The sequence below is a fragment of the Drosophila biarmipes genome, chromosome 2L (assembly GCF_025231255.1).
Source record: "Drosophila biarmipes strain raj3 chromosome 2L, RU_DBia_V1.1, whole genome shotgun sequence".
In the NCBI taxonomy this organism is placed as follows: Eukaryota; Metazoa; Arthropoda; class Insecta; order Diptera; family Drosophilidae; genus Drosophila; species Drosophila biarmipes.
In genome coordinates, this window is record NC_066612.1 from 15917622 (window position 1) to 16205979 (window position 288358).

The 288358-nt window shown below is 41.1% G+C and overlaps 6 protein-coding genes and 2 long non-coding RNA genes across 19 annotated transcripts in view; 3 read left to right on the plus strand and 5 right to left on the minus strand.

Annotated features, from left to right (window-relative positions):
* Positions 1-15469: 15469 nt before the first annotated feature.
* On the minus strand, positions 15470-16086 carry LOC108033538 (selenoprotein BthD). Its single transcript, XM_017107882.3, has one exon. It carries the CDS (start codon positions 15949-15951, stop codon positions 15529-15531), a length of 423 nt encoding a protein of 140 aa, XP_016963371.1. The 5' UTR covers positions 15952-16086; the 3' UTR covers positions 15470-15528.
* Positions 16087-17596: 1510 nt separating this feature from the next.
* On the plus strand, positions 17597-18121 carry LOC108033572 (uncharacterized). Its single transcript, XM_017107916.3, has one exon. It carries the CDS (start codon positions 17653-17655, stop codon positions 18058-18060), a length of 408 nt encoding a protein of 135 aa, XP_016963405.1. The 5' UTR covers positions 17597-17652; the 3' UTR covers positions 18061-18121.
* A 21609-nt stretch (positions 18122-39730) lies between these two features.
* On the minus strand, positions 39731-164588 carry LOC108033637 (neural-cadherin). Of its 10 annotated transcripts, none has more exons than XM_050885446.1 (24): positions 164462-164588; positions 163608-164087; positions 147383-147445; positions 124214-125962; positions 107735-108185; positions 107050-107266; positions 105984-106769; positions 105188-105421; positions 104936-105127; positions 101413-101603; positions 98446-98635; positions 96547-96729; positions 95307-95493; positions 59123-59266; positions 58875-58990; positions 56576-56737; positions 55284-55421; positions 52161-53484; positions 48441-50742; positions 48168-48338; positions 43661-43899; positions 42176-42388; positions 41862-42032; positions 39731-41414 (listed from the first exon to the last, which is right to left on the minus strand). In XM_050885446.1, exons 4-24 carry the CDS (start codon positions 125874-125876, stop codon positions 41293-41295), a joined length of 9396 nt encoding a protein of 3131 aa, XP_050741403.1. In that variant the 5' UTR covers positions 125877-125962; positions 147383-147445; positions 163608-164087; positions 164462-164588; the 3' UTR covers positions 39731-41292. The 10 variants fall into 10 exon arrangements, with proteins under 10 accessions (XP_050741403.1, XP_050741401.1, XP_050741399.1 ...); XM_050885444.1 differs by lacking the exon at positions 43661-43899 and adding an exon at positions 46740-46981; XM_050885442.1 differs by lacking the exon at positions 56576-56737 and adding an exon at positions 57821-57985.
* Positions 91979-92227, plus strand: LOC108033237 (uncharacterized). Its single transcript, XM_017107501.1, has 2 exons — positions 91979-92047; positions 92114-92227. The coding sequence occupies exons 1-2, from the start codon at positions 91979-91981 to the stop codon at positions 92225-92227; spliced, it is 183 nt and encodes a 60-aa protein (XP_016962990.1).
* A 9119-nt stretch (positions 164589-173707) lies between the features above and the next one.
* Positions 173708-288358, minus strand: part of LOC108033865 (putative neural-cadherin 2) — a 116138-nt gene continuing 1487 nt past the window's right edge. The window contains exons 2-16 of one of the 2 annotated variants that reach the window (XM_017108507.3): positions 273254-273289; positions 260203-260247; positions 248578-249278; positions 203290-203433; positions 198322-198437; positions 196705-196869; positions 193902-194039; positions 189929-190349; positions 187999-188907; positions 183737-186062; positions 182809-182979; positions 180450-180691; positions 175993-176214; positions 175743-175916; positions 173708-175292 (exon numbers count right to left, since the gene is read on the minus strand). In XM_017108507.3, the coding sequence (XP_016963996.1) occupies positions 174985-175292; positions 175743-175916; positions 175993-176214; positions 180450-180691; positions 182809-182979; positions 183737-186062; positions 187999-188907; positions 189929-190349; positions 193902-194039; positions 196705-196869; positions 198322-198437; positions 203290-203433; positions 248578-248632 (5391 nt within the window). In that variant the 5' untranslated portion in view covers positions 248633-249278; positions 260203-260247; positions 273254-273289 and the 3' untranslated portion in view covers positions 173708-174984. Of the gene's footprint in view, positions 175293-175742; positions 175917-175992; positions 176215-180449; positions 180692-182808; positions 182980-183736; positions 186063-187998; positions 188908-189928; positions 190350-193901; positions 194040-196704; positions 196870-198321; positions 198438-203289; positions 203434-210450; positions 210911-227298; positions 227422-248577; positions 249279-260202; positions 260248-273253; positions 273290-288358 lie in introns of those variants that run through there. The other variant, XM_017108508.3, reaches the window with a different exon arrangement.
* Positions 178208-179821, plus strand: LOC108033867 (uncharacterized). Of its 2 annotated transcripts, none has more exons than XR_001768704.2 (2): positions 178208-178769; positions 178824-179821. It is a non-coding gene; the product is annotated as an uncharacterized LOC108033867 (long non-coding RNA). The 2 variants fall into 2 exon arrangements; XR_007763523.1 differs by having other exon boundaries at positions 178208-178756.
* Positions 199485-200236, minus strand: LOC108033866 (akirin). The gene has a single exon (XM_017108509.3). The coding sequence runs from the start codon at positions 200138-200140 to the stop codon at positions 199580-199582; it is 561 nt and encodes a 186-aa protein (XP_016963998.1). The 5' UTR covers positions 200141-200236; the 3' UTR covers positions 199485-199579.
* Positions 215227-215942, minus strand: LOC127010754 (uncharacterized). The gene is made up of 2 exons (XR_007763524.1): positions 215757-215942; positions 215227-215704 (listed from the first exon to the last, which is right to left on the minus strand). It is a non-coding gene; the product is annotated as an uncharacterized LOC127010754 (long non-coding RNA).

Sequence of the window (288358 nt, forward strand, 5' to 3'; positions counted from 1 at the left end):
ATTTGTAATATGTTCAAGGTAAATAAATATAAATATTAAATATGCATACGAGAGTGTAGATTGAGTGTGTCTATCTATAAAACGATTAGTTCCGTTATTGTCATAGAATGAAACAACTTATTAAAATAATATTTTATCGTACTTTTTCAAAATTAGCACATCTAAATAGTATACGTAGAAAGATATTTCACTAATTAAATTTTAAAAAAATGTAAGGTAGATGAAATAAATTATTTTAATCTATAGCAGAGGCATTCCTTAACTAAATTTTGACTTTTATGATAGTTAAAGGTCATTCCTAAATTTTATTTTCACTGTAAACACAAAACAGGTACGGTTGACATGGCTCTGGGCTACTGTTGCAGTTACAGTTCAAATTCCAAAATACAATTCCAAAAGGCTTTCAAAGCATCGATGTCGCGTTGTATTTGTTGCTCATAATATAGTATAGTAAATATTTGTTAACCAAAGGGGATTGTGTCACTCTATTATTGCTGCCAATGTGATTTGTGATACACATACAATTGGAAATAATTAAGAATTGAATAAATACAACATTAACCATATTTTTGAGGGAAAATAATTTACTATAATTTTTAAGCCCTTGTAAAGGTAGTCAATGGCACTAATAAATTCGATATGATTGTGGATATATCAAATTTCTAAAAAAAGCGAGCTTAATTCCGGTAAAATGCTCTATTCATTGAACTATTTAAATTAAATATGCCAATGCTATGGATTTATGTTTCCTAGTCAAAGTATCAAAGAACCAAGCGTGTTGTTTTTTAATTAATGCTTAGCTGGAGCAAGCCTCTTTGCACTCATATGGATAAATAATAACTTGGCTGAGTCAGCTCAAAGGACCGATTTTAATTGCATTCGCTGCACCAGACGGGATGGGAAAACAGCACGGAAATGTGGAAATGGTTTGATTAGAATTGCCCCAAGGCGATGCAATCTGCCTCTGCTTGATTAATAAACGTCGCGCTTTTGTGCCCCGCTGACAAATATTACCGGATTGGGCCAGAAGCAGCCAAAATCGGGTGCAAGCCACCCAGCCACCAACACAACCACCGCAGCCAGCGATTTCCTGTCAATAAGCCTTGTCAGCAACATGAAATTAACGCTATTCAAGCCCGGAGGGCGCCATGCAAGGAATTCTTTCACATTGCGACAAATGTCTGGCTGCTGAATCCGAATTCCCGACTCTGACACTTTCAATCAGTCCGCCAAGGATTCTCGTTCGCATTTCCCGATCCCCGCTGCTTGCCACCCCCTGACAGCCATGGAGCGAATGCCAATGCCGCTCAATAAATGTCATTACATTGTCAAGTGCATATTAGCGCCATAATTGAACGGCGTGAGCAGAATTTTCCTCGCATTCTGTGCAGAACCAGGAAATATATGTAGGCTATAAATGGGAAGAACTGCGACGAAGTTTATAACCTGTGTGGGGCAAGTAACACAGGAGTGCGAATCCTTTCTCGCATTTAATTATTTTCCTTTCAGCTACTGACGTTCTTATGTTTTTTCACCCAATTAGTTGAATTTGAGTAGGTAAATTAGTAATTGTAATTTTTTTATTGCGAGCCGTACTATTAACATAAAATATTATTCAACCCTAATTTGTTGAACATGAAACAGCAATATAAACAAATATAAAACCCTTTATTTTTGATAAGCAATGTACTCGACACCTAATTATTGGCAGCGCAAGTAGTCTGACATCAACCTGACGTTGGGCCAATTTAAAATCAAAGCAGCTGAAGCCCCAACTAATTAACTGAAATTCACAAAGTAAAGTTCATCGCAAATATAAGCAAACCACTTGTTTGACTTTTGCAAATTAATTATTTAATTTAAAGTAAACATTTTGAATGTACACAACAAAGTAGACAAGGCCAATTAAAATTGCGGGCCAGAGACAGACAGACGGAGGAGGTGAAAGGGAGATGGCAGAGAAACAGCGGCCAAAACAACATTTTGGCCAATACATTTTAATGGGCCAACAAACTGTAAAACAGAATAACAGCAAATTTTCTGTGATCAACTTAAGATTGAATTTTTGAGCGAGGAAAAAAGGGGGAAATATGTGCGTTGGCCATTTCCTTCGGTCTGCTTGGCCGGAATTCCCGCATTTTCCGGCCGAACGCTTGCAGACCAAAACTGAATTTATAAACCAAAATGCATGATAGCCGGCTCCCCCTCCCCACGTTTGTCTGCGGCTTCTGCGGCTGTTGTGGCGACGTCCGAGCCGCAGCAACAACGAAACCCAAAAGGAGCAGCTAAAGCCACCAGAATTATCATTACGGCGGCAAAAATCTCTTGGCAGTTTCCCGGACTTTTCCACGGCCACCCGCCGCCTTTCGTTTTATTTCTCGTTTGCTGTTCTGCGGGGGCACAGTTTTTTCAATTTTTAGTTTATGCCGCGTCGAACGATAAAATTGGGGGGGCGTGGCCTTTGGGTGGAAAGCCGAATATAGAAAAGAAGAAAAACTAGGAAAAGCGCCCAAAATTATTAGTGGAGTTCTCATCTTTTTCGCGTCTCCTCCACCGGCTTATGTTTTATGGCCCACTCGGCAAGAGCCAACTGCACTCGGGTAACTGAACTTGCAGCCGGTCGAGGATGGAAAATGTATTTGACCAATAAAATCGAAGGGTCTGTACCCTAAAAAAAGGGTTTCCAGCTCCACAAAATCATTGGGAAAATATTAAAAAATGTATCAAAATTTGTTTAGCATGCAAATATGATTTTGGGAGTGATCGAAAGGCACAGATAACTAATTCCAATACGATTGCATTGAAAATTGTAGGCGTAGGAATTTCAAAAAGACCAACAAAGTTTATTGTTTTTAAATCATTTTGAATTCTAGTGCCAATAAAGGTTGCTTGAACAAAAATACTCTCACTTCCAATTCGTATTTAGAACCTTTTCTCGTTGCCCCAGTATTTATGACCATCGGCCCAAGTTAGCAAACATTGGACGAGAAAAAATTGTGCAGCAAGCAAACAGAAGCAAACAAAACAGAACACATGGAAACATAACTTGGCATCATTATACTAGCGATGGCATGGGCGGGCCCCCAGATATACGTACTCAGATACTTTCCAGCCCGTTTCGAGCTCTTGAACTTTTACTGCACTCTGTTGATGTTTTTTGAGTTCTTTTCTTGGTTGCTGCTGTTGTAGTGCTGCAGATTTATGTTTTATGACCAAAAAGTGTCTACAATTTCGGGTTAGAGAAGGCGATGGAGGGCGTTTTAGGAGCCTGGCTGGACCCGAAAGAAATTCGAGAGTTACTCATGTCGGGGCTTATGGTAAGATACGAGGCGGACCTCAAACTCCTGGGGGCAAGCGACTGCTCATTCAGACTGTAACAAGTTTTTCAGAGCAGCTTGGATGTCTGTTTGTTTATCTCGGAAAAATATTTATTGATATTCATTTTGGGGTAAAGTCGTAACATGTTTAAATTATGACCTAACATTTTTGGATAAAATGTTTGCCTCTTAAATTAAAGTTTTCCTAATACTTAAACTAAAATATGAATATGTGAAATCTAAGAAGTAGCTCTTAAAGTTATGTTAAGCCTATTAATTCGCAATAGACGATTACAAGTGTAAGTAAATGCAGCCTAAATCATCCTATTGGCTTGACACTCCTTGCCGCCATTTGCCCGTTTTTTGCGAGCCTTTTGCTTTGAAATCACCTAACCACTTCGACTTTGACTTCTTTCGACGTTCTCGTGCGTTCCCCTTTAGCTTTGTCGGAAAAGCTGCTGCCATTCCATTTAAATACGCATATCATTTGTACTGCCGTAAGAGGGAATTTCGTGCCCGTCTTCAGTTAAGTTACCCCACATTCCGCTCCCCTGTATGGCCCATTCGATTCCCCAGTTACCCAATGAGCTTAAGCTAACAGGGTTTTGTGGATTTTCCAGCTTTACGGCCTGGCATGTGGGCGTAAAGCATGTAAGCGGGGGCGTGGCTAAGTGGCCTCCCCACCACCCACCGCCCACATGCGATGTGTCTGTGTCGTCTGCATTTGAGAGCCTGTGAAAATTGCTAAAGTATTGCAAAACTCATTTTCTAATGTCAATGTGAGGCGAAAAGATTGAGTGTGTAATAAGGAGCGACAGCGAACCTTAAATGCTCTCTACTAAAATTAATGAATAGAAAATCAGATATTTTAAACACATTAAAAATAAATAAATAAAAAATATAAACTCATAAAACGCCTTCTCAAAAACTATTAGGAATCAAGCACAAAATACCATTTGAGAGTATCGGAAGTACTGTAAGGACAGGCTGTTGGGCTTATAAAATAAGAAATACACAGGAGATGGAAGCTCGCGTAAGGACATCCTTTGCATATCCTTGATTTATGTGCGGATCTCGGCACGACCGCCTTGCATCTGCATGATTTCGATTATTTGTTTGCCTCAAATGTGTTTATTGGTCTCGGCACATAATAAAATTATTTATTGCATTATAAAAAATAAAAAAGAGACGGCAACACAAATGTCCGTAATCATTTTTGCCGAGGCATCTACGTGTCGCTGCTCCTGTTCCTTTTCAATTTGCATTTGCCTGCTGCCCCATAAATACATAAAAGCCGTGCCGAACAAAATAAATAAAATTAAAATAAAAATTTATAAAAGCAGTAGCTTGTCTGGGGGCGTGGCTGGGGAGGTCGAGGGATTTGTTTGGCACATGTGTGTGAATTGGTGCGATGGGTGGTTTTATTGTTTATCAATATAAAGCTCGTAAAATACCTGAGCAGGGCGGCCAACCTGGGTTAATGTGGGTGTGTTTTCACTAGAGATGAGCGATTTATGGGCCGAAGGTTATATGTTTGCTTCGGAAAAGCAAATTTTGGGAGAAAGTATATCATGGGAGATATTCGCAAGATTATCGGATTATGCTAAAAAGATTGCCATGGAAAATTAATTTTATTGAACATGTAATAAAATAAAGTATACAAGTAGACTTGATAACACTTTCATAATTCGCTGTATATTATCTGCGTGATCGTTTTGTTATATAAAATATTTACCTTAAGGACTTAAAAAGATAATAAAAAAATCTTGAATATACTCCACTGTATTTTTCCAACCTTTAGTGGTTCCTGTATAAAATATATAACACTTTCTGTGTTCTTTTTACATAATTGACAAATGTCTAATGACTTTTCAAGGTTTATTGGGTAATAGGTAAAAGCCAGCACAAAAGTTGAATAGGTAAAAGCCAGCACAGGCTGTTCAAAGAAAACACACAGCCAGAAGCTTTTATGGTCTCCGCAGTCCTTGAATACATCCTTTGGTTCCATTTTGGCTGGCTTTGGGCCAATTCTAACGCTCATTTGATGCTGCGAGCCACTGTTGTTTGGCCTGCCTTTAAAACATAGTTACTCTGAATGTTGTTGCATACTTTTGCGGCCAGCTCTCGGCAAGTTTCCTTTGTTTCCAGCCTCCGTCACACGCCGCAGAGTGTGTGTGCCTTATAATTCCAGTTTATGCCAGGGGGCGTCATTCACATAAAGTGCTTATGCGTCTATGTCGCTCTGTCACTCGCCTCCCTCTCGGTCGCCGTTGGTGTAAATAATATTAGCACTAAACAGACGACAACAATGGGAAAACGGTTGGGAGGCTGTTCCAGGGTATGAATATGCAGAGCCATTCCCCTAACCTCAGACAGCAGATGACAGGCCATGACGGACCATGGCTGGGGATCTAAGTACACACAGCCCCGGAGCAATAAACTTTTCATTAGCAAGTCAGTTTGTTGTTTGCCCGCGACAAAAGGCTTTAAATAGTACAGTAGTCGAGCCAGAAAAGTTACGCAAAGTGTCGAGACCTAACTTGTTGGTACCCCAAGATGTGGGAAGAATATTAGTTGTTCCATACTTAAGTTAGGTATTAATGATCAGTGCCATAACTTTTATTGATTTAATATGATATGTTGTAAATCATTTTTTGAAACTAATCATAAGACCAAAAGCTATTTTATGACACTAGATAACCACCTGATATAGCCAAAAAAATCTTTTTCTAGTTTTCTTTTTGACAATAATCACTACTTAGCGAGGAGCCACTGTACTCCTGTGGGTCCTTAAGTGCAAAGCTCTTGCCACGCAGCAGCGACAAAAATTTGTCAAAGGTTTTTGCCCCGCTCCTTTTTATGCGATGCAGCGCCGGGACTATAATTGTTTTATGTTCTTTTAGTTTTTACTGTCCGCAAATAACTATTACCGCGCAAATGAAGTGTGCCTAGGCGGAAAGTGGGCGTGCCTGCGTGTTGCGTTAGCAGAAATTTTGGGATCCGAAGTGGGAAGAAACGTCGCTTTAAAGTTCCGGCTAACCACAATGAAATGAAAGCTGCGCCACAATTTTGAAATATGTATGCTGAATTACTGAGCTAATTACCAGCAGCCTATCAAAGTTGAATTTCAGCCTACAGTGTTGTTTTCCCTGCCAGTTTCCCTGCCTCGATTTCCTCTGCTATCTGGCCCGAGCACTCTTCAGAGCATTTGAATAAGCCGCAGCCAAGTCGCGAGCATTTGCAATGCTAACCCGCAAAAACATATAAGGTTACTACACTCACACAAGAATATAATGTAAAGTAAAAAATCAATTGTAATGTGAGCCATTCAAATGTATAGAACAGACAAATTTTGAAATAAGGAATTATAATCTAGAATGATAAAACATACTTCTTTTAGATTACTGATATGTATCACTTAATTTTCTATTCTTTTTATAAATATTATACTTAATTGAATTAGGGCAAACATTTTTTCTGCTTTATTTTCAAATACAATATTTGAAAAAAGGCACTTAGATTGTGAACCACTGTTTACGGGCATATGCAAATTTATATGCAAATATAGAAAGAGCACACGCCACTCATTTTTTGCTGGGAACTTTTTTCCTTGCCTTCTCGTGGTTCGATTAATTTTTTTTAGCATCATTCGATTGCGCAAACATTATGGATTTTGACGCTGTTGTTATGCATGCAGATCCAAGTGGATAAGGGGGTTTTTAGGATGTTGGAGAGCCTGGCTAAAGCTGATGACGACCATGGTTGTGTTGTTGCCAGCTACGAAGTCCTTGCTGCAAATTCTCCCATTTCTCATCTTTTGTCGATGTGGAAACTTTCAGCGAAACGTCAGGTAAGTTTCGCTTTTCATAGATTTCCGAGCACTTGATTTACGCAAAATACGAGGGCGGAAGTTTTGCAATCGGCGTAAAACCCTTTTCCATTTCACTAATTAGCTGGCGGGCTTAAGTGAAATTTGCTGGGGGAGATTAAGTCAGGCTGCAAGGTTCCTAAATGCATCTCGATGGCCTGCAACTCAATCTGCTTCGGAGATTCTATGTTGTTTGTGGCGAGATATCCGCTTAATATCACTCTGGCAAATGAGGGTCAAAGTTAAAGGTGCCTGCCTGGGGTTAAGCTGCCTCAAAGAGGCCTCGCCCATCTCGGTGACTCGACAATTTCGCCTTTTTTCACCATCCTCGTAACATTTTATGTCGCATAGTTTTCCCACACATACTCCTGCATATATGCATAAAGGTTGGTGTGCGGGAGTGTGTGTTATGTGGCAGGCATCTCAAATGGCGGCTCATTGTTGTTGCCCCGTGTTGTGCACTTGTCGCGCCGGCAGAAATCAAGGAAAAGGATGGAAAAAGGGCTAGGTGTCTTTTCAATACTCTTTTATTTTATTAAATTTGCTCCTATACTTTCTGGGAAAGTTATACGTTTTTGGAAGCTAAAAACAACCAATGGTTTAGAATTGTAAGTGCGTTAACAAATTTAACAAATTGTATTTGGTATGATATTTACAATTATATACAGGATTTTTCCTAAATGTGCGCTATCCATTCAGTAAACAAAGGGTATTAGAAGGAAAAAAGCTGCAACAACAAAATGTTCTTCCCTCTTTTTTGGGGACCACAAACATTCCAATGGCATCGTCACGACTTGCTCTTGTTCTTGTCGCTGCTCAGAGTGCCATTGCCATTTTATGAATAATTCATATCCACACATAGAGCCACCAGTGAGGTGGTGCGCCGGCAAAAAAAATGCAGGAGAGGAAAACCACACGCATTCATTTTCATATTGACACTCGTCGCGGCAGGCATTGAGTCCTCCAAATCCAAGCTCGGCTCCCTTGGTGGCAGATCCTCGTCAACGATTTTGGCGACATCATTGTCTCCTGGCCGGGGTCCTTTTGTCTACGCCCAGCCTACTCCGCGCCCCCCGTTTGGGATGTCATCCTTAAAGTCTGCAAGAAAAAATGCCAATGGAAGTCAAGACGAAGGGACAAAATCACTGAGAAAAATTAAATACAAATGGGGCAACATCTGGTAAATGTAAAAAAAATGTAAAAATTAAACATAATAATAATTGTTTCTAAAAGTAACAGTGTGATGTAAGAAATACAAGTCTACCCTATTCGCTTTACCTATAAATTTAATATTATTTTGCAAGACCGGGATAAACTGTGTTTTATATTTAAGAACTAAAACTTGGGAGAAACGAAGGAGCATAACAAAATATATATAATTCATATTTTTCTGCAAAATAAATAATTTTAAATAACAAAATTTTTCAGAAGTATTTATATTGTTTCCTTAAAAAATACTGTAAGTAATTGTAAGTTGGGTTAATACTAAAAGTCCGGCAACAAAAAACATATTTGGCCTGGACCTAAGAGAATTAAGGATGTGGCTAAAAAGCCCTCAAAAGTAGGCTTCACTTTTTGCGAGTGGCTTGTACCCTGCACTTTGCCGCAGTGTTAGGTCCCTCATCTCGTTTGGTCATCAGCGATGGCTTCATTAGACACTCTCACTCACTTACAATCACTTACAGTCACGCCACGTTTTCCGCTTTCCCCATACCCGTACCCATGCCCATACCCTGGTTGTTTCTTTTGTTTCCCAATTGCATATCCGCCCGGCATGCTTTCGGCCCCGTATCCTGCGGCTCCTGTGCGGTGCTTCGCCCCCCGCTGTTCGGCAACTGCCTTTCCTCACCGTTCCGCCTTGGCCAAAAGTGATGCTAATCGGCAATTGGCCGCGGCGTCGTTATGTGGTAACTGTTTTTGTTGCCGCTATCGTTGGCCGTATCTTGCTGCCAAATTCGCTGATTCACGTAATTTGCCGCGACTGCAGCAGCGACAACGTCCGACAGGCATGGCCAGCAACCAAAAAGCCAACAACCAAGCCAATGTGTTGTCGTGCCGCTATTATACACGAGAAAACCGGAAAAGCCGGGAAAGTGCAGGAAAATCGGATTAGGCTTGCGCTTAAAAGTTGAGTTTTCCACGGGCAAAACTCACGCAGAGTATCCCCCATTCGATGCACTTACCCCGACCATTTGTTGCCATTGTTTTGCAGTTAAATGAATCTTAAATAGCAACGTGAGCAACTCACAGATACGAAAATCTCAAACAAACGAACACAGACTGGCTTAAAATATCTTTCTCTGTTTTTGTTTGGTATTTTTCGGTTTTCCTTGGACTACTCATTGTGACTCCCTTTGTCGGTGGCTTTTTGCTTAGACCTTTCGATGACTGAGCTGAATTGCTAATGCCCCTAGTTTGAGTCAGGGTTTCGGGCGTTTTGTCGAACAGGAAGTGACCATAAAACGGGGTAGAAATATAATCATCAAATCGTATTTAAGATGAAGTCATTATCGGCATAATAGCAGCCCGTAATCGCAGAGTAATTTAAACCAAGCTAATGGCCTTTGGAAATACGAATTAAAATTTTTGTTTGCAGTTTAAATTTATTATTCTATATAAGTTTGTAAGTCCTTAAATAGAAGTATATGAACAGAATAAACTTTTATCGAAAAATGTTATGTAAGTCAGTAAAATTAAATGGTGCATTAATATAATCGTCAAATAATATTTACCAGGAAAATGAAGGAAAGCAAAGATCAGCAAAATGTGAGTTTAGTAACTCTTCTAAAAAAATAACATATTTGTTAAAGTGTGTATATCATTAAATAATGCAATATTAATATAAAACACTGTTAAAATATAATAATGAATCTTTATCATCGAACTTGCTTGAGAAAATGATTTATATTAAGTCTAAGGAACTAGGAACTTTTAAAGCAATTTTGGCAAAAATTTAAAATCGAGCACATTAAATGCACGAGTGACTTATAAATTGCTTGAAACTAACATTATTTACTTAGACCTTATGTACAAACTATAAGGATTCGTTTCAGGGCAGATGTGTGTTGCAAACAGGAAAGACTGTGAGCAAAAGAAAATGATTTATGGCACCACGTGCATGGGTTTTGTATTTGTTTTGAACAAAAATTACTGACCTATGGCCAACTAATGGAACAACGGACCTTATGTTGTGATGACAGCGAGCTTAAGCGAACGGAGTATGTTAGCTTGACAGCCAAAGAGCTGGCCCGTCTCTTAAAAGGGCCAACAGTGGCTGAGAGAGGGAGAGCTGTGGCTAACAGAGCGAGCTCTTTGGGAAATTTGCTCTTGCCAGAGAAGGCAGCAGGACTCTCTTTCTGTTCGTGGTAAATCGGCTCTGTTAGCGGCACAAGAATGTTAGGCTAATGGCCAAAAGCAGCATAAATCACAGAAGTCGAGGATGTCGACGGCAATGCGGTTGCATTGCGATGTCAGCACCTCCCCCTGGAAGCCACCCCCTGAAAGTGGCCCAAATGTGCATTTAAATTAGCAGGGGACCCCTTTAGGCAGCCAACCCACCCGCATTTTGTTCGCACAACTGCAACGTCATTTCTATGCACAATGAATGCATAAATCATTAACAAGCGCTCTCCGCTCGCCGCAAAATAATAACAATAATGCTAAAAACTGCAACGAAACCGCTGCAGCCACAATGCCCATGTGAAGGCCACCCAATCAGTAGTAAACCACTACCATTTCCACTTCCACTTCCCCCGCAACAAAAACAGAAGCAGAAACAAAAGCAGAAATCACCACCCCCTTTGGCTGCATGTGCAACCAATTACGGGCATTTCCGGCAATCAGTTTTTAGCGCCCGAAATGCGCACACAGGCCCCAGCCCAAAATCCGAGTATAGTTGTAATCACTTTTGAAAATTCAAATTTCAATTCGATTCCCGTCGCAGCATCGATGTCCCGCTCGCTTGGCAATGCCGTCACGCCCTCGAGTTGAGCACTCAAAATTTATGTTCCCATCCATAGATCATCGCGGAATGACACTTGGACAGGCCCAGTCGTTCTGTTTGTTGTTGCCACATTTGTGTGCGAGTGTGTGGCGAGTCCTCTGGGATCCTGATAGCCTGGATGTCAGGCCCTCCCAGCGATAAGGGATTGCCGTTGGGAATGCCTAAAATATTTGGCTGGCTGTTTAAAAACATTGAATTGAATTGAAAAAGTCGCTGCTATTAGCATGTGTGCTTAGGTTCACCAAAGCCTAATTATAATACATGTGATAATTATAATATAATGTATATTATTAAGTACGCAATTTTCATAGATAACCCATTAATATGTTTATTTTGGATCACTTTGCCCATTATGTCAAACCAACAGTCATGCCTAAAAACTTGATACATGTTATTATAAATAAATTGTATTTTCTTTGAATTTGGTGAAATTAATATATGTTCCACTATTACCATATTATTTTAATGAGCAAAGTGAAGCTGGGAAAATGTTGTCATGTTTCCAAACTGCGAATTAAATTTTCAAAATTAACATTTTAGTTAAATTTGCATGTTTAATTCAGAAAAATAGTATTAAATGCTCATTAAAATTAAAATACAATACCTACATTTTTGAAAATTAATTTAAAAGAACAAAATATGGCTAGAAAAAAACGGCAGTACAATATTGTCATTTTTCCATGGCAACCTGATCGATTCATTTTTAAGGACGGACATCTGCGGTTTCGATGTGTCTTGGCCATCGGAGAAGGTCTCACGGTTGACTGCCAGAGATTGCGAAGTTGTCAGTCGGTCAGCAGTGTTCGAGTGACCTTTTCGATTCGCCTACCTGGGCCATACCCAACCACCCACATTGGGTCTGGAAAAATGTCAAAAATGGTATTTGCATTCGGGCCATATTTCGCTTGTGCACTGCCTTTTAATTGAAATCGAAATTGACTCTGCGGCAGCCTTTATGCTTGCTGTCTTGATCCTTTGGCTAAACTTGATAGTCGAAATGCTGAGTGCAGTTCCAGCAAAGATTTAAAGCAATGCTGTTTAAAGCCGTATTATATATGCGGTTGAAGTGCGGCATGCATCAACGCCGGCTCTTTTAATTAAACAAGTGGCCAGCCAACGATCCTGTTGATTATTATTGAAATATTCTCCAAATAATGCGCACAATGCAGTGCAATCGCACGACCAACAAAAACTGACACAATGCCAATTGGCCTCCTCGGCCAGGCATTTAAAAAATGTGTGGCATATATAAATTGGGGCCAGCAATAATCGAATGGTATTAGTTATTTAAAATGCGTTCTGCACTTTTTGTACGGTTGCCAGTCGAACATCAGTACATTTGAAAGAGGAATTTAATTAACTTTCAGAACGGATTGGCTATTGATTCAGATGAATATGAAAATAGAAGTACTAATTTAATTAAGTAAGTGTTTCGAATCAAAAATATCCTCCAGTTTAATTAATTTCTTGCAAGTGTATTCTTGGTACTTTTGCCAATGTTGGACGGGAAAAAGGATAACCACCCGTCAAGGATTCTCGAAATTGATAAATGGGGTCAGCATAAAGAGCGCATGCAGTGTAACAAAATCGAAAAGCAGAGACGTCTAAACCAGAAACCAATCACTTATCATTTGTTGCAGCTCGAAAGAGTGTTGCTCACTAATTGAATGTCATCAGGGCCATCGACAATGTCAATTTGAAATATTATTAAAATCATTTTGCATGCACTTTGCACTTTTCCCTTGGCACAGGGAGAAGTCTGCTGTCAAAGAGCGTGGAGAAGGGTCTAAGCACTGACTGGTAAAATGTGCGTAAATAGCAGAAAACTCGGCGAATCATTCTTTTTTTTTATGAATTTTTTTTAATTTTTAAACACTTGCAGTGACATCAAAAATGTAAATGACATAAAGTGTGTTAAAATTGCAGAAAAAAAGATTTATTAAGAAAAGACAAGAAAAGAAAACCAAAGAATGAAATATAATCAAGAAAATTAACAAAAGAGTTATTAAAGCTGGATCATTAAAAATTAAATAATACAATATTTTTGCCTGCGGCTTAAAATAATAAAAGTAAGTATTTTCCAGAACGCAAAAAGGTACTAAATTAAGCTTAAAAATCACATAGAAACCTAAGAACTTGAGCATGCATTTTAAGTCAGCTTTAAGAGGAACGTGATTAATTTGCTGTCAAAAATCTGCAGTCTCCCCTGAAGTCTGCAGCTCTTTTTATACTTTTTTTGGCAGCAGCTCCGGCAGCCAGACACCAACGAAATACCCCATTTGCGTTAACAACACTGACACTGAAACCGAAAGCCAAAAATGCAAAATAAAAAAAGGCAGCCGCCAACAAAGAAAAGCAACTTCAGAGACGTTGTGCTTATAATGAAGTTCATTTACTTTGTGCAAAAATAAAAATAAGAAGGGGCACACAAACGATTTACTTTTGTGTTCCGTTGGCTGGCGGAAGGAAAAGAAAGGAGTGCAAGTCTAGTGCTGCTGCAGTGTCTTAGCGGCCTTTGCTGTTGCTATTGTTTTAGCTGTGTTGTTTGCAAGATTAATATGCTGCCGTTTTCCACTACTTATGCTGCCTTTCAGGACCAGGCCAGCACGTCCTGACAGGACGCCAGGACTCACACGAGAGAGGCTGCACAGTGGGCGTTGGCAAATGGAAAAGTATTGAGAAACTCAACTTCCCCATAGAATCGAATCATAATTCTGGGAAATTCGCAATTGCCCATTTTCACGCCCCACAGAACAGGTATTTCTGTTTACAGCATCAGTGGCTTATTATCTCATTTCAGTTCAGTAATTTCTCATAAAGAATTCATAAAAATTATAAACAAGGTGCGAAAATAAACACCTTTCCCATGCATTTGTATGAAAATTATTAAAGTCTTGAATGGTTTTTAAAGCATTATTTTTATCAGGTATACTTTGCGTTAATCAAAAATTAAAAATGTATAGACTAACTAGGTTTACAAACTTGTTAGGTTTATTCATTTTTAATGTGGGTGTTTAATTTTGCACCTTGTTTATCTACATTTAAGTTTTATAACTTTTTAGAAGGCTATTCATTTATTTTTAACAATATTACTTCATAAAAAATGAATATAGGATTGGCTGACATGTTTTAAGCTTATTCGGGACTTTCAATTAAAATTGAAAATCCAGAAAAATTAAAATTATTTGTTATATAACATTTAGCTACCCTTCAAGACAGTTGCTTAATTGTGGCCACTGTATCTGCGGATCCTTCGCTTCCTGCGTGTGCTTCCTAGCTTAATGAGTGTGCGTGTGTTTGCGCCGGTGTGTGTGTGCACAATGCGTGTGCTGAAAACTTAAGTCACGAAAGCAGACGCTTTGGCAAAAGGCGAGCCGACAGGCAACGAAATACTTGGCAACGAAAACATTATACAACTACTTTGGGGAGGGGATTTATTGTGCTCTTTGCCTTTGCCGATGCACCGCCCCAGATGCCCTTTTCAGCCCCCTCATGTCCTTTCCCATGGCGTGGGCAGCCTTCTTTTACCCACTGTGTGCTCACCGAGATGCAATGAAGCCGAAATTCAGCACTCAACTTGAGCTGCTGTCGCTCCTTCAAGGACCCCAGCAACGAGGCGAAAATCTTAACTGGTTGCTCCCCCGGCGAAAATGAGCAGGAAATGAGGCGGAGGACGAGGGACAAGGATGCAGGAAGGAGGAAGAAGGTCTCTGGATGCCTTCTGGAATTTTCATTTGCATCTTTTGGCGCTGCCATAACTATAACTGCCGCCTGTATGCAGTTACACATCACACTTTAGTTGCGCCAAGTGGCACTTTCCTCCGGCGCACAGTTTGTCTTTTCATTAGTTTCGGGCTTTAGTGTTATCTTCAAAGTCTGCTCGAAACGAAATTCGGTTGGCTTAATTTACAGATGAACTTTAAGTAAAGATGAAGGAGGATAGGGAGCCCTGACCTTTTGATGGACTTTTTTAAGGAAGAGAGCTTTCATTCTCAGTCAAATGATCTTGGTACAGCGTTCGCCACTTATTTAAAGAAAAAAGAATTATTAGTTTAGAGTTCTAATTAGCTGAACATAGAACAGAAAAATCCCAAATACATGGTAATAAGAATAAATAAATATTACCTATAAGATACAAAAAAACATATAAATTTATCTTACCAAGTTTAACTTTTGAGTAAGAAGAAATAAGAAAGTCAGAATGAAATTTTAGTACACACTTGGCTTGTGCCTAACATATACATATTAATATAAATATAAAATATTAACATATATTAAAGATTACATTAAAAACTCTATTTTTATAAATTGTCAAAACAGAAACTATGTATTTACATGATTTACATGAATTCTCGCCTCCTCGCTCGACTGCCCTCGTTGTGCCGCAAGTTAGTCAGCATCCGTCGGTGCGATTCCTTGTGGGGATCCCTGAGTTTGAGGGCGAAACAGACCGGGGAGATTATGTCGTCCACGTGGGGCACCTTCGATGCACTGGGCATTCTCCTCAGTCCGGTCCACACACCTTGGCGGGCTTTGGTGTCATCGGTTGGTTGCGGGGCAACTGCAACCTCAAAGGATCCATCTTGCGGCGGGCCTTTGTCATTGATCCTTAGCTGGAGCTTAACCCTTGGCTGGATGGCCCTCAGAGCCTCGGCCAGCGAAGAATGCAGGTGCAGGGCCTGTTTCCTGTAGGTCTGGCGATAGCGGCAGTGGTCGATGTAGAGCACCGGCTGCAGGGGATCCAGTGGCCTTTTGTCGGGCATCTCGAAGGGACAGGTGGACAAGTAAGACACACAGTTGGGGGTCCAGACTACGGACGACAACGAAGAGCAGTCATGGCAGGACTGAGGGGAGAATCTGAGGCTCAGAGGTTTGACACAATTCTCTCGGGCAGCTCCAACCCTCCAGCTTATCGGCGACCAGAAAACCTGGCAGATGGGCAGGTTGGGGCGCCTTCATAAATCAAATAAAAGAGCGTATCTGACAAATAAATCTTCGAGGGCGAAACAGGCTCGGGAAAAGAACATGCAAATGCGCATGAAATATGCAAAAGCCGCAAGCCTTAAAATGAATACAAATATTAAATCAAGCGGCACAGATATACAGTGGTCATTTGAGAATTAAAACGAGATGAGTAAATCGATTCAAGGGTATACAAGGTTTGTTTCAACAAATAAACCTTCGAAAAATTAGGAATAAAATAAATACACTTCAAATAGTTAGAAGCTTATACACCTAGCACAAAAGGGCACAAAATTGTAGAAGTCTTCTATTCGAGAGAAATTAAAAAGACTTTTTATTAGATTTCATAAGATTGTTAGTGTGAAGTATACAGTTCCCAGAAATTAAATAAATATAATTTCACTACAATGTATTTTTCAAGTTTCCAGTAATTACTGTACGCCCAGTTTATTGTCCAGTTTTTGCTGGCATTTTGACCTGCGGCAACGAGAAAAAGGGAGGAATTGGAGCAGTTTTTTTCTGCAAAATGTACCATGCTAAAGAGTAGAGCGTGCCAAGCGCTCAGACACGGCCAAATAGAATGCTCCGCATAGAAGGGAAGCCAGATGAAAAAGGAAAATGTATATTTTAATAAACCGAACACAAAGAGAGTAGCAAAAGTCGAGCGCCACCCACTGGGCCGCCGAGTGTCGAGCCGGCGGCAAGGTTAGCCAGTTCATTCATTCGGTTTTATTCACATTCACAGTTATTGAAAGTGGAACAGCGCGCTGCCTCTCGAATAATACGAAAATAAGTAAAAGTAATACCAAGTCGTGCGATGCAGCCGTCACAGCTACATGATAATAACCAAGGGTTAGGGGTTAGGAGGTTGCGAGCGCGAACCACCGACCCCCAGTTGACAGACGACGCACGGATCCGAATCCGGGTCCGCCGCAAATCCCAAGGAAAAATATTCACCGAATGCGGGGGCTTGGGCCTCCTCTGGCGATTGGTTGCGGCTGCTCCTCTGATTGGATCAACATACATACCTAGTTTGTGCTGGCAAAAGACCCAACAAGCAGTCGCAATAGTCATGGGAATGCCTCGACTTTCGCTTTAAGTTGCCCAGGTAGTTTATCGCAAACATTGCCTTGCCCTCCACTTCAGGCTTAATAAAAGCCAAGATTTTTAAACTCAAGATTTATGAGAGCTTTTCCGGCTGTTGGAACTCGTATTTTCAAGGGTTGCAAAAGGGTCAAGAGCAATCTCTTAATAAAGGATATTTTATTTGTTAAATTGTGCTCTTTGCAGTGCCAAAGGATTAATACATAAAGTAAGAGGAAGGGAGCAGATTACAAAATAAACCAAAGCCCTGTTTTTAATAACAATATTATTATCAAAATATATTGCGTCTCTTAATACTGAGGTTCATGCTTTCAAAACTCACTGAAATCCAATAAGCATTGTTTAAGATATCAAAAAATATATACATTTCCTCCGTCTAGAAAGTATATAATATATAAATGATGAATTGGTTCAATAATATTTGTGCTGAAAGTCGCTTAAAGTTTTTGGCAAATCATGAAGAACCCAAAGTTCAGCGGGAGTCCAAAGGCGGTCTAATGAGCGCAGAGGAGTGCTATAGCTTCATAAGGAAAAATATAAGGCCTAAAAGTGCTATTCAAGAGGAAGTATTTTGGAAAATACCCATCCTTCTTGTCTGCTTGGGCTGCATTATAGTCATATTAATGGCATTCTGCTTCGCATTTCAGTGCCTGGTAACGAGGGCTAAGGCAGCCAGATTGCCTAAGCAACTCAACTTTGACATCTGCAAAGTCGAAAGTTCAAAGAACCATCCAGCAATCCACAAGGCAAGCCAAAGCGAACAGCCAACCTATGGAGATGGAATGTGTTGTACTTGTATGAGGTGAAAAAGAATATTAAACATATATATACTTATTTAATGGGAAATAAATACTATTGTTGCCTAGATTAAAAAGAACTGCTAATGCAAATAAATATTTTTTAGGTATTTGTCCAAGTACTTAAATAATTTAATTAATTCAAATGTAATCTACGAAACTATAATTTATTTCATTGTTTTCAGCATTTTCTAATGAAAATAACGTTTTCTTAATGACTTTTTTTATTTTTGAAATGTAATTTCTTTAATGCTCTTCGGCTAACCGCAATAGCCGGAAATAGACGATTCCTTTGATGGGATTATTTAGATAGAAAGATGGTGGGTAAATAATCAAAATTAAAGAGGTTCATAATTCTACTTAAGGACACGCGTTTCTCCCCCTACTAAAGCTGTCGGCTGACTCATTATGATAATTGTCAACACAGCATCGTGTGCCTTTGGGCAAGGACGTCCCGAATTGAGCAACTTTCGCTCGTCGGTCGAAAAGTATAGATGTCCGAGCAAGCCGGTCAGTGGCCTAGTCCCATTTGTCAACGTTGGCAGTGCTCGTCCTGCAACTCCTGCAATTGCCACAGGCTGTGGCGTAGCCTTCAACCTTCAGTTTCACTTATTCATCCTTCTTCGCCTCCATTTTTTATTCCAGCTTGCCACAAATTGGCCAGTGCGTTTGTTCGGGGCGTCCAGAAGTTGCCGGGGATTAAAAAACGCTTTGCATGCCAGCGGCGAACGAACAGGCCCGCCCTGGCGGGAATCGAACTAGGGCGGTGCGGCCAGTGAAATGCGTAAATGAATTTGCGAAAATTATTTGCGCCGCCCGGCTGGCCGAAGCTTGATTAAATTTTTGCGCCAACGAGTCCGGCGGGCATAAAACGAATCCCCATTATTTATAAAATATCCTTCGAATAAATGAGTTTCCATTGATACACAAACATAGATGGCCGCTCATCGGCCGATTTCCCCAGCGAACCCCAACTCTGTACATATATATTCTCCAATTTTGCCTTGGTTGTATTTTATTTATTTCAATTATGAAAAGTTCTGCCGCCAGCACGTTGCCCGCAAAAATGGCCTCTGAAAAAAAGGAAAGAAAAGAGAAAAGCAAAGTCGCAAATGGATTTTTTCCTTTAAATTCACTTGAGGTCTCCCTCTTGTATCTTTTTTGCTTCTTGTATTTTTCTCACATTTATTCTTGCGGACGTGGGGTAAACAAACACTAACTGCTCAATTGTTTTCAACGCGCTGCTTTGTCCTGAATTGATGAGCTTTAAATTGTTCGGCCGGCCTGCCCCCTGCCCCCCTTTGTTCTTAATAATCCCCACTCCGCCTGGCCTTATCGCCCCCCCTCCCATCCCCATTCCCCTCTTCATTGCCGCAATTTATTCATAATCAAGGGTGTTAGCCTAATTGGCATGTCAGGCGAACCAGCGCATGACGTTTATTTAGTTCAATAGGCGTTCACGAATTTCAATTCTGTTCTGCTGAGTATAAGTTCAACGATTATTAAGAATAGTATTTATCAAAAAATATACAAAGAAGTTTAAATGGTTTGTAGTTTTAAGTTTACACAAATTCAAATGAGTATGTTTTGAGGTTTGCTACCCTTAAGAAAATTTAATAAATAAAGTAATTTATTAAATGGGTAATTCAACTACATCATCCCGTGAAATTTTTAATAGTTTGTTATTGCATTATCCTAACATTTTTGCCCAGGAAGCCGAACAATGAATTCCATTAGCCGCGCACATATTTGCTGGAGGCATTTTCCCCGAGATTGTCTTCAACAGGTAAACGTTTTACCGTTTTACTTTCGGTCTGCTGCCTCGCGCTTATAATTAAATATTTTCTTTTCAATTTTCATAAAACTCTACGGGGCTGCCTTCCCTTTCTGCCGCCCATTGTGATTTTTAAAGTGTTTTGTTTATCTTTAATTAGCCGTCTGAGCCCACGCTCTTGGTTCAAGACTTCTGCGGGAGAGTGGGCCGACTTAATGGCCAAGTGACGGGGGTATCTGCTTGTGATATGATTAATTACCTAATTATTGCACCAGATTATCGCACAGCTGCACAGCAATTATAAGTTAAAGCCTGGCCAGCGGCCTTTATTGCTTCCGCTTAATCACTGAGCCGGCCAAGCCACGAAACTCAATAGATTTACAATTCGGCTTGAGGTCAAGACTTTCCCCCATAACTGTGGTCAGGAAAGGTCCCTCCGCAAATTCGAAACACGTTCGAAGCAACTATGTATTCCCACCGCTGCTCTGATCAATGGCAAAACTATTTACACTTTAATGTGGGCATTGTGTGCTCTTGGGGCAGACGGCTCTGGAAATTGCAAGTATCAACAAGTAGGGGCCATAAATTGTCTTTCACTAACGGGGATAAAATGCGGAAACATTCCGGCCAAACAAATAGGAATAAATATTATTAAAAACAGAGGAAAGTTGGTACATAAATCCGGTTAGCATCCGATATGGGCCAGAGTGGCTGTTGACCTGCCATTTGCTGTAGTCAAACACACATTCGGATGCTCCCCGGCCGTGCTAAGCATTTTCAATATCAAAGTCACGTGCAAATGTTGTATATTAGTTTCCTGCCCGGTCGGTCCGATGTTGTTTTTCCCCGTATTTTTCCTTGCCTTCGCAGATGCGCCGCTGTTTGCCAACGCTCTAGTGATTTTAGTTTGAATTTTACGTGCCCATCAAAATGATTATGGGCACGCACACAGCCAAGGGACTGCGAACCCACATGCCAGCGCATGAAATTCGGGTGGTTCCATCTCGTTGAGGTATTCATGCACTTCATTAGGAGCTACATGTCCTCCGTCGGTAGCCGTGTGTCTGTGTATCTGCGTATCTGTCGGGTTGCATGTGCCTGGGCGGCAAATGTATATGTTTTTGTGTGCGGCTGTCGCCTGGGACACTGATGTTTACCGCTCGGCAAAGTCGTTTTAATTAAAGTTTGTGCAGGCATTGAAATTATGTACCATTAGAGTTTTATGCATACTCAGCTAAGTGCGATAACGGTGGGAACCTTTACAGATTTGTGAGTTTATTGAGAAATACAGAAAAATTTAATTAAAATAAATATTTGCTGGTTAATGGATTATGGGACTTAATTTCTTTTAAGGAAAATAGTTATTAATAAGTTTGGTTTGGTGTCTGCGCTCTTCGTTGAACTTTAAAATATCAAATTTAGATTTATAGATATTGTATATAGAGAAGTTCCTCCATCCTTATATATCCAAGTATCCTGTTTTTAGCTATGAGTTTCATGTGTCAAATTCTTTTTTTAACTCCGTTTATTTATGTATGCATAGTATATCCCTAATATTTTGATCTCAACTGTGCCTTTCGAGCGTTTGTATGCGCATATATGTTTTTCAAGTAGCGACTGTGAGTGCCATCGAGTTCGAACCACAAAGTTTCGGTCGCTCGTGGATGTTGTGATGCTGTTATCGGTTTGCCTACCCAGAAATTAGTTATACAGTTTCGCTGTGCATTAAGCCGATTAAAAGTTTTCCTATCAACAGCATTGTAATTGCAACAAGTTGCTTAACTCAATTTTAAGAGTGGGAATGGAAGGCTTAATAAAGTGCAGACAAAACGGTTGCCTTCTTGATGGCATCTGAAGAAATCCCCCAGTACTCGATGCCCTTGGGTAATCTTTGGCATTGCCGGCCTGGCATACTCTGTGCAAAAAGAGCACTTAAATCCGACTAAGTACATCAGAAGCATGAACGTATAAGAGTTTTTCTATTTCTCTAATGGCATTTCAAATCATTCAATTAAAAATATACTTTTTTTTAAGGTAAAAAAAGAGTAGTTAGTAATTATAATCCCTTAAAAGATCATACAGCTTGTCTTGCCCTAACCACGGAAGCTTGTGCATTGTGAATGAGCCAAGCACTTAACGTCTGCCTTCGCAATTTCCCAGGGGGAAACGTTTGGCTGGATTGTCTGGATATTGAGCATATATAAACAGAATAAATATCGAGTTGCCAGACAACTTCTTGGCTTAAAGTGAAGTTAAAAGCGAGGACAGGGACGAAGATTTTGTTGGCTGAAATCGATAAAGGAAATACTCTGGTGGAAATGTGGCTGACCGCAGCCACCGGACAAAAGTGTTGAATGTCCGGCCCAAAAACAATTGGCGGAAAAATGCCAAAAACCACAATGATAGTGGAGTCAGGGGGTAGGTGTGGAGCAGGGCTTTTGGCTGCTGTGGCAGGACAATTGCAGTTTGCAGTTTGCATTTATGCGAAACGTCGGCCCCCTGGCATTGGTAATAAGCCCAAGTAAATGTCGATGCAGGAAATGCAGAGAGAATGCATAAATTTCCCCATATGCGGACACAGAAATGAACAAACGACGAGCATGTGCAATTGCACTGTAATTTGTTGTTGCCAGTCGGCAGCTCTTGTTGCACGATGTCCAGAAAAGTATGCAACATGCCGACACAGTGCCTCACAAAGGCCAAAGCCGGGAGTGTTTGTGCCTCCAAAGTGAGCTTGCTCCCGTTTTTGGCTCTTGGGCAGCTTTGCGATTGCATTATTAATGCATAACTCTGGCCTGTTGTTCCACCGGGGAATTCCCGCTTTCACTGCCACTGCCACAGACACGTCCACGCCCCCTTTATTGCTGCCACCCTGTGTTAATTAGCCCGTTGCTGTTTGGACGGCCCACAGTCGTATAGGCCTGAAATATGCCCAAAAGTTGCACTCACAATAGCACTGAAGAAATGTAATTAAGGCCATCGGCGATTGAGAGAGGATTGCCTCTTTGTTAATAATAAAAGTGTGGCCATTAGGGATTTTACATAGCATTTTCTAACGTTAACTCTGTTTACTACTGTACTGGGAAAATTGCAGGAAAATTGGAAAAATTCATAAACATATGTATCTAAAAATATGTTGAGAATAACAAATTTTCCCTCCCGCTGAATTCATTAAACCTAAATATATAAATATATGGCTGCATACTTTAAGTCACATTTTAAAGAGCTTTCAAAAAATGTAACTAGTTTTGTGGCCATCGGCGATTGAGATAGGATTGAGTGTGGCCATTAGGGATTTACTTAGTCGCTTCTAGCATAAACTTTATTACAGTAATCGGAAAATGCCGAATGTATTAATGTTTGGAGTGTCCTGAGAAATGCCTAAAGTAGGTGCCTAAAAGAATGCTGTGAAATTCATATAACTACTATTTTCAAGCATAAAATATTTTGTTGCATACTTTTAGTCACATTTTGAAGTGCTTATAAAAAATTGTACTAGTTCTGTGGTCCCGTCGTATAATCTTAAATTTATTGTGGCATTTCCATTGTAACGCCTTCAAGGGCTTAGCTCAGAATGTCTTGTTTTCGCTTTCACTAACTCTTTTTCTAGCACACACACTCTCGGCGCGTTCGTGGAACGTGACGGAGTAATTGTGTTTGTGTGACAGGCGCGGAGCATAAAAGTGCAATTTATATGCTTAAATGACTTTATGATGCAACCCGGCCACGCAGAGCCCTGGCGAAAAACCAGCAGCAAAGTGCTGAAAAACAACATCAGCCGCAACAACAAGGGCAAACTCTCGGAGCACGTGAATTGTTTACATGTGATAGAGATTAATCCATCAACGCAGAAAGTGGAAGCTGCCACACGAAGATTGTGATGATTTTGAAGTCGAGGCTTCTTCGTGCATGATCCCAGGATTTTTCCTGGATTTTAAAGGCGTCAGAAAAGATATTCTAAGAAAGCTTTATTAGAGGTTCTTGAGCTTATCCTTAATTATAATACGATAATTTTAAAGATAAATTAAATCAACAATCCTGCCGACTTTTTTAAACGCGTATATTTTTTCTCTCACGTATTTTTGCCATATTTTTCCGTTTGGCTTATGCAAATGTTGAAATACAGTTTTCGCTCATCATAAACACAAATATTCATGGCTCTGCGGCCGAAAAAGTCAAAGCTCACTTAAGGTCCTTGAGTGCTATATATCTGTACCACTTTTTTCTGCAAATGCCTTAACAAAAAGAGCTGGATTACATTAGCAAAAATCACTGAATCAAACAGTTTTAATTTTTAAATATAATGAAATAAAAATTTTTTTTTACTTATTTCGTTGCTGCAAGAGTTTGTGTTTTATGGTTTATGCTACACATATTTTTTAATAAGGTATGTAACATTTAGCACCAAAAACCTAATCCGCTTTACGCAATTCTACCTTTTTTTTACATTTTGTTATATTTTTTCAGATGCGCTATTATAACTTTGCTTCTTTTTTTTGTTTTATTAGTTTATATTGGGAATTTAAGGGCAGGGAAATAACTTTATTTTTTCTAAGCCAGTTCTCTGCATGCATATGTGAAAGATATGTAAATTGTGGTCGGGTGCGGAGCGAATTGCACTGAAGTACAGAAGCAGTTGGCAGACGAGTTTTGTTCCGATAACCATATGAATATTCATTTGGGCTAAAACTGACTGGCAGCGTTCTTTAAAATGAAACGAAAAATTTAGCTTTAAAGAGAAGGTTGGAGGACAACACTAGGCCCACGAACGATTTAACCGCATATTTACAATGACAAACGAGGTCGCTCCGAGTGCGCACAATTACACAGACAACGTTGAGTAGTTGGGCGGATGCACTGAAAAAAAGTATAGAGAGACAAATAATTTTACAATATAGATAATGTAGGAAGACATCATAATAGAAGTATTTGTATAGAAGTTATATATATAGAAAAGCCATTTTCATTAATTTCATTTTATATTTCGGATAATGAAATTTGTGCAAAATTGTAAAGGAAGAAACGATAAGGATGAATTACAAAAGTAAAGTGATTTTTTTCCGTAATGGGATGTGTGGTAGTTGGAGGTTGAGGTCGACCTTAGGACAACCGCGCAACAAGCTGCGTCGGATGAACCTCTTGTCCTCGTGTCCACGGAGGAAACACAAGCTTTCCACAAGACTCTCAGATGCCGACGCAGACAAATGACGGCCCAGACCAGGCAGGCACAAAATTACGCCTCTCCTCCGGGGACTTGAGCTAGTTAACCCGCAGAGGGGACGTAGGGCACAGGGCACTGGGCAGTGGGCGGGGCTCAGGGGTCACAACCTTTGCTATGTGACCTGTAAGCACAATCAACACGAGCAGCGGACATAATACTCACAATCAATATGCGCAATTGAACGCGCATGATTGTTGTGATTTGTAATGCTCCGTTGAACAGCCGGTGTCCTGTCCCCGTATCCTTGCACATCGCTGTGGAGGGACTGTGCAGTCCTATCTGGCCGTCACAGCAGGCGAGGTAAGCTGACAGGGGGCTTTGAGCTGGTTTATTGTTGCTTTAATTGATGTTAATATGGGTAAGACCCTCTCGGTTAGCTTTCCTCTGCTATTTAAATATTTTACTTTAGATAAGAATGACTTTCTTATTCATGGGCAATTCAGAACACTCAGTAACACATCATATTTATGTATTTAATGATCAAAATTTAAAAATTAAAGCTCCAACCTTTATAGTGTCGATAGAACGTGCTCCCCTCAACATATTTGCAATACTTCAGCGTGCCAATTAAAGGGCAAGAAAAACTGGAATAATACATCACCCGATGGCTTAACCTTTACCCCTTCAGCGCCCTCCCACGCGGCGCCCTCGAAATTCGTTATCCATGAACTGCAAGCCGTCAGGAGTGTCAACAAAATGTTTCGAGTACGCAGGATATGATAAATGATCCCCAGCTCGAGCACTGCTCCTGGCAGACTACTCGGCGTTTAATCTGCACGTCAGCAAACTTCTGACAAGTTACATATCACAGAACACAGGGCAACAGTTGGTTCAAGTTCAGCAGGAAGCCCTTAAGATTAAAGTTGCTGGGCAGACTAAATGTTTTCCCAGCTGGATGCTGATTTCGAGGCCTAAAAGGTAATTGAACCAACTTTGAGGGGGTCATTGAACATATGCAAAATGTAAGAAATTAACAGAAAAGGCCAACGGGCCATCCAGCCACTTGAACTCCGAGCCCGTTGGGCAAAGGAGTTGGGCCAGGTCAACGAAGGGCTGGCTATGGCACTCAAAGTTTTAACTTTTGACCGCAGTGAAGCCTGAGGCACAACACACACAGGGCGAAGCCTTGAATGGTATTTTGTATTAGATTTGCCGTCAGTCAGGAGACTCAGCCGGAATTTATCAAATTTTATGCAAGTAACTTTTGGGTTTTTTTAGTTTTGGGTGGGGTCGGGGCTGGGGCCAAAGTAAATATGCCTTTGTGTTAACTAAGCTGAAAATACAAAGGGGCTAAGGGGGAGCCCAGTGACGTTGCAGGAATGCAGTTGCGAGTATCGAGTTCCAATCTAGACGATGTCGACGACGACGGCTCCTGCACACAGAATGCAACCCAAACACACACACTCCACACCCGCCACCCACCCCAATGACGTGGAAAGTAGGAAAGCATTTGGCAGTTTTATGGGAAAGTTTGCCGAGACACGCTCCACATGTGGAAGTGGTTGAATATTATATATTCTAATATTTAAAATAATTATAACAATTATTTTATATTTAAGATACAATATGTAATTGGGTTTCTGTATATTTAACTCACAGTTATAATTCTAGCGGAATATGTAAATAATATCAAAGCCCTTTTGGGATAATAAATGACATATGTGTATACAATATTTTTTATTCATTTCTTACTACTCCCCCTTTTGCTCTTTAAACTTTACCTGTTCATAGTCGGCAATTGATATACTCCCTATGGAAACGAGTTCCTGAAAGGACCTTCGAAACTTTCCCCACTGTTCCATTGCGGCACGCACCCCCCAACACTCTATAGAATGCACCAGTCAGCTGCAGGATCAAATAGCAACCATCCAAGACCCCCTTTCGCCACCCAATTGGCCGCACTTGAGTTGCAAAAATATTTTTCTATAATAGTTTTTGGAGTATCAAACTCGGCAGCTAATGCGAAAAGTTTGCTACAAGGATTGCAACAAAAGGCGTGGCCAGAATGCAGAAGGTCGGGAATGCAGTTGGGGGAGTTCCCCTTTCTGCGAGAAGGGGCGTGGCCAGGGGAGTTAATGACAAGTTCTTTTCCCCAGTCTCCTTTCTCCCAACTGAAAGTGCTGGCAACTTTGTGGCAAAGCAACTGATTTGCATACCTTTAGATGCTAAAAGCTTTTAGCCGGCCCGGACAAACACACTCGAGGACACCTGTTGGCATTGGAAAAAACGCCTTCAGGGCCGTTGCATTATTCAAATGCTTTGCCAAATGTCAAATGTGCAATTCATTTGGAAAGCGAAAAAGTGGCAGGCAAAGGGAGGACGAGAGAAAGTGGCAAGTTCTCCTGCTTCACTTTGGCACTATTAAAGTGCCACAAATAATTCGATACGCGCCAGATGGGGCGAAGTTGCAGCATTTACTGAGTTAGTTAAGCGTGTGCCTCGCCTCCTTCTTGTTCATTTCCCCCCTTGCCACGCCACTGGCATCGCATTCTCGTAAATCAGAGAAATTTATTGCGAAAGCTACAGCAAAAGGCGCGCACATGTTGTCCAATTTAATGTTTGCGCAATTTTTCGGCGGACTTTTACAAAACATATTTCAGTTTAGTTTGCGCTCACGTTTCCCTCAATGTAATTTATTTGCAAATCTGCCAGGGATGCGCTGCAGAGATGGTGCAGATAGAAAGCAAATGAAATATTTTAAGTTGAAATTGTGAATTGAGATGTAGTGTCATACAGGACAATATAATCCAAAATGATGATGGCGGGCATATTTATTATTATTGTTTGCAAAATGCAAAAGACCTTGCCAACAATGATATAAACATTTAAAAAATTTTTTAAGTGTGTAATTTGAAATGGCATAGGGCTATGCTTCCTATAGGAGAATGAACCGAATTTTGATTTTGAAATTAAAATGCAAATAAACACAGCATTTGTAACAAGGCAAAGAGTTAAAATAAATTGCCGTGATTACAATGCAGCCATGGAAATCCCAACCATTAAAACTTTGCCATGCATTCCCCCTGTTTGGGGTAAAAATTAGAAAACTGCTGCCACGACCAAGTTTCTTCAGCTTTTCTTGCCGAGCCCTTTCAATTTGTCCCCCAACACACATCTAAATTATAACGCCATTTGGGTAATTACACTTTTGGAGTGTTTTAGCTTCGCCAAAACGTGAAACGGATATTACCAACTTCGGTGCACTCCCCTGCGGAAGTGTTTTCGGCGACAAAACAAATTAAAACTCCATGAAAGTGGATACATATTTTATGCTGTTGCTGCTGGTGCTCTGCTGCCTGCGTTGTTATTGTTATTATGCTCGTTATTTGAACAAATGTTTTTGCAATATAAAGCCTGGCAGGGGACACTGTGTGTGTGCTTTCTAATAACGCCTGCGAAAAAGTAAATGTAGCAGCTAAAATGAAATCTAATAAAATAACGACAACACCAGCCACTAATAATACCAAAAGCGGTGGATGCCGGGGAACCGGTGCAAAAATGGGCAAACAAGTGTTAAAATATTTTCAAATTAGTTTTCGTCTGTGGAAGGCAGGCGACAGAGCCACCAGAAGCTAAAACGCAACTGTGGCCCATTTTGCGCAGAAATCCTTTCGGATGCAAAGCCCGTTCGCTCCACCGCTATCTTTCCTTCTTGTCTATTTCGTTGGTACAGAACTAATTAAATTCGTTATTAATTTATTGCCATATTTTCCACAGTTGTTGCCAGACTGTCGCCAACCCATTACACGCGTGTGTAGACTTTAAAATGCAAGAGCAAATGATGTGGCTATTGCGGGAAACACAGTAAAACTTTTACAAAAATTTATCTCTCAGACTAAAAATGATACTAGCTAGCAGTACATGTTGAATAGTCGGCAACGGTTATTGGTGATGTATTTAAAATTTAACAAAAGTAAACTAAGTAGATAGAGCACAGCATGACGTTAATAAACAACAAGGAGAGACAACAAAATCCTTAAAACCATATCGTTGGTGTTGATTGAGATATTTTTTCTCTAGTCAATAATAAATTTAAATTTTGTAGATATAAGATATATTAAAGTTGGTTCAGAAGAAAGCAGTTAAAATAAATAAACAAAATTAAATTCCAAACTTTTTAGAAAAATATGAATATGAAAGTATAAAATAAAATAAATAAAAGGCAACTGATCTCTTGTAAAACGAAATAAAAAAAATAAGCATACATATAATAAATATTTTTAGCAAATGATGAAAAGCAAGTACTTTCAAGCCATAACAAAACCAAATCTAAAATTTTAGAGTTCCAGCTTACTTAACCACCAGCCTTGTCGAAGCCGTGAACTCCTTTTGCATCTGCAAGACTAAAATACTAATTAGTACTTTGTATTTTTAATTAGCTAAAGTTCTGGTTCATCCTTCTTTGCTAATATTTCGTGCAGAATCAAACCGAAATTCGTTTTGGTAAGCTGGGAAGCCACCGCAACACCGAGTCCCTGTGCGAAAAGTGGTTATCCTCGAAAACAATAAAATACAAGCGGAGCAGTTGAGCAAACTGTAAGCAATCATTTGGCCAGACGAGGGATCCACCGACTAGTTGGCTGTTTGGGATGGAGTTGAGCAGCCGCAACTTAGCATTCACCTGCTGCGTTTATTTCCGTTTCCGCTGCGCGGTAACTGCTCCTTATTGATTTCTGGTGCGGCTGTGGCTGCCGCTGCCGCTGCGACTGCCGCTGCTCCTGCCTTTCGCCACTGAAAATGCTACTGCCACTTTCAGCAGCACATGTTGTGCGAATTGAAATAGTTATGACAGGCCACGTGGCGTATGCGCAACGAGCGACGCAAAAATTACCATATAAATGGATTATAGGAGGTGGATGCAAGGGGCGCTGGAAATAGAGTGCGGCAGCTACTGCTGGGAGGAAAAAAGAAAAATCACCGAGCAAACGCCGCAAACGTTTTTCCAATTTGCCAAACGGAAATCATTTTCTTATTAAAGTTGCAGCCAGCCTGCAGCCGGTCCCAAGGAGCACCCTCATCACCGCCCAATCATCACCGTCGCCATCGTCATCATCGACAGTTTTGTGGCTGATTAGCTTCTAGACCCTTTGCCACATTAGCGCCACTTTTACTGTCAACTCAAAAGGAATTATGACCCTGGCAGCCGGAAGCGGCAAGTTTTCCCAGCGAGCTGCGGAAATTGCACACTAAATGACAAGCCAAGTATTTATGATTATGCCTGGTGCTCAAAGGATTGGAATGAGGACGAGCGAGAAGTTTCTTTTCTGGCCCAGACAGGATTATGAAATATTAGTTGAGCGGGAAATACTCTCGGGTTGGCTATAAATTCTAATTGTCAACCGGTTAAATGGATTTATAATGTATGCAGTACAAGTCGACTTGCTGGAAAAAAATAGTGTAAGATGTATATGAACTTCGATTTCCCTGAAATCTCAAAGTTAACTTTGCAGAAAATAGCAACTTAAATGGTGGCAAGGATGAGCAGTACAGTCAACTGCTTTGACTATGTTTTGTTTATTTTAATTCCAGCATCAAAGGTTGGCCACTTTGAGGGCGCAAGAGTCTGTTAATTTTTTTACTCCAGCATCGAAACTGTTTGTGCTAGGCCCAGCGTTAAGGGAGTTAGGGTGGGCGTGGCACGTGGCTGACACAAGCAAATGGCTTTGAACTGCCTGTTGCACACTTCTCCCCAAATACAATATGCCCTTCAGTAACTGTTTAGATTGCCCACATTTTTAAAACAAATTAATATATACAGTTTACATTTTCTAGAGCGAAAGGAATACAAAATGCCAGAATCTAGTTCATGATTTCCTCCCACTTTTTGTTAAAGCCTCTTGGAATAAAATTTTTTTCAATTAAATGTAGTTAAAGGAGCAAACACGGCACATTAAGGCAGGCACGTACTCTTAATGACTTGGCCAAGTGCAGTTGTAGCAGCAGCACATATTGAACTAAAACGGCAACAACAAAGCCAGTTCCACGGGGTAGTGTAGGGAAATGGAGAAAGTGGGGAAAAGGCGGCCACTTGTTCGAAAGTGCAGTATAAATTCCGACGGCAAATGTTGCCGAGTGCGGACGCCACAGACCTGACCCGTTTCACACGCCAAATTGCTCCGCTGCACACACAAAGACTGGCGGGGTGTTCGGGAGGGAAAGTGGGTGGAAGGTGGGTGGAAAGGGGCTGGAAAGCGGAGCGAAGGGGCCTGGCTGCGCCCATGGGTCAGTTGGCCGCTTACGTCGCGCTCACAAACTCATTTTTCAACATTAAAAGCACATGGATTTCATGGCGCATATCCTCTTCCACCTTTGCAGCCATTGTGACATTGTGTGCGGCTGACTTCCGCCTCTTTTTGGCAGCCAACTTCTCCATGCACAATTAAATCTCCTCGCAATTATTATTTCTCTGTTGTATTCCCAATGTGCGTCCGCTCTCTGGAAATCCCCTTCCTTCTGTTAATGAAATTTACGTGATTTTTATAGAGTGCAAAGTGCACTCCACCACCTCGGTGACAAAAAGTGTAAAGAATATATTCCTCTAGGTAACCATACATCAGAAGCCCACCCTTTTCTCCCCTCGATGCGCGCAAATGTCACGTGTTTCCTGTCGCAGTTGCGTGGCTGAATCGCATCCAACATCGGCAGGTGACAGGCGCCCCAACGGACAGGTAAATATTTGCTTCAGAACGAGTTTACGACACTTGGTTGGGGACGGACAAAGGGCCAGAGAAAAAGTATGGTATAGAATAGCAGCAGAGGTGTTCTTCGACCATCCTTCACGTTTAATTTCAGTCTTATACCATTAATAATGATTTGATTCATTTTAAATTCCTAAAAGAATTATTTTTAAAATGCTAAAAAAATTGTTATTCAAATGCGAAGTGTGTTATATTTTGTTTTCCCATATCTTAATAAAAATAAAATTCATTTTGCTTTCAGTCAATTATACTAACGATACACTACTTTCCTTGATTGTGAAGCAATACCAAGATCAATTAAGAAAAATAATCGCATTCACCCCCTTCTTTCGTTTTCGTTTCGAATATTAATCCCTTAACTCTTCCTTTCTGCAATTTCTCCTCCATCACACCGACGACTTGAGTTGATTCGTAATATTTTTCGCTTCTTATGCTAATGAGAAAACTGCCTTTTTAAATTACGAAACATAAAGAAAACAGGAACTCTACATATACATATATGGGCGTGTAATTTAAAGGGGGAAAATTCAGGCAGCCATAAACTTTTGTTTCTGCAATCCATTTACCGGACCGGTTTTCATACAGCCAAGTTATATGACTGCCGGGCAGTTATGGGGCTTTTCAGGCCGAGCCCCCTTGGCCATGGCTACTTTATGGAAATTAATCAGCGCAATTATGACTCGGCAGTAATGCAATTTGCGAAATGAGAAACGATACAGTGGCGCAGAAAAGCAGGGGAAAAAAGGTTAAGGCAGAAAGCCAATGAATTCGAAAGATATGGGGAAGGTGCTGGTATATGGTGCTCAATTTAAGTGCGATATGTGGGAGACCCTTTATTTCATACATGGCGATAATCGATAGCCAGGGGGAAATATTAATTTTCCTCTCTACGGTCCTCCTTTGACGGGATGCTTGGCATATCCTCTCGACACCGCGTCCATTTAGCATAAATACGCAATGACAACTCACGCACACAGAAATTTCCATAAATTGGCTTCCCTTTGCGACGTTTTTGGTGTTAAGGAAATCCGATTTTTCTTCTTTCATTTGGATGGTTTTAAAGTCCTTAAGAAAAAGTTACTAAGCTTTTTTTTATATTTTGTTCAACTCCTGTTTTCCTTTGATAAGTTATTATATTTATATATTCCTGAATCCTAAGCCAAGGACGTTTTGTAAACGTTAAGTACTCTCAGGCAAGTTAAATGTATCTTGAGAAAAGTATTGGAGTCATAGTGCAATGTTGCATTTTAAGCCTGTAGTTAGGGGTAAAATGAATTGACTTTTATACCTATTTTTGCTTCTCTGGTCGAAAAGTTGGGCATTTATTATGTCCTTTAGGCGGTGCCGACCACGTCAAAGCCCTGCCAAAGAGTTTATCAGCAAGAAGCGTAACGCAGTGGGCTTCCTTCCTCGACGGCCCCCTTTTCTGGTTCCCTCTTTTTTTTGCCAGTTTCCCGGGCTTTCCACCTCGTTTTCCCTTGTTCTACCTCTTCCGCTGCCCATTGATATAACGATTGCAGTTGCTGCTGCCGTTGCAGTTGCAACCTCTGTTGCTGGTGTGGTTGCGTTGCCCGTTCTCGCCACGGGGCTCTACGGCAGAGCTTAAGGCTAACACAGACATATGCAACTGTCCCAGGATCCAGCAGCATTCAGGATGCAGTACACCAGTACACAGGGCCGGCGCTGGCAGTCTTTCATTAAAATTTGCTCGCTGTTGGCTTTTATTAAATGTATATCCGTGCACCGCCCCTCGCGTGGGTGGGAAATCTCCTCCGCAAATGGAAAGCAATCAGAAAATGTTACCGCTGTATGTGCAGATACATTTAAATTACTCGAAAGAGTTGAGCTTCGCATGGGGACATTGTGCTGAAAATTACTCAAAGTGGAAAAGGAACGTGATTTCGAGTGCGGGGGCTTGTTTTTCTTAAGGTTCTCCCTCGCATTTGTTGCGCCGAATATCTTAATGGATTTCGATATTGACAGAGGCATTCAAGGCAATTTCCCCTCGCAACCGCAGCTTATGAGATTCATCAAAATCTGATTTTGCCTTTTACCAAGTAGCTGCATTATGAAATCGCATTATCTAGACTCCACGAAAAGTGGATGAGAGCTTATTGCACAGACAATGTACTCAGGAAATAAGTTGGATTTGGTGGAAAGCGGGGGACGAAATGAGGTGATGAGCTGGCTGAGAAAATTTAATAGAAACTGGTTTAAAATTGTGTAGAAGAAAGCTGAACAGGTTTATTTTATACTGTAAAAAACTAACAAAAATCTGTACATCTATTATAAAATCATACATCAATATGTATAGCTAATTTATTCTCTTCGAAGTATATCAGGCAGTCTTACTGCCGCAATAACCAGGCAAATTTCAATTTGTGTAGTGCACCTAGATTAGTCGATGCCAGCAGCAATGCAGCTGTATGGACTTAGTCCTTATTGAGCCATCACTTAATATATACTAATGAACTAATCCCTTGGCCAAAACACCAAATCCGATGACCGCCCTAGACACCTACACCCACAGGCCTTACATTTTGACCCGAGGACCGGAGCAAACATTAATTTTAGTGAGTGGATGTGTGGGATGTGTGCCCAAAAATACGGGAACCAAAGAACCAATTAATTTCAGAAATGGCGGTTAACCGCCTGAAATGCTGATCTGTGCCTGTGACTGGAATGAAGGAACCTCTAGCAGGGCTTTGGTTTCTGCGCCTCCGATTCATCCGCTTCCCTAATGCAATTAAAACAAGCTTAAGCCCGCCTCTTTCGACTCAATTAGATGGAGGGGATAGCTCGCAAGACGTGCTCGACGGCAGTTTATGCAAATTTGCGAGGCAGGGCAGGAACAATGCGCATTTTCGGCGCCCCACTCAAGAGCTCAAGGCTGCCTGCGAGCCAAAGTATTTGCGTATGGCCAAGAGGATATAGCCCATTCGTGCCTCGACGCAATCCGCAGGCATTCCCACACTCATTAAGTAATTTGTAGCCACAAATTTAATACGCTTTCAAAGTGATCCTGGCTATTTATTTAATGCCTGTCAACCGGCGACGGCTGTCCCTTATCCTTTTTTCTTTCGCCCTCCCAAGGCAACCCTTTTGACCTTTGATTGACTGACAAGCTGGCCTTAACGACCAGCTGCATGAGGAGGGGAGGGGCGGGGCTGGTTACAATCAAATTGGGCCCGATTAGGATTTAAATTGCTCAAGTTTTCCAGGGGTTCATTTGGGCAGCCTTCTTTTTTCGGGGTATTTCAAGTATTTCCGGGATGTGCACGCGTGGGCTTAGTTTAACATGTTTTCTAGGTACTCGAAGAAAACTCATAATACTTTTTGGATTCATTTCGGGAAAATTGTCTAATAAATGTCTAAAAGTATGATGGGCCATATGCATTTTCATTTTATGTAGGTAATTTAATATCTGCCCAAAACAACAAGATTCCATCTGAAAATCCTCAAGGCTAGTTGTTAAATTTTTCATTGTGTTAAATATATTTTAAAATGTATTCCTTTTTTATTACATTTATGTATGTAAAAACCTGCCCACAATGGTGGTAACAAAATATTAAATATCCGTCAAAAATTCCTCAAGGCTAGTTGTTAAATTATTTTTTTTGTGTACCCGTATTGTTAAGCATTTTTTGAAATCTATTCGCAGCCATCTGGCCCGGAGCTGTCAGCTCTTGCGCTCACTTTCAACATTTGCATGTGTTGATTTTCGCTTTTGGGCTAAAACATGCGTTACCTTCCCTCCGTTTTCCATGGTGCCCCTTGTTATTATCATTTTTCTGGTTTTTGTTCAAGATTTTCCGGTGCGCCAGGGGACTTGTACGGGTTCGTTGGCTGGCTGCTCCTTCCGCCGTTTGACTTTGTTGTCTTGGAGCGTTTCATTTCATTTGCGAGCGACAAATTGTGCGTGTTGACTGCAGGAAATGAATGTCATCTATGTGACATGTTGGCAAAATATTGAAATATGTGGGCTGCAGAAAACAAAGCCGGAATCTGGGCCCGGTCGAACATATGTATCTGACATGTGATTATCTAGTGCGCATATTTACTGCACGCTTTCGGGCGCAAAATCGCATTTGAAAATGCCTTGATTTCGCATTCCGCTTTGAAGTACAAATGCGATAAGTATCATCGCAGTTGAACGAGATGAAATCAGTGGCCAAGCATCCACAAATGCGTTTCACGTGTCTCTCGATTTGGCCACTTTAAGACCATTTTTCGCTTATTAAATTCCATTCAAAGTGGGCCCGGAGCGATTTCACAAAACGCAGCACTTAACTAAAAATGCCGGACATATTGGCAGCCTAGCAGAGGCTGGTGCCAAAACCCAGAAATGCTCGCCTTTAACAGCCTGCTATAAAAGTAGACAGAACAGAAATCCAAAAGCGCAAACTGAAATCGAAACATTCAGCCGGCTCATCAAACTGCTCTCCCACTTCAAAATCAATACGAAGTGCACAGAAAAAATATTTTTGAAATATGCAATGGAGAGTTATTTTTATTGAGTTTGAGCTGTCTTGAAATATTCTCCTCAAAATACCTTTATATTTTTTAGCCCATTTGCTTAATTTTTTTATTTTCCAAAGTACCTCTACTGTAGAACCACAAGCTGTCTTTAAGCTTTGTCCCCTAAGAGTTGCTTTTCCATAAAAACTTTGGTTTTTTGTGCAAGTGCTTTACGCAGAGGCCATAACTAGAAATTTTTACTGCAAATGAGCCAGAGCAACAAGCCTCGTCGGAAGTGCGGAAAAATCCGAAACGAAATGGAAAGTTGGATAGTGCGGGGACTGGGGAGCAACAAGCGAATCTTATTAGATGAGATAAACGAGCGGCTCTTGTCAGTGCGAAATTCATAAATTTCGGCGTCCAGAAACAAAACCCATAAATACCAGTGAGGTTGGGGGTGGAAACAAACAAACCGAAGGCTTGACAACGAATTCGGACGGGGAAAGTGAAGCCAAAGCGCGAGAAAGTGGGGGAAATTGCGAGGGAAAGGGTTGGCCAATAAATCGACAGCTGCGAAGAGTCGGCTAAACAAATTGTTTAGCTAAAAATAGTCCGCACAAATTGTGGCTTATAAATTGTGCCCGAAGTGAATGTTTGCGCATACATATACATCCACCCTCCACCCGCGCCACTTGGCGTATGCGCAATTTGTTTTGGCGCCTTAAACAATTGTTGGAACGTGCCAAGAGCCGGCGAAAAGGGCAAGACAAATGTTCAACAGGGAGCCATAATATTGGAAATTTGATGCCTCACTGGAAAATGTAAAGGAAAACCTCCCACCTTCCCCCTTCCGTCTTGCCACTATACATATTTGCTCCTGTGGCGAAGCGAAGATTTCATTTCCATCCTTTGACTAGAAAAAAGGAAATTGTAGTCGAGGGCCAAGAGCGAAGGCCAAATCCATTTACAAATCTTCTGCATTTCTTTGTAAAATCGGTGAACGATTGTGTGCTTGTGCGATATTTTCCCGGGGCGAAAGCGTTTCCCTGTGTTGTGTGTTTTGTATGTTTATAGTTACTGCTGGTTATATTTGCTGATAGCGATAGTGTGACAGCAGACAAAGGCCACACCCGGGACAAGTAGGAATATAATGGGATCCTGCGAGTGTCTGCCCGCGGCTTCGAGATTGTCTGACTCAACATTGACATTGGCATAATATTGGTTTCTTTTGTTACAATGCAATATGTTATATGCAAACAAACAAATAGCAGTGGGCTTGCGAGCCACCTGGAAGTGGATGGGCAATTGTGATGCTAAAATAACAAGGGATTACTGTCTGGCAACTCTCCCTATATGGACTTTGAATGTTTCGGTCAGTAATGGTATTGTGAACCGCCCTGTTTACAAATTCAAAGAATCGGTAAATAGAATAATTATGCCTTATTATTATGATGGTAAGCTAAATGTACGCTCAATAAATAGCAAAATATTTGTGAGCAGAAATAAAAAGCTCAATTTAATGCAACTCACTTTTTTTTTAACCGAGGCAGAATATTTTAACAGGTTGAAAGAAATTACTCAATGATAGCTGAAATAAAATATGAATTTTAAATGTTCACGCCAATGCTGAAAGGTGGTGGAAAATGCTGTGCCCCAATTTTCACCTCCCCTGAATGAAAATACAGTTTTTCCATTTTGTTTTCCATATAACGTTACAGATTCTTTATTTATTTTTTTATTCTTTCTTTTTGTTTGCTTTCCACTTTTCTTTTTGTGTGTTTTCTTGCTTTTATAATAATTTCTCGTTTAATATAATTGCAGTTGTTGTTGTTGTCTATGAGTGAATGCGTGTATATGTCAATGTGTACGTGTGTATGTTCGTGTATAGGTTTCCTTAACTAAATATTTTCCCCATTTTCCTCAAGTGGAGCGTGATTAGCTTACAAGTTTTTCACGCCGTTTATCCGCTTACTCAATTAGAATTTTATCATACTGACACAATTGATTTGTTAGTTTTTCCAGCAGTTTGCCTTGCCTCTGTTTTATCATTATTACTGGTAATTTATTCATAATTTCATTTTTAATACTAGTTTCCGTTTTTCTTTTCGGCTTTCTGTATATTAAAGTGATTTTACATAATAATGTACTTATATGCAAATTCGTCTAAAACTGCATTCAAATCGGTTTTCTGTTTTTTGGGTTCTCATTTCTTTTTGTGTTAGTGTGTGTATCTGCTCTCCATTTTATTAGACTTAATGGGATTTACGACTTATAGAGGAGATTCGGTTTTGTTGCCGCTTGTTTTCGGGTTGGTAAAAAATGCATACATTATAAATACATAGTTATCAAATAGTATGATTCTTGCATCGCTTTTGTGTACGTGTCCGTCTGCCTGTCTTCCTGTCAGTGTGTCCGTGTGGGTGTGTATCTGTGTCCTTCTGGTGTAAATGTATTTCGCATTATATATGTATGTGTCTGTGCATTATTCAATACATGTTATATGATTCTAACTTACATTACAAAATATATAACAAATACGTGTAAATGAGTACATAATTCATTTGCCGCTCTACAAATTTCGTTTTTATTCAGTGAGTGTTTCTGCTGTTGCAAATATAAAATATCGCTTCGCTTCTTTTGTCTGCTGTTTCTCTGAATGTCTTCAATCTAAAATGTTTGCGTTGTTCTGTGTCTGTTTTTGTGGGTGTCTGAGTTTGTTTTTATTTTGCGGTTCCGTTGGCTGTTCGACCTATACATATATAAATGCAAAATTTATAGTCAGATGCGTCATGAAGAAGGCCAAATGAAGAGTCCAGTGCGCGAAAGAAAAGCGAAAGCCAAAAATGAACGCTTCGTTGAATAAACCTCACGAGTCTTTGCGAAACTAAACCATAATTTTGGCAGTGTTCAGTGTATCTCAGGATTTGCGGACTTGCTGTACCGTACCGCACTGCAGCTACGCAGGCAAATCATGGAAAATGGCTTCGGTTATTCGTAAATGGCTACTTGAGTTAAAGTTCGATTTAACAATTAATGTGCTTTAAAATTTCTATGAATTTTCTCAAACAAGTACAGCAGAGAAGTTTATTATTATTTATTTCGCTGTATGGTTTAACAATTACGTTAAAATCTTTGCACTTTTCAATAGTCAACTTTTGTTGCAGTTTGTTAGATTTTCCTCCATTTCTTCTTGTTATATGTATATGGAAAGTGTTGCTTAAGTATCTTTTTTAGCTTTTCTCCTGTGGTAATAGGAATAGTTCAAATACCGAAAATTCTGTGTGGCCGTGTGGGTGTTCTATATCTGCCGAAGGAGAGAAACTCGAAACTTAAGGTACTGAAAAGAAAAATTTCAATAGGATCATGTTTGTGGCCATGCTGCCTGGAAAACTCTATGTTGTAGATAGATTTTAAATGTATTGTTTTACTATGTACTTACGGTTCTCTACAATCTGTAATCGGTAAACTTCTGATTTTTCAGATTTTGTTTTTGTGGCTGACAGTTTGAAATGAAATCAAAAACGTGAATTCAACTTATAAAATCCACTTTTATTACGTGTAGGTCTATGCTATAACAAATGGAAAATAATAAAATTTTGTGACTATTACCTATCGATAAAAGTTCCGGCAAACAAATGGGGAAAATAGAATTAATCTGCAAACTCATTTGCTTTGTCGTGTGGAAAAAGTTTGTTTTTAAATGCAGTTGGTGTTGGGTTTATGTATATGGAGGTTTTTATTTTTTTTTATTTTGAATGCGTTCTTCCACTCTAGTTGAAATGACTTAATAAGATTTTAGGTTTTGCTACCAATTTTATTTGGTTTAATATTGTTGTTGTGTCTGGGTGTTTCTTTGTATACGTGCTAAAACTAATAATATATACAATGTAAAATACTTTTCAATTTTTTCATCATTAATATATACTTTTTATTTTCTTTTTAAGTATTCAATTTAATTATATCAATTGCGCTAAGTTCATCTAAAGGTAATTTTCTTTTTCCCTTCTTTTACTCTTTATTTTACTTTACTTGCCAGCATTTCATCGGCTAGATTCGCTTTCTATGGAGATTTTAGCATAAGGTTTTTGTATTTAGAATAATTTTTAGGAGTACTTCTTGCCTGGAATTTGCTTGCAAGTTTTGCCGATTGTGGTGTACTTTAAGTTGAATGATACACAGTGCGACAACTTGCATAATGCCTTTCGATTTGCAGTTAAAATTTTCGTAATTTATATATGTTATATATATATGTTTCGTGTTTTAATGTATGTATATACTTGTTATGATGGAACGAAAACAGTCTTTGGGTATTCCTTTATATAAGTTTTAATTCTGTTTAATTGTAATCCTTAAAAAGTAATGCAAAATAAAAGATCTTCAACTTAAGCTATCGATAAATTAAGGGCGTTGAGAATTTTTGTTCGCTTAACAGCTAAATGACTTTCACGAACGTCACAAACTTATAAACAGAAAAGGCCTAAAATAATAATTACAACTTAAAATAGTATGCACAACAAATCTGTTCGAGAATTAAAGTTATAAATTCATAAGCGCTCCTTAACTAAACTTTGGTATGCTCTCTCCTACATCTTACAATCATTTCCTCATTTCCCCATTTTTTCGCTTAATTCATTCTTAGCTTGCCCCGCAAAAAATGCTGGAAAAAGTGCACCCGTCATTTTCGGTTCGGGCTGCTCTAATAACTTAATATCTTTATGGTAATTTTTTAAATTTAAATGCTGATGAAATATTTTTACAAATGTCATTTTACGTGTCATAATATGTGTTTGATTTTCCATTCATTTCCATATTCGTTCCCCTTCCCCTTTCCATTAGTTTTCTAGTTCTTAGTTTCCGTTTACGTAGAGAGTTCTGCCAACTTCAGCATTGAGATGCTTCTTTGGTTGCGCTTTCTTTGTGTGTGAGTTTCCCTCGTGAGTGGGGTGTTCATTTCGATTTAAATGCAACTTTGTATCTACTAACAGTTTTAGTTTGTTCATCTAGGTATCCGCATCGGATTTGGATTCGGTCTCTGCCTTCTCCCTGCTCGCCACTCGGCTCTTCGATTCTCCTTGGCTTAACATCCCAGCTTACAATTCTAGTTCGGTGTTGTGGGGATTGGGCGCCTCGGGTCCGTACATGTTGGCCAGCTTGTCAAAGCGTGGCCCCCAGGCCCCGAGGTAGTCGTATTCCTGCTGCTCGTCGTCAGTTCCTGCAGTAAACAAGAAAATACACAAACGAAAATCCATATTTTATTTCAATATTTCACTTTCAAATTAAAAAAAAGGGATATAAATATTTTTCTAGTGCCTCGAACATATCAATGCTCTTTTATAATTCTGTCTTTGCAATTGAAAGCCAGTCTCTAGCCATATTTAATCTCAGTGTAGTCAAAATAGAAGGCACAAATACCATTTATATTTTCTCCTAAATTTACACCCAATATTCAGCTGTATCTGAGATACGTTGGCCTGGAAATGTCAGAGAAGATGATGAGTCAACAACAAATCGAGTGCTTTAGTTTTCAATTGCACGCTACGAGTGCTTGTCTAGTTTTTGTAGCCTACTTTTTGGGGCTTCCCAGGCAACTGGCTCTAGTTTCGTGACTGCATATTGGGTGCAATAACTAGTCTTAGAATAGTATATTTCTGGGACCTACCTGAGGCCAGCGAGCTGAGTGATCCAGCTGTGCTGCCGCCGCCCTCGTACGCATAGTTCCTCAAGTCATCGAAGGGCGGCGCATTTGGATCGCCATCGGCGCGCTTTTTATGCTCCTCGATGAACATGCCCACGTTGGGCTCCTGCCCTGGCATTAAGGTCATCACGGGATCTAGAAGCAAAACAAATAAGCAATTAAGAAATTGAAATAAAATAGTACATGTTATATATGTTGTATTATAATAACTAGGTTGTTAGATGAAATTTTGTAATATCGATTTCATAGCTCAGAGGGAAAGTACTCGGAATACTTACACATAATTGGCATTTTCATGGGCGCCAGCTCAGGTGGCATTGGCCCTCCAATTGGTATCTGCAGAGGTGTGATGTCGAAGGCGGTCATGTCGTCCTCGCCGCCTCCCTCATCGTCGTAGTTGATGATATTCTCGCGCACATCATCGTCGGGGCCCGGATATTTGATATGCGCCTCACGGCGACGATTGTATACGACGAAGACCAAGACGAGTACTGCGAATAGTTAAAATTCAACAATATTAAAATGCAATTTCCCCCACTCGCACATTGCCCACCGTCGGTATGCAACAACAACGCCTTAAGTTTACTAAAGTGCATCGTACTACGCTTAATTTAACATGCAGAACAATTTCAGCTATACTTGTACTTCTCTTTGCCAGCGGAAAAGCGAATCCGAAAATATCTGCGCGCTATCAGCTTGCAGAAAAATTCTTAATTAAATTGTACACCCGAAAACGGAGTGTGGCAAAAGCAGGGAAAAAAGAACGGGGAAAACCAGAAATGACAGAAATGAAAGGAAACCTAAACAAATATTGCGAACATTGTTCCAGTTTTCTGGTCAACAGAAATAGCAAATCAAGCTGCAGACGCCTTGAATCCGCTGTCTCTCGGCAGCATTTCTAATTTAGCCAGCGCGTTTCTCGGCATATTGCGAAAACGCAGACAGCATCTGTTGCACGGGAAAACCTTGGGAAAACAAAAACTTTTCGGGCATTCCGAGTCGTGGAAATTGCCGCCACAACTTGAAGTTGACGTTAAGTAATTTGCTGCGGCTTCTTCGTCTGCGGAAAGTTTTTCTCTCTCTTCGTTTTCCCCACGCCAGCTGGCCAGCAAATAATTGCAATTATTGTTAGTCAAATACGCATTCGCAGTACCAGATATATTTTTATATTTTTTTTACCAACAATGTTTAATTTGTGCTTGGATTTTCGCGGCAACGCCTTAATTGATATGCAAAAATTTTCCCGCTGACCATTCAATAAAGTTTAATTTATGTAATGACTTTCGCTGTGTTATGTAACTTGCGGAAATGACTTTTGACATGTTTGCTTGCCGGGATCTGTCGTTTCCGGCCATTGCAGATGGTCGATTGTAAGACTTAATTAATTTTATGGTCGCGGGTACGCCATCAATATTTAAAGGACATGCACACGTTTGATTAAACTTTTAATTGGCACAAGAAAATCAAGGGAAATTCAGGAATTTAAAAATTGTTCTGGATAGCTTTTAAATTTAATGCCAATGATTATTAAATAATTTAACTGGCTAGAATATGAATGGAAACTTATAAAAAATGTTTTGTTGTACATTTAGGAATCCAAGAACTAGAAATATAACCACTATCTATACAACTGAAAAGCATGCATTTTAGGTAGCTTATTTTCTTAACGATTGCCAAATTCTTAGCTAGTCAAACCTTAAACATACGAGTTAAGCCAGCCTCCGATTCCACAACTCCTCGATGGCTCTGTGGTGTGTACTTACGTATCAGAGTGCCCAGGCAGAGTGCCAGGGCGACAATAAAATCACGGGATGGCGTCAATACGCCGGAGGCCAATAACTCCAGTTCGCAGTGCATGCCGGTGAATCCCAGGGGGCAGTGGCACTCGTACTTCTTGGGGGGGTGATGATCGCGACAGCGACCCCCGTTGCGGCACGGGAACAGTAGGCACTCGTTGTCGTTAACACAGGTGCTGCCGGAGCTTCTGTAGCCCGCCGGACAGCTGAAGGACGGGCCCCGAAAAGTTACGTATGCGAGTGGTTGGTTGGTTGATTGTTCGAGTGGATGTGGGATGTAGGGGTGGTGTGGGTGTCGGGTGTCGGAAAATAAAAGAAATTATTTAAAATTTGTTTCCATCATGCAGGGGTGTGACGTGTGGATGTGTCTTGTGTAAAGTTTCTGCACATTCTTACACTGGGAAAAATAAAGCTTCTAAAATCAGGAATAATATTCCAAACTAAAATTGGAAAGTTCGTAAAAGTAGTGTATTAAACCCGCAATGTTACGATTTTTTAGCGTTGCCAAAACTTTGTGGCAACTAAATTTATTCCTTATTTTAGATACCAATTTTCCTTCAGAGTCTGTTATGAGAATGGAATATTTTCCCCTGCGCTCTTTCGCTCTCATCCTTGTAGTGTGAAAAACTGTCGGAAAGTCCTTTTAAGCGTTCGTTGCAACTTTACCATTTTTCCTATTTTTTCCTTGTAGTTATTATTTCACGCTTTGTGAGTTTTTAGTTTGGTCTTCGGTCGTGTGACAAACTTTTTGCATTTGCATTGCGCATCGACTTCGCCCTCCAAACACGCATTTTAAGTGCTGTTTTTACCATTCTTGTCTGCCTTTATGATTATTATGTTACAGTTTTTGTTTCCCGGCTTGGAATTGAATAAAGTTTTTGCTCTAGCTGCATTCTTGGGCTAAGTTGAATTTCATTTTATTTCGGCTCACTTTTCGTTACTATTTTTTGCGTTCGTCCCTAAGTTTGTTTTGATTAGTTTGGGTAACGCACTCACACTCGTTTTTTGAGAGAGCCACAGGGATAAAAAGTTTGCAATGCCAGTTGACTTTGCGAATTGAGGTGTGAAATGGCCAAGGGAGACGGCTTCGACGCAAGGTCTGAGTAATTGAGATGCATGGGATTTGCTTATTTTCTTGAAAAATAAACCAAATGACCTGGCTGGATACATTTCTCAGACAATGACAAATTGTGTTTGTAAAATTTGCAATAAATACGGATACAGGTGAAATATATTTCAGGTATGGTAGTGCCGTTCCCTTCATTTAAATTCAAATTAGTTTACTTTAATAGTTTAATGCATTTTGTTAAGCAATGTGAAACTCCCAAAAAACTGTTCAGGGCATTGTTCAATGTTCGTAATATTTGCAGCCAAAGAAAAAAGAAAGAAATGTTTTTTTTCCAGTTCAGCTTCCCCTTTTTTCACAGCTCTTACAAAATTCATGGCTTTCGAATAACTTTTTTTGGCAAACACAATTGAATACTTCTCAAATGCAGACTCGAGACACTTTTGATATATTGACGATTATTGGCAAATGCCATGGCTCCTGACCATCGTATTCTGCCCAACGGGGAAGCAGAAAAGAGGAGCAAACAAGTTGAAAGGGACGAGGACAGAGTAAACACCTCAAAAGCAGCAAGAAACTTTCACACTAAATCAGCGCCAGTTGGAAAGTTGAATCGGGGATAGTTTTTTCGCCATTTCTTGCTGCCTTTCTTGCCTTTGATTGCTCCCAAGTGCGCAGTTTAAACCCATCAGCAGTGAGTAAGGTACTTGATAATTTTTACGGAATTTTCCGTCTATAAAGTTTGCCATATTTTACGTCATTAAGTTTTAGTTGAAGTTTGCTCGGGCCGAAACAATTTCTGTACGCCCCACGAACCGTATTTACTTTTGAACGTTAAGCATCGGTGGCATATAAATGGAGCTGAACTCTAAGCCTGAAACTGGCATTTTTCTGGCTGTTTACCCACATACCCGGCATTTAACGAAAGGAACGGAGATAAAAAGCAAATGCAAACGTACTAAATCCTCGCGAGGCATTCGAAATGGAACTGGCAGCTTCTTAGTGCCACTTTTCCAACCTGCTCCTTTGAGCTGTCTGATCGTCCTGTCCTCCATCGCCTGTATTTTTCTGCTCTTGCTTTCTTTTCCCCTTAATATATATAGTCAGGTGGGCGGATTTAGTGCATCGTGATTTCTCGAAATGCCAAAGCTAACAACTGCAATTGCTCTTGCTCGGTTTTGGGTGGCTTGCCCTTGTCTCCTCATGGGCAACTTGTATCTTTGACTGCACATTTGTTAACTTACCTGAAGGGCATTTCAGGTCTTGTTTTTTCTCGCTCGGTTGAGTGCATTTCGCAAGGGGTGATGGGGCGGAGAGTTGGTAAAAGGGTAGCGCAAAAACTAAATGGATAGAGTATTTTCCCGGGTCAAATTCTGATTTAAGACCGGCCAAAAGTAAAGTCACAAAATCAAATTAAATATTCCACTACATATGGAGTACATACCTTCGTTTAGTTACATAAATTATTTACACACACAAATAGTTTGAATATTACTAGACATCGAGTGGAAGGCTGAACGGAAAATGTGCCAAAAACAAACATTCAAAACGTATGGTGTGGAGTTGAAATCATAGTTTGATGAATATGGAAATGCCTCTTTGAATGGGTTAAATGCCACCGAGAATCGGAAAGCCATGTGCCAAATATATAAATTTTCATTAAAGGTAGATTCGGTGAGCCGTGATTTTGATGCCGAATGATTGGATTTATAAATGATAGACGAGAGATGGAGATGATAAAATAAAAGCAAAGTGCATGAAAGCCTTTGAAAATTGATGGTAAAATTAAATGGAATTTGCCTGAATTTTATTGGATGATTGCGACCAGCTAATTAGGTTTGAATAACGTAACAACATAGACACTAAAACGCTAGGCATTCGCTAAAGCACTAATTGCTCTATTAAAACTAAACGAGGTTGTTGTTGCATATTTCGGATATTTTAACACTTTTGGGGGCGACTCTTTGGTTCGATGCTCACTCAGTATGATCAAAAGGCAGACCAAAATCGCCGCCAGGGCGCCCATGCTGAGTTTTAAGGTCTGACCCTCCTGCACCAGTTCGCAGTTCTCGCCCCAGAAACCGTCGGGACATATGCAACGATAGCGCAGTCGGGGCTCGAGATTGATGCAAGTGGCACCGTTCATGCAGGGCATATCGAGGCACTCGTTGCGATCCATACAGCCCTTGGAATCGGGCGACATAATGCGTCCTTCGCCGCAACTGTTTTGATTCGCGTTTTAATTACCATTAATTAAAGATTAGTTAGTTGGGTTGTTGGGGTAAATGGCAACAAAAACTGGGCAACCGAAAATGCTAAGATCGAATGGATGTTCCAATTGTGTGATGGATAAGTTATCATATTAGAGACAGGTCCAAGTAAGGTCAGGAAAGTTATGCAGAAAGCTTGTATCATCTCATTTATTTAGACATTGAATTGTTTATTAAAACCACCTCTCAAATGAGATACGTTTCTAGTTAAAAATGAAATACATGCGGTGCCTAAAAGTATGCAAAACTATATTCATAAATCGAATGCCTGTTGGATTTTTCACAGCATACTTTTAGACACCTTCAAGAGAGTTTTCAAACCCTTAGTATCTCTAAGGCACCTCCAAGGAAGTATTTTTCACTTTTCGAAGTCAACCGCTACTTAGGTGATTGATTTTCCACTGACCAAAAGCTTGAAGCCAACAAAGTGTTAAGTGTGGTTCGTGTGTGTGTTGAACAAAGATAAGCGAAGTAGTAGTACCTGTGCTAAGCTTGTTACTGTTGCTCTGTGTTATGAAACAAAAGCGTGAGTATGTACAAAGACCCTTACGAGTCGGACAAATGTTTTTTGCTCTCGAATCTGGAATCCCCAATCTCGCATCGACTTTAACCCGAAGTCAAAGCGAAATCGGAAACGTAAGCCTAAGCCGATTGATTTGTCACGCAACGTTTAGTGCCAATCACTAACTGACTTTTGCGTCGTGTGTGTGGAAAAGGACGAGTGTGGTCGAGGTGAACTGGATCTCCGGCACGAGGTCCTTTGACGGACAGTTCCAATAAGCTATATTCGGTTTATTCTTTTTTACCATTTTTTCTGTGCCTGCCTTTAATTGATTAAGCCTATCAAATCTTAGCTTTGTGCTTGCTTATCACAACTGGTGATTTGTTTTCCTATTGTGTTCCTTCAAAAGGTATTGGTTTGTGGATTTTCTACGGAGTTCCCTTCGTCAGTATTGGCTTTTTTGGTAATTTGTGGTTTAACCTTTTTTTGTTTTGTAAATGTAATGTTTGTGAATGTACAGTCCAAGCAGTCAATTTATTTAAATGGTTTTAATTTTTCTTTTTGAACGATGAGAAACGAAAAGCATTGGGTGATTTCCTTAAAACGAAAAAGTAGAAGGGTGATGGGGAAACTTACGTGCACTCGTAGACATTCCACAGATCCACGCACTCGAAGGGATCGGGGCAGATCACATTTGAGCAGGGTTTATTCGAGGGGCAACCCTTCTCCAGATTCCTGGCCATGGTGGCCTGACCCCACTGGGTGCCATTCATCGCCGGTGGCAGTGGAAGATGTTTGCCTTCGAGACTGTATAAGCAAGAAATTGAATAGAAAATATTAATTATATTTATTTATTTTATTTCTATTTATTTGTTATTTTATTTTCTAGTATTATTTTCGTTTACTCACCGTATATCATCAAGACAGCTCTTCTGGTAATCAGCGTACACCTCAAAGGTTCTAACGCCTGTGTACTCTGCCTTTCCGCCAGCATAGACACCCTCTTGTTTGTCCACCAACAGCCACTGGTGGCCCACGAACTCAAAGGTCTCGTTGTAGCGACGACCCTCTCCACCATCCAGCTCCAGGGTAGCAGCAGAGCCGTATCGATTAACCTTCACCACGTGCCACTGACCATCATTGACCACTATGGCATTCAGCCACAGATCCTTCTCCTCGGTACGAAGGGAGTTCAGATTGTAGCGGAAGTGGAGGTGACCATCCTTGATCTCCAGAATACCATACTCTCGATTGTGCTGATCGCTCACGCGGAAGAGCTCTCCGTACTCCTCCCTCGTGCGGAATCTCAACTGGACTTGAGTGCTGAACCGATCGGGTTCGAAGCTCAGGGCGTACTTCACATAACTCTGGGCCTTGAAGGTGGTGGGTATGGTGGGAATATTACAGGCAGGGCCCGTCCAACCAGGTCGACAGTGGCAACGAGCTTCGGACAGGGAACCCACGCAATTTCCGTGTTCCCAGCAACGGGCAGTGGTCTCCGTTTGGGCGCAAACTTCCTCGGTTTGCGGACAACCCGCCACACTGTTCCTCGACAGTCCCGGATGAGCAAGATCGTAGAGCTCGGAGTTGTGCACCAAGTTTCTGATGCAGCCATCGAAGCCCTTGGCCGTGGGCATATAGTGCCAGTTGTACAGACTCTGATCGAACTGTTCCCGGTACAAGCCGCCCACTTGCAAGGGAGCATTGACATTGAGATACTCGTCGAACGGCGGAATCTGTCCCCTCGCCTGGCAGGACATGTCGTCGAATTCCGGCGGAGTGCCATCCTCCATTTCGGCGATTTCCGCCGACTTACAGAAGTCCACCACCATGCGAATGCTTTCGGTGTCCCAGAACAGGTCGATCCTGTGCCACTCACCATCGTCCAAAGTCTTTTTGGTCTTCACTCGCAGTTCCAAAGTTCCCGAGCCAAAGTCTATCAGTAGTCTAGGATAGCCTCGCTCCAGTTCCAGGGCAATAAAGTCGGATATGAGCGTCTCGTCCCGTTCGGGGGGAACTATGGGTCCATTGTAGATGATCAGGCCATCGGGCTTGCGGGTAATGAACTCCAGACTCAAATGCGATTCGTCACACATCTCCAGGGGAGGATACCAGGCCCAACCGTTTCCACGGAAACTACGGGTCGTCTGCTGGCATCTGGGACCTGCATAGCCCACCGGACACGAGCAATGGGGACCAAACCTGGTGTCCACACAACGGCCACCATTGTGGCAGGGAGTTGTGCGGCAGGATTCGGGTTTGCTGAAGTTACGAGCACCACAAGTACAGTCCGCGATGGTGTCCACTCGAACACCGACCAAGGCAGTTTTGTTGGCGTTGACCATGTAGGGCAGGGGGCTGATTTCCAGGGAATTCGTGCAGCTGCCCTCGCACATTTGGTTCTCGTACAGACACTCGTCGATGCCCACCATGGTTATATTGATGCCCACATCCTTTTCGATCTCCTCGCGGTGCATCAGGACAATGCCGTTTAGCCTAACTGGCTTGTAGTAGGGGGATCCGTGGGCCGAGAACCTGATATCTGTTAGGGGAGGGTGTTTCCTCTTTAACTGCACACTGAAGATGTCCACATTGTCCCGCTCGGTGTTCAGTAAGTCAGCCAGTTTATCCCGGAAACGATCCATTTTGGAGCGACTCATGCTCTGGGTCCTGTAGTTCCACACACGGATGAAGTCTTCGTCCGAGATGCCAGACAGGCGTACGGAGCCCGAGTTTATAACAGCTTCGTGAGGAATTTCCCTCACCGTAACCGTGACATTGGCGGGTATGTCGGTCTGGGTGTGCTTACGATCGTAGACCTTGAACCTAAGGTGGTAACGTCCTTCGCGGGTTCCTGCCCGCATGGTGACCATGCCGGAGTCCTCGTCCAGCTTGAATCGCGGATGCTCCATGGCCTCCCAGTAGAACTTCTTGTCGGGCAGATCCCAGTCATCCAGATCGTAGACATAGACTCGACCAATTGGCGTATCTGGCGATTGTCCCTGGTAGTTGTAAACGAAGATGTCCTTGGAGCCAGGCTGCATTTTGTTGTCATTCACATCACCGATTATGACGGTCAGAGTACTGGTTCCCGTCATCGCTGGAGAGCCGTGATCCTTGATCACAATGGGGATCATGTACTCCTTCTGCTGTTCGCGATCGAAGGATCGCAGGGAAGAAATCACGGCCATGCCATCGCCATTGGCACCCTCTGTAAATTGTAAATAGGAAACGAAATCAAATTAAAATTTTAATATAAGATTATCTTGAACATCATAAACCTAATAAGAAGATTAAATCTAGTAAGGCTAATTGAAGGGCTTCCTGCCCACAGGTGAATAAACTAGCCGTTAAGTAAGAAGTAACTGGCCCAAATCCAGTTGCTGTTCGGGACTTCAAAGACCAGTTAGCCGTAAGCTCCGACAACTAACCAACCCAAAAACTAAGCTCCTTTATTAGCCAGCACGTTTTCCACCTGATTGCAGATGCAACTTGTGCAATGGCCCATTTGTTGTAATTACGCCTTTGAGCCAACAAGTGTTAAGTCTGGATGTCCGGAGGATTGGGAACCATTGGTCCAGAGGGGGAAAGCCCCGGGAGCCCGGGCGAGAACGCACATTTGAAATGTATTTTTGAAGACACTCCTTGGTGTGTTTTTAGGCAAATTGTATGCAAATAGGAGTCTGGAAAGCCTGCTGTTCGCCCGCAAGCCCCACGAACGTTTGCATAAAGTCACAGAATCGTAGTTGTGCGGACCCCGAACTTGCAGCTCTCCCTATTTCCCAGCTGGGGCATCAAAATTGGATTGCCACCCACACAAATTGTGACTGCCTGGGCAGCCATCCTCCCTTTTTTTTCTTTCTTCTTGGCTGTGCGAGCGGAGCTGCGATGCATACATATGGAGTTCGGATTTTGCGGGCAGACTCTCCGTGCCCGGGGTAATTTAATTGAAAACTTGTGCATTTGCCATTTTACTTCCCGCCCAGGTGGGTGCTGCCTTGCTTATATTATTTAAATTTTCATGTGCGATGCGGTTTACGGTTTCCGTTCCATGGCCAAAGATTCCTGGCTATTCATTTCGGCCATCCTCTGCGAGGTAATTGCATTTTTATGCCATTGTTGGCGTTCAGTGACACTGGCCTCAACCCTTTTCCGGTCCCCTCGATACTCGGCCAGAAGATTTCGATACAGGCACACACGAGGAGGGAAAAAAGTGTGTTGCTGGTGCATTGTTTAAGCTTTGACCCAAATATTTGGCTAACTTTTTCATTGCATCCGGCGAAGTTCTGGTCAGCTCGCAACTATTTTCGGATCCCTATAACCTTTTCAAGTTGAGTATGTGCAGCAATTTGCAAGTAATTGGCTGCTGTTTGGGAGCCGGATTGCTAAATCAAAGGGTAGAAGCCAAAAGTAATTTGGCCACAAGGAGATAATAGTGAATGCATTATAAGTTTACTGAATTGTGATTACTAAACCGCTCTGTAAATTCTATTGAGGGTTATAAAAAAACTTTTATTCGCCGAAAATATTTTCAGCATTCTCCCAATTTGATAACAATAGTAAAAATATTAAAAATTATTTACAAGACTCCCAAATATTATTACAATGATGAATAAAATGTGTACTCACTTTGATCCTGTTCCACCTTGAAGGAGGCACGAATAATATCATCGGCACTGGGGTCCAGGCGGAACTGGAAAGGAGGGCCGTTGCTCTTGGAGCGATCATCGTCATCGGTGGCCAGGATCTCCACCACCTTACGAGGAGGCACATGCTCTGGCAGTACTGGTCTGTAGTCCTTCAGGAACTTGGGAGCATTATCGTTGATGTCCTGAACGATGACTGTAAGGGTAGCAGTCGCGGTTTTCGGTGGAGAGCCATCATCTATCGCCAGGATCTTAACCTGATGACGGGGCACCACTTCGCGATCCAGGGAGCGTTGAATGGTAACCGAACCATTCTGGTTGATGGCAAACTGCCGCTGACGATCCGAGGAACGATCGATGGAGTAGGAGACCTTGCTCTTGCCACCCTGATCCGGATCGGTTGCCTTGAACTTCTCGAGCTCGGTGCCCACCTTGGTGTCCTCGAACACGGAGACCTCCACATTGGCCCGGTCGAAGTGCGGCTTGTTGTCGTTGATGTCCCTCAGTTTGACCACCACCCACGAGTAGGCCACATGGTACTTATCGTTGTCATTGTCCTCGCCCTTGTCGTTCACCTGGATGCGGAAGCGGAAGCCATTGCTCTGCAGCTGATCCTCGTAGTCCAGGGGCTGTACGATTTTCAGGGATCCGGTGCCATCGTTGTTCCGCACCATGGTGAACTTGTCGGCACCGTAGCCACTGTTGTCGATAACCTTGTACTGGAACTTGTTCGTTTCGTCCTCGTCGTGCACGGTCACTGTTAAAATGGGCATTTCCGGCAGGGCCGTGCCATCCGTTTCGTCCACTTCCGTAAACCATTCGTCCTTCGTAAACTGCGGCGGCATATCGTTGATATCCTTGACCCGTATGGAGGCCGTCCCCGTCCCCTTTAGCCCCCCGCCATCCATCGCAACGACCTGTATCGAGTAATCAGGGGTTCTCTCGCGATCCAGGCAGCAGACGGCGGTCTTTATCACACCCGTGTCGGGCTCGATTTCGAAAATGGGCGACCCCGTCTCCTCCTCAATCACGTTCTTCTCGATGGAGTACACCAGCCGGGCGTTGGAGCCCTCGTTGGGATCGTCGTAGTCCACGGCCGTCATGGTCATCACCACCATGCCGGCGGTGCCGTTCTCCGTCACGTTGCCGAAGTATACGCCCTGTGGGAAAATGGGGGCGTTATCGTTGATGTCCTTCAGATTGACCTGGACATCCGCGTATCCCACGAGTCCCTCGCCACCCTCGTCCTGGGCGAATACAGTGAAGCGCCACTGGGGTCGTCCGTTTGGTTGATCGCGATCCAGGGGCTATAAAGGCATCCGAATAAAAGTGTGAGTTTAAGTGTAAAACGTTGTTATGGGTTAATATGCACAGGGGGTATTGCGTAATTTTAGCTGTCATAAAAGCAGAAGCGATTAACGTTGGGTAAGGGGGACATAACATTGTTGTGGGTTAAGGGTTACACCATCTTCAACCCATGAAATTACCCCATTACACAAAGCAGGGGAAGCCACAAAAAACATACGAAAAATTGAAACCTGGAGCTGTCCCTGATGTTGATTGTGACTTTGATATGCATTCACAGCAGCCTGAGTGATGTGTGCAGCTCCCACCTGGGCACCTTTAACCCCAACCAGCTCAACCCAGCTCCATTTTAACCCTCTTCGCTAACGTATGCAAATAATAAAAAAATGCGCAGGAGAAAAAACCCGATTTTAATCAGTACTTTGTATCTGTTGGCTGCCGGCAACCCTTGGATAATGCCCCAAACCCTTGTTAGCAAATCGCAAGCCCCGACCCCTTAACCCTCCGCCGCCCTCCTTAACCCTCGGTGACATGTGACAGGCACAGCAGGGCGACAACAAGAGGAGCTTTTCATGGCGCTGACATTGGATTTGCCGTAAAAAATGTGTACGAGGCGACAACAACAAAGGATATGTGTGGGTATAAAAATAACTCGCTTGATGGATTACACAGAAAAATACTCTGCAAAATTAAGCTGAGCCCTATTAAAAACCGATTTAGGGATGATATACATTAACATATACTTGCGTAACCTAATACATAATACATCATGCGTCACAGATAGCTTTTGGAAAACTTCTATCATTTTATTTATTTTTTAACAACAACAAAGCAAAACTCCCCAGAAATACCCTCTAAAAGGGGAATAAAGAAAAATATGTACACATAGTCATCGCTTTAATTTGCATGACAAATTTGCCAACATTGTTATGACATATTCAATTTAGGGGATTAGTTGTGAGTGGGTCACATACTGCGCGTTCCATACCCCAACCTCACAGAGAAGAATGCGGTACAGCTGTTAGTTATCCCTTATCAAGTCCCCCTGCCACTCTTATAAAATTATATTCACGTAGAGGGAGATAGTCTATGGACTAAAATGGCCGAATTGTGCGGCAGAAATGTTATTCGTTTTATTTTTATTCTAGCTGGACGCACGGGAATTTCATTTAATTTGGCTTTGGCGTTTTTGGGACTACACTAGAGTTAAGTGAAATTTTCCAACTCGCATGCGGCGAGGGATTTTCAATTGTGATTTTGCAATTAGTGTTAATTTACTTTTCCATTGATGCTTTTGTAAAGGCTTTTGGCGGAAATTTAAAGAGCAGCAGGTATCAGGTTATTTAAATATTCGCTGATTTTCCTTTTGTATTAAACCTTTTCTTTTAAGATCAATGGGACCTTGGGGGTCATCAGTCACTTTCTCTGCCCCAACGAATCCATTCAGGCATTTTATTTAATAGCTGAATGCGACCCCTCCTTTTGTCCATCAACTGCAACTTAAATGTTAAATAATGAGCACGTAGACAGTTTCGCACGTTGGCATTTTGTGGGGATTGCGATTGATTCGAAGCGGTTTTAAAAGCACATTGATGGGGCTTAATCAGCGAGAGCATATTTCGAAATTTCGCCATTATTTTACGTTTCCGACCAGCTGCGGCCTTGGCCAGCATGGATTTTTAAATGCCGCATTTTATTTGTATGTATTTATTTATTTATTCCTGCGCACCGGCCATTGGCAATTTGTTAATGCTTAAATTACGAGCAGAGCATTGCGGCACTGTTTCCGCTGATGACTTACCTTTAACACGAATATTTCGCCGGTGGTGCGGTTGATGTCGAATTTGCTATTGGCTGGATTATCCGGATCAATGCCTTGGCCCGTGAGGAAGTACACGATGTTCTGGGGACGATCCTTGTCGCCATCTGTGGCCGTAACCTGTTCATCGGGCGCGGCAAATAAATACAAATATTTATTATTAATGGTCGGAAGAGGGCGGAAAAAAAAGGAATAAAAGTAACATAAGCGGGCAAAAATTCCAGTTAAGTAGTTCAGAAATAATACAACATGCCAGGCAAAAACTAATTCAATAGCAAAACTATTTCATGCTTCGGTTAGTTGAAATGTGCTTTGTAAGTGGCGAGCATATTTTTTCACGTTTCCCATAATACTTTACAGTGGCAAATATTTGCTTTAATTGTCATTGCGGCACTTTTTTAGTTGCTTCTCTATGGATTATGATTTATTTGCCAAATGCTGTCAGGTATTAAGTTTGGTCAGTGAAACAATATTTTTGTTAGGAGTGAGCGAACACAAATGGTAAATAAAATACTATTTGCGTATGGTTAGTAAAATGTAAATATAAACAAAGTTAAAGTGCTGACTGATTGATTTTAATTCCCTTGTTGGCCTTAAGCGCCAGCTATGTCCATTTTAATTAAATTAGTTGGGCGCCAGTTAGCCACAAGTGAAACATGGCAAAACCACAACAGAAAATCTGGGCGGGTCAGGCTTAATCGTGCAAATGTGTGGCATTAATACTTAAAGAGCGTATTGAATTTAATTAGCAGCTTTTGGTAGCAAACAGAAAATGGCTAATGGAAAACGTGTTCGATAAATAAAATGTGAATATTTTTGCACAATATTTACGCAGGCAATTAAAGACCGCAGGGGTTTTCAGCAACAAAATCGATTTCTCGTAAAGTCGCCCTCACTAATTGTTTGGCTTGCTGCGCTCCGGCGCAAAGTTATAGACTTTTAATAGTGGGCCATACGAAGTGCCCAGGGAATTTTCTTTTCAATTTACACAATTACCGCCGAATGGTTTTTAATAAATTCGAGCATTACACCTTGCACACGGCTATTATTCATTATGTTTGCGTATTGTTATGGCCGGTTTACACAAAGTTTACATGGGAAATGAGACTGAATGAGATTTTGTGTGGATCGCTTGTTGGGTTGGTGGGTTGTTGGGTTAAATTAATTGTTACATGGCGGAGCTGCTTTGTTTGCTTGCCTTACGCTATATGCTTTATTTTGTATTCAGTATGATTTTATGTACAGGACTCTGATATGGTAAATAATATAGCGACCTGCATGATGGTAAAGGGCGTGTTGGTCATTCCCTCGTCGAGAGTTCGCTCGTAGGATGTCTGCGGGAACCGCGGTGGCAGATCGTTGACGTCGCGCACATTTATGACGATTGTTGTTTGATTTTCATTCAAACTGTCCGACGCAACCAATTTCAGTTCGTACTTTATGCAAACATTAAATAAAATATATGGCCAACGGAAAATTGCCGAGGTGGAGGGGGAGAGAACAGAAAAGGGAAAAACAACGAAATTAAACAATAAATTTTAAATGCACATAAATTACGAAAAGAACATAAAACTATTGATAAAAACTTAAATGAAGGCCGGCCTGATAATTTACACATGTTGAAGATGAGACCAGTGAAAATCTTGTGAATGCCTTTCCACTCTTGACTGGTCGGCTTATTTGCATTTTCCATTCTCAACCGCACGCTTGTTTACTCATTAAAATGCAATAATTTAATCGACTCATTCAATTATGCATTACAAGCTGCATAGTAATGTCCGTCTGATTATCGACATATATTCAAGTCATCTTAATTTTTTAAATATTTTTGATCGCTGCCTGCTTAATGATAAACCAATAGCATTACCATACATTTTTCTGCAAACCGCAAATTAAATGTTTTGTGTGTGTGTCTCTGTAAATTAATTCCGTGTTTTTTCAGGCCCACATTTTACAACATTTGTCCACTCTAGAATGGACGGCATTTTTTAATTGTTCAATTACTTTTCGTCGTTTTTTGTTCACTAGCCTTAAATCAAACGAAAAAGCGGGGAATGGAACAACATGCAAATGGCTTCAAATATTTATATTGCATATACATATATACTTAAAAAATCATTGCTTTTGTTTTTTAATGTAAATGTGTTTTCAAAGCAAAAGAAAATAAAATGGGCATTGTACGTCCATTAATATTGCAAAACAGTATGTATCTTTAAAATGTCAACAATTTATTGAGTGAATGCAGGATGGGCAAAAAGCTAAAACTTCTTTCATTGATAAAAAATAAAATCAAAATTGTACATTTCAGCGGGAAGTATCCAAGTTCTGAAATAGTTCTGAAAACTCTTTTATTCTATGTGTGTCTACTGTGTGCAATAACGTGTGATTCAGGCAGTTTTTTGGGGCAGGGAAAATCTTCAAAACAAAACTGAACACATGCAATAAAATCTAGCGGAACGAAAACTCTACTGAAAAAACAAAACAAAAGTTGTGAACTAAGTTTCGCTTTATTCATTGACCTGCAGAACGCGTTTGGGCAAATTTCGATCATCCTCTTCGGTAATCTGGGTGCGATAAGTGGGTCGCTCGAAAACGGGCGGATTATCGTTAACATCCTTGACGTGGATAATCACGGTGGTGTAGTTCTCCTTCAAGTTATCGGAGGCGGCCAAACGAAGTTCGTACTGAACGCACAGGGAGAAAAATGTATCTTATAGTTGCATCGATGGCACATATTCATAAAGGAAAACTTGATACACCACAAAATGAATGTAAATCAGCACCGCAATGGGCACATATGAGTATATATAAAAATTTATTTTTTATGTTCCTCCCTTTAAAAAATTTACAATCCTTAATACCAAATTCACACCGCCGAATTTAATTTTTGGCCTAGTAAATGAAAACATTTGCTTTTCCGCGGGGTAAGTTTCCCATGCCACATTTCAATTAAAGTCACGAAAACGAAATGATTGACTGACTCTGCACTTTGGCAATTGTTCAAATTTCAATTCAATTAATGGTTGGCCATTCCTTTCTTGCCCTCGGTATTTGACTTTTTGACCACACTTCGTGTTCCCAAACTTGTTTGAACTCTTAAATATTTAAGCAGCCTCGCGGTGCGCGAAGCGTGTAAATTGAAATTCAAAGGGAGAGCGAGTTTCTTAATGAATTTTATAGTTGGCCAAGAAGAAGAGGCCTTAATGCCTGGTTGGGCAGAGAGCCGAAGTTTTCTGCGGTTTTTCCAGCAAATCTGCTCCTTAAAGCTCTCCTTTTGGAGCTATAATTTTGTGAAATTATTTCCTGTGGCTTTAGGCAAATTTGTACATGCTTTTTGGGAATGTTTTATTGTAATCCCTGTTGTCCCTTATGTATCCTCAGCTTTCCAATGACATAAACAAATCTCACAGTTGACTAAGCCCGCAACGCTTGTGTCATAAATATATCTGCGCTGCGAAAGAACGTTTGTCGATTACAGAGGACTCCTCTACGGGATTCCACTTTGCATTTTTCATTTTTTTGGTACGCGGTTTTTGTTATTTCGTTTTTGGGTTTTTCTGGTTTTTTACTTACCCGGCGTCGAGTTTCGTAATCTAAAGCGCCAGCTACATAAATGGCACCCGTCATATTTTTAACCGCAAAAGCGCCGCCAATGTTGCCGCTTGTAATTTCATAGCGGATACGTGAGGCTGTGAGGAAAAACCGCAGAGAAAAAATTCAGGAAAAAGACGGAAAAACGAGCGGAGAAAAATGTGTGTGTAAGATAATAATTGCGGAATTTCGGGGCATATTTTGGGGCACAGTGGACACCCTCTACTTACACTCGTCGTGGTCCTTGGCCGTTACAGTGAGCACTGTGTGCTGGATGTCCTCGTTCTCATCCACTTCGGCCTCGTACAGCGACTTGTCGAAATAGGGCGGATTATCGTTTTTATCGGCGATGCCAATGCGTATGAATTTGGTGACTGTCGATGGGCAAAAAGAGAAAAAATGGAGCGAAAGGAGCACCATTTCGCTCGGTTAAATTTCTCGTTTTCAATTTGACACTCAAAGACTGGTTGGTACTTCGCAATTATCACGTACTAGACACAATGAGGAAAACTTTTTGCTCCGCCAGACAGAGCAACAACTTGACGCCTCTTATTGAGGCGACAAAACATTTTGTTTGCCTTTTATTTAAGACTTTCCCCCTACCAGTTTCCCTTCTTTTTATGCGAGGGACTTTCGAACGCGTTTTGCATATTAAACAGCCCGGGATATTTCGGTTTTCCATTTGATTTTTATTTGCATGTGTGATGATGTAATTTATTTGATATTCATGGGTTTTCCGTTTGATCACAGGCTGGAGTAAGCGGTAATGCGATTGCAAATGAATTCAAGTGAAATTTTATTTTCGGCCCATTTAAGCCTCTTGTCTTGAGCATTCAGACGCATAATTAACTATTATTACCGCTGGTAATGTTAAACAGCACCTATTGTGGCTGCCGAAATTGCTTCCAACCCAGTGAAATAAATTTCAAATTTATTCCCCACCCAGACCACTCATTCGGCCCAAGTACACATATGATTTAATATGCCAGGGCGGGCAAATAGAGCCAGAAAACTCTTCGGGAAGTGCAGTAGTTTTGGGCGGGGAGACGGAAAAGACATACAAAGCCACTGACAATGAGACATATCAGTGAGCTGAGACGTCAGGCAGCTAGTAAATTACATATATCATTTATAATTGCACCAATAACAACGGACAACAAAGCCAGTGCGTTTTAATTAAATAAATGCAGAGGCCATCTGACCAAACGAAAACCTGAGAACTACACACAAATCTTTGGCAACAGATGCGACAAAACTTTTGCCGCTTAACAGCCCATTTGGAGCTTGGAAAATGCACAGGAAAAAGTTGGGTGTCATTGAATACAAACGTAGCCTGAAACCTAAGTCAAGTATAAAACAACATCTTTCTATATTGCTGAAAAATACTAATATTAAATAATTGTCTCGTGCTTATAACTAAAATGTTCAAATTACGAAAAGGACATTTTCGTGAGTTAAAGTACCGACTAGGTCGCAATTTCTGGCAGTATGCTGGCCAGCTTCTCGACACAGATACAGCTGTTTATCAATTTACTTAGCCATCCTGGGGAGGACAACTTTCTCTTGTGCCTGCGTTGTTTGCGTTTCGGTTTATAGTTTTGCTGCCTTGACTGGGCATTATCTGTGTGCAAGAATTATGCACATTTGCTGCTGCAGGTTGACAACTCCCAGTGCAGGCCGGGCGCACATGGCGTATGTGTGATAAGTTCCTAACCCTTCGCATGCTCCCCCACCGTGGCGCTTAAATTAGCAAATGTTTGGGGCCAATTTTGAATTAAATTTATTGCAAAACATTGCTAATTGCCCACTCGACTGTGGCTAGGTTTCTATGTGACGACATTTTAATTAAAACTTGGCAAAATCCTGCTGCTAGACCGACATCAAATGCAAATCATCTCCAGCATACTTATTAATATTTGTGCTTCACTCAAAGGCCTTGCATTTGCCAGATGAACATTTTTGTATGCCCATTTTTGTGTCTCCCGAAAAGGCACAAGGAATTCTCATTCACCAAGCCCTGCTAATTACCCATGATACATCATTAAAAATAATGGCATCTCCGGGCTGCAGAAATCAAATTAAGTAATTGCGAAATCAGAACTTAAGCCTTTTATTGCAATGCGTATTGTTCTTAATTGCGGCTCTTTTTCATAATTAATAAGTGTCATTTTAATCGCAGGACAACTGTCGTCCGTCACCTCGCATAAATATGCGTTGCTCGTTTTGCTTCCTTGCATAATATTGTATATGATGACCTCCGATATTTGGATGTATATATGGGGACCGGAGTTTTCATTAAATCCCCTCAGAAATTTCTCCCTTGACTTTATTACGTCAAAATTCAATTTACCTTTATGCAGATGAGGGCGAGTTTACGTGGTATATGCCACATATATTGAATGCTGATGTTTAACTTGTAAATATTTCATGCTGCCTCACATATATATTTTTGACGCAGATTTTTCCGCATGCCAGGCACTCCTTTGAGTTCTTCGGGCTCAGATAAATGAAATTTTATGAGTTTTTATTAAGCACATTGCCGGGATGTGTGGAATTTAAAGCGCGCTATAAGCGAAAATATAAATTATAGGGTAAAATATTTTACAATAAAGAAAACACCCGGGGCGAGCCGAGTCAAAAGTTAACCCAATTTGGAAAGCTTTTATCCCATCGCCTTTATCGGCTTACGAGGCCGAAGCGCAACCCTTGAAATACTTTATCTATTTATCTAACGCCAATTTTATTGCATTCTTCAACCCGACCGCACTCCCATAAACTAACCCGGAATCAAATAGAAGATATCCCATTGAGCTTTTGAGCTTTCTGACACACACATTCGGCGAATTTGATGGTGAGTTGTGTGCAATGTTTGGACAGCTGCTGGGAATCCTTCGGGTTTCGCAGAGGGTCCTGTTCTTCTGGGACCTCAAGTCGAGTCTTTTGTGCGGCCATAAAAGCTGACATTGAAGCAATTTGGGTTAACTGCAGTCGAGTGGCGAAATCAAAGTCTACTCTATCACATATTTAGCTCGTGGAAAAAGTGCCACATTCGCTCTCTCCTCTGCCAAATAAATAGTGGTCGATATATATTTTCTTTTTTTCACTTGCCCCCGAAAAGCTGCCACGCTTAGCTGCACAAATGCCACATGCCACGCCCCCCTCCGATTCGAGTGTCATAAATTTATGCGCTATTTTCGCTTGTTCAGGCGTTCCGCCATCCAAACATATTTATATATGTATATGCACTACGTGATGTGGCACAATGTCAAAATCAAAGACGCCATATTTTTCCTCGGCTTTCCTCAACAGTTTTCCCCGCATCCCATTTCTTTCGATTTTTTCGCGTCCGCTCTTCCTTGGTGCGGCAAAGTTTATCGACAAGTTTCGCACTTGAATGAATTTTAACGATATTAAATAGCAGAACGAAAATAAACAATAACAGGAGTCGGCAGGAATATCTTTATAATGGTGCTATACCACCAGGGCTTTAAGTTCTCGCCTGGCTGAAAGTAAAGTAATTTTTTCATAAATATTCAATTTAAATATTATTTTTTAGAACTTCTTTTACCTGCCATTTTATATAATTTTCTGTATCTAACTGTAAAACTATCCCCCAATCACTCCGTTTTAAGGGCTGCCCTTCCCTTGCTTGCTTGAGGTAAAAACTAATTGGCCAAGATGCAGTTTCCCCTTGGCCATTCCATTTTATGTCCGCCGCTGTTGCAATGGCAACACAATGTACGATAAAAGGAAATCACTGACCATCCGCCTGTGGGTATATGTGGCTATGGTTGGGCCATTAATGGCGCTTAATGTGGCCAGGCCATAAAGACAAGCCAACTGCATGTCCAAAGCTAATGCCGCCGAGGGGAAACTGTGGCATCTAAATTGTTGCAAAAATATTTTATTGCACTTCTTGAGCCCCAGCTCGTAAAAACTTGTTCGAATGCATTTTGTCGCTTGGCTGCTGCTGATTTTTTTATGATTGTGGTCTGGCCGTATGTCAGTTTTCCCGCCTGTCCATCTCACTGACTGGCAGCTGTTCCCCGCTGCTCGTCCTTGGATTTTAAAAATGTGCATGTGTATAGATATACCCACGTGCGAGAGCTGCAACAATGTATCTGCGGTTCAGTTGGATATTTGTCGGCCCGTCCTTGTCATGTGTATATGATTGTCCTGTTTGCGGTCATTGAGGTTTTTCCCTCTCACGTCACCGAATTTTGTGTGTTCACACTTTTTGCCAATTATCGACTAATTTATGCCCCCGAAAAGATTTCGAGTGGCACTTTTTAATTACTTTAAATGCCAGGCACAGCCACGAAAAGCCATTAAAATCAATTGACAGGCAGGGAAGCTCGGTTCGCCCCCGAAAGTCAACAAGAAATTGTTGTCACGTATGAGCAGCAAATTTATGAACCAAAAATTTGGCAGGACATTAATTGATAAAGAGAAAATAAGTGGGTATACATGGCACCCAGGTGGATGATAAATCGTCACGGAAAAATCCCCTTCACATTTTCTTAAAGCAATCGGGGCACGCAAGTGAATACAAAATGGCAAGAACCGACCTTAATAACATTTCTGGGACTCCCAACGATGCTGGCGACAAGGAGCAAAAGCAAACGAGTTTTCCTGGGGGCCTGTTGCGGTTTTTGTGGCCAGAGGCAGGGAAAGTGAGAATAAGAAGCATCTCTCCCTTTTGCCGATGACAGTTGGCCCGAAAGGAGGGGGCCAGAATCGTGTTGCAGGCCCGAAACAGTTGTCATTGCACTTGTTTCTGCTGCATACGATTGTACAATTACCAAATGGCCATAATTCTGCTCCGACCAAAAACTAGTGACCCTGTTCTTGCACTTGACTTGTTTATGCTGGTCTCGGTCCCGTTTCGAATTTATGCGGACAACAGTAGCAGCTTTTGCATAATGAATGGCCAGCAATGGATTAGCCAGCCGGGGGACCCACCCAGCCCCCTCGACCCACTCGGACCACTCAGCCAACACAATGGCCAGTTGTCGCCACTTGAAGGGGTTTCCTTCTCAGTTTCGACATCGCAAATTGACTGCCAGAAAACTTCGCTAGTTGTCAATGGAGTTTAGGGAAAATCAGCTGTATGCTTGCTACACTGGGGAAAGAAGTAGTCTGGAAAATGTCGTTCTGAGTAAGGGAGAATTTTAAAAAAAAAGTGAAGCTTATAATGATGATCCCGTACTTTTGGATGCAACTATAAAGAAAGGAAGTAGAACATATGAAATTATTTCTAAGACCTAAAATATAAGACCCTATGATACTAGTTGTTCCTAACGTTAGATGTTGCAATCTTAAAATCTAACAGTCTCCAACTTTTTGCTCATCTCTGTGAAATATTATAAATTTAAGTCTTCTAATCTAAACAACCACATATTTTATGTGGTTTTGTACATCCCAAGAAGACATTTCTGGTATTACCTTTGAAACACTTTTCTGAGTGCACAAAAAGAGCATCTCTGAAGTGTCCGTAAACTACGTCAAGTGGACAAAGTGCTATATCACCGGAAACTTGCCGGGACACCTGCTGCCCGGTGCCTTCGGGCCGGGGGACGACTAATCATGCTGAAAGGACAGCGGCGGAAAGTTGCGGCCCTCGTGTCATAGTTTAAATTATGTGCGCAACTTTGGCAAAACTTTTAATAGCATCCACAGCTTGCCAATCGAACGGTGTAAACATGTCGGGCATTTCGGCCCTCTTACTCCATCCCAGCATATGCTCATTGATTGGCCGCACTATCCGCACCCCGCGAAAAGGGGGCGGTCATAGAGTAGTTGGCCCAAATGCGTGCCTCGCATTCAGAAGTCCCTTTTGCGAGGTAAATTAGTTTTGCACCGCTCGCAGTGAAGCATTAAATTGTATCTCTCGAGCGAAACTTTCAGCGCGACTGTCCAAGAATATTCCAGAGTTTCCATCAAGTATTCCGGCCGAAAGCGACAGGTGGACGAGGACTGGCGGAGTAAGCCAATTTAAGTTCTCTGCCAAGTTAAATGCTTTAAAGCTGGCCAGAGCCCCGACAATGAGCTCGATGCGAGTCGGGGCCAAATGGGGAAAAGTGGCCAGCAAATTAGAATCCTATTAATAAAAATTACTGGCCTGGCGCTTTTGCGGAGCGACTGTCTCTGAGCACCAGCTTTCCTCTCGAGACTCAATGGCGAATGTCTGTCGGTAATGACAGACACCAATAACATCAGTGGCCTCTGCCGACATTGTATTATTCACGCAAATGGAGATAATTATCCTGCTCGAATGGCCATTAGGCGTCGAGTGGCTGGCCGAGGAGAACTTTCAGCGTTTGATAAACTCAAATTAATTACATTGATTTATGCCATTCCAGGGAAGCGAGACCAAAGTCACGCGTGACTTTTCGACACTTGTCCCAGGGATGACACAGCCAGCGCCTTTGTATAGAGCATTTTCCCAGACGTCCTCGGAAAGACGGGGGGAAGGTCGAAGGACCCAGGACGACCCCGGGCATCAATCAATTTTTTGCAGCAATTTATCAAACTATTCCGCTGCGATACAATTTAAATTGTTGCCTAGTTTTGCGGCGGCACGTCCGCAAATTGCTTATTTTACTCTAGATGTTTTTACTGTATTTGTGTGGCAGGAGTGTACACGGCATTTGCTGAATGCATACACTCGTAAAAATATCTGTACTCATTTCATGCATAATAATACGGGACGTCTGCCAACGCCTAATACTTATTTTCCATTTTTTATGAAGAACGGAAGGATTTGGCTGCAATAACCTTAGCAAATATTTATATTTGATAGCTAACATTAGTTTCTGATAGAATTTCGGGAACTTTAAGGACATTCCTCTGCGAGTGTACGCTTATATTTGCTTCACTTTTTTTGAGAAATCGCATCAACAATGTCGTGCGCATGTTTTGTCAATAATATTTTCCATTTGATTGATGTTCTTGCCATAAAAACCATTGAAATGTGCTTCAAATGGAGATGGAATATGGCAGGGGCGCAGCCATCGATGGGGAAGCACGGAGACACATGAGCGAACGTATATGCAGGATCTCCTGCGAAGGAAGCGGGATGTGTGGGCCGCAGGATGTGTGCGGAGTGTTCATAAAAACGTCTCCAGACTGTGGCTCTGTCTGTGCGGCACTGTTACTTTCAACTAGCAGCTGGTGGTGGTGGGTGCACAATGTTTTGGCTTTTATGGTCGCAAATTCATTGTTGGTGCGACGAAGGCTTCGCCACTATCTACATCAGCCCACTATAAATATTGTTTATGCCCCTTGTGGTCGGTGCCATATTACACAATGTTTGTTGCGTCTACAATTTCTGGTTTATGCTGGGTCGCCACCTAAGCACAGAATTGTATTTAAGAGTGGGGGTATCAAAAATTTGACCCCAACGCATTTCTGCCAAATGTAAAGTAAAAGGGAGCCTTAAACAAATCGGAACTGACAACCAATAAACTTACCAAATTAAATCAAGAGATCTGAAATGAAGGGCCTTAAGCTATCTTACGATATCCTACACATTCCACATGTTCACATTCATGTCCCGGCTGAAACATGCAATCGGTTTAAATAGAAGAACATTCATTTCGCATGAATATGGCAAACAATTCTAATGGCAAACGAAAATTCTTGTGCAACGGAAGCTTGGCTTATCTGGGGCACACGGATTTACAGATATAATAATTTTGTATTCCTATACCTATACCTATTCCCTGTTCTATCTCGTTTCAAATATGTGCAATGAAATTATTTGTATAACCGAAACAATGGGGCTTCGAATTCAAATGTTAGTTGGCTTCGAAATATTTGTTTTTCATATTTGATCTCACTTGCTGTTTTGGGGCTGAATATACGAGTATATGCATTTCATTGGCACTTTCTGGTCGCGGAAATGGAAATCGATGATATGTATGTAGGACCTCGCTGGAATTTCCCGTTGAACATTCAGGGTTTTGTAAAAAATTAAAGTGTCAGCACGGGGTGTTGCACCACCTGGCGTATGCGCAATGCTTTCAGTATTTGGTCCTTATTGTGAGCTGTATTTTCCTTTTGGCCAGAACACAAATCTATTTGCTATCTGAGTGTGCGAGTGTGGCTAACAAGAGTCATGCATATTTTTAGGAATTCTGTTTCCTTCCACCTATCGTTGGGTTTGCTTCCATTGTTTTTATTGACCCCAGCACCGGAAAGTTTCCGGCTTTCCTTCACTTCCCTCAGCGCTCGTTGTTTTCTTTATAAGCAGCTTAAAGTTGAACCGGATTGCATATAAAGTTAACTGCACCGAACTTTAGCGTCAAAGTAATTAAAGTTTCTGCTCGATGCGGTTAAGCGAAGTACCAACCTTACCTGAGTGCGGTTCCTATGGAGCATAGAACGGGCGATTTGTTTACCTGCAATGGAAATAAGGAAGAGGAAATTGCTTCAGTGCGAGATCGAAGATTATTAAGCTCCTTAAAGATATTCAGAATGCTTAGGGCACTTTCAATCACTGAGTATCTTCCTAATGAGGTATCTGCATATCTGTTTACACCTCCCTTTGTTTGTGACGGACTCAAAGAAGTGTGTTTTTCCCAATTACTCACATAAACTAATTAAAGTATAAGCTTACTCCATTAAATGACTGATTTTAGCTACTGGAATTTCAATGCCAACAGCTAAGTACAGACCTTGTTGGTTCCTAACTGAATTTTAATTTGGCCTCCGGTCTTTATTGTACTTTTAATTATATATTTTTAAAGTACATTTACAATTCGGTTGTTTGTATGAGAAAAGGAAGTCTGCGTTTGACATTGGACACTCTTTGTCGTGTTAAATTGTAGGCTTTTGTGTTGCAAATTAAATGCTCCGCACACGGAAGTGAGTTTAAATCAAGTCTACTAATTTGTTTATTTCACTTTCCTATTTTTGTTTCGCAAACTGTCATGTTGAATAAATCAGAAGCAAAGCCGGGAGTTTCCCCTTGTTGCATAATCTGAATTTGACGTTGGCAACAAACACAACAATGGTGACAAAAGTGACAATGAAAAGCAGGAAAGCGGGAAATCTCGCTGCAGGGATAGGGAAGGTGGGCAAAAAGTGCTTTGTAATCAGATTAAATGTGGAAAAGAGTCGAAGCTTTGGCTCTGTAAGGATGATTCTCGATTCACCTCGCCCACCTTTTCCTCTTTTTTTTTGCTGTGCCAAGTCTGTTTGTTATGCGAACCAATTAGTGCAGACCTTGGGATTGCGTTAAACTTAACGTTTATATGTCCCAGCACTTGGGTGATTAAATTTAAGGTTCGCCAAAGAATCATTTTCCGCTCCTGGCAGTATTTCATTAACTTTTATTTGTTTTAATTATCGCTGGAAAATAAATAGAAAACAACGCTCGTTTTCATTTAACCGGAATGACCAGAAAGAGATAGGGAGTGTGCAGTGCGAAAGAGACGGACGACTGTGTCGCTAAGCCAGCTTCATCCTAAGCAACAACAAAAATGGCAAAAAAATATAGCCAGCGAAATAGCATAAAATATTGTAAAACAGCGCTCTCTGTTGCATTTTAATTACATTTGCATAAGATGCAGCTTATCTGCCCCATGCCATGCTTCGCTGCAGTTTTCAGTTTGCGCAAGTCGGCAGCACTAAAAACCTTTCGATACGTATAGAAGGTCTGTTTTTTTGCATATTTAAGATTCTAAAACTTAAAGAGAGAACAAATTCAGACAGTATTCTACAAAAATTTACGATATAAGAAGGGTATATTTTATAAGTAAGCCGAAGGAGCGGCTATAAAGGCCTATAAAAGTATGCGATGGAAAAAGCTTTATTTGTTTTTAGTCCCTCTAACTAAATAAATAATGTAGCATACTTCCCGGCACCTTTTATGTGATTTTACCAACCTGTTAATTGATCAAGTGAAATGCTAAAGCTTTTCCAAAATTGGTCGATAATTGCACTTCATTTACACAATCCCCTTGAGATATTTTTCGCTTCCCATGACATAATAACGAAATAATTTCCACCACTCAAAATTTTAACTTAAATGGGAATAACATATTTTCCGCGACCCCACATCTCACTTAATTACTTCAAAAAAATGCCAAAAGTGCTGAGCGCGTTTCCTGCCCCTTCAGAAGTGACCAATCCCGACACTCTGGCAACAACGAGTGTCATCCTCTCGTGACGCCATCGTCATCATCAGCAGCCGCGTTGTCATTTGGCGACAGTTTGTTCAAACAATTTGCACAAAAACTCTGAGCATTTAACAAATACCCAGGGAGCGAACAAAAAAAATATTTCAAAATAGTTGCAGCACTGTTGGATTGCGGCCAACAAAAAAGTTGTGGAAAAACAACTGGCAACAAAAAATGTTATAAATAAAAGCGAGTCAACAATCTCACAACACGTTGCAAGTGGCAATGCACATTTTTATCAACATTTTGTGTGCGTGCTGAACATGAATGTGGGCGTGGCACGTCCCACTGATTAATTGCTCTTTGGTTTAAGAATTCCAGATGAAGGGGGAAAAATGGAGGTTATCTCTCATCTGGGCGAAATTCGTAGTAAATATTAACGAGGGTTTTTGGGCTAATATAAAAATGCATTCAGTCTGTTGAAAGGGTATCCTTGGAAGCAAGCAACTCTCTGGTGAGTTTCGCAGAGTGTAGCCTGGCAGATTAAAGCCGGAATTAAGCCCGGGGCCTCGTCCCCCTGTTATTTCTTTTATGCCTTGGCTCCAATCTTTGCCAGCTGCTATTTACCTTACGTGTTCACATTTAGTTCATTTGTTTGTGCAGCTTCCACTCAATATGTTCGAGGAGCCGTTCCTGTTGTGGCTTATTTCATTATCCCAGACCAGTCCAAACAGGCCATGTATTTTTCCCCACCGCCGCCCATTTGTGCTGATAGTGCACAAGGACGGAGGGAAAAGAATTCTACGGACGGAAGGTGGATTCTGTGGCCAGGACGAGGACGGGAACGGGTGGTTCGGGCCAAGTCAGCTCGACTTGATTTGGCTTTGGGTGCGTGTTTGCCGAAGCTGACCTCAACGTCCTGACTTCGTGTAGCAATCAGTGAACGCCTAGAGAATTTACTGCTCAATGTGCTGGTAAAATCACAGTCGGCTCAATAAAATATACACGGGAATGTGCCTGCCAGGTTCTTTCGTGCCCAACCCTTGCCCGTCCTTGGCCAAAGCTTTTTGCTAATTTGTTGCCAGTTGGCCAGGTTTTTAAAGCAGCTGGCCAACTGCTGATAATAATTTTCCACTCTGGCCCTGCCCCTGCACCGAATTGGCTCAAATAAAACAAGCTCAATTTTCGTACGCTGCAAACCCAATTAGCTCTCCAGCTATTTTGATTATAAACTTTTGTGAATTATGCGACTCAATTGCGGGGCACACAGACACACATAAAAAAAGGAAGCAGAAATAACACTTGGGGGAGGACAAAGGCCGCAAGGAGGTCAAAAGTTAAGCGGGAGTCGAGGACGTGTCCGTGGGTGTGCGATAAAACGAAGATGATGCTGCCACCAACAATTGCACTCTTGGCATTGTGAGAGCCAGGGAGCAGGCGGCAGGGAGCCAGGAGCCAGGAGCCAAGGACAATAAGCAGTCGGACCATTATAGTGGTAATAATAGAGCAAAGTAAGCAATGCTGCTTGGCAAATGTAGCTGGTGTTTGCTCTTAGACAAAAGGAAGAGCAATTGAAGCCAGCGAGGTCTCATCCAAGTTAATCAATAAATGACGAGAAAATATTTGGGGAAATTCAAGCATTTCAAAGTAGTCGATTTTCATTAATAATTGACTATTACATTTGGTCTTACAGTGAGGATAATGTATTAAAAATAAATCACATTATTGGTATCCACAAAGTGTGGGCTATAAGTAGTCTACAATTGATATGTAACCTGAGTATAAATAAATATAAAATTCTACGTTAAAACCAAATCAAGAAGTGACTTGTCCCACATGGCGGATGCGTTATACGGGCTTCGGCGACACGTGCTTGGGCTTATCTGGGAAAACTTTTGGGCCAGCATTTTTTATTGTCTTGCCCCACAACGACAGCTTCCTGGCGGCCCCGTCCGCCCGCTTCCTGTGGTCGCAGCAGGACCTTCTTCAGGACATTTATACTTGTTATGAGGCCAGTGCTAAGGGGACTCCAATCCAAGTGGCAACACTTGAGCTCAATTGTCTGAACGTTGACAATGCGAACTGCCAACCGTCGATGGGGAGGGTGGCGAAACAAGGATAACGACAGCCAACACTACTGCCTACCTTCTGCCAAACACTTTAAGGATTTCCTTCTTCCCCGACACTCTCAATTAAATCATCAGCTGGAAGTCAAACTTTTTCAGCCTCGACAGGAGTCAAAGACCCCTGGCAGGGAGCAGACCCCGGTATGTAGATAAAGGTTGAGGCCATAAAATTGTGCAGCCACACAAGTTTTGCAGTTTTTGGCATTTTATGGCGTTTGTAGCCAAAGTTTTTGTTTTTCCCTTCCCTTGCAATTGGTATTTCTGGTTGCTTGTATCAGCATTTATGACTTTTCTATTTGTTTTGTTAGTGATTTTATTAGTTTGTTTTTCGCTTTCATCCTAGTGTTGTATTCCGTTTTCAATTGGCAGTGGAAGTTTTATTTTCTCCCAGCGAAAAGTGAAAACAATTTGGCTAGTCTTTAATTGAAGCTATTGAATGTTTGCACCCAGAAGCCGTATTTAGTTGGATTTCAAAACAGTTATTTAAATTTTAATTGAAGTTATCAGAGCCCCTGAAATAAATGACTTTTCAGCGAGCGAAACTGTTGAAAAAGTCAACTTTTGCACGTTTTAATTAGTTTGCATACACGCAACGATTCTTAGTCAACAGTCGTCCTCGACACACGCGGCGTATGCGCAATGCACAATTGCTTAATGACTTAATTAAAGTTTTCGCACCCACACAGCCAACGCCGCCACACTCAGATAATTAATGCAAAATCTTTAACACGCATTAACAATTCCAAGTTTGTCGGCGCATAATAATCAACTCAAGTTGTGGAAAAACTTTGCCGTTTACTATCATCATCGCCAGGTAAAGCATATTGCACACCCAGATTGCAATGCATCTTAATGAGCGTTGAGCAGGCAAGTTGGCCCAAAAACAGAGAGCAAAGTGAAAAAATATCTGGAGGGTAGGCCAGATGAGGAAGTACAAGCCCTGAAGTCCACTCAACCGGAAAGATTCCCTCTGAACTTCTGTGTTCGTTTCCCGGCTCTCAGTACTCAGTTCACTTCTAAGCGGCTTTAAGTTGGCGTGAAAATTGTTGAGGCAAGTTTCAAGAAGTTTTCTTTTCTCCGTTTCTCGGACCAGTTTCTTTGATCAATTAGAGGAGGCGAGCGGCCAGAATGGCTGGGTCTATCTGGGGAAATGTGTAGGTTGAAGGTGGACTGTGTTTTTTTTGGTTGCCAAAAGTGTTTCTCACACCGGCGGGATAACGAGATTTTTTCGCCTACTCCGCTCCTATTTTCCTGCGCCTGTTTTAATGTGATAAAGGTCGCCGTGTGACAGCTGGCCGAGCTAATAAAGTTTCGCACAGATTGCGTTGAAAAAAATGATGGGAGTTGTTGAAGTAATAAGAAGGTGAAATGCGGCATACCCTTAAAAAAGGTTGCCAAATTTATGCCTGAGTAATTAGAGAAGCAATCAGATCTGGGTGTTTCTTGAGGAATAATTAAATAAAACAGACAATCATTTTCTTACATTTTTTACCGTGCAACCCATACAGGTTTACTGAAATATTTATATAAGGTAAACAGGGTAAGAGATAGACTGTTATGAGAATCCCAAATCCCAAAATCCAGATGTGACTGGCCACCTTTGTCTTTAGACCCTCGTTGACCTAGCCTGCACTTGACATTAGCATTTGTGTCTGTCACATGTAAAAACTTTTTGGAGGGTGATAATTGTCAAATTATCGCACAAAATGGCCATCAAGGGAAATAGGGATGAGTTGATGGAGGGGGCCGTATGGAAAGGGACGACGAAAAGCCATTTCGGTCTGGACAATCCACTGGCGTCGACTAATTGTAATGAATTTTTCAGTTTTCCCAGCCTTCCAAGCACGCACATGGGGAAAAGCTAGAATTTCCACCCGGCGCTGATGGATGATGCACACTCGTTGCCGTCATTCATCACAGGGACGGAAATGGAAACGCGTTTTCTGCGGTCAAAGTTGGACTTTTCTCCATCTCCCCAAACAAGATTCTCCAAACCACAATTTGGGTGAGTATGTGTGTGGTTTGGCTCCAGTGAAATGGGATGAAAGATCAAAAATTGGTGAAAAGCCATGTTTAAGTATACAAAGACTTCTGTTCCGAAAACTGTTGAATAAGGCCGTAGAATTGAGTTACCAAAGCAGATTGGGTAACCTTGTCTAATGTAAATGTAAACCATTGCTTAACTTCCGTTTGACCATTGTGTATTGTATTCCAAACCGAAAATTAATTCTAATTACAGCTGCCGCATTTGCCAAACAGACAGGACCGTCCAAAAATTGTTATTCTGGGCAATGCGATGATAATTGAACCTAAACGTGTGGGCAAGGGTTAAGGGCAAACACAACAAACTGAAATAAGGGAAACAGCTATTGGTTTCACGGCTTTAAGTTGAATATGTCCACCAGAAAAACCAATTTAGATGGTTAAAAACTGTTTCAAATAAATGAAAATATACTTTAAAGATATTTTCTTTTACTTATGCCTTTAGTGCCTTTTAAACACTTTCACTTTCAGTTTGCCTTCCCAATTATTTAAGCAACCATTTCTCTTACCCAGTTTGGTTTCTATCTCTGTTAACCAGTCGGTTGCATTTGCCTGCCACTTTGGCTGCCCCATTTTTTGCTGCCATGCCAGCATTTTGGTGCTGCATCTCACTGTCTGCATATAGTTTTCCAATTAAGCGAAATAATACAACAAATGGCAACAGAAGGAGGCTAAATCGTAGTTTTTTATGCTCCCAGCTTGTCATCTTTTCGGGCAAAAACAAAACATTAATTGGGATGACAGTGGAGGGGAAAAGGGAACTGCCAGTATCCGTGGCCTGCTTAAGATATTCAAGGCGCACTCATTTGCACATTTCCGTTCCGCTTTTTTCGCTTAGCGGAAGTGCCGCATACGCCATGTTGCCAAACACAGACTGAGACGGCAGTAGGTGCACAGGAAAAAATAATGTAAAATGCTAGCATTTTCGTAGTAATTGTCTAAGCCCTTAAATAAAGTATAACATTTTAGTTGTGATTTCTTAAATATTTAAATTTATTTCCTGTCTTTTAACTTTTTATTAACGTTTACCAATGTAAAATGCAAGCGGTTTCTTTGTAAACGGGCAACCTTTAAATTAAGTAGAAAATTTGAGTTGTGATTCCTTAAATATTTAAATGTTCTCCTGTCCTTTAACTTTTTTATTACCATTTATTCTGGTGTACTCCTTCTAGCTCTGTCTGACAGAGTGCATCGTTGACAATTTCTGCGCTTTAAGTGAACGAGGTATTGCAGCCCAAAACTCATTGCACATTGCGCCATCTTGTCGCCGGATGCGAATTTATGCGTATTCAGCTGAGGGAAGACACCGAAAATAAAAGGAAGAAACTAGCGAAGAGATTGTCTTGCAATTGCTTTTCGTCCGCGTTACTTTTTGCATGCTTTCAGCTGATTTCTGTCCGCCTTTTCGCAGCAAATTAATTGCGTAGACGGCAGACGGGAAACTGAGAGACTGCAGAGAGAAATCTGCGCGACACTTTTTCATTTGGCATCTAAATTATTGTTTGCGTTTCTTAATTGAAAATTAAGAAAAGTTTCCCAAAGGTGTGCGGCATCTGTTTGTTTTCCTTACGAAAATAAAGTTGCTCCACATATACGCTATATATCCTTGGCGACTATCATCACGGCTTTAAGAGTATTGCACCTCCCCGGAGGGAATGTCTCACGCTCGAATTCTTTGCGCCGAAAGCAATTTATCCTGTTTGAAAAGGAATGTCATAATGCTTCCACATACTCAAATGTCCTGCGGGAATGCCTGACAGCTGGCCAGACAGCAAATAAAACAACACAAGAAACCCCTTGATTTATTGTCGAAGGAAAGAGTTCAACAATAAGTTATTCAATGGAGCCTTACCCCCACAAAACATAAATCAAGCAATTTCATAATGCGCATAATAATAAATCGCACAAAATGTATAAAATGTAATTAATAACTGGCCATTTCCGAGTCCCCAAGCCGTTGGGGTTACACTTTTCACCCCAATCGCAGTTCAAGGAGGGGTTGAAGTCCACCCTCGCGGTTTTAGATTCAGATTGACGGGCGCATGATTGAACTAAGCACGGAAAATGCATTATGCATAGATTGAGTTCGCCGTTAAATCGTAATTTAATATTTAATTACAACATTTTATGGGCTCCCGTTTAAAAACGAACGCTCCAATGGTTGGCATTTGATTGCGGCCGCATTGGAATGATAAATTATTGGGGCTAAATTAAATATTAGCCAAACATGCGAACAATTTACTCAAAAAAAACACAAACATATCACAAAACACCTGGCTGTGTACGTGGATTTTTGAAACTCGATTTGCGATTTGCGAGCTAATAAATCGTCAGCAGTCACCGTGAGCAATGTGCTGATCCATTTTCGCTGAAATGAAAACTCAATTGACTGCATTATCGCAGGGCCTCTTCTCCCCGCCCACCAGTGTAAATCCGGCGATTTCTCATTGTGCAGGTGCATATGTTTTTCCTTTCAAATCGCACTCACTGATTCGATTGTGATTCCGCATTCAGATTCGAGTTCGACTACTGATTCCCATTCTGATTGCCCAGCAAAGGCAAATAAATTTACGTGCCGGCTCAAAGGCTCAAATGCCAATTGAAAATTGACTGACAAATGTGTGTCGGTGTGTACCTGTTGTTTGGCTGCCATCAGGGTCTTAAGCGATTTGTTTGGCAAATAGTAACTGGCAAGGGACTCCAGCTGGCAGTCGCCCCATATCAGCAATTCCTTTGAAACCTGACCTTGCCACTACCTCATTAAACTGAAACTTCGATTCCGTCTGTGGTTTAGGTCAACTACTTCGTAGATCCAGGGACAACAATGGGATTTGCTGTTGGGGAGTGTTTAAACGGATCCAATGTATCCACAGATTATTAAGTCGCAACAATCATAAGTCGAAAGCTTTTAATTTTAGTTAGTAACTAATTAAAATGGCTTGTCCTATAAAGGGCGCCTGGCTGATGACAACTACTAGTTATTAACTAAACAAACTGAATTACTTTCTCTTACTTTTCTCTTTGCTTGAGAGAAGCGATTACGACAAACTGTTATATACATTTGGTACCATAAACACAAGATTGAAGCAAGGCTAAGCCAAAATAATAGGAAATTTATTTGCAAACTTAGCTTGGCTTCAAAAGCTGTTTTACACAAAGTTAATTTTTACCTGAAAGGGATTTATTTTTCGACATATACAGTATTGTTCGCAAAGTTCTTATATCAGTCCGACTTATACAAAAGAAGTAGAAGCTGAGAGCTTTTTCAAGTCCTTTAGTTTTATGGTTCAAAGTATAGGATTTTTTTTTAGCAAAAGTATGATATCTAAAAGCCTGACATTTTATAGTAAAAACTAGTATAAGATAGAAAGCTAAGGATCTGGTTTATAAACATTTTCACTACCACAGTGGATGCTATAAATATGGAAAGCTCTGTAAAATAGCAGAGTCCTGAAAGCTTATCAGTAAGCTTATACTTTCACTTATACACCTTAGCTTTTATAAGTTCAGCTGAACGAAAGAGTTCCTTTTTTATAAAATTTTGATATAAAACATAGTGTGTAGGGATGTTACTTTCTTCATGTTTATTCACCACTACGGTTAAACTTAAACCGCAAATAATATGAGTATTTTAAAAACACATTTATGTGTTTTTAAAAATATATCTAAAATATTTTAGTGTCTTGTATGTTTTAGAAGGCAGACCTAATGATGCACTGGTCATCGCAACTAACTTTAACTCTCTCCTACTATCGCTTGCATCGTAACTCCCTGTTTAATTAATTTCCCTGACCAGCTGCTAATTTGAATGGCGTCCGCACTGCTCCTCCACAACAGGCTTATCTGGGGCCACAGTTTGGACACTTAAATCCACGTGGAAACTTTGTCTCGCTTTGGCCAGAACTTTATTGGTACCAACTAAGTAGGAAATATTTGAGTTGGCTCCAGCTCATTACGCTGGCCAGAATATTTCGGAAATTGGGCTTCAGCTGTTGCCAAAATCGCGCATTTCCGTACATTGTTAGATGCAAAGAATCTGCTTAGCTTTTATACGCACATATTTTAAAGTTTTATACCCCAAAGCGGGCCCTAAAACGCAGCCATCAAAGGCACAGGGCCCTGTGGCTGCCTGGCATCCTGGTATTTTTGATGCTTCAGCCTCAGCTTTTGCTGCTGCTGCTGATGATGATGGTATTGATGATGAAATTGGCAAGTTTAGATGAGCACGAGAAGTTTGCCATAAACACTCGAGCTGCGAAATGTTTATATGCATGATAAAATCATAAAAAGAAGTGACGCTGCTTATTAAATGCACACCGCAAAAATTGGTGATCAAGTGCCAAGTAAAAGCGGGATTTTGATGACTCAAGTTTTGCGAGCTTGGCAAAACTCCTAATGAAACGGAGCGTGAAACTATTCGGATGGGCAAAGTTCATTTATTGGACGGATGTTTGCCTCTCTTTATGCAGAAATCTTGTCAACTTCAAGGAGGAAGGGGAGGCTCCGCTTAGCTTTCCTGATGGACTTTAAAAAGGCCAAAGAAGTCCTTGAGAACTCAAGCATGAATATTTAAGAGTAGTCAAGGTAGGCAAAAAGAGAATTACTACTAAAAAATAGAGGGTTCTAGGAGCCTCTCTACTTAACCCGTAATCTGCAATCTAATCGATTTAAATCACTTTCATGTGTCACATTTTCCCCCCCAAATTAGCCCACTTTCGAGCCACCGATTTAATTCAATTTGTTTTGGCCTGGGCTCATGGCGGGGGCGTGGTCTCCGAGGGGGCGTGGGGGAAGCGCCAAAAACTTTTTGACATTCGCATAATTTATGTAGCGCAATTTGTTCCGAAGCTGGTCAGCTACATGCGATCGCATTGTTTGCCAGGGCAACATATTGCAGCAAAAAGTGCGCGGCCATAAACAATGGCCAACAACCCGACCCACACACATGGCCAGAAGTTGACCCCTAAAAGCAGACAACGCCGCACACTCGAAATCATAAATTACAGTGTTCGCTGTGCTGTTGTTACGCTCGCCCGCATAAGTTAAAACCACTCATACGCCCCTTGGCCCCGGACACCTGCCAGAAGCAAAATTTAAATAAATTCACTTGTCAAATATATCGTACATAATTTCAAGTGCATTTTAAATCAATCGCATGTGCCACCGGCGCCACGCCCACCTCGCCGGCCTGTGTGTGTGGTCATATAAAAATAAAGTGGGTGGCCAAAGGGGGGTGGCAAAGTGGCAACCACTTGCTTGTTCGATATTTATGACAGATGTGGCCATGAAAACAGTGAGATAAAATTGTATGTGCATTATCAAAGGCTACAAAAATCCGGTTTTAAAAGGTGTGTTGCCAAAAATAGGCTTAAACTTTAAAATAATAAAATAAAATAATTTAATCTAAGTTTAACTATTAAAAAATATAATATATATTCTTGTAATTTTACTTTGAAGTAGGGAAACATGTAAATAACATTTTTTTCTAAGTGTAAAGGGCCCGCGGCGTCGGTAAGGAGGCGTGGCCCTGAGCGAGGGTCGCCACGACTGTTTGAGATTAATGGCGCGTCTAAAATGCTTAACGTGGGAGAAAAAATCTATAAAACTGGCTCGCATGCATAACCACCCACCACACCCGCATTCATTTGAGGGGACACATTCAGGTGGCTTCTGCCCAGCGGCAGGTGGGAGCGTCCCCTGCCCCTCCCCCTGTTTTCCGCCCACCACCCCCTCCTCAGTGCGTTTGTGTGCGCGTGTTTTTGACACTTTAACTGCGCTTCCACTTCGAGCATAACTTGCGTCACGCCTGTTATTGCTGTTGGTGCTGTTGTCGTCGCGACTGCTGGCTCAGTGCGATTGTTGTTGCTGCTGCAGCTTGTTGGCTGTCATTTTGCGTTTATTTCAGCCAGGTTGTAAATGGCAGAACTGTCATTGTTCAGGTAACTGCCACCTGCCTGCCCAACCCCAGACGTCTACCATTTCATCGGGGATTGTATGCATTAATTTTAGAAAAGGCGCTAGGTGAGCAGGGAGTCGCAAGTTGACTCGCCTTAAATGGATGGATAAATGCGATTGTGATGGAATTAAATAGGGATTTGTGTAGCTTCGATGTCCCGGCCATAACACAAAAATCTCTGCCAGCAAACTTAAGTAAACATTCAATTTACTTTACTTTCCATGGGGAAATTTCATCTTGATACTTTTGCTTTAACTATATACTATTCTACTACCCAAATACTCAAAATATTAAAATCCCTTAAGGTACTTACAAAATACTTGTGTTCATCTTCCCAAAGCAAAACATCACATACCTGCAAGAGAAGAAATAAGGTGTTGTGAGTCAAATTTTTAGACGAGCCTGTTTTGTATGCCTGAGCAACAATTTTTCAGTTAACGAACTTAGCATAAGAGCTCATCGCTCTGTCATCCTTTGCAATCAGCCAACTGGATTGGAAATTGCGAGGGAGTCGGGGAGAGCCGGAGGAAAATCGGCTTACGGGAAAGTATGGATGCACGGCTATGGCATTTATTGAGTCGGCTGCTGTTGCAGCTGCATTTCGGACTAAGCCAATAAGCGTTTGAGCAAAGTGAAATAAGAGTAGGGAAAGGCTATTGCCATGTCTTAGCCCTCGCCCTCGACCCTGCCCCTTGTTGCACTCAAATTTACTTGGGTATTTGCCTTGGGCCCACACTTTCCCCGGCTTTTCCCGCCCTCCAGGCTTTTCCCAGCTCCACGGCATCTGTCGTCACGTTTTAGCGCTTTAGTAGCTGCAATTTGTTGAAGCGTGCGGCCGGGCCAAGTGCACACATGCATGTGCAAATAACTTTTTACGGTAATGCAAATGAATGCCAATTTACGAGCCGAGACATTCCCCACATTCAGGCAGCTTCCCCGCCTGCCAATCGCATTTGTCAGGCCAATTTGCAACTGCCGAGGTGACAACTCAATGAATCTCCTCGGATCCCAATAAAAGGGGGAAGTTCCGGGCTGCAAAACTTTCGAGGAGGAGGTTTTAAGCTTATTTAGAGACAAAGGTGTCGAAGTGGAGGTTTCAAAGCAGCCACCAGGAATTCGAAGCTGATTTAATTCCACTGAAATGAGGCGGAAAATCTTAAATAAATATTTTCAATCCTTGGTCATACCATCAACTTCAGATCAAACATTTTTAATTTTGTAAATATGCAACAGCTTCAAGCTGAGAGACTGAGGGGATGTGCTTCTGCTGCCCTAGAAAAAGTAAGGCCAATAACAAATTCCCTTTTCGGCACCCAAATTGTTCGGCAGGTTGTGGAAAAGTTTTCAGCGGAAAGAAACACCAAAATAAAAACAAAAGACGGCCCAACCGGAGCAATCATTTATGCAGCGCTTTGTGGAAGGCATTTCCACGGGATTTTCACAGCGTCAATACAAAAGGGGTGTGCATTTCCCGATGCCTTTGTCGTGACACTTGACTGGCAAATTATTTAAGCTTAGTCAATGTGAACAATAAGCCCGAGCACTTTCCGTTTTGGCCGCCAGAATTCCATTTCCCAAGCGCTGACCACGCCCAAATTGCTGCTGTGCCTGTGTGTGTGTGTCCATTTCCATTTTGGATTTGTCTTTGGGTGTGTGAGTGCGCCTGTGCGTGTGTGTGTCCTTTGTCTGTCCCAAGCATTATAAAACAATTTGTTGTTTTGACACCAACATGCCGAGATAGCCCTTTGCCCTCTGCCCCTTTTTCCCACGTCCTTGCCATTTATTTAACCGCAACTGACCCCACCTGAACCCCTTTGGCCCCTGGCCCCCTCACACACACTCGCACACTCGCCTATTGTTTGCTCATTGGGAGACAGGATTCCGCTTTGCTTCCGTTTTGTTTGCGGCTGCCATTGGTATTTGTTTATTTGTTTGTTTGTGTGCGCCATGTTTGCCTTGGGTTTACTTTTTACGGGAGCTGTCGTGGAGGGGAGTGGAGTGGAGCACTCCGGGGCAGCACTTAAGCCCTGTTTATTTATTGTGCCGACGCACTTTAAAGCGGCTCGAAAGAGGCTCTAACAATCACTAATTGATGGATTAAATATCCTGCGGCAGGAGCTCAATATGTCCTATTTGCCTTTTACAAATATCGAACATTCAATATTTAATTTTCTATCAGCAACCTTGTTTTTGTAAGGTATTTAAATTGCAGTACTATCAGTTTGAATATTTTCTCGAATTAATATTTCAAGTAATATGGAGTGGAAGGCTTGTGAAAAATTCATGCCACAGCCTATGATGGTTACACTTGATTAATACAACTTTTTACTAGTTAAGTGAAGAATTTAAATATAAAAAATTACAATTTTACGGCAGGGTTTAAAGTATGTTTATTAACAAATACCTGACAGGCCAAAGTTTCAGGGTAAATTCATCCGCATTAAAATGCATGTGAAATCCTGCCACACACACACAGGCAAACCCGCGGCGCCTCTCCAAAATATGTGTGGCATACTTTCAGGCATTATTTCACACACACAGGCTCCCGTGGCACACCCACGACGCTTATAAGCGCTTCGGATTACACGCAAATACGATCAACAATTGAAGTTAGCCTAAGCCCACGCAAACCTAAGCTTATTACACGCGGAAAAGCGGGAAAACAAATTTTGTTGATGAACTCAATTAGGTGCGGCGACAACCACCCAAGCCACCCTTTATCAGCCCTTTTTTAATTAATTCAGCAAATTTCTTTTTTCCCTTCCCTGTTTTATTTATTTCAAAATTTACTCGGGCGCCAAACTGCTGTGAACTTAAGTCGTGCGAAATCAAATTATGAAAATGATTCGCCCTTTCCTGCAAACACATTTTCAATTAGTCAAATTGAAAGTTTTTGCCGAAGACAAAAGTTGGGCGAAACTTGAACGCATTTAAGCGAAAATACGGCCGGGACACATTGGACGTGAGGGCAAAGCATTTTATTGCCTTTTCAACTTGCAGGGAAAGGCAGGAAAAGCGTCCAAGAAATTGCAACTAAAACGCAGTCATGCTGCACAGGATAATCCAAAGGATAATCCATGCGGCACAGTAAAGGGAGCCCTGAAAAAATCATACAAAGGGGGTTCAAAACGCACAAAAGCGGGCTTCGCCAATGCGCCGCCCCTTTTTTTTAGCAGTCCACACATGTTCAATTTTATGCTAACAAAGCTTTTTTTATTGAAACTCCCTGCAGAAGGGGCGGGGCCCCCAGTTCGACAGCAATTTCGCGGCCCCACAAAGAGGGCCGGCGAGTCTGTATTTTTTGCAGCAGCATTACAGTCGAAAAATTGAAATGAATTCGCTGCTTGCAGCACGAGTGAATGCATTTTTTAGGCCACGTTTTTTGTTTATTAACTTTTCCTGACCCTTAAATGTAAACATATTGATGATGATGCCGCAAAAGCCGAGGCTTATGTTTGCTTTCGTCAGACGGATCGGGATTGGAAAGCTTAGTTGGAAAAAACTTTTTAAATTAATACCCAGTCAAGCCATATTTTTTAGGCCAGCTTACTTCATTTTCAACGGGGAAAAAGTGGCTTGTTCTTGAAAAAATAAAGCGCATCTGACTTTTAAATTCACCTGCTGAGCCAAATATATACATGTGGGCACATGAAAAAACCACTTTAAGGCATTACCCAACTAGATTATTTAAACAGGTTTAAAATTGTCCAACTTAAAAAATATATTTAACTACTTTTCTGTGTTATACTTTCCCTTAAGCCTGTGCATAACCGATTTGGACATTTTATATAAATTTACTGGAAAATCTTTAAGTAGATAAAGCGTATTTTTAAGTAAGCCCTGCAAATCGTAAACTAGAAATTACCGCCAATAACCCTTCGAACTACCTATGCCAAAGTCGATATGAGGATAAAACTTTGGCTTGAAGGTACCAAACTTGTTTACCTATTTTCCAGGTTAATCTGAGCAGTTGCCCCGCCCACATTTTCCCGACTGAGTGGCACATGATTAGGGCAACTCATATCCGCATAGAAGGTCGCGGGCCAAGTGGAGCGCAATTTGCATATATATCTTTATGAGCGGGGGCCAAAAAGAGTAACCAAAGCGGAAAAATAACAACAGCACTACGCCTGGCCCGCCCGAAAGGGCAAACAAAAATATATAACAACGCGGCTGCTGATGTTTTATTTTTTATGCAAATTTTGTTGCATATGAGAAATTGCCAGAAAATGGGCAAGCTGAACAAAGTGATCATACAGTATGGGAAGAGCGAAATGTGCAAAAACTTTAATAAAATACTGTGTCGAGGGCACCCCACCATAAATTTGCCGAGCAGAGTGCGACGTGCCTCTTCAAACAAAGCAACACTCAACGTCGCTGCTCCTCCAACGAAATAATTTCAGGAGCAGCAATGCAAAAAAACCAGGATAAAATGGCAAGGGTTTTCTGGTTGCTTGCATATTAAAAGTCAAAAGCGTTGAGCTGTTGAAAGGGTTATACTTGGGCAGGGAGTGCCGTTTCCTTCTGCCGTGTTGCATGCGACACGAAAAATTTGCGTCGACAACAATGCGACAGCATGTTGTGGGTGTTCTCCCGGGCAAAAGGTAGCTGCTGCCTTTCAGAGCAGCTTAAATTTGTTAATATTAATAATCTTGCATGTTTGTGGGCGACAGCTTTCTGCATGTGAAATTTATTAGTCCCGAGAAATGGAATGACAAAGGAGGTGATTTTTAATGAATCTCCTGTCAACATGGCATTAATTATTGTGAATATTTAACATTTATTAGCACATTATAAATATTATTTACTATTAAAATAACATTTTTTAAATACTTTTATTCAAAATTACAATTACTTATTGCATTCGTGATTTATTGAACTAGTTTTTCTTTCCTTTTTTAACACATTTTTGTCTGCAACTTCGAGGCGAATAAATCAAAAAGTGCAATAAAATCATTTCCGCTTCGGATTCAAAAGAAGAAGAAAGCCAAGAAAACTTCTAATTGGTATTGCAATCGATACTTTCTGCAACTTTTGTTGTACCTTTCTAGCACTTTTCTTGGTTATGTGACCAATAGTTGTTATTATTTAATATTTAAATAGCGCTCAAAAACTAATTAAAGCAAAATTGTATTCATTATTTCGCTTTAGCCAGTGACTGACACTCAAACCCCTGGGATACCTATGCTGCAATTACAAACCTGTGTGAAAAGTTTTGACGAAAACCACATGCAATGACAGCTGCTGACAAATAAACAAACGGGCAGACAGCAATCAACCAGAATGCTCGCCATATTTTGCAGTCGGCTTTGATTAAATTATATTTGCATCATGGTACGCGGTGGAACAATTAAAATTCATTAGAGTTAATTACAGGCGCAATTAAGAGCACATTTTCATAACTAATTGGGGTAATAAAAAACAAACAACAGCGCTCCAAAAGTACCTTCATAATGTACTTCCACTGGTGTCTTGTTTGTTTCATTTTTTTGATGAACATCAAAAAATTTGCATATAAGACGTACAAGAAGAATATTTGTTTTCCCTGATTCTTGCTCGTTTGGCTTAATATTATGTGAATTGCCAATTCTTGAATTAAAAGGTCTATATTTTTAAAAAGTTATTATTAAAAGGTGAGTGGTTAGCTTCATTTTGTAATCTATATTTATGTATAAATATTCGCCTTTTCATCTAATCTTGCAATTGTCTGAGGTGTTTTGAGTCCGAAGCAGCTTACTCTGCACAAACTGGGGCCAAGAAAAATGCCAACACAGCCGGAAAAAAGTGGAGCAATTATAAGAGTGGCAAACAACTGAGGACAAGAAAAAGAAAAGCGTCTAGCCTTGTTGCGACTTTTGTTTTGCTTCGTTAGCCCCTTTTCCTTGGCGGTTATCCGCGGCGCAAGTTTAAGTGGATTTTCATAATTTACGCGCTCTGAGCTCGGTGAAGAATCATAAATCATTACCCACCGCCGGGAGATGCCAGCCTTTGCTGTAGCAATTGGATTTAATTGTAAGTAAAATATGTGAAAACTTTGTATTGTCTTTTTTCCTGGGCCGTATCGAGTGTTTGGAAACTTTTTCAAGTCTCTAAAGTGGGTGGGCTTAGCCATTCAAAAACCACCCACCCACTTTTCCAGCCCCCCTCGAAAAGTCGGCGACATGTTGTTTTCATGTGATTTCCCACTGTCAACAGCAGCTGCGACTGTGTATGTGTGTCGTCTGGCTTTTTGTTTTGCTTTCACGATGATGATTTTCCAGCTTGTGATTCCTATGTTTGCCTTTCGTCAACGTTTATGACAATATATCAAGGGAAGCTCCGTCTCCATCTCCATTTCCACTCTCATTGCTCCAGAACTTGGTCTACTTTATGCTTTTATTGGTTACATGAAAATATTTTCCACTCCTCCCCATTTTCTTTTTCCCTCGCCTCCCCCCCGGCCACAATTGTCAGCCACAGAAGTTATGAAGTATTTTTCCTTGTTTTTTTTTGTTAGTGCTAGCTGGAGGAGAAGCGAGGAAATCGAGTGACATGTTGCCATAAAGTTTTTAATTAAATTGTTAGATTTTACATTGACACTTTTTTCAGTTGTTGCTGGTGAATGGCAAGCAAATTGGGTTTCTTGTGCCCAAGGAGATACATACATGGCCTAGTCAGGAGCAATATGTGTTCCTTATATTCCTATTGACTGATATGACTGGTAGCGTTTCCTCACATACTCCCTAATAGAGCACTGACATTGGTTTAACTTTAGTGACTCACATTTTCTAGAGAATTTTTTAATACAGCAGGGTGCTTTCTCTTACATATTCTGTATTTTTTCTTATTGCAAGCTCCTAGGCAGCTTGGCTTTGAAATACTCTGTTAGCAAAGGGCCAGGGACTTTTGGTCACTCCTGACCTCAGCCGATAAATGTGTGAAATGTGCACGCTCCGGTAATATTTTCTCCACCCCACATAAGGTGAGCAGAGTGGGCGGGAAAATAGAAAAAAGGGAAATGGAAATGGGAAAAGGGAAACGGGGGAGCAAGTTGGCTGCGGTCTCATGATAAAGTTGACACTTTATGCGTTTTGGCTCAGCGACGACAGCCTCAGGCCAGAAAATGCAAAAAACCATGCAGGAGAGTGCGGGAAAGCTCCCACTCACATGTAAGTTTGGAAAGTTTTTGATTTTGTTCAAAAGTTAAAGCGATTTAAAAGAACTTCAGCCACAACCTGTAAAATATTTAAACTGCCTAAAAATTCAATCTGACCGCATTTTATTAGCATTGAATGTGTTCACTCAACGTTCATCAAATAAATCCGGGTTGTACTTTATCTCTTAACCCATTCAAAACAAGTCCCTGTTCGGCTATCACATTTTTGTGCCTTTTACCTTTGGTTTTTATTTGCTTTTTTGACAAAAAAATCAATTAAACGCTTTTCGGTACAGACGGCGTATACGCAATATTTGTTGCTGACCTGTTTTTTCATGGCTGAACATATACTAGGTGAAGTGCAGTTTTTGTGGCCCAAACCAAACTATGCAACTAAGTTGGGTTATTTAAATAACTAACATGTGTATAGCTAACCGCCCAGTTTCCACTTTTGGATTTTATTTTCCTCTACGATTTTCGCATTTTTGTTGCGGTGCTTGCAGTTCTAATTACCCATATGTGCCGAATAATTCGCATTTGTGTTACAATTTGGGTTTGAGCACTTTGCCAAATTATTTCAGTTTTATTGACGTTTAGTATTTCATTTTGAGAAGCGATAAGGGGGAACATTCAAAACTGAATCTGATTTTAATTGCTGGCAATTTATTCCAAAACTCTTAATAAACAAAGCCAAAAACCGGTTGATGTTATAGAACTCTTAAATAAACTTACAATTCACCCTTTTCCGTTCTCAATGCAAATCGGGATGGGAAACATTTCATTATTATTTTTCCTGCTCTGTGTGCTCTTCAATTTGGTACTGCTCATCAGGCTGTTTCAACAAAAGCCGCTTGCGCAATAATTTCGAGTGCACGCGTGTTCAAATGAATTGAATTGGATAATTGAATGCATGAGTGACTGACTGGTTGATTGACTGGCTGGCTTGATTGAGAGCCGCTATGTGCAGAATGCCACGAACTTTTCCCCACCAATATATGCAGGGGTTTTGCCATTCCTTTTGGGGTTAGGCGTTGCAACGTGGCGGAGCGACTGTCGCAACGCTTTTCAATCAAACGCTGCACACAAATTCCCAAACAAACCGGCATCCAGCCCACATCCGCCGCCCCACGAACTGTCACTGCACGTGACAAATGTCGACAAACGGCCAACGTCATTGGGGCGCCTCCTGTATCGCTTTCGGGCTTTCAATATTGCAGCCGGAAGGGTTAAAAGCCAGCCACCTGAAGTTGCCTGGTCCCGGCTCTGCGACCCACTAATTTGCCAGATATTTCCTTTCATGCATTTGCGTTTGACATTTTTCAGAGCGGGATGCCACCTGCCAAAAGATTATTTTACTCATACTCAACCATAGCTTTTGAATGAGATGCTTTAATATTGCATAAATCTAGAGCACAGATTTGTATAATTTTAGAAGAACTTTCAAGAGCTATTTTCAGTATAACTTTGGTGACACCTTTTTTTATATTTTTATGGCTAAAAACAAGCAAAAGAACTTTTAACACCTTGGCTTTCGGCATGATTTATGCATGCAAAACTTAATCGCAATCATCGTAATCTGGGCAATCATTAATGCCCTGGACTGGGGATATAAATCAGTTGGCCAAGCTTTTCCCTTCGACAAATTTGATTGGCTGAAAAACTGGCGCCAACAAGTAGATTTCCATCAAGAGGAGAGCTGCCCACGACTGGACAGGGGGGGAGGAAAACACTTTCCCCACCCGAATTTCGCCCTGAAATTGATGTCATTAATCATTTGGCTTGGAAAAGGTGCCAAGCTGCTTGGGTGCGACGTTAATCTTCAAAGGAAATATTGGCCAAAACGAGACCGAAACACTCTTTCGGCCACTCTGGCCGTTCTAACCTGATTTTCTGGCACCCACTCAAAGCCGAAAGGTCTTGGACTTTTCGTAGGCAATTAAAGTTGTCCGCGTGGGCGTGGCACATTCTGTAGTACGGTGGCTGCCCCTGACTTTTGACACGTGTCATTTACGTTTGAAAGCGTCGACACAACGACAACAACGACCTCAAAGTGAATGACAAGGCCAGTTAATGGCCATTTGGCCACAAGCAAATACCGAGCATTGTTCCTGGCCAAGATGCCAGTATCGAAATACCTGCATTTTGTGGCATTAAAAAAATGTCCTTACTGGGCGAATGTTAATTAAACGATTGGCCTTTGTTGCGGCAAAACAAGTGCCATGAAGGCAGTGAAGCAGATTAATGTCCGGCCTGCAGTTCGATATAGAAGGCGCTGTTGAACTGTTGGGCAAACAATTTAACCATTCTTTCAAAAAATTGATTGATTTAACAAATGTTTTGTTTGCTTGTTTTTATTGTGCTTTCTGTTTTTAAACTTCCACACAATGCAAAACGACAAGGTTGACTTTAATTCTGTACAGATTTCTCGCCTTAGTGCACAGGTAAGCTGTCTCATCAGAAAACGCTTAGCCAGCCAACTGAATTTCTCCCCTATCCTGTGCCCCTGGCTAGCATCATGCCAAAAGGGCAGTTCTTCCCCCACTGCCGGTAATTTATTTGCACTTTGATAGCAACAAGATGCATGCAGGGGCGGCGGCGAAAAGGGGTGGCGGGTGCCCAGACCGCACTTATAAATCACCGAATGGAGGAGCAGATTCTGCGATGCTTTCGCTGCTGTTGTGGCCTGCGAGTGCGACTAAGCAGTTTATTGAAAAGTGGACCCTAAGTGCGGCACCATAAATATCAAGTCAAGTGGGCGCGAGTACGCCCACAATTGGGGCAGGTCGTTTGTGTCCGTAAACCAGTTTAAAGCTAATACTTTGGGGCTTCTGTCAGGGCTCCTTTCACAGGGAAAAGCATAAAAAGTATGGCTTAAGCCACATATCACAAATCAATTAAAATGTGCCTGAAACTCTTTGTTCATCCACCATGAAACCCTGATACTTGATCAACTTGAACCACCGCCAAAGGGAGCGCCGCTTGATAAGTGTCAAGGTCACGAAGTATTGCATTAAAATTGGTCATCAAACAGCACTCGGGACTCCCATTCAACGGATTCGCATTTTTGATGGCAAGCAAACAGCACCCTTACTCTATATATGAGGTGCATTTCATTGCGTTCGCCTCGATGGCTGCTCAACATGCTCAGAAGCGTCCTCGAAAAACGCCATGAACAGCAGTGGCAGGATGTTAAGAGTCCTTCCCCATTCACACAGACGCAAGCACGCACACAGGGGCAGCCAGGAGCTGGGTGTGTTGAGCAGGTTCAAAGACCTGCCAAAAAGCCGGCACTGTTAAAAGGATTCGAGGACTGCTCACGAAGTGGGTTTAATGGAGTCCACACAGAGGAGAGAGTTTTCGAGAAGAGAGAGAAAAATGGAGAAGGATTCTCTACGAAGCGTTAACAGGACTCGAATTTAAGGCATTTCGAAAGCCTGTTAATGCATCGAATTATTTTAATATGATTGGGGTATTGCAAGTTGTAAATTATGTTGAAAGAAAAGTTGAAGTTAAATCTAATTAAAAGTTTTGGGTAAAATTATTTTCTCTTTTCAAAAATGTAAAATTATATTTCTGTTAATATGGAATTAGTCCATGGGGGAATGTGGATTGTATGCTTTAGTTTTACATTTTTGTATAGACAGGGAATCATGTTAGTTACGTACATACCTTCCACCTCAAGCTCACAATATGTCCCCTAATACGAGTCCACTTGCTTTCGGATATTTTCGAGAACTCTGTTGAGTTTTTCTCCCACATTTTTGGATCCCAACGAGTAACATTTTCCCCAAGTCTGTTAGTTTCCCGAAACTAACATGTTATTTTCACATCTGAGTGTGTGGATTTTAACCTCGTTTTCCGATAGCGAGAGTTCGCAGGATTTAAGTTTTTGCGAAGGTTCGGCAACTTTTCGCTATCTTTTGTTGCTGCTGCTGGTCTCGAGTCGCAAAAGTTGTTGACAGGCATCTCGACGCAGCTCAGCTTGAAATAGTTTGCATGAAATTAAAATAATCTCTAAGATTTATTGCTCTAGAAAGCGCAATTGACTCAAGTCGGCGCAAAATTGCTGCAGTGGGTCTATTTTTGGGCCGTTGTTGGCACGTCTTTAAATATGCTTTCCGGAATTTAAGGCGATTTATGCAAATTAAAGCGAAGTTTGAGTAGTTCCCCTTGTTTATCCGCGGCTAACCAGAAAACGTTGCAAATTGGCCCAAGTGCCGGCAGCTTTGTTTAATGGTCGAAAAGTACATATTTGCGTTTACTTTGGCCCACCCCACCCTCTGCATTTTGTAGCTTCTATCTTATTTTAGCGTCTCGTTTGGGGCATTTCTCAAGACGTTGTCAGCTCTTCAATGGTAAATGCAGCTGCCACTTTGGCCAACATGTTGACTTGTTGCCACTCTGACCGTTCGGAAGGAAAAGCGGAAATGAAGTTGGCAATGCGGAAATGCCATTTTTCATGATTTCTTCGCCACACACACCCTTTCCAGATACATATATTTTTCTTTTCCACTTCATCTCTCTTTTGGTTTGCTTTTGACAAATTGTTTGGCATTGTCGGGCCAATATTAACAGTGCATCTCTATCTAGACTGCATCTGGGTTCCTACATATATAGTACACAAAAATCTGACTATTCTCCTGGCCTTTTAACTAATTGCTGGCAGTCTGTATTTATGGGCTTAGGTCTACTAAAAATGTTAAATGCATGGCTTCCATTTCTTAAATCATTCTCTATAATTTAAGTGTAAACACCCAACCCTTTACATACCACACATCCCATAATATGAGTCTGGTTCACTAACGACTAAACAAAGTTCCTCTTACGTACCTGCAAAGAAAACAAAAAATATGAAGCTCCATTATTAACAAACTGATTCAATTTACAGCAAATATTGATGGTCATCGCAGGCTATTTTTAATGGCTTTAACCGAGGGGTCAATGTCTGGCTGAGGGGACGCAGTTCAAGCATCGATCATAAATGATGGAGTGCGGCAATCAAGATAAATGGTTCCGTCGAGTGCCGAGCCAAGCGCAAAGGAAATTCTCGACTCGGCGACCATTTATTGTTCAACTCTCGATGACATCACTGCGTATGCGCAATGTGCGACAAAAAAAGTTAAAAGTGGCAGGAACAAAAACAAAAATCAAACAAACTATTTACAAATTGTTGGACCCTTCACAGAAAGTCATAAATCGAATGCGTGGCATAAAAGCATTATCGAATATTTAGAGCAAAGTTCAGAACTCCTGCTTTGCTAAAACTGCTCTTCTGGCAAAGGGGCGGCCATGCTCGGTGGGTGTGGGTCGAACATTTTTTACGAGCACTTATTTCCGCCCCAGAAATTAGACAACCGCCTGGGAAGCGTTTATGCCCGAAAGGGTGTTGTTTCTCAATAGGTTGAGACTTCGCTCACTCTCGACCCTTCTTCTATTTTCCTTGAATTTATGATGTGTGTAACAATTGGGCCATCGTTAAGGTCGCCCCGGGCCCTTCACTCGAGTATGTCATGCAAATTCTGCCTACTTTATTTAATGCGATTTTTACGAGAACCGAAGGAGGAAGGGATTAATTCGCCCCTGGCAGTGGCTCAATTTTCGGCCTTCGGATATAAATAATATTTATACATCGGGCTTATTTTCCTGAGTAACTCTTTCATACTGCCCAGTAAGGCTTAAAATTTAACTTTCCGACATTTGTCATGTTTTGTTTGTCTGGTGCTTTGGTTTCCCTGTTGGCGCATTTGTACCCCAGGAAGCCAAAAGGATGTGCTACGTGCAGAGGGGCGGCTGCTAAGCCTAAAAGTATGCATAACTAAAAAGAGCACGTTCCGCAGATAACCAAACAGCAAACGGAAAGGAAAGCAAGAAAAGCAGCCAGGAAAAACAAGACATCGATAACTGGGTACAGGAAAAGAATTAAGTTCAACCTAGCCAACGAAATAGCTTGACCACAGGTTTAAAAAATAAGTTCCTAAAACAAAAAAATTATACTTTTAGGTATTTTATTATTATACATTTATTCTCTCTTAAAGAGATAACCGGTTTTAATATTTTATTTCATGACAATATCTTGTCCATGCCCAACCTAAATTTCTCTCAGTGCCTCTGCATCTGTGTGCGATTCTTGGGTCCGTCCAACTGTGTGCGTGTGGGATAACAGATATGTTTGTTATTTAGGCAAATGATTTTTCGCTTCGGGTCTGTTTGCCAATGGAGCGGAAAATGCAAGCCGAAACGCAGCTGTGGCAAAATGGTTGGCATTTAAATGGGTCACAAGGTCGCAGGGCGAAAAGGAGAATTGCTCAAAGCCAAACAATAACAAAGGCCAAACAGAACGAGTTGCCGGCACTAATGCAAAGCGGAATCCAGGGAAACCGCACAATGGGCGGGAGAAAAACTCCCCGCCATCGAGGAAAGCGAAATTGTCCACAAATGCAGTCAAAGCACCGCCGCAACATCGAGACATAATAAATGCAAGCGGAGAAAACCGAATGAAAATATCAGAAAAGAAAAAGAAAACAAACTAAAAGTGAAGCCAATACAAAGCGCCAGGAGTGACAGACAAATATTGAGGCAAAATTGAACAAAGACCCAGGCCACGCCAAAGAAAAATCCTGGTAGAAAATAGTTAAATCAAATTGCACAAACGCAGCACAAGGTTGGCTGTAGTCTGGAGCAGTCAACATTGTCAAAGAAAACCTTTTCAATTTGTTATCCTGACGGTCGGAGAATGTCATGATGGGCTCAAACAAATTATAGCTCAAAGTAAGTGGTTCAACAAAAATGTTTAATTTTTCAAGTTGGTTTTGATGAAAATGAAGAAAAAGTATGCCACTTTTTCCTTTGACCACTTTATTATTTTGGGATTTACACATTTCTAAGAAGATTAGAAAAAACGTACTTTTTGATAAATATTTTGGAGACCAACATTGACTTTTCTGGGTCAAATCAGAGCCATGAATGCAGCACAACTATTGATGCCTGAAATTCACTCAATTTCATATGTAAATACCTGCAAAGAGCCTCGGCTTTTTCATTCAGTCAAAACAATTGGGTATCCACCCGCAAAAAGGAAATGCATAAATATTTGTTGCTGCGGCCGTGTAAGAACAAATAAGCCAACATCAATTAAAAACAATAAATAAAAGCCGGAAAACTTTTGCATTGCATCAGCAGAAAATGAAACGAAACCGATGGCACAAAAAAATAACAGCGGAAAACAAATCATCGCAGGGTACAGGCCTTTAACAATAGTTTATTGCCTTTTGCTAAACAAGATCCCAACTCGGGCAGGCCTGTTGGTTTTGGCCGGGGAAATTGCCAAACCACAAGCTGTTGCCAGAACCTGGCCTTAAAAATGAGCCACCGGAAAGCGCCCAGCCCCCTGGAAAAACCAAAAACCTTGCCGCAGCTTTTCGCTCAACATGAATATCAATATTTGTAAGCAACTGTTGTAATTTACATATATATGTATCCCCGCCTCGCTTTCCTTTTCCAAACATGGAAACTTTTTAATTTTCGTTTTCATGGCCAAAAGCCCCGCTCATGTTGATTGCACATCATTTTCAATGTGGCCCGCTAGCGAGTCTATTTTCTCGCTGTTTCCATTTGCCACGAGCTTATGTACGGCTTAGTGACGTATTAAACAATTGAAAAGCATTTTCACAGACTGCCGCAGCACAACAAAAACCAGAAAATACAAAAATCCACAGTGTGGAAAGCGGAGGAGCGGAGAAAATTGATTGCCATTTCAGGGGCAATTTTTAATGAACAGCAAATAACAATGGCGCCAAGGCTTACCCACGGAAATGTGTAACAAATGAAAGGAGAAGCAACATGCTAACTGCCAAAAGTTACAGATGAAATTTGGAAAATGACACTTCAGACATTTAGACTCGGAAAAAAATAAATTTATGAACTAGAAGTTTGCAGAAAAGGAGAAGCAAGTTTATTTATTTTGAATTATATTTGTTGAATTATTTAAATCAATTTTAGAACTACTAAAAACATTAATTAATTTCAAGTTGAACCCTGTATTAGGTTGTTTTGTTTTTAAAAGGGGCCCACAAATCACGCAATTTATCCCTTTGCCACGCACTTTTATTTATTCGCTTAAGTAATTCTTTTAAACCGCTTCCAGTTTAAATGCTTTTAGTTTCGCGACTCCCTTGGCATCCCGGCAATCTGTTCTAACCCCGTCAACAATCCGCACCTATGTCAAATATTTTGCCAACCAGCCTAACCATTCAAACTCAGGAGGCCAGGCGGCGTAAAATGTTTTTGATGTCCGCCGCGCCAAATGTGGCAAATGCCTGGCCAACATGCCGCATAAATAAAATGCCCCAAATGCACTCGACTAAACACACTCGGCCCCCGCTCACACACAGATACGCCCACCCACACAGCTACATTTACACACTCACACAGACGGGCTAGTCAATATTTGGAGAGCGAATTCGCTCTGGTTTTCGGGGAATTTCTAGTTAAATTTATTTGCTGCCATTTGTAGCGAATTTCGGTGGCACTCAAGAACCCGGCAATTCGCCTCTGAACTACATTATGCATTTTGCAATCTTGGACCGATAAAAGTTTGCCACTTTGCATAAATATAAAGTTTAAAAAACAGACATGATTGCATTTCATTTCAAGTTGCTTGTGCTTCTTTCTGTGCAAATAACACGGCTGTTAAGTGCTATAAATATAAGGCTATAAATTCAGAGTAATATTTTGATTTAATGAATTATATTATTCTTATGAGAAGAAATGGCACTAGATTTTAGCTGCTCATTAAAATAAACTTGAACATATATAATAAAAGCATTTTATATTAAAAAGCGAGGACCGAAGAAAAGTTAAATAACTAATAAACTTAAATCAATCTCGTTTTGTAGTATTTACTGGTAATAAAGTACTACATTTAGTAGGTTTTCTATACCCTCTCAGGCTCGATGACCACCGTATTCACCTTGATGTTTTTGTTTTGGCCAACAAAACTAGCCGGGGGAAAGTTCAATATTTATCGCTCACCTGAATTGGGTCCATTGCTATTGGGCCTGGCCGAGGGAGCTCCATCCCGGGCCTCCACTTCGAGGGCGTAGGCGCCCTTCTTCTCCCTGTCGAAAACGGTCTTCGTGAATATCTCGCCACTTTGCAGGTTGATTTCGAAGAACTCCTTGCCCTCGTTTCGCGGCGAATCGACAATGTAGTAGTAGACCTGCAACACACGGAAACTCTGGTTTATTTCTGCCCGATTGTCTGGTTAATTAAAACCTGGCTCTGCTACACACACACAACATCAAAAGGACAAATTAAGAATTTAAATCGGGTAGCGAGAGTGAGGAAATGGAGAAATTTAATTACTGCTTCGGACATTAAAGAGGAACGATAATGATAATCAAATCCCGTGACCGCTTTTGGGGCGAAAGGCGGGACTATAAATGAAAACGCTAATTAGTGCGGACATTTCGCGCGTACATGCAAATTACTTGGCTTGAGGACACAAAAAAAGAAGAAAAAACAAAGAATGGCCAACGCCAAAGTGCCATGTTATTATAATCGCAGGGGCGGCTTGAGGGCTCTGTCTGAAAGACCGGACCCATCTCCCATCCCCAACCTTTCATCACAAAGCCATCGCCCGCGGACAACCGCGTTCTGCATTTTGCATTAGTTTTTCTCCCAGAGCCCCCTCGTCCCGGTCCCTCAGCAGGGGCTTAGCACACACTTGGAAGGCGTGCAAAAATGCTAACTCTTTGACATTTATTAGCCAGCTGCCAGCTGATGGCCAAATGGACGAAGGACGTGGTCAGCGAAGGAGCGAAAAAACAATTACAAAGGCGTGAAAGGGTCGGTGAAAGTGGGGTGGTGAAAGGCCCTGGTTGGACGCAGAAACTGGGTAAAACACGAAGATGGCGATGATAATGGTAATTTAAAGGGATTTAAGAGCGCTCCTTTGAGTGCAAGTGGATGGCCAGATGAAGGGTTTTAGGAGAAGCTGATTTTCTCAAGCCTTGGAAATTAAATTTAAGATGCCTTATTAGGGGGAATTGAATATTAAACTATTGAATGTTTGATTCCTCTTCCTACTGCTGCCCTGTTTTAAGCCGGAAAATGATTTAAGCGGGTTTATTTTGCCACTTTTCGCCTTTCGGCCAGCCACTTAGTTCCCTTTTCCTCTCCCTTTAATTTGCTATGGCAATCGGCAGGCATTTCCGCCGATTTCCCCCGATTTCCCTCCTCTTCAGGGGGTGGTACTCCTACTGGTGCTCACCTGATTATTCGGGAATGTGCCGTCCTTGTCGATGGCGTTCACCTGTGTCACTTTGGTGCCAATCGGTTCGCCCTCGAGCACCGTTTCCTGCTCGCGTTCCGTGAATAAAGGTATTTCATCATTAACATCCTCGAGCATTATGTAAACGGTCGCTTCCGATGCCAATTGCTGGGCCCCGTTGTTCTGCGAAAAGGGAGGCGGAAAAGAGTGGGGAAAACCAATTTAAAAAGGGTGTATATTTTATTTTTCATACTTTTTTCGGCCTGCTAGCTGTTTGTTTTTTAATTAAGCAAAAAAGTGTGTTTAATGAGTTCCGCTAGCCGCTTTTTGCGCCTGACAAAATATTTGTATATTAATTTGTAATAAAAGTTGGCTGATTAAAAAATTATTGAAATCCTTCGAGGCGCGGGAAAAATACTCTCGCTTATAAAAACCTTTTTCTCCTTAATTGTATTGACGGGTATTCGAGCTAAGTGCGGTTTCACCCTTTGTCGGATGATTGATTACACACTTGGCATCAATCAACGCAGCCAATCTCACAGGCAACTTGTCATTTATTAGTTGTTTTACGGCCAGATTGTCCAGATTGTATTTGCCCAATATTTGGCATTCCCATTGCGTCATTAGGTTATTAATCAATGCATACGAAATCGATATTCATACATGCACGCATATATATAAGCACATGTTTACACTAATGTTGACAGCAGCCAGGACTCTGATGGAGAGGAGTGCCGGTATGAATTATTTATTTTATGCTCGTTCCATTTCCCGAGTAAACACATGCGTTTTGCCAGGCCCTTAATTAGACTTGTTATTGACCATCATGGGGTTTGGGCCAAGAACTTTGATTGGCTGCCAGCAAGAGCTTAATTCTAGTTTACACACTGTTTCTAGAAACCCGATTCATTCAATTATAAAAGCAATTTAATGTATGGAATTTAATTTTATGTAAGAAACACCCTTCTAAATCTATTTACTATTCATCTCCTGTATTTTTTAAGGCTATGTTTATATTAAAAAAGTGTTCGTTAATTTGTTCCGGCAGCTGAATTACAATTCTAAATTATTTACCAGTTTTAGCACCAACCGCAGGTCAAACAAAAAATATATTTGACATGTTTGCCCACCGCAGGACCGAGTAAAAAAGTGAATTAAAAATTAACGCGAATATATTGTCAAACTAATATGCGGAAATGTATGCATTCACGGCTTGCCCAAAACCGCAAACTGTTTTCTAAATTCATTTGGAAATTCGCTTCCCATCCATGAACCATTTTAGGCCCACCAGGGACCATTAGCCTTTGGCGGTCCATTTGCAGGCGATGAAACCTAAACCCTGTGATATTTAATTACCTGCACATCATCGTGTGCAGAAGCGTGTGAAACCTTTTCGCAATTGAATTTTTACAGCATTTCATTAGGCAAGTTTGTGACGATGAACTGCGGCTGGCGGCGGAATTCCCATTAATATTTCAGCAGGCGGTTTATTGGTTTATTTAGTCTGGCATTCAATTTGTCCTTCGCTGAATGGCCAAACTAATGAGGAAACGCTAAAACTTGACATTGATTGGGAATGCAATTGATTACCGCTCAGCCGCGAGCTGTCAGTCAGTCAATCCGGCATTCAGTCACTCACTCAGTTAGTTTCTAATGAATTCGAAACGAACCGGAGCTCGCATTTGCATTTTCCGGGCAGGAAACTCGCGCAAGTAATTAAAACTTTTCAAATCAAATAATTACAAGCGTATTTGGAAGTCATTCTCAAATACAAAAGTCAAATACATGTCTAATTGGGCCTAAGACCGACTGGAAAACTTTCGGCTGCCGTCTGAGATGGGTGCAAACATTGGGCAACTTTAAATTGAATTCGCTGGGTCTTTTTCCCTCCCAACTCACCTCAACACGTATGGTTAAGTTGTACTCCTTGATGCTCTCGTAGTCCAGCGGATGATTTACTTTTATGTCTGCCCAAGTGTCGCCATTGTCCGGTCTTTGTTGCAAGTAGAACGTGTGAAACTTGTTCGTTTGGGCCGTTGACCCGGGCATCAGTCGATAGAAAACCGTGGGATTGCCTTCGATACCCGAACTGCAGACGATGTGGCCGGGGGTCAGGTGTAAAACAATGGATAATATTAGTAAGGCCGAATTTACATCATTTTAGTACACTCTTGTTAGATACTTGCTACTTCAAATTATGTTTAGGCTACAAATTAAAGGGTTATACGAATATTTAGTTTATCAAAAATCAATTTAAAATATGAACCAGAGCAAGAGAACGGTATAAGAAGGTGGAAAATATATATTCACTAAAAATACCCAACTTTCTCTTGCTCCAAAAAACATTCATACATTCACACACACAAAAATACGTCTTCGTCAAATTTTTAAACACATGCGACAGGACAAAATACAAAAAGACGACGCATGAATGGAATTCCTGCTCTAAAATTAGGTGCGGCCAAAATTTGCTTTGTGCGCTTTAAAAATCCGTACAGAAAAAATTGTTAAAGCGACTTTTGTGCAGTTAAAAAAGTGAAAACCGAAAAAACGAACCGAATGCGCGCCAAATGGCTTCAAAAAGTCTAATTGCCATCTGGCTGTTTCGGGAATGGGTTCGGCACATGATAATGAAAAACAAATTAGGCGCAAAAAAGAGCAAAGTATATACGCGGTGTATATATAAGGTATATGTATATTATTTGAGCCTGGACAACACTTGCAGCTGACAGAGGAGGGCGGCGAAAAAAGCCTTCAGAACAGGTCTTAAGAATAAATGAAAACTGTCAGGACTGCGCAAAATGTTGCCAAGGACAAAAAACGGCACAAAAAATTATTGTTGCGAACAAAAAACTCATGGCGGATGGTGGGCGGGGAAAATGGTTGGGAAATCTGTGGATTGCATGAAATTTTCTTGGAGGTTTCGTTTTGTCTTGTAGTTGTTCTGTGATTGGTTGGTGTGAGTGGATTTTAATTTCATTGATTGTGTTGGAAACCTAAAATAAAGTGTTTCGAAACGATGTACTCATTTGCTTCTGTACACCGAGCACACAAGGTATTTGCAGGTCGCTTGCAGTTTGCTTAGAGCCTAAACTATTTTCTATTGAGTTGAAAGAATCATAAAAATCATAGAGCTTAAATCAACACTTCTAGCTAAGAGGTCTCTATATAAGTATGTACGAGTATATGTATATGTACTACGCCCTCGACCTTGTTGCGTTGGTTTTTGGAGCCCTTGAGGACTCACGGCGCCCCAGGAGCAAACACAATTATTATGATATACGCGCACGCCGGGGAGTCCTTCAGCCCGGCCCGCCCAAACACTTAACCCTCTCCTAATGGCGCCCAATGTATATATACATATTGTTAACAAATTTCTGTGCTGGGACATGACCAGATAATTGCGAAGAGGAAACTCAGGAGGAAAATGCTTCTCATTCGAAATAATTTAAACACATAAAAAACAGAGGCGAGAAAAGAAAACCGAAAGCAGAACCCAAGCACGTTTAATAGATTGTGATTTCCTAAATATTGCGCTGGGGAACAGAAAGTGTACTTAAGGGCACTAAACTAACGCCAAACAGCAGCTACAGATTCAGAATCAGGCTCAGGTGTGTGCAGGTGCGTATGTGCAGTATATTCACGTTTTTTACACTCTATTCGCGTTTGTTTTTATTTTCAACGTGGCCTCTCGGCTTAAGTGCATTTGCTTTAGTGCGGCAAGATAGGGAAGAAGTGCTGGGTAAAAAGTGGGATTGGATAATATAAAAACTGACTCGGACTGACGCATAATTAAAATGCCAGTGCCATGTGGTTGGCTTGCCACGAAGATAAAACGCTGCCCGGGGAGATCCAGGGCGAAATAGTGTCGCAGAGGGTCAAAAGTCATTAAAGTCGGCAGCTCCAAGTTTTTTAATTGCAATTATAAAAAACAAAACTTTGTTTAAAATAAACTTTCCATTTTTTCGCCATCCCTCTTTGCCAGAGTCCAGGAGGCGACTTGTATATTTTATTTTTTCCCCCAGCTTCCGCTAAGTGGCAGGTAATTGAAACTGACCCAGCTCATCATGCGGCAAAGGTTGGCGACAAAGCCAACTTGCGTGCCATTTCAAGTTTATGCAGCACTTGCATGAGTCCAAAGGGAAAAGTTCTATTTTTCAACAAATCCACGATTAGCTGTGGGAAAATAAACTGGAGTCTTACAGCAAAACTACTTTGAGCTTTCTGAAAGAGCCACCTCATATAAAGGCTTAAGTTTGTGTTATAAATAATATGCTTAACAAAGGGGAATATGGAATATAGCCAAATATATAGTTATAGAACTTTGTTAACCTTAATCTGAAGGTACGTTCTTATATACCTAAATACATATAAGCTAGCTCATACGAATTCCTAGCGTTAAAAGATATATATTGCTCTAAAAAATAAGTTATAACATATAACTCTGTGCGTTTTAATATACATGTGTGTCTTGTGCAGTTTTAGCATATATTGGGTGTATATTTCACTGGTGCAGTTTGTGCTTTTAAAATGATGAGGGCTCTAAGGGAGAGATGATTCTGGGAAGGTGTAACTAGTCGGGTGATCACATAAAATAACTAAAGATTGCGTTTTTACGCAACTATTTTGAAACACCATTCAAAGGCAATTGCAATAGCTAAGGAACATCTAGAGCAAACATTCAGAACACACAGAAATTAAGGGCAAGACATGACACAATAACCAATAATGAATGACCAAAAAAACATCTAGAATTATATTTAAAAATATATGTAATTCTTAAAACTGAACTAAGCAAAATGGAATGAAATTTATTTCATGTTTGATTTTTTTTGTGATAAACTTTGGCACGAAAAATGAACAGACCTGGCTTTGATCGAGACGACTTTGCCGCCAACGGGCATATTTTCCTTGACATAAATGGGCCCATAGACAGTATGATCCCAGACGGGCGGATTGTTGGCACGATCGACCACATCGATTTGTACTTCAACAGTACGCGATAATGGCGGATAGCCCTTGTCTTGGGCCATGGCCTCTAACTTGTATGTCTCGCGCTGTATTTTATATACATTTCACGATCAATATATCAAAAATCGTTTGGTTTTTATTTCAAAATCAAGCAAGGCGTTGCAAAAATGACACACGCGTCGATATTGGTTGGTAAATACGATATTGGTTCAGGAAAAAGGCAAAAAACAAAATGATATGTAATATGGTTGAAACCTTTTGTGTAAAGAAGTTTAAAAAAGGTTAAGTATGAACATTTTTTCTGGGTCAAAATCAAAGTTAAATTGTAAACCAACACCTCTTGTTAAAAAAGTTAGAAATAAATTGAAAAACGTATAAAAGAAAGAATTTTAAGTTTAAGGCCTTAGTAAAAAGTATTCTCAAATGCAGTGCAATATTTAATATGGTCTCGACCCTAGCCTTCAAGAAGAATTGTTATATTCGTTGAGTAAATATTTGTAGCAGTAAACTGAAAATGACAACTAAATATTTAATTTAACAAACTGATATAGGGTTTTGTGCACTTTATAAATACAATTTTCATAGCATACTTTACACAGTGTGCTGCGATTATAATTTTTCGATTTCGACTATTGCTTTTTAACATTTTTGAACACTTTGTGTAGTTACCTTTCTTCCTCTAGCTTACAACTAAACTGCAACCTTGCTTGGCTTATGTAGTATAGGGCGATTTGTCACGGTAAAGAAGCGTATTTTTCAAATGAAAACCAACACCAAAAATTTCATTACGATTCTCACAATATTCCAGGCAGTAATTTCATGTAGGGGATTTGAGTCATTGAAGGGGGAATCACAGATCCAATTGGTAATGCGTGTTTTTGGAGGAGAGAAGGGGAGAAGACTCGGCAAAATCCAAAAAGATGCTGAAGGGCAACCGCATAAAAAACTGATTGCTCGCTTCAAAATCAAATACACACCGGCAACAAAAGTATTCAATAGTTTGAATTGTTCCCATTTCTAATTCGTTTTACAGATTGTTAAGGACTTTTGGTTGCCGTATTCGCTAAGAGCTTTTACGATATGCCAAAAAGTGAGCATTTGCACTGCAAGCTCCTGTAACAGTGAAAACACCGTATGTTAAAAATACTGAAAGCTTAATCCTAGGTTAGCCAATTGTTATTCCAGTGTTACGCTCAAAAAATGGTATCTAAACTAGGTTTAGGGAGACCGACAGCTGTTAGACTCGCAAGTTAGGTTTAATATTAGTTTTGGTGTTAGGTGTTGAGTTCTCGTTGGCTATACAAACCTTGCCTTAACCGATGTTACAACCGTACCCACAGTGACATTCTCGCGGATGTGAATCGGCCCGTAAATGCTCTTATCCCAAATGGGAGGCTTATTATTCCGATCGACGACATCTAACTCAACGTCGACATCGGCGGCCGAGGCGGGAGTGCCCTTATCGGAGGCGCTAACCCTCAAGCGATATCGGTCACGCTGTTGATTGATTTGATTGAATGGGTGAATTTCGATTGAAGCAGTAGTACAGTTTGGGGCCAAAATGTTAGCGTCAACAGCAAAACGTGGGTTAACATTGCAAGGAGTAGTCGAGAACCGAACCCAAGTGTTAGCATTGGTTACGTTTTGGATTGTGTATCGGGTTCACGTTACGATTACGTATTTGATATGTGCATAATGTTAACGGAACAACTTTCAAAAACTATCCTTTTTTCAAAAATATAAAAAAATTATTCAGAATTGGTTTTCTTTTACGAATTAAAAAAGCTTTAGTTGCAAAGGTTGTTCTGCCAGCCTTATACACATGTATTTGATGACATCGTTGTTTATATGTTTTATTTCAATCAAATGTCGTAACAAGTATATGAAACTCAAAACAAATTAAATATATAAATAAACATTTAATAAAAGAGGATATATATTTAAACATTTGGGGACGGGCGGGATTAGTAAGGGTGATAGCGTTGTTATAGGGATTTTTGTGGATCGGTTCACATAAATGATTTGTTCTTTTGACGAGACTATTTCCTTCTTAATTTTGAGTTGCCCTGAGATGAAGTGAAACTCAAAGTGTCTCAACTATTTACATTTAATGAAATGTATTATGTTTCTTGAGTTAGTTTCGCTTTTCAGGTTAGCTTACAGTATTTGTTTTTAATAGGTTTTTTAGGGGTTAGCACAGTTAAAGTAATTTTATTTACTTACTGGATAACAACCCTAAATTGTTTTTATTTTCAGTACCATAATTTCGATATGTAAAGATAAACAGTAAATCAAAATTGAAACCATTAAAATGCCTTCATCATTTTACTTCTCACACATTCCAAAAATTAGATAAAACAAAAGAATAAAAGTGCAGTTAAAACAAAAATACTTTAATATATCCTAACAATATCCGTAAACAAATATTTGGCCTCATTTTTCATGGGCATGCAAATGAAATGTTCTTCAAAAATGGATATAAACATTGGTTTCAAAAATTTAAATTAAAGCTATGGCAAAAATACTTAAATTTTGCAGCAAGAGACGTTCAAAAAATTGCATAGTCTCGACAAAAAGTATTTGTTTCATTTTGTTTTTGGTTTTTTTTTGGGAAAGTTTATTTTGGGTAAAAATTAAAAGGAGGCGATACAAAATGATGATATTAAAAGGTAAAGCTATAGTTTAAAAATTTGTTGGTAATAACCATTAAAAATCGGTTACAACGATGCTCAAAAATATTCGTGATCGTTTCGGGGTTTACTATTCTTTCTGAAATGTTTATAGTATTTACATTTTTCTTAAGCCTATGAACCTGGCACCAACAAAAAGCAGTAGGTCTGTTATAAGCATGTTTATCCCAACTTCTGATACTTAGGGGTTCCGTTTTTTTCGCGTTAGTTTTTATTTGTTTCAAAAAATGTTAAAAATCAATTTTTTTTTTGGCATACTTTGCACGTAGTAGGTTTCTTTCTTTGGCCAATTTTACGCACTATAAACTAAACAAAACAATGGGAATAAACTTAAAACATTTGCTTAAATCGTATATAAAGCAGATTTCGATGGATGTGGCAAAAAAATTGCACTGCTGGCACATCATATCCTATTTCGCCTAAGACTATTTTGCGGACTTGTAAAACTTTGAAATACAAATGAAAGTAAGAGTGCAGTTTAAAGTGAAATCATAAAACGTAATAAAAAGATTGATAGATATAGGTACAAGCCGCTAGAACTGACTAGAACTTGGTAGATGCTAAGCATCTTTCATTTAATTAGTTAGTAAAATAAAAAGGTTGTTTTTTATAAATTAAAAGTTTGAAATTAAAGTAAAATACTTGGTTAGTTGGGATCTGGCAAACTCATAATTGGGGAAATATATGTTTTGAAAATTGTAAGGGCCAAATGGAAAGCAAACACTTACGTCAAGCGGTTTCTTCAGCACAATCCAACCGGATTCGGCCTGAATTTCAAAGTATTCCAGATCGTTGGGATTGAAGGGGGCGGTCAGGCTATATACTATAGCTCCGTTGTTGTCGGCATCTTCGTCGGAGGCGGAGACTCGGAGGATGTTCGTGCCAATACTGGCATCCTGTTTTACATTTTCGACGTATTTCTGAAAGATTATTCCTTTAGTATTTGATCTTAGTTTTAATTCATTATTTCTATCGCTCACCTGACGATCAAAAAGTGGGGGATTGTCGTTGACATCTGTGATCTCCACGGTGAAGGAGCAAACGCCTTCCAGACTTGGGTCGCCCTGATCTGTGGCCTTTACAGTGACGGATACAAATTTTCCATCATCGCCCTCGCGATCGAACACCTTGTTGGTGGACACCTCTCCCGTTTCCTCGTCCACTGTGAACTTTGTTCCCTTCTGGTTCGGCTGCTGAACAATCGAGTATTTCACCTGTCGCAAGAACATGCAAAATGGTTTAGTGATTGACACAAATTGCGATTAAAGCTGTTGAGGGGTTCGACCTCCGCACACGGCATGCACTCTGCAGTGCATTGAACTTGGCGGGCACGAAAAGAAAATTATGACCGAATCTCGTCATGAAATCTCCTATCGCTTCCACACACATGCAGGTAATTCAATTAGGTGTGGGTAATCATGTTTGCGTTGGCCTCAAAACACAAATAACGTATAATTAATCAGGTTGGCCGACCGAGCGGGGAAAGTAATTAGGGAAAGGATAATCAAAAAAGGCCTTGAAGAGCCCTTTGGCTTTGGTAATAGCCGGAGTATAGCATGTACATCTAAATTAGTTAATGCACAAATTAATGGAAATTTCCCAGTGCTTAATCGAGATTAAATGTGGCTAATATCAGCCAAAGAGCTTTTGTTTTAGGGATACTTTGTAAGTGGGATGCAATTATATTCCAAAGCCTAGTTTTTTATAGAAACCGATACAATTGATTGTTGCTTTTATGCTAGCTTCTTAATATTCTAATTAGTTTTTTATTCACACCTGTCCATTGACACCCTTGTCCTCGTCGGTGGCCACCACTTTAATGACGGGGCTTCCGTTGGGAGCACCTTCCTCGACCTTCGGATAGTAGGTACTGCAGTCCTTGAACACCGGCTTGTTGTCGTTGACGTCGGTGATGAAGACCACAACCACGGCGGTGGAAGTGTGGATAGTTTGATCGCCATTCACGCAACAGGATCCATCGTCCATGGCGGTAACGTTCAACTCGTACTTGTCCCTGTCCAGGGAAATGGCTTTGTTGTGCAGCCGGATCACACCGGTTATGTCCTCGATCACAAACTGACCCGACGAAGTGCCGCCGCCCACGAATCCGAACCTGACGTTGTCGCCATCCTTGTCGGAAGCCACCACAGTGGTAACCAGAGTATTCGGACCTGCGTTCTCATCCACATTGGGGGTGTACACTTGCTGCGAGAACTTGGGCTCCTCGTCGTTCTTGTTTTTGGTGTAAACACGGACCGTGGCCACTCCAGACTTTGGCGGTTCGCCCTTGTCCTTGGCAGTGACTATGAACTCGTAGTAGGCATTGTTGTTGTCCGCATCCAGTTGCTTGTTGTTCACGATGATTCCATTGGAGTCCACGGCGAAATGGTCATCGGATACCAGGTATTCGATTTCGGCATTCGATCCTGAATCTGAATCCATAGCCTTAACCCGAAGGATGCTGGTGCCCAGTGGAATATCCTCGTCCACATTGTGCGCCTGGTAATCGGGCAGCTCGAATTTCGGGGCATTGTCGTTTACGTCCGTAACGCGAATGGTGAGCTGAAATTTAAATTGAGAAGGTTAGTTTATGCTTTACTTTTTCAGAGAAATGCTACGGCAAATATGGCTTAAAAGCTTTTTTCATCTATCTGATAATGGGTTAAAAATCAAGGGTCCATAAAGAAATGGAGAGAAATTCATTAAAGCAAAATTAAATATCAACACGCTTTTAAAATTTGAATTTCACCAATTGCTATTTTCAGTCGCTGATTATTTACTAAAGCTTTTCCCCATCTTTTCTGCACCATTGCCGCTCGACATGGGTTTTCCATTCACTCACATCAACGGAGGTGGAGAATCCTCCCGAGTCCTCGGTGGCTGTCACAATCAGCGAGTACACGTGCGGCTGTCGCAGATCCTCAAAGTCCAACTCCTTGGCCAACTTGACAATGCCCGACGTGGGTCCGATGTTGAAGGTGCCGGCGCCCTGGCCCTGGGCCTTCAAGGTATAGCGAATCTCGCGGTCTGCGAACGACTTGGCCTTAATCGAAATGATGCTGAAAGGATACGGATACGGATACGGAAAAAGTTAGCAGAGGGAAATGTAAAATTTGCTTGCATATTTTATGTCCATCCACAGGCCACTTCAAGCTCTGCATATATGTGCTTGTCACTCGCTCCACTGCCTTTTGACAGTTGTTTTCCCATCGGAATTTCAATGAAGACAAACACCCACCCACAGTGCACCCACCCACACACATGGCAGTCTAGTTCACATTGCTATGCATAACTTTTATTGGCAGACCCCGAAATTTGCATACAGTGACGAAAAATGTTTAAATTTGAAGATAAGTGTGACCAACACACTTTGAGATAATAAGTGGGACCAACATTCTGGCTGTTTGAATTAGTGTGACCAAATTATTTACTTGCTAAGATAAATATATTGAACTTGAATGTTTAAATTTAGCATTTTACTTTCGTTACTTTGGTGTGTTTGCTTCTCTCTTTTTATTCAAACTTACTCGGAGTCCTTTTTCTGGTTTTCTGGGATCTCGGCCTCATAGCTGGGCATGTAGAACTGGGGAGCGCGCTTGCCACCCACAATCGAGAGGCGCTCCTCGGGGGTGCTCTGGAACCTGCGATCGTCGACCTTTCCATTCTGATCCTCGGCCTTCACGTACAGCACATACTCCATATCCAGTTGAAACAGGTCCGTGCCCCTGGTCCTCACCACTCCGGATCGCTCGTCCACCTCAAAGCGTCCGCCAGTTCGATCGCGCACGATGAAGTAGTGGATATTGTGGTCGGTATCGGGATCTCGGGCCTGGAGCGTGAAAACCGGAGTGTTGGGTGGTGCATTCAGCTGAACCACCGCCTGCATGGGCAGCGGGCGGTTGATGAAGTACGGCGGCTCATCGTTCACATCCTTCACCAGGATTATCACACGCTGGTTGTCCGTATACTTGATGCCAGCTGAAAAACACAGGATATAGGAGGGAGGTTAGACATTTCTGTTTTGCTTGCTGGCATGTTTGTGTTTTGGCTTTTTCGTTCGGTTTGGCCGAAACTTTTGCCTTTGTTGTTACAGCTAATGGATAGTGGTTGGGGTGGTGTGGCAATAAGGAAGGGGAACTTCCCCCTCGTAATTCAAGGCTCTCGGATTTCAGTTAAGCCATTCAAATGCAATCAGCCGGAAAAGCAGCCCCAAGGCAAGGCCGAAGTCTGGCACGAAATGCATTCTCTTAAAGAGCACATTAAAGGGTTTTAATATTAATGTATTAAATCTTAAGAACAAACTTATTTGAGCTTTTAAAATGTTGCAACCTTTAATAACCGTACTAAGATTACCCGAACAGCCTTTGAACATTGGTAGGGTAAGGCTGGCCATTTAGCTTATGGATTTCTGGACCTAACGAAATGCCTCAACTTATAATTTGCACTAAACATGCACACAAAAAATAGTTAAAGTTGAAAGAAATCAATAAAAGGCCGAGGAAAGAGAAAGGTAAGGAAGTAATGCAGGGGTCGCATTTGTTCCCTCTGCTGCCTTTGCAAAAATGTCTGCACCGGAAAATTCCAATCATGTTGTTGTGCTCCTCCCTGTTTTTTCCTTTTTGGCTGGGGCAAACAAGAAGCGGTGAGCGCGGGGAACCCCAGGCTGACGGACGCTTATTAGAGGCGAGTGTATATTTTTTTTGCAAAAAAAGGGGGATTGTGGGCGGTGGAAGGTCGGCAGAAGTAGCGGGCAAATAAAGCAGACGATTTACCTGCCCCCTCAAAGAACACAAAGAAATTCAAGCAATATATAAAAGGGGCAGCATGAAAAAATACGAAGAAAATAAAGGAGAAAAAAAGAAGTGAACCGAAATGGGGGTGAAGCATGTGTAATTTCTCAAGAGCAGCAAAGTGAATTGTAAACAGGTAGCAGAGGCTAACCCTTAACCCGTGCAAGCAAATATTGCAATTGAAACAAAGACGCTACGCGTCAAAGAGTTGGCCAAAAAACGAGGGAAATAAACAATATTTTCGCTCAACAGATTGCAAGGAAGTTGCAAGAAAAAAGTTTTGTGCCAAGCGCATAAAGAAAATGCCATGGGTTCGGGTGGAAAACGGTGAGGCATAACTTGGCAGAGTTATTTGCTGGTTCTTGGCAACTTTTGTTATTTTCCTGCCAGCTTGGCATTGTAACGCTTTTCTATGGCTCATTGTGCTAGTGCCAAGCAGGTAAATCAGAATAAAGGAAAAATAATACCGTTTTCTACACACATATATAACTTGAAATTTAAATAATACGAAGCGAGTTTTATTGTCATGAGTGTGTGCGAGCGGTGCTAATGTGCACTGGGCTTCTCCACGAGGGAAAAGCAGCAGCCAACATGGCGGATTTCCGTGGCGACAATGCACACGATGGGTTGGAAAACGGTCGGTGGAAAGCGGGGGAAAATGCCTTTTGTAGTCTGGCCATAGAATAGTGTGTGTGGCAGGATTAAAATGGGGGGAGCGGCAGGATTTTCATTACGTTCGGCGCTGCATCAAGCATGAATAAATGTGATTTGTGATTAAGTTTTCCATGGATAAAACTGCAAGTGCTACGCTAGTTGAAGTACGTTTAATAAGAGCTGGTGCTGGATTTTTTATGAAAAACGGGCTGTAACCAAGGGCAGCGGCTTAGCATGTATCGTTTTTATATTTTTTATAACTGTTTCATTCATTTTTACTTTACTTTGGACGATATATTTGGGAATTTTGTAAATATATTGATTTACGGAAATGCAAAATTTGTAGGAGGGTTTTCAGTACACTTAAACCTTTATAAAAATATAGTTCTTAGTGTATGCTAAAAGCACGCTTCATATACAAGCCAATTTTTATGAAGTGTCCTACAATCTACACCCGGAAAATGTAGCAATAATGAGCCATCATCTTCGCCCCTTAGCCTGCGCACATTCGTTTCAATTTAGCGAAACTTCGTGGCACATGGTGGCCCCCTTTTAGCACACCCCTAAACCACTCTCATAGCTTCCTCCGTACGAGTACCTATGCCTGTGTGCGGCCCTTTTCTTATCAAAAACGCCATATACCCGCACATATGCACATTAAGAGACTGTCACAGGCGATGCTAGCCGAGGATAGGTCCTTGAGGAGTCAAAACCATACAGCTACTATAGTACTCGTAATCACTGCCAAGGGATGCCGTTCCCCGTCCCCCAAAACACTCCCCTCCCAGTCATTGTCGTCATAAGCTAGCCAGGGGATGCAGTAGCAGGATCCCAGAGCGATGAGCTTAAAGGGGAGGAGTAGCAGGGGCTCGGGCACCCAGAGGTTAGCACTAAATGAAACACCCGAAAGCAGACGGCGGAGTCTTTGTACCGGCTTTGTCTCCACTGCCGTTTGCATTGCACTTCAGACGCGCTTTGAGACTACAATGGAAAAGCGGGCAAAAATGGCGGACTAGGAATGCAGAATAACACCGAAGGGTAGGTTAATAAGATATGCTTATTAAAATAAGTTGTAAAGTTGATATTTTAAATCAGTAAAAATATTTATATATTTAAAATGGAAAGACAGGAAAAAAAGGGGAAAAGAAATTCCCAATAACTCATAAGAGGTATGATATAATAATGGGATAAGGGTTAATACATTTTTAACATCAACATACACTTTTTTAAGTGGGGATTTAGTTTCATTTTTCATCATAATCCTAAACGACTTCAAACTCCTTCAAAGTATATAAAATGAATTAACAAAAATGAAAATCATTTCAGAGCAACTGAAATAAATTTTAAATCATTTTTTTCTATTTATTTTTTTACAACCAAGCACTATTTGAAGGGTGTTAAACTAGGAAGACAAGAAGATATAGGGTGAAAGTTTTCGAAAACTGAAAACTGCTGCGGCTGCACTTGTTCCCCTCTCTTTCTTCTTTATCGCTTCATCTCTTTCCATTTTCGAGGAGTGCAGAAACAAAACAAAAGTCCAGAAGGAAAAGTGCGAGACTGTCGTCGTGGATAGAACAAACAAAGCTGCTTATTGTTTCAATGGATTAAGTGGAAGGCAGCCAGAGTGAGAGCAGCTCCACTGGGCGAAAAAGTGGGGAACCTGGCATCGAAGAGGAAGGGAATGAAAGTTGGGATGAGTTTAGTCAGGCCAAGGCAGCTCATCACAGCTCAGACGATTTTTGGGGGATGTGGCCCAGCGTCTGTGGTGCCATCTTCAAGTGGGTGCCAGCTTGAACTCTTCCAAGTTCCTCCACTTTTCTGCCCCCGAAAACCACCCACGGGGGATATACCACATCTTCAAAAGCGGAAGCCAACGAATCTGTGAGATGAGCGGATAAAAATTGAATTTGTTAGGAAAATTGACATGTGAAACTTGTGCTACGTGCTGCATTAATGTCATTTTACTCTATATAAATGGAATTTGCGCGCTCACTCTTCGAAGAAGAACTTTTAAACTAGATTTTTAAGAGCAGAGATACCGGGACAAAGTGAACTATTGGCTTGTAACTGGGTGTTATAAATTTGACTTGAAGATTTATTTATAACAAAGCATCCTTTTGAGCAACAAATTTTGGCAACATCTAATCTATATTACGGCTCTTATCAGCCACTCGAAAAATATTCCGCATTTTTCACCGCAATTTAACGGCAACCTAGCCATCACGACTTTGGCAAGGGGACCGTGGCTTTTGACACACCCACAACCCCTAAAGCCCTGCAATTCGCACCCCTGCGGAGTTCGAAATAATCAAGAGGGTCAGAAAAGCCTGGTTCAGTTCGGTTTTGGTTCGTGGCTCTTGGCTTGATTAAAATGCAGTCAAGTCGAAACTTTATTCTTCGGCTCGAGGTCCAGGTACGCTGGTTGCCAATGAATTTCTTCATTCTGCGCTGCGGTTTGAATGGAAAAACTTGAGACGAGGGAGCCGAGTTCCTTGGATAAATACGTGCAAGAAATATAAGTACAATGTTGAGCAGCAGCTTTCCCCTCAAATATTTTTTATGGCTGCTGTAATATTTTCCCTTATGCAGGGGCGAGAGCTCTTTCCTTTTTTACGACCATCCTTTTGCCATGGACTTAATGAAGCTGTTAACAATGGATTCCGGGCTTCCCCGGCAAGAAAGTAGGAAAGCCATTGCCAAATATTGAACATACGTATTGATTGAAGCTAATTCGGATTGAGGATTTTTTGGTCCTGCCATGATTGCGCTGGAGGAAAGTGGCCAAGATCCGAGGAAAAGGAAACAGAAGCCAGCATAATCGAATCGGAGAGTTTGAGCAAACTCTTGGGATTCTGGGACTGCAACTGATGGAAGGCAAGCTGAAGTTGAGGAAATGAGTTGAGAGGAAAACTTTGCCAAATAATGAACTACAAAGAGATTTTTTTGCTTCACCTTCTACTAAATCGCTTGTGATAAATAACCTCTTGTCTGACAGGAAAATAGGAAGCCGGAGGTAAAATATTTAATATTTCTGCTGATTGCTTTTTGTTGTGTTTAACTATTTCTTGGAGAAGACTTGGAGAATCACTAAAGCGGAACAGTAAACAACTTATTTCGAAGGGTATTCAGTTAGGAAAAGGGAGTTAAAACAGTTTGCAGCGAAAATAAAGTTGTTTAACCTTAAAATATGTATGAAAAGTATTTTAAGATGAATTCAATTTAAAAGAAATTAAATGTGTACTTAAATCACTTGGGTATTCATTCTGCGAGGGGCTTTAAAAACCCGTTTCCGCTTTTTCACCGATTAATGAAAACATTGACAGGCCTTACAAATTTGTCGCTGCGAATCGCGGCCCAAGAGCTGCATCTTCTGGCGTGTGTATCCGCGAGATGCAGCCTCCGCGGGGAGTCCTCAATTTGAGACGTCGTTATTGAGTCACTTAACAGGCACGCAAATGAGTTAACACCTGGACAGGTGGAACGAAGAGTGCAACTGCAACTGGCGAGGAATCTGAGGTGCGACAACGAGTTTACTTGCCGCGCCGGAGGACGAAGGCTCGAGGGGCGAACTGCCTGCTTTCGAATGCAAAGATATGCAAGCCTGGTGAAAATAAGAAAAATATAAAAAGTGCCGGAGGACCTCGCCGCGGGCTCTTTATCTGCCATGCCTCGTTGCAGGCTACAAATTGGCAGTTGCAGATAAAGATAATGTTATGACTTCTGTTGCCACCGAATATAAAAACTTGTAGTTTATCAGGTGTCACATTTCCCGCGCTGCTTCTGATAAATAAACTTGGCAATTTAAAAACCCAGTCCCCTGTTGGCACATAGCAACGAGTGGGGGAAATCATTTGACAAGCTTAGGCGAAGACACATTGCCCATCCCGGCTTTTCGCCTCGCAACGCAGACACTTTAATTGCCAGTTTCAGCGAAGAAGAAGGATGGGCAAAAAAATATTACCAACATTAATAAATTAATTTGCACGCACTGGCAGAGAGGGCGATAGAAACGAGGCAGGACTCAATTAAAATGCTCGTAATCAACTGGGAAATGTTGTGGATGCATGAAATGAGGAAAATATACTGCTTAACTGCCACTCCACTAGCTGCGTTGGAGGCTAGTAAGTGGACAATTTAATATCATTAAAGCAAAGAAATGTATTTTATCAAAAATGACTTGTTATGCGCTTAGATAATGGTCACCAATTGGAAAAGTTGGAATGGCACCTTTACGCAGGAGCACCCAAATATTAAGGAGAAGTGAAAATGGTAATTCTCCTAAAATTTCAATTATCCTTTCTCGCCGGATCATCCCCCGGAAAATCCCCATCGATCGGGCTATCTTGAAGCTAATCAAACTTGACAGCAATTCAGGCCCAATCCTCCCTCAACCACTCTGTGTTCCACCTGTCTATTCATCGTTCTCTTTCGCCTAGACACTCTTTTGCATACACAAACCCAGTCTGAAGCCCGAGCAAATGAAGTGAAATTGCGCACATGGCGGACATTAAGCGAAAATTAATGAAATTTTCCGATGGCGCCTCGCCTCCAGTATAGACGCAGTTTAGCCGAGCTTTATCACCGGGCTCTAGGTGTTCCCGTCCTGTTCCCCAGTTCTCCTGAGCTTCATCCAATCCGTTGTTATCCGGGGGCTGTCGTGAGCTTGATTGAGTTTGATGGCGATTGTGCTGCGCCAACTGCGCTGCCTTGATTGCAATTTCAGCCATGATGTTACCCGCCCCGATAGCCAGAGGCGGCACGTCACGCCCCCTTGCATACCAATCAGGTGGAGATTGGCAGGGGGAGGGGGCTGGGGTTCTGCAGGTCGGAGGTCGGAGGTTTTTCCCCATCTCAGGTGGCAGTCAGTCATTTAAGGCCTCTGGCAGTGGCACGAGACATTAGTTTTGCCACCTCCCCGGCTCCTTTTGCATGCTCCGAGGTAAGCACAGGACTTTGGCTTTTGATTGATGAGCGAGCCGAGCAGAAGTTGACTTTAAGTTTCCAACATAAATTTCACTTTAGTTTCAGGCAGTCAGCTGCCAACTGAGTGACATAGAAAAGCACTGAACTGTGGGCATGGCAGATAAAATTATGTGGGCTGCACGGGCATTCAACCATCTCTTCTTTAATAAGGAAAAGTGATCTAAAACGGATTCTAAAATTATTGCATATTTGGGGTGCCGTGCTAAGTAGGCTGCAAGGATTTAAAAATAAGTTTTTGCATCTTTTAAAGCGACTTTTTTAGATATTGGAAAGTAGTTAATTAAATTATAAAAATTTCAAAATGGGTTCTTCATTCAAACATATTTTTCTTTAGTAACCTACATTTTTGTCCAGTTTACTGCACATGAATCATATTCTCCCTTCGATTTCATTGATTTCATTCCTGGCAGTCCCCAGTGGTGCATAAATCAAACGCTCCCGGCCACTTCATTAGGATGTTTCCCCACGTACCACCACCCCCTGAGGGAAATTCAACCCTGGAAAAATTATAGTTTGGCTCATAACCATTGCCGCATTTAATATGCATTTTTACGAGCCTTACTTTCCAATAATAATAAGCAGCAGTAGAAGCGGTGGCCATAAGAAATAATGTTGCCCCCCACACACACACTCGTGGCAAGAGAAAGCACACACAGATAAGGGTGCCCACGAAAGTATGCTATGAAAAACGTAATCGTAATCGTAAAGCTTAGCATATATACACTCCGGATCCTGCTGATTTGTGTCTCGCATGTGCGGCATACCAAAAATGAAAAAAAGAAAGTGGGGCAGAAATCTCTGCCAGCGACGTGAAATCGAGACAGTGGAAATTGCTCAAATTAAATGCAAATACCGAAAAATATTTAAATGTTTCGGCGCATTAAGCTATGTAAATTGTTGTTCCCGCTGTCCGGGGACTGACACGCACTTTCCATTCAATGAAACTGCAACCACACAATGGCACATCAATTTACACAGGCTCTCACACTGAGTGCTCCCGGTAAGGGGTGTGGGGGCTGGCAAGTGTCCTGATCGCCCAACAACATCTGGCATGTTGTCATTAAAGGCCAGGCCAAATGACCCCCCGAAAAACAAAGGGGCTGCCAAGGGGATAGCTGGCAGATACAGTGGTATATCGTTAGGAGGGAAAAATATATATTAAATGAGCTTGCTTTGCTTTAAATATTTGCTGTGAAAATAAATATTAAAGAAAACATTTTTAAAATGTATTTAAAAATATTTAAAACTATGAGTAAAAATGTATTTAGGGGAATATATTTCAATTGCGTTTTCATTTTAGTATTTTAAGGATAAGAATACATTTTTAAAATTGAAATCTGATTTGTAAAACTGATAATGTTTTGGATTATCATCAAAGGTGGTTCTAATTAATGCCAAATAAAAGCCCCAAAACTCAATTAGTTGGCTGTGTTCACTGTACAGGAAACGTGTTCTTTTCATTGGGCTTCCATCCAAACCACTCGCCGTACACAGAGTATCAACAATGTCGAGCGTTAAATGAATGGCAGTTGGACCACCTCTACAAGCGCGAGCATTTTGCATTTTAATGAGTAAACACAGTGCCGGCAGGGGGTTTTTGGAGTGCTGGGCGCCCCATGTGCTGGGTGCCCCTTGGCGGTGAGGGCAGGATCGCTGGTGTGAATACCGCAACGCTGCACATGCAAAGTGTGATTGGTCCCAAAAAAGGGAAGTATAGAAAGAACACAAAAAATATTGTACAGCTGGCAAGGACTCTACCTCCTTTTCCCCCACTTTCAATACGAATTTCTGGCGTTTTTGCTTGTCCTTTTTGTACGGCTGCCCAGCTGGGGAGTTTAGCGGACTACGATTTTCCGCGAACAATTTGTATTTGCAATGTGAAAACAAAATGGCCACCGAACGCGGCCAATCCGCAGGACTTTCTCCCTTTCTCCTGCTGCAGGCACACCTGCTGTTTGATTTGTGTTTTTCTCACCCAAAAAATAGTCGCTGGTTTTTCTGTTTTCGTTTTCATCAAATAGCCAATGCGGTTAACAGTGAAAAACGCTGTGCTAAATACGCTTTTCAGTTGTTTTTCCACTGCTTTTATTTAAGTCGTACATTTTTCGATGCCAAAAAAGCGGGGGAGTGAAAATTATTTATTTCGCTTGGGCAAGCAAATGTTTATTGATTTAGCTCAGTGAAAGTTTGTACTGCGATTTTCAATTGCATAAACTATCAGCAGCAAAGGGTTAAAATATTTTAAAACGGCCCTTAAGGAATTTCTACTCTATGAGTTTTTAATCAAACCACGCCCAAAACATTACATATAGTTACATTTAAGTTGTCAATCCCATTAATTATGTAAAGTGCGATTAAAAAGCGCTTTGCTCAACCATAGGCGAAATTAATTATTTATATTAATGCAATTAACTATTAAGTTATGCAACATTATGACGTGACAAACGCCGGTGACAACGATGATGACCAAAATATGTGTTTAAAAACGCGATAAATATTTAAATACGTTAGTCTGGAATTTGACGTTGATGCGTTTGGCTAATTTGGTTCGCGCTTCTCTCCTCGACCATAATCAAATTCAATGACATGTGAAATTTTTACGGATCACTTGACGCCAAGCCGAACGATTTCGCCCACTGGAGTGTGAAGATTTTGTGCGTTAACTTTTCATCAAGAGCCGAGCCGAACCGTCGATTATCATTGGATAACAACTTCATAGCTCTTGGGTGTGCTAATTGGACCGTGGCGTGAGTGGCTTGTGTGTGTCCCCGCTCACAACGCCCACAAAAACACAAATCACAGACTGCGAACTGCGATAAATAACTGCCGCAAGAAAACGTCAAGCCACAGGCCAATTGTACTCGCTGTATTTCGAACCACTCCCGACTTCGCAGGGCACATACATCGCTACCCCCTTTTCCCGCTTTCCCATTTCCCCGCCCTCCCGTTTTTGCAATGCAAATCGAGTTGCCACGCACAGAATGGAGTCTCCGGACTCGTGTGCTTACGGGTTCCGTGTACGGATACGGGTTCCCATTGCGCCGTGCTCTGGTACATTGTAATAAACGCAATTTGTAGCATGAGTTATTACTGCGGCGATCCGGCCGAACGGACGTGCGGACTCAGGCCGACAAAACCGAACGGAGAAATGAAGTTCAGAGGGGTTTGGGATACGGAAAATATCTGAAAAGCCCCCACCGAAGCTTAATTCTAAGATATATATAAAGATGATACATAGGAAATATTAAATCATGCAAGGCATAGAAAAAATATAAATATATTATCGTAAAGAATATTAAATCACTTTAATAATTTCATAAAGGAATACAACAAATTCTATGGACTGTGGACTAATCTTATCAAAATGCATCCCAGAACCAACGTACCTTTCCAAAACCTTTTACTATTTACTGCATTTTGTAACGAGAGTTGAGTCCAGCAGTCCGGCAAACGACGTTAGTTTGAACAAACTTGGTAAAAATGGTATGTGAAATGGCAATGCAAACAAATTGGAAATAAAATACACACAGGACGGGCAAGAAAATAAAACTAAGGGGACAAAAGAAAGTGTGGCCACGGAATCCAGGGCCAAGAAACAGCATTGAAATAAATTTTCAGCTTTTAATTTGCTTCAGTACTTTTGCAGAAATGCTTCTTTATTAACTTGCCGGACTTGCAGTCGATATATTTCAGCTGCATCGCTTAGAATGCGCTTCCGCAAATTCATGGAATTAGTTGAAAAGTGAGGAAATCTAAGCCAATATGCGGAGATTGAAAGCTAGAACTTCAGCAAACTCTCGGCGCTGCTTAAAGTTGATTTTATGAGTCCCCGAGTCAATAATACCCCAGGGCTGTCCAACAACAAAGTCAGAGCTCAGCAAATTTTTCGGCGTTGTCAAACATTTGTGCTCAAGTTTTCCTATAAAGTATCTATATGCTGTTACACACATATATAGAAATATATGTATAAATCTTGCTTTATCAGAGGGTGGAATTTTGGCTTCTTGGCTTCCGTGCTTGTTTACTTTTCTGCTTTTTCGCAGCCGTCGTCTCTGTTTACTCCATACTTATTATTCCATTTGTCGTTTAGTTCTCTAAGGGCTCTCCTTCCTGTTTTGACTGCCCAAATGGGCGCCATTACTTATCCCTCGGACGCCATTATATTTCTCTCTGTGTGCTGGTGAGTGAGTGTTTCTTATTGCAGTCGCAGTCGCCAAAAGCCAAAAACTAAAAACACAGAGCAAACAAAATATGCCGCGCTCGGAGATTTTTCCTTTTGGACGCAGTGCGCCATCCATCCTGCCGAAATTTCCCATCTGCCCATCCGTCTGCCGCCATGGCAACATGGTCGCAATAGACGCCATTTTGTTGCCACATCTCTTGGTGGCAATCTGTATCTGTGTGTGTGGCTCCATGCGAGCATAGGATACGGATGCGATGGCTATGCTCCTTTGCTGTAGTCCGCCTTCGGGCGCTTTGGCCCCTGTGACTGCCTTTCGTTCCCTGTCTGCTTCAGTTTCAGATCCTGATTCAGTTTCAGATTCGAGTTCAGTTCCTGTTCCTGTTCCTGTTTCTGACGCTGTCTCTGGCCATGGCCGTTTATTTCGATGTCCCTGTCACTTGTCTACCCCGATTATTCGTTAATTCGTAGCTCGGCCTTTTTTCTTCGACAAGTTCAACGATTATTGAACCCTTGCCAAATAAAAAACTAGATATATCTAATCGATGGCACACCATTTTAACGCGTCAAAAGCGTTCAACTGAGAGATTAAAATTTGATCGGCGCTCTCAATTTTTTTAGACTTTTATTATTGTTCCCTAATAAAAAAACTGGTGGGTGGAAAAAAAACAAAAACAATGTTTTAAAACATTCCTGCATCAAAACTCATGCTTTGAATGACACTTGAAAAATAAAATTCTATCAATGCTGATTGAGCGAAAAATCGAAAAATCTCCCATGTATTTTTGTGTTTGTATGATTCATATACCAGTAGTGCCCAAAATGTAGTCATGTTCAGCCATATTTTGGCCTGTAGCATTTTACACGATTTTTCCATATTTATTTTAAGCCTTCAGCCCAAACGCCAAAAAAGTCGCCGAAAAAAGTGTAAATAGATTTTGCTTGTTAAGTGTTTAGCAAACTGAATGGTGGAAAAATAAATTTTAAAAATTTCTCTTTTTTAATTAGTTACGAAGTAGGCAAAAAAGGTCACGCCCTTGTGGTTGTTTCTCAATCTAAAATATGGCTTAAATATGACCTAATAGTTGCAGTGAGTTAGTCTAAAGATGGCCAAGGACAAAAGCGCTGCAGGAGCATTTCCAATTAGATTTGGAAAAGCAATCAAATGGTTTGTCAAAATGCATGCATGGGACTTGCATTTTTTATTCAGCCCAAAGCCACGAGCAGGAAAGGTTGAATTTATTTCCCCGAGCACGCGTATTTGAAGTGACATTAACTCGAAACCTGTTAAATATTCGCTCTGCTCGACTGTCACATTGAAAATCCTAACCAGGCGTCCTGCATCCAGCATAGAAAATTTATGTAGCGAAACTTTTTTCCACATTTCCTCCTCCACTTTCTTTTTCACTCCCCTCGGCGGCACTTGGAATTTAGGCCAAAACACTTTTGAAGCTTGCAACATGACGCAGATGTGGGTTGGAAGTTTACAAATATTCAAGACCTGCAGAACCGTGTAAAGTTGGACGAATGTGACATAAATGATTTTCGTTGGTGGTTTTTTCTTCGTCGCGGAATAGTTCTCAAAGTATTTAAGGAAGTTTTGCATCTCCATTTAACTACTTTAGATCAAAATAATTTATAGGTTTAGAAAAAATATATTTGTTGTGCTGTTACTCTATCTGATTTCTTTCTGTTTATCATATTGGACATTTTATGACTCGCTATCTAAGGCAAGGTGCGCAGCTCCTCAGCCATGTCACACTTTCCACATAATTGACGTAAAATGTACATAATTTATATTAAAATTAAATTGGGACAAAGCGTTTGAATAAATGATTTACCGTGCAGTCGGCGGCATTTGCCGTAAACCTAATTTAAATAATTTCCATTACGGCGTAGTTGGCGTTGCCGGTGCCTTTTCCCACTCGCTGCTCTGTGAAAGCCCAGACTTGCATATAAAACATGAAATTAATGCTTAATTAAGCAAGTTTCTACCTCCACACGAGGAATGTGTGTGTGTATCCTAACTCGATTATTTCTCCAAAGAAGAAGGCACTAAGAAGTTTGCCTTGCCATAAACTTAAATTCTGATTTTCATAATTTATACGCAAGCCCAGCCGGAGGCTGCTACAATTTGCGCAGCATTTAACCAGGGTTGCTTCCTTTTAGGGTTGCCATGCCGGCTTTTGTTTTATGGCAGCCAGATGGAGTTTATGACCCAAAGCTGTGTAAAGTTTTTATATGGGGTACAAGTCCTGGTCCTGGTTTGACATCGCAGCGGTAGTTTTATCGCAATAAAAGTTGGCAATTGCAAATATAGAGGGAATAGATGTCAACTGCTGTATCTTTAAGTTTGCTTTTAAAGGGCACACCTGAGGTGTTTTGTTGGGAGGGTTTCTATACAAAAAAAAAAATTGCCAAAGGAAAGTTTTTAAAGTTTTCAGATGAATTGTAAAGGTGTCTAAAAGTATGCAATCTTGCAGGATTTCCGGTTTTAAGATATGTTTCTGCAACTTAAAGGCCTTTTTTAGTGTTATTAAAGTTTATTTTATTTATAAGCCATTGTCACAAATTATTATATGTAAATACTTTTCTGGGGCTTTTGTTTTTGTTCGTTTGCATGCGATTTTCCATTTTTCAGGCAGTGCATAAATTGCATGGCTATTTCCTTTTGCCACATTTTTCCCATGAGTTTGTGTGGCGGAATGTCAAAGCCTTCTGCTTTTACCCTCAGCCCTTTGTGGCACCACCCCCAAACCTTCGTCCTTTGGGGAGCTATTCCAATGCAAAAAGGACTGCATACATTTTTGGGCAAAACAATGCGCTTGAAAATTTCTAAAACAAACACACACGTGCCCTTTCTCTTTCTAGCCAGCTATACCCCTCTCTATACGATATTCTATGTCAAATCGTGCGTAGTTATTCACATGGGGTAAACTCAAAACTCTTTTTGGCTTCTTTGGGTCTTTTGGGGTGAGATAAGGAGAATTCTAATTGTTACGAGCAGTTTCCTGTTGGACTTGGCGCGAGTCTTAACAACCCAACCCTTAGTTCTCATTTCTCCAAGAGGAAAACTCTCTTTCTCAGTGGCGCTCTCCCAATTCTCTATTTCTCCCGACTTCGCCGGCGCATGCCCAACAAACCGTTCAAATTTCATTTGTTTCGGGTTTTAGTTTTTCACGTTCCACAGATGTTGCTCTCCATGAAACTGAATTTACCTCTGCTTCACCCTTTCTCCCTCTCTGTCTGTCTCTCTTTGAGCCTTTCTCCCCTCTACTTTCCCCTCGGAAAACCTCATGTGTATTGGCGTAGCATTTTAAATGAATGAAAAATATTGTCGTAAATTTCTTGTTCACTTGTGCTGCCTCGTCCTCTTCTCCTTCTTGGCCTTTTGGCTGGTGCAATGCTTTGTTAAGTGTTTTACATAGTTGAGTTTTCCGCTTTCCCCGTTCACCGTTATCCGACCCATGTGTGCATCCTAGAATTTTCCTTTTACCTCCTCCCTGCCACCGAATGCCCATAAATTAACTCACGAATTCTGGGATCTTCTGGACAGCCCAGAAATAATGCTGCATGAAATCTCAAATTACTTGGCTAAACGCTTGAAAACTAAACATTATTTGAAGTGGTTAGAAGGAGTCATTTGGCAATCCGTTCTGAAAGATACTATCAAGTGATTTATTTGTTCCTTTACCAGGTTGACCCGCTTTGGTTGCTGAGTATTTTTTTATTTATTAACTTATCTAACCTACCTTTTTGCCAATAAAATATAATATGATAATAATTTAAATGACTAAAACCTTTTAAAAATTACCAACTCTTTATTTTCCTTTACAAGCTCATTAAGTCGGAGACAAGCCACTGCCCATCCAATCCTTTCAGGAAATTCATGATTAATCAGTTTTCCAAAATCCGCCTGGACAAGTGCCAGGACATTTTCCGGAGGAGAGGGAAAGGCCGCGATAATGTGTGAAAGCAAACAGTGTAAATGAAAATCACTCAAACAAAGGGCAGACGCGATAGCGAACGAGAGACAGTTGCAAATTTATGGAAACTGTTAATTGACTGACAGTTGAACAGGCGAAAGGGTTGAGGGGTCACCAATCGCAGTCCAGAATGCAAAGCAAACACACAATGCGGAAAAACTGCAGAGCAGTTTTCTTTTTTTTTCGAAAAGCGTTCCCCGATTTAAATGAAACAAGTGTGGGTGTGGGCGGAAACAGTGAATATATTTCCACATTTCAGGAACTTGTGCTGGCTGCAAAACCAACTTGGACATGCGGAGGGAAGGCTGTCAGTTGTCCGAACTTTTCATTCGACTCGTGTCAAAAGCTGGGCGCAAAAATGGGGAGGAATATGCGGTTTTCGGGTTTTCCGGGATGAAGGACCACCGGTAATACTAACTTGCTTTACAGCTGCTCAGTTGATGCCTGAATGGATATGGGGACTCTGGGATGCTGTGGCTTCAAATTTACTTACTGAACCATGCTCGACATAGTGGTTGTCAAAAATATCACAATGTAAGTGAATAAACACAGGGAAAACATGTCCATGAAATTGTAACCAAATGAAAAGGGTTTCAACTTATATTGAAATAATTAAAAATATTAAAATTTCTTTTAACAGGAACAGTTTTTTCCGGTGTATGCAACCTCCTCTGTTGTATCGACCGTAATTGCTTGCCTTGTCAACCAAATATTTGAAAAGCAATTTGCAATTTTATTTTAAACAAAGACGTTGCAAGCAAAAACAAGGAGTGAAGAGAGTAAAATTAAAAGAGCCATGGACACTCAGCACTTTTCCTGTGATTTACGCTTAATTGTTTTCTTGCATAGCACAAAAGGTCTCATAAAATCACTTCCTGTTGTCCTATTTCCCCGAAGTTGATGCCGATGACGAAAATTGGCAAAGATAATATTTTATTTTAATTACGCTTGTATTGAATACTCATATTTGTCAAATTTTGAGAAATGACAAGCTACGAAAGCTGTGTTTGCAAGCGTTAATTGGCATCAAGAAAGTGCATTAATATGCCAGAATTGTCTTTGTTTTATCCGTCAACCCTCCACCAAATTCAATTAGTCTAGTTTGACCATCATTATGTACTCTGGGTTGATTTTCTACAATTTTCGCTCCGAAGACTCATTTATTCGAGCATCCTAAAGCACATAATTATGCTTAAACAGCTGAACAATTGTGTGTGCTAATGGGAAAGATTATATAGGCTGTGGCGTGTACCATAAATCTCCGAATAAATAACGCACCATAAACTGAATATTTATGCAAGAACTATTAATTGACACGATTTTTGGATGCGTACTCTTAGCCTTTAAATGGGATTTTCCAGCTATTGAACTGTAAAGTGTGTACGGAAAAAATAAGGACAGGTATTGCCTTACCGTTGTGTCCCATGTTGGTGATAATGACCCAGAAATCGATGGTCTTCTCTGGACCCAGCTCCTCGTAGTCCCACTTCTTCTTGACTCGCACAGCTCCGTTTGTTTCCACCGTCACCCAGGGATTATCGTCCCTGATCTTGAACGTCTCCTTGTCGGTTTCCTTTTCCAACTGGAACACCGACTTTCCCTCGGTATCGCCGTCTGCCTCGGTGAACTCAATCCGCTTGGTGGGTCGCACTGCTCGGGTAACTCGTCTCTTCTCCCGGTGATGTGAGTGATTGTTCACCTCATCGTGCTCCAGATGCTGCATTATGAAGGAAACTGGCTCGGCAGCCAGAAATTCCAAGAGGACCTTGGCGGGCTTCGCACTCAATAAACTGGGATACCTCAAGTCGTGGGCTGTCACCTCGATAAGAAGTTCGTTAGAGGTGGGCTCGCCGGCCAGCATAATTTCGCCAGTTTGGGGAACAATGATCACAACGTTGCTGGGCGCCTTGAGGCGATAGGCAATCTTATCGCCATCCGCATCGGTGGCCTCCACTTTGCCCATGATCGCGAATCGCTTGTAAGTCACGCTACTGTTGCTCTCCATATTTGCAGACTTTTGACCGGCAATGGCGAACTTATAGTCCATGGACTTAAAGATGGGTCGGTTGTCGTTCTCGTCCAAAATAGTGATTTGTATTTTGGAAACGGTTTTGTCCAGGCCATCGACATCCGATGCCTCCACGGAGAGATCGTAGTGGGCGCGCTCCTCGCGATCCAAAGGACGATTGGTGACCAACCAGACGCCGGACTCGTCGTCGCCATTTATCACCAAGGACTTGGCACTTATTTGAATGTTCTTGTTCGCCTTGCGTTCCTGCAGGGCGAAGGCGTCGTCCACGTTGCCATCGATGATGGTGTACCTGACCTTCTTGGGCGTGGCCAGCTCTTCGTCTAGGATGGAACCACTGAAGGCCTGCATTAGGGGCACTCCTCTGACTCTGGTGCCCGCTGGCTGGTTCTCCCTCACCTCGCCACTGGCGTCGAGCAGGGATCCCGAGAATCGCAGCATGTCGTTGCGATGCATCACGAACAACTGCAGGTTGTGGGTGTTGGTGACATTGGGGGTCTGCTCCACGACCACCAACTGAACCGGTCGGTTGACGAGCGGCGATATGTCCGCCGTGGTCATCACCACACCATCCTCGAGCACCGTAAAGTACTTTGAGTAGTCACTGTCCAGCATGTGGTAGGCGGCTCCGCCGGCATGGGAGCTGCCATTTATCTTCACAGGATGGGTTTTGAACTTCTTGATGCTGAATCCAGGGTAGGTGTCGTGTGGCAGGACCAGGGACATTTCGCTGTGATGCGAGGGGGCCTTTTCCACGTCGCCAGGACTGCCGGCCAGCATGCGAGCCGCATTCTCCGCAGACAGGCCAGCAAATGTGGTCTCCTCGATGGCCAAAATCAAGGGGAGGGATATCAAAAATATCGCGCAGGTGTATATATTTAGTCGGTTGCTTATATACCGTTGCCTGAGCTGATTCAGGCAACGTCGTGCCGCCATTTTGCCGCGGCACTTTCTGATCCTTTCTACTATCAACGCTGTTTCCGTGGCTATTCCTCTGCTAATTTCACCGGCTTCAATTGTGGATTTTACACTTATCGCTTGACTCATTCATGGGTGAATTTCTTTTGTCCAGTCTCCACTTCTTTCCACTGCTAATCAATTCATCCTCATTGCTTTGCTGTGGGTGGCGCAAGCTGTAAATAAAATGGGCAGAAGAGAAAATTGATTTGTGGTTAGTAGCAGTTCTCGGAACAGGTAAATATTTATGGGCATTGTGCGAAGTTTATGGGTCATTGAAAGTGAATTATTCATGCTCCTGGTGAATAAATAACATTTGTGCGGCCCTGCAAGGGTTAATCAAGTATGCAGGAAAGTTTGGTTTATGCGTGGGCAGACTTCGCGGATAGCGGAAGTCAACTCGGGTAAAATCCAGTGCATTGATTTTATTCTCATAACAAAAACATTTTATTCTACAAAGTGGCTAGGTGAGTATATAAAAATATTTACTATTTCATAAAAATCATAGTAAAACGGAAAAATTCCCCAGAAACCTTGCAACGCTTACATGGTAATTAAACTTTAAGCCCGTAACTGCCAAATGGAGTCAAGCTTCCGAGGCTGTGCCATCACCATCACATCACATCGTAACCTGCAGCTGAGCCCGAGAAAATTGTCAACTTTTCACTTTTTAATTGCTGTGTGGCAGGCGAGCACCAGACGCTCAAAGAACACAGGAAATGTTGCACAAAGCGAAAACTTTTTAATGATATTAGTGAAAATATTTTATGTTCAAGCTATTTTGGCTTGGGGGAGGAGAAGTGGGAGGGCCAAGGCAACATTGTCACACTCTGTGCCCGTCAAGGACATTCCCAGGATGTGGGATTTTCGGTTGGTTTTTGATGTTCCCCCTGGTGAGCTCTACATAACGCCTCGGCGCTTGCATTGTCCTAGGTTCTAGGTAATTTCGTAGAGCCCTTACATTTCCACCCCCTAAAATATGTGCCACACATGGCTGGCCTTGAAGAGTAAAAATTTCATTGAGAATATTATTTTAATTACCCCATGTGCAACACGCCATGTCTGCCCAAAGACCCTCTAATCCGACAATGGCACGCACCCTGTAATTTCGCTACCTACACTTGGGTAAGCCGGAAAAAGGTTCTTTCCCCTCAAACCATTTTTCAAACAGCTGCGCAGGCGCCACTGACTTTGCCTATTGACCGTTTCGTATTCATTCCGAATGTGTTGACAATAGTTTTATTTGCTTTTTACGCGTTCCCATCAACGAGGAGGATTTCTGGTCCGACAAATGTCAGGGTGACAAGGAGTGGGGGTCATAGTCCGCTAATGATCTTATAACTAGCCTGACTTGTTATTGGGTGTGACCGGAATTCGATGACAAATGATTACACGAGTAATTTCTAATGACTGATGGATAACAAAGTTACACGTGTGGAACAACATTGAAGTTATTTCTATTCCTAAACAAGTGTTCTATATAAATATATTTTTAAGAAGCGACTTGCTGGTTTAAGTTCCCTAAAACAGCTTTAAATTTCCGACTCAATTAGTCGACCTAAGCCATGACCACTCACAATTAAACATCGACTCTTCTACTAATTTTAAACGGCCCCAATATCCCCATCACATATGTTTAATTCTCACCTCTTTGGGCTATCTCTCCTCGACCATCTTAATTGCAATTAGCTATGAAAATGTCCCCAGCAGCCGGAGCAGATAATAAAACGAATGCTTTGGCCATATCTGTGCGATCTGCTAATCAGTTGACGGAGTTGACTACCAAACAAATTATCGAAATGTCCGGCATTTGCATAACTCGCTTTTGCCGCTAATAAACCCATAGTTTCGGGGGTAACAAGCTCCGAGATATAAGCCTTATAAATCATTTACAATTTGTTTGGCAAAAGCAGAATATTTTTCTACCCGGCTTCCAACTGAATCATTTCTTTGTCTTTCCTAATTTGATTGGCGGCGGCTTTTCCGCGTGTTAAAATTCATTTGAAATGCCCCAATCTGCGATTAATCAAAACACAGTTCCGTTTTTGTCTCTTCAAAAGTTGGTTGCGTCTTTTTATTTTTCATAGTGTCACTTAATTAAAAGCGAAGATAAAACGCGATACAATATGGTGAATAAAAGTGCTCCTATATGCATAGCTCTACATTTCGGCATAAATGAATATTTGATGCCGGAATTCCTAGTGTTTGGTATTTATATATTCAAGCATTCAATTGATTGATGCGTCATGGCAGCCAAAGGGCAGGCCATAGAAAAAGGTAAATAAAATGCTGAAATATTTGGAAGCCCGATGGAGTTTAAGTTGATGGAAACGTATCTTTGGTTTTGACATAAAGTTCAGTTGGTGAAATCAATCTGGCTTACTTTCTAGAAGGCCGTGATAGGATTGCAAAGATTTCTTAAAGACAACAAACAAAACCTGGGGCTCGCCCCCACAGAGCATCACCTTGGGCTCTCCCCACATTAAAGTCATTTAAAATCGATTAAATATCAATGCTAGCAGACCACCTGCCGCGTGTTAACCCGAAAAAGAACTCGAGTGTGAATGTGTTTTCAGAGAGACAAACGAAAATGTATTCGGCCTCAAGGCGTTGCCGGTTTATTGTTTATTAGATTTTTAACTGCTGGCAACAGTTTTTAACAAGTTTCAGTAGCGCAGCTCGTAAAAGATCAACCCAACTGCATAAATTACCATTGCGGCCGTCCCAAAAATTTCCTGCATTGAATGACAACCAAATGTTGACTAATGAAGCTTTAATTGTCTTCGATATATTTGCCTCTCTTCGGGCCTTTTCTGAGCTGCTTGCCAATGGGGGGGTTTATTGATTTCTCGTTTGAATATTACCCAATGGCATGCAATTAAAATTCACATTTTCATATTTTATTTGCTCACCCCCACCCGCACAAAGGAAAGTTGTCGTATTATTTGATCTGACGATTTCTTTGACGCTTTCCCTCTGTTTTATTGCCAAGAGGCAATTTGTTTTTGTATCTAGCACTCAACTTTAGTGGCCAACAATCGGAAATTGATTTCTGTGAAATGCTTCGGTCAATTAAAGGTTATAGAAACCATTTTTAACGGCCAATAAATGGTTATGAAGAGGTGGGTCTGCAAAGATTTTTGATTTGTTTTAGAAAATGTTTCCCTGGCAATGTAAAATAGTATTCTTAATTAGGTCAGTTATACACACAAAAGCTCCTGAATTCTTTGAATTTTTTATTAGAAACACCCTCGTATTTATGAAACACCCTCATAATTCCCCGAACTTATTTACAACTCATTTCCCTGATCAAGGTTAATATATTCGTTTCATAGATTCCTAAAAAATATTAATTTAAACATTTTTTACCAGGAACTGCGGGCAACCCCGGAGAGTTATGCAAATGAAGAACTAAATGGGGACCTAAACAAAGGCCCTCCCTTAACAGAACATGATGATAGGCAGGGCCTCGAAACTCCTCATGAGCAAGTCCACTTTATCAAAGGCGATGAGACATATTCCGTTTGAGGAGATTTTTATTATTGTGCCAGAAGAGCGCGTGGCACTCGACACAACAATGGCCAAAACTCTGCCCTGCCAGGTAGAAAATGAATAGATGCCAGGCGGAGGGGTGAACACGCTTCCGATTTTCGAATTTTCCCCTTGGTAGGGTCGAAAATCAGGTATGTCCCTCCACTTAATGTATCCGGCCATGACAGCCGAATGGGTGGCAGGACAGGATCGGAGCAAGCAAAGTGCTTCATCAAATATGAAATAGGGCGTCCCGAGCAGAGGGAAAACGAATGGGAACGCCGGCCAAAAATTGTCATCCGCATTGGCGACCCCCTCTCCCTTTTGGGTGACAATGAAAAATTGAGCAGACAATGATTAATTGGCCGGCGCTCGGTTGTTTTGCTATTTAAACTGGAGCCAGCCCGAAAAATAAAAAATACGAGTAATTCCCGAAGATGAAATTCCCTGAAATCGGCCGAAACTCATTAAATCGCAGAGTCCTGCTTGTATTTATGGCCTGTCAACACTTTCGCAAAGGATGGCGAGCGGAAAATGACTTCGGCATGCAAATATCGCATTTGGCTCGGTTTCTGGTCCCCAGGCTATTGTCTCAGACCGAGTCATAAATAAAGTCATTACGCACTCTGCTCCCGCTCAAGTAGGTTCCCCCTTCTTTTTGTCTGTGCCATGCGCCAAGGGATTTTTCGCATGCGATCCAAATATTTGCATATCACAAGAAACCCGCAAGAAGCGCAAACACACAGGAGCCAGAAGGTAGGAATTGCAGAGGGAACCACGGGGAAAATGAAGGCGTGCACACACTCCAGGTAAAGAGCAACCTGATACTCCTCCGAGGTCTGGCCACAAATTATGTGTTAACACATGGGCTGCGTTTGGTGACACGCCTCCTCGGGATCTCAAGACTGGTTGGTCGGGAAAAAACCTGGCCTGCTAACTGGAATTTAGCGGTAATGATAACTCAGGTAGCCGATCGCAAAACGGCTGTAAAAGAGCGGGGAACGGGCTGGGCCCAGGTGATGATAGCGGGCATAAGTGTCGAGCTTAAGATGTTGGCTAATCATAGTCAAAGTGCTTGCACTTGAAGAAAAACCCTTGCATTGTGTGGGATAAATGTCTTAATAAATAATCTCATATTTTAGAAAAAATGTAATATTTTCCAAATTCAATGAAAGTTAAATATGCCAAGAAGTAACCATTAATTAAAAAAATATTCCTATTCTCCTAAAACCGAAAAAAAACTGGAACTATGGTTTTCCTTTTATTACCCAAAACATCTCCTATTTGCCATAAAATAGTGGAGCCCAGACGACTAATCACGGCAAGTAATAACACCAGATAATTTGTAAGGATAATAGCCACCAACCACAGCTATAAGAATCTAATTTCCAACGAAAACAAATCGAATCCTCCTGTATTTACATCAGTTGGCTTTGCCGACCAGAACAATTGGCCATTATAATGTCATTAACTGGTACCCTAGAGGCACAAGGAAATTTCGCTTTGTCCTCCTTTTGCCATGAAATAACAATTTTAGTTGATCAAAAGTGCTCTTTGGCTGGCAGCGTACCGAATATTGCCGAAGCTTTTAAGCAATTAAATGTAGGACCTGCAGTTCCGTCGATGAAGGCGAGGAAGAAACCCTTTGTAGTCGTCTTGGTTCCCGGAATTCACCGGGGAGAAATTAACTTTTTATGCCCCTCCTGCAAAGGAGCGCCTGGAAGGTGTTGAATAGAGGTAACGCCTTAATTAAATTTGCAGACTTTTGTCTGGCTCTGTGGCTGCGAGGTATATTTTGCGTGCGCAAGGCGAGTTGTTCGATGTGCCATTAAATGGGCGAGGTGGGGGGAACTGGCCATGCAGGCCTTCAGACTGGCACTTGCTGATTACTTTCATTTGGAAAGGGCGATTAAGCAATTTCGTGTGTTTGGATTAACATGCAATAGCTTGGAACCTGGGAACAAGACCAGGAGAATACCCTATGAAGTATTGGACAGCAAACAAAAAAGGAGAAAAACAGAATACAAAATTGGTTTCCAAAGCACAGATATGTTCTAATCCGATTAAGCGGGCATAAGTAAGATACTCTGACAGAAAGCAGCCTACATTTTCCAACTTCTAACACACCTATCCGCAACTTTTCCTGTTCAAGTCTCCGAAAGCAGGCTTCGGAAACATTTCAGCCGACGAGCAATGTTCAACAATGGAACTGAATTAAGCCTGAAATGTGCCAAAAACTTATGAGCAGAGAAGCATCTGAAACACATTCGAGCAGCAAGAAGAATCGTTGGCTCTATGCCAACTGCACAAGCTACAACCCATGACTGTCCAACTGAAAGGGGGAAGTACCGCACCTCCCGAACACTGCCCCCGCCACCCCATTCATCACCTTCCGCTGCACTTCCGGCGTCATCGTCAGCGCAAAAAGTGCAATGTACTAAAATTGAATTAAACCAAAAACAAATAGAAGAATGAATTGCAAAGAGAAAAAACACCCAGCAGAATACAAAACAAACAATGTAGGACGTAAAATGCAATCGATGAGGGGATAAGAAACAAAATCAATGCAAAGGTGAGAGGGTGCCTCGGTACAGTGACCGTCATAAGCAAGAGGACATTCAACTTTCCCGAACACTGAACAAATTATTTCGATTTCTTTGTAAAAGGTCTTTAAAAATTATATTAAAAGATTAGTATTATTTTTCATTATTAAAAACTTCTTTTTAACTTAAGAGCCCTAAAATTGTTATACTATCATGTCTGATTTTAACAGGAAAAAGTTATTTATTCCAGTGCAAATATTTTTAATACTTTAGATTTCTTCCGATTATTTTGCCATGTGCATTCTGGGGTTGTTGCACACATCTGGGTGTTTGAAAATATGCAGAATATAGCATCAAGGTTAAATATTTGCATTTGTTCCCTGCCGCGTGAGTTCGCACCCGTGTACAATTGTCGTTTATTTTATGGAATCGACTGTGTGTGCCACATTCCAAAGCCCAAAGGCCTCGAACGCTAATTAAATTGAGACACAATCCGCCGCATAAATGGGCAAATGGGGACGAGAATTAATTGGAAAGCATTTCCAATCCGCTAAAACAATAACAGGGTGGTGTAAATGTTTTAAAGCGTCCCAAGTGGGGATAAATACGGCAATTGGAACACCTAAATAAATATCAGATGCGAGAATAACGCCCAGGGGAAGATGTTGTCCCGGATTGTGTGGTTATCGATTGAAAAAAGGTGTGTCTACGGGGGAAATTTAAAACAAACAATAAAATGGCGATGCTTGAATAAACTGGATCAATATTATTGCAGCCAGCGCTAAAACTAACATTGGAAACGAAAATATATAATAAAATGGGGCATTTTTCTTGCTGTGTAGTTTGTAGTGTGATGAGTACTTGAATATTATGTTAGGTCCTAATAACGATTTATTTCTGATGCTTTATTTAAGTTTCTGCAATAGTTTAAATTTTATGTTTTAAATTCCAAACAAATACATTTATTTAGGGAACTTTTGTTTTACTTTTTGGAAACCCATATTTCACATTAAGTGATCCTATCGGCCTATAATTTTGGAGATAGGCCCTAGCATTATCTACCTATTATGAACGATTTATCGATTTCCGTTGTCTGGTACTTTCCACGCCTCCAATCTATATCTCTGATTTTCCCTTTCTCCATCCTTTCTTTTTGTTCCTTCACGTATTTGTGCGCAGTCACGTTGTTGCTGTCGCAAGTCGTCTTCGTCTCCTTCCCTGTTATTGCTGCGGCCGCCCTGAATGAATTTTACATTTTTATAGCGCCCGGTCTCGTATGTACGGTCCTCTTGTTCCTGCATGTGAACTGTGGATCACCCCTCGTGTTCATACATCTGCATTTTTTGTATTCCTGCAGATTTTTCACAAGTATTGCCGCACACGCCGCTCCGTTTCCACTTTTTTCTGCCATTTGTCGTCACCACCCTCAGCTGCCCACCCCCTACCCCGGTAAGTCTGTTCAATTCCACTCATGCACTCAAAAAAAGTGGCTTGAAAATATGAAATTTATTAGGGAAAGATATTATATTAAGTTAGACAAAATCTATTTTTGCTTAATATTTATGATAAAAATGAGTACACAAGAAAAATAAAAACAGTTTGAAAATTAATATTGACAACCCCCCTTTAAATTGTAATGTTACCCCAATTTTTTTTCTCAAATAAGGCAGACTGATTTAAACAATAAAATTATTGAATTTTTTTAATATTTTAATATGATTTGTTTTAAAACCCCTTTTTCCAAATGCAATAAAAATAGAAAACGCAAATATGTTTTTTAAATTGTATTTGATCTCAGCTTTTCTTTGAGTGCATTCCTGCTTTTGTGCAATAAAAAGGATACGATGCGCGAGCGCACACACATAAATATCCCCGGCACACACTCTCGCACTCACACACACACTCGCAGACGATGCCGGAACTGTTGTCAAAGGAGGAAGTGGAAGGCCGCAGGGGGAGGACAGCGGGAGGGGGCTGGGACTCTGAGCGGGATTCACTCGGCGGACGGAGAAGAACCGCAGCCACCGGCAAAGAGGGCAATCACCCGACCCGAGACGTCGGATCACAGACTATGATTCCGCTTGGGGTTGCAATTCCTATTGATTTTGCATTGTTTTTGTTGCCGCTGCTGCAGTGCGGCAAAAAGTTGCCAGAAGATTTAGGAGCTTCCCCTTTCGGTTAAACGGCAAGGCCCGCTCCCCCGATAAGCTTCTTGTTTTTACTCGCCACCCGCAGCTGTGGCTTCATCTCCAATTTGTTGCAAGTGCCACTTGGCAAAAAATAAACTAACCCAATGCATCCCGACATCGTCATTTGACACAGTATGCAGATTAGCAGCTAATGCCCCCTCGTATTCCTCAGTGCTCTGCGGAGATCTCACTGGATTTGCTCTGCAGCTCTCCACTTAAGATTGATTGATTGTCAAGTGGATGGGGGAGTGGGTGGTTGTTCTGACCCTGCTGCTTGCTCTGCGATTCCCGGGCAAATGCAATTATTCAGCACACGAGTTGTTGTAAGCTTATTACAGTTATAAGCTCAACCCTGGGGAGCTGAAGGATGCCCAGATACTTGATATCCGACAGATAGGTTATTTGTACAAGCAATGACAGCCACGATGCAAAGGAAAATTATTGCCAAGCTTGAATCAGTCGCATAAATATTAGTATTTACTTACTTAGCTAATATTAACCACACTTGCTAGTCTCACGAACTTAATTTCAGCTTAAATATTTATTTGTTGGTAGGGAAGCCCTCATCGAGCATACAACTCTGAAGGTTTTAATTTTTTCGTAAAACATTATAAAATCTCCAGTTCGCTGGCGGGGTGTCTGCATTTAATTGCTGTTGCCAGCTAATAAATTTTAATTGTCCTCAATTAGCCACGGAATGCAGCGGAAAATATGGACTGCCCGAGGGGTTGCAACTCTTTTATGCGAGGCCTTCGCTTGCATTTAAACTAATTTCTCGCCGCCCTCGGTCGGAAGTTGTTTGCATTTTTATGGGGCCTGAAAATTCCATTAGAAATGACATACTCTGCAATGCCACTCAGTCGAAGACAGTGAGGCCCAATTAAAGAGGGCGGGGGCACGCAAATGCTGCACATTTGGCGAAGGCAAAGGGAATATTTCCAAGTGGCAACCGGACTGCCCAACTTGACCCTTCTTTCCCATCGCAGCCTTCATCATCATCATGAGCCTCACACATGCTGCTCACATGTGCCCGCCGAGCCGAATGCATTAAGCAGAAATTTCATTCATAAAGATTTCATTTCATCTCGCTTTTGCCCTGTCTCAAAGAGACCACAAGGCGTTGGCCTGGACCGGCAAAAATAAGTGCAAGAAGACCTCGGGCCGAAGAAGATTTATTGCACAGGGGCGTAGGTAGCGCCTTTTCGAGGGGTCATAAAAACTAGATGTCGAAAAATTGTAGGCAAGTGAACAAAAGGCAGTCAACAAACAGTTGACTTATAATGTTAGGGAACATATATTTCTAAAAAACGAACATTTAAAACTTTTAATTCAAATAAAACAATCCAATCAAAATGCAAATTCAAAACCTATTTAGGTAAGCAATGTATAGATTAAAAAGTAAAATATTAGTTAGGAAATATGTTATATTATACTCTCCCTTTAAATAAAAAGTTCTCTGATCGCTGATCCCCTTCTGCCCCTGCTTGGAGCCCCTGCTTGGAGCATCTCAAAGGAAAGAGCCTCAAATTAAAATTCGAGCAGCTTCAACAAAAATATAATAAATGAGAAATTGTTTAAATATTTGGCACACACGAACGCCAAGCATGCAAATTCATTGAGCGCTTGAAATTCTCAATTTCGCAATTCGCTTTGCTGCAACTCGGGGAATGCAAACATGGGCCATCAAGGAAATTATTATTGTGTACCTCGAAATTTGTGGGAGACGTGCTTTTAAGACCCCAGTTCTTTAGTTCTCCTGGGTAGGGTTCAAATAAATTGCTTTTGACTTGTCGCTTGAGTGGAAAATTGCAGCAAACGGAAATTGAGGTTGAAATTAATAATTCGAGACCTTTTGCCGCGCTGCCAGGCTGGCAAATGTGCCGAAAAAATTAATTGAAAATGCTCTACGCAAAGGAAGTTGCCAATTTCGGATCCACCTTTGTTTTTATTTTCATTCCTCCTACTTTGCATGAACGGAAAAAGTTGCTGCTTCGCTTTGCTTTCAATCCAACCGCAAAGCAATCTCAATCAATCTCAATAGTTATTGACCAGGCAGGCGGTCCCCCGTCGCATTTCTATATCCACCTACCTAAGAGTCCAATATTTCACGTGCTTCTTCCGCTCCTCGCACCGCCGTCGCCATCGATCAATGAATCTTCGACGGCGGCGCGTTTCGACCGCAATAAGTCAAATACGAGGCCAGCGAGCTTCATTATGTTCAAAAGCCCAACCGCAGAAGGGAGCCAACCTCTTCTCGCCAATGGCAACAAAAAGACGATATACTGGGCCAACAAAAACGACAACATCAGCTCGACTTGGCCCCAAAAGGCAAGAACAATGCAGCGCAGATAAGTCAATTATATTGACTTGGCCAAGAACTCTTTGAGGCTGTCTGTCTGGGCTTTTAAGGTGGCAACCAGCTTTTTGCTGCTCCTCTCACAGTTCCCACAGTCGAAAGTCAGCGTCACCGTCGCTTCGTCTTCAGTTTTTTCGCTTTTGGCCCGAACCAAGGCGATAACATCGACGCCGTCAATGGCAAAATAGCAAGCAGTGGGCTAAAACGGCTCAAATACTTTAATAAATATTACAAAAATATTAATATTTAACTAAAATTTTTAATAAATTGTGCCTATAAAAATGCCAAATGCAGAATTAAAAGTTGTTTGAATGTGTTTCTATGTATGTCATTTGGGCTAATGCCAAACTTCAGTAAAATTAGTTTAATTTTAAGGCTCTAGGACCAACAATTTTTACATTATTTCCATTGAGGGTTTAACTTATTTTCCCAAAATTTATTACTTTCAAACCACAGTTCCTTTATTTCGCCGAGATGCCTTTGCCACACTTTGCTCAAAAAATATCTTTCGGCCAGACGGTGTTTTATTATTTTCCCGACTGGCACGTAGATTTATACTCATATTTATTTTTCCTCTTATTTAATTTTTTCCAAATTATGTAGCATCTTCGGGTCGCTTTGAGCTTTCGGTCTGGGGCCTTTTTGTTTTCGACGTGAAGAGTGTAGTCGCAATTTACTGATTACATTATTGCCCGCAAATTGCTAGATTATAGTTTGCTTGTTGCCTGCAAATTATTGCTGTTATTATTGACTGACAAATTATAGTGATTAGTTTTTCATCTTTTTCAATAAAATGGAAATAATTTCGGGTAGGTTCGCTTCGGCAGTAAAAGAGATTATTAGCCCATAAAAGAGATTATTATAGTCAAGAGTGGTAATAATAAAATTGCTTACATTTTTGAAATGCATTGCCTTCGAGCTTATGGTCAGCCAGTAATATTTATTAGTAGTCATTCTCCCGCAATACTCGTTAGAAAAATATGAATCTTTTCTGCACTTTCCCCAGCAATATCTCACAGATAAAGTATCTCAAAGCTGTCCCTTCGCATTCGAGAATATTTATTGTATTTCACCCTTGATTTTGCTTTTTTTTCAACCCATCACGACAAAGCAAACATGAAAGCGGAGACTAGGAAACCGGCAAGAAGCTCGCAGTGAAAGCAAAGTGCCGAGGAACAAGTGCAGTGCACATGGCGGCAACCTCTCTTGGACTCTCTCCGAATTTCCAGAGAGTTCGCTGAAAATCTGCAAAGCTCAGAGAGTTTCCACGCTCTCTCCGACTCTCTCTCCATCGGCGAAAAACCAACCCCCCAGAAATACCCAACTCAGTGTGCAGAGTCCTGCCAATTTTCCTACTGGGAAACTATGTTGGAGTACTACGAGTTCGTATTTTCCTGATAAGCAGCAGCCGCTGTTTTCCTTTTTCCGCTCGGCGGACGGGGAAGGGGCGGAACATAATTGTAGCTCCAGACGGGAGGGGGCAGGATTCGATCGATTTTTCATGCTCCTGCTCCCCAAAAAAGCAGAGCGGGCTCGGGCCAAAAAGAAACTGCTGCATACGCACAGGAGCAAAGAGCCCAGCGGCTTCTCGGGCTGGGGCTCCTCTCTCTCTGTGTTGGTGTGTGTTTCGCTGGCTGTGTGTGTGTGGCGTGTATGTATATGTCTAAGGTGTGTTAACCTCAAATGCTCCATCACAAACACACTAAGGCCACGGAATCAAGTGGAATTGTTTAAAAAATAAGCATAAACATGCTACAAAATGCAAACTTTGCTCTTCATCACCCACAAAATCCTTTTAAAAAGAAGCCTAAAATATTCTTCGTTTCTTCATTTTTTTAAGCCACTTTGCAGAATAATAATATTTCACTTTTTTATTTTCTAATCTTCTATTTAGATTACCTCTCTCAAAACGTGTTTATTTTTTCAAAAGCTTATTTAACTTTATGCTTACTTTAGGTTTATAGTGTTTTCTCCGGGTTTCTCTGCCGTTTCCTTTTGTAGTAAACTTCAGCTACTAATCCCAGTTATTGATTTTTATCGAGCGCCTGTGTTTTTACTACTATAATCTCTATCGGGACTTAAGCCCCGGTTCACTTTACGATTGGTTTGAACTTAGTTTCCATCAGCACTTTTGCACGTTGAACACTGGCACAATCACATGGATATATCCTTCGCATATATATTCCTTCGTGGTATATGTTGTATTTTCCCTGCTAAATTTATTTCTTTTATCCAGCTTTTTGGGGGCTATGGAATTTTGTATTAGCTTTTCCTAATGGACTTTTCCGAATTTATTTAAACTATTTTCGCTGTGCCCATTTCGCACACACAAACGCACATGCACTGAAACACGCGACGCGAGACACGCACACAGACACAGCAAGCGTATAGAATTTTTCACTGCGCCTATGTATTCGAGGGGTGGTGGGCGGTATGGTTTTTCAGTGTGTGTGTCTCTGTATATCCTTTGGCGCGGACCGAACCGAAATTCAAAAGTCTGGAGACACCGCCGTCGTCGTCGTCCTTCCGCGAGCAACTCAATCGACACAATGAGCCCAGAGCACATTGGAAAAGTCCTCACAACTGATGGGAGAGCGAGATGTCTAGGCCAGCCGAGTTTTTCACCACCAAAAAAACATGTGAAAGCGGCGCTGCAGAGAGCCAGACTCTCCTGCTCAGTGAGTGGGCGCAGAGAGAGGGAGAAAGTCACTCGGAGGGAAAACTCTCCACCTGGCTCTCCCCGAATCATATGTTTTGCATCCCATCCGAAACTCCGAGCCTACAGATTCCATCTCCGCCACAACCGCAGTTGGAACTTCCTGACTTCCTGCGTTTCGTTTATAGCTAACCTCTGAGCCCCTCCACCCCCTTCCCCACCGCCTCTCGTCCTTTGGCCAATAGGTGTTGTTGTTTATCTGTATTTGTGTAATATCCTGTAGTTTCATGAGTTTCCGTCACACTCTTTACGTGCGTTTTATTTTTTGCTCGGTTTTGGGAAGATTTTTTGGGCAAGCGATGCTCGGAGTTGATGAGCTTGTGGCTGGGTTTTCGCAAACTTTTTAAGGGTTTCGTAGAAAGTTTGGAGTAATTTGAGTAAAGGGCTTAGAACACGAGAAGGGCTATTTATTAATTTACAGAAATTCATCTGCTCTACAGTGGCCAATTGAGTTTAGTTGTATTGGCACTAAATAAGAAAAGTGCAATCAGAAAGTGAATTTGAAACAAATTTGAACTAATTTAGTTGTATCACTTTTTTTAAACTTATAGTTACTTTAAAAGAGAGGTGAAAATGAAATATTAAATATTAATATGAATTTAAAATTTTAAAATCTGGTTGCTAAGGCCTAAAAAATAAACATGGTTACCACCATTTAGAGGGCTCATTAAAAACGCGTTTCCCAAAGTAATAAAGATTAGCAGCTGCCGTAACCAATCAAATTTAATATTCGCTTTGGCAATTTCTAAGCTTTGCCGCCCTCTCCCTGGGGAATTCGCGACACACCCAAACTTTAGGAGCCAGCATAAAATAAAACGCAACTGGAATAAATCAGAACTGCAAGAGGCAACTGCACGGCAAGAGCCATAAATACTCATTTTGCATGAATGAGAAAATAAAATGAAATTTGCATTTGACTGCACACGACGACGACCAAATTATTTGCCAGCAATATACGGTTATTTAAGGTTGAGCCCGACAGTTATGCACACAATAAACGCCCTGAAGTTCGCAAGGGACGCAACAGGAAGTTGGCCAAAAACAGCCAAGAAACAAAAAAACTTCGAAAGAAGGAAGGAAGCACGCAAAATGCGCGCCATATGATCGCGGGCAGAAGGAGGGAAAGAAAGGGGGGGTGGCGGCGAAATGGGAACACGCCAAGTGGGAAATGCAGGAAAAGCGAAGAAAACCCCCCGAAAAGGGCCTCTTGGTCTTAGAGAGTCTGCGTTGTTTACAACTCACGCACACCGCGATGCTATTACCCACACAAAGGGGCACCCACACCCACAGAGTGGAAGGTCTTCGAGTTACCGTTACGCGTTTCCAACTGGAACTCACTTCCGAGAACAAAAGACGGAGCTACAATTTCAAAACACACCGAACGCGAAGCCAGCAAACGGAACTCTGAGTGGCACCTTTGAGATACTTTATCCAAGGAGCGGTCGCGGAACGCAGCGGAAACGGAACACAGCCCCTACCGACAAAAAGTAAAAGAAAGAAGGCGAGAGAGAGCGAAGACGCGAGAGAGCGAGGAGCGGAGGGGTGCACTCCTGCAGACATTTGGCGAATGCAATTCTTCGGGGGAGAAGAATGGGGCTGCCGAAACCCCGGATTAGGCAGCCCCCACGAATTTCTGTAATTAAGCAGCCAGTAATGCATGAAGGGGGGTCTAGGGGTGCTGAGAAAGTGCGGAAAGTGGGCGGGAAAACTAGGGGAAAAGGGCCGAAAAGGCAGCCCTGGCCAGGCAGTTTTAATTTCAAATTCAAAAAGAAGGCCAATTAATTAGGCAGGAGAGTCGGATTTAAAACGGCTACTGGAAGGGACCGAAGGGATGGCGAGGTGATGATGATGACGGTGATTTTGTTGACGATGCCGTTGACAGGTGGCTCAGGTGGGCGGATAAGGGGGCTAAAAGGTAAAGGGGTTTGAGCTCTGGCGGTTTAAGCCCCTCCACGAAATGTGCGTTAAAAGTTTTGAGCCAATTGCGGGCGGAACTTGGTTTCAACGGCAACTCAAATGTTTGTTTGGCAGTTCTTCGAAAGGAATAAAAGAAGATTTATTTAAATTGAACTTCGAGTCTTAAAAACAGCATGTTTGGAAAATAATTCAAAACTTCTCGAGTTAAATTCACATTTCATGTATTGAATTAAAGGACCCACGGATTAGCCTCGTCTTGTGGTCATAAATCCCCGTCTAGACACTTCATATTTATGAAGGGCAAAAAACTTTTGCCGGCCGCACCCAAAATAATACACTTTTCCAAAGCGGAACTTGCTGTGGAATCCATCAACTTTTCATTTTCTTTCGATTTTTTCGCAATTTATTTGTATTCATATTTAGAGGCGCTCCGCTTTCGCTGAATATTTTCACCAAATTTCATATTCATAGCGCGTTGTGGTGTTTTTTATTAGAACGATGGTAAACAAAACAGGCAAAAAATCTAGCCGAAAATGTTTACATTGACGGTGGCCATTCATACCATCATGGGGTTTTTTCAACCGCTCTTGTTGACTGTTGGGCGATACTTTTTGCCTTCTTCGGGCATAATTTCGCTCATTAAAATTCCATAAATCGAGGCGAGAAGCGGCAACGGCATATAATTGCTTTTCACTCCTGATTGCATCGCATGTTCGATAAGAATTGATTGGATTGTATCGGGTTGGATCCGAGCCGCAACTCACCATGCGCCAATTAAAAATGTAAAGGTTCTCAAGTTGTCTCGTGTCCCGTGGGTTTTGAGATACATCCTCCCCAGCTCCTCACTTCCTCCTTCCTTCGCTGTGCCAACATTTGGCCGCACATTGCCGGCACATGTTTGCTTTATGAGTTATTCCCCTGGAAATTTTTGAAAAACAAAGATGAGCATATGGGCAGGCAAAAGTGAGACGCCCTCGCCCTCATAAAAGGTTCAATTTCGTTTGGATCAGTTGACCTTTCGACGGCAATGGGAAAGGCACTGGGGATTGTAGAATGACAAGGGCCACGCATGCGCACACGCTTTTTCTTCTTTCTTTTTTAATTTTATTGTTTTGACTCTATCAGAAAGTGCTTAATCCCGCTCATCCATATGGGAAACATGTCCGGGTTTGTAATGATGATGACATTATTGGCTGCGACCGACCAGCATCTTTCTGTGCGGTTGCGGCTTCAAATGTAATTATACGGTCTGGGATCAGGAACCCCGAAACAAAACCCAAGCCACATGATCAATGCCGCAGTAGTTTGCCTTTCGTCGACATCTGCCACCTCCTTCCTCCGCTCTTTTTAGTGCATTTTTATGTCGCAACCATTTCGACTCAGTGCGCTTCATTTGCCGCACTGTTGTGACATTTGCTTCATTTGTCAGCGCTTCATTAGTCACCGAAGGACCTGCCGGACACTCCCCGACACTCGATTTGTGTCGATATCAATGAATTTGTCACTAATTTATGTTCTTTCGACGACACCTCAGGGGAGAGGCGTGGGATACTAATGAAAAGGTATACAATTATGAGGGGGAGAAAGGAGGGTGTAAATAAGCAAAGGAAGTATTTGAACCTCTGGTATAAAACCTCTTAGTAACAAATCTAACTCGAAGATACGGTTTTTGTGCTCCTCATACCGTTTAGAAAATATTTTCTTATGCCATACTGCGTAATATTTGTTTACCCCTCGTACTCGTTTAATTATTCATTTCATTCCAACTTTGGCTTGCAGCTCACTTGTCATTCCGTGTGGCTTTTGCATTTCAACTTTGCATTAAAGCATTTATCTTCATTCTGCGAAAACCACTCACAGCCGCATTATCCCCCGCATTTTTGACTCGCCCAGGATGTCTGGCCGTGTTACCAGTTGAGACACATTTCTGACCAGTCCGACGGCGGCGTCTGACATGGCCTGCATCCCGTCTCATCGCTAAGGACCCCGCTCAGCAGAAAGGCAGGCAGGAAGGCCAGAACCGTCATCAGCTGTACACTCCACGCCGAGCAAACAAACTGGAGGGGCCAACAACCACTCAAAGGAGCGAGCACAGGCGGGAGCCGGTGCTGCCCAAGGACAGGACACGAAATGTGGCTGTCAATCGTCAATAAATAAAACAAAACAAAAATTCCCAGAAAACATAAATGAATATTAGTCCAATAACCTGCACCCAAAATATTATAAATATTATATATTAATATAGAAGATATTTAAAAATAATTTAAAAAAAAAGTATATCAATTTCAGTTTGTAACATACACGATAAATACTATTGCTGTGATTTGTAAAATCTATTTTTTTAAATTGCAAGATCTAAAAAAAGCTTTTTCCCCATCCCTGGCTCAGGACACCCAGACATCCTGCTGTTCCCACAGCTCTTCGTGGCCCATTCCCGTGGCTTAACACTCGACTCGAGTCACGTACATGTCCTGCTATTTCCTCACTCCACGGCCTTTGCGACTGACATGACCAGGACTTGAGTTCGGACTCTCAGACGAGAACTTGGCTGTTTGGCTCTTCTGCAACAATTTTGGTAGCCGTTTCGCTCAAGTGTCGCAATTTGATGACACATTTTGTTAATGCCGAACTCATTACCTATTTATATAAACTCCACAGTATAGTATTTTATTCGATTGTTTATGGGCTTTAAAGCTTCCGGTTGTGGTGCCCCCATTAGCTGTCAAAGTGTCATTCCATTGGAAAACTCTTAGTAAAAATGGCAGCTTAAGTCCAGAGAAAAATGTACAGAAACGATAAAAAAAAGTAGAAGAAACAAATCGTAAGAAAATTTTATTCGCTTTAATACATTTTATATCCTGTATTTATTATCTCTTAATAGGATGCTAAATATATTAAATTGAAGGAAATGCTCGTACATTTTAAAGTTTGAATAAATTAGCACCATTCGAGTACGATTTTATGAGTTTTTTTATGTGAAAAGTAAATATGTGGAGCATAAAACCAGTTCTCATTCTCCTAATTTCGCGGGAAGTAACGACAAGTGCGCCCCGTGAGTCATTATTCCCCACTTTTAGGGCAAATAAAAATATCATAAAATTTGCGGAACTGTCTTTTCTAAAGCTGAGTTCAAGGTTTGCACTCTGTCGCTCCCCTTCGCATTTTCTTCTCCATTTTCCAGCTTGTCTGTTAAATTTTGCGCAAATGCCAAAGTTTACACGCATCAGCAAAAGCTTCTGCTCAGGAAGCAAGGGATATAAAAACGAGTGAGAAAAACTTTAAAGAAATCCAGATAAAAGCAATGCAATATCTAAAGTTTTCGCTGCCAATTTTTTTTTTCGGGTTTTATTTCCTTGGATTTTGGCCCCACGCTGTGAGCGCATTAAGCAATTTTTCAAAGCACTTTCCACAGACTTTCAGGGGCAACACCCAGACATCCTCAGTTCCCAAGATGGGTGTTTACTTTGGGGGGTCTATTAGGGAGTGGCACTAACAAATAACGACAATTGATATGTCTGCCACTGATGGAGGAACCAGCTAGCTGCGGAGCGGAATTTTAGAAATGTGGAAATTAAATTATAATCACAAAACGCCTTTTGTCTCTGGCAACTTTGTTAATTAAAACTCAATAGCGCCTGCGAATGCCTTCGGGAAAGTGGGGAAAACAAATTGCGAGCAACATGCTCGAGGCGAAATTATGTCAATGCACAATGCAAAACTAATTTGGCAACTTGGCAGCAGGCACAGCCGACCGAACTTTGGGCCAAGTGGAATCCCGGTTATCCCGAAGTGTTGTACCCGAGGTTTCCATGGCCTATCGCTAACACTTATCCATTTGCCCGGCCCAAATCCAGAGCACAACTAACTCATAAAGCCAAGTGCAACTTTTACAGTTCTCTAGCCCGGCCAAGAAAACAAAAACCATAACCGAACTGCTGCGTTGTGGCAAAACTTTCTTAATAGATTTTTGCTCTGCGATAAACTTTTTCCAATACAGCCAGAGCATGAAAAAACGAACGAAAGCCAACCAAACAGGAAGAAGTCTTTTCCTTTTCTTTCCAACTCGACTCCTAAGGACGGGTCTCTGGCGGTATTCCCATTGTGCTGTGGCCATCTTTTTGCTAAATTCAGTTTAGATGTGGAAATTGATTTTCATCTCTGGCCGGCATCTTGAGTTTGTATTGCGGCTTAGTCAAAGTTTTCCCCAGCTTCGATGGGGGTGGGGAAAGTGGAAACAGGATTCGTCCTAATACCAGGCTTATTGTTTACACATCATATTACATTACGGCGCATTATATATAAATGGTAATCAAATTGGTTTTGTTCGAGGGCCAGACACTAAAGAGTGTTGGTAACGTTTAGGAAGAAAAGTGAGGGGTGGCATTTTTATGTAGCAGAAGAAAGTGAAGAGCTGAATGGCCATATCTTTTGGGTATACACAAAATAAATTTTAATTTTTATAGAAACTAAATTTAAACGTCCGTTTTTGAAATTATACGGATAGCAATCTATTGAAAATTAATCTGAGCAGGATGAAGAACATGTAAATTCCCATAAAAAAAGTGTTCCAATCGTTTTTTGTATCCTGTACTGTTGTCTAAGGACTTACAAGCCTGGCCTGCTGTTAGCACACAGCACCACATCTTAAGCCTTCGGCATTCTCACTTCACTGTCACCCAATTTCCAGGGCCCTTTCTTTTGCAGCACTCCCCCTAACCATAAATCCTTCCCTCTGTAACAAGTTAATCTTCATTTTCCTGCTGCCTTTCTATTAAAATGCCATGCATCAATGTGACCGACAAGTGAGAGGTGACTGCAAAAACCCAAGGCACTGGCAGCTAGTAGTGGCCCTTTTTCCAACCCCTCCTGTCAGGGCCTCATAAACTCAATTAGAATGAACGAGCTGGCAAAAGAACTAGCTAAAGTAGGGGCACCCACATGCAGATGCAGATGCGAACTGCAGACGCGCAGTTACAGATACATTTTGCTGCCGGACTCCCGTTGAGAAATCCTGGCAAGGTTAATCAACAGAAACACAACACTCATAATTAGAGGGGAACACGAGATGGGGAAAATACAGAAAAACTAGGGAAATAAACAGGGTTGTCACTTCAGTTATTTTCTAGCCAAATTCTACTGTTTTCAAGGGTGGAGTCTCATCCAAAGGGTATATTTTGTTAATATAAGTATATAGAAAGTAAACACTTCACATATAAAGGTAATACTTTTAATATTTTAAGCTGAATGATATCTAAAATCTTCTATAAACCTTATAATTTTTAAAATAAATGATGTTTACTAACAAATATTAAATTTTATCAAGTAGAAAAATACATCTCTGAAAACCAGCGATGGGAATTGCGGTTTGGGGTTGACCGCTTTTGATTAGGCAGGAAGACGGTTTTTCCCTTAAATTCTTTTGCCTTTTCCTGCGTTTTATTTGCGCTCCATTTAATAGTTTAATGTCTGCAAGTTGTAGCAATTGCCGGCGATCCTGTGGGAAGTCTCGGACGCCCTTCGCAGAGCCGGAAATGAGTTCTTGATGGCACTTGCAGCGGCTTTGGGAACACCCAGAACCGAAACTTTCAAGTGTCTGGTCCACTCTGCTAATTAAGCGTTGTCCACAGTTTGGTTTCAGCTGCGGCCGACGCATGCAAAAAGCCCCATTGGAGTGGACCAAAAACCCGAAATAAATTAGAGCTGCGACACTTGAGCACGATTCTGCCCCCAAATATTTTTATTTGGCCAGCTTTTTGCTGTTTTCAATGTCAGACAATGCGCACGTCCTGTTTTGTCTGCCGGTAATTTATGTGTCTGCTTTTCATTTTTCAGTTGCAACAACAGGAGTTCTTCCGCTTCCTCATTGCGTTTCCCCGGTTTTTTAAACCATTTTAATTTACTGTCTCGTCTTTTTGCACTTTTGCAATTAGTTTTTGCGGCGCGACATAAGCCCACTGCAATATTGCCCAATAAATTGTGCATTGATCGTAAACAAATTGAAATGTGTTTTTGTTGGCCATTAGTTCGCCGAATGCATTTCGTTGGTCGATTGTCATTCACATTCGGTTTTTCTCCATGTCGTTTTGTTTGCCTAGTTATTGTTAAATGATTTGAATTTCATATTTCCATTGTGGGGAGGAACAATAAATTTGTTTAATTTATGCTGAATTTAATTTTTCATATGGTGGAGCAAATATAATATACTAACTCGCTGCAGCTAGTCAAATCAAAAGCTTCTGTACAGCAAAAGAAACGATTAACTTTTTTAGGGTTCAGAATGATAATTTGAATAAAGAATGAATTTAGTACCTAATAAAGTGATAGTAATTAGTTTTTATACTTACAAATGTTTTAGGGTATAAAAATCCCCGGTAGTCCGCACATTGTTGACCAAACTTCTTTTGTAACTGAAACGATAGAAAATTATAAATAAACGCATCAAAGGTAAAAAAAGCCTAATGACAAACAAATTTGATTTACTTATGCATTTTGTGAATCTGCAGTTCCTAACGCTTTTGAATTCTAATTGCTGAACTAATTATTTCATTTTGTTTTATTAAGCACTTAACTACACTTTCTATATCCACCATGGCTTTGTTATTTCTTTTCCACACACGTAATACCCCTTGGCCTGCAATATTGATCCTTATTGGAATTGCGTAAACTTTCGTCAGTGTCGAAAGCCAGTGCATACAACTTTAAATGCCAAGGACATAGTTGATAGCTTCTATACCGAAAGGCCAAAAGCCAAAAATCTGTGAAAATGCCAGAGCTAGGAAGTCAACTGGGCAATAAGGGAAGGGCAAACGGGAAGGAAACCAGACACAGGACAAGAGTTTTGGCTGTGGCATAGCAGAGCAATAACAAGCATTAACTAGGATTGACTTGAAGAAGCCGCAGAGACCAACAATGGGCAGTCCTGAGAAGCAATAAAACTGTTGTTAGAGAGACAAACACAGCAAGGACCTCCGTTCAATACGTTAAGTGCAGGGCAAAAACTATTAGCAAGGCTTTTATGCAATCGTCCAGGGAGAACATTCGGCATCGAGACAAGCGAATTAATTAGTAACAGCTTTTGGCGGGGCAGATTGCCACAAATTCATCCACAAATAATACAAATATTAAACACTAGAGCGACCACTTGAGCGTTGGTTGTTTTTCCCCTTCACTCGCTCAAAAGTTTTCCAAGCCCCCGCAAAATAAGGAGAGTGCAGGAAAAGCCAGGCATTAGCCAAAAGTTTGCAGAGTTTGTATTATTCAATATATATGGAGGCTAACAGAACGGAGCACTGGGGATTTATTTAAGTGGATTTAAACGCTTTCTGAGTCCCGACAACGACGCGAAAGTTTTGCATCTCATGTGTTTACTTGCAAAATCGAAAACCAGGGCCAAGTGCCTTTAATTGAATTGCGAGTACAAAACAAAATAAAATTAGCACTGGTAGCCGCATTATTCATTAAATTAATTCATCTAATGTGAGGTTGAACAGAAAATGGCAAAAAAGGATGAACAGCTGCAGGCACTGAAAGTCCTGAGCGGAAGTTGTCGACTCCGAAATGGGTTCTAAATAATTCAGCAGAGTCTAATTGATTTCCAGAGTCATCGCAGTCCAGAAGCTTCCTGAATTTAATGCGTTCAGCTTAAAGCAAAGTTTGCTTGAGGGATGCCAAGCTCCATTTTTTACTTTGGGTGCCGGCCTTTTTCTGGTCAAGTTCATTTGATTATCTAAATGATGGTAATTAAAATTAATTTGCATTCGGCTTCCTTAAAACTCGCGCAGTACATTGGCCGTTAAATGGGGAAATTAAAAGTAAATTGAAAGTGAAATTAATTGCAGGACCGGGTGGTGTTCAAAGTCAAGTGGAGTTCATCAGTGGGGCATGTGCATGCTGAAATACGATGGCGGGCAAAATAAAAGTGATTAGAGTTCAAAATATACAATAAAAAATAATATAAATTATTAATTATAATTTTCTTTAATAAGTTTATTGGTGATTAGGAAGTTCTTTTTTGGAGAGGCACTCTAAGCTATCCAATAAATTTGACCTCGTCTGTGTGACCGATAAAGTACTTATCCCAATTGCAATTAGAGTAGCCGGCAGCAAATGTTTAATGAATACAGAGCGCCCTTTGTTTTTGGATGGGCAGAAGTACAGTATCTTGGTATGCTGCAACAATCGCCTCGTCATTTATCAATTCCCTTCCCGTTAGTGCGGATGGTATCATTTTTCTTCCCTAACAGATTTCGCACGCCCATTTTTCCATTCATCCCGGTCAGTCAGCCAGTTAGTTTGTTGGTCAGTAGTCAGGAGTCGGCGAGTGACTGGGTTTTGGATTTCCGCTGCCAGCGACACTCGACACGAACCCAGCCCCAGCCCAAACGCTTCAATCACTCAGTTAGTCAGTCGGGCATTCGCTCATTCATTCGGGCATTCGAACAAAGGAGACGCCTCTGGTCAGCCAACTGTTGACATTGCTAAATGAATGAACCCTAGTTAAGTTACAAAATTGCATGAAAAAGAGGAAAGTGCACAGGAAGAGCCAGTTTGCTGGCAGTTACGCTCAGTTTTCGAATGCCCTAACTGAAAAGAAGATAATGTGCTTCTCAATAAGGTTGATTTTTAAATTAAATTCAACTATTTGTTAAAAAATGTCCCCTGCAAATGTTTATTACAATTGAGAATCGAAACAATCTAAGGTGTAACAAAATGTATTTAGAAAAATAATTTAAAAAGGGTATTAAGTAGTAGTGCTTTCGTTTCAACAATAAAAAATTGAAATACATTTGCAGAACGAAGCAAGAAAAACACTTCATTCCATGTTGTAACATGAGTTTATAAAAACATTCATGGGTGATGTCCAAAAAATATATAAACACAATTATACCCTAACTTTCCGTGCTGAAAACTTTTGGGAAATGAAAAAAAAGAGAAAAAGATGGATGCACGGGACACAACCGAGTGCAAATCAAATGCATTAAGCGCGACGGTAACCGAGAGTGCTCGAGTATCAACCTGAAGCTATCTTAACCGGGGCATTCCATTTATCCATTTAGCGTAGAAAAAACTATTTCCCCCACCTTATTTCCTTGGATTTCCTCTTCTTTTGGTTTTGCACCGGCACTTTGCACGTAGTTGCAGTTGCGAACAAAGCTTCGATGGGGCTGCTGCAGCGTAAATCCCATAAAAACGAAAATGGCCAAGCAAGTTGGAAATTGCAATTTAATTTCGACCGCAGCCAACACGAACATGGACCTGGGGAGAAAATCCTGGCCAAAGGAAACTAATGGAGGAGTTTTCCCGGGGAAATGGTGACCATATTGATGGGCGGGTATGCATTCTAACGACCCCATTTGCCAACCTTTGGCCCCAGTGCCCCAACTTTCTTTGTTTGTGCTACGTAGTGCGCATCCCTCTCGTTCACATGTGCGTCCCATTTATCACTGAATGGCACTTTAACCACAGGATATTTGATCTTGTGCCATTTGACATAAGTCTTGGCCGGCCAGCTCTCCCTCAGCTTCCAGTTGCATGTTGTGTATACACACTTCCACTGGGGGAGTTCGATGTGTGCTTGCTTGTCCCCTCGAAAATCAATAAACTGATAAACATATTGCATTATCGCTCGGTGTGGGTAAATTGAATCGAATCCCGTGCGGTCAGCCTGCAGAATAAAATGGTCGAGGCCAGCAGAGTTTCAGCGAATGGAAACTAATTTTAAATGAATGGCGAAAGTTAAACAGCCAGTCGATTCGGCCAGGCCAACAAAACAGCGGTAAAAGCACAAATATTTGCAAATTATAGGCCTTATTTCGGGAATTGCGGTTCAGGGGAATACATATGAATCAAGGAAAATTCAACGAAAACGATTTGCTTATTTAAAGTATTTGATAAATAAATATTTTATTTTTGGTTTATATTTATTTGGTTTATCTTATTTTATATCGTATTGAATTGCTTTAAAGATGAAGTCTTTGCCTTCAATGTGATGGAAACTCATAATGTTATCTAATACATTGACAAACATAATCTGCCTAATTTGTTAAGTTGCAAACGTGACACTTAACTTTAATAGCTTTCATTAAATACTTCTCCGTATTTTAACTTTCTCAATTAGCTAATCTGATATAATTTTGTCAAATTTGTCTCTTTCAAGATTCGGCCACTCGAGTTACTTTAATACAATTAAAGTGAATTAAAGGGAATCCCTCTTCAAGGCTGGCCTGTGGACTGTGGGAAAGGATTGATGCCTTGGCAGGCATCGCATATCAAAGACTAAATTTAACCCATGAATGCTTCACTTGCCCGAACGCCAAGGAAATCAGCGAGACTCCTGAAATCTCCCTCAATATATTTTCCTCTGTTATTGGAGGGTTTCTGTGTTTCTTTTTGTGTGTTTATTTTCCGGCTGATAAAACAAAGCCAAAAGTTTACTATAATAAAATATAATGAATAGGATGTGGTGTGTAATCAGGGAGAATATCAATGATGCAATTCATGACAAGTGTTTGCTAGTCGAACCCAATTTGCTGCTTGTTTTGACATCATCAGTAGCATTTCGCATCCCATTCCAGCCACCCATCAGCATCATTATCGTGGGGCTGCCGCTAGAATTTTTATGAGAAAAGTGGCCCCATAATCATTATGTATGAGTGCCATTTACCCCCCATTTCCACCCCACCCACAAAATACTTGAGCAGGCATCCAAGCAAGACAATCATTATCTTTTGCCGCCCATCGAGAATCCAGAGCTCCCCACTTTTCTCCCTCGTTCGGTACCAGCGAGTGTGTAAGCGAGAGGAAAACTATTTTTCTATTTTCTCCCCCCTTTCAACTTTTGATAAAGTAATTTGTCAGTAAAACTAAAGAGGAGTACAGAGGATCTACAGACTTGACAGAGAGTCATTATTTAAATAAAATATATTCTATTTTTCATTCAAAGTATTATTTTTCTAGCAGTGTACTGTGTAAACTGATGTTTTATCCATTTATTCCCTCCAGTCAAATTGATTAATCATATAAAACGTTAAATATTTCATTAATAACTTTTACATTGGCTTCATTCAATCTCCGCCTTTTTTGTATTTTAAAAAGCCCTCGGAGAATTTTCGTGCATTAACATCATGCCTCCCCCTGTCATTATAAATTTAAAAAACACATTTAAGCCATGGCCTGTGGCCAGCTCTTTGAGGCCCGCATGGTCAATGTTGTGAGTAAATTAGTGGTAAAGCAAATATTTGCCGCACAAAATAAGCAAATTATATATACTTATGTAGGCACATTAACAATTAATTACAATTGCCGTGCACAAGCGTCCAAAGACTGATGATGATGATGACAACATGGCACATACGCCCCGTTGAATGCCGCTAATAAAATTTAAATATTGATTTATTTCCCTCGAGCTGCCCCTTGGCCATTTTTATGCCTTGTTCTTGCGGCTATTTAATGGCCTTAGTTAAGGTTGGGGCCGAGAAAGGGACGGAATGGGAGGCGTTTTCGTGAGTAAATCAGCATAAATCCTGTGGTTTAATTTGCTTACCGAATTGGGTCATTAGGGATGATTTTACAATGCCATAAAAAACAGAAAGAAACCTTAACGACTTTGGCAACTAGGTTAGAGCGGGCTTACCACCTCCAGGAGGAGAGAAAAATGTGTAAAACTTGTGACTTGAAACGATTAACGTAAATGTTCTCAGCTGCGATTGAAGAGGAAAACGTTAAGTACTCTCACACATGATCATCAATTGGAATGCCTGCAGTCATAAACAAATTTGCGTACATCACCATTTATCATATGGAACAAAAAGGCCTTCTTCACCCCCCAAAAATCCCCAGCTGCGACCATTGTGTGAGTGCTTTGCTCCATTTAAGTCAGCCTCATAAACAAAAACTTTCGTATAAATAAATAAGGAAGTGGAGAGAGAGCCTCTTTCCCTTAATAATTTCACTAGCATTGGAGTTATCGAAATAAATAATATTTAGCAAGGGCCTTAAGTAGCTGCTTTAAAGGTCCTTTGTTTACATCATTGTGACTTGTGTCGTTTATGATAATGATGGCGGTGACGTAGCTCTTTTTACTGACTTCTGGTTCGGGGTGGAAACAAAATCCAGCAGCATAAAAAATGATTTTAGAGCATCTTTTGCATCATTTATCATTTCACTAGAACATTGGTACATTTCATCTTCGAAAGGTCCTGAGAAACTGAGATTTTACCAATCCTACAAAATGAGCATGCACTTTAATTCAGTTTTTCCCTTTTTTGCTTACTCTTGTAAGGTGTTATCCAGAAGTTGTTAAAATTTATTTTGATGCGGTGATTTTTAATTTTCGTTATGCATGTAAGGTTATTTTTTCACAATTTCTATTCTAGCTTTGAAAGATTAATGCAAGGTGGCGCATATAATATATCAAAATGGGGCTAGGGAAATGGAAAATTATTTTAATGATATTAGGCTTCCGACAGACGCCGAGCAGACAAGCATTCTATCAATCAAAAAGTGATCCATTTCATGCCTTGATTTTTCCACCCATGCTTTAGATTATTTTTAATTAATTCGGTTTTTGATTTATTACCCCTAAACATATGCTTATCAGTTGCGAATACAACCGTATATCTTTTTACCATATTATTAATCAGTCATTTATGCTCCAAATGCCTTGCGAAGAAGAGTGGGCTTGGCCCAACAAATCGCTAGGATTTCAAACTCATTCCGCACATATTAATTAACAGTCTGAAGAAGTTGGCCATTGTCATAAAATGCTCAGACATGCAAGCAATTTGTATTATGCTTTCGGGCGATTGGGGGAGGCAGAGCCTCGCCCTGCTGAATTTTATTGCCTGGGTGCGAAGTTTGTTAACCCTCTCGATAGATATAAGCCCTTTTTTTGGTGGCAGGGAAAGTTTATTTTCTGCCGGAAGTTGTTTTCAAGTCTGGGCTTGGCCGGAATGTGCCCCATCTGACTCATTCTCGGTTCTGGCGCTTTAGACCATTTGTTTTCGAGGTGGTAAGGCGCAGAGATTAGCAGATTTATGCGCAGATTTTGCACTTGTTTAATGCTTGATTTAGGCATTTGTGTTTTCTCAAGCCCTCAAGTCAGTTTATATGCAAACGATTCAGATTTTAATTAAATTTCGTCGCTTTCAGGGTGAATTATTTTTAAATTGAATTATGATTATTTAATTTCCATCAGACAAACGTAATTGTATTGTGTTTTTTAATTCTTTCAAATATTTTAAAAATATTTTCCTCCCATAAAATATAAATGCAAAATATAATAAGAATATCACCACCGCTATCTTTTCCTTTCAATTAATTCCAGTCAGCTTTATCCATCTTTATAAATTACTAAAAAATCTAAAATTCAACGCTTTCTACTTTCCCATGATATTTTCATCTGATTAACCCGAGACCCCGATAATATTCCCTCGATTTTAATTTGTAATTTTTTAATCATTTTCACCCGAGACAAAGTTCACATTTATCCATTACCCAAAGACTTTCAACCAAAATTGTTTTGATACGCTTCGATTCGTCATTATCAGAGGAGGCTGCACCCCGACATACAAAGCCTTATCGAACAACTATAGATCATGGGCTTAATGGCAGCTTCAAGATATCGAAGAAATTGAACGGAATTCGAAAATATTTATCATGCTGTATTAATCAATTTCATATGCCTCAATGAGAGGGGAATGGGATCGGGATTGGGATCGGGTCGGGCAACGGGGATTGTCTAATAAAAAGCTGTCTCGCATTTGATAAACGCGACCGATAACAAAACGACACACGGAGGTTTGCAGCACCCGCACGAGATGAGTCCGAAAAGGCCAACAGAAAATAAAAACAGAATATGTGTGGCAGGGGCAGTGGCAGTGGTGGCAACTTCAGCGGCTTCTTTGCCTTTTTTCTATTTGCCCCTGCTTCTTGGCCAAACATTTCGGTTAGGCACGCCAACCCAACGAACCCGAAATGTGTGGGGAATCGGGGACAAATCCAAATGAAAGGGAGAAGAAAAAACGGAGGTCCGAAGAATTTCAAAAAGTCATCGTCAACCATTAGCGACGTCATCGATTCAATTCGTCGGGGTCGATGTCGTGGCTGGTGCACCTAATTAATTGTTAATTAATTAACATAGATACAATGTGCGTTGTGTGTTTGGCAATGGCCGCAGCCAAACATTTTCACGGCTGCTGCTGTTTTTGTCATAATTTTCATGTCGGTTTTTTGAGACGCATGCAACACGCACTGGCTCCGAAAAACCCTAACAAAATGCCGAACAAAACGCAGCGAAACACACAAAAATCGAGAAACATTTGCGTGTCGCGGCCTTTGTTTCGGGCCCACAAAAAAGCGCCATCAGCAGCGAATGCTGCACGCGACCAAAACAGAAAATTAAATAAGAAAGACGCTCAGCACCAGCCAGTTGACCACAACAAAAAGCCGCTCCAAAGTGACCTGATCCCATATCAGGGGCCAGCAAATTATTTAGGGTTTACTTTTTCTGTGGGCCGAATGGAGTGTTTGGTCAAGTGATGAGCAAATTAGCTGAAATTGAGCTTGTGGCAGGTGAAATTAAAAAACCGTTTGGCTGGGAAAAGGGTTGGACAGGTGACTGATGGAAGTGTATGTCAATATTAACTGAGGTTGAGGTTGAAGAGGGAAATCTCCATATTATTTGTTTGTTATTTGGTTAGAAATTTATATATTTATTTGATCAAAAATATACTTTGCTAGCATATTCACTTATTTTCCAATTAAGCTACATCTCTGAAATTAATTCTGTTCCAAATTGCTTTCTCACTTCAGCATTTCCTCTAGCAATCACAGCTTTCTCACTGATTACTCAAACACATTTCCTCAATCACAAGAAATACGAAAACGTTACCATCAAGAGCATTAGTTTCAAAACAATCCAACATAGCACAAAGAATTTGTACATAAAGTCATTGAAGTGCAGGCAACATCAGGAGTGTGAGACACGCAACATTCAAATCAGAGTCGGAAACCAGTTACAATCATTATGCAGAGAAGAAAAATTAGGAAACTATGTTAATAAGTAACTAAATTAAAAATTGAAAATGATCTTTAAACTGGTAATTTGAAATAAACTAATGGAGCAAGGCTCCTTAAAATATACCTACTCTGCTAAATATATTTCTTTATATAAAGCTAACCTAAGATTAAAATTTATGAGCTTATTTAAGTGGTTTGAGCACTGAGAATTGCCTTCAGCTAATGCTAAAGTTATAATTATTTGGTCCACGAAAACGTTACCAGTAGTATTTTTTGGCAGTCAAAGGTACAAACTATTTTTTTCTGTGCACCAAGAGCATTGGCAATATGCCCATAACTGTAACTGTGACCAAAACTAGACGCCGAAATCCGAAGCTTGCGGCTCCGAGCCATCAGCAGCAACCGCAATGATGTTGATTTCGACGATATCCCACAGATACAGACACAGATGTGACCAAAGATACAGATACATGTGTTCGGGTATCTTTTGTGTCCATTCAGGGGCTGGCCCCTTGTCTATCTAGTTATTATTGAAATTAAATTACCCTTAATTGAATCTGAAATGGTCAATAAAATCGCATGCCGACAACTATTTGGTTTTGGGCTTTGTAGGTTCCGCCAACGGCAATCCCCCTCGTTGCCTCAATTTGCATTGGTTTTTTCTGTCTTTCAAATTTACATATGCATGGCAAAAATTTCATTTTTGTTTTGTTATCGCTTACAATTTGTTTCCCTTTTTCTTCGGGGCACGCTGGTTTATTTAAACAAAATGCAAATTGAATTAATTGTTGTTATTTCTCTTAGATCGGTTATCGCTTAATGTAGCAATTTGTCTTTGTCTGCGATGCCTGGTGATATAAATCTTTGAATTGCGGCATTTTTGGGTTAACTGGATGCGGAGGAGAAGAGATAAAAAGTTTATTCAAGTTTTACTATCAGTTTTAGCTTAACAAAGCTTTACTAAAGTGAGTGAGTTTTCTTGCTTACCGGCTAATGGCGGAAAGTGTCCCAACAATCTCTTTAATTTTTATAAGTAGCACCAGTTAAATAATTGATCTTCCTTGGCAATTAATGGCTACTCAAACATTCTAGGAATTTTTCCTTACTTGCAATAGTTCCCCTATTGATCTCGGCGGGTCTGTTTTATTTTTATTCGCTTCTCGGGAACTCTTACTCAATAGGTTCTTGAGCTACTTCAAGCACTCCTGATTGCGATGTTTTCCTCGTGGCTTTTGAGAGAAAAACCGATCCACAAGCTGACCGACCAGTGCGGAACACTTACAGCTCTAATTACCTAATTGATCGATCTATTTCTCTTGCCCTCTGTCACACTCTTGGCTCCGGCTTAGTGTCTTCCCATAATTGCCGGACTCGTTAGGCAACTAATTCCACTTCAATTTCCATTTAAGCACTTAGGAGGAGGCACGTTTGGCTTTTCACATGAACAATTGACGGCAAAGTGAAGAAGATCAGTTGAACCCAGAGTGGAAACGCGAAACTGCCAACGCAAATCAAAGCCAAATCAAATCAGCGACAAGTCAAAAGCTAATTAACTGGAAAATGCGCCAAAAGAGTGAACAAGAAAGCAGATCAGCCGGAGATCTCGGAGAGACCTCGGCCAAAGACTGATGATCGTGGCGAGTCAAAAGTAAATTACATGCGAACATGAAAGATGCAGATAAAACATGCCAAACAAAATAAGGCCCGAGCAAACAAACAAACAACCGACAAGCAGCAAGCAACAACGCAGCAATGACATCAAGCATTTAGCCGAGGAGAATCAGCGAATTGATGATCAGCCAGTGATCTATGTTGGCCCCAATGGATCCCGATGCTCGCATGGCCCGAAGTGGTTGCTGCGGCTCCTCATGTTATTATGTATGCCAAACAAAGTCACAACAAGTTGACGACATGAGAAGAGCCACAAATAAATAAATAAATGGCCAGGACCATGAGATCGATTCCGAGCCGAGGATCGCTCGATCCCATAGATCGAGGAGCTCCACTCAGCGCAGTACATCTGTGCCGCATAGCTCAGCGTGCCTTCAATCAGACGGAATGCTTGAGTGCACGGAGAGAAAAATGTAAGAAAACTAAGTAGAACTGGAGGAAAGGAAAAAAAAATTTATTGTATAAAAAAAATAAATTACACTAAATTAATAAATTAATAAATATACATAAAGATCTAGAGTCCCTAGCTATTGTTCATTAAGTATTTTTGTTATTAGTAAATAATGTTAAAAAAATAATACACATTCGAAAAAATTAAGTAAAAAGTTGAAGATAACATACATATTGGAAACAAAAATATTTTTTAAAATCAAATCATGTCTCTAAAACTTTTTCTACCATAATTAAAGCATTAAAAATAATCACATTTAATAAATTATTTTACATCTAAATCAGTAATAACAAACAATCATTTTTCTGCTAGTGCACAATTTTGCCAGCGCTTCCCAGGAAACTGTTTAGCGTTTTTAAAGTGCTCTCCTGGCACAAAACTTGTCAGAGATCTTTTGACCATAAATCCACACGCAGCCGAGCGGGGGAAGACAATTTAAAATTGTCTAAGTCGAAGGCAGTGCAACGTGCGGTTCCTTCCAGTGGAGGAGCAGCAGCAGAAGAGCCCGCCACTCCGGACCAGCCGTAAAAGGTCACACACAGCATTCTGGCCAAACACTTGTGAACCCGCTTAGCCTTGGCCCGTTTTGGGCGTCTGGGGCTGGTAATTGCCCCAAGATTTATTTGCACGCCCCCTCGCATCTCGGGATGCTGTGTTCTCGATTCAGAATGCAGTCTCCGCCGGTCTGCGCAAGTGTCTCTTTTGGCCACAGATAACTTGCTCAACTCGGCTCTGCGGGCCAAAAACTCGAGCGTGACTCGGCTCTTTTCCCTTCCCTTGGACAGAAAGATTCTCACGAGCCGGGCCTCTCGAATTGGTTGACAAACTAGTTGGCCCTGCTCATATATGCCAGCCCATTTGCGTATATCCGCTGCACATCCATGCCGGCCTCTGTCCCCTCCCTGTGGGCCTAAGTAATTGCCTTTGTGGCACGTCTTTAATATGTTTATTGGCCCATGGAGATGGAGGAGTCGAGCGAACGTGCAGCACCTCGGGGGAACTTTTGGACCTGATAGTGGGCCATTAAGTGGTAGCCAAATCAGCTCGGGCTTCTCCTCCTGCCACCGAGTTCCTCCTCTGGCCGGCCCATTGTTCCACCTCATAGGTCGTGGCGAATTAGCTCCGGCATTGACTTTGGCATCTCCGATTGTGAGAGAATGCCCAAGGAGGTGCTGGTTATGAATAGATTCGTTGCTTGCGGGATTATTGAAATATTCCGGCCGAGATTGCCGAATAAACGGATGGGTTATTAAGTGAATTGAATGGCAAAGTGCTGGGATCTGATTTCGTACAGGTAATTAGTTGGCTTTACACGTAATTTCCTGCTGTTCAACAAACAATGGTGTAATTCTGGGATTAAGTGCAGGATTAACTCGGTGAAAGGATATCGTAGAATATTTTAATTAGTATTACCGGGTACACAAAAGATCTTTGTTCGTTAAACAACATTTAATACAGAAATTTCATCCCACATCTGAAAAGACATCCAACCTTCAACTCTTCGCATTTCGAGATAGTTTCTGCGGTTCTTCCGACTGAACTCGGTTAATGAACCCCAAAACGCATTTCAGCATGAAGCCAAGTGTAGCAAAAAAAGTTGCGAATAAACAAACAGCGACATCCTCTTTCGAGTGGCCCAGAGCTGAAAAGGGGTCCAACCCCTTCGGCAAAACTTCATTAAAGGCAGCAAAAGATGCCTGCAGAAATTATGAATTCAGTTGATTTATAAGTAGAGCAAATGGAAAAAAGTGGGGGACAAGTGACAATCGGCGACAATTCCTCATCCTCAGAGAACGAAGGGAGAACTGGAGCTGCGGCTCAGCGTGATGAGCAATTGTGCAGAAAAACTTTACATGGCCGTCGCAGGGGGGTAAGACTGTACGGGGAGCACTGTGGACATTGACATGAACTGCCGGCTAATCGACGGCGAAGTAAAAAACAAAAACGTGAGCCCGAGTTGGGAGCCACTTCGGAGATGCTCCGACAAGGCGACCCATTTGTTGTTTTCACTTGTGCACCGTTTCACAGACACTTCACTTGCCATTCCTTTGGGATACGGAGGGGGTGGCGACCCGCCAAAGTTCAGGGGAGTAGACCCCAGCGGGGGCGAGGAAAGCGGGGTTACGGAGCACGACACATAGGGTCCTACACTTAGTATACCCTACCAGCCGGGAGCGTCTTTCAGCCTCGAAAATTACCTTACTATTCTGTAAAATATGAAAATCTCCTACTATTTTGTTCCCCACGAAATATAATATATACTTTTATATTGAAGAATCGTTGAAGAAAGAGTTACGGTAATTCCAAAATACCAAAGTATCTTTACAATCTAAAACCGGTACAGATCGTTTTAACCGGAACTAGTAAGTGCACTAATCATGGTTAGCGGAAATACATAAAATAATGTAATAAATTAAATTTATGCAAACAGGATAGACACATAAAGCTGACCTAATCTATGCTCGATCACGAAGAGAGTATCTGAGTATTTGAGTATCTTCCTCGAGCTTTTGCTTTTCTTAAGTCTCGATTTTTTCAGTTTAGCTGTCGCACCGCCTCTAAAGAACATTAAATGCGCATGTAAGGCAATAACTACTATTACGACTAAGCCAGCGTCTAAGACCGCGACTATGGGCTGTAGTTTTTGTCTCCGTCTAGTTCAGCTTTTTGTCTGCAGCTTCCTGCAACTTTTTGCCCCTCTACTTCCACAAAGATCCCCGGGTGAAGCTGGAGAGCTAAGCCGAAGATGAAGCTGGCACTGAGGCCAGAGCTGGAACTGCCGCTAACGATGTATTTATGCCAAACGACAAACTGTGGGAACAAATAAAAATTTAGCAAAGTGCCAGACTCTGAAAGACAGCGAAAGAGGCACTGGGAAATAGGCAGACGGAGCATTGAGAATCATCCGATTGTGGGTTGCTGTGTACTTCTTTAAAACAGTTTCTGTGTCTAGAAAATACGAATTCGAAGTGAAAGCAGCAGCTTTGTCGAACGTCTTTCTGCTGTCATTAATGTCAAAAATACCAAGCTGACAATATTGAAAACTACCAATGATAAAAACTTTACTTAGCTGCCGTGTCTGGTACTTGTTCTGCCCATTTTCCCCACTTTTCATCCCCTTACTCCCACTGGCTTGACATTTGGATTGCATTCCAGGCTGAATGGACTGAACAACTTTGAATGCGACTTCTCCGGCCCAACTCTTATTTATTCTCACTGTCCTTTGTTTGTTGGTGCTGTTTTCCGCGAAAAAGTATGTATAAAATTCAGCGCACAAATCGCTCGTCACGTTTTTCGCGCGCATCTTCATCATCGTCTTCCGCTCGCCAGCGCTTCAGATCCAGCTTTATTTTGTATGTCATTCCTTTTCGGTTAACAATTTTTCCTAGTATTATTTGTTTGTCAATTTCAGTGACAGTTAGCCCAACCAAAACCCCGGATGCTTGAATAATCAATGTCTTTGCAATTAAACAGCGAAAGTTGTGTTGGGGAGAAATATATTATTAATAGGAAATGTACGAACTCAGCTAACTTGTATTGGATAAAAACGACACCGAGCATTAAATAAAAAAGATTATTAGAAAAATACAAAAATAGAAAAACCTGCCATATATTTAAGGATACGTTGCAACTCTATACTATAGCTGCTGTTGTATAAAAAACCAGAGGCACTTAAAGATTTCCCTTATTTCTGTTTTAATGTTATTGGTTTTTCATATCAACAGTTTGCATCGAATAAAGCCGATACTAGTTGCTCATAACCGGAGTTTCCCAACCTTTTTCCCTGCCTAAAGCCGCAAAAACCCAATTCAAGCCAAGTGTATACTACAAACACGATGTTCGCCTTCCGAAAGGTCAAATCCTCCCGATTACCTCTCGAGCATTAAGCCGGCGAATGCAAACACCGAAAAACGCTTTTCACTTTACGAGTCCACAGCTCGCCCAGAGCCCCTCCCCATTTCGCCCCCTATCCACACAATTTGCCTCTGGGAAGCCTTTTCCTGTTTTTTCCGCTCATAATAGTAAAGCCAAATTGCGGCAATTGCATTCATCATTAGGCGCCACTTTTCGGGCTGTCGGCGCACGGGCATAGACAAAAGGTGCTGCTGGCCCAGAAGACTCCCCCTCATAAATGCTGTTTTTATGAACGAGCTCACATTCTTGCCATTTACGCCGAGAGGCGGGTTGAGTCGGTGATTTGTTGCAGTTATCAGCATTTTTCATTTCCAAAAGCCCTCGCGGTCTGTTAACAGAGTCACATCGTCAACAAGGCGGCATTCGCAATGGAATGTGTGCATCAGGAAAAACCCTCGATAATACCAGTTTTCATAGCGAACTAGGGGAAGTCCCGAGAGCACACATAATTAATATGTTATTCTTAACAATAAGTAAGTGTTACTGATTAGGGCTTCAAGATAACATCCGTTACTATTCAAAAATAAACCCTTTAAAAGGAACATTTTTTGTCATATTCTTAAAAATATATTTGTTTTTACTTTTATTAAAGCAGAACAAAAAAGAAAAAAAAACTAAATTTTAAGTTGGGATACAATTTCTCTCAGTGTAGTAAAGGGCCCAGCCACGCCCCCCTCGAGCTGCCTCCCACGCACTGGGTGTGTGTGTGCGAGTGGGTGCCATAAGTCAGATTTATGTGTGCAAAATAGTTGCTCGGATGTGTTTCGACTTGCCCCCATGCACTTTACCCTTCTCTAAGGCGGGGGGCGGTGGGCGTTGGGGGCGTGGCAGGGCCTAGTTTTACTGTTATACTGCTGCTGCCGCTGATGGGTAATATGATTTGTGGGCTTTGTTTAAAAGTTGTGCTCCAAGGCGTTGTTTGTTATTGTCTCTGGTTGCCCCGAATGACGAAAGTAAATGGCACGCTAAGCTTCAGGAATGCATCAAGCACCTTCCCACTTAAGGAGGGTTGGAAAACGAGTCGGGCACAGATTTTGTTTCACGGATAAAGTTTATTTTTCGGCTAAAAAATGCTCGATGTGTGTGATACAACACTTGGGAAAGTTTGCAGTGCTGAGGACGTAAATGTGATGGCAAAGGCCTTTTGGATGTTTTAGATTTCATAGTCACTGTAAAAATATTCTACAATCTAAATTTTTCAATCTGAAAATCCACAAAAGATACGCGAAAGTATCTTAAAGAGTCACCTGCAGCCATCCGACTCGAAACGAACTGTTAAAACATTAAGCCAAATTACTGAAATTACATCGAAGAAAAAGCCCAGCAGATACAATCTCTTAAAGCACAGCGCGGAGAAGACGAAACTGGGAGATGGTTGGCCATTAAACAAAAGATACTTCACACCGATGCAGCGAAGAAGCGCGAGGATTGCAAAAGCGGGGAAAATATTTCACAATCAGTGCATAAATCACAATTTGTTTGCTGGCATCGGAGATGTCTGATAAAATGCTTACCGCCAAGGGAAATAATCCAATCCAAATTACAGGCTCTCTACCAATCAAAGGGGATGGGCGAAAAAGCACAACAAAAATATGTGAAAACACTTTCGAATTTCCGGATTTTATTTATCTCTTGATTTCGACTCGCTGCGCTGTGGCATTCAAATGCATTTCACTTGCGGCGCCCAAAATAAACACTTCATTATTAGAAACACATGCAACGCGTTTTTGGCAGGGGGCAATCACCAAAGGGTTGGTCTTATTTTTGTTCTTATTATTATTTCCTTGGTTGCTTTGCTGGCCGCGCCTCGAGGCGAATATTTAAAAATATACAATATTTTCCTTCTCTATTTTCTCACATCACTGCACTTCAGCATTCTGCTCTGGGTTTTTGTCGATTTTTGCACACGCAACGGAAATGCCAGGGAAAAGATGCAAATGCACGGTGGCGGGACTCCGAAATGAAAAGGAAAACGCACCGAGCTCCAAAAATAGCTTTAAAGGCAGCAAAAAACGGGGGAACTTTAATGTAAGCAAAGCAAAATCACACCGAAAGAAATGCATTTCCACCTACAAAAAACTCATGTTCTTATAATTTAAATTTTAAATGAGTTATTTGTAAACGACAAAAAAACTGAATGCCATACAAAGTAAAATTAATCAACTAAACATTTGATCTATATTAAATAGGTAAAAAACTATTTGCTTAAATTTGTATGTATGGCTTACTTTTATTATTATTAACAACTTAAATATTTCCCTAAGAAACTTTACTGATTTAAATTTAATAAAGCAATTTTTTATTTATTTTTCCCCGTGATTATAGATTTATGCATTTATGTTGGTCCCATCCGAGATTTTTTCCGCACCTCTTTTTCGTCTTACTCCTCCGTCAACACACTTTTCTTTTTTTAACGGCATGCACTTTTTAGACACTCTCCCGCCAAATGAAAATAGCTTTTCCGACCGCGTTCGACCGTCTTTTCGAAGCTTCCCGTTCGCGCGTTCAAATCGAACTGAAAACAGGGGAGTGAAGTAAGCCCACGATCATCGGCGATGCTGATCCGCAGTTGTTGTGGCGAGTATCTGAGTATCTGAGTATCCGAGTATCTTCTGCCTCGGGAGAGAGCGCCCGGGTTGATTTTCTTGTTTTCCACTGCACGTGCTGCTGAAGTGGTGAACTCGCCGTTGGAGAGAGAGCGAGTTCATTGTTGTGCCTGAAAAAAGCCGGCAAATGAACGATGAACTTTGTTTATGTTTTGAATGAGCAACCGGCAGCGACATGCACTTAAAGAAATTGTTAAACAAATAATACTAGAATTGGCCAAACAAAATAAGTAGTTAAAACTTGTTTGAACAAATGAGAATTAGTGTATAGATACTTTCTCATGAAAATTGCATTAGCTATTCATTAGTTTCACCTACTTAAATGTTTTTTCGAAGCCCAAGCTCTGAATAATGTTTAAGGAATTTAAAAGTGGTGCTTTTCCTAATTGTGTTTAATATATTTTAATGATTACACAGCTTATATTGATTAAGAAATATTATTAAACATTTTTGTTTTTATTTGATATATAATTAAAACCTAATTTAATTTAATTTAATTATTATTAGCCAACTATTCCACGCACAAAGTATTAAATTGTATACTCATAATTTTCTCTTATTTATATTTTTAAGTAAAGCTTTCTAAGATGCTTATGACAATAAAAAAAAAAGTAATTTCCCAATTAGCGTTTCGAGTATTTTATTGATAACACAGCTTCAATAGATTTTGGAACATCAATGGACTGCCCGCTGATCCCATAAATCAATCTTATGCCTGCCCATGAGTTGTTCTCACGCTGGACCCATAGGACCGGACCTGATACCGTTATCGTGAGCAACCTTGAAACATTTGCGCAGAGTATGCGGTCAGCTGATGGTCATTAGCCGCGTGATGGGGCGAAAATGGCGCTATTAAAAAAGGCCTGGCTAAAAAGTTGTCACAGCGAAATGAAATGTGCAAGTGAAGATGACGGAGAGAAAAGAGACAGCCGTCCGGTAAGTGCACTAAATGCACTAACGAAGAACAGGCAGAAATTATAAAAAATTGACCCACAGACGACGAATGTCATGGATCAGGGAACCAGTTTTCCAGTCTAAAATGTGTGACAATTATGAAAGGCGATCGACGGCGAGATATTGATGTCGGGCGACAACAAAAGCCGGGATCCCGAGATACAAGCACTCGCGTCGAAGAGACAAAGCCACCGACGGGCAGAAAGCTCTTAGATAACCATCTCTTTGAAATCGCTGACAAAACAGCGCAAAAATGGTAAGATAGGAGTGCCTGGTGGGGGGAGGGAGCTGAAAACAACAAATAAGAATTCTTTTCAAGCGTAACGGAAGTCGTTGAGAGCTAAATGGTCAGCGGGCCAGTGGGCAATGATTAAGAAGGCACTAACAAGCTGCTGCCGGATGCTAAGTCGGCTAAGTAGAGGGGCTTAAAGCAGAAATTCGGGAAGCACTTCCACGCAGACGGTGCTCTTCTGTTCGAGCAGCCCCCGAATAGAGGGAATGTCTATATTTGAAGGTGACTATGTGACTATTATGGCCCGATATATTGCTCGATTTGTATCGATGGCCTGGGCAAAACGGTTATTTCTTACTTAAAAGATACAAGTGCTGATTGGTATTCACCTGCTTCGAAATAAGTAAGCGGATTAAGTGTGGAGAGGCGCCTACTCTGTTCCGTAAATTAGAATTTATATTAGAAAAAATTAAGTAGGTTGAAACGCTTCGTATTTTATATGAAAATGTTTCTAGCATTTATTTGAAAACATTATTTTTAAATCTCAAAAAATTTTGTATTAAAAAAATAGTATTAAAATATTTAAAATCTGCATTTCTGGTTTGGTTTTAAAGTTTCCTTTATGGTATTCAAATAAAACTACCTTATTCTGGGGTTTCGTTTCTGATCTCGACTAATTTTCTATTAATATTAAACATATACGAAATCCGCGCCTCTATCCAAATAATTAGACATATTTATGTGTTCATAAATATCTCAGATATGATTCCTATTCCCTTGAATTCTTCGGCTCCTATAAAATACATATTTTACTTTCGATCCAGTTTTGCTTTGGTTGATATCGAAACTTCGGCAGCTTTTAATTAAAATGCGATAAAAGTGAGAAAATTCGTTGCGGTTTGTCTAAATGGGCCCCCAAAAGAGGCAATCTGAGGTCCAAAAAAAGAAACGTCGATGGGGAATAAATATGTAAAAGTGCGGATAGAGGAAAGCCAACGATTTCTTATCCCGCCTTTGGTGCGCACTTATTTATGTAAATCTTGTCGTCGTCGTCGTCATCGAAAAACCGTCTCCCAGTGGGCAAACAACTAAAATGCATTTGTGGAGTCCGCCCAAAAAATAGAAAAAGCCAATCGAAGTCAATCCAATTCGAATCCGAGCCAAGCCAATCCGATTCCGATGGCCACTCGAGACGCTGAAGGCAGCCTATTGAATAATTTCGATTTGATTTTCGTTACAAATGCTGTTTGAATTTACTCTTTCCACACCTCCTCCACGTCCATTCATGGCTTAATCACTTGGTTACTTGGTTTTCCACTTTATGACGGATTATGTGCAAATGTTTGCCAAAGCCTCTAAAAGGCAGCGAAAGCCATTGAGTTACTGTGAAGTTTTAAGCTGGAATTTGGCTAGGAGAAGTGGTCTGCTAAAAGTATTGTTATTATCTAGTTCATTAATCATGAAACATTTGCCTATTGTTTATACAATTTTTGGGATGGCTTTGATTTGGTTTATTAATAAATCCAATTATGCCTCAAAAGAGGCAGACAAACATTAAAAGTTCAGACCTTTAGTTGAAAACAAGACCGTAAAGACCGAGCTTATCTTTACTCTCACCTTAAAATTTTTTCGTAACCCGGTGGAATGTAATTAATTTTTTAAACGCTGCACGTATTTCATTGAAACAATCAAAAGATATTGACTTTAAAATGAGGATGAGCTTATGGCCCTGTTAACAGACCTGTTCCAAAATGAGTCAACAAGAAGAGGGAGTTGGTGCAAAAGGAACTCATAAAACAGCCAACGGCAGCACGTGATAAGCGCACTTAACAGGTAATAACATTAAGGGAATGATTAGGGGAAAAAATAAATTAAAACAAATATTGTACATCACAGCAACACAAGCAAAAACCATAGTTTGAAATAGCACTGTAAAAACTAACCAATCAATTTAATTATGTGGTACTTAATATATTTTATGATACGAAAAAAATACTACGATTTTAATCGAATTAAATTTCAGTTTATATCCTGCAGAATCAACAACATGTTTTCCCACAGTTTCCGCAACATGGGCAGTGACAAAACATACGAAACCAACCGATTCATCAGCAAAATCGGCGTAGAACGAAACATTGGCCGAAACAACCATGAAAACCAGCAACAACAAGCGTAACAGGAGCAACACCATCCGACACAGCAGCAACATGGGGGACCGCGGCAACAATGCCACGCTTTTCGAAGTGCTCCCAAGTTCGGGACCCCTCCAGAGACCCTTCCCCAGCCCCGTGACCACTCCGAACTGTGTGTGAGAGCCGTTTAGAATCGCGGTTATGAGGAGCATCGAAAGGCGGGGAGGGACAGTTAATAAACTTCTGGCCGGGCCGAAAACTTGGTCTAAAACCGAGGCGAGAAAGTTGAGAAGCGCAGAGAAATTAGTTGGAAAGACGTGCGTAAGGTGTGTTGCGGACAGTTCCGCTTCAGGCCCGAGAACCAGGGGATCCAATGCGGCTCGGTCCCGGGATTCATGTCAGTCACCTAGCTAGCGCGTCTTTGGGCCTTACACTGAGACTAAAAAGTCTTAAACATTTTTGAGGTATTTTGCATAAATAATAAATTAAATGATATAATATACAAAATAAGTTATAAGTATTAATTAAATTATATATTATTATAAATTTATTAAATTTAATTTTGTGAGATTTCCATGAACCATTGTTTATAATATTTGAACAGTTTTTTTGGGAAATTTGTTGGTGTACCTTTGTAATTATTTATGATTGTAAAATTTAATGTTTTCAATACTGGTAAATGGTATATACAATCATTAAGAAACACGTGACAATTATTTCCAGTGACCTCTCCGCTCGTCATTCATTAAAACTGACGCGTCCTCTACCAAACACAAAAGTTTTTGACAAAACGGGCCACAAAAAAAGTGGAAAATAAAAAAATTGGGATGCCTTGCCTGCATTTTGGCCACGAGTCCGATAAAAGTGTCAGCTCCAAAAGTTTGGCCAAACGCAGGAGCATCTGGCCAACAACAACAACTGGAGTTAAAAGGGTATTTAGGCGGGGCAAAGGGTACCAGAATTCCGGGGATGTGCAGGAGGTCAACCTGCTAGCCTTGATTGGACCAAAGTTTTCACAACTAGCTTAAAATAGTGGGCAGTAAATATGTTATTTTCAGACGAAATGTTTTGAAAATTGTTGGATAAGGGATATAGAAGTTTTAAGGATTTTCAGAAACGGTATACGGTTTAAAAACGAGATATAATTGGTATTACACCTGAGGCAATAAGTATTTATTTTCATTTGGGAACAATTCTTAGGACTTTAAGTTTTGATACCGGCCTTGTTCCCAAACAAAAAAACACCCAGAACAACGGTCAACGATAAGCAAGCCCAAAAACATAAAACTCAAACATTTTTTCCAGAACATAACATAAAATATTACTCGTTCGTCGAGACTCATTATTGATTTTTAGTCCATAGAACAGCGTCGAGCGGAAAAAAAGGCTAACATGTATTAAAACAAAGTTGAAATTCGCCGGCTGCTTGTTAGGGATGTCTATTTTAATTATTAACAAATTGTGCGTTGATTAAAAACATCATTAATTAAATATGTATCGGGGCATATGCCAGTTTCCAGCCACTTCTCCGCCTGTTTTGTGTTCGACACGAAATTATCGCCGTTTTCATTTGTCATTAAAAACGAATTTTAACACTCGACAGTTTCGAAGTTGCGGTGAGCAGGGTTCATTGGATTTGTTAACATTTGGGTGTTAATGATGGTGATTCCACCTTTTTTTTAAAATATTATACGTTATATTTAATTATATAATTAGGTAAACATTTTCTTTAATTATATTTCAATAGTACTTCAGCACAAATGTATTTAAGTTAACAATTTATTACATACGAAAAGCGTATTTAATTCTCGGCTCACACATGAAAACTTTCCAAATTTTTTTGTGTTTTGTTTTAAAGCTTCTGGCTGTCAACGCCACGGCGACAATTTAGTAATACAAATTGATTTATTTAACTAGAAATAAATAAACCTCGAAACGTATCGCTGTCAGCCTCCTTCTTTTTGTGTTCGCTCTGGGCTACGCTAATTAAATTTAATTTCCCACTGATTAAACGTATTTATTTCGCTGTTTTCGGGTTCTCTGGTAGTTTTGACAGCCGTGCCAGGTATTTTTTCTGGCGTCTTGAAACCCAACATGTTGAATTATTAATCGTATGATTGATTGTTGTGCTCGACGTGTGGTCCACGGCTGCTCCCCTCGACTTTCTGCGCTTCGTTTGTTTCGCATTAGCAGCAAGTGGCCGAAAGAGCAACTCCACGGGGAGCTAACTACTCGATGAGGAGCTTTTTTATTTATTTGCCGGCCATTTGGGCGTGAGAATCGCTTTTCTGGCCTCTTTCCCGTCTTGTCGCGCTTCCTTAACAATTGTTTTCTTCAATGAAGTGGCTTGATTAGCCTCGGTTGCCGGGGTGTCAATAGTAATGTAATTTGTTGCCACGGAGAGATCTTTAGAGTTATCAACAGTGCACCAAAATATGTTGGGACAGAGTAGTAATTTGAAACAAAAACATTAATATTTTAAAGGAAATAAATAACTTTTGTTTTGTTCACTTTATTTTTGTTAATTTTATATGCATATACTGTGTATCTAAAGTCGGTTTTAGGACATATATATCCCATTGCTTTCGCATAAGTGTAACAAAATATATTTTACTTATTTACCCTCATTTAGTTTTATAACAAATAAATGCCTTATATTTTGTTCCTCTAATAAGTGTAAGTAACAACGTAAAGGCCTGTAAGCTAGTGTTATTTTTTTGATAACTCTGATTGTACAAAAAACCCTTTCATCTTCCATAAACAATTAAAAGATTTAAATATGTAAAAATTTACCTATTTTAATTTTCCGTTGGCAGTTGGGCTTGGCGTTGCCAGATAAGTGGAAAACTTCAAACCAAGTCCATTCGGTGGTGTTCACATCCAGGTGGCGCCACAGCTAAGTCTAATTTCGGGCGCCATTTTTAGTTAGCAAGTGTTTGCTTTCTGATGTAGATGGCGAACAGAACACAAGGCGAATTCACACCAAGCGAAGCGAACTAAAAGCAAGCCAAGATTCAAACCATATTGAAAAATTCTTGGAAGTTAAATTTCTTCATTTAAAGTTTTCAGCGATTCCAGCAGAAAATAAAAGTCGCCGTGCATCCAACCGGGAAAATTAATTTTAAGAATTTAAGAATTTCGAGAATTTAGAAATAATTTATTCATATTTTTTCAAAAGAAAAATAAGAGGTCCATGCTACCAGATAGGGAAATATATGATTTATATCCATGAAGGAGGAAGAACACAAGGTGCCTTGATTCTAAAATATTAAATTTAGTTTTATGAAACTGAAAAAACGACTTCAAAAATGTTTATCTAATATAAAAGAACCCAGCATCACTTGATTAAGCTTGACTTTAATTTATTTATTAAAGTAAACCTCATATCACAAGTCAGCTGGTGTATGAAAGAAGAAAACGCCAAAAAGAAAATGGAAACTTAACATCGCACTCACTCAAAGAAGGCAAGAAATTGAAAATGCTGGTTTCAGCGGACTTGAAATGAAATAAGCCTTTAAGATCTTTTGTTTGATTGATAAAAACGTTGATTTTATCTCTTCGAAACTCACAAATAACTTGCAAAACTTGTTGGAGGTACCTGCAATTTTTAAAAGGATCCATTTGAGCTTTTTCGAACACATTGCCATTTCGACAGTAAATATTCCATCATGTAATTGAGCTTCATGGTAATGAGATTATTTATTCTGCATTCAACGAATTTTAATTTTGGCGAGCTCCATTTGCCGCTCTGCGCCCCTTGGCCTGCCATTATTACTGTCCAAATGACGAGGTAAATACCTTTAATGCATTCGCTCTAAGTCCTAACTTCACATACCTCCCGCTCGACCAGAATTCAATTAAAAATAATAACAGCATTCAGGCACATTAGTCCGGCTATTTTCGTTAAGTAATGGCCAGCGAATGGAAATGGAAATTTCCAAATGCAAAACAATGGGGCAGCCGAAAGCGGAATTCGGCAGTTCGTGGGCTAGAAGGTAATCCACAAATATTTTTACACTAGCGGTGCAAAATCGGGGGCAAAAGTAATTAAGCAAATTGCATGATTTTTGTTAATAATTTATGCTGCCCAGCGAGGAAAATGCAAGATCATGCGGCAAATCGGGTGAAAATCTGGGTAATTAGCATACAATTTGGATGCCAAATATGCAGCCGAGTTTCCGACTCATTTTCAAAAAATTTGCATAAATATGTGTTACTCAATTGACTTTATGAGACCAGGAAATATGTCACGAAATTATTACAAAATGTTTAAGCGGGTACACAAAATCCCAATACCCTTATAAATTCAAAAAATAAATTCCCTATATTTATAAATATAATCTGCTTAGTTATGCAACGGAAAGTCAGCTGGACTTCTATTCGAACAACGTTTGTAAGCCACATATAATTGGTAACATAAAATTAACCTGGAAATGAAATCAGTAAGCGTGTTCTAATTAACATGATTGAGTGTTCAATGCAAGCCGTTGATAATGATTTTAGTTTGAGAACTAGTGACTGTGCTGATTGGCCATTACCAAGGATGATATTAATTAGTTGACGTTTCCAGCAGGCAGGTAAATCCGTACGATTCCCCGTATTTCCATTGATCCAAGAACTACTAGAGCGTGGGATTGCCAGCAACAGTGATTTAAACTTTACGCAAAGCGGTCAGTAAGTTGAGCTTGCATTTATGAGTCCTATTTGTGTATCTATCTTGGTGTTTTGCCACTGCCTCGGGATGCTGAACCCACTCGCCAAGAAGCTTGGTGTTAATAAAACTAATTAGCTCGTTTCAAGGCTGCAACTGAACTATGGATTTTCGGTGGCTGCCTCGATTGCAAATCGACTATTGCGGTCGAGGAGAGAGTTAATTGGCGCGTTAGACATTGTGCCAACTCTTGAAACACTCCAGGCGTACTTACCTTTCAGACAAAGATTTTGGAGTTACATCAAAATGTTTCAGTTCCCTAGAAATTTCCTAACATTTCGGGTATGTTTAAAATCCTTTTCATTGATCTGTTAGAAATTGGACATTAGGTGGGAAATTAGCTAAGAGTAATGGCGTCTATTAGTTCCACCCTTGCTGCTTACACGATTTTGACTTACTTCAACCGAATTCTTTACTGTCAGTATAAGCCATCCATTCATCCGACCCATAAAGAGAAGTTAAGTGGGATAACCGGAGGAGTGGGGATAAACTGACGGCCGATGACCATATTTCATATCGATGGCTCGGCCAGGCTCATTTATTATGCGCTGTAAAATGTTGTTCCCCCCGGTAAATCCACAGAGAACGGGGGTAAAAAGCGGCAACCTGAACCGAGGAATTTCAAAGGTCACTGCTCAGCGCTTTTTTACGGCCTAGAAGGGAGTTCCTGTCGGCCGACAGCTTCTGGTTTTCGCCGAGAGGCAATGCATGTTGCCCTGTCAAACGCTCCGTTGAACTCTTCGCTTTGGGGGAGGCGCCGAAAGTGGCTTCCTTTCTGCGGCTTCCATCTGGACACCTTTGCCGGGACTTAACGGCGCGTTTAGGCCACCAAATGCCGCAATGTCTGGCCCGGAAGCGGAGGCACCAAGGATCATTAGGCAGTGTCAACGAGCGGATTGCCGCATTGGCTGCCATCCAGAAGAGGAAGGAACAAATTCAGCGCATATTGGCATGGAAATTACACTTTATGGAGTTGTATAATTTTGTTTATTTTGTTTTGGGGCTTTATTGATTTTTTAAAAATTATGCTTAGATGCTAACTACTAACAAATTGTCCATTAACTAACGTAATTGTAATTAACCATTGGTTTCGTGTACCACTCATAATTAAATACATATTACAATGCTGTTATTAATACTTTCATTTTCTGTACTGGTTGTGTAGTTGCTAGTAAATGCAGAAATATGAAATTGGTTTGATCAACACTCGTATTTGGTTTCGGCTTCTGTTATGTCGGTATTTAAGTGTAGGTTTAATTGTAGTTAATTAGTCTATTAGTTGGTTTCCCTTCTGATCTTCGCTATGATAGCCATTAATTAATTGTAGAATTACGGAATTTAGTATGTACAAAATTATGTTACAGTAGAGTTCCCGCCATTTACCTTTCATTTTCACCAAAGTTAGTTATGATTTCGCCTCTTATTAAATTTCTACCTTGCTCTGCAAACTTTTGCGGCTGCATGGGTTCGGTGGCAGCTTTCAGCGTTGGTTTTCGGGTTTTCGGTTTTCAGGTGCCACCTGGGCGGTGGCAAACGGACACGTTCCCCTGTCGGTGGCACACAAAAGTTGCAACGCTCAACAATTTCTGGGAGGAGGGGACAAATCCCGCTTTAGTTCGGTCCAACTTACGTGCTAGAGAGCTAACGCCGTATTTATACAGGGTCTTTAACTAATATGTAGCAAGTTTTATAAACTCTTTTTCATTGTATAGTATGCTTAATCGTATCATTTTATTTATTGATTCTCAGTTGGTTCAGTTGAATATCATCGAGAAGATGAGACTTGAAAGGAAGACACAGAAAGTCCAGTGAAAGAAGGTGGCTTAGAAGGATTGATGAACCTTTCTCGTGGATTTCAAAGATCTTAAATTGCACAGGCCAACATATTTCAACAACCAAAACATTCAAAAAGTTGTAGCCATTTCTATTTAGAAGACCAGTTAACATTATTAATACATTTTCCTATTTTCAACACATAATTTAAAACCATGATTTTGAAATATTAACAATTACGAAAGAAATGAGGGTTCTTTAGCAATGACCTCTAATGGCCTTTATGTGAGCCCCCAATATCTTACATGCGAAAACACCTAAAACCTTAAGTTAGTCTTAAATTCCACTGTGAGCCACATGTACATACAATTAACTCTAACCAGACACACGATTCCACAAAACACCTGTTTCGGTCAGGGGTTTCCACCTTCCATCGGGCTTACAGCTGAAACATCATTTTAACTACAACTTAGCTATTTATTTTTATAATACAACTTTGTCGCCTTCGGGCAGCGGCACTAGCCCGCTGGCACCGCCACCGCCACCGCCTCCAGGACCTGCCCCACTTCCGGTGGCCACCACCGCGAGGACGTCGCCTGCCATCCCGGCTCCTCCTCCTGCTCCCAAGGGCGACGATGATGAGGCTCCTGGTCCGTCCGCAGATCCCCCACCGCCATCCGCCGGCAGCTGCTTGGCTTTCGCCTTGTCGTGCACGTACATGGCGGCCAGGGCATTGAAACGTGGACCCCAGTTCTGTAGATAGTTAAAGTCTTGATTCTCATCATCAGTGCCTGCAATTGGACGAGGGGGAGTAGTGGGTTAAAGGATTCTGCGGAAGGTGCGGGGGCGTCGGAAGCGGCCATCAAATCAAGGTATTCGATTGAACTGGGAAATCTAATTTACACTCAAGGATGGTGCCAAGATTTTTGTGCCAAGGTCAGGGGGCAATTTAAATGTAGTTTTAGCTGCAGTTTTTTTTCACGATTTTTAGTTTGAACAACTATTTTATTTTTATTATAACAGCAGAGAATGAGAGTGATTTATCTAAATTGAAAAACATCTAAGTTAAACTTCTTTGTATAGATAATTTAAAAATTAAGAGAGAGAAGAAACCTAGGGATTAATTTGTTTTTCTAATGGCAAAGTGAACTTCATATCTAATCGTTTTTCCCTGTGTAGCTTTAACTATATTACTTTTGGCCGACTCCCAAGCTCTCTAATGGTATAGAAAATATGCTTACCTGAGGCCAGCGAACTCAGCGACTCGGCGATGCTGCCGCTGCCCTCGAAGGTGAAGTTCCGCAGGTCGTCGAAGGGCGGCGCGTTGTTGTCCTTGTCGATGCGCTGCTTCCGCTCCTCCATCAGATAGGCCACGTTCAGCTCCTGGCCAGGTGGCAGCAGCGTCATCACGGGGTCTAAGTGCAAACAACCGCCCAATTACTTGGCCAGTCCCACTGGGGCTAGCGGCGCCTCTTTGCCGTGTTTACTCACAGATTATGGGCATCTTGCAGGCGGCGATGTCCGGCGGTCCTCCCTGGGCGCTGATTGGTATTTGCAGTGGCGTGATGTCGAAGGCCGTCATGTCGTCCTCGCCGCCGCCCTCGTCCTCGTAGCTGATTACCGTCTCCCGGACGTCCTTCTCGGGGCCCGAGCGCTTCTTCTTCTTGGTCGTCTTGCGTTTGCGGCTATAGAGCACGAAGATCAGGGCTAGAACTGGCAGGTGGATGGGTAGTTTGAGTAACATATTATTTTCTTATGGGGAAAAATATATAATATATATATCAGTTTTCACTTATCAGTTTGTTCTTATTGTTTGTATATATGTTTGCCTCGCTTGTGCATTTTTATCCCCCTCACTTCTTAATTTAGTTTACTTTATCATAACTGAATTTTGCCCCGTTTTATGCCAAGCCCTGGATTTATTACACTAATAATATAATATTTCCATTTATTATTATGCTATCGACACCATTCTCTTCCCAAAGTACGTCCAAGCCGTCTTCTCTACCGTGCAGCACTCCTTTAAATTGTACCCATTAAAATGTCCCACAATTTTTCTGCTCTTCTCATTGTCAAAACCTCCTTTTTCCTCCCAAAGACCGCTGTGATTTTTTCCGAATTTCACAAACTAAAAACGGAAAAGTTCCCAAAGCAAGACTGGGAGTCTGTTGGGTGTCTGCTAGCTGTCAGAGCCATAACAACAAGTCCATTTACATTTAATGAAGGTAATTAAATGTAGGGAAAAATGCTTTTGTTTTTTGCTTTTGCATTTCCACACTTGGAATGAGATGCACTGAAACTGTGCTACTGCTAAGGGCGGAAATACTTTAAGATAATTGTGAGTCTTGAAATATGTTATTAAACAGAATGATGTCAAATAATAAAAGCGTATTGCGGCGAATTTAATGCACTCTCCTGCTCAGAAACTCAATCAGCTTATAGGAGGGTAAAAAACAAACAAAGCCCTTAAAATTCAAGAAGATAATGATTGTGGGGCGGCGTCCAGTTGGCAACAATTACGAGAAATCAACTCGCCAGCGAAGAAATGTTTTATGCTCTTTCCTTATAAATGAACTTTTGTGCCTGTCTCTGCGAAAGTCAGCTGGCAGTTATTGCAACTAATGAATCCGCTTAGCCCAGAAGAAATGCCGGGGCATTAAAAACCAAAAAATAAGAAGGGCAGGGATAAAGGGCTGGTAAATGCCCAGAGAAACATCCTTGCTGGCATGTCGTTTTGAAGAAGTCGAGCCAGAGTTTTAATTATTTTTACTTAGCTGTTTGCTTAACCCCACTGTGCCAGAGTCAAGTTAATATTCCTGTCAACTGGAGCGCAAATGATAAAATGCAAGTCTACGAGAGGGATTCTCTTTCGGCAGTCCTGCTTTTTTTGTGCCGTCGAGCAAAAGTCCTGTTTGCCCCACAAACAGAGGGAGAGTGGCTGGGCGTTTTCCGAGAATATGTTGCAGTGGTTGAGTGGGGGGAAACTTATTAATAACTTTATGCTACTTAAGCAAACTAAAGTAAAACGGCAAACGCAGAGAGGACACGGAGCTGAACAAGTTTTCATGCTACAGCGACTCGGACGACACTCGAAATGTGCATTTGGAATGCGAATGTTTTTGGCCGACTTGTAATCCGCTTAGTTGCCAAATGACTGTCAATGTGGGGGATCCGAGCCACCCACTATCCGCCTTCCGCCACCCCGCATCCGCCCGCCCCGAGTTGTCCTGTGTCTTTGGGAGCTGGAAAGTTTAATGCAACAATTACAGCATAAAGTTGCAACAGCAGCAAGACACAAAACCCAAAGCCACAACCGAGTACCGAATTGAACCGAAAATAGTTTACTACCAGTTCTTGGCCATGGCTTGAAGTGCATTAAATTTGTCTCTCGCCGCAGAAAGGAGCGAGCAAACTTTCTAAATTATCTTGCCGCCCAAGTTTTGCTATTAATGTGCCCCCTCCCAAAACAGCCAGCAGAAATCTTCGATAATTCGTCGTAAAGCGAAGAACACAAAATCTGTTTTCAAAACTTTGCCAAATCAAAAAAAATTTCAAAAGTTATATAAATCAGGGTTATTTTTAGTAATTTTGGCAGGTATAAAATTTGAAAAAAATATAATACATAGGTAGGTTATTGATTTTATGTGGGTATGTACATTTTAGCTAAAGTTTCTGAATAAATTTCCATAAAGTTAAATATCAGGTGCAAAACCCCTTAATTTACTGTTTTTTCCAGACCCGGCAAATAGTTAAAACAAAATGAAGTTTGCACGCCTAAACGTGCTAAATAAATATTTTCCGCCTGCAAAAAGTTTTAGACTGAATTTCCCATGGAAACGTGTTCGAATACCCAACTGTGCAACAAAGAACCAAACTTAATTAGTGGCCTAACCAATTTGCACTAAAAATACTTTATCAAGGCCCATTTTAAAGGCTGCAGTCTGGGGATAAAGTGCACAATATTTGGCTAAGCAGGCCAGGGCCAACTGTTCATTCATCAACCTTTAATCAACATTACCGCCGACAAGGAAAATAAAACAAGAACAAGTAGGAGCCCGAAAACTACACAACAGCTAAAGGAGAACATGGACTAACCTACATAAAAACTTGCAAAAACAAAGGCAAAAATATCCAGTAAGATGAACAAAAGCCGGGCCGAAAGCTCTTTAACGGCCTTTGTTTGCACTTAACTGTGGAGGACCATGGACCAAGGACCCGGGTAATATTTTGTTGCTGCCCTGAACCTGATGACCAGGTCAGCTCATCAAGTCCGTAGTTGCTCCACTTGGACACTTGAAACTTTATGCTAAAATACAGTTCAGCGATTCACAGATTACACAGGAGCGGCCAGGAGCGGCCAGGAACGGCCAGGAGCGGCCAGGAGCGGCCAGGAGCGGCCAGGAGCGGCCAGGAGCTACCAGGACCTCCACAGACAGGACATGAAAAAGCGTTGACTGTAAATAATGTTGGATAATTATTTAGTTTGTCCTGCGCCCCTGCCCTTAAACTTCACGCCGCTTTACGGCGAATCAACACAAACACCGAGGACAAGACTGCGGCTGTCAGATTTTATGCTTTTCGGTTCCTGAGATATTTTCACATCATAAAAAGCGGACGAGATGAAAGTACTTGTGTGCGACGGACGGCTCTCCTTTATTTATTGCGCCTATTTTGCGGTTTAGCGGTTTTATGGCCACTTCCAGTCTTTGTTCTTCCGCCCCGCAGCCAACTGTGTAATTATCTGCCTTGGCTGCGACTAATTAGCTTAGAGCCTCCGTTTGTGCGCCTTTTGTAGCCGCTCCCAGCTGCAAGTTCGGCCGAAGTACTCATTACAGTCGGCCCAACGGCCGGATAAATCAGCGCCACTTTCAAATATGGCCCGAAATAAGCTGGCAAGAATTCGCACAGAGGGCCGCATGTACAAAACCGATCTGGGCAAGGGGCGAAAATGTTGCGCTAATTGAAAATCCCTTCAAATCCCAGACGAGCTGGCGAAACGAAAATAGATTGTCGCGCATTGCGTGCGAGAGAACGCATTTGCATTGGGCCTGGAAAAACGGAATGGGCAGAGTAGCCAAATGGCCAAAGCCACTTAACACTCGCTCGCAAAATCCATTAAGTGCCCCGACTTTCCCCAATTCAATTCCATTTTCTGCGATTTTGTCAAGCAACAAAACACATAGTTCTAATTGGTTTAGACAGTACGGCAGAGCTTTTTGAACATATGCAAAAGTGAAATATATTAAACTTATATTATCAATATGTCAAAAATAGCTTAAAAATTTTAATAAAAGCAGCTTGGCTCTCTTTAGGCTTCAAACATTGGGTTTGTTTTATTTGTTTCATGATCATTGGATTACAATGGACAAAGATGGCTTACTTTTTGCTCAAAGCTAAAGTGCCAGCACTGATTTATATAAATTCTGAGTTTAATTCGCTAAAATGTCTTGCTAAATTCGCGTAAACTTGCCTTGTATTTTTCCCAAGCTTAATTAGCCGCTATGCAAATATTTTCGTCCCTTTTTTTCAGCTAATCCAACAAATTGCCCCTGTCTGCGCATAAAAAAGTGTGGCGAAAATAAGGCAACAAGATTTGCTTTCACTTTGTGTTGTTGAAAATGCACGGGCTCCTCCCATGTTAACCCTTTGCCGCTTTTATTTTTTTAGCCCCACACGGTCGCGACTGTCCAAACAGATGTCAGTGTCGTGTCGCTCTATTTTTCTGGATTTTTTTCGGGGAAGCTGGCTTTTCCTCCCCAGCAAATTGCATTAACATGAGAAAACAGAGGGGGCCAGTGGTGGGGAGTGGGGGCGCGGCAAGGAAAAATGTTGCTGCTTAAGCCGCTTAATTGTCACACATGAATGGGAAATTTCCCGGAGCAGCTTAGCGACGGAGTGGGTTGGGCTTTCGGGGCGCCTTCACTTGCGGTCTGCGATTGTGGACTTACTCAGTATGATAATCAGGCAAACGAATATGGCCCCCAGGGCGCCCATGCTCAGCTTCAGGCGCTGCCCCTCCTGGACCAGCTCGCAGTTCTCGCCCCAGTAGCCCTCCGGACAGATGCATCGGTAGCGCAGCCGGGGCTCCAGATTGATGCAGGTGGCTCCGTTCAGGCAGGGCAGGTCCAGGCACTCGTTGCGGTCCACACAGCCCTTGGTGTCGGAGGACATGATGCGACCCTCGCTGCAGCTGCAACGAAATATCGGAGGTCGGTTGAGTTATTACGAATTCAGAGGCGATTAGGGTAATGGGAAGGGAAATGTTTGTGGCCACAGCGATTTCTCTCGTTCTTTTGGGCCATTCACTCAGACAAAAAATGTTCATGGCATATAATAAACTGGAGGTAATCGGTAATCCGTGGCCATTAATGAAGGGGACACATAAATTTCTTTAAGTCCGTCATTTCATACACTCAGAAAAATAACAAAAAATAGCCGTTATATAATTATAATTTGTCATACAATTTATTCTAAGACCTCTTACATATAAAAGAGGAAAACTGCTTATTATAAATTATAAAAATAGCAAAATATGTTGATTTATTTATTGTGAGTAGTAAAAACCTGAGGCATAGAATACTTTCGAGAAACCAAGTTTAAGCATTCTGTATAACAAATCAAACAATGAAATTCTGGCTCTGGTAAAGTGCACTCTTGCTGGCCAATTTTTTTATTCCACCGAAATAAAACTTTTTATTTCCACACAGAGTTGGCCAACCAAGGGATAGAGTAATTCCCCCACGAGCCAACGCGTCCCTCTCAAATGTTTTCCGAAGCGCATTAAGGGCGTGAAGTTTTGGTTAGAGTGAAAATCCCCGGACAACCCAGCGATGGGGAAATTAAAGCTTTAAAACGGAAAAGTAAAACCCTGCCCCTCGCACACATTGTGCACATTTAAATTGAAGCCATTTCGTATTCCAATTGAGGACAGCTCCTCGTCCGACTTCTTAGTGTCCTGGCTGAGTGACACAAATTCCTGCAGAGGCACTGCATTAACCGCTGCCCACAACTGGCGGCGGAATTGAGGCTAAAGTAAGCATAATTTATGACACGTCGCCACCTGAAGGCGAAGCGTGTGCCACTATTTAAATTTATCTTAAAAAAAGCAGAGGACCGCAAGGAGGCGAGTCTGGCGAACACGTGTTAAAAGGCAGCAGGCCCAGATGTTTCTGTTCCCGAAAGCAAATGGAGCGAGAAGCTCACAGCTGGGGGTGCTTAGTCTTCGCCCTCCAAGGGGAGGAGGAGGAGCTGGGGCCCAGGACATGAAGCAGTGCCAGATTGGGTGTCCTCGCTGGCTGTCGTCGGCTCTCGAATGGAGTCACTCCGCAAAACTAATGATGTGGAAAATGTGCCCTGCTCTCGGGCGGGAGCACTGCCACTGCCAACAGCACGGCGACCCATCATCGATGAGGTGTTGCGGAGCAGAAGCTCTAGGATCAGGAGTCGTGCCCCAGATTTCCAGTCTCCCAGCCAGGGCAGCCGGGCAAGTGTGGATATTTCCATGTGCAAACACTCGGAAAATACTCATTTTTTCCAAACAATTCGCTTGAACACAAAGGAAATAATTCTCGTGTTTTGCAACCATAAATTAAGCTTAACATAATGGCATTAGAAAAAATTACCTACAACCCACTTTAAATATAATTTAAACAAATTATTGGCCGTTCATGAAAAGTGTTTAAAATTAACATAAAATTACCTAAAGCAATATTTGGTTTACTCATAGATAAAGTTGTTTAATATGTGCTTACTCATAGATAAAGTTGTTTAATATTTGTTTAGCTTTCATTTCCTATTTTATTTTTATTTTATTGATATATTCCTTTTTTTTCTAAGTGAAGTGTCCTATTTCTGCGGTTTTTGGTTTGCATGAACCGGGCACACAGACAGGCGAAGACAATTTATACTATTTGTTTTGCATTTTCAGTCAATTTGCTGTTTGGCATTGTCTGTCTGTCGCAGAAAATGGCAGGGAGTCCTTATGGAAAATATGCAGATTCATCCAGGTAAATTTACCATAATGGCAATCTAACACACAAAGTTATGTTCGTGACTCTACACATCCTTTATTTACAAAGTCGTTCAGCTTTGTCTGCGAAATAATTAGACTCATTCGATATCCTAATGCCAGAGAAATAATTAACTTATTGTTCATTGATACTTGCACCGCTTTAATTACACCTTTTGGCCTTTTGACCTCAAAGGCAAACAAAGGGGGCGGTAATTAAATCGAAAACCCAATAAATTACCATGGACCGGCTCACAAAGGAAATGGCCAGGAAGTGAAAATGAAAAAGGTATACTTACGTGCACTCGTATTCGTTCCACAGGTCGACGCAGTCAAAGGGATCCGGGCAGATGACATTCGAGCAGGGCCTATTCGAGGGGCAGTTGCGCTCCAGGTTGCGGGCCATCGTCGCCTGGCCCCACTGGGTGCCGTTCATGGCGGGCGGCAGGGGCAGGTGCTTTCCGTCCAGCCTGCCGGTCGGAAGGGGAAGGGAAAACTATGCATGAATACCGGCAATCGAGGAGCTCTAAAAATGTGTCCCTTTACTGAACTCTTTGATTGGCAGCGCCAGCTAACTACACTGCTGAGCACGGAGTAGTACATACAAAAATACACCTAACGAACTATTATTAACAATTCATATTAAATAAAAATGGCTAACTTTTAAGGGAAAACATAAGAATAGGGTAAGGAAAATCTAAAGGATTTTTATTAAACTGAAAAAGAAAAAATCTTTTAATTGAATTTACTTTACTTAAAAGCAACGAATTTATTCGTAATTCGATTGAAAGTCTGTTTAAGTCCCATTTAAAATACTTTCTGAAGGACACATCTTTTGATGGTTTATTTAAGTTCAAAAATATTGTACTATTGTTCAATCTGTTAATAAATTCAAATTTGATGACTTGTATTTTAAAATAATTATTTAAAAATGTAAACGTTTTTTTTAAGAATATTGATAGGAATAATATTAATACGAAATAAATATATGAAACAAAAGAAAAGTAAAAACTATTCTAGAAACTTTTGTTATTTCTGATCGACTCTTTCATGAGTACACTCGTGTTTCTAGAAAGTATACAGCTTTTTCTCTAACTTCACAGTCAGCAACAAAAGTACCAGTACCCTCCTAAAGAGTGTCACTGCAGCACCCTTAGAAGGACCTTATCAGTCGGGTATTAGCCCTCACCCCTAGAAGCCCCTTATCAAATGGCTATCAGCCCTCACCTGATGTCGTCCAAGCAGCTCCTTTGAAAGTCGGACTGCACCTCAAAGGTCTTAATTCCCGTGTACTCGGCCTTGCCGCCCGCATAGACGCCCTCCTGCTTGTCGATGCTCAGCCACTGGTGTCCTGCGAAGTGAAAGGACTCGTTGTACCGCCTCGACTCCCCGCCGTCCAGTTCCATTAGGGCCGCCGATCCGTATCGACTAATGCGAATCACATGCCACTGGCCATCGTTGACAGCGATGGCTGTTAGGGTCAGCAGTTGCTCCTCGTTCCGCAGGGAGTTTAGGTTATAGCGGAATTGAAGGTGGCCCCGGCGGAGCTCCAGGATGGCGTACTCCCGGTGATGTTGATCACTAACCCGGAAGAGCTCGCCACCCTGCTCGCGAGTTCGAAACCTCAGCTGCAGCTGGGTGGAAAATCGGTCTGGCTCGAAGCTTAGGGCGAACTTCACATAACTCTGGGCCTTGAAAGTGGTCGGAATGGTGGGCACATTGCAGCCCGGGCCCATCCAGCCCGGCTGACAATGGCACTTGGCCTGAACCAGGCTGGCTACACAGTTTCCATGCTCCCAGCAACGGGCAGTGTGCTCGGTTTTCAGGCAAACTTCATCGGTCTGCGGACAGGCCGGAAAACTGTTCCTGGCTAAAGCGGGAAAGGCCAAGTCATAGTGCTCGGAATTATGGATTACATTTCGGATACAACCATCGAAGCCCTTGGAGCTGAAAGCATACTGCCAATTGTACAGTGTTTGGTCAAAGTGCTGCCTGTAGAGGCCGCCCAGTTGCAGTGGCTGATTCAGATTGAGGGCCTCTGAAAACGGCGGAATTAGTCCTCTCGCCTGGCAGGCATTATCATCGAATTCCGGCGGAGTGCCGTCCTCCATTTCGCTGACCAGGGCAGTGCGGCAAAAGTCCACTACCATTCTGACATTTTCGGAGTCCCAGAATATGTCCAGGCGATGCCAGACACCGTCATCCAGGGTCTTCTTGGTCTTCGCCCTCAGTTCCAGGGTTCCCGAGCCGAAATCGATGAGGAGTCGCGGATAGCCCTGCTCCAGTTCGATGGCTATGAAGTCGCTGATCACGGTTTCCTCAGGTTTGGGTGGGACAATGGGTCCGTTGTAGAGTATCAAGCCGTCGGCCACGCGAGTGATGAACTCCAAACTGAGGTGGGACTCCTGGCATTGCTGCAGGGGGGGATACCAGGCCCAGCCATTGCCGCGAAAGCTCCTGGTGGACTGCTGGCATCGAGGGCCATTGTAGCCCACCGGACAGGCCACACACTTGGGACCATTGCGGGTCTCCACGCATCGTCCTCCGTTGTAGCACAGATGGGTTCTGCAGCTGTGATCCTGGTTGGTAAAGTTCCTGGCCCGGCAGACACACTGGGCACTGATGTCCAAGCGAACGCCCACCAAAGCGGTGCGATTCACACTGACCGTATACGGTTTTTTGCCCAACTCCACCTTGGAGGTGCACGAACCAGCACCGCACTTTCCCTTCCCCTCGTGCAAGCACTCATTGATATTGACCATGGTGATGTTCAAGCCCACTTCGTGCTCGATCTCCTCACGGTGCATCTGCACCACGCCATTCAAGCGAACAGCCTTGAAATATGGTTGCTGCGTTGCGGAACGGGCTGCAAAGTGGACGTCGGTCAGGGGATAGGGAGAACCCTCCTTCAGCTGGACACTAAATACGTCCACGTTGTCGCGATCCGTGTACAGCAACTCGGCGAGCTTGTTTCGAAATCTTTCTAACTTAGAGGGTTCCACTTGATTCTTAACCGGATTCCAAGTCCTCACGAAGTCCTCATCCGTTATGTGGGCCAATCTCATGGAGCCGGCTTGCTGCACGGCCTCCGCTGTTATGTCGCGCACTGTAACGCTCAGATTGGCGGGTATGTCCTCCTGGCCATGTTCGCGATCGTAGACCTTGAATTTCAGCTGATAGCGACCTCTTCGGGTTCCCGCTCTCATCGTAAGGATTCCCGTGTCCGTGTCTAGCTTAAAGCGCTGGTGTTCCTTGATCTCCCAGTAGTATTTCTTGTCCGGAACATCCCAGTCATCCGGGTCGTTGACGTAGACCCTGCCTATCTGCGTGTCCTGGGACTGTCCTTGGTAGTTGTAAACCAAAACGGACTTGCTGCCCGGCTGCATTTTGTTATCATTTACGTCGCCGATGGTCACGGTCAAGGTACTGGTGCCTGTCATCGCCGGAGCTCCATTATCCTTGATTTCGATGGGTATGGCATAGCTCTTCTGCACCTCGCGATCAAAGGGTCGAAGGGATGAGACGATAGCCACCCCGTTTCCATTGTCACCTCCTGAAAAAGTTGAAGTTTTTAGTAAATTAAGGGTACTCACATTTTCACACCTAAAAGTATAAAGACTAAAACTCTCTTTGTGGTTTAGTAAGCTAGTAGAACTCGCATAGTACTATGCAATCCCATTCAGTGCGAGTATGCTACACTGCATTTGGCCAAACTAACCAGAAAACGCTAAAATCAAACAACTTGCAATTCAAAACCGAGCCACTTCACCACTTTCCCTCTGCACTTTGGAGTTCCAACCAATTCTGTTCATTCATTCGGGGCAATTGCCACACAATCAAAGTCGAAATCAAACGCTAAACCAAACTGTGTTTGCATAGTAATGGTGATTGAATTATGTTTCAGACAATCAGCATCATCAGCATTGTTTGTGCCACAAAGTTAGTAACCGAAAAAACCCAGCAAAAGCCAACTGAGAGATAGAGAAATTGGTTGCAAAGTGCCGGGGAATCAGAGGAACAGAGAAGCGGCCTTACTGTGGACAGGACTTGGCCTCGAGGCTTCATTTTGGTTGCCGCAGTTGACCATGTCCGGTCGGCTTTTGTTTTCATGGCGATTTGGTTTTTTCTTTCCTTGGGCTTTTCCCTAAAGTAAGAGTATGTTCGCCAAAATAAAGTATTTCTGGGAAACACAGAAGTTTAGAAAGCATCGAAAGACAATTTCGAAAATGAAGCAAAGGGGAAGTCTTGCTATGAATTTTCATTCGCATGTTGTTTATTCCGCTTTTTTTAGGGTTAAAAATCTTTATTTTGGGTATTATATTTTTCCATTTAAACAAATAACTATGTTTATATTGTACCTAGTTAAAGAAATGAAACCTTCTTTAATATCATCATGTAAGAGTTGTATTAGAAATCGAATGTGGTTTATACCATCACAATAATCCAATTCAAAGCTCATTCTTTAATTACCAATACTTCTGTTAACAAATTTTTAAAATATTTAGAAAGTCTGATTATTTGTTAACTTTCTAAACTAAATATTAAGACTTGTTTACGGTAACTGAGTATTTACACTCTCAATCTTGATTTTAAACTTTTTCTCTCTGCTTCTGTAAAATGGAAATTGCTGTGCAGTTTTTGTGTGGCCATTGTCGGGAGTTATTTGAAACAAAACCCCGAGCAAGAAAAAAGGAAAACTTTAGAGAGCACCCCAATAAAATCGATCAAATGAAAGAAAATTTGAGGTGACACTTGAATGCTGCTGCTGACATTGACAGCAAGTTTTTCAATTTTCTCGACCAGTTTTTCTGCCACGCCAGTTTGAATTTCAGAGCACTTTTCTCTGTTGTGTTTGTGTGGGCCTCTGTTTTAGGGTCCGTCCTCATTGATGGGTTTTATCACACTCTCTTAATTTTTTGCCAACCTGGCACGTGTTTGGGTTTCAAGTGTCTCTCCAGTAATCGAATTGACCCAAACGCCTTTGGGGTATCAAACGAAATAATTGATTTTCAAATGCCGAATTAATTATTCGGCCATAAACAAGTGCAGAGCCTAAATAAATAAAACTATTCCGCGTTTTCGCTTGATATTAATTTGCATAATTACTTAAATGAGATGCGTAATTGGTATAAATTGGTGCGACATATCTCATTGTATACATTTTTAATCAAGCTAATGCATTAAATATGCTCAACATTTTATTTTATAATTTTTCCAAGTGCTGCTGATTATTTCCCATTACTATTTTTTGCCACCAATATGACAGATGTTGGGCTTAGTGAGCGTTTAAACATTTTTTGCATCATTAATTATGCAAAGCGATTTGCCCTCGGCTCAACTCGCTACATGTGTTGCCGATTACGATAAATATCTAACCATATTTTATTAATACCCGAAGGTGTCAGAATTGAATCGAATATTTTAAACATTTAATTCCCCATTTCCCATTAAATCATTATAAAAAATATTATTTAGTGTTTTTGACTTACTGCGATCGTATTCCACTTTGAAGCCAGCTCTTATTTCGTCGCTGGCCAGAGGATCCAATCGGAAGGTGAAGGGCCCTCCATTGCCTCTCAGTCGATCATCTGCATCCTTGGCAGCCACCTCCAGAATTTTCTTGCCAGACACATTCTCCGGCAAAGTGGGCTTGTAGTCCTGGGCAAAGGTCGGAGCATTATCATTGACATCCTTGACTATCACTGTTAGGGTTGCCGTCGCAGTTCGAGCAGGGTTGCCATCGTCAATGGCTAGGATCTGAATGTGGTGCCGATCCAGGGTTTCCCTGTCCAAAGGTCTTTGTATGCTGACAGCTCCCTTGTCGCTTATGGCAAACTGTCTTTTACGATTCGTGGCCCGAACTATTTTGTAAAGAACTTTGGAGTGACCTCCTTGATCGGCATCAGTGGCCTTGAACTGCTCGAGAATCGTTCCCACTTTCGTGTCCTCATAGATGGAGACCTCAATGTGCTCCCGATCGAACTTGGGCACATTGTCGTTAATGTCGCGCAGCTTAACCACCACCCAGGAATAGGCCACGTGGTACTTGTCACTGCCACCGGGTCCATCGTCGCCCTTGTCGTTCACCTGGATGCGAAACCGGAATCCACTGCTCTGCAGCGGATCCTCGTAGTCCAGTGGCTGTATGATTTTGAGCGAGCCCGTGCCATCGGCATTCCGCACCATCGCAAACTTGTCCGCCCCGAAACCGCTGTTCGGCACCACTTTGTACTGGAACGTGTTGGTCTCGTCCTCGTCCTGAACGGTCACCGTGAGAATGGGCGTCTCTGGGATGTAAGTGCCATTCGTTTCGTCCACCTCCGTGAACCACTCGTCCTTGGTGAACTGCGGCGGCATGTCGTTGAGGTCCTTGACGCGAATCGAGGCGGTCCCGGTGCCTGCGAAATGGGATGGTAAGCAGAGCAGGCAGGGCGCATCAGATGGACGTCGATTACAGACAGATGCAGTGGGAGAAATGGGGCGAATGACTGGTGTTACAATTTGATTTATTTCTATCGATTTGATAAATTGATTGTCACGAATATAAATTGGTTATTTCTTTTTATTATTTACGGTTAAACGAAAATTATAAATTGGCGCATAACTTATAGATTTAAGCTATAGCAACCAAGGCCTTAAGCTTAAAATTGGTTATTTAAATAATTTTTTTTGTGATGAAATAGGCTATTAAGTCCAAGACTAGCAGAAACATCGTTATTTTGTATAATTTAAATTGAAAACTATTCATTTAATATTAATATTTTCTAATATATTAAATTTCCTATACTTTACTTTCTGCGGCAAAACTGATTAAACAAGTCACATAAACAGAGTGGAAATAAACATAAAATGTTGCAAAGCCAATTCTATTAATACCCGCAGACATCTTTTCACAACCAGATAAGCGAGTTGAGAAATAAGTGAAGTCTTCTGAGCATCCCAATAAATTCTTGGAATGGCTATTATTATCTTCAGCAGTGGTTTTAGGGCAACCTCACTTTTTGGAGTTATACGAAAATCTTGATGCACTTATATTTTTGGTTTTAAATATTTAATTTAATTTTGTTAACTGCCTGTCATAAGAAGTAATTTATTCTTGCCTTGCCAAGTATTTTCGATTTCTCGTACCTTGATTTCTGAAGCTTATCTGATATACATATTGCAAATAATTTGTTTGTGGTTTCTGGCTATACATTTGCAATAAATAAATATATATTTGTACTCATGACCCAATTGGAATGGAAATAGCAGCAATATTTTCAAAGGCCCATCTATTTTTACCCGCAGACATCCTTGGGCAATCAGATGCAGGGAATCAAGAAATAGATAGCTCTTATCACCCACAGCAGGGTAGCAGCTAGACAAACAATCTGGCTGATTGAGCTCGACCCCTGCCCCCGGCGAATCTGTCACACTCACCTTTCAGGCCGCCGCCATCCATCGCAACCACCTGGATGGAGTAGTCGGGCGTGCGCTCCCTGTCCAGACAGCAGACCGCCGTCTTGATGAGACCCGTCTCCGGTTCGATTTCGAAGATGGGCGCCCCCGTCTCCTCCTCGATGACGTTCTTCTCAATCGAGTAGATTAGCTTGGCATTGGTGCTCTCGTTGGGATCGTCGTAGTCGACGGCGGACATGGTCATCACCGAGCTGCCGGCGGTGCCGTTTTCGGTGACGTTGCCAAAGTAGATGCCCTGCGGAAACTGCGGCGCATTGTCGTTGATGTCCTTCAGATTGACCTGGATGTCCGCGTAGCCCACCAGGCCCTCGCCGCCCTCGTCCTGGGCGAATACTGTGAAGCGCCACTGTGGCCTGCCATTGGGCTGGTCTCTGTCCAGGGGCTGAGGATTCAGAGTTACACATGAAAAATTTGCATATCATATCTTAAAATATTTGTAAGTTAACCAGATTTCCAATTTCCAGTCTTGATTGCCTTGAATTTAATTGTATTTATGTGAACAAGTACAAATATATATGATTCTTTGAATTTTAAGGTAATAAGTAATATAATTCGTTGACAGATACCCTACGTTTATACAAAAATGGTATAAAACAAAGGTACAAAATGATATAATTTAAGCAATTAATTTTTTATATATATTTTACCTATATCATATATAAACAAAACCATGTGTGCTTCCTAAAAACCTTTTATTTTCTCGCAGTGTCGAGTGGGGATCTAATTTGGCAGCTGTTTGTTTGTTTGCAAATTATTTTATGCCCCTTGGTAAACAGTAAGGAGTCTGGGTCGGAGACCCTGGCAACCCTTGAGCCGTAGGCTATCGCCTGTTGTTTGTTTCTAACCTGGATTTGATGGCTTTGCGAAGGTAGGTGGTTTTACACACAAGTCCGTTATTAGATTTCTCATTAAATGAGTTATCCACACGAAATTGCATTGGCAATGGCAAAATAAAAGCCATTCATTCGATTGAAATGTCCTCCAGTAGCCGGTGGTTTTGTTTGTTTTTGCGTTTGTCAATGTGTTGGCCCTGTCAACCTCTGCTCTTGGCCTGGCTTTGTCCCCTATTCAAATTACCCTTAAACATTGCTTGCTCAGCTAATGCATATAGCACACATTCGTACCTCGACAGAATGTATTCAATGTGTTGGTATCTGTGGCCAGTATGAAGGAAAATTCGCCTTTACGATGAATTAATTCTGTAGTCTTATTGAAGTAAATGAAGCTAAGTCCTGTATTTACTCTACAGATACAAGAAATGTGTGAGTGGGCAATGAATACCCGAACCACACAAAATGCGTTTCTAAGAGAATATTTGAGTGGTCAATAAGGTCAAGGAATAAAAGGAGATATTTAATTTGTGCTTATACGAATTTCCAGTTTATAAGCTTGCAACGTTGAAAATATTTTTTGTATCTTCTCCATGTTAAGCTGAAATGCTTATATTTAAAAATCACCAATAACATTGCTTAGTTGCCTACTTTAATTTAAGTAATTCGATCCACTTCTCTTCTTTAAAGTATTTAGTTTCATATAATGCTTTATCCAAGATTATATTTTGGAGATATTTCATTGGGTTTGTGATGCTGAAAATATTTTTTGTATTGGCGGACATTTTATATTTTATGCCCAGCGAAAGCATTTTTCTAGTTGCCATATTAAATTGAAATAAATCCACCTGCTTCTCCTGGTTAAAGTACTTAGTTTGATATGACCCAGTTGATGCCTATCATGCCACCTCACTTTTATTTGCCACCCAGATAACCAATTTGATTGCCATTCACTCAGCTGTCGGCAAATAAACTTTAAAACCCCTTTCGCTCAATTAAAGCAGGCGAAAAAATGGTTTCGTTGCCACGTGACACGCAATGCAATCGCAATTACAAATTAAACGGCGTCAGAGAGACGGCAAGTGGCATCCGCCAAACGAAGAAGCCCCCGACCTCAGGACTCCAATACCCTGAACTCTTTTTTGCCAAACCCCATTTTGCCGCCTGATTTTACACACAATTTTATGCCAGCCAACCGCGCACCAATAACGAACGACGAACGTCATTTACATGTGGTCGGTTGTAGAGCGTCAAAACCACAAATGCCACATGCTGTCGCTGTCCCGCCCACAGACACCCAACGCCCACCACCCGCTGCCCCCACACACTGCACATCCTGCCACTTTGAACCCTGTCGCATCGGTGAACTGCCCCATCCGCCAGCAAAAAACAAATAAAGCAGACCGCCAGCGGCAACATTTGAACATTTTATGCAGAATGCGAATCGGAGTGGGGTGGTTCCAGGCTCGTATCGTGAAAGGTCCTGGGATGCCCAGAAGTGCTGACAACTATTCACGGGATAGATTTGCCCTTAAATTATAACATTAGATGAGCGACATTTACTTAATGTTATTTATTTCTTCCCTTTTCAACACCAGCTTGGGTAGTTTGACCACCTATATTTCTACATCTGCCTTGAAGCATGAAGTGAACTTGTGAAAGAACTTAACCTCTAAATTTTTGTGTATTATCTGTGGGTTCATATTAAACAGAACTGTGGCTTCGGAACTTTAAAAATAATGTAAATTTTGAGTTTAGTTTGGAACAATATAAGTTATTAGGATGTAAGTTGTTGAAGGATAGATTTGACCTTATATTATAAAATAAATCAATTTTTTACATGGAAATTTGTTAGTTGTTTTTTTTCAGTTTTGCTAATACACACCTTCTTATTTAGTTTAAATTACTTAAGTATCGATTTTCAGTTACATTGTATTTTTGCCACTTTAATTATTATCAAGAGAAAAGATTCTGAATTTAAAAAGTACAGTTTAAGTTTTAAAGATGAGTTTTTTAGACGATAGCATTACATTTTTTAAAAAGTACTAGGCATTTACTTTTAGACATTCTAAATTAAAATTAAATAACAAATATAATATAGTTTATACAACGAAACGCAGCTCTCGCTTCGCAATCCCTAGTTAGCTCGCTTCGCGCCACTTTGACTCTTTAGTTTTTATGGACTTTGTCTGAAATTAATTGGAGTCTTTAGTTTAGTATCTGACAACCGATGGTGGCAGTTTTTTGCATCTAAATGACATTACTTTACGTTGGACCATGTACCAATGGTTGTGGCGATTGTGCGAGTGTGTGCGGTTTGACACAGTTTTAAATTAATCATACGCCACCGGACCGCGCGGAAAGCTTTACAATTTGCAAAAGTCGCGCAATCGGCGGTGGAAGGGGATGACAGCCATCAGAAGCCGACAAAAAGTGTTAAATATTGAACACGTTTTCAAGCGCTTCCGGTTATGAAAAGAGTGTACGAGCGACAAAGTTAAGAGCGTTTAGCCGCTCATCGGTTTTGGTAAAAAACCAAATGATTTTAAGGTAATAGTGGTGTCCAAAAACTAAAATAGGTAATAGGTTTTTCTTTTTTACATATTTTGTTCAACGAAAATGGCACTTATTGAGAATTTTTTTTATAAATAAACATTTAAGTACACTTTTAATTCCCATAAAAAATGACGTTTCCCTTAATTTTGGCAAAACTCTGAGGGAACAAAGTTCACAAGGTCATGCCACCCGCATGAAGTCGGGGTAGACCATTTCCATATCACTGGGAGCCCCTCTTGTTAACTGTTCGCCCGGCACACAATATACATAAACTGCGCCATTGTGCGAGTATAAACTGTGGCTCAATTGTAAGCGGCCAGAGCGAAAGAGCCCCCTGTCACAAAAACAGCCCCCCGGAGCTTATAGAGTACCCCAGCTGGAGCACAATCGAAAAAGTTATTTTGCTGTTTTTGTTTCGAATTGCGCGCCATTTGCACGGCTCGCTTTCAAGGGGAATTTTCACTGGCTTTCATTACGCCCGCTTTACGAGGGGTCTCGAAATTGGAATCTGTTTAAAAGCGCTAAAAGGTGAACGGGCTCTCACTTACCTTGAGTACAAAAATATCGCCCGTGGTGCGATTTATATCAAATTTACTATTCGCTGGATTATCAGGGTCGATGCCCTGGCCAGTCAGGAAATATACAATATTTATTGGTCTATCTACATCGCCATCGGTGGCTGTGACCTGCAACGAAACGGAGAGCAGAACGTTGGTAACAAAAAATGCATTATAAGGTGCGGATGGGGACGCGGGTTCGGAGGAGAACTGGACGCTGCTTACTATATTGGAGGCTATAAATCAAATATGCAAATCAGCCAAATGCTTTAAATGTCCAATAAAGGGCAACGTGAATGTCGAGATGGGGGGAAACTCGGATAGGGGCTGAAAAATCTGGTCGGTGGGCGTGGCTGGTATTTTTCCCTTTGCAGGCCAGATTGCTTGTAAATTTATGCTTCGATTTTTTTGGCTCTTCTATTTTTGCACATTTTATTTCGGCCCTCTCTCGCTGGCCTCAAAATATTTTCGAGCAAAGGAAAAAATAGCTGGGAAAGAAATGCTAATATTGCGGAGATTTATGTAATTATTCAATCCGATTCGGTTTTTTCCTTTGTTTTATTTTTATTTTGTTTTATTTTCGGCTTGCGATTGGTAAATTAAATCAGCATTTAGAGGCATTTTCCTTCAGTATTTGATTGTGGCAAGATTGTTATCCAGTTTGATTGGGTTCAATGAGCGGTTGGATAAGTAAATAAAATCAAATAAATGGAATCAGAGATTCCCAGAAATTTCTACAGAGATTAACATGCTTTTAGCCTCTTTGTAAGTAATTGGAGTAATAATTTAGTGACTATATTTTTCAGTAGAGCTTATAGGCTGAATGAAAACTTACAATCTCTTCAAAGCGCTTCTTAACGATAGCAACAATGAAATGTGAACATAATAAACATAATGCGTACACACAAAAAATAAATTTAGATTATATATAATGTAACCAAACAAATTAGTTGTTGCCCGATAAAATATAAACAATAAAGTTTAGCATATATTTAGACTCAAAATTAATGCTACTTTTAAACACATGATTTTCCACTAAATAGCTTAAAATATTCTCAATTTCAAATTTTTTTCTGTTCAGAAAATGGAGTTGCTTTCCTAATGGAGAGAACAACGGAGTAGCAGAGCCTCAAACAGTTGTCGTGTCAATTAAAAGCAATAATTGCCTTGTTCAGTTTGTATCTCGGCTCTCCCTTTGTATCCTTTTTATCCTGTGCCAAGGGGCGTATCTGTGTGGACTGGCAGTGCGGTAACAAAACGAGTTATGCATGTGTGCAACCCATTTTCTATCATAATGGAAGAAAGGCGAGTTTCAGTTGACAATTACAAGCAAACTTGTAGCAATATCCTCTGGGTCCTTGGTCCATTAAATCATCGTCACGTGTTAAGTGCCTGCCATTTCCACCCATCCCCGATTTCAACGGCCATCCGATTCCCGCTGCACATTCACAATGCGACAATTTACGTTAAATGTTCAGCACAATTTGATATGACAAAAGAGTTGTCTACGTGCCATCATTGTGCCCATTATTATTGCCCCGCCCATTTCGCAGGCGGAAGCGGGCCTTCGAGCTGCGTGCGCCATTGTCCTTTCGCCAGGATACACGCATACACACAAGCCCGCTCCTACATTTATGACCATAATGTAAGTGCCTCTGCCACCATGGCCCATTCACAGAAACCTCGCAAGTGCAGGGCTTTTTATAACAATATTTGTATTTCATTTTCCAGGCACAGAAATCAATTTGGATCCAAAGGTGTCGGCGACAGCAAACGCATTCCATCCACCTTGTATCCTCGCACTCTCGCATCCTTGCACCACCATAAATGCAGCCTATATATTTTAAAATATCGTTCATTATGGAAGCCGCCGTGACAATGCTCCTCCGGTCGCACTTTGTCCCGCCTTAAATGTGTAATTAAAAATTCGCCTTGTTATTTCATCGTTCCTTTTTTATTGGTTGGGGGCACGCCCGCTGAGCTGTGCAATTTTAATTTGTATTTAATGTTGAAAAAACATTATGCAAGTGGGCAAAATGAATACTCTTAAAATATCTTAAAAAAAGGAAACTTTTCTCTGGTTAATTTAAATATTTAAATGAACACTATATAAAAAGTCATGTTTTTATCTGCGTTTAGCCTTACTTTTATTGTTTAATATTTTTATTTCTTCGCCATGTACCGCGTTTTATCTATAACAGGCATTTTCCTTAATGCATCCGTCAAAGTGTATTTAAATGTTGATGTGGTCATAAACTTGGCTTTCTCTGCTTTCGCCTTTATGTTGGTAAATGATGGCATAAATAAAAGTCGCTTGTTCAGATATATAAGTATATATGAGTGTTTTTCCTTACATATATGCACGTCTGAATTCGCACTCATGAAGTGGATGTGTGTATTCGCGTATGTGTACGCACTTTACTGCCGCTGCGAAACTATCACGTTATTATTAATGAATGAGTATTTATTTATGTTTACGGCTGACTTGCTCCATGCGAGTGAAGAACTTTTCCCCCAACTTTTTTCGCATTTTCCCTCATTTTCCCAATTTTTTTCAGCCGCTATCCATTCGCCACTTAAGTTTCCCAGTCTGATGTTTGCCCTCGGCCTGCCTTTTCCTCTTTTTTATTGTTCAGTTTTTGGCTTCTTATGCAAATTACGAGTATTGTGTGTATTGATTTTGGCTTGTGTTTTATTTTCCGCGCCTTGTATCAATATGCAAGTTGTTAAAGTTAAAAAGGCGATAGATGTTGCCCTGAAAAGTAGGCCGGTTTTTTGAAAACCGAAAACTAACCTGCAGTATGCGTTTGGGCAAGTTGCGATCGTCTTCCTCTGTGATTTGTGTGCGATATGTTTGACGATCGAAGACCGGTGGATTATCGTTGACATCGCGAACGTTGATCACAACGGTGGTGTAATTGTTTTTGCGATTTCGAGTTGCCTCCAGGCGCAGTTCGAACTGTGAAAATAGATATAATGCTTGTTAATGTGATCCAATAAAAAGTACAATCAATAAATATTCATTAATTCATGCACTATAAACGCGCCAACCGTCAAGACAGCGTAACTAAATAGTTTAATTCTGTAAAATACCTTTCAGCTGTCACGAACAGGAAAATTCGTGCAAATATATCTTTTTACTTAATCTAGCAAAAACGTTTTAAAAGTTAAAAATACATTTATGAATATTTCCAACGGAAATTTTCGAGGAGGGAAAAAATAGACAATGCCATCAGCGAAGGAAATTTATTCCGGCCCGACGTTTTAAGGCGCGTGATGCCGACGAGGCTGTCGAGTCGCAATTTGAGCAACAAAAGCCGAATTCCCATGAATGGTCAGTGAAACTTTTTCAACGGGTGGACCAAAACAAAGTGGAAAAAGTGGCGTAGAAATACGAAATTGGCAACACATGTTCCGGCTGCTGCGGCTTGTTGTTTTGGCCGTTGTGGCACTGCCAGTGCTTGTTGCATGGCTGGATATTGACAGCTACACGGGTTTCCAGTCCTGTGGGGGTGCCAAAACAAGTTGCGTATAGGTGATGACTGCGCGATGCAGGATGTTGGGGAATTTCTACTTGGATGTCTCTTTTGCACGCAGAAAAAAGGTCCTGGGTTTTCACATCTATAATATCTGCATATATAAATATTATTCAGAAGGCAGTTGGAAGAATGCATATTTTATTTATTCTTTGGATGTGACATATTCGCTGTTATGGCCTGGTCTGTTTATTCGGATTAGTACGTATTTAAGCTAATTTTGTCACTACTTTTTTCCAAGTGCTGGTGGGTGCGTTAGCAATCACGCTAAAAATGCGCATTGGGAAATGTAACGACAGCTGTAGCTGTCTATATGTACATAAATCCCATGCACCCCTCCAGTTCTCTGAGAAGAAAATGCTTGATGCATGTAAGCGAAATTTCCTTTTTTCGGATTAATTTTTTTGTACGCCTCGGCTTGCCTGGTCGAAAGTTTTGCCAACCCCCCGAAAAAGTTTTGCATAGTTTTACATATTTTCTTTTTTTGTTGTTCATCGCCAAAGCAGAAAAATATATAAATTATGCATGCAACAGAAAGTTAGGACCGAGCTAAAAAATAGGACTAAGAAAAATGTGCATCAACTTGTAGACAAGTGGATACACAAGAAGAAACACAAAGGTGTTCATAAAAAATGTATAACCACTTTAACGAACCACCATAACAAAAAAACATTTTGGCATAAATATTACTATTATTTTATATTATAAAAAATAAAATCAAATGGTGCCAACAAATTCGTTACAAATATACTGAGTTAGCATTAAATTAAATTTTAAACTAAGCAAGCAATATTTTCTTTCAGTTGAGACCAGTAACTCAGTTGAAATGAGCCTGTCAGCAGTTGTAGACAGTCCCTGAGCAGTCGACTACTTACCCTTGGCCGCGTTTCGTAGTCAAGTGGACTTGCCACGTAAATGACACCGGTGGTATTTTCTACGGCGAAGGCATTGCCTATGTTACCGCCTGTGATCTGGTATCGAATATTCGTCGCTGCAAAGAGGTAACGAGGGTATGATATTAAAAGATTGAATGTAAGAGCCAGGGGCGCACCCGGCGGATGGGTAATTGAAGTAAACCAATTTCACCCTTTTAAGTATAAAAAAGCTTAAAAAGGTCGCTTTACGCCTTGGTTGCCGTATAAAATGTAGGAAAAGTTGGTTTTAAAAGAGTGCGTTACGCATTTTTAAAATTTATTTAATTTTATCTACTCTTTTACTCTTTAACTTCGTGTTGCTTATCTTTTTGAAGCCCACTTTTTTTATTTATTATCTGCATCGATATCAGTCAGTTCCTCAACTTTTGGTGTCATAAAAATACAAGAGGTTGCAATAAATCTGGCTTTCCATCATACCCCAAGATGAAGAAACCACGAGCAAAGTCAAAGAGAAGAAAAAATGCTGCCAGGGAGGTAGCTGAAATAATTAAGTTCATTAAAAAACATTTTGCACCCGCGGGAGCGAGGACAAGGACATGGCCCCAATGTTTCAGGAAAGTGCCAGGCACAACAAGATGCTATATAATTTACTTATTTCGTGTTTAAACAGCCTGCGAAAGTGTTGTCTTCGCTGGCGGAATATGGAAATGCTCTCATATGTGACAACCAGGACACGTCTGAAGGGAACACGTCTGTGGAAAATGGGGCACAGAATGCGGAAAGGGTGGAGGACCAGGGGCTGATGTAGCCACATTGTCTGTGCATTTATGCGGAAATGTGAAAGGCAAACATTAGCGTAAATTAGCGACGCGTAAATCGCTTAACCTGCTCGACTAGCAGGAGATGGGAGGGCCTGGATGAGCAGGATGTCAGAAAGCTGGTGCTCTGAGGCATTAAAACTTGGCCACATTTGCCTTTTGCTGTTTGTGGGCCCTAACAGCTTTCTGCACAATTAAGTGCTTAGTTGGAGAGCCGGGCGAAAAGTTCCTGAAATTATTTTCATTTGTAACAATGATTTCGTAATTAAATTGCGAATCCAGAATGCATTTGATTACTTGTCAGAAAGTAGTTCTTCGAAGATCCTAATGAACAATTAACCGTGGTTTTTTAAGAAATAAACCGAATTTCTTTATTAACATAAATAACTTCCTAACAAATTTGGCTAAAATTTAAAACCCCATCAACATCTTCATGACAATCATGTCAAGTAACTGGCACTTATTCCATTATCTCGCTGCATTTGGTCGTGGGTGAACTTGATGAATGTATCATATTGCTCAACCATTTTCTGGCTCAAAGCCGCTTCATATTCCTCCCTAACTGTATCTTCGCGTTCCTTCATCATTCCAGCGCAAATGGACTTCAACATTTCGTAGCTAAACAGCTTCTGACTTTCCTCGTTTACTGACTTTGTAGTATCGATCTGAGAAGACTGGCAATCAACCTCCGAATCACTTGAATCGGTGTCGAGGAGTACGGGTAATCCTTTTAAGAAATCTTTTGGAACCACTCCATGCATGCCTTTTTTAGGAGTATCTGTTGGATTGCTCTTCCTGCACATTCGTTTTGGTGGCCATATATTGTTGGAATCGTCCTTAAAAGATAGGGAGCGCTTTAAAGATTTGCAATATTTCCCAATTGCGTCAATTTTATCTGGTAATTTTGTTGATTTCTTCTCCTTGCGTCTTCTTTTTTTGGGAAAAGTATCCTGCTGCTCGTCATCCAAAAAATGTGAACGCTTTAGGGTCACGCAATTCATGGCTCAAAGTTCGTGAAATACTTTTCTGGGTTGAGGTAGAATATTTTTTGGTTCTGTTCAGTTTGATTTTTAAAAACGAACTGATAATGTGGTTAAAAATTTAGTCAAACTGGGTTCAAGGCCTACTATTTTGTTGTACAAAAGATGGGTTTGATTTATTTAGCTTATGCCTACACTTGGGATTAGATTTTCGAAGTAGGATGTAGCGCCCCTCGCTGAAATATTTATTTACATTTTCCCTCGCTTAAATTTACGCTCACCGCTTGAAGGAAACCTATAAAAAGCGCTCTAGCCAGAACATCTACTTATTCTTTTTTCCGGTCTTTTTTTATTTTTCCTTCCGAACACTGGCAATAACAACAACAGGGACATTAGGGGTAGCTCCGGCGAGTCGTGTTAAGTAGTCCCCAGTCTTAGACAATGACGTTTACAATTTACGATGTCTTGACGCCATTTTTAAATCACTGATAATGATAATAAATTAATATACAGACACCAGAGGACCAGGCACACATGGGAGCAGCCAAGGCAGTAAAAGTATTCCTCCTTGCCCCTCAGATCCACTGTGAGGTTGTCTGTGTACTTATTTAGCATGAAAAGTCATTTTAAAAAGTGGTGGGAAAAACATGCTTGCTTTTTGCCCTGGTTTTTGATCTTTCTAGGTCCTCGCGTGCTCTTTTTTGCTTTTTCCTGGAAGATTGGGGTGGCGGGCTAAGTGTTTTTATGGCGCACACCGAAAGTTTGTGAGAGTTCTTGTTTATTTCCCGACCACCTCTTAGGTGGCTCTTTAAAAATGAGCTTCTAAAGCAATGGCATGCCGGCGCAATAAATGAGCATCGTTAGTAATGGGCCGGATTGAACTTCGAACTGGTTCGAATGTGACAGCATTTGGCCAACACATGGCAGGCACTCGCGCAGACTCTAATAAATAATCTTTTCGCTCATAAATTCGCAATGGGGCACGCAATGGCACAAAAGTTTTACAGCTTCATTCGTATTTCAAAGTAGACACAAACATGGCAACGCACGGAATCGCACAAAAGATTTGTCCTGACCCTGTTTCGTTAGTCTCAGCCTTCAATTCATATTCTATGCGGCACACACATGGAACCCAAGTCCTCTGCCTTCGTCGAGTAGTTCAAAATTTTCGTGTGCCCATTTATTTTTCCGTTTGCCGGCTTCGTTTTCCTTTTTCCAGGGAGATTACACTGGGCTGCACATTATTTTTACCAAGATCTTTTGGAGGGTTTCTTGCCATTTCTTGTCTTGGCTTACCTGGATAGGTAATTGCTATACTATTGGGAACTTAAAAAATGGTTACTTTTGAGGAATTTAGGAATTCGATTTCTTATGTTTCAAAATAAGTTTTGAATTGAATTGAATTCTAGATTTTATTAGCATATTTATCCTGAGTTATTTTATTCAGGCAATATTATACAACTTTTATGCAGAGCTAGATTTTTGTAGCACTGTCCCATTGTTGTGCGAGCTGCTCTGCTTTTTTCCAATTCGGGTTAATGCTTTTTTCGCAGTCGTCGCGCCGGCGACAACAAGGATTCGCAGTTTTCTCGGATGTCCTTTGCGAGCTGTTGCTGTTGGGGAGACCGAGCCAAGAAGAGACAAAGTTTTACCCGCAAGGCGGGGCTTCCTTCGGCTGGGAAAAAGTTGTTAAACGCTTTCAATGAGATTTTGAATGTTTTTCGTGCTGCAAATCGTATCTGCCGCAGACTCGGAAGAACTTTCGCCATCCCATCCCTCGCCGTATTAACAATAATAATTTCCGCATGGGAATCAATAGACAGATATACAAATACGCATATTAGATGCTCACTTGCTCTCGATTTGTGTTTGTCTTTGGATTTTATGGATTTATGCATGACTATGGGCTGTATCTTCTGCTGTGTATCTTTGGCAACAATGAGCCTTTATTTGTTAATATTTCGTAAATATTTGCGGTACATGGCCGATGTCTAATAATATTTGACAATGGCTGCACACACCCGCACATACATGGCGAAGTATTAAAATAAATAAATGTTGTAAATGTCTATTATGACCGCGTGGTAGGGAAAATATTCTGAACTGCCGCTTCAATATTTATGCATACATTTTTTCCGTGCCCCATGAGGGAAATTGTCAAATTGGTTTTTTCCAAATGTTTATGACGTCGTATATGTATTTTCCCGCATACATATTTTGTGCTTTATGGCAGGAAGTCGTAGAATTCATGACTCAAACTGACTGAAAATGTCGTTGTCGCATGAGTTGGCAAAAATCATGCAAGCAATTATTCCCCGATGACTATGTTATTGCTCTTACGTAACTTGAGAAGGTAAATCAATTCCGGATTTTACTTATCAATGCAGACGTATGTTTACATACGAATTTTTTGCCTAATTTATTTAAGTTTCTTTTGTGATTTCTTGTGTCATTTGTGGAAGTGTATGACACATTTCTTGTTCAAGATTTCACAGTTCACTAAATAACTTAATTGGTATTGAATGCGGCATAATCAACACTCAGTACATACATCGTTATGGAACTAATAAATGTTTGGGAATAAATAATACTTTCAGTTAATTGTTTATATCTTAGGTACTTCGGAAATACTCATGAAAAGCATTTTAAATAATAAGTTCGTAAGTTTTCCTTATTTAAATCTTTGAGTTTACTCTTACAAATTTGTTTAACTGCAAATCTTGAATATGTCCTGTTGAATTAACTTTATTGTAAGCAAATTAGTGAAAGCTAATATGTAGATACCACTCACATTGCTACTTAAATTGACTTTATTTGGAATAAATGACCAGTTATTTGTGCCCAATTGCTCGAACCTATTGCATATATATTTGGATAGAGTTCACTGACTTTGAGATCCTGGAGAAGCTGTCCACATCCTAATACCTTTCAAATGCAAATCGTTGTACATGACATAAGCACACACACCCTCCCTTGACAATTGCAATTAAAGACACACTTAATTAAATCAATTGGAAATTTATGCGATATATATTCTTTTGCTCGAGCGATTAAGGATATTCGTATCCTTGGCTCGAGCAGAAATCCAATTTAATAGAAGGACAAAATCACATTAAGCTAGATGAAGGGATGGTTTATTGTTTATGTCTGGAGCTGGGGTTGCTACTCACACTCATTGTGATCCTTGGCGTTGACAGTGAGGACTGTGCTCTGCAAATCGGCATTTTCATCGATTTCAGTCTCGTACAGAAATCTATCGAAATATGGCGGTGAGTCGTTTTTGTCGGCAATACCAATGCGTACAAATTTTGTAACTGCAAATGAGAAAAAAGAAGGCAAGCCATGATATAGATACACGTACTCTGGTATATAAATAGATTGGTTGATCGGTTGCATGCTGTTAGTGTATGAAATGCCAATAAGCAGCATTAATTATAGCAAATTTATTGATTGACAAATTGCGCGCGTGCCTCCTTTGCGGTCGAGGAAGTCGTAAACTTATTCGTTTATGTCCAAAACGTGGCAGGCATAAAAGAGGGAAATTTCCCAAGCATTTTCCCATGCCCCGAAAATCTGTAGATATTCATGGATTTAATAAAATATTATAGTTTATGGAACTGAACATACCAGTTTAAAATGGGCATTTTGATAAATATTAATATAAGTTTTAAGTTTTAAAATTGATTATTCTTTTTATTTGACATAATTGAAAGGAAATTACAAGGACAACAAAAACCATAATTGTGAATAATTAATATTAAATTTGAAATGCTTTAAAAAAATTTGGTGTAATTATTTTTTTTGTAGTGCAATTTGTTTAGTAGTGCGTTCATTTTGGATCCCGAAATTTTCTCCTTTGCTAAACCAGACAAAGCCTTCACTCAAATAGACCGAACTACAAGAGTATGCAGCGCAACTAAAATCCAACAAAAATCGCAAAACCATCTACTCATAGTGAAAAGTTTGTGTCCCCCTTTTTCAGTGGAAAGCAAAATAAGTTTTCACAAAGTGCACAGCGAATTGAAGGTTTTCCGCCTCTCCCTTCGGAAAATGCAGCAACGTTTGTTTGCCCCGCTTTATTTGCTTATTTCCTGCTAATGTCTTGCCAAACAAAACTTTCTGGATAGTTGTGTAGTTTAGTTTCTGGAGCGGGAACGTGCGTTAATGAGTTTTATTCGAGCAGGGAAGCCCAAGGCAAATACGGAAGGAAACTGCTCTTCACAAATAAGCGTGGATTTTTGCAAGCCCCCCGAGAAAGTTTATAAACTTTGGTAAGCTTGACAATTGTTTTCCGAAAATATGAAATCCGCCCAAAAGTCGTTCCATCACCATGGAAATCCTCTCGAGCTCTTAAGTTTTCCCTAAATAATTAAGTTCCCGTTCATTGCCCTGCCTGCAGACTTCCAAGAATCGTCTTTTTGTGAACATAACTAACAAAGTGTTTTAAACGTTCAATTTTCCCAAGAGGGCCTCGGGATGGCCTAAAAGGTCCGTCGCCCTGTTTTTGTATCGGTTCCCCTATGAAGGAAGTAATAATCTGCTTTTACAAAAAGAACAGAACGCTGGCACAACTTGGGCATAAATATGAGAGCGATAAAATGTATATTTTCAACAAGAATAAATGTCCTTTTACGGCAAGAGCAAAGTATTTCAGAGCAGGACGTGAAGGGAAGGAGTAATATGGCCAGCAGGCGCCCGTTGCGTATACGTAATATTGAAAAGACGACAGTTGCTGGGGCAAGCCTTTCGGCTGCAAAGCATTGTGTTAAATGCACTGAACTCGTTGCAATCGTTAATCGTTTTTAAAGCTGCTTTATAAATATTGAAATATTTCCAAGAAAAATATGGTTGCAGTATTTCGTAAAAGCGCCATTTATTTATCCTTTAAAATGTATGTAAACAAGCCAGGGTCCTGGTTATGATTGTCTCATGTTGGCCCGTCTTTTGGTTCGTATTCTTTTGCAATTTCTTGGCAGATGACATAAATTGGATATACAATTTTGGCAGCCAAGCGGAAGTGTTGAGCAAACTTTCGATATTTGACTGGGCCAAACTCTGCCGAAGCCCGGCAGAATCTGTTAAACTGTTTAATCTGTTTTGGCTTTGTTTGCTTTGCTTGTAACTTAATTGAGTTTTGTGAAAAGTTGCTGGCGAAGAAAAGTTTAGAAAAACTAATTAAATGTACGACAGAAAATTGAAAATGCAATATGCTTTCACCCTATTTCCGTAAAGTGTGTTTATGGCAAGGCCTCTTAAAAATCTCCGCTCACACACATCGTTCATTCGTGTGAATGCTCGAGTCAAACTTGAAAATTCTTTTCATCAAATGAATGAACTTTTCAAATGAATGAACTCCTTGCCTTTCGGTTCTTTTATACTCAGGTAAGGGTTAAGACAAATAGAATCTAATTTAGAATTTAGCCCTTTGCTTTATTTAGTTTGCAGGTAACTCTAGCGCGTAATGCGGCCCTTCTTTGGCCCAGAAAGTGAAAGAAAATGAGAAATGAGCAAAATAAATACACTCAGGCGCACATACTCGGCTTTCGGGGGCATCAGCTCAGGCGAAAAGCTCGTATAAATAAGACGCCGAAAAAGAAGGCGGCCGAAATGAGTGGAAAGCGTTTAGGTTGGAAACTCCAAGGACCTCACCGAATGTGTGTAGCTACAATACACTGAATAAATACGAACACGCACGCAAACACGATGAGCAAACATTACTGGCAGTTGAAATTGCATTTGGCTCTGCTTTTCCCTTCGCTCTCAGCTGTCTTGACTTAATTTCTTGGCACTCTGGCATTATGTCCAGGCAACAGGAAATCCTGGCCAGCGAGTGGACCCAGTATTGCTAACTGGAGTTGCAGGTAAACATGGTGTGGAAAGTGAGTTTCCTAAGTGCTCAAGGATCTGTCGCAAGCTAACTTTAAAGCTGAATCATTATTTAAAATGTAGGTTTTAGTTAATTATTTAAAAATTAAAAAAATGTTTATGACTTTAAATAGGCCATGCCTAAAGTAATTGTTTGATTCTAAATAATCTAAAATAAATTAGAAATTATCTGAATAATTTATAACTAGATTTTGATTAATATTCAAAAAATTAAATCATTTTAAATGAAGAATTTTTCCAAGGTCTCGCCATCTTCAGCTTCAATATTCTCTTATTCTTGAACCCCCTCACGTACCCCGTAGAAAAGCTGTGCTTGCTGTTTGGTTAAAGTGGCTGCCTTTTTTGTTGGTGTTAAATTGAGCAGCAAAGTGAGCTGCGCCCTAGTCATCAGCCAGTTTTTCCGCTTTTCCCCATTTTCCCCGTCATTCGGCAGTGGGGCGGTGAAAAGGCTCACTTTAAACTATTAACGTGCAGTTGGAGGCTGAAAGGGGCGTCAGGGCGTTGGGGCGTGGGGGCGTGGGGGCGTGGGGGCGTGGCCCGAGGGCAGTGGCAGGTGAGCTGCCGTCAGCTATTTATGGCCGCATAACTGGCACACTAACAAGCCCGGCCACGCCCCCTGCCTGCGCCGCCGCCCACCTGCTGGTGGGCCATATGTCAGTCCATGAATGACTGGCAGCTGGCACTACTAGTATTTTTTCCTTTTTCTGCACCCCCGTAAACATTTCTCTATTTTATATGCTGCTTTAGAATTCGTTTTTGTTGTTCCTGGTTTTTAGCCCTTTTTGTTCAGCAAAGCAAAATAAATAAAAGGGGCGGCAGAAAGGGAAAAATGTGTGGCGTCAAATGTCAGAGCTGTTCAAATCAGCCATGGCAAACACACAGATACACGGACGCAGACTCTTTCGCAAAGCCAGAGATAGTCAAAGTAGTTTTTGCGGAGCGAAAAAAAGAGGAAGCTACATTTTCCAAAAGGCAACAAAGCGCATCACATTAAAAATGACAGGATGGAAGGGGGAGAAAGTGCGGGGCCTTTCCCTTTGACGACTGAAAGCTGCAGGGTTTCCCTGGGTCTAGATTATCCAACTTTTGGGTGGCATTTTCGGACGCCTTTGCTGCGCCATTATATTTAATGTTCGCTTCTCGATGGATCAATTCTTACGTTAAACATATAAAACCTAAAATGTTTTTATCTCTTTTATCGATTGGATTTACCTCGGTGAAGAGGAAAATATTCAAGCCCTTGAAAGGGATTATAAACTAAATATGACTTTGTTGTTGCTTTTGAAGAATCCTCTTGACACCCATAATAAAACATATATAAATATATACTTTTACCACGGCTAATTCATTTTACAATTGGGTGAATGAGTTATATTTAGCTCACAAAAACACACCTATACAATACACAACATATAAATTGAGCATTGATTTTTAGTGAAGTATCTGCACTTGAAAAACCAATGGAATGTGTAAAATGAGTTTATATATGTAAAATCATCTAAGGGCTAAATACAAGTACCCTTAAACCATTCAAAATGAAGTTTCTACTCAAATAGTAAAACAACATAAAATTTGTCTTGAAAAATAAAAGCTGCTTATACTCAAAGACTCCCATGTTTCGTTGATTTAACTCATTAAGTTTCAGCCACAGACTTCAAAGGATATTTGCATACAAAGAAAGCCGAAATTGTCTCGTTAGTCACCCCGGGCGGTATATTCTGCCCCTTGGCACAGCTCGGTTTGCCGGAAAATCTAGTTAAACAAATGCCTTCAAAGTTATGCCGCAAATAAATAAATTACAAGTTTTAATTTGCTAATTAGTTTTCAGGGCGAAGCGTCTGACAACAAAGCAAACAAACAGATAAATAAACATAGTCCAAATGTGCAGAAGTAGAGTGCGAATAAATAACGATAATGTTTGTGTGGCAGTATTTTAATCCTCAAGGCGTTTAGCGGGGCTTAGTTCACAAACAATAAATTGTAAGTAAGTTTATGGTAATCTCATGTCGTGTTTTCCCATGTATTTTGGATTAAGTTTTCGCTCTTACTTTTCTGTGTAATATGCAAAAAAGTTTTCGGTTTCCCGGCGTAAAGCAAACATTGACAGAGATCGATGATGGGGCTGGAGCGGAAAATACCCCCAATTGTGCGTGTAAAGTTATTATTAGTTTAATGCCCCACGTGTTGGCGAGCGGAAGAGGAAGGATGGCAAACAGTGCGTATGCGTGATATCCGTGTGGCAAAAGTTTAAACCGCCTGACAGTTTTTGCACGCCCATTATGTTGATGTATGCACAAAGCCAGGGGTTCTGCTTTGTTTCGCTGGATTTGTCAGCTGAAGCATTCGCATAATGGCAACTCATTTGACTTCTGACACACATGATCGGGGACGAGGGAGTTTTATAATTAGTTTTACCATTAATTTATCGCTGCGGTGTGCGCCCTTTGATCTTGGCAACAACTGCTGCTGACACTTGACACTCGGTTATAAATAATAATGTCCATTAAGTAATTAGTAAAAATCGCCATGTTCGGCTTGAGGCTTTTTAATTTTGTAAATAATTGATTTATTAGAGGTAGGTCGAATCACTTTTTTAACATAAATGGACCATTATTTAGGGAGCTTTTGAGTTCGTTCATTTGTTTTTCCTCTGCTGAATGGGCATAAAGACAAATCTCACAGGAAAAAACCCTTAGCCAGATAAATCTCTCTCGAAAAAAGTACAATTAAATCCGTTTAATGAACTCGTTGAACCCCATGAAATTCAAAAAATACCCTTTGGGTCCAGTAGTCCATGTATTCAATTCCCATCTTTTTTACATCCAGTGGCAGGCAGCTCATTAACTTTGATGATGGCCAGCGCGAATTTTTTCGGAGTCCTTGGCTTGAGCCCCTTTGTTGGGCTGAAATTTCAATTAAAACCGGGTCCAAGAGCGCGGAATATTTGTATTCATTAGCAGACCCGATGATGATGGTCATCGTTACCAACATCCGATGCCGGAAGTGACCTGCACTTCAGCTTGATCCCCTTGGCTTTGGCGCGAGTTAGCCAACACAAAAAATTGTTAATTAAACTTATGAGATGCTTAGAAGGGGTTTTTTTTTCTGGCCTCCTACATTAAAATTCCTGTGAGTTTCCTTTCAGCCCGGACTAATTAAAAAGTGTGCGCGGCGAACAGTGACAAACAAAGCGTCAAACAGCAACAAAATAATCCGTAAAAAACCGAAAAGCAGCAGACAGTATGGTGTACCGATAAAAAAATATGGGGCTCTTCTCAAGCCCCCACCACAGCGTTGATGAGTTGACAAATATTTTGTCAGTCATAATGAGTTCTCGGGCAAGAAGACAAGGTGAGCGGGGACCTTGTTTATGGGCCTCGTTTTCAGCGCTCCCATAGCCGGCTGTTCATTAACCAGCAGGACGGTCCACTGGCGTGGTAATTACGACCCACATCCGCCACGGGGGATGGTTTTCGCACTCGGCGGCCATGACAGGGTTAAGGGTGGCACACGACCACCGCCGCAATTAAAAGCTGGTTCGCGTAGAAATTGCACTTTTATCAGTTCAGCAATGTTGCGTATACGCCATGTGCGCGTTGCCATGGCCTTCGGGCCAAAATTAAAAGTCACCCTAATCAGAAATTAATTTAAAGTTGCGATCTAGTCTGGAAAGTTGCACTTAAAAACAAGTTTGGTGGGCTGAAATTGAAGTGTGTTGGTAGAACAAAGTAAACAAATGAAATATAAAGAATTTTATATTGAGAGGATACAAAATGGGAAAAAATAAATAATTAATTAAACTTACCTTATTTTTTAATGAATTTGAAGTTCCAAAAATAAAAAAAATAAAGAATAATAAATTTAAATAATCTATTGATTTCACTTTAACTAAATATTATTTTTCAATTTAAATACAATGAACTGTCAAAAAAAGATTCCTTATTAGCCATAGAATGCCCTTAAAAGTAGGCAATACTTTTTGGAAAACGTATAAAGCATCCTAATTTTAAGAGTAATTCTAAATCCCAAGGCACTTACGCATAAAAGCAGCCAAGTTTACCTGCGGAAAATAGAATTTTTATTTGTGGCCATTTACCAGCAGAAGTGCCGGCCACATTCTTCATTACGGCGAGAGGAAATCAACTAAGAAAATTACGCTAGGAGCAGCCGGGAAACGTGAATGCATATTTAAGGCAAGGAGCCGCCACATCCCCCGAGGTGTCGTTAGCCCGGATCCCTCATGAACACACGTGCAGACTCAGATTCTCGGAGCCTTTTCACTCTCGGCTCGCCAACAAATTACACTTCATGAAATTTTCACAGGACCATTTACATAAGCAAAACGACTCTGGGACTTATGAGTAAATAACCATATGCACCGCTAAGTAGCTACACATACGAACACACTACGGTTACAGGGCATACAAATGGCCGTGCACACTTACCCAAATAGGTGCTATTTGTCAGAACCCAAAAGATTTTTAATGGATCGACCATAACTACGCAGTTTCAATGGCGGTGGAAAGCTACTTCAGCGGCTGCAAGTGCACAAACTGCTGAAAGTCGCCAAGCGTCGGAGCAATTTATTTGCGTCGATTTTTGATGCCAGGTGTTTTGCGGCGACACCTGTCCGCGATTCGCCGTGATTAAAATGATAAGTTTAGCAGCGCCAGATCGCGTTTCTCCGGCTTTCCGGGCTGCCTTTGCCTTTGTTGATTTGCACTAGTTTTAATGAGTTACTGTGGTGGCTGTCGCTCTCGCCGCTGCCTTTGAGGTATTTCTGCAATTTGCGCTGTGCACATTTATGGCATTCACATAAATCAAAACGCTGCGCGTTTTTCATAGTAGGTGGCTTTAATTTCTCGCTCCTTCCACCCAAGCTTTCGTTCTGCACTCAGCGCCGAGCTAAAAAACAAGCCGCACAAAATATTTTACACAAATTGAACTTTCACTTCGCGGCCTTGAGTTGCAGTCTCTCCTTTTTTAAGCCCTTGCGTCGGTTATTAAGATTTGTTTTAATTTTCTCCTTGGCAGGGTAATTAAAATTGTTCGTTTATTTATGTCAGCAACAATGTCTCGCACTCACACAATATCGTTATTATCCCCATCGCCAGCATAATCCGCAGCTATTAAAAGCTGGTGACATTGTCGAAAACTCTAAGTAAGCTTTTCCGGCAATTTCGGTCGTTTTTGAGGCCACTTAATTGGGTTTGGTTAACATAAAGTTTTGGTTCCCAAAAATATGGAAGTAACTTTTAATGATTGACAAGGTTGGGTGAGGTATGTAAAGCAGTTGGTAGTGGAGTTATCTAAATAGTTATATAGTTATGCGTTTGATAACACTATTACGGGGTTTGAAAGTTTGTAAAGCTAGTTTGATTGGCACGTTAAAATGCAATCTGCAAGTGAAGCAGTGAAACATGAATTGTTACATATAAATAAGATTTGCATTGTTTGTATTTTAATGTTCCTATTATATTATATTTATAATACTTTACTGTTTATTTTTATAAGTTTTTAAATTTCCTTATGAGTTATAAAATAAATTGTGTATAAGAAAACTATTCGATGGTGGATCTACCTTATAATTAGGTGGATTAGTTAGGCGTTTAAAAAAATGTTCTGAAACTTGATAGTATTTTTTTAAGAGATTCATTCTAATTTCCTCTCTAACACGTTTCTGAGGCGGAGTAAAATACCCATCCACAAAGTGTTTATCACTTTAGTTACTGCTGTACTTGAAAAGATTTGTTATTTCGAGGTCTCAGCTGTTGCCAAGGCTCTGCTCTAGTTTTGGATGAGCTCCAGGCAAGGTAGCGCCTAAATCTTAGCAATTAGAATCGCCAAACTTGCCAGGGAAATTCTCAAACGCTGCTCAAACAGTTGGCCATTAGCTAACTTGGGCCGAGACCAAACAAAAGGCCGTCCCAGGCGGGCCAATTAACGCAACTAAAGCTGGCCGAAATGCGCCCGAGGAGCTCTTTCGCCCTGGTCACAGCCTTGACCTTTCTCCGGAGGCGTGGACAGGCTCCTAAATATTTAATTGCTTATGCTATAGGGGGTAATGGCAAGGCCCGATTCTGCCATCCTCCAAATGTACTTTAACAATTTGGCCCACTTGGGAAGAGACTTTTAATGGACAGTTCGCCGGCGGAGGAGCTTCCTCTTTTGCCTGGCCGAAACGATTAAAGCCAAGGCAAAGTAATTAGTGACTCAATTGCTTCGCTCTGGCGCTGAGTACCGCATACAAATCGCCTGTTTGGACTTTGATGGGTTATTGGTGGTTTTGTCATAAACCCGTAAGCCGGCACAAGCTGGCCAAATCAATTGCCAGCCAACTGGCGTGCTCAAATATGAATAAAAATAATGCGGGATCACTGGGAAAAAGGTTGAAAATACTTCTAAAAAGTATTCGTAGTAGTATTCGAGCGCATTAAAAAAAAAAAAAGAAATACATTTTGTGTACGTTTTTATTTATTTTTAAATAAGTAAACACTAAACAATATTTATTGCGCAAGAAGTGCACAAGATTTTCTATATTATATATTTTCTTTTCATAAACCAAATATTTCTTCTGATTTCGCACCAATTTGCTGGCCAGTGCTTTTGGGGGAAAAGAGAATTGAGGTCAGGGAAATTAGCGTCAGGCGTGCCGGCTTTAAGTCATTTTGCCAGCTCTATAATCCTCCTTTTACGCAATTTATGCAAATTTATGCAAGCTCCCGCTCAAACGGCAGCTGCTGCCTTCTTGCATCGAAACGGGCGATGGAGATGGGAAATTCAAGTCGGCAAACAAGAATTTTTTCTTGTTTTCGGTCGGCTGTCTTATGCTCCTTTGCCTGCCAAAAAGTTAAACATGCTCATTTCTTAACTTTACTCTGAAACGGACCCAAGAAAAGAAAGCCTCAATGCAGCACAAATTTCGAAATTGCACTTTTCCGGCCCAAGATGAAGTCGCCCCAAGGAGAAAAAAATAAAGCCAAGAGGAAGTGGGTAAAACTGTTGCCCAGCCCCGGCGGAAATACAAAAGCATAAACTTTCCGGCCAAAACTAACCGCAGACTCTTCGAGGCGGTGAGGGGGAGTTCTTCAGTCGAGTGTCCCGGGCCGACATTTGAAAGCGCCGAAATATAAAGCGCAAAATGTGGCGGAAGTTTAATGAATATAAACTTATATAAACTTGCCCGATCCCACAAGTCGGCGGATAAGGCGGCCGGGAGGAAGCAGGCCAAGTAAATTAGCCGAATTCACTCGCCAGAAAGTGGCAGAGGGACCGAAAGAAATTTGATACCTTCCAAATGGAACTGGCATGACAGGTTTATGAGGTCCACAGGAAATCAACTCGTTTATTTATGGAAAATGCTGCCATAAGTTGTCGACCACCTGCGGTGTCGGGAAAAACTTCCAACAGCTGATGGTTAGGTAGCGATTTGTGCAAGGAAACATTTTAAAGTATTTTAAATAATAAAAGAACATAAGCATAAAATCTTGGGGAAAACGATACAAACGATAAATGATTATTATTTATTTAAAAAATAGTTCATAAATTATTTATCTTAAAATAGGAATACTAATTGGTTATCCAAGAATAAAAAATCCTACTCACAAGGTGATTCAAATAAATGTATAAATAAAATAGAGTTTTCCTGAACCCATTTTATTTGACCAAATCCCCAAGCGGAGTCCCAGTCCAACGAGTTATGAATACTTTTTAAAGCCACCCCGAAGTGCATTTGCTCGTCGCAACTGTAGACTCCCCATGCAATTAAATTTATCTCCGCAGCTCTGGGGGATTATCCAAAGAATTAGCAGATAGAGCTTAGGTCCCTGAGCGCTGTTACATTCCGGATCCCCTGTATTTTTGTTTTTATTGCTCTCGTTGTCGGTGCTGCCGAATGCTGTTTGTTGTTGCCCGAACAAATGGCAAAAGTTCTCGCTTTGTTTTCACAATTGTTGACGTGCAATTCAAATGAGTTAACAACGCAAAAAGTGAGTGACCCACATAACGAACGCCAAAGCCAACATCTGGCGAACCGAACTAAAAAAAGCGAAGCTGCATAATAAAAAATAAAAAGCTATAAAGGAGGGGGGAGTGAAAAATACATGGAAAACATGAAAACTTCAAGTTGTAAAAACAGAGAAGCCAGAACAAGCGGCAGGCAACATATGTAAGTCCTCGTTGTTGTTGATGCTGTTCACAGTTGCAGAACAACAAAGTGAATAAGGGCGGTCTGGAGATGGAAAAGCGCCCGGGCGGCGGCAAACAATTATAGCCAGCATTTCCGGAAAACCCAGCAGATTGCTGCCTGTTGCAGACAAGCGGCCATCCACTCGAGTGTTTGCCCGCCCGCCGTCGCAGCGTCCCCGGCGAAATTGCATCCTAACAGCAACTTGGCAAACGCATCAAATGCGCTTAACAATTCAATTAGCGAGACACTGTAAGATGGAGTGGCTGTGGGGGCGAAACTCTGGATCTCCACCGTAAGGTGGAACTTTCGAGCTCCGCCGGCTGGCTGGCAAACAAATGAAGCACCAAATATGCGCACACGAATTAATCAATCGGCCCGGCGGCCAGGGAAAACTTGAATAAAATGTAATTAATTACGGGTTGCTTTCGTTGTTTTCCCTTTTTTGTTGGTTGCAAACTTTTGCAGTTAGCTCGAGCTCCCCCAGCCCTCATTTAAGATGTTGAGCTGCAGCTGAAGACATCCGACCGCAGGGAGCAGGAAGCAGAAACTCTTGTTCAATTTGTTCTCCGCCTGGCATTTGGCATAAGCAATTCTCGGGCTAAAAGGATTTCCCTACACCACCTTCTTCTGAACATCCTGCGGAAAGCTGCTCAGTGCAGCGAAGCTCAGGTCTGGCTAATTTGTCTAAAACTTTTGCACAAAGTCGATATTAAATCAGTTTTGGGCGGAAGAAATTCCGCTTTTGATTGTGCATGGATACAAATTACTTAGCAGAACTCTGTATCGGATGGTTTTCGTTTAAGCCGCTTAGGAAAAAAATAACAATATTTTATCCGCATGAACTTCACAAATATTTCACATGAAACATAAATATAAGCAAAATAGGTATTTTCTTTAATTTCAATTATAAAATTAGAATTATGAATAAACCACATTTTATTATTACGAATTCCAATTTATTTGTACTTTATATAGGTTTCTGATTAAAAGATTATTATTATCCCTTTCCCAAAATCAATCTTATTTTGTCGAGTTCTATGAATTTCTTTAAAAAAGATTGTTTGCTTTAAGATACAAATTTCGTTTAAGCTTATTAGCCCACATACGCTCCCATTTTAGAGCTTTTTTGCTTTGGAAGAGCTACCCAGAACTGGGATTCCAGCTAAACCGAACAATGTGCCTTTCGGGTAGCAAAACACAGCACATTTGTAGGTTGCTTTAGTGAGCCGTAATCGTCTTAGTATAAAAATACGCCACTGCGGCAGACGTGGCACGTTGTCATGGATACACAACAATCGACAGTCGGTGACTAATAAAATGAAATACTATAAAAGCGGCCATAAGGCCGGCGTTTATATGTAATTCAGTGCGACGAAAGGACAATTGCTGGGCTGGGCGGGCTCTTGAGTACAAAATAACTAACCGCAAGTGGAAGGCACACAAACGGAACCAGGACGCTGGACACTGCAGGACGCTGGAGGAGACCAGGAGACAGGAGCCCAGCTGCAAAGCTGGAAGTGAGAAAATAACATTTTAGCTTTCGCTGGCTCGTGACAGGCTCACGAGATCTGGGGGTCCTTGTTTTCGCCACTTTCATCTGCCTGTCCAGTGTCAGTCAGCAGGACTCTTGTTGCTCTCGCCGGAATATATATATATTTATTTATATTTGGGCTGGGGGATGTGAGTACGACGTGTTTTCGGGCGTCGAGTATTTATTGTGCTTTTATTTTGTCAACATTTCGTTTTTGGCCAAATGAAAATAAATTCAAATGATTTATTTACGAGCATTTGATTTATTTGATTTCCAGCATTTGCTTTTTTCATCAGCACTGCAATCGCTGCCACTCCGGCGAAAATAAAATACCACCGGCCACACCCTTTGCACATGGAAATGGTATTGTATTTGCTCAGACTCAGTTCTCGGTTGGCACTGTTTGATATGCCCGGAATTTATTTTATGCGGAATGTTTATTTGATTTGCTCCCGCTTTTTGCCGTTTCATTTTCGTTGCGACAGTCAATAAAAATTGCAGTGTATATTTTTTTGCCATACACACAAGTTATTTGGTGCTACAGCGTTATAGTTCAGTGAAATGGCAGAAATGGAATTGCTTTTTTTCTATGGGATTTAAAAGACGCAGGCAATGAATTTATGCATATACAGGGACTAATTCGAAACAGGATTAAAAAGCATCGCCATAACTCTTTGAATTCTAAAAAATATTTTCGCTTTCAGCAGAACGAAAGTAAGTGAAGAGTATAATTGATTTCATGTGCAGCATTTAAAAGGTTTTTAAACTTTCCGTTTGAAGCACTCTCAAGGCCAATGTGTCAGGAAAGTTTCAATGGAAAATAGAAAACCTCATCAATTTTCAAGGCTTTTATTGGCTCTATTTATTTGCTTTGGGGCCAGAAGGAGAAAGTCGAAACGACCGGGAAAAAGTTTTTTCCTCGCCCAATTCCATTTGGCATTATTTATCTAATGGCATTTGTCGGCGGACATAAAAATAAATAAATATGTATCTGGCCAGACCAGACGCACGCCCTCGGCTCAAGTGTTTATGATATTTTGATTTTATTTCATGCGAAAGTTTCGCTCTGCGCCAAAGTTGTTACATCCGCCCATCCTCGTCGGCATGCATTGATAATAATGACGCGCCCCTTACCGAACGGCCCTGGCATTTTGTCATGTGACATAAACATTTTGTTCTCACGACGACTTTTGTTAGTGGCCCAATAAAAACGCCTCGCCCGGCACTTTTGTCCAAAAACTTTCGTTTATTAAGATTAAAAATGACAAAGGCCCAGTGTTAGGGGGAGTTCACGCTCCTTGGCGGCCCGCTGATAAGCGTCAAAGACACTCGCCTCGGCAGCTCCCGCTGATTCTGGCAGAAGACAAACTCATTCTCGCTTTCGCATTCAAGTGGGTGTCACGCATAAATTTCATAAATATAAGCGTCATTATTTCTGCCTGCCATTTTGCGGCTGACGACATCGCGGAGAAAAGTCGAAGAGCTGCGCATCGGCCACGCCCCCGCTTCCTCATTTCCCAGCCCTTTGTCACGTGCCGAAAAAACTTTTCCACACCCTATCGCACGAACGGAGGATCTGGAACCCGTCTAAATGGCGCAATTGTGCGGGCCTCATGTGGAATTATTATTTTCTACTTAGGGATGCCGGAGTGCGGGGAGCCGATTCAGGCGGGAAATCTTCTTCCAAAAGAGTGGTTCATCCAAAATAAACTATTCAAACAACTCTGTTACTTAAAGTATAAATTTTATAGTAGTAGTGTTAAGTTTTTTAATCCTGATGTTAAAAATTAAAATACATCCCATAAAGTATAGTTAGCATTTTTTAAATGTCTCCTTTACTCCATGATTTATTTAAAAAATAATAATAATTAAAATAATTTTGATAAAATTATGTTCAGTTTAAAAATAGTCTAAAAATAATTGTGGTATAGTTTTTTTACATTGTAACTATTAGAAAATATGTTGCATTTTAATTTTAAAAGGTTAAACAAAAATAAAATCCTGTTTTATCCGTAAGCTAATAAGAATTTACAAGAAAACGATTTGAAAAATGAGATTATATTCTGATCATACTTCATTTCAGTGCTGAAGACTTTTTCTTTTAACTTTCGAATTTTTCAAACGATTGTCCTGTGGAATGCATTTGTTTTGGCAACCATCCCGACTCCTTGGCCAACGTATCCACTCGACTCCGAGCAATTTCGGCAGCCCATCACTCAACTCACAGATCACACTCCTCGAGCGCTCTCGAAGTGCTCACAAGCTCGGGGCTTCAATCATCGATGGCATCGCCAGTTGGAGCGACGGCTAAAGTGACATCAATCAAGGCGCCCGACCACGCCCCTAATGTGTTCACAAACACACTCAAGCCACCACACACAGATACAAACACACACACTCGCGCGTGCCGTGCTTTCCCGTTATCAGCAGCCGAGCTTGTAATGCCGATGCCAAGCGAGTTTGCTGTTGTTTGCTCGTTATATCGGCGCTCGAACGCGGTACCACGTGGCGTATGAGTGCTGGCAACGTCAATTGATTGACGACAGGGAGGCAAAGTAAATCAATTATTGTGGAACCAAAGTTTCGCTTATATTGCCCTGACAAATTGCCGTTTGTTAGCCGAGCAATCGAGCATTTGGATCATTAAAAAGTTGCCGGGGCCACAAAAGGATTGTGATTTCATGGTTCGCAAGAAAAACACAATAAATTTCTTGCCAAACACAATCTTGGTGGGAGCATCAAATTGTCTCCGCAGCGTAAACAACAACTTTTTTTTATTAATATATTCCTCGAGATAGATCAATAGCCAGATACTTGGCTCTCGCAGTGGCCAACAGGGGCTTTTTTACGACCGGACCCCATTTTGCATTATGGCCCGCAGATTTATTTCGCTTTACAAAACTGTCCCATAAATATGCAAATTTCGCTTCCTAAACAGAAAAATATACAAATAATTCTCGGCAAGAGAACGGCGGAGATTGTCAAAAGTCTGTGAATAAATAAAAACTGAGAACTCATAAAACTGCATTATTGGACGCTTGAGTGGAAAAAGTGGGGCTCGGAAAATGAATCAGAGGAAAAAGTGAAGCCGCTAGAGCTGACCGCATATCACTTAAACTTTAGCGGAAACTCATTAGTTTCACTTGCCATTTTGCAGCTGCATTTCGCATCTGAGCCAAGAATGATTTCCATTGCTTCAGTTTTAAGTGCGCGAAACTTTTCCGGTCCGTCGGAGACCCTCGAATCGATGGAAATTAATTAAATTGCAGCTCTGTAGTTGATTAAAGATAGCTGACTAAATGCAGCTTATGCTGTATTTATTTTCCACTCCATTTTCTACTCTCCTTCTGTGCGCTTTTCCCTGCGAAAAGCCAATTAATGGCCGTTTTATAGCCCTGAGTTGTACAAGCTGTTGCCACCGAGGTGTTGTTATTTGCACTGCCTTTAACTAAACTTACTTTTATTATTTTATTGGCGCCCATCTCTCCTTCCGTTTGGCTCGTTTTATGGACGAACTACAAGGACGTGCCCGCGGTGCGGCTTGCCAAGGCTAATATAACAAAGAATTTGTCTTGAGGACATGCCATCATTTGGGCCAATGATTACATTATGCGATAATGTAGCTCCATAAAAGGCTGCAGGGTGACAAACAGATAGTGCTCGAACATGGCGGCGGCGGAGGCGGTGGGCGGGCCATTTCGTTTGCCATAATAAGCTGTAAAAGTGACACATACAGTTGACCTGATTTTGCCATCACATTCCTTTCTGTGCGCATCCTTGTTGTTCCCGCTCGCCCTCGCTTCCTTTGCTTAATCCAACTTTAAAATTATACACTAACGATCCACACACACACGCCTGGGAAGCTGGGAAACCGGTGGTGGAGGGGGAGCGGTGGCAGGAGGTGGAGCTGGAAAAGCGGAGCATCGCGGGAAAAGGGGAAAAAGAGGCGCCAACAGAGCAAGGATTAAGTTTGAAGCACTGAACCGTGCGGGAACTAATGCAGGATCCTGTGCGCTCGTCCTTGCATTGGCTACAATCACACATCCCCTGCTTACAGTTCACCGCGGGAAATGGGGAAAACTCGCTGCTCGGCTAAGTGCTCATTCTGGGAAAACGCAACACTTGTAAAAGGTTTAAATTGTATGTTATTGGAAAATTATAATTCAACTTAATTAAATGAAAGATAGCTCTATAGGACTTAAAATCTTGTTAAATGACAAAAAATGTTATATGCTGTAAATGATTGTGTTTATTTAATTAATAATTAATTGTTTGTGGATAAAATTCGATGAGTTTTAAAAATGAAAATTGGATTGGATTAAAAATTGTTTAATGTGGAGAGGGCATCCTAAATATCTCAGCCCCATTATCACTAGATATGTTCCTGATTTTATAAACGAATTTTTTGCAGTTTGTTTCCTGGCTGTTCCTGCTTGGATTTTTTTTCCTCCCATTTCCCTGACTTTTCCTCTGGAGGATACGAATGTGTGGGAAAAGTCCTTTCCGCTGTTGCGCCTTAGTTGGCTGCAGAGCAACCAAAGTGGCAGCGCAAAAACTCGCAATTAAAGCGAGAAAATACAATTTTCGCTAGGTAGGTACGACATCCACTTGTTTGTCTGCCGTCGCTCTGAAAGATTAGCCAAAATGAAAAATCTCCCAGTAATCTGTCATGCCGGCAGGCTCATAAGCTGGCAAATATTTATTGAAATTTTTAATTTATTCCCGAGCACCGCACGCGCATCTCCTCCTCGCAAGTTTAAAATTCAGCTCAATTATCTGCGAGCTTATCAAATTGCCAGGGGTAATGTGGATAGAATGCAGTGCTAATTAAATTTATAAGAATTCATTTGCCAGCCATTTGCGCCAACCAGACAAAAGTGCCAAAACGTTGCCGTCGGCAACTGTCAACAAAATAAAAAGGAATTATTTTCCAGAATAAATGGTGGGGGGGAAAAAATATGACGCCAGTAATAAAGTAAGCAGCAGCTGACTTAATTAGCAGCGTGCTGTGTTCGGGGGCCTCTTCCGGTTTTCCCGGAACAGTTTTTCTTGCCTTAACAAATACGGAAAGTGGGAGAAAACTTTGCAGTTTTAAGGGGAGAAAAAAAGAGGCGGCCAAACAAGTTGGTCCCGGAGCAGTGACAATAATTTGAACATGTCTCAAGTTGATCATTAGCATATTTCATAGGCAGGCACGCCTAAACAGGACCCAATTTTCTCCAATGCTTTTCCGTTTCCCTTTGCCTGCTGTCAAGTCGGTGGAAAACTTCCAGCCAGCTGCTTGCTGCGCATCGACATCTTTGACGCGCCAAAAATGCACTCAGCCGTGTGACCCATTTCCCCAGCTTTTCCGCCCCTCCCAGTCCCTGGAAAACGGGGCTGCAACTGCCTTGCATTTCATCCCAGCTTCTTTTGATATTTCCCGGGGATGCATTTCACTTCGTCTTCCTGCCTAGACTAACAGAATGTGCTTCGTAGTTACCATAAAATTATTTGATGAACGAGTGGTGAGCCCAATTCGAAATTGCCCCAAGGGTTTTTTGTTTTTTTTTTTCGTTTTGCAGCAAAGTTGGCAAACTCATAAGTTTGGAAATTTCATTTTTACCAGGTTTAAAGGTGGCTTAAAGTTTGCGGAACAGAAAACTTGCAAAGAATGCTGTCATAAGTACACAAGATTACGGGTAAGAAGTTAGTCAAAGTTCAAAGGGCTGGTGGCACGAAACTTAAAGGCAGGCAGAATTTGCTTAAAGTGGTTTAATCACTGAAGAATAATGGTTGCAATTCTTGTTTCTTTTTATTAAAGAATTATAAATACATTTTTTAAATTTATCATAAATTCCAAATTCATATTATTTAACAGAAATTTGCGCCTCAAATCAAATTATCATTAAATTACCTTATCATAGTAGATAAGTTGAGTGATTTTTTCTCATATTTAAGAGCACTATCACTTGGTTAATTTATTCATAACTTAGGGGAAATAATGAAAAGTTTCTCACACCTAATATAGAGCTGCCTAATCTCTGATACATTTGATACACTCCCGATGCCCTTAGCAAAGGTATCCTCACTGGCTTTCACTCAATTAACATTCGGCCTAAGAAATTCGGGAAAATCTCGTCACGTTTTGTTTTTCTTATGAAACATAACAAAGCCCGTCACGTTTTATTTGCCTTTCCCTGCGGTCTTGAGGATTATTCCTGGAGGGGAAAACTCCAGCGAAAAGGTTGCCCCTTTGAAGAGGGAGATTACTTGACTCGCCTTATTGTCTTGCAATATTTTCTTTGTTTGCTCTGTTAATACACTTGAACTGAAGTGGCGGAAAAAGGACCTTTTCCCTCGCTCTCTGTATCCGTATCTGCTTGCCACGCCCCTTGTGCATGTGCATAGTCCACTTTTGGGGCCGGTTGACTCAGCTGTCCAACTGTGTGGACTCCAGTTGAGTTCCGAATGCCCTGAATGGCCAGCACCTCGCCCCCACTCCGGCCTTTATTCGGTGTGCTTCCGACCCCGCGGCTGGTAACATACCAATTAATTTTTATTTATTTTAATGCTGCCCCGTTTTCCTTGGGGGCATAGCACAATTCCCGGCTCTCGGATCGCAGCCACAGTTGCGAGTTCCAGTTTCTGTCGCAAATTTATGCATTACTTGCATTTTATTGACCCACTTTTCTCTATCCATTTCATTTTTATTTTTGTGTGGCACGACGAGCGCGACGGGGAAAAGGCTGAAATTAAATTTTATTTTATTTCAGCAACTTTATTTTTTGGTTGACCGGAAAACAAAGTAAGCAATTTTTGCGTTACACCGAAAAAGTTTCATTTGCCCTTTGCTCTCAATTCTTTTCTCGTAATATTTGCCATAGATGTTCGAGCGAAGTTCAGTGGCAAAGTTTCGACAACAATGCAAAGTTGGGGAACTTTTAAAATCTTTGCGTTTATTTTCAGTTATGTAAACTGCAATTTGAATATCTTAAATTCAGCTTTGCACATTGAACATTTTTTTGGCATTGTTCTCCCTGGCTTGTTGGTTAATTAGAAGCTCCATTGAGCTCAAATGATGTTTTTGTAACAGACAGCCCGGATTGATTGGCAGACAGGCAAGAAGGCTAAAAGTTGAAAAAGTTTCATTTCCGTGGCAAAACAAGCTGGGCGCTTACGTTAAACATACTTCTGAATTATTCTTAAATTATAAAAACACTGTCCTTAAAAAAACCTATAATTTTCCAATGCGCAATCAAAGTAATTCAATCAAAAGTAACTGAGACTACACATAAATTTTCCTTGACAATATAAATTTACAACCATTTTATTCGTTGATAAAACAAATTATTTTACGCAGAAAAATATTTCCTTTTCGGTTAAAAAGGCTTTCCTTTTTTTTAACAGGGGCAAAGTTTTAAGTTCAAGAGGGGCTGGTTTGTTTTTTCGGCAGGTGCTCGAAGCCAAAGCAAAGCGTTCAAGTGGCAAAAAATAAGTTAGCTCGAGTTACAAAGTTATCCATGGCCTGACAGCTCAGTGGGCGGAAACATCCAGGGGGCGTGGCGGGGCAAAGGTTACGCTCGAAGTGCGCTGGGAGGGGGCGTGGTTATTTAATTAGGCTGTTCTTGCCGCTGCCACTGCGAATTTCATTAAACTGTTGTCATGTAGTCATGAACTCCTCGGTCGTTTATTTGCGCTGCTCAAACATTTCCGAATAAATTAGCTTCCAAGTGAGTGGGGAAATTCGCAGCATGTGTGTGTAATAGAAATTTAATGAAAAATTCCTGGTATTTCGCATCTATTGTTTGTGAGATGGGCGGGGGGAGAACCTGCAGCTCTTTTCCTTGCTGCATGCAAATTTCATGATTGGTACGGTATTCCTGCAATGGCTTTCGGTGGTCTTTCTTCTCCCGCTTTTTAAGTCCCTTGATGGTTGCACTATGGCAAGGAGATTGTTCCCAAGACGCTGCCAAAATGTTGCCTAACTTATTTATGTATTTCTTCCACTGGTTAAAATTTCATAAACATTTTGGCCCTGCTTTCTTTCTCCGCCAATCGGCTTAGTTCGATGCCTTTCACTTCCCACTTTGTGCATTGCTATCAAAAATGCTGCCTTAAAGTTAAAAAATTTAAAAAAAATGTATATACCAAATTTTCTATTATTAAAATTGAGAATGTGATGCATGCAGTTAAATACAAAAATATATTTAACATAAATATTTCGACCATATGTCTTCCATATCGGTATGGCATACTTCTTGTTCTCCTCCCGCTGAAATGTGACAAGCGCTTTGATTTGTGCCAAATGCCCATTGAAATTGGTTTTAATGAAGCGTGTCCACTTCAGTTTAAATTGATTGGCGGCTGGCAGGAACCGCAGACCGCAGGATGTGTGAGGCAATTGATAGCATTCCGCTGCCATTTCGGGGCCCTCGGACATTGGACATTGGGGCATCCGCCATGGATCCGCTGAGGTGTGAAGCCCCCAAATGTTATTGGGGCACGTTCGCGGATCGGCTCGTGAGCAATTAGATGCCATAAATCACAGCTGCTTATCTGGCAGCGAGCTGCGGGTCCCTGATTCGATTTCCCCGGCTCCCACTATGAGCTTCGGTTCCCTTGGAGGCCCAGGGCCTCGCGGGCTCTACCAAATTGCTTACACGGCCGCCTTTCGCCACATCCCCATCCACGAGCTGCCTCCCACATATCGAGAGACATTTGGCGGAATCGCAGACCCGCGGCTTTTGGCTTGTGTAATGGCGCGATTTCGCATCCGCGGGATATATGGCCAATTTGCGGCGCAGCGGTGGGAGTTGCAACTATTTTATCTGTCGCAGGCAAGAGCCGGCGAATATAATAATTTCATTTTATTGCTGCACTTTCTTCGGGGCTGGCGCTCGGATGTAAGCCGCAAAGGCGGAAAAACTAGTACTTAAAAGCAAAGCGAACTTTATGAGATAACTTTTTGTTGCATATTTATTATAGGAATTTGGCTAGTAATGGTTTATCAATTCAAGATTACCTAAAATCTATAATTTTCTACATTTTTTCTGAAGTTTGAAATGCGAAATTATTATTTAATATTAATTCCTATATGGTTATCGCTTTCCAAAACTGTACTTAAATCATCCCGATAGCTTATTTTATTCACTGTATCTCCCCATCATCGATGTTAGTTGAAACTATTTATCTTTTTCCCCAAATGTTGAATAGCTCGCCAAGTGAAGCAACTCGAGCGAACGAACTCAAGGACCTCCATTAGATTGAGGGCAATCAGGGGGATTTATGGCTGTTGGCCTTGGATTGCCGAATGATTTCGCTGAGGATGAAATTTGCGCCCGATGCGGCCAAGTTATCCGGGCGGCGCAATTGCTTCCTTAACCTGGCTTAACATTTTCCGAGCCCGATTCCATTACCCAGACAATGCTGACACACATGCCCTAATCATAATGCCACGCATCGCTTTTTATGCGATGGCTTGTAAGGCTCAACCACGAGACCCCAGAGCCACAAAAAATAATGACACCGCAGACTCACTTATGGCAAATGAACCCCAGATGATAAATTAAGAGCGGCGAACATTTCACTTGCAGCCACTGGAGGGAAGTGGGAGCTCAGGTGAAAGTCAGGCGAAAACTGAGGTGTGAAGTAGCCGAGATTCGGGGGAACTTTCCCTTTAGTGAGCTTATGTGTGGAATATTGCGTAGTGCCCTTCAAATTGGGCAAGACAAATGCAAAAATCATGTCCACAACTCTAATCAATTAGCAGCAAGGAAGTGGGCAAGGGGGAAGTCCATCCGGCTTATGGCCTGATTTATGCAACTAATTAGCAACAGCATAATTTCGGGAATATTATTATTTTATTAAGCTGCACATTATGCGAAATGTGATTAGGGCAGCAGGATAATGGCAACGATGACACATATATCCAGCCATCATCCGAACTCTAATTATGCTGCTGCATAAATCATATTGTCCGAACTCCCGACTCGTATATACGCATGCATACGGTTGGGGTTAGTCGGGTATAAGACGTAAGCCCATCAGCCATAAATGTCAATTATGGCTTAGTTTTCGGAGTTCCTGCTCCACTTCGCCGTGAAGTGGTGATTGATAAATTGGTTGATTGATTGCCAGTTCGATCGTTAGCGCTTCGCAGAGCGTATCTCATTTTTTGCAGCTTCGAATTTCGCTCGCCTCTACGGCTGATGTCATAAATTGAGATTAATCGTGTTTCCGATGGGCCTTTCGTTTTTTTTTTTTGGTGGGGATTGACACTGTGTGTACACAACATGAATGGCACTTAAGCCGCTTAGTGTTTTCAGATTTGTGGCCCGAATGCGACGTTTTGACATTGTTGCTGCATTGTTCATAATTGTTTGCGTTATGCACCCAATTTGTTATATATTAACTCGTTTTCGGTCGTTTAGACTTGTTTGGTTTTGCCCCAGGGCCCATTTGTTTATCTTTCACATTTTATTGCAAAGCATTTTATTGGGAGGGGTAATTGAACACTTGGTCCATTTTAGTTATAGATATAAGTGCACCACAATTGAAAATAATTTTGAATTCATGACAACCTTAAAAATATTTTTTACACCACACAAATGTTGTTTGTAACTTTACTGTTTCTTTTAAATAATTTTGTTAGTTTAATAATCCGAGCAACTTATTGAAACATATTAAAGCCATTAAATGGTGTCAGACTTAACCCACACGTTTTTATTTCCTCTAATCTAATTTTAAATAAAACAGTTTTTTCTGTTTTTAATTTTAAAAAACGGAAAAATTGTGGCAAGCCGAAAACATTGTTTTTATTTAATCTTGTTGTTTATGGTTCATTGAAATTGTTTTAGTAATTTTTAACTGTCAATTAAGCGTTTTATTGTTGTCAAAAGTGTTTCTTTTTTTGTACCACACAAATTTGTACCTTAATTAAATTCAGACTGATAAACTTCGCTCCTAGTGCCTAACTACATTATTTTGTTAGCCTTAAAACTTTTTTAATAGTGCTGTTTTTTGCTCATCACATTTGCCGTGTTAGTTTACGTTTTTTTCCCAATTATGTTACACACTCTAGTGGTCTGTGCAATTAGTTTCATTACTTTAAATTAAATTCTTGATTGCATAAAAATTGCATTCCACCTGAGCGCACATCGAAAGTTTTGCGAATTCTTTTTCAAAACTTTTCACACCGTTTTGCGCGCAAAACAGTGCTTAATTAATGTGCACGTGCGTGTAAATTCCGCGGATAGTTTGACACCATTCTTTAACCGTTCGCAGTTAATTGATTCCATATTCCATTAATCATTACAAGAGCGGTTTCGCTGAATATTAATTAAGGCGGTCGCACGCACGCATCGATTGTGATAAACTGGCGCTTAAACGACGCCACATTCTAGCACGCGGATGTATCAATTTAATTCCTTGCATTATTTACTCCGGCTAAGAGTGATTGCCATGGAGATTCGTGCGTTATCAGCGCGTCGCGTGTAAATTCTGGGCCATCATATCACATTAAAATAATTTATCTCCTTCATTATTTCGGTGGATATGTTTGGGCCCGCGGAGGACCTCCAGGTGCTTGCCTACCAAAAAGCGACTTTACATTCGGCTGCAATTTTTCATGCTGTTCACAACTCAGCCACTCGGAGAACGCACACACATATTTCGGGCACTCGGATGCCGAAGAACGCGCACGCCGCCGTCAACAACTCAGAATGTACTGAAAGCGCGAGTCCTGCGACTGCGGCGTCGGGATGCTGCACTGTACAGTGGGCTCTCTGTACAGTAGCATTACAGTGGCACTTACTGCTACGCCAAGGACATTTCCTAATGTGATAACAAGCGCTTGCGGAGAGGCCGCACTGGGTTAGTAGGTTGCCAGCAGCCGGCGTTCGCGAGGAGGGAAATTTTCTCTTGCCGGCTGGCTTTGCGGGCTAACAGTTGGCCAGGATGGCCACGCATTTGCTCTGTCAACTCAACAAGTCAGGCTAACAGAGTTGGCAGTGCCAACATGGCTCATAAGTTCGGGGGAACTTCTCTTAAGCTATTATTACATGCATTAGAAATGTAAATCACTGGATAAGTATCTTGAAGATATTTTTGAATATTTTATATTCTATATTATATTCATATTTTTTAAATATATTTATACTTTATTAATTAAAATTTGATTTCTTCTAATTTAAAACCAAAAGACTTACTGAACAGTTGCTCCTGACAAAACATTTTAACTTAACATTTATTTTCCTCTCTTCAAGGAAAACTCTCTTAAATTGCCCTTAGCTTACATTACAAATTGGGTTTTCCACCAACCTCTGCTAGACTAAAGTTAAATGCTCTTTTCACTCCAACTAAAGCCAGGCTCTCTTCCTCTGTTAGCCCACTGCCAGCATTTGCCAAGGGCTAAGCCCAGTACAAATCCAAACAAATGGCTCGGTTATTTAATTACCTATATCTCAACTAATGATACTGGAAGGCGATCGAAATTGGTGAAGAATTTTCTATTAGTGTTGCAGCTGACATTACTCAAAGCTACTTCGAGGGCTAAACTGGCAGTTAAAGCCTTAAATTTTCCTACCCGGAAAATGTCGCCATAACTCATAGTGGTGTGTGTGCGCGTCTGTGTAATGTGTGTACGTGTGTGTAACGATTGTTGCATAATTTAAGTGCCTCCCAACAAAATAAAAAGGGTCGGGGCAAAAATGAAAAACGAAAAACGGGAAAAAGCGTGGAAAGTTGGAAAATGATTTAAGCCGTTCCGGAGTCAGAGTGCGGCCATGTCTGCATGTGTGGGTGGCGGCTGGGTGGCCGTGGCCATTACTTTGTATTTAATAAAACAATGTTGTCGACGCCCCAACCTGAGTGTTCGCCCCTGTCAAAGGCATTACCCTGGGTTCCGGCTGAAAAATCTCGAACGCCCCACACGGGGTAGTAAAAAAATTTTGCAACTTATTTATTTAATTTCCCCGCTTCCCCTTGTTTATTTGCGCTGCAAGTTTGACTCCATAATAGAGTGCAAACAAAAAGGGAAAGTTGTATTTTAAATATCGCATTTTTTTTGTTACTTACGCTTTGGTGGATGTCAGTCAAGAAATAATTCACTTACCTGAAAAAAGAGAGATAAACGGGTTTAATTATAACATTAAGGGCATTAATTAATAGCGGAAAATATGAAGTTTTGTTTGAAAACATGATCAGCTTCGGTGCTTGTGGATAAACAACTTCTGCTTCGTTGTTCAATACTTTTTGTGCAATCAAATGTTGTTCAGTGACTGCATTGCATTGTTTTGCGTTTTTTGTTAGCAAATATCATGGAAATTTTAATTGAATGCAAATTTAATATTTTAGGTATACATTTTTGGTTGCCAGAATGGCCTTTTTAGTGCGGCATCGGCTGAACCTAATGGATAACTAAAGCCCGAAATGGCCGGATAACTGAAACGCCTGCGGCGCTGTGATTGGATTCGAACAGCTTCGTTTTGGATCGCCTTGGCATGTTCAACTTGGCTGGCTGAGTCGTGTACCAGGCATTTCCGCACTGGATTTATGGGCGAAGCCGATCCAGCCCCGAAGTATGCAAAATATGCCTGTCTGCCCGGTCTTGGCTGGCAGGCAAAACATCTTCAGTTACTCAAGACGCAACAAAATGCCCCCGAACGCATCGCCAGCCCCTGAAGTCTGGCCGAAACCGCAGAAATGCATTAACCCACCGAAAATTCAGAGGGGCCGGGCCAGCGCTTGTGGATGCCGACTAAATTTGCAGAAGAGAGCGGGCTAATATCAAACGGATGTGCCAAAGACAGACACACACGGGCATCTCCTGCCCCTCTCTCTGGGCCATCTTTCTTCGCTTGGCAACCTCGCTCCGCCTGCACTTGGCTTCGGCTTCCGTATACATTTGAGCAGTTGAGAAATGCATGTGGAAAATGCCAGCCACTGACTGCATTTGTTACTGTAACCAGTTGGAGTTGGGTGCACTCTGAAAAAATCAGCCATAGTTTGAAAACCTCTAAGATATCACGGAACATTTATCAATTTGTGGCATACCCCAGCTCCCCAAAATTGTATTCCTCAACAATAAAAACAAATTTTCAAATATCCACATTGTACAAGATCGTTGAAATATAAGTCTTAGCTTTAAAAAAATTATATAACACACTAAAAGTACCCAAGGAATTCTTAAGAACGAAGTTTATAATTTTTGAAAAATATAGTATAATTTAGGTGTATCAAAGGTTGTTACGTATTTAAATTATCCGATTAAAAACTTTTTACGTGTTTTTTTAAAGCACCTTTTATTTACTTTTAAAAATCAGCTAATAACATGTTTTAAATTTGGTTTCCTAAATTTACTCTAATAGTTAGCCAACTCCAACAAGGCCAGCTGCAAAAGGTTGACTTTTTAACTTATTTTCACTTGCCTCATTTAAAACTCTTCACACTTTTTCTCCGAGTGTATACTTTTAAGGACCTGCGTGTGCATCCTTGTGAGTGTGTTTGGCTAAGCGGCGCATTTCCTGGCCTGTGCCATCAACTAAATAGCATTCATTTACGTTGATTTATGCGGAGCAAGGAAACCGTAGAGGCTGAGTTGGTGAAAGATCTTTTTGCGGGGAATATTTATGCCCCGAAAACGACACTTTAAAGTTGCAATAAAAACTGTGTCGTTCGCTCGCTGGGCCCCCCTCTGTTATTTATAGTTGCCAGTCCACGATGTAATTACTTTTTCAACACGCACATGATGAGGTTCAGTTTTCCGAAGGGGGGCACTCAACCCTCGGGTCAAACGGCAATGGCTGCATTAGTCGTCAGGGTTCGTCGTTGTCAATTGCCAACTGCAATTGATAAATTGGCAATGGAGACGGCTCTCGCCATTTCCCCCTCATTTTCCAGGGAACTTATTCTTCGCCTGCTCCTTTTTCTGGCATTGACAGTTCAATGTGCTCACTGATGCGCAAATATCAACTCCAATACACACTCTCGGTAGTCTTTGAGCAGCCCTCCTCGAAATTACCACCTCCCCTTTTTTCCCGGTTTTTCCCATTTTCACTGCGCTTTTTATGGCAGTTCGTGACCGAGTTGCAGTCGCTTTAAGCTAGTTTTTCCAGCGAAAAGTACATATATACTGCGCCCCATCCGATTTTTCAGTTTTGTCTTTCCGCGTGTTCCTTTGAAATTGAATTAGTGGCAATGGCAGTTGGGTTTCCTAATCTCCGAATGCTTTCCAGAGGTTGCCAAGTAATGGATGTGATAATTTGTTAAGGTTCCATTTGCTCGAATCTCTGGCAGCACTTGGCTTTCGATTTGTTTTCAGTTCATATTGGCAGTCAATATAAAAAGGGATGGGATTACTTCATTAAGAGTCAAGGGTTTGCAATTTAAGACAGCTTTTTTACAAAGGGCTTTGCTCAGAATAAATTCGGCTCACATTAATTAAAATTTCTACATTTCTTTTTTTCCAGTTTTTGAAATAATCGACTAGATAAAATGCAAATGTGCCGCATATCACAAAAGACCTTCATTTAGATTGAGATCGGGTTCCATATTCCTCACAATTTACCGACCTCCCTCGACTTGTTATGCACAAATAAATTTGATTAAAAAAAAACTTTACTTAGAAGGCAATATACACCGCCCGACGACTTGCATGAAAACTGAAGCCACAAAAGTGCGCATATAAAAATCTCATAAATTGAAATAAATAAGGAAAATAACAATTTCAACCGCACACACAGGCACACACCGGGGTCATAAAAATAGGGGAACCCCCACAGAACGTTTCTCCTGCAGACCTTGTTGTAATATTCATAACTCTTTTCAAATGTGGTCAAGTGCTGGGCGAGTGTGTGTGTACTGCATGCGATGTCCTGCCCTTCTGGCCATTTCTGCGGCCAGATTCGACAGCTTTTGATATTGGCCCGGCCTGGGGATCCGACCAGAAGCAGAATAGCAATAACTACAGTTGAGTGAGCTTAGCTCGCTTTTGAGTCTAAGCCGCCAGAACCGACCTGACTTGAGTTGAGCCTGGCACATTTTATTAAAACCGAGATGGACGATGGAATGGAGTCCGAAAATGTCCACAACAAGATGCACTCTTCTTCGCTTTGCATTTTCCTGCAGAAATGAAGTCCATGCTCGGATGCCAGGACCTCTTGCTTTGTGACTCGTATTTTTATTACATTTCACCCGCCTTCTCCGCCGTGTCTGTTGCATTGTCTGGCGATTTATGGATTTTATTTGGCCACTTTTTACCCCCATTGTTGGCATTTGTCGCCTCTTCTGCGTTTGGTTGGCTTATTGCAGATACTCTGGTGCTATCTGCTGCCAGGGTATCTTTCCCTGGCATTTATGTATACACATATGTATTTATTTATATGAATTGGAATGGCTGCACTGTTTTCGCACTTAGCAACACTTGGAGTTCGGGATCTAGGGTGTTTCGGAGGCTGGGGCTTATGTTTATTGGCCATGAAATGGAGACATTATGGTCAACTCACAGCGAGCTGCCAGAATCCCAATTCTGGGCTCTTCTGCGAATCGCCTCAATGACATTAACCCACTTCAAAAGCTTACTGCATGGCGCTCCAGTTAAATTCTAATTAAATTCACACTTTGCCAACCCCGAAAGGCATTCCACACACTTGTTCACTGACCATTTTGTGTGCTGCCACAAAGTTGAAATGGAAGAATGGCTGAGAACGGGCGGATCCCTTTAATGAAACCGCACACGGTTCGGCCGCAATTTTAGTTTTCACATAAAAGCCCCAGTGAAGCACTATAAACCGAGGATAATAAACGATGATAAGATGCTTGAAAGCAATTACAATGCATATTAAGTATTTATGAAACAAAAAAACGTTTAGGCTAAGCGGGGGATAAAGAAGATACCCCAAGCGCGCAGAGCCGAGGAACAATCATTTTCAAACTCAGCTGGGCGGAATTGTTTGGAGAACTTTTAGGCTCGCCGGGCCGCATAAAACAAAGCAGAGCGTAAGCGCAAATAAAACGTTACAAAATAATAAAATGTTGCGCCTGGCTACCTCGTAAAAAAGCCAAGAAATAAACAAGGCGAAGGGAAAAAATGTGGGAGTGGCGCCAAAGGAAATGTGGGGGAAGGAAGACAATACTTGCTGCATGGGGAGCCAAAAATAATTTCCACGAAAAACTTGTATTGTGTTTTGTGCACCTAAAAAGTTGTCTACTATTTCCAGGACTTCTACATCTCCTTGCTAGTGTGCGTGTGTGTGTATCTGTGAGTGTATGTCAAACGATTAGTGCAGGACTTTCAAAAGTTTCTGCGGCTTTCAGTGGGTCTGGAAAAGGACCCTCGGAGCTCTACTGGTTGTCCTTTTAACGATGCCGCGAAGAGAAAAGTTTTGTGCAAATAGTTTATGGTTATTGCAGTCGGAATACATGGTATATACGGGGGTCCTAAGTGAGCTTGAATGGTTTAAATGATTTTAATTGTTATTGTCAACATTAATTGGAGTGGGCTAAAAGTTTTTAATGGCTCGAAGATAATGTGGGCCCGAGCAAATTTATCAAAGTTAGGCCGATAAGGCAGAAAAGAGCTCATGGAATTTCACATGAATACAGGGATTAGCCCCGAAGACAAAGCGAATCACAACCCTTTCACCTGGTTTCCCCTTTCGAAAACCTTTCTAATTAGCTGCAAAGAACCCATCTCGCGTTACAAGGGCGTAAATAAAAATATTTTGCCTGCCGAAATTAATTAAAACCCATTTTCTTTTATGCCTCAAATATGTTGTCAAATTCAAAGCGATAAAATATATGTAATACTCAAAGAGGATTTCCCAAAAAAAGCGAAGCAGACAATAATAAGAAACATCTATACGTGGGCCCCGAAATATCCTTGGAAAAAAAGCCGGTGAAATACGATAATTATGCGACATTTAGCAGTTTAGCAGGCGGCAGGAGCAGCCAGGACGTTCGGGCATTCGAGCAGCGTAATGGCTGTGAGAAGGCTGCTCCCCGTCGCAGGGGCAAAAGCGAAAGTAAAAAAGGGTTACAACGCTGGGAAAAGGACGAAAAAACTGGAAAACACACAGCGGAAATTACAAGAGCCGCCAGTTGGCAATGGCGCAAAAAAAGGCAGCGACAAGGGCCACAAATGCAAAATGAAATCGAATGCGCAGGGAGTAAATGTGTCAAGGGGCGGCATGGGTTAACATTAATGGGGCCGCCGATGTGGGTGCGGGCGGCAGTGCGTCGCTCGGTGGGTTAAAGTTTTTAAAACTCGTTAGTATGCGCAACGAAACGAAAAATCAACAATTTCTATTTTGATTATATTTTTACCACTGTGCCGGATAGTTTCGGGTTCGTTCCTCCGCCGCCCTTAGCTATTAAATGGCGTATCGGTTTTTATTTCTGCGTTTTAGAACCATCGAAAAATGAATTCTGCAACTTTGTGTATACCTTTGTTGCATATGAATACAGAAAAGTATTGAAGTCCAAACCAAATCCCATCAGAATGCAAAATGGTTACAGTCAACTTTCTTTTTAGGATTAATTTATGGATTTCTTAGATCACTTTTTTGGTTTCAATTAAAGAAGTATTTACAAATATTTATATTTAAACTTTAAAGCAAGCACAATTTGAGCTTGTTATTAAATCATTAATACAATACTAAATGGAACAAAATATTTACTTTGGAGGATATCTTTCTTTTTGGCTCTTAGTTTTATTATTTTTACAAAAATCAGTTTAAAATTGTAGAAATTGCTATTTTATTTGACTATAAATAAACTTTAAGGTATCCCAGTTTCGAGCTTAATCCTTTCAGACCCTCTGTTATAAAAGGCCTTTTTCCAAAAACCTAACCAGGCATATTTAATAAGCATTTAAATGAGCAAAGTTGTGGGCCCGAAAAAAAGTTTTTTAGCTCACTGCCGAATATGTGCGAGTTTACCCCGGCGTATGCGTGATTTCCTTCCCCTAAAAAAAACTTTTCAAAGGCCGATAGTTCCACCTTCACCTCGAGGCAAATGAGTCTGCCATAAAATTAAAAGAGCTCGCCCCAAAAACGTTACATGAGCGTATGCGAATCATCGTAAACATTTGCCTCACATGACAGACAAATTTCGGTTAATGGCCAAGGCCATAAAACGGATTTAAAGCCATTTTTTGTGGTCTACTGAAAATATGCTGACCAGGCCGGCGACCTCAAATCTAAATTAATGACAAAGCTTAAGCTTCTTCCCTCCAAAATGCAGCCACAAACGCTCAACATTAATCAGAATGTAGAAGGTTGGCCTTTTTTGTAATATTTAAATCCGGGCATTAGTGCCGGGAGGCCAGCCTCAAATAGATAAAATGCAAATTCAATCAGCACAGTCAGCTTAAAAAGCGGGCATTAGAATGCTTTAGTTTCGATGATTTCAATGAATTATTAAAATCTTGTTGTCCACCTTTGCGGACCTTTCTGCTCTATGGTAGGCATGTAGGTCAAATTGGGTCCGCTTGGCTGCCTGCTGAAATTTCAGCCATTTTGCAAGTCAACTGAGCGGCAAAGGAAAGTCACTCAGGAAGGATGTTGCTGGAACGAAGGTGGCTTTCACTCTCGCCCACCCGAATCGTTGGCCTCGAGCATGGAGATCCACTCCCCCTATTTTTCTGTTGGCCTTTGTTTGCCGAAAGAGCTGCAAAAATAATTGCCAGGGCCGCAATTTTCGTCGTAGTTTAGTTTACTTTCTGGGCGAAAGTCGGGCAAGCTGAAGCTCAAAAATGTTTGTGGTCAGATTTCGGAAACATTTTGAAAAGGGAAAGTTCATTTGACGGAAGCAGGTATGAAAATAATAAACTATCATCCACCATAATCGGGTTTAAGCAGAGCAACTAATTTAGTAAAGCTCACAATGATGATAACCACAGTGGAGTCTTAAAAACATATGTAAAGAGAATCGGTTTGTTTGTCTTTTTATGTTTTACTTAAAATACTCAACATCTTAACGAATTACTAAAAAATAATAAATGATTATTAAAAGAATGTCTCAATCTGGGTTTTAATAGTTAATAAATACTCATAAACTATCTTAATGGTACAAATATATGTGTGAGATACGTAAAAAATATAAATATTTCTTTGTGCAGCTGGGAAATCACTTTCCTTATATTACTAATTCATGCATTTACTGCTGCACAGCCTCGGGAAAGTTTTCCCTTGCATTTCTTGGCTGTCACTGGCATGAGGTTTGGCTTTTGGCCCCTGGCTTTGGCTCCCCGTCGGTTCAACTGGCTTGCTTGGCTTACCTGCTTTCTTTGGCCCCGCATGCTTGCATATGCATAAGTCAGAGGGTCCGCCTGAGTGACATGGCCAAAGCCCCGTTTGGCTGCCACTGCTGCTGGCATACGCTGCGTATGCGCAATCTGCTAAGCAAGTCTTCGGGTCTTAGCCTAATTCCACGTAAGCGCATTACAAGCTCCACAAGCTGTGACTCTTGCCATTAACCCACCAGCAGTGCAAATAATTTAATATCTGATTTATGCGACGATGCACACCGAGTGACTTAAGCCCCGAATTCCCGGTAGCCGGGAATAATTGATGACGGAGGCTCCCGAGTTTCAGCCTGATTATACGGACTCAGCGGGCTTGAATGCCTTCGATTAGCATGCCAAAGTTTGGCCGACTGGCATTCGTTGGCAGTCTTGCGAAATGCTCTTGTGGCCACTTTTCAGCCATCGACACTTGGCAGAACTTTTATTGCCAGTGCAGCTGCCACAGGAGATTTAAATATTTCACACGATTTATTGAACTTTCGGATCGCTGCACTTTTTGACACCATCAAATTAGTATCAATTATTTATACAATTTGCTCCGAAGCTTACAGCTTTGATAAAAATACACTACGCAAAAAAAAGAGAGAGATGAAGAACCGTATGTGTTATAATAACAATTTGGCAAATCATTAAAAAGAATTTATATTAATTTCTTTTTTAAATTCTTCACAAATAACAAGACATAAACAACAAGTAAAGGCAAGTGTAATATATTATCTCCAGTCAATTATGGTAAAACATAAAATGAAATAAAAAGGTACAATCTTCAAAAATATTTTTTGAATTACGTTTTTTCATGGTTTTGAAATATAATATTTTAGTCCATGTCAAAGACCTTGGGACGCACAAAGCTCCCACTTGAAATCCCTAAATATTGTACAGCAGCTCCATTTTAAATCCTTAAATATAATATGTGAAATGTTTGATTTATCCTGCAACAAAGTGGAAGGAAAAACAAAAAGGAGTCCGAGAAATTGCATTTACGCGGTTCGTTAGACCAACAAACAGAGAAAAGAAGCGGGGCAAACGGCTCAAAGGCCAAACCAAGTTGGTCCAAAGGCAAATCCGGGTCGAAACGGGTCGTGTTGGGTTGCTCTTGGCCAGAAGCACAGAATTGCAGCCAAACATTTTCGAGTGGCAGCAGTGGCAGTGGCGGCAGTAGCAGTAGCAGCAGCAGCAGTTCCAGAATTATGCTACAAATTTATGAGACGACATAAATTTTGCAATGTTTGTTTTGGCTACACACACACACACACAAACACACCCCAACTCCCTGCTCGGTACAAAAACAAACCCAAATATCTAAAGCACACACACCAGGGCGAAAAAGCAGTGGCGGCCTTAACCCATCCCACACAGCTGGGGGTCGAAATGGTCCTGCTCTATGATGAATGTCATGCGGTGAAATTTTAAGCCAGCAGAAAAACCAACGCCTGCATGCAAGTGCGGGAAAAGGGGGCGGTTCGGGAAAGGGGGTGTGGCGCATAAACCATCGCCTCGTCATTCTAAAATTGAAAAATGCATGCAACTGTTTTGAAGGTTGCCTTTTGCATCGGCAATGGGCGTCTTTCTGGCGAATTTTACATGTCCAATTTTTTGCCGCTTTCTCCGCCTGTGCCTCCTTCCCCCTACCCTGGCATTTTCCCCGCTTTTCCTTTTAGTTTTCACAAATTCCGAAGCCCCTCCCCGAACCACCCATTCATCCGTCTTTCTCACCAGTGTCCTGACAGCCAGCGACCTCCAAGCGCCGGCAAATAGACAGGCATGTAAATTACTGGCACATGTGCGTTAGAGGCAGCTGCCACGCCCATCGGCATTATCCCGCTGACCCCAAAAAGTGCAGGAATTTATATTTGGGGCCCGATCTGCACGTCCTGCATTGATGCAGTCCACGTCCACTTCAAGTGCTTCGGGCACTGGAGTGCTTTTTCACCTTTTTTTAACGCTTTTTCCGAGGGCTTTAATCTCGGCGGAAAAAACACTTAGCATAGGGGGGCAAAAAGAGAGAGTTTTTCGGGATTTGTTCTGGTTGTTTCTCATTAAGAGAATTTATTGGAGGTTTTTCAGCAGAAAAATCCACTCCAAGTGTAAGCAACTAAAGGAAAAGCCAATCTTAAATTAAAAAGCTAATTATTTAAGATTTCATTTGTAAGAGAAGGTACAGATTTTATTATATTTACATCACTGACAAAATGTATTTTGTATAACAAAAAGGTAAAAGTGTTGTTAAACATACTTCATTTCGATAACCCCTTTATAGGGAAAAGATTTTACTCACTGGCTTTTGAGTTTTATGAGTTGCACCCCAGGGATTTGAAGTGACCATTTGACAGCCACCTGCCGTTGCATTCAAAGTGTCAGCTGCATTGTGCAGCTTAATTTTTTGTTAGCTGCCGGACTATGCGGTGCGGTCACCAATGACAGGAAAATCTCCGACGCAGGAGCCGAAAACTTCGCCTCCGCTTTTGCCCAAAACATTTCGGCCCCTTTTACCCCGTTTTTCTGTGCCAAATTGCTGGCGTGTCGGGGCGAGCAACACGTCACATGCATAAATGCAATTTTTATCCCCCCGTTTGGGCCAAAATGCTGCCCCTCCTCGAACCACCTATGAATGTCATTCTGCAGCAAAGACAGTGCAACAGTTTTGTTCTCCATGTTGCCGTTGCCGGCGTTGTTGGCATTGCAACTGAAGTTACTGTCATGTCAGCTCTGGCCGAGTAGAACGATATTTTAGCAGGATGTGTGCCCGAGCAGGATGGCAGGCACATAGCTTTTATGTCTATAATTTCTGCAACGAGGCATGTATGCACTCGTTGTTATTGTTGTCAACATGTTGTCCACCAACAACGGAGCAGTACAGTACCCGACGCACGGAAAGCCGTTCAGATGGTAATGGACTTGGTTGCGATCACTTAGGGTACACTGAACGAATTTTGGATGGCCTGACATCACAAGCACTTCTGAAAACCATAAACTAGTTACTTCCTTAGTGTTTCCATCATAACAAAAAATATTCATTCATTTTTAAATATATTAAAATATAAATGAGTTAATAAAATAAAAAAGATTTTGAGAAATTCGTTAAGACTTTTGTCAAGGTAACTAGCTGTACAATCCTTTTTGTCTTTTGACTTTATAAAAAATTTTTATAATTTAACCAACTTTCTGTAAGAAATATTAAAATTATTAAATTTACTTTCTATCCGTGCATGAGCTGCAGAAACAGCGACAACACTGCCGACATAAAGCACATGTAACATGCTATAAACTCGCCAATGCAGCACTGGCAAACATTAAAAGCAGCCATGGGCTGGGACTCTGTACAGAATTCGATTGCGGAGGCATAATTGAAAAGTTAATTTCGAGAGCTCTAAATTTCAATTAACTTGCCGAACGGGAGTTGGGAGGAAAATGTTCCGGCGATATGATGGAAAAATGCCGTAGAGGCTCCGTATTGTAGTCTTTGGGCCGTCGTTATACGGTCACAGACATGCACTTACTATTCGAATGCGTTCCCCTAATGACAATAGGCATTGAGCACTGGAACGAGGTTTACTATTACAAAATGACCAAAGATGTGGTCAATACACCAATCCTAAAAGGGGGCGAGCTTGCGCCCAGGTAGATTGTCAACTTTCCGACGCATTAACATGTCCCGTCTGCCCATCTATTTTCAGTACAAATCAACCCACAAAAGACTAGGGAACAATGGCCGGTTAAGAACGAAGATAAATGCCAATGGCATGACGCTACATATGAATGATGGGGGAGTACGAGTACAGTCGGCCGCAAAATGCACTAAGCCAGGGTTGCCATGGCTCGCAAAGTAACACAACAGCTGCATGAGTGAGTGCGTTGAATAAATGCCCTCGAACTTATACTGCACTTGGAAAAAGATGTTTACAAAATATTATCTCTACATTACTTACATAAGTGCTTAAGAAAAGTGATATGGTATATCAAGTCCTGACTGAGATGACATATTTACAAAGATTTAGGTGGGAGTTCAATAGACCTTTACTTAGGTGGCTTATCTTAGTGCCAGCTTTTAAGTAGTTAATTTCAATTAACTTAGAACTAATTTTCTGAGTGCACTCTGCTCGCATCTATTCTTTTCGAACAAATGAATTGTTGTTTATTTGTCTCTGGCTCTCGCACACTCTGACAAATTGCTGTTGTATATTTCAAGGCATTTAACTGCTCCGCGTTTTACGCAGCAGTGAATTGAAATAAAGGACCCTGCTCTGCCAGGCACTCGCACTGGCTCTCATGTGCGGGTGCAGTGAACCCAGAAACTCGGCCACAATTTCCCCGTCTTCCCGGCTTAAAGCTTAATCCACAAGAGACAAAATTCGATTTTGCAGTGCCAAAGGATTTCACCCAGCTTGACACACGCTCGTCAAGGCAAATATCTTGGCAGGCGGCGCTTTGTGACATCGTTTGCATGCCGAACATGAATCTCAAAGATTTCGCCGCCGCAGCTGACACTCGTTAGCAACCAAAGACGGCCTTGATGGGGAAAAGGCCATCCGTCCCCTGTGAAAACGTGACAAATTGCGAGAAAAAGTGCCTGCACTTTATACCTTTTCGCCTCGATTATAATAATGAGGTGCATAAATTGCCATAAACTAAGACCTTAAAATTGCATTATTTACTATCGTAAATACCAAATGAGGAGCCTAATCAGGCACGCTCTTCGAATGCCTGGAAACTATGTAAATATGCAGCGGGAAAATTAAAAGCAAAATGCAAATATGGCATGCAACAAGGGAAAAGCTCACAGCTGGCATGTGTGTGCGCCATATCAAATTTGGAAAATATTTATGCTAATATTTTGATGGACAAACATGGGGGCAGCATAAATATTCCTCTGAAATTCAACCAAGGGTGTGCTAAATTAACCAGCAACATGTTAAAATGTTTGTTAATTTTTGTGACAACAAATTTTTCAGCTTGATGAAGAAATTTTCTTAATTTCCATTGTTAACTAAATTTACCTTTTGATGAATCAATATTATTTTCTCATTTTGTATTGTTATATTTTGTACTGTTAAATAATTTACCAACCTCATCGGCAACAAGAAAGTAAAATGTAATCCGAAGCCCACATGAATAAGTAACTAGAATTCATAATTAAATTGAATCGCCCACAATCTCTTAATCTCGACCAATAATTTTCGCATTTATGCGCTGCTCAACAACTTGTTGACCTCCGAAAGGAATTCAATTATGCAAGCATAATGAAAACTTGGCCCCAAAGATGGCCAGCCACAAGTAAGCGAAGGAGCACAGCAATCTCGCCTCGGGGATGAGGCCAAAGGATCCACCGACTTGTGTCAAAGGAAGCCGCTGCCAAGAGCAGCCAGAAACACACAGAAAGCACCAGCAACTTTGCGTACTGGAATCTCCAAAGCCCAGGCAAACTGTTTGGCTTTCGAGCTGAAGACAGTTTAACTTTAACTTTCGCTAAACAAAGGCAGTCGAAACTTTTTCAGCAGCCATCAACTTTGCATGAAAATTAAATAAGTGCTGGCTTAAATAACTAGAGGGCTGGTAGGACGTAGAAAAGGGAATCGGGAAATGAGCGAGACAATAAGACAAACTGGAAAAAATGATTAAATATCGAAAATAATCAAAATAAGATTTCAAATTGTATGCTTTTTTTGTTAATTTATTGACAAAAAATGGATTTAATTGAAAAGTAATAATTTGGTTTGTTTAGATCAATACAGATTAGAATGCTATTAAATATCTTTTTACAGCAAGCTAAAGATGTTTTCAAAACAGAAGGACACCCATTTTTCCCTGTGCATCACTAAGCTCGCCCAAAGAAACCCGACCCATACAAAAGGTTACTGCAAACAATGAAAAGTATGGTAAAGATGGAAAGCGCAGGATGTGGTCCAGCCAGAGGAAGTCATCTGGCACTTCCTCCGCAAATGACAACCAGGTAAAAGAGCACGAACATCCGACGGAGGTCCGATGGCCGTGGCAATAAAAGCCTTCGCAGTTGCTTTGACAGCTGCTACTTGTCATCCTGCGATTTGATTTGGGGCTGTGCATAAATATTTATTTAATTTTAGCACTGCCGGCCAGGGGCTATTTTGATATTATAGACAAATGTTGCCGCCCCAAAAGCAAGTTAATTCACAGTTTCTATGCCCTCGCACGCAGGCACCCTAAAAATGGCAAATAAGATCTTGATCAGAAACTATTTTCGGGGTCCTGACAAATTCGTGTCGCCTGCCTGGACATTTATCATCGTTTAGCCGAATATATGTGTTTGTCTGCCCAGATTTAGCTCGGTGTGTGTTTGTCTTCCTTGTCACAATCAAAAACTCTTGCAATCATTACGGGTTATGACTGAAAATCTCTGGTTCCTCGCTGGTTTTTCAACTTCATTTTCATCCAGAGAAGTCAGCAAGTTGCCGGCAAGTTTTGCTTCCGCCTCGCTTTCCCGGCTTTCCCAGCTGCAACTTTTCTCTGCCAGTTTTCTCGTGTCTCCCCGCCCACAACTCCGCCTTTCTCTCTGGCCGACTCCCTTGTTCTCGCCGTCTTTGTGGCAGCTGCAAATTGTCGCATTAAAGTTTTTCACTGCGCCTTGTTTGCCGCCTGAACTGTGGCACTCAACATTGAGTCGATTCATTTCAACTTAATGCCACCGCAAATTATGCCTTTGTCGCGAATTTCGAGCGCAACGCGGCGTATACGTAATCGAATTAATCTATCAAAGGTCCAGGAGTAATCCTGTGGCATTGTTGCTTGGCTTATATTGAACCTTAAATCCAAAAATAAAATATTTTTCTTAAGTTACAGATGGTTAAACATGCTGAAGATAGGAACAACCCGTTTCGACAGCCGAAAAGCCAAGAACCTGAAGATAAAATGCCAAGTGCACGGATTCCTCAACAGGATATAAAGCACTTTAATTAACTTGCGGACGCGAGGCATTCCCAAAAGTTTCCGGGCATCAACTTTGAACCGCAAGGTAGTTTATTTTGCAGGGATTACGGAGGGGGAGGCCGAGTGAAGCAGTTGGAATGCATTTGCCCACTTACCGCATTTTAGGGCCAATAAGGAGACTCAGGTATGTGCCCTCGAGCAACCCCTTTTCCGCTCTCCACCGGCGTAATTAATTTCTTTGAACATATTTTGGCACAACCGAAGGCCCGCTCATTTGCGGTCCTTGCTTTTGGTTTGACTTTTGCCTTTGGACCTGAGTTATGCACGTGGTTAATTCGGAAATTCAAAGATAAATTAAATTAAGTTTTGTTAGGTATGTACAGAGCAGCCTGGGGGTCAGCAGTCCCTTGTCCTGTGAAAATATTGTCCCCAGCCGAGGAGTCCATAATGCATGGACAAACAATCAAATATGAGAGAAGAGGCAGCTGACTTGACAAAGTATGCAAACAATTTTTATCAAAACAGAAACTTAAATAAAGCAAACAAATTGATGTGACCCATACTTTGAGTATAACAAGATTCCTGTCCCTCGCTCCATAAAAAAGAGACGAAGCGGCACAGGAAAAACAAAAAACGGTCCAGTATCTTTGGCCCAGAGCACAATTTATTGGCTTCGCATTCATTCATCAGCAGGACGAACTCATCAGACTGTAATAATTTGCTATCAGAGAGTGTCACGAGCAGGGTGCCCGGGGTGGCAGGGGCTCTATAGGGGTTTTATAGGGAGTGACAGGGGTAGGATGCCTCCCCAAGTAGTGGCAACTAAGCGCGTCGTGGGTGGATGGGTGGGGTAAAGATTGGGCGGTTGGGTGTTTGAGGGAGCTTAGCAGTCAAAGTAAAATTGAATAAAGGCACGAACGACAATAAAGAGGTGGGTGGGGCTGGGCAGCGATTCTTATCCAAATAAACTATCTGGGTTGGGTGCAAAAGTCATTGGGGAATACCCTGGAAAATAATTTCTGATATGCAGTATAAAAATAAGGTTTTAGATCCAATAACAAATTCTGGATATACTTGTTTTGTAAGGCTTTAAGGTAAAGTTTTTTAAACAAAAGAAAGACTACAACTTAATCTAGTTGAAACTTTGCATTGCATATCTAATATTCAGAGTTCTACCATCTTTGAACTAAAAGTGTGACCAAGTCTGATAAAAAGCAATTTAAGCAATGAATGCTTAGTGTGACCATGCAAGGGAGAACGGAAAGCAATTAAGGCCAAGCAATTTGCGCATTCCCTATTAATTTGATTATTCCTCTGTCCTCTTTGCTTACTTTTCAAATAACCCTGCTACCCCTTACAAAAACGAAGCAAGAGGACCAAAAAAGAGGGAAGCACCAGAAGGGTGACACATGGGCGTTGGGGGAGGATGTGCAATGGCAGGGTAATGTCAAGTGTGCGGAAGCATAAAACAAACTCCTAACGGGATAGCTGGCAACTCTTTTTTCACTTTCTCTCCCTTTCTCCTTTGAATGTGTGCGTTCTGGTGTGACTGTGTGCGTGTATTTGTATTTGTCTATGTCAAGTGTCAACATTTACTTCGTGACAACACAAATTGTGGCTGTGGCCATTTTAGCACCCGCAACTACTGCTCGTGTGAGTGTGAGTGAAAAGCCACAAGTGTTGTCCCTTCTTGGGATCGCAGCCCGCCTGTTTTTCCTCAAATTTGTTGCCATGTGTAGCCTGTGCTTGAGATTTTTCATTTCAGATGCGGTCGCTAACTTGCCACGCATCTGCCTGCCTCTGCCTCCCTAACTCTAACTCCCCTGCCCGCTCTCTTTGTGCATTGCAAATGAAGCCACAATAATAAAAACCCCAGACACTCATGTAAGTACACGAGGAAAAACGTTACATTTAATTTCCAAATTTGTCATACTTAAAGAAACCGATATGCTATATTTTTAAAATTACCATAAAAATATATATTCCTTATAGCTCATTCCTTACACCCAAAAGCATACTATACTTAAAGCGTGTATATCAGAGCACAGATATTTTATTTCCTTATATTTCTACAATACGAAATATTGTTAATAAAATTTGTGAATTAGTGTTTATATTTTTGTGAGACTCCTTAACCCGAATACCTCAAAATTATTTGATATTAATGTAGGCAGCATTTTTTTCACTGTGCAGCACGCACACACGAGTGTGTTTGTGGCTCTGCCAGACTGCAACAACCTACAAATTATAGTTTTAAGCTGGCTTTCCCCTCCGGGCCACAGTTTGTTCTTCCACCCGGAGCCGCAGTTGTACTTGTAGTAGCTGCTCTTATCTTCGGTGCTAACATTCAGAATGGTTTTGCGGGTTAGTTGGCACGGCTTAACCCCTATCTGCCCCTTGGACCCCTTCCGCCCTTCGGATGTCATCTCTGTCTCATCGTAATTTCTAATTTGTTTGTATTATTGCCACAGTGCTCGGCGACTTTCTTGCCTTTTGAGTTTGTCTCTATTACGGATGACATTTGTGACGGCTAAATTGAATAATGCTGCTTAAGTGCGACGTGCGAAGTTGGCATCCATTTGCAATTGAGTTAGCTTTACATTTCGTTGGGGTTGCAAGAATTTCAATATGTGGTGTGGGTGGTGTCATATGACTTCAAAAATTAATTTATTTCTTACTCCTCACATGACACTTGGAAGTTCTCTTAGCAAGTTGCTTCTCCCTTATAATATTTTGTATAACACTTTGCGATTTTCTATAAATGAAAATACTTGGAATAAATAAAGGGGTTTTTATCAATGCAAATGATTTTACAAACACTTTAGGTGAATGGTTTCAAAAAACTCTTCTATAAAACTTATTGCGGTATGAGTCGAGAAAATATCCCTTATATTCGAAAGCTTTTCGAGGACAACATTTTCGGTCGTTTTATGGAACTAAGGAATATAAGATTTTTTTCGAAAGTGTATTCTATTCTAAAGTTATTCTATACTATTTATTTAAAATAAGAATTCTATAAATGTAGTATATTATACTAGTATACCAATGATTTATAGCATATGATTTAAAAGGAGGTGTACCATAAAAGCTTTTGAAAAAGTCTTATACATTCTGCATTTGAAGGGACAGCTTTTATAGAAGAACAGCATCCTTCGTTCAGTCCTGTCATAAAGCTTTTCTGGAGACTTGCGGATTTTCACCACATTTCAGACGGTCTTAAGTATTTAAAGTAAATTAGCAGGGTTTTTTTGTTGAATTTTGTTCCTTTTAATTTATTGAGGCAGGTGTGCAGAGAAGCAAATATAGTATAGTAAATGTTGAAAAAGAATAGTCCATAGAACCTAGAAAGTTAGCTATACTTCTTATCGAAACTCCAAAGTCTTTTAAGTTTTTTGGTAAATATTGTCTTGAAGTAAAACCACACGTCTGGGCCACAAAGGCTCTCGTTAGTTGGTAGCAGTCGGATCTTGAGCAGCTGTTCACTTGAATAACCCGGCTGGCCGAGTTGGGTGAGCAATTTGCAGTGACTTTGTTTTGGCAGTGCCAGAAACCCTTTATACATTATAAAACAGTTTGGTCTGCCAGTTTGTAGAGTCCAGTCAAAGTTTAATTGTTGAGGTTTCTGTTTGTGTCTGACATTTGTGTTTTGGCCCCCGCCCACCTCACTTGCATATATATGGAAATTTTTATGAGCCACTCATTAAGTATTTGGCGCAAAGTTTTAGCAGTTTTATTTCTGTATTACCCACTTTTTCGCCGCGAACTCCTTTTTTGCCGGCGGTGTGTGGTCAGCCAAAGTAAGTCTCAAGTGCAGTTGACTTTTAATGGGGGTCGAAATCAGCGGCGATGGCGTAATTATGCAACGGAATGTGAGGGACTGAAATTACCATTTATTCTGCCAGTTCATGCAGATTTTAGTATGCGCAATTTAGAGTAACTGCCAAGATGCCAGAGCTAAGGCCGGCTTATCTCTCTAATGTATATAAGAAGTGACTTGGATGTCCGCCCCAAGCGGTTGCAATTTATAAAAACTTATCGATGTCATCAATCACCTCAACGCACATGCTCTTTACCTCGGGCTAAACTGCAGACTCTGGGCTAGATAAATAACTTTATTAAGTGCTGCAAGTCCTCATGTCAAAGTTCCAAACTTGAAGGGAAAAGTGCCCCGGAGGAGGAAAAATGCAATTGCTCTGGCACGGAAAATGCGGGCCACAAATTGAAATTGAACTTGAATCGAGAGGCAAGCGCTTTGTGCTCGATATTAATCAAAGTTGATTGCCTGTTAATATGGCGAGGCAATTGGATGGCAATCGCAACTGAAAGTTTCATCCAAGTGCATCAAATTAATTTCGGAAGTGGGGAGTAGTTGCATTACTCAAGCTGGGGCTGGGAGCTCCCCTTTTCAGTACACTTTAAAAATGAACAGGTTCGCACAGATAATTTTAAGTGTTTTTAGAAGTAATTAGATATTCGAACGCCATTTTAAATGTTTTTTAAAGATAATTAGGTTTCTTGCAATAATTATTTTGGTAAATATATTTGTTTTTGAAAGGCAATATTTTTATTAATTATTAGTCGAAGCTACAACTATGATACTTTAGAGCCGTTTCCAATTTATTTCAAGAGTAATTACCTTTTATTCTATAATTCCTTTGATAAATATTTTGAAAAATTCGAGGTTTTGATTGAAATATCCTAAAATAAGGGTAACCAATTGGCCTGCAATGGACTTTAGTGCAGCAAATGAATTTCCAAGCCGCTGAGCATCTGGTACTTCTCCAGCGAGTTTCGTAATGCAAACTTCTGTTTTCTAATAAACTTGAAAATACAAGTTAACTAAACGCCCGCAGATTCACCCCGGAGATGCTGCTTCATAATTAAAAACTCTCTGGCTGCCATGGAGGAGAGTCTATTCCCGCGGGTTAACCCTCAACAACTTTAACTGGAAAGAAAGTAGGTGAAAGTACTATTTAAACCAGCCTTGCTGAAATGCTCAAGAAGTGAGGGGGTTGCGCACAAAAAATGTTCCACTCGGCGGGAAAAAACTCTTTGGCCAAGTTAAATATGAACAGAAAAAAGGAAAAGGCGAAGAAAAAACAGAAATATGAGAGCGGCAGCTTTTAACCCTTTATTCAAAAAAGTTGCCTATCTCCTGGATTTTTTTATCTGTGCCCTCACTAAAGGCACTTGTAAATTTGGGAAGCGCTTCGAAGGGACTGAATATTTGGGAGTTCCTATTTATAAGTATTAAATTGCAAAGAAGGTTCTTATTTTTACAGAGCATTTTGCTATCGTTGTAATATGTTTTTATCTATTTTCTTTTGCCCTTTTTTCAAGAAGCGCTGCGCGTTGAAAGTTCGGAATTAGCATTCAGATTTTCCCTTTACGTGTTTTATATATACACGTTGCCAAATTTAAAGTAGTAAAAAGAAAATAGTAAATATACCAAGAACTAAAAGCGTCTTTAAAAGTGATCTTCGGCTAAAAATTTGAATATTTAACACGTTAATTTATTGGTGATTTTTCATAATTAAGTTTACTTAAATGACTCTTGGTTTTTATCTATTTTTCAAGTGCAACTTTATGAGGGCCTGCAGAAGATAGCTGGGACTGGTCAAGTTTTCGTTTTCATCAAGCATAAAATAACACGGGCTGGCACTTACCAATTAACAAAAGTTTCCAAATATGCATTTGAATGTCGAATGCGGCTGAGTCCATTCAAATTAGAAGCAGACGATTTAAAAGCCCCGCCACTCGCCAGCGTGCTTTCTCCCCCTTTCTTGCTCTCAGTCTCAGTCCGTTTCTTTCGCTCGAAGGATTGTGCGCCAGTCGTATCCTTGATTCTGCACAGGATCTTAGGCTCGGATGGGCTGTCGATGGATGTGCTCAGCAGTTGGGATTTGTTGTCGCCACGGCGTGGGCAGCAGCATCTTGTCCAAAACTTTTTGGTTTTAATTGTTGCATTCGCCTGGACTGCTTTTCTTGCCTTTCCCGCTTTCCTGCTCCCTTTTCGAATAACAGAGGCAATTAAACTTTCAGTTCGTTGGTCTGGGCTGCAATCGTGCACTAAATGACTGACCCCGTTCGGATTTATCCGGTCTGCGTCCTTTGGCTATCGTCGTCGTATCTCTCCCTGTCACTTCTCCGCTTCCCGTTGGCTAGTTGCAATTTTATGCAATTTTCTGGGCCAATTTTAGGACTCAGTCTCCCTTGTTTCTTGCCCTACTCTTTTGGCCTGGACTTTAAGTTATTTTTACTGCCGGTTTTGTGTTCGCTTTTGGGGAATTGGACAGTTTTTAACTGGATTTGTCAATTATTGCGATTTTGAGCTTCCCATTGAATCCAGCTTAAGTTGTTCTGATCTCTGCAAAAGAAGAAATGGCAAAAACATGAAGATTAGATTTGCTTATTTGGGCTCCCAGCAAAGGACTTGGTGGATCCTGTTTAATATTGTTTAAAAAAATCTACCCTACTTTAATATTCAAATATTTAAGCCCTTTGGGCGCATTTTTAATTAAAATTACGTGGCTTAATTAGATCACAAAAAGGAAAGGAATTGCTACATTAACTCGGTATTTACATTCCCCTCCAGTGTCAATGAATTATTGTAAGCCCAGTTTCAGGCGAACATCACACAAATTATTGGCATAATAAATATTGAACAGAAGAAAATAATAACAGGCCAGCGCAGACACGAAGCGCGACAAACTGAAATATTAAGTGCGATTAAAAATGCAATAAATGCAAGCACATAAAAGCGAAATTGAATAATTGTGACACATTTTTTCATCCCACATTTAAAGTGGTGCTGTGCATATTTGCGTGGCAAACAGGCAAAAGAGCAAATGAGTTAAACAGTAGCCGTCCCATAATTAATATATTAAATAAAGCTGGGAAATTTGCCCCCGGCTCACCGAAGTCAGGCCAATAAAAAAGGAGAGCTTATATTGCATTTATTGTTGTCATTTTGGCTTCGTTTACTCGCCATAAAGGTGTCATAAACTCGAGGAAACAACTTTACCGACCCGAAAATGTAGCCCTAAATTTTAACTGCCAGATGAGCTGTTATTATGCCAAGGCGTCATTAATATTGTCCGCAATTTAATTGCCACTTAAGTATTACTTTGTGTGGCATATTTTTAAGGCCCACGCAGATTGCACATTTTCTAAGTACCCTTAATTTGCGACAACCATGTTTTGTAAACTAAAAAGTTTTATTTAATAAGTGGTGTTCTGGTCTTAGAAGAAAGAGCTGTATATGTTTTGATGTGTACACTTTGAATTTTAAATAAAACAATTTTTTAGACCACGACTTCGTTGCCAACTGGACTATAATAAGGATATCGATACTAGAAGAGGGTTTCGAAGACTTTGTAGGCTTCGATGCATTTGGGTTGTAGTCTAGTCTCGTCCGGGGTTTTCGCCTCCCGTCTCTTTGAGCCATGAATTACTTTTCTTGACGTTTTGTTTTCTAACAACCGCAAAGACAATAAAACTGCCTCTGTGGGCTCCTCCCGGCTTCCATGTGTGGAGGGATCGCACACACTCAGACGCACAGAGGACGGTTGCTATTTAATTTATGAAGTAGAGCGCGTAAAAATTGTGCATTGTGGCGTTTTCACAATGAGCAGAGTGCGAGGGGGATGGATAAAGCAGGGACTTATCTTGCACTCCATGCACGCTTCCCTGTTTTCCCTCATTTTCCAGTCCTTTTTTTGTGAGCTTTGCACAACAAAAGACAGTTTAGAAATCACCGAAGGGTCGGGGACCGACATTGTCATTATGTTTTGGAAAAGATGCAAATGCTGCCAGTTATTATGCCAAGTGTTTGTCGCTTTAAGAGGGTTTCTTTCTGTTTATGCTGCACGAAAGAGAAGAGTAATCCTACAAGATGATGAATAGAATCATTACTCAACATGGTAGTAAAATCTAACTATGGCATACCGATGTCGCATTTTTAATTCCTAATATAGTTCTTATAATATCTCGTGAAATTAATTGTTTTACTAATTCACAAGCCTGTCTAAACAAACTAAACACCTCGGATTAGCATGCTTCATTTATCAAATACTATCCCCATCCATTCGAATAAGACGCGGAAACTTTCCCAGCTCCACACACCGACTTTCGGGGAAAACTTTGATCGAACTGGTAGCAACTTAACACCCTTTTAAGCAGGCATGCCAGGGGTGAAAGTTAATCTCCTGCTATAAATCACAAGTTATTAGTGCTCAACATGTTCTCTGTAGTGCCCAATTTCCCAGAGGAAGCTGCTGCATCACCCTGATTAGCATCATCTGCGACCTTATTGGCGTCTCATCATCATAGTCCCTATTAGGTTACCTAATTAGCGGTGAACTCTATTTAATCAAAATTTCACCAACTAGCTCGAGTTAGTGAAACTTTGATTGCGACAATTACACAGAGAAAATAGTATGAAATGCTTGAAATTAAATGAATAATATGACATTTACAGGTTCTATTCAAAATATATATTAGTCTATTCAAAGAATATAAATAATTTCTTTATTTAAATACTATATATGCGCTATTAAAGACTTAAATTCTAAGTATTTTTTCTTTTCCTAGTTTACTTTAAATGTTATCCATAAATAAATGACTCCATGACTCCTTAGCAGTTATAAGCCACAATTTTCTAAATGCATAACTGCCACTGAAACCCATCAGATCACCCCAACGCGTTTCAATTGAGCTCATCCACAGTTGGAAATCAATGCCAGGAGTCTGACGGTGAGTGTCTCAAATTTTCACATGGGACGAAGTAAACTTGCACTTCATTCGGACAATTGACATGACCACTGACACGTGTAAGCCATGGCACGCGCTTTTAGCCATCCACGTATCATCTCCATACAGTGCGGTTCATATATATATACATATATGTATGGATATACATCTGGATCGACATCTGGCTGTTGAAAAAAGCAGACTAGACGGTTAAGAGTAGCATCTCATGTTTCTGCGGAAGACATGACGAGTCATTGTCATTGGCCAACCAGGCTAAAACTCCAGTGTCACGTCACGTCAACGAAACCAGTGCCAAACCCAACCCCAAGCCCAAACCAAAACGAAAACCTAAAATCCAAATGCGACTACAGATTAAGGCGTGGCGTGGGACTGGACGGGGGGCGTGTCAGCAGATAGGGGCGTGGCAGGGGCTCCAGACAGATTCGTGGAACACGAGGACAAAGCATGAGTTATGGGCTAGATATGACGACTATGCTCAACAATTTCTCTCCATGATTCTTTATGATTGTGGTGCCGGGTGTTTTGGGTGGTTCTTTCCAGTGGGTGGTGCTGCGGTGCTGCGGAGCAGTGCAATAGTCACTGTCTGCTCAGCACATGGCAAACATTTTTTACGAGCGACATGTGTTTGCTCTGGACGTATGCAACTGTCAGGAACGCTTTTTTACATGGAGGTTAAAAGAAAATTTTGTTTAAAAAATATATATTTTTCAAGCTATTAAAAAAATATTTTTTTTGTATTTTTGTCACTTAGAAAGAGTTTTTTTTTCTTGAATTTGATCTATTTAGTTCGTAAGAAAGCATTGTTTTCGATTTTTTAATGACAACTATTTCCTGATGTTCTTGTCTCATGGATTTTATTCCCATAGTCCCATAATAATATTTTAGTTTTATTTCCCAATACAATATAATAAATCCAGTTCGCCATTGACTACTTTCCCTGCCTGTCGGCTAGGCCGAACCCATTTTAGCTGCATTTTCGCAGACAGCTGCTGTTGATTTCTTTGTGGCATGTGCTTAATCCAATTTCCAATGCAATTGTCGCTTCTGAGATATGCCCGAATCGAGGGGGTGGAGCAGCCCACGAAGCACACTTCTCATGCCATACCAGAAGCCCACCATGCCACCATCATGCATGCGGAAGGGACTCCATTGTGGTGTGACAGAGTTGGGGCAAAGTTTTTATGTTTTCCCCGGAAAACGCCCAACTATTTTAAGCCAGAGCCGAATAGCAGGAGATGGAGTTGCAACTAGATGACGGACAACCATGCGAGTCTGCTCGCTGCGGTTGTCGCCGTTATTGTCGAAAAATGTCCACCCAATGGCCCGACATCGCACATCGATGAGCACGAACCGGAGGGATAATTATGGCCATGGAGGAAAATGCCGGAAAACAAATGACAGGTGCGGACTCCGATTACGAATGGGAGGCCAGAGCAAGTGGGAGCGGTGAAAACTCGATGAGTTTCCCGGCTAAATACACAACGAATTAAACAATGCGTCAACGCACATGGTGCTCGCAGTTCCTGTCGAGGCATTTTAAATGCCATTGGTCATGTGCTCTTCGCCTTTGAACTGCCTGATTATTGGTGGTTACACTGCAAAACATCGGGGTTAATTGAAACTGCCATTAATGTTACAAATTATGTGTAATAAATAAGTAATTTATACCGCGATTTGATTTGGTGGATCGATTTAAATTGGTTTTTATATTAATCAATTTCGTTATGTGTCGCTTGTCAATGTTCAATTGGCGCAAAAATAAGAGGCCGTTGTTCATAATACATAACATTTTAATATTTAATTGACACTCAAAGCTCAATCATTGCTATTGTGTTTTTCTAATTGTGTTTCTGGCTGTTGTGGATGCATTATTTAGTTGGCACTAATTAAACAGCCGTGCAGTTGAAATGTAACAAAGTTAAATTGTTGAACTATCACCTTGTACAGCTAGTTGGCAATCAAATTTGTTCCCAGTGTAAGAGCACGGTGATCCATGAGTTGAGCGTGGTCTAGCAATTTGAGAGCTCAATCATGCTGCAGCAGCTGTTCGTGCGAGTGGCCAAAATGCTGAAAGGCCGATACGAGTGCTCCCTGTTTTGGGGTTTCCAAACCCATTCACTTTGCCCACCCCCACCCACTCTCACATGGGCAAATTATGTAAATGACATTAATCCTTATGGCGCACAATAGTTTAACGGTTCGGCGCTTTATTGTCACGTCCCAAAAGAGGGGCAGCATCAACAATGCCAAACTCCGGCTGTCCGAATGGCCTCCGACCGGACTGGACCCGTAGTCCGGAGTCCGGCGTCCGGACTTTTTATGCCCACGTGCTGGGGGATTGCGTGCTCCTCTTGGCCAACTTCCCCTCGGCTTGGCCCCCAAATGACAGCTAACTTTTTCCTTGTTAATTGCGAAATCACTTGGTAGAACAGAAACGAGCACTTCCCCTAGATATATATGTTCGTATATACGGCACCCCTGCACACCCACTGCACAGCTTACATAATCAATTACGTGATCAACGTGATAACCTTGCTTTTGATTTGATTTATGCCCTGGTACTTCTATCTCAAGATACACACGGAGCAGTCTGTGATAGGGGACGCAGTTAGGACACGGCTCTTGGCTGTGTCTTTAATTAATTATGGATTTTTATGTGCAAGAGGGAGGATTGTATCTTCGCCTGATCAGATATCAGATATTTATAGAATTACAGCTAACAAGCTCTAATTCTTAGGAACAAGTAAGAGGGTAGCCTGTTTAGATAAAAAAATATTTATAGAGTTATGGCTCCAATAAAATGTATTTAAGCCTTATAATCTGCAACAAAGTGCAGTGAAATTTCAATGGTTAATGGATTTCTCTAACATTTTAATTCCCAATATTTTACATATTTTCCTCTATATGTATTATTTAATACGCAACATCATTTTACACTCCGCTCGCAATATTTCACATTGATTGCATGTTGACTCAAGTAATGACGGCCGAATGGAGTTGAAATGCAATGTGTGTTTCGAGTCTGACCATTTAACTGCTGGTTATTAAAAATTAAGTGCCTTAATGGCCGAAAGGAGTGCAGCTAGTTGATTGTTATTAAAACGCTGGCAATGCCATGCTCAGCGCAACCATTGGACATTAAGGGTCAAATAAAAACCGCAATAATCGCAGGGGTAAGGGAAAGAATTGCAAGCGATTACACCTGAAGGTGGGAAGAAATGGGAAGCCAGCTGGTGGTGTTAATGTCCGACCATTTTCCAAAGTGCTTTTCCCTGTGCTGCCCACACCTCATTGGGTTTTTCGCTACACGATTAATTTGTCCGTTGCCTAATTAGAATAATACAACTAATGTGGCCGGATCATGACACCCCGAAAACTCCCGCCACCCACACACCTCCTCCTTTCGCATGCGCATAATTAGCTGTAGCACTTTGAGCTCGCCCCTCCCATTCATCCATATCATTAACCTTCGGGCCGCATAAATTCGTGACGTATAAAAAAAGAGGAAACCGTGGCGGAAAGGAGGAAAATCTCAGTTTGGTTTTATGTACACGCATTAATGTGCGTTCCTGGTGGGGGCTGAGAGTGGGTGGTTGCCCTTGGGACCCCGGGACCTGGATGAGTGCTCCAGGATGGCCGTGTACTTCTGGTTTATTAATTCGCTGGAAACATGCAATGGCCATGTTTGCGGGAAACTCCATGTTGATATTAGCCAAGGGAAGCAGCCGAAACTGCCAATCGAGGACCAAGTATATTTCTATAAAAGGAAATTTCCATTTCCCCACTTAACCAAAAGTTTAATATCTTTCCAATACTAAGGACATAACATAAACATCAAGTCTAAAAGATATATTTATCTATTAACTGCAAATTGCAATATACTGCTCAACTGGCAGCCTCCTTCCGTAATGAGACTCTCCTAGGACATCCCTTCTATTGCCACTTAAGTGCCCTTTGGTGACTCCTGGCAGACACCACTTATGCCCTTTCACAGTGGAATTTTCTTTAAATATTTAAAGAGCAATCGACTGGGAGTCTGGGATCTCAATCAGTGCTCGAGAGGCACAAGAGCGAGAAATTAAACATGCAGCTCGTTCATTTTTGGGTCACTCAATTAAATGAGTGCATCTTGAAGAGCTCTCGACAAGGTGAATTCTCCAGCTCTGGCTGCTGCTCCTGCCGCTGGTCCTGCAGGACCCGCCTTTCCTCTCCTCCAACTAAATCGATTGCTGTTCAATGCTCGATGTGAATGCTCCTTGTGAAAGTCGTTGTCGATTGGATGTCTTTGTTGCTGGCCCGGTCAAGTTGCCTTTTGATTAAAAGGACATTGGGAAATAAAGTAGGGCAAAGTATGTGCTAAACTTTGTTCGAGCAGGAGGCAAAGGAATGAAAAAGAATTCCCCCGCCCTGCTGGTACGTAATCAGGAGGTATGTAATTGTTAAGTGCTCATTAGAAATGCTCCAGACAGAGGAGCGGTTGGACGGGTGCTTTTGTTGGGCGGCTCCTCTCCTCGGCCAAGTGCATTTTCAATTAAGGAGAGCAAAATATTTTGGCTGCACTTCGGGCGAAGGAGCCAATAAACTGTTGAATTTACGGCAGGACCTAATAGCTTTTCGCTCATTTATCCCTTCAGCCCGTCGGTATAACCTGAAGCTGCTCAACACTCCCTAGGAAAATCGTTTTTCCATTCCGCTCACACACTTTTCAGATCCGACTGCCACTGGGTATTTCTCTTTCAATTTTGATTGCAATAACTGTCTTTACTTTCCTTGAAATGTGTAATTTAAAACACTCGATGCTGGTCTAATTGGATTGCAGTTTCATTAACTGGTAACTTGGCTCCCAGGATTTCGAAAATCCTGAAGTAAGCATTTTAGGATTGGTTGATAGCCAATACAAATACTGAAAAATGGAAGTGGCGTAAATGTCATTTAACTAGTCTTAAATAAAAATTTGTATTTTGTATATTTAAATTTTCCAATGCTCCTTGAATGCTCTTACAGCCCCAAGCCCGTTCTGAGTTCAGGAACTCTGTTCAATCTCTTCTTCCCCAAGTTGTTGCCACTTTGGAGCTTACGTTTTGGAACAAATTGAATTGCTATTAGGCACTCTGGGCCACAATTCGCAACAGGAACAACAACTGCCAGCCGTCCGGGGAACAAGTGATGTGTGGCAACCGCATTAGGGCATCTCCAGTCTGCAAGGGCTTGGCCGCCTGATCCTCTGCCCTTTGCAAGCCATTTTCTAACCCCTTTTCCCTCCGAGGCTGCTTCTTTTTGCATTCACAGTTGGCTGGCGGTGCTGCGAAGTTTTGCCACTCGAGTACATTTTGCTTTTGCAGCCGATTAACAGTCAAAAGAGGGCAACAGTCGGCTAAAAACTAAGACGTTGCAGTTTTTTGTAGTTGCTCTTACCTTTTCAACACTTCAAAAAATACTAAAAGTTAAAATAGGAATCATATAAAATGTGAATTAAATAAAACAAAAAAAGAACAACTAATTTTATTACATTTTGTGACATACCATTTTTAGTTATTAAAGATTTTTGAAGAAATGTAAGTTCGTATCCTTGCTTCAACTGCATTAAATATTTGTGACCCATTCTACAAACATGTATAATAAATAAACTTTTTGACCTTCCATATCACGAATAGGTTTTTTCGAGTGCATTCGAATCTGCTCGTCCTGCTCCACGTTCTCCCCCATGCAAAGCTTGCCGCAATATAATCCAACTTGAGAAATGCACAAGGCAGGCGCATATTGACTTTTCTGTTAGCCAGATTGTTTCGGTGCTGCCAGGGCAGGTCCTGGCATTGTGTCTATAACATTTGATTTTTACTATCACTTGGCATTGTTATGCGAGTTGTGTGGGCCGTGGCCCATGGGAGCTCGGAAGAGATTACAATGAGCATCAGCATAACAGCCCTGCATATTGAATTGATTTTTTCAACAATTTTCGCAGTTTGCGGCATTAAAATTTGTACTTTCCTCACTTCTGGTTGCCAACCTACTTTATGCACACAAGTTGGCTGGCAAAACTTAACAACAGGAAGCAGCTGATAGCAGAAAATAACGCACACACGGTATCAAACTGCCAGCAAACAGTTTTGAGTTACAGCGGAAGGTGCAGGTTCAAAGCTCTGGGAGAAAGATTACGCGGGCTGGGAAAGTGGGTCGGGAAAACTGCAGTGGCAAAGGTGGGAAAGATGGAAACTGCTTTGAGAGCCGCCTGGCAAAAACTTCAACTTATGCACTTTGCACATTTTCATTATGAATATTATGCATGTGTTTGGTTAAAACAAAAATTCCAGCACGAGCCAAACTAACCGAATGGGTGACACCCTTTTATAGAAAATTATATTATAATATTAAACCCTATTAATATTGAAAGTAGACCATTTTTTAAAAGTAAAAAATCTGTTTATTACAACTTTCAAAACAAATACTTAAGATAATAACAATATGGATCAAAAAAAATTAAATAATATTTTCCTATGCTAACGATCTTATAAGACTTATTCAGGGTAAATCTGAAATACTCGAAACTCCGGAAAAGTAAAGCAGAACTCCGTAGTATACTGATATGCGTCTGACGGAAAAGCTTAAAGAATTTTCCCTGGGTGTGTCGAACATAAGTTTGGCAAAGAAAAAGAAAAGAACTTTCGGCAGCAAAATCATATTCCTGTTGACGTGAAAGTAATTTTCTGCAGATGACAAGTTATGCAAAGTGCGGGAGGAGCTCAGCTTGAAACAGGATATGCTTTTTCTGCCCATTTTGATTTTTGATGAATATTTTTAACTTTTGATACATCAAATTTGGGTAAAACACTGAGGCGCCCTGACTCAGTTAAATTAACTAAATAATTGGCCTAAAAAAGTGCCAGCCAGGAGAGAGGTGAAAGTTTTGCATGTCGAGAAGCTGGAATAGTTGCGCACACATACACGGCGAAAAGAGGAGATTTTCGGGTTGCAAGTAAAGAATTTGAAAAGTTGCCGACGTGCAATGTTACATAAATTGGAATAGTTGTGTGCCTTGCGAAACTTGCCAGAGTTGACAATTTTTACCCTCCTTATAGTTGTGTTTTTAGATTTAATTAAACTAAACTTAGAGGCGGAAAGTTATTGTGCCATATAGATGTGTGAGCGGTACGCTTCTTACTGGGCCGAAGAGTAGGCAAAAGTCATCTAAAACTTTCGTGTGCCTGGTCAGTCGTGACTTAGCATGCATATCTCATACTCAGGACTCGAAACCCTTTTCCTATACAGAAACTTTTTCGATATTTCAAATGCAGCCAGTGCGAGATGGAAGCGAGGGATAAAGAAAGGGGCTGGGCGGCCTGTAGACAATAACTTTGCAAAATCCAATTACGAGAGCTGAATGTGTTTGGTGCGCCTTTATTTTACTTTTCGGTTGGTTTTTCTGCAGCCTGCATATTAAATTAGCCAGCAAATTGAGTAAGCCCTGCAACCTCTGACCTTTTTTTTACGCAACCCCAAGCCCAGCCCCTCCTCAATTCTGAGGTTTGTGCTGGCAATTCGAAATCAAATTTTCTTTATCACCGGTTCGGTTTTTCCGAATCAGGTCGAAAGGATGTCCGACTCACTAATAAACAAGTTAACAATGCAGGAAGGCAGGCCAGGCCAGATACTGCGTATACGCAATGTGTTACGTGAGCGTGCCTCGGGGAGAAAGTTTCCGCTCCGTCCTCCGGGTCCGGGGTTAATTTCATTTGTCAATATGAAAGCGCAAAAGTGATTTACTTAAGTGTAAACTCATTTTCCACTCAACAGCAGAACAATAACAGCAAGGGCGGCACTTTGTTTGTGCTGAGTGCTGTGTGCCGTTGCAAGTTGCAAGTGTCGCAATATTCCTGCCACACAATGTCGGCGCTTTCCACCTTAACAACATAATGGCAATCAACTGATGGAAATGACACAGCCACAGTTTCCAGGACGGAAGGTTCGAGTGGCTGGCGAAGGGAGGTGCCCTTGCCATTATTCATTTAAACCTGGGATTGAGCAAAAAGTGTTGCACTGCCGCACAATCGACAAATAAGCCCTTTTCCTCGGCTTGCCTCTGTTTTCCATCGACTCCTCTTGCAATTGAGATATTCATCCACACCCACACGAAGTCTGCGGCTTTCGATTTGGTTGCGATTTAGACATACAAATCGTGTGCCAGCCAGAGGTCTCTGGTTCTCCTGTTTCTCGGAAATTTTTTAGTAAAACAAAATTGCTTTCGATAGACAAATGCATGTGTGTGTGTGCCTTTGGATTGTGTGTCCTTATTTTTTATTGAATTGCCCAGATTTGCGCTGGGATAACAATCAACCAGGCCAACGGCAATTGCTCAAGGTATTTATGGGTGCTCAATTTGAATTGCTCCGAAGAAAGCAATTTGTTTAACAATGAAAGGAGACTACAAGACATTTTCATAAATAAATTAAAAGAGATTGTCTGAATGGAGATTATTAAACGGTCTTATTTCTTGCCCAAAATCATCGTTGAGTTTTACTTACAGGTTAGATTGCTGAATCTTGGCTTTTCAATTAGGGGTGTGAGAACTGCAAAGAAAAAATAAATAATTATTTAGCAAGCCTTTAAAAGTACAGATTTTTTAAAAACATCAGCTATGTGTCAAAAATCCAAATTATAATCTAATTCTGAATCATTTGCAACTTAGTCTCATTTTGTATTCTGTTTGCCAAACAGGCTTGTTATTTAGTTAAATATATTTATACTGCTTACTCATACTTCTTTCGTTTCACAGCTTCCCTTTAAAGCCAATTGCCTGCATTCATCTAATGAAGTTCTGGCAATGCTTCCCAGAAATCTTAAATTTTAATGTCACATCACATTTTCCCGTATTTCCCCATGTTGCTTCTGTTTTTACTGTTTGCTGGCAGTTACACCATGATTGCCAGACATTGTTGTTGTCCCTGCTGCCTTACCATTTCAGATTACGGCCGGAGTTTAGTTGGCACAGAGGGCTTTTCCCCCCTAGCTGACACATGCCTACAAGCTTATTTATAATAAAAAATCATACATGAGCGCAAAGACAATGGGACAATAGACGGCAATGGCTGGTACAAGCGGAAAAGGGGCGGAGGAAAGCCGGGGAAAAGCAAACAACAACAAAAACGGCATAGAACATTTTTCGGTAGGAGGAAAAAATGTGGAAATGAAAGGCTCGGCTCGGCTGGGCTGGGCTGTGCCGGGAACTTGGGCTTTTCCTGCCAGGGAATTTCCAGAGCCGTCATTAACTGTTATGCGTGTGTGTGGGCCTGGGAGTTATATAATACGGCGACTCATACAAGCACACCTCATCTAACCATTCATTGACATCATTTGGCATGGTAGATAACATTCAACCAAGTGCACAAATGCACTGAGAACTATTTCTTGGACATTTGTGAAAGGGAAATTTATTGAATAAAATAAAACCATCTAAAAGTCATTTCTGGAAATCATTAAACAATAGTTATATACTCGTACTTTGTTTGATATTTAATTTAGTAACTATAATTACTATACCGAATAAAGTAGAAGCATTAACTACATTTATTTGAAAAGTTATTTCGATCTATCTTTGTTGTTCGAAGAAATAAGAATTTTCCCCAGTGTTTACAGAAATCGCACGGGCTCCTAGGTGGGTCAGGGGGGTGGCTTGCTGTGGTGGTTTCCCAGGAAGGAGGCGGAAGAAATCCTGCCACCTTTAGGAAGTTGCCCCGCACAACCGAACAATGTAATGAAATTTTCGAAATATCTATGATGATTTGCGGTTGCCATGATTGTCGGCCAGAAGATGCAGCCTTCGTTTCACCCTGCCGCCCCCTTTTCGAGTCCTTGTTTCACACATCCTGCCGGGATAGTAGGCCAGGATTCCACCGCATGGGATCGACCTGCTGACTTGCCCGCTGGTTGGTTTGCTGGCTGGCAAAGTCAAGTGACTGAAGTCACACTTTGGGCTGCCTTTTGCTGTCCTCGGGTCCCTTGAGTCCTTTGAGGCGGCATGTCTGTGTGCCATGGGCGGTGGCATTCGTGTGGGCGACATACTACATTAAGCCTTAAACATTGATTATGATGATACGGAATTTAAAATCATAAAGTGCGTCTGCTCATAGATGATATTTTTAGGGGAAAAAGTTATGCATGAAAATTCCCCAAAAAAGTTATGCGGGAAGTGCATTAATGAATTAGATTTGAAAGGGAAAAAAGATTATATTTTTAGGTTAACTTTTATTTTAAAACACACAATTTCAATAAGACTGTTTTTTTACTCTCCACTCCCTTGAAATTTAAGAATATTATTGTTCTCTCTATAAAAAATTTGAAGCTGTCAGGATAGTGAGTGGTTTAGGGCTTCTACTTAGCCTGTCATCATACTTTATTTTATGAAATAAATGTGGGCATATTTTTGCGACTTAATGATATGTAAACAGCGGTATACTATGCAACATCCGTGGCATTTTTCAAAAGTTTAAGATAATTTAGTCGAACATAGAATGGATTATTCAATAACACGTAGCTATTCCAATCGGGCTGATGACGTGGAAACCAGTGCGGAGAAGACTCTAACTATTGTAATCTGAAACGTGTTTTTAATGGCGTTTCCATTTCCTCACATTCTCGACTCCTGTTGCTCTGCGTTTTAAATATTTACTTCACTGGCGAAGCCATGAAATGGGCGTAAATTCAAACTGGCAGCAGACAATAATTGTATTATTTATGGTGATGACGATGGCGAAAACGAGTAGGAAACGAGATTCCACTCCACTTCCCCACTATCCTGGGGCTTCGGCCACACTTCGGCCCAAAAAGTTGTAAGGGAATTATTGTGAAATTTGTGGGAAATATAACGAATATGCGCATTCGCAATGCGATGCGATGACTGTGGGGGTGTACGAAAATGTCTGAGAGTTTTGTCGCATGCAAACATAAATTTTTGTGTGCCATGCAAAATAACGTAATAACATTAAATATGCAAATGCCTTTTGTCAGCCATTGCATTTGCACATGACAAACAGTGGAAAAGTGGGCGTGGCAGCGGGCGGGCTTACACATTTACTTGTATTTGTATTCATTCATGACGATTGCAGAAGGAATGAAATGGCGGAAAAGCGGGAAAAGTGGAGAAGGGGAAAGGGAAAAAGAAAAAGGGAGAGCGGCAGAGCTGTCGACTTCATCACACATTTTGCAATTTGCATAAAGTGAAAATGATGCACATTTCTGTTTTCCTACGACAATTTGCCTTTTATTGATTTTCTTTGATTTCCTTCACTCAGAGCGCACAGTCAAGGCCTCCACTCGCCCCTGCCCACCCGAACTTTCCCCATTTCCCACGCAATTTCCATGCCAAGCCCAGGGAACTCTCTTCAAGGGTCTCCGACGACTCTACATGTGTTTTGAATGACGTTGAGTGCTGCTATGCAAACATTTTCTAACGAACACTTAGTGCAAATAGATTCGAGGGCTGCCAGCTCATGTGAAGTTTCCCATTTCCCATTTTCCACTTGCTACCCGCCGTGCCATCTTCGCTAACTTTTTCTCGGTTTTCTTAGCCGTTTTTTATTGCATGCCAATTACTTCTTATTTTACGCTGCAGCTGCATCAGCACGGAGTCTTCCAATTTCATTAAAATTCCAAACAATTACATTTAAGCTGACACTATAAGCAGTGCCTGGGATTTTATTTACATGTGAGCCGGTTGAGCCAATCAATTTATATGGGTTCTACACAGAGGAAAATCGTATGGCTATTTCAGTTTCTGTACATACAAGAAATTTTTTGAACTTTAAATTTGTTTATTTCTTTAACAACATTTTCTCTCACTTTCAGTTATAACATATTTAAATGAAGCTTACTTACCATGTACTGTTTCTGGTATTTTTCTTTATTTTATATAAAAATATATTTTCCATTTTTTGAATAAAAAAATAACGTTTTTGTGCTGTGTTTTGATCAGAAAATCTTGTTTACTTTACCACTGAATTCTTTAAATTTTTGAATTCAAATAATGCAAAGATTCTTTAAAGGACTTTATCCACTTATTACTAATGCAGCTTATCCACTCTTAGGACCAAATAACTTTGCCAACGGTGTAGAGCAATTAAAAAAATGCCAATTCCAAGCTCTGGAAGCGCTTTGAAGTTTGTCAGAATTCAGTCACTTCCGCTGGACTCCTCTGCCGTGGGCGGAAAACTTGTCCCACTGGGCTGCCGGCAAAGTTCGCCATATCACCAAGAGCCACATCAATTGACTGGCTGTCCGAACTAGAATTTTCCACATTTTCCCACTCGCAACTGCTCCACATATTGGTCAATAAAGTGCGCTCAACATATTGCCACAACTTGTGCACTTTACCTATCACACAAGCCGAAGTTTGAGTTCTGTCCCGCGCTGTTCCCTTTTATATTTGTTGTTAATTTTTGGGTAAATTTGTAAATTTGAAAATGTTTCGGTTCCCATGCCGAGGCTCTCTGGTAATTCCATCGAGTTCTTGCCACATGCTCCATGCACTTTTGCAGTTGGTGTTCATAGTCGCACTTCTGTGGAAAACTTTTAATTGATTCAATCGCCTGTGCATATTTTCGGTTGACTTCAGTTTGGTTTGGCACAGACCAAGGAATCCTAATAATGTTTTCCTGGATTTTTGGAATTTAGCAAATCGTTTTAAGCGAATAATTGAATTTTAATTTTTTAATCTTTGTGCGGCAAACATGTTTTCTTGAAATATATTAAAGGAATTAGAATAATTAAAGTGAATTTCAATTATGTTATTTTACATTTTTTTGCATTTAGTTATACAAATAATTAAAGCTTGATATTATTTGTGAGTAGCGTTTGCTTAAAAACAATGTTAGTATCGTTTGACAAGCAATTAAATATTTAAGTGATTTGTTCTTTGACATATTAAATTTTTTTCGAACTTTAAAAGGAATATTTACATTAATATAGTTTCTGTGGAAACATGTCCTCAATACAAGCATGTTACGAATTTTTAAAGTATTTAAAACATTAAAGAAACATAAAAGAAAGAAACATTAAAGAAATACTATGTATATCTTATCCTTATAGAAAAATATATTTTTTCGCGTTTTTTTGAATATTTTTCCAGTGCACCAGCTGGCTTGTTGTAAGCCGGCAACTAAATATCCAACAGCAACTGTCAGTTGTCGCTACTGACGGCATGGGGATTGCCAAAACTGGGGCCAACTACCAAGGGAGCTGCCAAATATGTGCGTGCAGCTCCCGGCGTGCTTGCGAAATTAGTTGGAGGATTAAATTTGTACTTTAATAGGATTTCTCATTAGGTGGCGCTTCACGATCGAAGCGGAATATTTGTTCGATACACACAGGCACCACCAACACGCACCAGGCACCCTCACCCTTGCCACACTCACCACCCTCTGTCCATTAATTTCAAGCCGCACAAATACCAGAATTCACTGCCCGGGAAACAGCAGTTAAGTGGGGAAATGTATGCAAAACAGCGTGTTTTGGGAAAGCTCATTAGTTGTGGACTTTAGTCGTAAAGGCTGATAGTTGTAGCGTTCCGGGGTTGGACTGTAGTAGCAAATTCGACAGTGCATTAAAGATAAGTTATATTGCCTTTTTAGCCCAGCCTTAAATGTGGAATAAATATTGATTAAATATATGAAATGCTAGCCAGATTATTTAATGAATAAATTCATCTTTAAATAGAGCAGGCATCTGAACATAATTGTATCGTACATATTTTCATTCAGGAATTTAAATTAAAAAGCCAATGGCCAAACGCCGTGGTTTTATTGCACCACATCTAAGAATAATGTTTGTCAACAAGAATTTAACTTAATTTTCTCATTTTGTAAAAAGCAATAAAGGCCATTCTGGCGGTTTTGTCATAGGACTTAGCGCCCAAATGCCCAAATGCAATTTTGCTCTTTTCAATCACAGCCCATTTCACTTATAAGCCACCAGCGTATCCACATTTCAGCTCCCAAGCCGCGAATTCGCATTCACAATTAACCACTTGGCAAGCCATAAATTTAGAGCACACACACAAGCGCGCCTACACTGGGGAAAACCGCAGTGGGTCACGCAGACACATTCGCCAGAGCGGAAACCAAATCATTAGCTAGAAAAATTGACCAGGCCAACAGAAGGAGTGGCGAAGGGGGTCGGGCTTTTATTGAATTTTTCGCTGCTACCAAGTTCTGCGGGGAGGGTGTGGTAAATATGGGATGTGATGGGATGCCACAGGATGCCACGGGGGCTGAATAAATTTTCATCAAATGCATTTTGCAGTTCTGTACGTTCCGGCAGTTAAGCGACCACATCCGCCAGAGGCCAAACCAAAATAATTATGTAACCAGCAAAATATTTCGTACCATATGCCCCCATCCTGCCATTCAAAGTTCCGGCCACACAGTGTAAGCAAACTCGCCAGATTTTTAATTTGTTATCTTTTTGCTCTGGTCCCTGTTTTCCTTTTTTTGTCGTATATTTTCCTGAACTGTTGTCGCTGCTGTGATTTAAAATGGGCTTAGAGCCTGTCGCTCTGCAAACTGGTTTTGTGATTTTGGCACAAACAAAAACATTGCCCGAAAAGGAGGGAAAACATGTCGGCCAACGAAGCCAACTGCGCTGACAGCATTAATTAATGCATTTTCATTTACCTTCGATTCGCCGAACGCAAATTTAAATTTCGAATAATGAGCTCAGAGGCTTTTTAAGAATTTTTCACTGCCTAGAGAAGTAACATTTATGTGTGACTTAAAAAGTAATACCTTGCGGTGTATTGCAATACCTTACCTTAATTTTAGGAGCCAGTTTAAAGTCCCCTAGCCTCCATAGAGGACCACAGCACGGGTCCTTGATTATTAATGAGCAGGCCCTAAAGCGCTTTTCAGTTCAGGAGTTGGTCAAGTGCGAAGGCGATAATCAACTGCAAGTGGCCAGTAAAAACAACAGGCACTGCAACTGGCCGGCAATCAACGATTGCGAGCTGATTAAAATCGCAACCATTTCCATAGTGAGGGTGAAAATTAAAACCGAACCGGGAGGAAAAGGGGAAGGGCGAGGGAAAGCGGGCCAACAAAGCAAAGGGCAGAGGGCAAACGGCTAAGATAACTGAACCCCAAGTCATGACCATATCATCGATGCAGGCCCCATAGAAAACAATTGCAATAGCTGCGAAAGCGAGATGTGAACTCAGGACAATGGTGACTGCGGGTGGTTTCGAAAATTGGAAGGGCTTTTCAGGGGTCCAAGAGGAGTTTCCCCCTGGGGAGGTGACCGGGGGAAAAACCAGCATCCCTCCCATGTGGGCCCCGTTAAACGCCGAATTTATGCTTTGTCCTGCAGCAAAAGCTGCAAGCACCCGATGGCCAACACAGAGCCCCCTTTATCAGTTACACTGCCTGCCATAAGTATCGCACAAAAGGCATAAGTGCAGAAGCGCCCACGGGTAAATCGCTCGACATGGGCGGCGGAAAGGGGGCTTGTGGACACAGGAAGCGGACAGTTTATATTGCCCCGCTGACAGTCGCAAGCACTTCGCAACGAGCTTCCTTTGACTGGCAGCGTTTTCATTCAATAGCAGGTGCTCGGTCTAAAATAGCTTTAAAGTCGATCTTTTCTCTCCAAAATTTCACAGCTAACATATATTGGCAATCTTGCTATAGAGTAGAGTGCACAAAAAATGTTGTACAAAGAGTAAAAAAAACCTCTACAATAAAGAAAAATGCTAAAACATAACGTTAAAAAAAATTACAAGAAGACAAAAGGAACATAAAATGCAGTAAGTAAAAGTTAAATCATTAAGACCCATACCTGTCTGGCACAACGCATCCATTTGACAAAGAAATACATGGTGTATGAAAAAATTACCTGCAGCGCTTGAGTTCACCTGGCAGGGAAAACAAATATTTGCAAATGCCCTTATTAAAAGAAATTCCGAGCAGCCATGCAGATAGGAAAATGCCTTTCCCGCTTTCCACAGTCCACAGTCGCAACCAGACTATGAGTTATGTGTTGCGCAATTAACATTTGTAATGCTGGCGCAGCCGACATTTTCCCGCATTCTATTATTTTTTTCGTCGTTGGCAGAGCACTTAAAATTAAAAATTACAATTACATTTAACTTGGCAGACAGAAGCGAAAATTTTGCAGGTCTGCGCCAGAAGCCCCGGCCCCACGCCACCGGAAAAGTCCTCAAGATGTCCGGCGATACTTTATTTGCCACTCGGCTGGCTAAAAGTTGCCAGTTGGCAAAAGCCAAGAAATGAAGACGCCGAACAATACACAGGACATGGGACACAGGTTTGCCATTTGCCATCTCAGCCTGTTTTTGTCTTTTGCTGGCGAAAAAATTCATTAAGTGGCACATAGACGCATTATGTTTATTTGTTTTTAACCTCCTCCTTGGTCCAAAACTTTAGACTTACATTTCTAGTTAGTTTGTGAGTTTCAGGAGGCCCTTTAAGGACAGTTGGTTGATAAGCGCTGGCCAATAAACCTTAATGGACCATTGACCACAAACTTTTAATTGAATAAATTTACCTACTCTACATATATTTTCATGCGAAAATGTCGATAAAATGCAGAGTTGGTGGAATTTTCCAGGCAGCCAGACGACTGCACTGCAGAGCTGGGGGAAAATGTTAGAAAATGCCTCGCTGTCATCGACAACAACGGAAATTGAACTAATTATGTATTAGTTTGGCTCCAGGCGAAAAATTTGCGATGCGATGCGGATGAAATTGGCTTTTCAAATGTCGCACGCTGCAGATTTTTGAATATAAATCGAGGACGCGATGGGCAACCGAAAATGGTTTCCAAAAAGTACGGCTTTGAAAATGCATTCGATTAGATTGGCTCAATTGAAAATCAAAATGGAAATCAATGGGCAGGATTTGATTTGGATGCGAACATTTTTGCAGCTTCAATTAGCTGAAATTGTCTATCCCTTCCGATTTGGCCAATTTATCCAGGCCCCCTCGGTGACCGCAATTCCTATATGCAACATAATAAATGGCCATCAGGTTATTGTCATGGTGAAAAATAGCCTGAAAGCCGTTGGAACTTGAGGTATATAAACATACACTTCACGCTGATAACCTTGGCTTCATTGCGGGCAAACAAATCATCTAGGATTGGGGAGTCTCGAGTTCATGGGGCTCCATAAAAATAAGCCATTCGCGTCTGGAGTACATAAGTAAATGTGGAGGAGAAGATCGTATATTATAAGTAGACGGCACATTTAGCACACATTAATAAAACCGCAAGAAACGTGCGACGAACAAAGGGAAAAATCGTTACAAATAAGAAAAAAGTGGGGAAAAATATTATGAGTCCCACAATGCGCTGAGAAAAATGTTCGACACACGCAGACACTCCCAGCAGCAACAATCACTCATCGTAATGATGCTCAGACATCGGGGATAAAGTTCAGGTTGGGCGGAGCTCCCTATATGAGAAGGTCGGCCCTGTGTCGGCATAATCCTGCACTTTGGCAGGAGTAAATTAATTGAATTCATTATGCCTGATAGATGCATGTGTATTTATAAGCATGTGCTTGAAACGGGCATTTAATCAAATGTCCAGAGTCTGCGCTTTGTTTTGCCAAGAATTTAATGCGCCAAACGAACAGAATCATGAACTGTTTCAGTGGCTGGCAAAGGTTAGTTTAACAAACGGCATAATGCGATTTAATTCGGATTTTCTACAGTATAAATAATTGGGGGAAACAATATTGAGCAAACAAGTCAGCGAAATAATTGACTTTCAATGAAATGCGTAATTAACTTAAATAAGAAACGGCTCGTTGAGTTGTTAAATGCGTCCAACTACAAAGTAATTCAAGGAACTGAAGCTTTTCGGAGAATAATAAACAGTCAAATTAATATTGCAAATCTGATAAAAGCGTTTATTTAAAATATAGTAAATCAAAGGGTCGAATAAAATAAAACCACCAGGAATATCTGCAAAATGGGGCCATTTACTTAAAATAAATCATGTGCTTGGAATGTGGCTAGGCTTTCAGCGTAGAATATAAAATTCCACCCTTTTCTAATTAATTTTGAGGCAACTTAAAAAACCATACCATTGTTAATACTTCCATCAGTCCAACCGTTTAACCCTAATGGTGCTACGTCGCATTTCATCAATAAATTCACCCCGGCTTTTGGGGCTCCCAACGTGTTTGCCATTTCGCCCACGACGGCTCGGTTTGTTGTTCCATATCAAACGTGAATATCCCGTATTTGTATTTTATGTGTATATATACTCCCACATATCCATTCAATTCCGCCAGCCGGTTTGCGGGATACACGCGGCATTATTATTGTTGTTACAAAATGTTTTCAATGAATATTAAATGTGGTGCAATTTTAATTTGATTCACCAGCTCGATTTTTGTTTTTTTATACGCCACTCGCGTGTGCCATGGCGTTATTTTTATCATTACAAACAAATTACAATAAACATTGCTTTCGAGGGTAGTCCAACACGCCTGTGTCTATAGACACGCCCAAAAATAACGCACGTGGCCGGGACGCAAAATTCTACCTTTTCCCTTAATTAAGTGGCACGCGTGTCAGTGGAATGCCGAATATTCAGCTTAAAGGCATGATGCCCGAAATTCCTCTCTGTCACTTTGATTTCGATTGGGAAAATTTAAAAGGCCTTCCAAAGTAGATCCTTTTGATGGGCTACAAAGGGTATTATTCAGGCATCACCTGGAAATGGCATTCATGCCAAGCTGCTTTAAAACTTATTTTCGCGCTATTTTCCCTTACTTCACTTTCTCCGTCCAATAAAAATGGCAAATATGAAAATTAATTAATGTCATTTTCACATCTGCTGCGTGTTTGTTCATTAAGGCTGCTTACTTTGCGATTCCTCGCATTGATTCACCATATTATCTTAAATAATTGACGGAGCAGCGAGTCTCTTGAATTACCTTCATTAAGTTGGGACCATGAAATTAAACAGCCAACTGAATATGGAATTAAAGTGCCATGCATGTGCCACTCGTCGCTAGACTTTTCAATTTGCCAAGGCGAACTGCTACTTAACCTTTTAAGAAAGCATGGCCAACCTGTGTGGGCTGCTGGTTCGCTATTAAGAGCCATAAATAAGACAGAAGAGCTCCGGGGTGGCTCTTTTGGCTGCTTCTCGAGAGGCAGACGTGACAGCCATTTAAGCAGTGTGCAGCCTGCCATTGTGCAGACATTAATGGCTGAATGTGGATGTGGCAGTGACTGTGGCTGTGCAACACCACCGGCACTTCAATTAATTAATTGCAATTTGCAAGACGCAGCGCGCACCGCGCAGCAGACAACGATGGCCATTAAATGCGTTTAGCTGCAGCCGCTGTCAACTGGCCTTCTTCCTCCAGAGACAGCATTGTGTAAGATGCCAGCGTGGCGTATACTTGATGCGCTTTTGCCACCCACCGCGGCACACGCGCACACGGGCATCAAGTATACGCCCCGAATGCCGACGTGTTATTAACACCGCGTGAATCCAGCAGATGTCGTCATACCCATAATGCATCCCTGCAACGCTGTGCCACGCATAAATAAATGACGATGATACGGCTGCTGATGCCTCAAATAAGATTCAGCATCATGCACGCGCAGATTGGCGAGACCTCGGCGGCGAAGGTGCCGGCAGCAAGAGGATTATGCACCTGGTGGGATTTCAGCTGCACAGATATGTATCCGTATCTCGTGGGGTGCCGGGGCAAGGGAGTGCTGGGTGTTATCCCAGTGGGAGTAGTGGGCCAGCTAATCGATGCACTGATGCGACCTAATTAGACCCCAGGTGAATGCCAATGATAGGCCAGATGGACGAGATGAGCTATCGCCTTCCCCAATTAAATCCCTCCTGATAATCTCAACAAAGCAATGGGCACACAGCTGGTGAGCAAGCTTGGGGGCTGCCCAATAATTTGGGATCATCTTAAAGAAGGTTTTTAATAATTTCCTAACATATCGATGTAGTCAGTACTTTTAATATAAATAAACATAGTCAGGAGGTCTTAGGTAATTACCATGAGCCCAAATAAACAATTACTTGTTTTATTAAAATAAAAAATTTTAAATTATTAATAATTAATTAAAAATACTTATTCTGCAATATTTTTTCTTACGTTCAGTTACCAAAAACGATTCATTTATTACTTTATCTTCGTCATTACATTGACCAAAACATAATTCTATAGAAGCCAAATGACGCGGAATAACTTTAAAGCAATATAATATATTATAGATTATTATACTTAAAATAGAGCGATATCATTATAACAGTCCAGTATAACCTAATAAAATAATGCGCTCTTTTGAGGTATTCCATAAAATACTTAGATTAGACTTTATAATTGGCAGTATAAAACATGTATGGTGCTGGCATATACATTTTGCATTTTGCCACCGTGTTCAAAGAGCCATTAAATTTTACACTAATTACCACAAATCGCCCGCAACTAATTTAATAATGGCAACCGTAGAGAAGGGCGGATTGAGGGCAGCCGGATGCAGCTGCATAAACTGGCCTCAATGGCCATTAAAAACTTCTCGTAGTTGGTATATACTTTCCCCCATCCTATGTGTACGTATATTTGCGGCAAATTGACGGTTTCATTCTCGGGGAACAGTGAAAACTTTCTGGCCAGGACGCCGGCACTCAAAATAGCTCGAAAGTCTCGACAACAATTCGCCCGGGGGGATGGAAACTGCGGTTGGAGTGCTGGGCGAAAAAACACTTTACGGAGACCACTCGTAACCTCAAAGCGCAGACGGCATAAAACAATTGAACGTGAATCGTTTGACGCTAAGTCAAGGCGGAGTATCATAAAAAATTAAGTGACACTCAAGCGGAGACACTGGGCGGCACTGATTAATTGGTCCTCAGCCAGCGAATTTGGGAGTATCATTAAAACTTTGGCCCCACCGCCAACATGCTGTCAATGTTGTCATCTTCATTTGGCATTATGGTAATAATTGGGCCACGAACCGGGGCATTGGGACACCAGCACCAGGACCGGAGTGCTGTCAGGTCAACCCAGGTCCAAGAAATGCCAAAAGTTAGGCCCTCGCCTGTCATGGGGCGAATCTTGTCGGAGTGGCAGGACTTTTCGCAAATTGATGGCGTTAGTTGGCGCTCATGAATACGTCAGAGAGCAAATACGCATAAAACGGCCACTTGATTATTGGGGTCCCCGGAAAATTTAATGAAATTTGTATATAAAACGGACAGCATGATGAATGAAGTTGTCTTTGGGGATGAAGGCATACGGTGGACCGGCTTTCGGGCCAGCGCACTTTAGCCCAAATTTATAACACGTGCCTGCGAAAAGGGTTACGGAAATGTCTGAACTGGATCGCAAGCTGAGAGGAGATAATATTTTTGAAGAGGGTAGAAAAAAGTCAACAGGCATACATTTCCCCAGGACTAAATAATTAAAGCGTAATACAATTAGAGGTTGAGATTATAAGTGTTTTAGCACAAGTAACTGCAAAACACATAAAATTATTTTAATGTCCCATAAAACAAGCTATAATATTCACCATATATACTCACGTTTATTAGGTCTGCAGACGCGACGAAGTTGGTCGTCTGTAATGAGAAGATAAGATTGAACTATTAAAGCCATCTCCTTAACATTAAACGTATGTGCATCCAGTTGTTAAAATAAATATATCATATTTTTGGTTAAAATATCACTCATTGGTTAGACTTTCAGAACCATTTCAGGCTTAAATTCAATAAAGAGAAATGGTTATGTTTTGATTTTCAATGGTTATTGCACATTTAGAGCGCTATTTTAATTGCCATAACTTTTGCTATGGCTTATCATACAAAGAATCAATCTTTATTTAGGCCCGCCTTTGTGAGAATGAACAATTTGCATAAGCCAATTATTCCTCATTCGGTTATCCGCCCCACCATTGTCAGCAGACGTCAAAAATCGAATAATAAATCACAAAGTGCCGGAGTCCTTCTTGTTGCAAAATTTATTTTCTAACCCCATGCTCTTTTGTTTTTACCTCCCTCCCTACATAAATCCATTCTCTATTCTCTTTTTCCTGGGCATATTGTGCCAAGCTTATTATAAGTTGCCCATTTTTTCGCCGATTGTTTCGATTTGCTTGTGCGCTTGATTAAATTTGCACTCAACTTTTCAAAGCTTCATTAATCATCTGTTTGAGAGGGGATTTGAGGGGGTGTAAAACGGCTGATAGGGCGCTGAAAAAAACTAAAACTTTGGCCGGAAACTTTGTTGTAGTTGCTGGAACCCGTGCAGTTGGCATTGCCAATAATAAAATTTACGCTGCCTTCACAGCAGGTCAGGAAAAAATTATGAGTTTTCTCAGCGATTTGCCATTTTTGTAGTTCAGCGAAAATTTCCCCGCCCACTTCTCTCTGCGGGCAGAGAAATAACTCTGTGTTCAGTGAGAAATAAATTAGGGAATTTATAACAAGCAGAGTGAATAAGGAGAAAACTTTCATGACTAATGATCGCTGCCTTCCAAGACGCCTCCAAAACGTATAAATACTAAACATGAAACAAGCATTAATATTAAATTTATTAACTGAAAAACATGGATTAACGCACTGGAGAAGAATTTAATTATTCCATTCGGATGGCGAAGTGCATGTCGAGTAAATGAAAGTGGTAAATTCTCCTTGGCCACGTCCAAAAACACAAAGGCCTTCATTTATTCATCATCAAAATGGCGGTCGCGATGGCTAAGACAAAAGCCTCTGTGGAACCCCCTTTTCCGACCCCTCTTCTGTCTTTATCTCTGAGTTATTTGTTTCACTAAGGCGGAGAAAGGATTCGAGGGGCTACACTTGAAAAAGAAAAGGTATTCCGAATTTTTTAACGTTAAAATGGAGGTTGCCACTGAAATAACTTCATTTTCGAGTTTTCTTCTTTATGTGCCTACAATTATGCAACGAAATATAATGAATGATGGAGTCTATGTAAAGATGGCGTGCTTTATATACAGCATACTTTTAGGTACTTTTTTTTAGAAATTTGAAAAGTACCACAAAGTTTTTGGAACCCTGTATCACCCTCTTTAGAGATTCATTATAAAATTAATAGTTATTAATAAGATGCCGTTGAAAAGCTGTAAAATGTTATTTTGTATAGTCCAAGTGATTTTTCCCAGTATCGTTTTAAAAAATAACAGCAACGACCGCAGTGACCAAGAACCGCAATACTCCGAGTGCCTCGAAGCTGTGCGAAAGTGGAAAGTGTTGGGCGGTGGGTGAAAGATGCAGAGAAAGGCGTAGAATGAGTTTTCCTTGTTCATTTAGCAGTCAAACGGAGTTTGCCAGTGTGGAGACATGCCTGTCTCCGTTGGGTTTCCGTTTCCTGTGCCATCTGCAAATTTCATGGCAATATATTTTTGCCGCTTGTGCGAAGAAAGAGGGCAAAAATATCCAGCAAGCGAGCGAGAGAGGAAGGGAGCCAGCCTTACCATCATCAGTCATTTTGTCTAAAAGAATATATTGCAATTAAAAGCAGAAAATATGCTTTTACACTGGCCAACAGAGCTATAAGTTTGCCGTTCTTCCCGCACCACATCCTCTGCCCCGGATTCTTCCCCCTTTTTATTTATGAAGCGCAACACTTTGGGACCCACCCACTGCATTTTGACTGCAAACATTTTGGACGGGGCCGCCAGAAGTCCCCCTCTTTCCGACTTTCTTCTTCATCTTGTTGCCACTGCTGATGTTTTACTATCCAGCCAAGAGCAGCAAATTAAAATTGCTTCATTCTGGCCCTTCAAGCACGCTGTAAGTCACGCCTTGTTATGGCCGCAGCCGGACCTTCAATGGATAAATGGGCGGATTTGCTGGTTGGTCGGTTGGTTGGATGGTCGGATGGTCGGATGCTGGGTTCCTTGATGAAACTCCTGCTGAAGCTGAGCTGCTCGGTGGGCAGTTTTCAGCTCGACACTTTATAAATTATGCGGATGGCAGTGGCGTGGGCTTTAATGAAATTTCCATCTCTTAACTAGAACAAAATTAATTTTGAACAACAATGGCGAAATGCTTCTGAAAGAGTATAGAGTTTCGCAAAAATGCATTATTTTGATAGATATTTTGTTGCCAATTATGTTAATAATGAAATTGATCTTAGGTAAACAGCATTTCTGCAAATGGCATTTTAACTTGGGAACTGGTAAAAAGTTTGGGAAAACGATTTCAAATAAACATAACGGAAAAAGAACAACAAACAGCCGGAACTCTAATTAAATAAGTTGTAACAGTTCCATTCAGTAGTTCAAGTTTATTACCGTTCTCGTCCGCTTTTATGGCAAAATGTCACCTTCACGACTCTGAACTTTTTGGAGTTCAGTAAAAACTTGGCTCAACCTTTTCACGACTCTGCAAACTAGCAACAGGAATTTGATTACTTTTCATTTCGCATTTCGAGGCAGTTTGTGCAGCTTAAGCCATCCGCATCCAATTCAGGGAGTTATGCCGGGACACTCCGATTCCATTTCCATCTCGCTGTTATCTGGTCACTCCCCGGCTGGCAGCTGCATTTTCATAAGCAAAACTTTAACTGAGCCGCTGAATTTTTCATTAGAAAACTTTGCACCAAGAGGGACGAAGGACACCTGGAGGAGTGTCCGGAGGAAATGGCAACTTGAAAGTCATTTGCCGCCCGAGAAGAATGTGTGTGAGAATGTCTGAGAAGCGTTGGGGGAATGTTGAACAAAAGACCGCGGCTGAAATGTGTGTGGGTGCCCTGGCAATTTCATGAAAGCAGAAATTTTCAGGCCTCATCCCAGCCCTTTGCTCATGTCATTTGCCACACTTTTCACTCAAGACAATGAGTGTCATCACGGCGGCATCAAGTTTTTATAAGACCACGCATGCTGAATTTCTGATGAGTTCACCCACACCAGTTCAGCAACCCTTCCTCAGAAATCATGTCTTATGAAAATTTTATTTATATGCCGCAGCTTTATGGGGCGTGCAAAATTTGGTCAGACGAAAAGAATCTTAACAGAAAACTTTATGGCCCAAAATGCGAAAGTTTTTGTCATAAATTAAAGAGTTTAACAAATATCATTTTAGCTGTTTCAAAAGTTTATTAAAAGTTTCTGGTTAAGACTTTTATCAGTTATCAGGGAAACAATAATAATCATATTTTTGATATTTCCCAAGGCAATTTAAATCTTATTTAAACGAAAAACAAAGGAAAACTGAATTTAAGTGTGCCATTAATAATTTTGTTATGCGAAAATATCAATCCCGCGCAGCTGCTTGAAGTGCAGAATCAATTTGGACAAACAAGGAAAATTACTTTTAAAGCCCCGACTCAGAGACACATGTAGCACTTACTTTCGCATAATCCCCCAAGCCGAACTGCGGAGGAGGAACTCTCAACGAGAATTTAAAGACAACCTGACATATGGGACTGCTGAGCTAAACAAATCACATCAGAACAAATAAAATCCAGCACAAAGGCAACCGCCAGCAAATAGAGAGACGCACAGAAAGTCTGTGCTCTGACATGGCCGTTAAGTAATTCCATATTTTATTTGCCGAAATAGAAAGGATTCCGACCAGGGCAAGCAACCTTCGAGCACACAATTCCAAGTGTTTGGCAGAGAGTCCCACACATTTGTTTGCCGCATTCGCACGTGAAGGCGTCCAAGCAAATATGTATGAAAAAATAGGGATGGAGCTCGAAAAACTTGTTTAAAGGGATTGCAATAAAGTGCCTGGCATATTGGGATTTGTCCCTTTTCCGTCGTCTATTTTTTACCTGCAAATATTTGGCATCTCCCAAATGAAAAGATTTTTTCGCCACATGCCAATGATGGCCTTAACCCTTCTCTCCCCCTGTCATCCGTCACTCGTTTTATGTGCAATTCCCTCAAGTGCTTTATTTGGCAACAAAAAATGTTCGGGGACCCGCCGCCTCCGCTCACAACAACGTTAACTCTCTGGCCCTTTTTTTAAAACTGTTGCATATAATTTATTGTAACTAAAAGTTGCTCCCCTTTTTTTGGCAGAGCAAAAAATAAGTAAGGGATTTCACTTCTTTGGTCCTTTGAATTTTGTTGGTCTCTCGTGGGCAATTTTATATAGCCTTTGTGCGTGTTTATTTTTTTGGTCAGCTTAAGATTTCGGTTTGCCAAACATTCGACTGTCAGCAGTGACTTTGCCTGGGATTAAAACCGACATTAAGCTGTGATTAGTAGCTGACTTTCCCTTGACACTTTTATTTGCCAGCATCTCTGTCCGTTGAATTGACACTCGAAAAGATGTGGGATTATGCAGATATGAAATGTTGTTTAAATGGGCCAAGGCTGTTGAATAAAAAATGATGAGCTGGCCAAGTAGAAATTCGCATAAAGCCGAAAATTTGTTAGCAAGCAACCAGGTAGACTTTGGTCTGAGATAGGGAGGAGATCGTGATTTCACAAAGTACACGAAACTACCTCAACAATATTGAAAATATCATTATAGTTATATTTATAGCTAGTATGTTTTGTTTCATTTTAGAAGATAATCTGGCCAAGCAAAAAGTCGTTTAGCAAGCAAGGATTGCAGTTTATAATAGATTTGTTAGATTAGATTAGATTTGTTTTAACCTTTTCTTAACTTTTGTCATTTTATTTTTATTTAAACCATGCAATTATTTTCCAAATAATGTGATATTTTTCATTTGACACATTTTTTTCCAGGAAGTGATGAAAACTGACTCACGCTCTCACCCTCAGCTGGAAAATTGTTTAACGAACAAGAGACCTTGGGAAGCCCCCGAACGACTTACGCATAATTAAAATATCTAATTAGAAATAATCACATTAAAGCGGCAGACAGTAAAAAGTGTGTTGAAAGTGATGGCAAGCGCGAGCGGAATTCTCAAGGCATCGTAATGAGAGCGTCGACTCGCCACAATGGCAAAATTGTTGACATTAATTAAAATGTCATTTAAATGAAATATATAACAGTGCGGAATTTCACTCTATTAAGGCGGGACACTCGGCGCGACTTTCTTGTCTTCGCCACTCCGCATAAATGGAGCAAAAAGGACACGATGTCGGCGGGGGCAACGAACCAAAGGACGAAATCTCTAGAAGAGGAGACCCTCACAAGGAAAAAAGGTCCAAAGGAAGCCGAATGTGAGGCAGAAGGAATATTAAGGGGCAGAATGCATGGGAAAAACGCTCCATTAGGGTAATGAACAAGTTAACAGGCGCATATTTCTCATTGCCCTCTTTTTTATTGCTGCCGTGGGATGCAAAGGGCACAAAAGCAATTTCCATGTCCCCGTGCTCGAGTTTACATTTTTTAATTTGACTTGTTTTCTTAGGCCGGACGACCAACTTGCCGACCGGTCAGAGTCGGAGTTGGAGTCGGAGTCAGAGTCAATATGAAAATGTCGGCAAATAATTATAAGTAAATTAATGAAAATTGAACGGGCCAAAGAGGAAAGGCCAAAGTCAATGGAGTGTGCAAAATTGTTGGCAATTTGTTGTCGAGCAAATAGCCTCATGGTCATTATGCTGGCGACTCATTTGCAAATGGCCAAGAATCAGAAGCCGGCCCTTGCCCCAAAACGACTTTGCAACGAAGGGCTCGCTTTAGCTTTGTTTATTCAGCCCGTTCGTCTCGTTTCGTCTGGCCAAAAGAGGCCAAAGCTCTTTGAGCTGATTCAGCGCAAAAAGATTAATGATTCGACATCGGATCCGCTGCTCGATGGTAAACATTTGCCTCTTCCTCTGCCCGCCGGATCTTCCTCTTTGTCTGGCTGTCTGGATTCTCGTCGCCTTTGACTTTCATCCAATAAAATGAAATTAAATAAATTTTTGAGCCAAATCTTATTTGCGTATTGTCAGCTTTGTCATCATCAATGGACCGGCGTCCTTGTTGTTGCTCGATTCTGTGTTTATGTGGCCTCGAGTGACTTTTATTTATGGCAATTGTTGGTGAACATTTTCTAAGCCATTTACTCTTGGACTTTATGCTCAATATTTTTGGCCTTATTATCTAGTGGATGATTAGAAAGTTTTCCATTGTTGGTTAGATTTAGGGACAGCTTTAATGCTGTTCATGAAAGTGTGTAGCTGTTCCTCACATTTTAAATATGGGATCTCATATGGGTTATGTTTAAGATAACCTGGCAGCTCTTTTTACTTTAAAGATATGTGTAAAATCGAACAATTCCCATGGCAGTTCCAAGTTTAAAGTGCAAATAATTTACACCCTCAGCGAGCAGTTTAAATTTGATTTGAATATCCCAGACAAAATCGCTCACTTTTCAGACAACAGAACAAATAAGAATTTTATCACTGTTGGCTTTGCACTAACTGTGCTCGAAATACTTCGAAAATCAAAAATGTTTTCCCATACATTGCTAAGTTGTTCAACAACCACTGCCTCTCTGGGGGCGTTCTAAGTGAATTGGGGCGGGGCAGTTACAAAAAATTCATCATGCGCCGTGTAAAACATCGGAAATATTTTTCAGAAGCCTGCAAACGAGATTGATGAGAGTGCTGGCATAGCCGGGGTTTTGGGAGGATAAATCGGGCTATGAAGAATAGCATTCTGATGAGATGGAAAATATGGGCTGTTCGGCTTTTCAGTCGAAGGAAGCAAACAACAAAGAATTTTAAATAGACTCCTGCCTTGTCAAATTTATTAATGCATTCAAAAAATAAAAAAAAATACAAAATAAATTTAGAGCAATATAATTACAATTAACAGTTACAGGTTAACTATATATTTTCTAACATATTATTGTTTAATCCACAAAAACCATTTTAAGTCGAATTTGAAATTGTTTTTTTGATTTTCTTTCTTATCCAAAGAAAGGTCAATAATTTTCTACGGTAAGCTAATTAAGAAAAAGTACCAACAGGCCCAAAATTCGAAGCGATTTTCGGAAAACCACACAGGGTGTTGGGTAGAGGTATAGGGGATATGGGTTGTGGGGAGCTGCATTTGATGGGTTTGTAAAATAGCCGTTGGAGGAGGAAACCGCAATTACAACGCCCCAAGTCGTCGTTTGCTGGTAATACAAACGACAATTACAACTTGCCTTCAGACGAACGCACAAACAGACGGACCGCAATCGCAGGAGGGGACACAGGATAAAGGATTCGACTGGGGGACGACACGAAACCGTACTAAAAGCAAATCTGTGCGGTTAAACGCAAGTGTCAGCTGTCATTTTTGTGGAAAGAATTCCGGCAAAAAATACCAAGAAGCATAAAAAGCGCACACAAAAACGCCTGAGAACGAGTGGAGTATGCCGGGGCAATAATTCTTGGAGCAAGTGTAACAAGAAAATAAGGGCAATGGCAGTGGCAGTGGCAATGTAAATGGAAATGCAGAGCGGATGAACGTACTGAAAGCCGAGCTGCAGCCAAGAGATGTCGGCATATGCACTGAAGAGCTATAAAAAAGTCCTGTTCTTCAGTAATGGACCGATGAAAAACCATGGAAAGGAGATACACAAAAATACTGATAATTTTCGTCTTCTGGGTGATGGAAATCCCCAAAAAATTCATCGCTGAGGGTCTACAAAAAATTCAATTAAATCGAAACTATTTTAAAAATACCTTAGCTCAATATACTAATGGTAAGACTTACATATATTTGCCTTCCAATAAAAGGAAATTTTAATAAATATTAAGATTTAAAATCGACTTATTTTTTACTCTGTAAAAGTAGAGCTGGGGAATGGAGTGCAAAAGAAGTGCGTGTGGCTAAGAAGCCGGGCAAAGAGGGAAAACGGATTTCCATAAGGCCCGAAGATAGATGGCCATTTGCTTTCTTTTTTGAGTCTACCTTAGATTAGTGTGTTCGATAAAAAATAGTTGGTAGTCGAAAGGGAAGAGTAAGAACCACAAGACAAAGCTGCAGTTAAGTAACAATCTTGCTTGAGCGCATTGCGAAATTGCTAAGCCAAATTGATGACAACTTTTACTGGTAATGGAAAATTGTGCATTTAATCTGGAGAACTGAGGAATTTCCTTACACTATTTTCATGCCGTATTAACCGCGAAAAACTTTGAGCATAATTTTACACTTCCATTGCTTAAAACTTTTAAAATAATAACTTAAGTTTGAAATGCTTTTATATTCCTCAGCAAAATGGCTGACCCTTTTTTACGCAAATTCGAGAAGTAACCAATTTAGCATTAGCGCAGCTTTTGGCCTCAAGTTTCTTGCCATGGGTAAGCCCACCTTAAGCGGCTTCACATGCGAGTCTAGTGGACACAACTGTCGGAGACATTTTCAAGAGTATTAGGGGCCAAATCCACTGGCTAGCAAATGATCAACCATAGACAAAAGCTGACGTACGACAACAGGCTGCCTTGTGCCTCGGATAGCAGGATACACTGTTCCCCGTCCCCCCTCCATTTGGCCATCTCTAATGCCTGCAAATCGCCTGATTATGGGCTTAGAGCCGGGCAGCCACATATATCGCCATGGCCGGACCAGCTGGACGGGCCAGTTGTTGACGGCAAATGGAAAACGGCCAGAAGGACACGAGTGGCTCGGCACCGCTCCTTGGCCATCATGTTGAGTTGTGTTGCTCAGCAGGATTTGCATGGCATTGCAGCGTTCTTTGGCTTTTTGTTTTTAAGCCGGGGCTTGCTTTTTTCTATCGGAAGACTCCTTGCTGCGACTTGGCGCCAGACCATGTACAAATCTCTGCAGAACATTTGTACACTGCCAGAAAATGTAATTCCTTAACTTCTATTATCCTACCCTCAGAAAATAAATCCTTGATATTACTATGTTATTATTACCATATACTATCGCTTTGAATAGCCTTTAAACTGCCTTCAGATTAAATCCATATGGCCCTTTTTCCCTGTCTTTAATTATAAATATACCCATTTTTGTACATTATTTATTTTAATAAATTCGGTGGAGAATCATAATTAGAATTAATATATTTATTCCGGGAGTAACTGCAATCTTAACTTGGTTTTTTATTTAAGTAATACATTTTTCTTTGTGTATGATACATGCAGGCCATCGTGTTTTTCTTTTTGTGTGTGCGCACTAAAATCATAGTCATGTCCATGAATATCCCTAACTGATTACATGCAAGAGAGCTTATAAAAACAAGGACATCGCCTGGCGACAATGACACAACAGCTGCTCGGAATGCAGGCTAATATCCTTGGCCCTGGGTCCCACCTCCTCCCGCTCTTCCTGGGACTTGACTTGTCTTGACTTGCTCTTGTCTCTGAAATGATATGCCTTCCATGGAATGCAGCTTTCTTGGCTTCCTCGAGGCAGTGAAAAAATAAATAACTTTGGTTCAGTGGCCAGATGCTAGAAGGCAGGCAACGAATAAAAACAAATGTGTACCCTATCAATCAGTAAAATATACATCGAACAAATGGGACTTTGAAATACCCTTCCAAAAGAAATTAAGTCATAAAAATCAATAACCATTCAATACAGTACATCTCTATTCATAGTGATGGAAATATTTTAAAAATCGGTTTCTGGCAGGGGCTTGTATTTCCATTTGCAGAACAATTGAAATAAATTTCGCATAATTAACTTGAGCCTATTAAAGCCCGCTCGAGTATATCCTTGTGGCCCAAGGATCTGGCAACTCGCGTGGCTATGTGGCCAGGACCACTGAATGCGGGTATTGCATTATTGTAGTGCCAAGCCAAACCACTTTGCCCACAATTACGCGCTCTTAATGAATGGCAATTGGGCGGCCACAACAAGTTGAAAATTATGCCCCGGAATGGCCGATGACAGCGATGGATGTCTGCCATTGACAGGTGGAAGTGGAGGTGGAAGTGCGGCTTGCAATTTTTCTGCCCCTTGGCTCGTCACTTTAAATGCTCCGCACACGATTACCCACTTTCGGCGAGGATCCTGGACCCTGTCTTTGAGTGCCATAATGCAGCCAATTAATTATTTGACCGGGCTTTCGCCGCAGGCCAATTGACTGACAGCTGGCCGTATTATTATTGTTCCCAGAGTGCGGCATATGTCGAGCACCCCGAATTCCGCATCCTTGGCGCACTGCGTGATTTATATTTTTAATATGGATTGCTTTCATTATGCATTTTTCACAATTTTCTCCCGCTCTGGCTGCCGCTGCATTGCATTTTCCCTTTGGCCGTGGTCGGTAATTGTAATTTCTGTTGTTTAAAAATTTATGACCATCAATGGGCCCCCGAAGCTGCAGTGCAGCGGGCAAGGGACTTATATATATCCGGCAATATATATAGGGGCATACACATCCGCATGCAGTGTGAAGTGGGTGCCAGAGTAGCGCAAAAATAATTGCATTCCCCTTTAGGAGTGCGAGCAAATTGAAATCGCACATGGGGTAGGTGGTAGGTGGATAGGTGGATGCCCGGCATAAAGTCAAGAAAAATATTAAGTCCAGGAGCGAGACAGTTCATTGCGTCGGAGCGCCCCTCTCGTGCGGGAAATTTTCGGCCAGAGAAAATTGTTGATTTCAGCACATGCCTGGTATTAATTAAGAACGGAACCCGGAGATGAACGGAACCGAGCTGGGATAAGAACCAGGCCACAGCGGTCTTAATCCAGTAACTTAATGCTCACCGCGACTGTGCGAAACGCCCTGTCAGAGTTATTAAGTCCCGAGCTGATTCCCTCGCCGGATAAGCCGTTGGCAGTTAACATCATTAGACGTTGGCCGGAAACTTTCTCATGGGCAAAATCCGAATAAATAAAATCGCATAATAAAAATTGAAGTGCGCAAAGTTTGCGACGTGGTAACTATGTGTGCAGGGGATTTTCCACCCAGCTCCCTCGAAGCTCACAGGTTGCGCAAAAAGTATCGACACACTTAACTACGTGCGACAGGTGAGAATGGAAAGGAAAAACAAAAATCTCAATAAATTGGCAGTAAGCGCTAAGCAGACAATTACTTGGGGATTAGCGTCATACTTGGGCAAACTTGTTAGGGATCGGAAAACGAGCGGGAATCCAAAGTGGTTATGTCCGCTGGGGGAATTAGGAGGTACCAGAGGAGAAATTATTGAATACAAGGCGATTGATTTTTGTGCTATTTTCGGTGGAACAGCATATTTATGCAACTTTATTTTCCACCATATAAACGTGTTTTTCAATCCATCAATTATCATGACCAATGGACGTTGCCCAAACAAAAGGAATAAATTTAAAAACCGTTCATTCGGAAAGTCTTATGAAATAAGAGGTAAACAAAATAATAAAGAATATAATGGTCTTTACAAAATCTGTTCAATCGAACTATGTCCGAATAAAGTTGAGTGCTCAAAGCCTGCAGTTCGGCCAAACGAAAACCATGCATTTTATATTCATCTGCCGGGCCGATAGCGCAGAGGAAAATCTCAGAAAAGTAATTCAATTATATTTGCGAAAAGACTGCACTTGACCATTAAAAATGCACTCAAGTAGGAATCAAACAAAGTCCTGGTCTCTTGAGAATCTCCTGTCCAAGTCCTCACCTTTTTATGTATTTCCCCCTCACTTTTTCCCACAGAGGAAGACTATTTTCGCTCTTTATCTTGGCCATGACATGATTTATATGCAGCTACGTTATCTGGTATGCGCACAAGTGGAATATGCGAGTATCAGCTCAAAAAAGGAGCCCGGGTGCTGCAGTCTAGGAGCGAGCCAAAAACACAAAGCCTGCCAGCGACTCACCTATCCGCAGACATACTATAAACTTGGCTGCTCTGTGGCCGCATAAACTTTGCGTATGCACAAAGTCCGTGTTATTTAAAATATGCATAAATTGGACTTTAAAATTTACCCATCTAGGCACACGGGCTTATACCTGCGGCGAATGCAGCTTGTACCTATGCACTTTCCAAATACATACGAGTATGTATATTCGAACAAGAGCACGAGACCCGATATGCAAAACGTCGGTGAGCTTAACATAACTCCGCCCGGAGCAGGACAATGTTGCCCTTTATTTCCGACCAGGATATAATGAGTTATTGTTGATGTCCTCTAAGGAACATAGTTATTTTCTCGGAGAGTAATGAATTATTTACTCTTAAAGTAAGACTTAAGTCAAATTTTTTATATATTCTTTTTTTTGTTTAAGTGATTTACATTAAAATGTTGGATTGAAGATTTTTGTAACGTAACATTAGAGTAAATTTTGTATTCCCTTTACTTTCTATGATATCCCGAAAGCCTCCCCAAAATTTCAGCCCTGTTTTTGTGGCAGCTTAGACGCGCTTACGTTGGCTGATCAAAAAAGCATCTTTCTGGTAATTACGGTCTGCATAGCTCAACTTTAACTACTTTTTGGGTAATTAAACAAATCCGGGAAAGTTTATTAATTCTTTTGTCATTTCCTTTTTGTGCCGACGTCAATTTTGGCCCAGTCGAAGTTATGCTCCCCGTTTTTCAGCCCACTTGCCACCTGTCTCTGCAGTCACCTGTTTTTGGCTGTGGCGCGATAAAAAAATGGCAAAAAGCACACATCCGGCGGACGTGTAATACGGGATTCGAGCATAACTTTCGGGGGGGCCAACACCAACTCAAATACACAAACAAACGGGGAAAATACCCAAAGGGCTGCAGTTGGGTTATTTTTGTTTTCCTTCTGCTCAGGAGAGATTTTGGCATGTGGCATATGGCATATGGCAAAATGTATGTGTGTTTGTATGACAACGCAAACTTTTTGGCAGGTGGGTGGTGTTCCTCAGGGCGGGCTGGGTGGTGCTGGTGGACATGTCGGATATTTTAACGAGAATAACACAAGTTTTCGCCGCTCGCTAATCCATTTGCTTGCCCCGCACGCATTAAATGCATTAAGTTTTCCGCTGAAACTTTCCTCTCGGCGGAGTGTGGCGCTGATTTTTTTATAATTGAATTGTACGGCAGCAGGCCCTTTGTTTTCACTTGGAACTACTCGTATTTGCACACTACTTGGCTCGATGTGCCGTCTCGCTTCCGCACACTTCCCGCCTCCTCGCACCGCCATTCTGTATCTGTGTTTCATGTGGAAAAATCTAATTACTTGGCTGCTGTTTAGCTAACTGCGGGCAGCAGCACTCAGACGGCTTCCCTGCCGTACGTGTGTATTTTCTTTGTTTTTATTGCCGGCGAACGTGGCGTATGCGTAATATATGCGCGATGCGGCCTACGTGGCGCATGGATTTTCCCCGGTGATACATTAAGTGCTTATAATTGGAACGAACGAACGAGCGAACGGATGCGCCGAGTAACTTATGATGTTTACACATGACTTACGAATTGTTTACGTCGCTGGGTTTTTGCATTACACATTAAGCGCTAAGCAGCCCCGGCCCAATGCAGCTGACAAACACACTCGGCTGCCAGAGATGTGGTCTTGGTAATGGCCCTGGTTCCGAGGATCGGAGCTGCTGCATCTGCTGCTGTTGCTGCTGTCGCAGCCTTCCCTCGGCTTACCTCACCATATTTGTCATGCACTTGAGCACGTCGCCGTTTGTGGCAAGAAAAGGGTGGCACGGGCAGTGGGGCGGGCAAGCGCAGCTGTGACTATTAGTGCAACAAGCCGGTGCTTAGTTAGATTTTAACTGATAATCCTAATGGTTGGAAACATCTTGGGAAATTATTAAGGGATAAGCTAGGATTCACTGAAGTTGGTAAAACAAAGCTTGAACGAAACCAGCTTAAACGTACACTTTCCACTTCAATATTGTGATTAATTTAACATCATTCTAAAAACTCAATGCAATCAACGAAGTTTTACTAAGAGCCGCTGGGCAAAGGGGCAAAGAAATTAGCAGGAATAGGTGTGAAAATTCATTAGACTACAAAACTTCCCCTGTTTGCAATCCATTATTTAAGAATATTCATAGCGGAATTTATGCACTGCGTGGGAAGCGAGGAATTAAAAATGCATGGCCTACGCTTATTAAATTCTTCCCAAAGGGAGGATGGCAAATCTTTCGAAATATTTCAAAACATTTTAAGCTAAATTTAAATTAATTATAGCAGAGTTTCGCTGGTTTCATTTCTGGTTGCCGGGGAAACTCGCGGCCGCTTCGAGCTGGAAAATTAATTACATGCAATGGCGGCACAAAGTCCTCCGCTGATGGAGACTTGCTTGCTATTTCGTCCCCAAAATCAACACTCAAAGTAAACTTTGACAACCAAGAATGGGGGAGGTGTGTGTGCAAGTAGAAAGTAGAAAGTAGAAAGGAACCCAGGAAAAAAGCTGGGAAAGTACACGGGGTGTAGGTGCTAAGTGGAAGGAGCGTTGCGTAAAAGTTGTCAAGTGTTCTGTTTACTTTACTTTTATCAACATTACAAATCAATTAATTTCGTTTTATATGCCAAAGGGAAATCAATGAAAATTACATCAAATGTGACTGAGTTTCTCCTCCGCCTATAAATTGTTGTTTTTCCAAATTATTTCTGCTTCACTAGGTTTTACAATCAATGAATTATTTACTCCCCAGAGAGCTAGGAGTTTTTGTTTTGTTTGCAGCCAAAGTTTTCTACAAATTCGGTTAGCTTTCAGTGCAGTTCCGGGTGTAAAGTGGAGATGAGCTCGGATTTATAAGCAATTCAATAAAACAAATTGCTTTCATTGATAGAGTTCAATCAGTGGCCACCTGCAGGGTTTTTCTGCAATCCATGACTGTGCAGTCAATTAATTTCCAATAAAAAACGCCACGCGACTATTTTTCTGGT

Excerpts from the sequence above, each read along its gene's own strand:
- LOC108033538 (XM_017107882.3), bottom strand. The coding sequence starts at position 15,951 with ATGCCCGACAAAAGGCCACTGGATCCCCTGCAGCCGGTGCTCTACATC.
- LOC108033572 (XM_017107916.3), top strand. The coding sequence starts at position 17,653 with ATGATGAATTGGTTCAATAATATTTGTGCTGAAAGTCGCTTAAAGTTT.
- LOC108033237 (XM_017107501.1), top strand. The coding sequence starts at position 91,979 with ATGTTTTGTTTGTCTGGTGCTTTGGTTTCCCTGTTGGCGCATTTGTAC. Across the intron at positions 92,048-92,113 it reads CCAGGAAGCCAAAAGGATGT|ATAACCAAACAGCAAACGGA; the intron begins GCTACGTGCAGA and ends CACGTTCCGCAG.
- LOC108033637 (XM_050885440.1), bottom strand. The coding sequence starts at position 125,876 with ATGAGTCAAGCGATAAGTGTAAAATCCACAATTGAAGCCGGTGAAATT. Across the intron at positions 108,186-124,213 it reads CACCAACATGGGACACAACG|CTGGCATCAAGTATACGGAC; the intron begins GTAAGGCAATAC and ends TGTGTTTTTCAG. Across the intron at positions 46,982-48,167 it reads TGGAATGTCTACGAGTGCAC|TTGCGGCGAAGGACGCATTA; the intron begins GTAAGTTTCCCC and ends GAATCAAAACAG.
- LOC108033866 (XM_017108509.3), bottom strand. The coding sequence starts at position 200,140 with ATGAATTGCGTGACCCTAAAGCGTTCACATTTTTTGGATGACGAGCAG.